This window comes from Bufo bufo, chromosome 3 (genome assembly GCF_905171765.1).
Source record: "Bufo bufo chromosome 3, aBufBuf1.1, whole genome shotgun sequence".
NCBI classification, from domain to species: Eukaryota; Metazoa; Chordata; class Amphibia; order Anura; family Bufonidae; genus Bufo; species Bufo bufo.
Genome location: NC_053391.1, coordinates 635156855 through 635445212, shown reverse-complemented (window position 1 = coordinate 635445212; position 288358 = coordinate 635156855). Strand labels below are relative to the sequence as shown.

Here is a 288358-nt window from a genome sequence, read left to right as displayed (position 1 = left end):
GGTTATGTGAGAAGAAGGCAGAGCGGCCTGGGCACTTACAGCCCCAACGCCGCCCCTGGGCACTTGAAAGCCCTCATTTACATATGAATAGAACTCTGTTTTTGCCCCTGGTGAACATCCAAACAAAAAAACAAAGGTACCATTTGACTGATCTATAGTTATGCTACAGTGCTATGTAAGTGGTCTATAAGGGCAAATTGTGGTGACAGACTCCCTTTAAGATACATTCATTTGAACTTGGCAATAATCATTTTGTCTAGGAATCCTCATTAGTGGCAAATTCTACAAGCACAAAATGAGCTATTTATTTACTGTACAAATAAATGATAAATATTTTCCGTGGGAAACATCGTTACTGTTGCGTGAAATCACTTTTTGTATCCTTTTCACGAGGAACATTGTAATTTCATAACTGGTCCAGCCGAGCTCTAGAAGAACCTCTGATGGGTCCAGAACCTGATACATTTATGGATCTCAAATGGTCCAACAGAAGACAACCCCATTCGAAGGTGATTTCACAAGCTCCAATTTTACTACATGCAAATGGTAATTGGAAAGGAATCCCAAATTGTAGTGCTTTTTACTAAAGGCTTCTTTTGATATGCGGAATGAATATTTGTCTATTAAGGGTTTTGTGGGTGTTTCAGCCCTGATATTTGGAGGCTTCAGACCTAAAATTCATGCTTTATTTACTGTGAATCCATGGTCAACCTTTGTCTTGTTCCTTCTTGGCTTAGAATGAAAGCAATGACTTAAGGACTTGTATCTCCAAGAACACAGGGTTATCGGTTCCACCAGCAATGTTAGGTGAGGTCCACCAATGATCTGGAAAACACTTTGCATAGACAGCCATATAAAAAACTTCAAATATGGGTTGTTTGTATCTCAAACACAATGTCAGATTATAGAATGGACCAAAGGGCCAATTACTCAAATTAAGAACCCTATTATAAGCGCAGAAAATACAGTGAACAGGGGTTCACTATATACACTGTACGCCTATTCGCAATCATTGTCACACACTTATGTCATTCACACATAAGACACACGACTCACATATTAGAGCCACTCACGTAACACTCACACATTAGGCAGATGACACTCACACATTATATACACTCTGCACACACATCACTCACACATTAGAGATGATGAATATGTGTGTGCAGGACGTGTGAGTGGCACATGCATCAAATATATACGACACGTTACTTACTTACAAACGTGCCATACAAGTCACTTACATATTAGATATATGCTGCATATATCGCTCATAGATTACACACATTCTGTACACGTATCACTCTCACATTATTATATCAACACTGAATATATACATACCGTATATACTGTACATTACCGGAAAATGAAAAAAGAGCACCTGAAAACCTAATGGGATTGAGCTGAGATTGACAAAGTTTAAACTCCTAGTGGTGCTTGGTCACTGATCACACAACCAAGTTGGTGCACCCTTTATTTTGGGTTCTGCAGCGGGTATATGTTGAGGCAGGGTCACATTGATACTGGGTGGCATCTCTCCTTGTTGTGATACAGGCTGCAACTCTGGCATGGTAATGGACATACGGACTCTGGATATCCTCCCGTGGTTTGTCATTCCAAGCTTATTCAACTCTGATTTGACCATTAATGGCAAACAATAGTGTTCAGTAGTGTAGAGCAAATTGAGCTTCAGATCCAAGATCCGAAGTCGATTCGCGCAAAACGTTGTTTTAATGCTGTACGGCGACCCGCCTCCGAACAGCATTAAAATGTATGCGCTCCGGCATTATCATTATCACCAAAGTCTTGCAAGACTTTGGTGAATAACTTTGGCATTCAATTGTTAAACTTGAAAACTATTTTAAAACAGGAATCGGAAGTCGGCTTCGGTATCGGCTGGCACCTCGGTACTGAAGCCAACTTCGGATCTAGGTTTTAAAGTTCTAAAATCGAATTTTCCTCTCCAGAGCCCATACATTTGAGTACTGTACAGAGACGAATCTCCGTACAGCATTCAAACAAAGTTTTGAGGGAGTCGACTTCGGATCTAGGATCTGAAGCACAATTCGCTCAACACTAGTGTTCAGTGATGAAAGCAGGTTCTGTCTTGGTGCTAATGATGGCCACATTAGAGTTCTCAGGAGGGCTGGAGAGGGCCTACTGCCATCGTGCGTAGTGCATATTGTCCAAAAGTTGTAAAAATAAAAATAAAACTACATATATATGTTTTTGGTCGGCATTGCTGTTTTCCCCCCAGAAAGAGTTTATAAAAGTTACTTGTTGAGTTATCTGTAACCCAAAATGGTGCCATTAAAAACGACAACTTTTCCTACAAAAAAAAAACAGGCCCTCATACGACTACATCGATGGAAAAATAAAAAAAGTTATAGCTCTTGGAATGCAACTTTCAAAAAAGGAAAACAAATTAAAAATGCTGGGTCACTAAGACCCAAAACAGGCCTGTCACTAAGGGGTTAAACTTACCTTACCAATCCCCTCCGGTCCATCCCTCTTCTCCTGGCTGCAGACACTGACATTTCGTTTTGGTTGCAGCGATGATGTCCCTTACACCACTACAGCCAATTATTGTCCTCAGTGTTCTTATGGTGTACACTGCTGAGGACGAAGCCAAACAATTATGTCACTGACTGTCGCAAGGGGAAGAAGACGAAACAGTGGCGCTGGAGCGGGAGGGGCTGGGAAGGTAAGTGTTAGTGTTTCTATTATTTTATGTTTTCCTACATAAAAAAAGAAAAATTCTTGGACAATCCTCTTTTTTAATTAAGGCCTGATGTCGGCGGCAGAGAACCTTTATGGCCATAGAACAGTGCAGGTACTGTATGTATGGAGATAGTCTCCTCTAGAACCTCAGAGTCTGTAATACTACTGTATATGTAATGCAATTACAACCCTATACAACTTCTATGAGGCCCTGAAAATGGAATAACTTGAATTTCCTTGGTCACAATGAACATATGCCCCATCAACCACTTGCCCTTTAAAATATTGGTGTCTTCTTATCTGGTAGGGGACATGGGTGTGACTGATACCTCTTCCTTCACCCCCTATGGCTACACCACCAGATATACACTCACCTAAAGAAATATTAGGAACATCTGTTCTATTTCTCATTAATGCAATTATCTAGTCAACCAATCACATGGCAGTTGATTCAATGCATTTAGGGGGGTGGTCCTGGTCAAGACAATCTCCTGAACTCCAAACTGAATGTCAGAATAGGAAAGAAAGGTGATTTAAGCAATTTTGAGCGTGGCATGGTTGTTGGTGCCAGACGGACCGGTCTGAGTATTTCACAATCTGCTCAGTTACTGGGATTTTCACGCACAACCATTTCTAAGGTTTACAAAGAATGGTGTGAAAAGGGAAAAACATCCAGTATGCGGCAGTCCTGTGGGCAAAAATGCCTTGTGGATGCTAGAGGTCAGAGGAGAATGGGCCGACTGATTCAAGCTGATAGAAGAGCAACGTTGACTGAAATAACCACTCGTTACAACCGAGGTATGCAGCAAAGCATTTGTGAAGCCACAACACGCACAACCTTGAGGCGGATGGGCTACAACAGCAGAAGACCCCACCGGGTACCACTCATCTCCACTACAAATAGGAAAAAGAGGCTACAATTTGCACGAGCTCACCAAAATTGGACTGTTGAAGACTGGAAAAATGTTGCCTGGTCTGATGAGTCTCGATTTCTGTTGAGACATTCAAATGGTAGAGTCCGAATTTGGCGTAAACAGAATGAGAACATGTATCCATCCTCTGATGGCTACTTCCAGCAGGATAATGCACCATGTCACAAAGCTCGAATCATTTCAAATTGGTTTCTTGAACATGACAATGAGTTCACTGTACTAAAATGGCCCCCACAGTCACCAGATCTCAACCCAATAGAGCATCTTTGGGATGTGGTGGAACGGGAGCTTCGTGCCCTGGATGTGCATCCCTCAAATCTCCATCAACTGCAAGATGCTATCCTATCAATATGGGCCAACATTTCTAAAGAATGCTATCAGCACCTTGTTGAATCAATGCCACGTAGAATTAAGGCAGTTCTGAAGGCAAAAGGGGGTCCAACACCGTATTAGTATGGTGTTCCTAATAATTCTTTAGGTGAGTGTAACTGTACCTCTTGTAGGAAGGAACAAGGGGTCGTCATTGATGGTCGGTACGTGTCAGTTCCCGGCCTCTGGGAGGTAAGAGCCGGTTTTTCTCAAAGTGTCAGTTTTGCATATTGCAGTCTGACACTTCAGCTGTTTTAGTATGGCTGCAAAGCTAACCCGGGACGGCTCTTATTGGGAGTAGTCAAAGTGATGGGTGGGTGGCTACAGGCCGGTTCCAGGCCCGTCTTGGTTTTAGATATAAAACACAGGCAGCACTGTCAGGTGGGGTGGATTACTCCTCTCTGACTGTTGAGCGCTGCCAGTCTCTGTGTTGGGGCCTGGGAGTTTGGGCTGGGATTAAGGCCTGCTACCTTGTTTGTGTGAAAGCATGTGGATTCTGCTTTATACAAGGACTTCTGCGTTACTTCCTGGTGGGAACGAACACCAGAATCAAGGTGACTGTTTGTTTTTTCTGGAAAAATGTTATTTTTTTTGTCACTTACTTAGGCTACATGCACACGACCGTATGTGTTTATCAGTCCGCAAATTGCGGATCCGCAAAAAAAACGGATGCCATCCGTATGCCATCCGTTTTTTTTCCGGATCCATTATAACAATGCCTAAAACGGACAAGAATAGGACATGTTATATTTTTTTTGCGGGGCTACGAAACGAACATTCGGATGCGGATAGCACACGATGTGCTGTCCGCATTTTTTGCGGACCCATTGAAATAAATGGGTCCGCATCCTATCAGCAAAAAAAAAAAATGGAATGGACACGGAAACAAACATCTGTCAAACATCTGTCAAGAGCGTGACGTTTTTTGCGGTCTGCAAACTGCCGCCCGTGTGACTTCCGCAATTTGCGGAACGGAAGGCTCATTGTAGAAATGCCTATTCTTGTGCGCAAAATGGACAAGAATAGGACATGCTAAATTGTTTTTGCGGGGCCGCAGAATGGTGCAACAGATGCGGACAGCACATGGAGTGCTGTCCGCATCTTTTGCGACTCCATTGAAGTGAATGGAGCTCGGATGTGGACCACAACAAAGTTCGTGTGCATGAGGCCTTAATGTGTGAATAAACACTGAACTGTTTAAGTTAAAGACTTTGTTATTGCCTCTATACTGCGCCCGCTAGCCTGTCTACCAGAGCGAATCCCCACACTCTCTAGAGTTTTTTTTTTGTCATATTCATATGAAATCCAATCAAACAGAAAAAGATTACAGCATCTTTCCACAGAATATCTCCATATTTATGAAGCTGTACAAAGAACCAAACAGAGGCTAATGGAGTATCTGCAGTTTTGTAGTATCTAGCGGGGACTCAATGGGCCTTCGTACGGTGAGATCTCAGTGATCTACGAATCTCATGTGACAATAAAAGACATTTATTAAGCTATACAACTCAGTGAGTGCCAGTCCTTTCTGATCTACGAAGTGTCAGAACCCATCTGTATATGTTGGAGATGCCAAGAACTCAAAATCTCTGATGTAGGATTAAAAAGCCAATTTTAATTTTATTTGAATGCATTTAACAACATTTCTCACAGGTTTATCGTGACTTGGAGTCTACAGTGATATACATAATGTAGTGTAATCATCATGTCACATTCTCTAACAAGTTTTCTGATATGCCCATCTAAAAGGTTTTCCAGTAGTTACAGTTTGGTGGGAAATGGAGACCCTTTACGTAATATATCTTGCACCCTCAAGTGGCAAATCTTTTTAACCTCAGCAACGCCCTTGAGAAGTTCTACAGAAGGGTCGTTTTGAAGGCGAGCGGTCAACTCCTCCATTATTTTATCTTTGTCTGACATTTTCGCAGCTATCACAAAAGGAAACCCGAACTTCTGCTTGTACTGCGTGTTCAGGAGAGTCAGACGCTTGCGTTCCTCAGGACTAAGGGATGTGAGACCAGCTTGTTTCTGCTCCTCCTGAGATTCCATTGTTAATGTCCCACTTGACAATTCTCTCCCGGCCAGGTCAGGATGACACCTTAAAATGCCTTCTTTTCCTATTTGGGAATAAAAAAAAAATACAAGAAGAAATTAAAATTTTTATTGACATAAATGTTTTAAGCTTTTCTGATTCAGACCATATCCTGTATTATCAATAGTTTTACATCTTTTTTTCACAGTATCTAGGTCGGCCTTTCTTGAGGGCTAGCAGTGAGGTCTTTGTGGGTAGGGTTGTGATTAAATGGCAATAAAAACGTTTGGTCGCTACACTGGGTAACCAGGAGAATAATGCAATAAGCTTGTGGAATTTATGGCTTCCCTCAAGCAGAGACAAGATAAGAACTTAAAGGATATTTCCAGTCTTTTCAAGCTGAGCCCTTCAAGGCTTTGATGTGTTTGAACCTACGGAGCTACTCCATTCTTATTCTGCTCTGTCTGGTGGAAATGTCCCCGGAACTATTGTTGGACACTGGGAAATATTTGCTGAAGTAACTATGTTTTTCACTGCCCCGCATAGGAGGGGGTTGTCCATATCCCATTGTCTGCCATCGTTGCCTTGTTCACACTCGCTTTTATTTTTTCACTTTCGGCATTCCCAATTGGTGTTACAATGTAATTATATTTGGATCTATAAGGGTAGGATTTTAAAGTTTACCCTTCCTTTCATTCAGGTTCTTTCCTCTCCCAGGGTTGAACATTATGGACATATATCTTTTTTTTATCTTTACTATTAGAGATGAGCAAATCGAAGTCCACAATTTCAGCATAAATTCGAGTTGCCGTGAAGCCAAATTTCCTTGTGCTTCGTGCTTGGCAGTCTCAAATCGATTTAACCTGAAATAGTGTAAAAAAAAAATAAAGAAATAATACTTACCTCAACCATTTTGTCATGAGAGGCCGCCTGCTGCCACCTTGCTTGAAGATCTCAGGCAAAATCCGTTGCGCGGTGACATATGATGTCACGGCATTTCACGTCAGACCTTCAAGCAAGATGACGGCGGCCGGCTAAGCAAATGGATCAGGTAAGTAAGTAGCTTTTTTTATTTTTTACGTTTTACACACTTTTATGCCGCAATCATGTATGAATGTGGCATCTGAGGGGTACAATGATGGGGAACTGCGCAATCGCCGCTCCAAGTCATTGCACCCACTACTTACAAATAAATGTGCTTCGTGACAAAGTAATTTGTCACGAAGCGGATTCTTTCGTAAAATTCGGCGAAGCAGCCAAATCGAATTTTACAAAACTTCTGGTTACAAAAATCTCTACTTACTATGTAACTATATGGAATCCTATTTTTATTGCTACATTTAATTTTCCTGGAAGTTCTAATAATAGAGGAAAATACATATTTGGTCAATCTGACACTAAATGGGTTGTCCAGAATATAACTAAACTCATTGACAAAAAATATAACGAACCAAGAAGGAATTATGGGAATGGAATGAAACTTTCTATGTGAGAATGTAATGATGATATATGTAAGAGATTACACTATTAGTGCGAAAGGAAAACTTTACAATTGAAAGGAGTCTCTAGTATCCTGTTGGGCGCCTCTAGTCTGGATACAAAATGACATACAGTTAGGCATGGTGAGCGTTATTCAGCTGTTGGAGCACCTTGTATCACTTCTATAGGTGACCAAATGTCGTATGTGATGGCTCTGTAGATCTTCATACCAGCAGTTGCAGTAGTGTGTCGCTCCACAGCAAAGGCAGAATTGACATGCTCACCACGAGGCCTAAATGCGTGAACCAATTGTCGTTGGGTCCCAATCAGTACCTCGGTTTGTCATTAAATAAATTACACAGTCTGTAGCAGTCCAGGTTTCTAATTGACGACACCACTGCAAATGAAGGAGATGGTGGCTGGCTGTCAATCGCAGAACACATAATGGGTAGTGTTGATCGAGCACCAAAGTGCTCTGGTGCTCGAGTAGAACACTTTGGGATGCTCGGGTGCTCTACCGAGCACCTGAGCACAATGGAAGTCAATGGGGAAACCCGAGCATACTGGTTCATATGAAAAGGTCAGAAATTGATGGAAAAATCACTAAAATGGTTCGGGAACAGCATGGGGAGGATGTCTGGATGCATCTTGGACTCCCAGGTCGCTGCTGGGAACGATGTTGTCCGAGGAGTACGCCACTTTTACAGACTGACAATAATACACACCAAATCGAAGATAAAATCGATTTTAGAGGAAAAATGGTTAGGAAACATTCTTTCTTGTATATTTACTTGTATATAAAGTGCAAGTGCTGCCAAAAATTACAAGGAAGAGGCACTCCGATACAACCTGTATATCACATAAAGGAGGGCCTCATTCACATTGTAGTACAATTGTTCAGGTAGTGGGACTCCTACACTCATAAAGCCTATACACTAAGTGAAAGGGCTGCCAAAAATTACAAGGAACAGTCACTCCAATACACCCTTTAGTACACATAAAGGAGGGCATCATACACACCCTTGAAAAATTATGATTGATGGCCTGCTGGTGACCCTCAAAAACATTAGGAGCAAGGGCCTGCTGCTGATCTGACCATCTAAAAAATTAGGGGTGAGGGTCTGCTGCTGAGCTGACCATCTAAAAAATTAGGGAGGAGGGTCTGCTGCTGAGCTGACCATCTAAAAAATGAGGGAGGAGGGTCTGCTGCTGAGATGACCCTCTAAAACATTAGGGGCGAGGGCCTGCTGCTTATCTGACCATCTAAAAAATGAGGGCTGAGGGTCTGCTGCTGAGCTGAACATCTAAAACATTAGCGGTGAGGGTCTGCTGCTGATTTGACCATCTAAAGCATTAGGGGTGAGGGCCTGCTGCTGATCTGACCATCTAAAAAAATAGGGGCGAGGGTCTGCTGCTGAGCTGACCATCTAAAAAATTAGGGGTGAGGGTCTGCTGATGATCTAACCTTCTAAAACATTAGGGGTGAGGGTCTGCTGCTGAGCTGACCATCTAAAACATTAGGTGCGAGGGCCTGCTGCTGAGCTGACCATCTAAAAATTAGGGGTAAGAGTCTGCTGCTGATCTGACCTTCTAAAACATTAGGGATGAGGGTCTGCTGCTGAGCTGACATTCTAAAACATTAGGGGTGAGGGTCTGCTGCTGATCTGACCATCTAAAACATTATGGTCGAGGGCCTGTTGGTGACCCTCTAAAATATTAGGAGCGAGGGCCTGCTGCTGAACTGACCCTCTAAAACATTAGGAGCGAGGGCAGCCTAATAAGCATGTTGATATGATGGAGGAGGAGGACGACGAGAAAAGGAAGATTGAACCATATACCCTTTTTAGTGGTGGAAGGGGTGCATGTGAATACAGTGTATTCAATACACCATAAAAGCCACATTTAAAGTGCCTTTATGTTCAGCCGCTTTCCTCTAGTGGAGTAGAGAAGTCAGGCCTTGTTCAGTTTGATAAGAGTCAACTGCGCTTATCAGTTATTTTGCCCCCAGCAGCACTAAATACCCGCTCTGACAAAACGCTGGCAGCAGGGCAGGCCAGCGCCTCAAAAGCGTAGAGCGCCAGTTCATGCCACGTGTCCAGCTTGGACACCCAATAGTTGTAAGGCACAGACGGATCATTGAGGATGCTGACACGGTCTGCTACGTACTACTCCACCATCTTACGAAATGTTTCCCTCCTTGTGACACTAGGCCGGGCATCAGGGTGAGGGTGATGGCGGGGTGTCATGAAACTGTCCCAGGCCTTGGAGAGTGTTGCCCTTGGAACTGCTGTGTGTTCCCCTCGCCTCCCCTCCTCGGTTGCCCAAGGAACTACGTACTCTGCCGTTGTCAGCTGGACAGTTTTGGAGCAATTTTTCCACAAGGACCTTCTGGTATTGCACTGTTTTGCTCGTCCTCACCACCACAGGAATGAGAGATGAGAAGTTCTCTTTGTAGCGGGGGTCGAGAAGGGTGAACAACCAGTAATCGGTGTTGGCCAAAATGCGTATAACGCGAGGGTCACGGGAAAGGCAGCATAACATAAAGTCAGCCATGTGTGCCAGAGTCCCAACAGACAAGACTTTGCTGTCCTCCTCCAGCTCCTCCTCCAGCTCCTCCTCCTCCTCCTCATCATCATCCAATTTGCGCTGAGAAGATGAACTGAGGGTGGTCTGGCTATCACCCTGTGTACTTTCTTCCCCCATTTCCACCTCTTCCACATGCAAAGCGTCCGCCTTCATTGTGAGCAGCGGGCGTTTCAGTAGACACAGAAGTGGGATGGTTACGCTGATAATAGCGGCATCGCCGCTCACCATCTGTGTTGATTTCTCAAAGTTGCGTAAAACCTTAGGTCAGCTGTGTTGCATGTTGGAGCTGGTATTCCACTACTGCCCTCTGCTGCTCACAAAGCCTGGCCAACTTGTGGAACATGGAGTTCCAGCGCGTGCTCACATGGCATAACAGTCGGTGAGCTGGCAATTGCAAGCGCTGCTGCAGTGTTGCCAGACCGACGGCAGCTGTAGATGACTTTCGGAAAAGCGCACACACACGGCGCACCTTCACAAGTAGCTCAGGCAAATTGGGGTAGGTTTTGAGAAACCGCTGAACCACTAAGTTTAACACGTGGGCTAGCCATGGTATGTGTGTGAGCTTGCCGAGCTCCAAAGCCGCCACCAAGTTACGGCCATTATTAGTCACAACCATGCCTGGTTGTAGGTTGAGTGGCGAGAGCCACAGCTCAGTCTGGTCCCTTATACCCTGCCACAGCTCTGCGGCGGTGTGCTGTCACCTAAGCAAATTAGTTTCAGCACTGTCTGTTGCCGCTTCCCCACTGCAGTGCTACACTGCTTCCAGCTACTGACTGATTGCTGACTGGTGCTCCAAGATGAGAATTCAGAGGTGGAAGTGGAGGAGGAGGTGGAGGAGGAGAAGGGGGGAGGGAGTTGCAGCCACTAATGTAGGTGGTGGAGGAAATCCTGATTGAAGTATAGCCCGCAATCCTTGGCGTCAGTATTTGCGCTTTCGTTCAAAGACCTGGGTTATGAACATCTGTACGCTGCGCTGGGACACAGAAGTGGATGTGCTAGCTGATGGTGCTTGCGAAGGTCCAGGTGCAGGGCGGGAGGCATCCGGGCCTGTATCTTGGACAGGGGATTAGCCAGCACGTAACACAGGGGAAGAGGAGGCAGTGGTGTGACCCGCAGACACTGATTGTTGACCCAGGCATTCGGCCCACCTATTAGGGTGCTTTGATGCCATGTGGTGGATCATGCTGGTGGTGGTGAGGTTGCTAGTGTTCACGCCCCTGCTCATTTTGGTACGGCACAGGTTGCAAATTACAATTGGCACTTTCCTCAAAAAAAGCACCAGACTGCGGAACACCTACCCCTTGGCAAAGAAGATTGCCGCAAGGGAGTGCTCCGGGGAACAGTTGTGGGCCTGTTTGGTGTGGCCCGCCTTCTCTCTTTTGCCACCCACTGCCTCTTCTAGCCTGTTGCGGTGCTGCAGATCCCTCCCTCCACTTGCCACCTTCCCAGGTTAGGTCAGTGATTTTATCGTCCACCACCTTCTTTTCCACTTCCTCCCTCTGGTCATCCTCCTGACTTGTTGACCTAACAAGAACCTCACTTATTGAAAACTGTGTCTCATCCTCATCATGAACCTCTTGAGACACTAATTGCGGTTGACTTATTGGCAACTGTGTCTCATCATCATCCACCTCGTGAAACATTAATTGCCGTTCCCCACCCTCATCTTTTTCTGACTGTGGATGCTCAAGAGTTTGGGAATCAGTGCACAAGATCTCCTCATGTCCCTCTTCAAGCGGGCTTGAGACTGGACTTTGTGGAAGACAGGGTGGTGGATGAGTGTGTTTCTTGTGCTCTGGCAGCAGGCACAGTTTCACCGCGCCCAGGGCCACGGCCTCTGAGTGCACCATCAGCAGCATGGCCACTTCCCAGTCCCTTACTGCTCGCCTTGAGCCTATTAAATGGTATATATGATTGCACGTATGTCACACGTACAGTAGCGCAGGTTTTCTAAGTGTATGCGCAAATAAATTAAACTGAATGTCACTGATATTTATGATGCGCAAACATTATACAGGAGATGTAGCGCAGGTAATGTCGCTGTCACCAGCGGCGAAAAAATGAAACTGAATGTCACAGATATTTATGATGCGCAAACGTTATACAGGAGATGTAGCGCAGGTAATGTCGCTGCTGTCACCAGCAGTCAAAAAATTGCACACAATTTAGCACACGTTGCACTAATTTATTTTGCAGCCAGATAAAACAATAGTCCTTAAAAGTACTGTTTGGTCTCTAACACCTTTCAACACTCAAAACTCCCTAAAAAAAAACACAATTCCTCTCCCTACACTATCTGTCCCTTCTGCTGCAGCTCGCCCTGACCAAGTCTGAGCCGAACCACGTGGTATAGCACCCGATGACACGTTCCAGCCAGCCAATCACTGTAATGCCAGTAACCAACATGGCTACGGCATTACAGTGAGTGGCACTACTTCCCCGCACGTTTATTGGCTGCGAGTGAAAAAGGTGTTCGGCCGAGCATGCTCGCCCAACACTAATAATGGGTGCCGTGACACCAAATTTAATTTTGCTAAGCACCTGAAAATGGTCCAAGCAGAGAAAGGGGTGTGTAAAGAAGGTGCCACCTGTGTCTGGATGATAGAGAACAAAACTGTGGGAGCTTGTCGTGAGAATCAAACATCCTCTCTACTGCTGCTCTGTCTGTGCCATCCGGAGCCTGTTTTCTATGTGTACGTGCCCTCATGTAACCACTGCTCCCAACACCTCCTAACAGCTAGGTCAGAACGGTCTAGATGGCGGGCAATTCATCAAAACGACCATGCTGCTTCTCTAAGTCCAATGATGCGCTCCAAAGTCTCAAAGTCTTTAAACTGGGCAACATGTCTTCAAGTGCATCGTAGAGGCATACCTAGCCGTCAAAGATCTCTCACCGAAAGGTACACTGTTCAAAAGTAGCCTCTGAGAGTATTTTTATAGGACAGCAGTGGAAGCAGTTTTATGCTGTCTTGTGGCAAAACCAGGTGTCTAATCAGACCACTCCAGTAATCATTTACATGTCTGCATGTAATTTGCAGCAATCTGACATTTATATTTTTTTTTTTCAATGAATGTAGTTTTCTAAAGGCAGGGAATGCTTCAAAGAAAAAAAATGACCTATTAAATGGCCTATGACTCCAGTGCCTCTACTCTGGTGGTTCCTGGCGGTCTCTGTTTACTTCCTGCACTGATCCCCTGCCACTGCCGCTAAGGCCAATGGGGGATGTAACAGGTGAGTAACTCAGTAATTTGGTTCAGGCTGACAGCATTTACCTACGCTGATACATTGTTGCAAAGTCTTAGTTGCATAAACAGCACTTAGATCAGTTTTTTAGTAGCTCAATCTAAACAGTGCTTTTCTATTCACCAACAGCAAGCAGAGATTTTTGAAAATGTGAGGAAATAAAACACAAAGTACAAGGGTATATTCACAAGTGGTACATGTGTAGAAGCAACTTCTGCAACAAAATGTGGATTTCAGCCAACTCTATTCAGAAATCGCTGCAATAAATCTGATGTGCCTGAATATGACCTTATAGTGCACTGCAGAACTTCATTGCACTGTAATTCATGAGGACCTGTCACCTCTCCTCAGATCTCTGTTTACTTGCATGAAGACTGGACAACTTTAAGACTGGGGTTACACAGCGATCTTGGCTTTAAGTGACCAAAGATCACTGTGTAGCAGTGCAAACGCTGAACTGAATGCGCAAGTTGCCACAACTATGACCCCAGAATTGCAAAACAAAAAATCCAACACTGCTGTATTTTGGGGTTGCAGGAACTTGCAGGTTGTGCTGCAACCCTATTGAGTTAAATGGCTGCACAGCCTTAGCCTTCTTTGCATTCCTTCTTTCTGTCTGCATAGTTGTTTGCAAAAGTTGGCACACCCCACAAAAATGGCTGCTTACATTCTGTGCCTCTCCAGTCTGCCTTCTATGAGAGGGTCTCGGCCTGATAAGTCTGACTTCCGAACAAATGCAGAAGGAATGACTTCTAACCTAGAGAAGAAGAAGCTCCTAGATTTAGGGTTGTATCCTACAAGACCGGGAAGGTGTGATCTTTGAAAATGGCACTAAAATCCAATCCAATTTTAAATGCAGTCGTCCAATCTCATAATAATGGGCGAAGCCCCCTTTAATTGAGTAGATTTGGACCACTAACAACATTTTTGCTGTGGACAAACATTGAAGTTATATACAGTGTTTTATAATTTACTAATTGTAGATCTTTGAACAATAAAAAAGAAAAAACTCAACAAACAAATAAACGACTGGAAAACAACTAATTAAAGGGCAATGTACGAAGGAAATGGAAATGAAGGTTTCTCTGTTATTACATGCTTGGGTTGTAGTCACTGCAGGGCGATCATGATAAACAGGATGCCTAGGACTGCAATGTGCCTGGAGCCGCCTATTATATTCCTTGTCACTGCTCTTTGAAATTCAGACTTAAACATAAGAGTATACGCTTAAAGGGGTTTCCCAGTTACAAAAAAAAAAAACGTGCATAGGGCATAAATGTCTGATCATCAGGGGTCAGACCGCTGGGGACACCAATGATCATAAGAACTGGGGTCTATTTGTTTCCTCATTTGAATGAAGCAGTGATCACAAGGTTGTGCTGCCATTCAACTCCACGGGACTGCCGGAGATAGGCGAGCGCTTGTAGTAGGCGATCTCCAACAGAGCCATGGAGTGGCAGTGCCATACGTGACTTTATTCAAACATGGCAACAGAAGGCTCCCATTCTTGCGGTACCAGTCAGACCTCTTCCGATCAGACACGTCTCCTATTCTGAGGAAGGGGAATAAGTCTCTGTAATGGGACAACCCCTCTGCCGTGCATCTGGACGCAACGCTTTTCTTGTCTGGTCAATTCCGTGCATCGTCTGTGGGACCTGCTGGCCAGAACACCTGGCTGCAGGTGTAAAAGAAGCCTAAGCCGACAGCTATTCAGACTTCTGAGCAACCAATACTCTGCTCTGTACTGACGAGCAACAAAAACCCAGAAACAGCTTTCTGCAGATGGTTGTCAGATTCTGGTTTGGCTTATATCCCACGTCATGTTACAAGGCCTGTTATAGAGTCAACCATTGACTTATAGGGTAGCATGCCTCCAGCAGGTGACAATAAAGAGGTAGCGTTCTCCCTTCTGGATGAGACCTCTTCATGTACCTACATGCTTGGTTCAGCCAGTAAAAGGGAAGAGGGGAATGTGGTGCTCCCATCACCACTGGCAGTGGCTCATCTCCTTTCATAACAAAGGATCAGACATTTTGAAAATCAACATGCCCAGTAAGGAACATCTAATACACATTAAAGGGCTGTCCAGTTCTTCCAAAATCTACTTTGCCTATTAGGTTTGCCTGAAGAAATCCTGGGACTCACAACACCAAAGACAGGACTCTAGTGTCTGACTAGATGCCCCAGAAATGAATCCTAAAAATGTAGAGATCTGCTACAAAACTTCAGATATGAAGCCCTGTTGTGAAAAGCTTATTATCGTCTCAGAACATGGCACCTGGTTGACTTGCAGTTTACACCAGTTTGACCCGTACACTTAATTATTCCCAAAATGACAACTTATCACCTATGCACAGGATCAAGAGAGCAGAGGTTCCTTGTCCACCGTTTTTGTGGTCGAGCATGAACTCTGCCCTCTGCCAAAGATAGCTGATTACAGCGCCTGGCAATCTCCAGCTGTGAGTAGAGTATGAGTTGTGAGAACACCCCATTAAAGGGGTTATGCCACGACTGATGTAAAAAAATGAAAATCAGACATCATATAGTACATGACAATTTCTTTCTAACAAAGCTAAAACCAGCCCTGTACCTGAGATGGGATGACCACACACAGTCAGATGATTCCATTCAGATAACTATCTGCTTGATCTGCACACACTATTGCAATGTCCCTACCTACATAGCAATATCTTATATATTCCTGACAACATTATTTGTAGTCAATATGGCCAGTACCACTACAGTACAGAAAAGTGCCACCACATGCCGGCCATTCACATGTATAATCAAACCATGTAATACATATGCAAGCTAGGTCCACCAGAGTAGGAGCTCTAGTGGTTCATCGATCTGGTCCTTAGAGGTAGTCCTGAGCAGGGACACCCCTCTATAACACCCATACACCCTATTGAAATCAATGAGATCCTTAGATATTTGGATTACAGAAACTAGGAACATAGCCAGTTTTCTTTGTCTATGGTACACGGCTAGGTGGTCAGTAAACTGAACCCCTTTGTCCCTGTTGAAAGGAAGCCAAGCTGAGGTTCTGATAGAAACCAACAAGTGAAGAACCGATCAGAGCTTTCCTAATGCTATCATCCTTTGACATCTGTAGGGTTTCTTTCCACAGCTTCCACCACCAATGTAACTTTTTGAAACGTCTAAATGATTGGTTTATCCATTCATTGGATTTTCTATAATAAGCCTCCAAAAATATTAGCTACTACCAGTTTACAAAATCTAGACAGCTGATTTACAAAGACATAATATGTGTATATACCATGTGGTTGATCATGATTTGGTTACGCAAAAAAAAAAATATAGATCTTGGATGATTTGGAAATTTTCTAATTGAAATTTTTGGGTGATCCAGCAGATGTAGCAAGGAGGACATAGGGACGACATTCTGGACTGGCCTGTACGGTGAGGAGGACATGAATATGGAGTGTGGCCTCTCCTACAGGATGTTATCTTTGCTTTTCTTCCCTTTCATCCTCTCCAATTCTCCTCCTCTTTTGTGTGGCAAGGTACTTTCTCTTTATTCTTGACCCTCTTCCCTGCTCCTCCTCTTCCTAATCTGTGACTGATTCTTTGGAAAGAAGGTCTTTGCCTTTGTGCATCCCTAATTTGTGTTATTCAGCTTGCTGGCAACACCTTCCTGCAATTGATGGAGTGACTGAATGGTGAGGGCAAAAAAAAAAAGTTTTGTGAAACAGACGTTGACCTAGAGCCAGGTCAGTTTGTCAAGGTCTCCTGGGTGGAAAATGGGTTCAAACCTAATATTTATCTATCTGCTCCATGACAAGGGATTAGAAGGAGTTGGCCACTGATAAGAAGGGAAAAAGTGACCTTTCTGTTGACCAACTGGGGAGAATGTAAGGATTAAAATGTCCTATTTTTATTATATTATGTTTCTTATATAGCACCAACATATTCTGTAGCAATTAAAGGGGCTGCCTTCTTGAGATTCAAATTTAGTCCCTATCCACAAGATATGGGATAAGTGACTGATTGTAGACCCCAACCACTGAGATCCTTTTTCCTCTCGAGCAGTGGTGCTGCCTCTCCATACATCTCTAAGGGACTGCTGGAGATAGTCACATACACCACATATCTATCTCCAGCAGTCCCATTAAGAATGAAGGGGTGCCCAAGACCCGCACTCTTGTGACTGGTGTGGTTCCATCGCATAGATCCCTGTCAATCCTATAATTGTAGCAGGTCCAGGTTCTTTACTGTCACCAATATGTCTGGCCATACATTTCCAGACAGTAAGGGAGGCTCTTTGATGGTCACTGTAAAACAGCTCTTTCACGAGGTATAATTTTTAATGTCAAATTCAGGTATGGAAAAACCATATTTAGTAGTTAAAATGTATATCCATAATTTATACCAATATGAACTGTGTGGAGAATCAACAAACGATTGGCCCGACTTTCCACCAATACATGTTTCTGGTATCCACTTCTTGAAGCATTCATGTGTATAAAGTATATAAGTGATATTTTAATATAATTCATGTGTTAAATTGATTTTTTTCTAGGTTATTCCTTCTGTTTAGAGCCCAAAAATCCTTAAAGTGACCCTTCTGTTTGGTAAAAAAATTCACATTACCTGGGGAACGAAAAGAACACTTACCTGTTGCCCTCCTTTTCATCCTTTCAGCTGTAGATCCATCAATTCTTGAGCTCCTCTTCTTTCATCCAAGATGGCCGCATGGATTCTCAGACTATGTGGTACCTCAGTAGTCCAAGGCACTTACTGCTTGTCCAGTCCTGCTCTTGGACTGACCAGCACTGCTCACGTGTTTTGGGCTACAAAATGCAAAATATACATCAGGTAGTCTAAGAAGTGGTATGGCCATTATGGATGACAGAAGAGGAGTCGGTGGATCTGCAGCTGAAAAGATGAAACCCGGAAAACCCCTTTAAGGGGGAAAATCCCTGCAAAATCGACAATTCCAAACATCTTTATATAACATTTTTCACAGTAAGGAAAAGAATGCTGGGCCTTTCAGGTAAGGGTGCTGCTCCTCAGGGTGGGGGTTTGAGGAGATTTCATATATTGGAAGTTATTGCAGTGGTCCACATGTAATGCAGCTTTGTGCCATAGAACACAAATGCCCATATCCACTAGATCAGGGATGGCCAACCTACAACTCTCACCATACCCTGCTTTTGGCTGATAGCTGTAGGCAGTCTGGGCATGCTGGGAGTTGTAGTATTGCAACAGCTAGAGAGCCTCAGGTTGGCCAACCCTGCATTAGATTAGCTGTAAAAGCTCATTCAGCGAACCTCAATCTCTGCCAAGCATGTTCAACTTGATTCCAGTGTTGAAATCCCACACCTGATCCTTTGTTCCCCAGATTTTCCCAATCTTACTACATATTACATCATGTACTTAGATACTGATGATTTGTCCTCAGGATAAATCTTCAATATCAAAGTGGTGGGGGGTCTACCATCCAAAACCCCCAGCATCCCACCCATTTGCTGCTTCTATGCCTGAATCTTTACACTGGAAAGCTCCATCCACTCGGCTACCATTTACATGGTTCCGTCAACTACACAGTAGACAGAATCACGTACATACTGTATTTATTTATTTTGCACATTTTTGCAGTAAAAATTATTGATTAAGCAAATTGTTTCCCTGTTCTGACCATTGTTCCCTACAAAGTTAAATGATATCAGCCCTATTGTTAAATAATGGCAAACACATATGTGTCCCACAAAAGGAAAAGGAAAAAAAAAAGATAAAAATGGGGGTAAACTAAGAAATAAAAAACATAACCTTTAGGCTGGTTTCACATGTTTTAGGGGTGTTTTTCTGCACTTTTTATCAGCAGTTTTTGACACGTTTTTTTCAGCTCCAGATGTTAGCTGAAGCTCTATGGGAAATATGAAAGCTCCTTGAGTTTTATTCATTAGGCGGAGTATTTTTTAATTCTGGTTTCTTTTCAAAAATGCAGCATGCTGCAGCTCTAGACATTTTTCAGGCATTTTGCCGCCAACACTCTTTCTATTGAGGAAACCAGCCATGAAGAAAACACACATGTAAAAAAAATCACTGCATGTAACAAAAAAAAACCCCAAAAAAAACACCAGAGCCTATTTTGGCATTTTCTTAAACTGGTAAAAATGCATGTGTGTAAGGACCATAAGAATAACAGATGAAATTTCGCTCTGCGTATATGCCCAAAACACAAAGTCCTGAATGGGATAAATAAAAGATTGTATTCAAAGACCTGGCAGAGCGGGGGGGAAAGTAATGGCACAGGGACAGCTAAAACTGCTCTACAGCGTCAGGACCCCAACATACAGCTACATGTATCCCAGCTTCAGGGACCCTAACACATGGCTGTATATATCTCGGCTTCAGGGACCCCAACATACAGCTCCATATATCCTAGCTTCAGGGACCCCAACATACAGCTCTATATATCCCAGCTTTAGGGACCCCAACATACAGTTCCATATATCCCAGCTTCTGGCACCCCAAAATATAGCTCTATATATCACAATTTCAGGGACCCCAACATACAGCTCCATATGTCCCAACTTCAGGGACCCCAACATACAGCTCCATATGTCCCAACTTCAGGGACCCCAACATACAGCTCCGTATAGGGACCTTTGTAAACGTAGCACGGTAGAGAATAGGATATTGGGGTTGTCAGCATTCACACATGAATTTTCAGGTTTGGGCGGAGTGATGCGTTAATACATCATTATGACTGTAGTAGATATCCTTTAGATGAGAGCCCCCAGCAGCAGGGACGTGGAGGAGAGCTCAGCAGTGACATCAGAGCCGCAGCCTTTAGTTCAAAGGAACACAGTGACACAAAACTGCAGACGGCATTAGGGTGTTTATTGCTTAATGCACAAAGGTTAATCACTGGTTATTTGTTAGCAAGAAACCTGTCTACTCAGAGCAAGTGATTTAACCCTCCAAGTGCAGCAAGCCCGCCATGTTTGGTGGATTTGCATATCTGGGAAAAACGAATAATGAACGAGAAATAATAAATAATAATTCCTATGATTACAGGGGTTGTTTCACTTCAGCAAGTGGCATTTATCATGTAGAGAAAGGTAATACAAGGCACTTACTAATGTATTGTCCATATTGCTTCCTTTGCTGTCTGGATTCATTTTTCCATCACATTTTGAACAAAATAATTTTTTATTAGAATTTTCAAAGAAATTTCAATATAACATACAGAAAATTTTATTTTTCACATGTAATATTACTTCATATCACGTGAGGTGGGAACACATACTCTACATTTCAAATATAATTGATTATGCATGTATCAGAATAAATTGCAGTAAACTAAAATAAACATATTCACATTTTGTACAGCTTGTTTCCATGGTCACGACCAACCTGCAATCCAGCAGCGGTGGTCGTGCTTGCACACTACAGAAAAAAAGTGTTGGACTATATGCACTCCCACCAGAGAGGCCGGAGATTTTTCCTATAGTGTGCAAGCACGACCACAGATGCTGAATTACAGGGTGGTCATAACCATGGAAACAAGCTGTGTATAATGTGACAAAGGAGGCAATATGGACAATCACAATACATTAGTAAGTGCCTTGTATTAACTTTTTCTACATGATATATGCCACCTGCTGAAGTGAGACAGCCGCTTTAACCCCTGTGTGTCCCACAGAATAAGGCCTCATGCTCGCGGCCGTTGCTGCCCGTGGTTCGTATTGCGGGCCGCAAACAACGGGTCTGCAATATACGGGCGCCGGTGTTCCGTTATATTTCATCAGACATGACGTGAGGAGGTGTGCCGGAGGTGTGGCGCGTCGCGCAGGCGCACAACGATAGGGTAGGGAAATTTCACAGCAGTATTAGCTGGACACCGGCCGACACACTGCGCATGCGCCGGGAGCCTCACCAGCGGTTACGGGCTAGTGCGCAGGCGCAGTAATCGGATGGATGTTCTCAGCTGGACACCGGCCGACACTGTGCATGCGCTGGGAGCCTCACCAGCTGTTAGGGAAGAGAAAAATTACGGGCTAGTTCTTTTTTGCTACCCTAACCGCTGGTGAGGCTTCCCCATCGAATGCGCAGTGTCGGCCGGTGTCCAGCTGAGAACATCCATCCGATCACTGCGCCTGCGCACTGGCCCGTAATTTTTCCCTACCCTAACTGCTGGTGAGGCTCCCGATGCATGCACCGTGTGGGCCGGCGTCCAGCTAACTCTGCTCTGAAATTTCCCTACCCCGTCTTAGTGCGCCTGCACGGCGCGGCACACCTTCTCACGTCATGTCCAGTGCGGCCACGTCACAGCAGGAAGTGACGAGGGTAGGGAAATCTCACGGGTAGGGAAATATAACGGAACACCGGCCGTGTGCTCCCCGCATCACGGATGCGGAACCATTCAAGTGAATGGGTCCGCATACATGATGCAGGGAGCACACGGCGGCGCCCGTTGTTTGCGGGCTGCAATACGAACCACGGCCGGCAACGGCCGTGCGCATGAGGCCTTATTCTGTTGGGTTCGTAATCCGGAGCTGCGGTGCAGAACGGAGGCACGGAACCACTAGAGAGCTTCCGTGGTGTTTCTGTCTGTGCCTCCACAACGCAAAAACAAAGAACTTGTTCTATTTTTTTAACAGTGCGGACGGATCAGGGACCCATCCAAGTTGAATGGGTCTGGATCCGTCGCTGCTGCCGCACGGATGAGGCCAGTGCATTGGGGACTGCAAATTGCGGTCCCCAATGCATGGAACGGCCACACAACGGCCGTGTGCAAGAGGCCTAACTGCGTGTCATCAGTGTGCATGGAGTGTGGGGCGGCCTCATGAGCTCCATGCGTTACACAGCTGACACCCGCCAACAACGGCCGAGATTGGAGATAACTCTGATCCCATCTGGTTAAGGCCTCTTGCACACGAACATGTGCGGGCTGCAATGCACGAACACCCACCGCGGGGCAGCCGCAGCGGATCGCGGACCCATTCACTTTAATGAGTCTGTGATCCGGCCGTTCCGCAAAAAGATAGGACATGTTCTATCTGTTTGCGGAACGGAAGTATTGAAGTGAATGGGTCCGCATCCGTGATGCAGAATGCACAGGGAGCGGTGCCCGTGTATTGCAGATCCGCAAATGCCACGGAGCGCACACGTGTGCAATAACCCTAACCCCTCAGATGCCGCAGCCGATAGCATCTGTGTCACCTGAGCAGTTAGACCGCATGAGGGTGCTCTTGCTATCCGCTGATCACACCCCTCCCCCACAACAATCGGTTGTCCTGGCAGATGGTAACACAGCGTCCAAAAATGTCTGAACTATTAAAACATCGTGTTATTTATCACATGCAGTAAACGCTGTGACCTCATCTCTCAAAAAAAGCAGTACAAAAAAAAAAAATTGGATCACCATAAGGCCTCATGCACACGGCTGTTGTGCGGCCGTTCCATGCGGCAGCCGGGATGGATCGAGACCCATTCAACTTGAATGGGTTCGTGATACGTCTGGACCGCAAAAAAATAGAACATGTTCTATTTTTTTTGCAGTGCGGAGGCACGGACAGACACACCACAGAAGTGCTCCGTAGTGCTTCCGTGGGGTTCCGTGCCTCTGTTCCGCACCGCACCTCCGGATTGCGGACCCATTCAAGTGAATGGGTCCGCATCCATGATGCGGGGAGCACACGGCCGGTGCCTGTATATTATGGACCCGCTGTTTGAGGGCCGCAATACGGCCACGGCTGGGCAATGGCCGCGTGCATGAGGTCTAATGGTGCTGACCTGCAGAACTGTGATTTCATGTCATGTTTACCACATAATGAAGGCTGTAAAAATCAAACCTAAAAAAACAATGGCAGAGCTTCTTTTTTTTTTTTTTTTTCTATTTTATTGGACAATCTGCTTTCTTCAGTTTTGTAACACATTATATGAAACATTAAAAGGTCTCCCCCCCCCCCCCCAATGAAGAGCTCTTAGAAGGCATAGAGGAAAAAAACTAAAATGTCACCGTCAAAATTGTTGCCTCCCAAAAGGGTTAATTAAAAGGGGCACCACCATCAATTTTTCTTACATATGTGAATATTCTGTCTCATTTTAAAAAAAATAAAAAATAAATGGGTGGATTGCTTTCTGAATATCATTTTTGAAATGACTCCCTGTATTTTACTTCCCATTTTGGCTCTTTAATTAACTTTCTTCTAAGTTTGGATTTTTAGCTAAGTAAACAGCCTCGCTTAACTCAGTCAGACCATCACTCTGACCAGAGAGCCCCCCCCCCCCCCCCCGTAGTAGATCAATTATAGCATCACACATTAAACTGATTAATGCAATGTTCTTCTGTGGACATCTTTATCTAGACCAATCAAGAGAACAATAGAACTGTTATACTGTTATCCCAATTCTGCCAATCTACTATTATACTAGCAGGAAAAAAAAAAAAAAATCTTCCCCTCACAGCAGTAGTAAACTATTTATATAGCGCTTATCACTTGTGTTGACTGCTACAGGAGGACAAGATTTTGTATTTCATTTTTATTTTTTTTATTTAATGACTGACTGGCCATTGATTTCAATGCACGCTGTGTAATGCTTCATCCCCTTGCCCTAGCCCGCAGGGTTAATTCATGGCTGTCCACATCTTCCCCCAGTGATCACAACGTATACAGCAGATGGACATATACTATTCCAGAGCCCATGTCATTGCCACCTGAATCCCCTGCAGACCTGTGTGAACAGGGCTCTCTCCGGCTGTGTCTGGTCATTACCTTTCTGATTTCAAGTCAATTGAGGTACGTTGGAGAATAACTTCCATTGGTAATCCAGTAACTCCCCATACATTGTCACCGTTACGCGTTCACACAGAATGCCCTGTAGACGCCATCAGGCCGGCGCTGCCATCAGTAAGTGGGCAGTCACAATCAATTTTATGGCAGCACTTACGCTAAGTCAGAGCAGAGCGGGGACATTAACTGAAGTAATGGATCCTTGGTAATGGATACAATTAGCCGCTACGACTACAACTCCTGTCAGGCTGGGTTATAGCACCCGCCCCTGTGCCCCCCACTAGAGCTCTGTGCAGGCAGACCAGTTGTACAGCTGTTTACCCTGAAGTTCATGGCCCCCCACAATGAATGATGACGTCACACTATGCACTTTGTGTGACCGTTTCTGTGGTGAGACGGCTTACATCAGTGTGTAACCAAGCCGGCGTTATATATATATATACACACATATGGTGCACATTGCCTCAACACCCAATTTCCAGCCCTTCCAAGGCAACCCCCCTCCCCCACCCCAGTTGCAGGACATGTGAGTTAGGGCTCATGAACACGAACTTATTTCCGTGTGCGTTCTGTTTTTTTTTTGCAGACCGTATACGGAACCATTCATTTCAATGGGTCTGCAAAAAAACGGAAGGTACTCCGTGTGAATTCCATTTCCGTACGTCCGCCAAAAAATAGAACATGTCCTATTATTGTCCGCATTACGGACAAGGTTAGTACTGTTCTATTAGGGGCCAGCTGTTCCCTTCCACAAAATACGGAATGCACACGGACGTCATCCGTATTTTTTTCGGACCGCAAAATACATACGGTTGTGTGAACAATCCCTTAGGGTGCATTCACATCACCATTCAGCTTTCCGTTCTTCTGATCGGTCAGAAGAAGAGAGAGAGAGAAAAAAATAATAGAATCCTGTAAAAAACGGATCCTGTTGCATCAGTTTGAGCCATTTCCATCTGAGATCCGTTTTAGACGGGGAAAAACAGTCCTGCATGCAATACTTGTTTTTGTCTAAAAAAACGGATCTCAGTCAGAAATGGCTCAAACTGATGACAACTGATGCAACAAGATCTGTTTTTATACAGGATCCTGTAAAAAAAACGGATCCTATGCAATCCTATGTGGATCCTATACGTTTGTGTGCATGAGCCCTGACTGATGCAACAGGATCCGTTTTTTTGGGGCTTTTTTTTCTCTTCTTCTGAAGGATCAGAAGAACGGAAAGCTAAATGGTGACGTGAATGTTAAATGCTCCTCCAACAAAAGACTAGTTTTAAGGCCGAGTTCACACGAACGTGTGTGACCCGTGCCTGTGCTGCGGCCCGCAAATAGCGGGCCGCAATGCACGATCGCCGGCCGTAGGTCAGCTGCATCGGATCGCGGACCCATTCACTTTAATGGGTCCGCGATCCGGCCGTTCCGCTAAAAGATAGAACAAGTCCTATCTTTTAGCGGAACGGAAGTACGGGACGTAACCCCACGGAGGCACTCCGTAGTGCTTCCGAGGGGTCCCGTCCCGTGCGGCCGTTCCGCGATTCCGGATTTGCTGACCCATTGAAGTGAATGGGTCCGCATCCGTGATGCGGAATTCACACGGAACTGTGGCCGTGTATTGCGGCCCGCGATTTGCGGGCCGCAATACGGCCACAGATCACACACGTTCGTGTGAACTTAGCCTAACATGTGGTGAAAAAGCTGATTATCGAACTTTTACTAACAGTTGTTACGTAAAAGGGGTATTCCCATCTCACTCCTGAAGCGCGGCCACCCCCTCCATTTACCGATATGGGATTGCTTGAAATAGCCGCGGCGGCACATGGCCATAGTGGTGAACGAAGGGTGGCCATGCATGTGCGGCTGCTCTCCATTCACATTGGGGAGCCCTGCACTGGAAATAGGAGGTGGGACCCACAGAATCGACATCTACCCTCTTAAGGGTATGAGGCCTCATGCACACGACCGTTGTTGTGTTCCGTTCCGCAAAACGGGGTTCCGTTGTTCCGTGATCTGTTTTTGTTTCCGTGTGTCATCCTTTATTTTTGGAGGACGACCAGACATGAAGGAAAGTAAAAAAAAATCGAAGTCAGGTTTGCCATGCAAATGATAGGAAAAAAAAAGGGATGCGGATGACAATCTTGTGTGCCTCTGTTTTTTCACGGTCCCATCGACTTGAATGGGTCCGCGAACCGTTTTCCGCGAAAAATATAGGACAGGTTATATTTTTTTGACGGACTGGAACCACGGATCACGGACGCGGATGACAAACGGTGCATTAGCCGAGTTTTCAACGGACCCATTAAAAGTCAATGGGTCCGCAGAAACGAAATAAGGAGAAACGAAATAACGAAAAACGGAACAACGGACACGGAATAAAACAACGGTCGTGTGCATGAGGCTTAACCACAAGGCGCAGTCAAGTTGCAGTTGCAATGTGGTCGAGTACCACGTGGCTTAATGAGCTGCAGGGGGCTCTGATTAAACTAATTAGTCGCTCTCCATTGGTAATGGCCTCATGGCACCCGCAATACCGAGCGGCCATTAGCAATACAGACCAACTAAACAGTGCAATCCTATTTAGTTTATTTGGAGCCTGCTGCGGCTCATACCACCCTGTGGCACAGAGCCGCGCCTTGTGGTCGTGCCGTTAGGGTAGGGCGCGATTCTCCTTGCTGAGAGCTGTGACCCCCCTGTGTCTGTAAGTTCACCTTATGTGACACGGTTACTAGGAAGGGGGCTCCCACTCCTTTTTTTCTCCAGTGCCCTCTACCAACTATGACCCTACCCAGCCCACATGATATATATGTAGTGTTGAGTGACCTTGTGTTTTAAGTTCGGCGTCTAAAGTTCGGGTTCTCGAAGTATCCAGTTATGGATTATAAATTCCGTTATGGTCCGTGGTAGCGGAATCCATAACGGGTAGAGATGAGCGAACTTCTGTTTTAAGTTCGGCGTCTAAAGTTCGGCTTCCGGTTAGCGGAGGATCCCGATATGGATTCCGAATTCCGTTGTGGTCCGTGGTAGCGGAATCAATGATTCCGCTACCACGGACCACAACGGAATTCGGAATCCATATCGGGATCCTCCGCTAACCGGAAGCCGAACTTTAGACGCCGAACTTAAAACAGAAGTCCGCTCATCTCTAATAACGGGATACTTCGATCACCCGAACCCGAACTTTAGACGCCGAACTTAAACACGAAAAAAGTTCGCTGAACACTATATATATGTCATAATCTATATTTATATAGCGCCAAAATATTCCGCAATGCTTTACAATCAAAGGGCACGGGTACAAACCAAGCCAGACATTACACAGCAAGAGAAGTGAGGGCCCTCCTCACAAGAGCTTACAATCTATGAGGAGGTAGGGGTGGCAAAAAAAAAAAGCAAGAAGTGCTTGTGTTGTACCATGCTCCAGCCAGCGTAGGTGCCCAGATCTGATTGCCAGCTCTGCAGTCTTAGGCTACTTTCACACTACCGTTCAGAGCGGGTCCGTCTGGTGTCTGCACAGACGGATCCGCTCCTATAATGCAGACGTTTGTATCCGTTCAGAACGGATCCGTCTGCATTATAGTTTGAAAAAAATTCTAAGTGTGAAAGTAGCCTGAACGGATCCGTCCAGACTTTACATTGAAAGTCAATGGGGGCGGATCCGCTTGAAGATTGAGCCATATTGTGTCATCTTCAAACGGATCCGTCCCCATTGACTTCCATTATAAGTCTGGACGGATCCGCTCGCCTCCGCACGGCCAGGCGGACACCCGAACGCTGCAAGCAGCGTTCAGGTGTCCGCTCACTGAGCGGAGCGGAGGCTGAACGCCGCCAGACTGATGCATTCTGAGCGGATCCGCGTCCACTGAGAATGTATTAGGGCCGGACGGATGCGTTCGGGGCCGCTTGTGAGACCCTTCAAACGGAGCTCACGAGCGGAGCCCCAAACGCAAGTGTGAAAGTAGCCTTACTATGTGACAGGAGGGAATGCAATGCCCTTCTCCATCTACGTCATCAGCCTAAGGCCTCTTGCACACAAACGTATTTTCTTTCCGTGTCCGTTCTGTTTTTTTTTGCGGACCGTATGCAGAACCATTCATTTCAATGGGTCCGCAAAAAAACGGGAGTTACTCCGTGTGCATTCCGTTTCGCAAAAATTTTTTAACATGTCCTATTATTGTCTGCATCACCGACAAGGATAGGACTGTTCTATGAAGGTCCAGCTGTTCCGTTCTGCAAAATACAGAATGCACACGGATGTCATCTGTATTTTTTGCGGATCCGTTTTTTTGCGGACCACAAAATACATACGGTTGGCTATTTTGTTATGTCATCTCCCAATGTTTGGTAAGGCTACTTTCACACTTGCGTTGTGCTGTCCGGTTTTGAAATACGGCACAGAGTCTCAAATCCACAGCACAACGCTTCTGTTTTGTCCCAATACATCGTCAGGGGGACAAAACTGAGAAAACCGTACTGGAGTGCACCAGAATGCATTCCGTTTTCGGTTTGTTGCATTCCCATGCCGCACACAAAACCGCTGCAAGAAGACGGATCCGGCACCAAAAACCATTTAAGTCCCCCCCCCCCGGATCCGGCGCCCATTGACTTACAATGGTTTTAATGCTGGATCTGATTTCTTAATTTTCGATATAATACAACCAGATGGATTCTGAACGGACGCAGCCGGTTGTATTATTACAATGGAAGCGTTTTGCTGTGGTTTTGAGATCCCATGCCGGATCTCAAAACCAAAACCGGACAGCAAAAACGCAGATGTGACAGTAGCCTAATATGTCAAGCTTTGATGGAGCCACTTTCACAAGGTGGCGCTAGCGGGAGCGCTGTCTTTTCTTGGGCGATACCTCTTTGCATACATCCTCAGTAGAGAGGAAGCGGCTATGTCTGATCTTGGAGGGGCCCGCTGAGCTCATGCAGAGGGACACAAAGGCTGCAATCACACATGGATACAAAAGAGAAGAGACGTCGCAGTCTTTCCTGTGTGCTTTTCCTTCCTGGTGGATCCATACACTTCCAATCTTTGTAGGAAAGTCCAGAGGTGGATCCATTCAGCAGGAAATAGAAGCTCCACCTTGTAAACGTTCTGTCTGATGCACTTCTGGCTTTGGCTCCAAAAATATCAGCAAGAAACCTGCCATGTATGAGTTCATCCTTAGGCCTCTTTCACACGACCCTATGGCTTTTTCAGTGTTTTGTGGTCCGTTTTTTTAACGGATCCGTTGTTCCGTTTTTTGTTTCCGTTGTGTTTCCGTTTCTGTTCCGTTTTTCCGTATGGCCTATACAGTATACAGTAATTACATAGAAAAAATTGGGCTGGGCATAAAATTCTCAATAGATGGTTCCGCAAAAACGGAACAGATACGGATGCATTTCCGTATGTGTTTTTTTTTTTTTGCGGACCCCTTGACTTGAATGGAGCCCCGGAACGTGATTTGCGGGCAATAATAGGACATGTTCTATATTTCAACGGAACAGAAAATGGAAAAACGGAAACAGAATGCATACGGAGTACATTCCGTTTTTTTTGTGGAACCATTGAAATGAATGGTTCTGTATACTGACCGTATACAGAACTCAAAAAAAGGCCTGTAAATGGGGGAAAAAAAACGTTTGTGTGAAAGAGGCTTTAAAAGAAGCCCATAATCCCCATGATTACCTCTTGACAGGGGATGTAGATGCCAGATCTCAGACTTGGTACCTGGTACTGTCTAATGGCAAATTAATCTAAAGGACAAAGAAACATAGAATGTCGGCAGATAAGAACCATTTGGCCCATCTAGTCTGCCCAATATACTGAATACTATGAATAGCCCCTGGCCCTATCTTATATGAAGGATGGCCTTATGCCTATCCCATGCATGCTTAAACTCCTTCACTGTATTTGCAGCTACCACTTCTGCAGGAAGGCTATTCCATGCATCCACTACTCTCTCAGTAAAGTAATACTTCCTGATATTACTTTTAAACCTTTGCCCCTCTAATTTAAAACGACGTCCTCTTGTAGCAGTTTTTCTTCTTTTAGGAAAATTTAAAAAAATCCCCTCACTCATGGCATGCACAGGAACACTCGCTCCGCAGCTCATGTGATGCTGGGAGCGTCAGGCCCTGCTGCCTCCAGTGCGCAGCGAGTGTTCCTGCGCATGCCATGGGTGAGGGGAGTTTTTTACCCCCCATAGTCTACCCATTAGACGAGTGCACTTTTGTCTAAACATCTGTTAATAATGGGCCCATTGATTTCAGTGGGGCAGACCTGGCCATCAAAGTGGTCAAAAATGTTCCTAACAAAAATTTTTGATGTTTTGATGGCCGCTTTTCACTGGAAGTCAAAAAAACGGCCACGTAAATAGTCCCACAGACTGAAATAGTTCTAAAAACGGCCGTTTTCCACTGTTGGGTGAATGCACCCTCATTTATCTTCACACCTCAGTGATTATTGCAGCATGCGAATGTGTTTAATAAGCGGGCGGTGATCAGGAATAAATATCCTCAGTGCCCGCGATGTCCACCCCTGTGAAAAGGGACATTAGGTTACATTATCTAAATCTTACATAGTAGTAAATCTGCCCCATTTTGGGGAGCAGCTGGGGGGTCATGTCAAGGCATGTGCCATCGGTGCTGGGTATCTACAGCTATCTGCTTTAGGCCTCTTGCACATGACTGTATGGGTTTTTCAGTATTTTGCGGTCCGCAAAAAACGTATCCGCTAAAAATACGGATGACGTCCGTGTGCATTCTGTTTTTTTGCAAAACGGAACAGCTGGCCCCTGATAGAACAGTACTCTCCTTGTCCGTTATGTGGACAATAATAGGACATGTTCTATCTTTGAACAGAGCCGGAAAAACGGAAACGCGGAAACAGAAGGCATATGGAGTACCTTCTGTTTTTTGCGGATCCATTGAAATGAATGGGTCCGTATACGTAACGCAAAAAAAAAAAACGGAAGCGGAAGAAAAAAACGTTTGTGTGCAAGAGGCCTTAGGGTCCATTCACACGTCCGTAAGTGTTTTGCGGATCCGCAAATTGCAGATCCACAAAACATGGACACGGGCAATGTGCATTCCGCAATTCGCGGACCGCACATGGCTGGCAGCTATAATAGAAAATGTCTAATCTTGTCCGCAATTGCGGACAAGAATAGGACATGCTCTATTTTTTGGCGGAAACGGAAGCACGGATGCGGAAGTGCAGATCCGCAAATGCGGATGCAGACAGCACATTCCGGCCCTATTGAAAATAAATGGTGCTGCACCCGTTCCGCAAAATTGCGGAACGGATGCGGACCCATTTTGCGGACGTGTGAATGGACCCTTAGACTCCACCAAAGAGGCGACATTCCCAGTTCTCTTACTAGGGGAGGCAATGAGAGCTTTTTTTTTTTTACGGCTCCACGTACGCTGTACGCCTGCCGCTCCCCGGAACAGAATCCATGTCCATTTCAGAAAATCCAAAGAACTGCTGTGATTTGCACTGCAGAGCACAGGCTCTCTGGACACATGGCGCCATCTATTTGCATCATCAGAAGCTTCTCTCAATGAGGGGAAGAAAACTGCAGTAGAATAGAAAACATTAGAGCAGTGGAGACGACACTAGTGTCACGTGCTCCGAGTACAGTGCGATCACGTTGACATGTGCAAAGGAGAAAAAGAAATGTAAAGGAAAAAAATGAAAAAAGTTTGATATACATTCTTATGATGGAGCAAGAGTGACACCTAGTGTTCCAGGTAGATATTGCAAAATCTGAGAACTGATAATACAGTGTCCGAGAGTTGTTGTTTTTTTTAAGCCTAAATGTTGATCCTCTTGTTAATTTTCATTACTGTTTGCCTTTGATTTAGTTTTCCTTAAGGCTAGGTCTACACAACATTTGTTGCGTGACATTTTGTCGCACCAATGTCGCGAGACAATTTTTATAATGATAGTCTCTGGTGTCGCACTGCAACATGCGACATGCTGCGACTGCGATATTTGAGATGGATTTTTCTGCCACTGTTGCATCGCAGTCGCAGCATGTCGTTTGTCGCATTGCGACACCATAGACTATCATTATAAAAATTGCCGCGCGACAAATGTTGCAGTGTAGTTGTTCCCTATCTGTCGTTGTGTAGACCTAGCCTAAAGGTTTGTCCTATAAGACCGCATATCGCTAAATGTCAGATAAGTACAGGTCCATCCACATCTATAACAGGACCCCCACCTATCTTGTACCATTTATAATACTGGTGGGGTGTCCTCTTATGTGGTAGATGGGACCTTGGGCTCCTTCAGGCAACAGGACCCTGGTGTAACTGCAACCCCAGTAGCTATGCTTCTGGTTGATACATGACTATTCACACAGATATGTGCCCCACAATGGTTTAGATTTTTGATATTTACTTAGATTTCCAATCTGTTATAGCTTACTTCTTGTCTTATTGGGAAAAAAAAGAACCATACGATTTGACATGTGAGATGTTTGAGTATCTTTTTGGTTGATTTGATGGTTATTTCTTCCAAGTCTGGGGCAACATATAGACCTTGTACAAAGCCACTGAGGAAGGAGTTGGTTACTCCGAAACGTGTCTGGCTAATTTATACCACCTTATTGGTGGCTTTGTACACAAAGCGTCAAAATTCGATCGCCGACCCAAAAACCTGTCTCAACGCACAAAAATTGTTTCCCCCAAAACTGTTAAATCAAAGGGAACCTGTCACGTTGAACATTGTGTCTGAGCTGCAGGCAGCAGGTTATAGAGCAGGAGGAGCTGAGCAGATTGATATATAGTTTTGTGAGAAATGATTCAGTGAAACTTGTGCATTATTCATTTATTTTCATGGTCTTTCTGTGCTTTGAAGTCCAGGAGGCGGTCCTATCAGTGACTGACAGCCTGCCCTCTATGGCTGTGTATACAGAGAGACCTGTCAATCACTGATAGGACCGCCTCCTGGACTTCAAAGCCCAGAATGAGAAGATATTTAAATGTATAAATTTCAAATTATACTGAATCTTCACCCAGAAATCTATATACCGATCTGCTCAGCTCCTCTTGCTTTGTATTATGCTGCCTGCAGCTTACATTGCAATTTCATGGTGGCAGGTTCCCTTTAACTTTTACATGGTCTAATTGTATGCAACACAATTATAGATTTCAGCTTCATATACGTGTCTACAAGGCAGAGAAAACCTGGACACACTAAGGCCTCTTTCACACGGACGTGTGCGCCCCGTGGTCGTGGTGCGGGCAGCAAGATGCACGAGCAAAGTCCGTGGGGCAGCCGCAGCGGATCGCGGACCCATTCACTTGGGTCTGCCATCCGGCCGTTCCGCAAAGAGAGAGGACATGTTCTATCTTTTTGCTGAACAGAAGTACGGGACGAAACCCCACGGAAGCACTCCGTAGTGCTTCCGTAGGGTTCCATTCCGTGCTTCCGTTCCACACCATTCCACATCTCCGGATTTGCGGACCCATTGAAGTGAATGGGTTTCGCATCCGTGATGCGGAATGCCCACGGAACGGCACCCATGTATTGCGGATCTGCAAATGCGGTCCGCAATACGGCAACGGGGAGCACACGCCCGTGTGAAAGAGGCCTAACATTGTGGTTTAAAAGTGGGAAATGTCGAGATATCAATGTCACGCATCTGAATAATAATTGTGGTTGAAATGAGATGCGCCAAATTTTAGGTGCAAACAATGGTAAGAAAGTGGTGCACTTATCATAGTAAATGTTGCCAACTGTACTGCAGCTGTTGCATAATTGCTGTAGCGCACAGTGAAGAAACTATAACATCTAACTCCAGCAGATCCTTGGTCAGGACAGCCAGGGAAGAAGATTTAGCCTGGACAGGATGTGAGCAGGGAATACTGCTCCAGTATGTGCACATGTGTGCAGACTGTCACAATGCTGTTCACTTTGACACTGCGTTGCCGTGTAGGCTGGCTGCCTGCGATCTCGCGTAGTGACTGCGGTTGACGTCTTCCCATGTATACTGGTTGCTTGAGTTGTGAGTGCTGGCTGCAGTCTTCTGTGGTTGTGTATGAAAAGTGTCCTGTAACTTGCTCTCTGTGTTCCTGTAGGGTTAATGTTTCCCTGGTCTGTGTGTCTGAACATCAGGTAGTGGCGTCTTGATTATATTTAGACCTATGAGCTGTGTGCCTGTGAGGTCACTCTGTCTTCTATCTACAGGAATGCTATGTTCAGGATGCCTGCTATCCTGACCAGAGTGTTTGTGACTCGACCCTGACTCGTGTGGTCAGCCTAGGGTGGCCGGACGTCCCGTTTTAGTCCGGACAGTCCGGTTTTCAGGCTCCCTCTGCCTGTGAACGTCATGCTGTCTGTATTCTGATCTGCATGGGTTCCGGTTTGTTCCTTGATCCTGTCTTTGATCCGTTTTGCTTGTGACCTTGATTCGTATCTATTTGCTATGCTTGGGTTCTGGCAGTTCCCTGCAGATAAAAGTGTGGGTGCTTGGACTAGGTCCCTGCACTTAACCAGCATAGGAACTGTCGACCAGTTGTGAGCTTTCATTTAGGACAGATCGTCCAAGCAGGTAGGGACAATGGTCAGGTGAGACTAGGTCTGCACTTTTCGCTACCTTTATGTCCAGGTTGATCCTGATTACATTTGTGTCTCGTATGATTTGTTTAATACATATTGTAAACAAAATAATTTGTTTCTACATATTCTGTGTCTGTATGTCTTGCTTGTTAATGCTTGGGCTATGTTCAGTGGTTTTCCTAACCCCTGAACATGACACAGACAGGCCCAGACTGACAATGTTCCCTACCGGGACCTTTAAATTGTGCGGTTAATTTGTAATGTCAGTTTCCACCAGCCACGGCACACAAAGTCCTCCTCCATCTGAGTTCTGATGCAGACACTTAGGCCTCATGCACACGACCGTTGTGTGCACCCGTGGCCGTTGTGCCGTTTTCAGTTTTTTTTCGCGGACCCATTGACTTTCAATGGGTCCGTGGAAAAATCGGAAAATGCACCGTTTTGCAGCCGCATTCGTGATCCGTGTTTCCTGGCCGTGAAAAAAATATGACCTGTCCTATTTTTTTCACGGCCAACGGTTCACGGACCCATTCAAGTCAATGGGTCCGTGAAAGAACACGGATGCACACAAGATTGGCATCCGTGTCCGTGATCCGTGGCCGTAGTTTAGTTTTTATACAGACGGATCCGAAGATCCGTCTGCATAAAGCTTTTTCAAAGCTGAGTTTTCACTTCGTGAAAACTCAGAACCGACAGTATATTCTAACACAGAAGCGTTCCCATGGTGATGGGGACGCTTCTAGTTAGAATACACTACAAACTGTGTACAAGACTGCCCCCTGCTGCCTGGCAGCACCCGATCTCTTACAGGGGGCCGTGATCAGCACAATTAACCCCTTCAGGTGCGGCACCTGAAAGGGTTAATTGTACTATCATATCCCCCTGTAAGAGATCAGGGCTGCCAGGCAGCAGGGGGCAGACCCTCCCCCCCCTCCCCAGTTTGAATATCATTGGTGGCCAGTGCGGCCCCCCCCCCTCCCTCTATTGTAATAATTCGTTGGTGGCACAGTGTGCGCCCCCCCCTCCCTCCCTCCATTGTAATAATTCGTTGGTGGCACAGTGTGCGCCCCCCCCCCCTTCCTCCCTCTATTGTAATAAATCGTTGGTGGCACAGTGTGCGCCCCCCATTGCCCCCCCCCCCCCTCTATAGCATTAACAACGTTGGTGGCCAGTGTGCGGCCTCCCATCTCCCCCCCCCCCCATCATTGGTGGCAGCGGAGTTCCGATCGGAGTCCCAGTTTAATCGCTGGGGCTCCGATCGGTAACCATGGCAACCAGGACGCTACTACAGTCCTCGTTGCCATGGTTACTTAGCAATAGTACAATAGTTGAAGAGTCATACTTACCTGCTGCTGCGATGTTCGTGTCCGGCCGGGAGCTCCACCTACTGGTAAGTGACAGTGACAGGTCTGTGCGGTGCATTGCTAAATGAACCGTCACTTACCAGTAGGAGGAGCTCCCGGCCGGACACGAACATCACAGCTCCCAGGTAAGTATGAATCTTGTACTATTGCTAGTAACCCGCTGCCACCAATGATCGGGGGGGGGGGGGGGGGGCGCAAGATGGGAGGCCGCACACTGGCCACCAATGTTGTTAATGCTATAGAGGGAGGGGGGCCAATAATTGCCACCAACGATTTATTACAATAGAGGGAGGAAGGGGGGGGGGGCGCACACTGTGCCACCAACGAATTATTACAATAGAGGGAGGAAGGGGGGGCGGGGGGGGCACACTGTGCCACCAACGATTTATTACAATGGAGGGAGGAAGGGGGGGGGGCCGCACTGGCCACCAATGATATTCAAACTGGGGAGGGGGGGGGGGGTCTGCCCCCTGCTGCCTGGCAGCCCTGATCTCTTACAGGGGGATATGATAGTACAATTAACCCCTTCAGGTGCGGCACCTGAGGGGTTAATTGTGCTGATCACGGCCCCCTGTAAGAGATCGGATGCTGCTAGGCAGCAGGGGGCAGTCATGTACACAGTTTGTAGTATATTCTAAGTAGAAGCGTCCCCATCACCATGGGAACGCCTCTGTGTTAGAATATACTGTCGGAAATGAGGTTTCACGATCTAACTCATATCCGACAGTATATTCTAACATAGAGGCGTTCCCATGGTGATGGGGACGCTTCAAGTTAAAATATACCATCGGATTGGAGAAAACTCCGATCTGATGGTATAAAAGGGACTCCGGACTTTACATTGAAAGTCAATGGGGACGGATCCGTTTGAAATGGCACCATATTGTGTCAACGTCAAACGGATCCGTCCCCATTGACTTGCATTGTAATTCAGGACGGATCCGTTTGGCTCCGCACGGCCAGGCGGACACCAAAATGACTTTTTTTTTCATGTCCGTGGATCCGCCAAAAATCAAGGAAGACCCACGGACGAAAAAACGGTCACGGATCACGGACCTACGGACCCTGTTTTTGCGGACCGTGAAAAAAAACTCTCGTGTGCATGAGGCCTTACCCTTGGCTCCACTGATTGTCACTGTAGGCCACATAAAGGCTGTTCTATACATTTATATGAATGACATAGAGCCTGTCACAATCTGTTTACTGCATCCTCTTCAGTGAAGAAAAACGTAATCACGACCCAGTGTAACTATCTTTCACCTGTTTTCTGCACCCTACAATATTACAAGTCAGTGTTTAGCCCCCATTTCTTAGTTCCTAGTCTAAGACCCCCTGCACACGACCATATTTTTTTCCCACATCCAATCCACATTTTTGGTGGACCAGATGCGGAACCATTTATTTCAAAGGTTCCACAAAAACTGCGGACAGCCCACCGTGTGCTGTCCACATCTCTATGTCCGTCCCTCCGACCCACAAAATAGATACAACATGTCCTATTCTTGTCTGTTTAGTCGTGAAAAACAAATGGCAGCATGCCCACGGCTGATATCTGTGTTTTGTGGACCTGCGGTTTTCAGACTGCAAAACACATACGGTCGTGTGCAGGAGCAATTAGTAAAATCACTAACCGCTCTATTATGTCTATGGTCACCAAGATAAAAAATATACCCAAATGGACAAACCATAATAGTGACACGTCTATGAGACTGACTTGAAAACTCACAGAAAACTTTCTAACTCCACTATCCCAGATTACTATGTCACACTCAGTGCTGTGCCCAAATACTATCCCTTGGGTTATCTGTAGTTTTTAATTGACAAGTTTTCTGTGTAATGACTGCTGCAGTCAATCACTGTGCTCAATGGCCTCACACTGAGGACAGTGAATGGCTGCTGCAGTCACGAGCCGCATACTGGCACGTCCTCACTGAAGATTATAAACAACCGGCGGCAGCAGGACCAGATCAGTAGAAGGAATACCATCATTTTTATATTAGGCAATTGTAGGGCCCGCCCGTGATCTTTATTTATTTTGGACAAAGCCTTTAAAGGGTCACAAACGTTTAAAAAAACTAGAGCAGGGGTAGGCAACCTCCGGCAGTCCAGCTGTTGTGAAACTACAACTCCCAGAATGCATACTGGCTCTGCTCTTCTAAGGCTACGTTCACACTCGCGTTTGGTGCGGATCCATCATGGATCTGCACAAACTATTCCGTTCAGATAATACAACCGCATGCATCCGTTCAGAACGGATCCGTTTGTATTATCTGTAACATTGCCAAAACTGATCCATCATGAACACCATTGAAAGTCAATGGGGTGCGGATCCGTTTTCTATTGTGCCATATTGTGTCAGTGAAAACGGATCCGTCCCCATTGACTTACATTGTAAGTCAGGACGGATCCATTTGCCTCCGCATCGTCAGGCGGACACCAAAACGCTGCAAATAGAAAGTATCCACTAGTGTGATCAGACAGCGATACATCTAAAGAACTTGTCACATCTGCGACATTCCTGATCTGGCAAAAATGCTGGCTGTCAGCTGGACAAAAAACATTGCATGCAGTGGTTTTTGTCCGGCCAAAACCCAGTATTTATGCGGGAAAGCAGCTGGATCTCCACAAGAACCCATTACAGTCAGTGGGCATCTGGTGGTGATCTGTAGAATCCGATAATGTGGGATCCGGTAAAATCCGACAGGCTGCTGTCTGCCAGAATAGCCTGGCGGATCCGCTGCCGCAGATATGAAGGTATGCTACCTGTCTCTCCAGTAGTGGCTGGACGGCAATAAGCCACTGGTCAAAGTCTCTGAACACGACTGTTTTTTGTCCACATCCAATCCGCGTTTTTTGCCGGTTGGATGCGGACCCATTCACTTCAATGTCTGTTCTGCGGCCCTTTTAAAAAAATTGAACATATCCTATTCTTGTCTCTTCTACAGACGGCAGGACGTTCCGTTCCGCAAAATATGGAACGCACACGGCCGGTATCCGTGTTTTGCGGTCCCAACAAGGCTGTAAATACTCTGTTTGCTGCAACTGCAGAAATACTGCTTGTAATTAAAACGTTCATTTCATGCAGCCTCCCGACATGTTTTCCTACCTAAAGAGACGCCATCGGGGGAGAAAACGGCTGTAATGAATGTAGTTTATAGAACAAACCTGTACATAAGCTATAATGGGCTCGTCATATACTAGAAGACTGCATTTCCGTGTGGTTTGCATTATGCATATATACCAGGCTACCTGCTAAAAAAAAATGCATGGACTTTTATGCCATATTGAGAGCGTATGTCATAAATGCCCACCTCTTGAAACTACTCCAGTCTCAAGAACGAGGCCCCGAGGGGACTGCAGAGCACGCCATGCATGTGCAGCTTTCTCTGTTCACCTCTATGGGGCCCCTGAAAATAGCTGAACGCTGGCTTCCAGAACATACTGGTGAATGGAGGGTGGCCATGTGAGCGCGGTTGTCCTCTCCATTTCCTGCTATGGGAGTCGACTTCTGGAGATAGCTGAGCATGCTTGTTCTGCTACTTTTGGAAGCCCCAAGCAGTGAATGGAGTGGACGACATGTCACAGCATAACCCTTTCCTTGAGATAAGAGCAGTTCTCAGAAGTGGGACCCACACCTATCGGACATTTATGGCATAGCCTATCAATAGACCTTAGATTTATAGATTCTTTTCTATACAAGAAAGAACACGCAGTCTATATTCTCACCCGATACTGGCAGGGATTCAATAAATTCATAAACGTTGTCCTCCACCTCGCAGAAGCTTGAAAATGGCCTCCTGGACCAGACTGCGGCTGTAATAAGTGGACATTTCTCAATGATATTTCCAAAAACATCCAGGAATTTCTCATAGTTCATAGAGTTTAGAGTTTCTAGATCCATCTTCTGTCCCAGCGGCAGGGATTGTCCCTCTGGATAAGTGGAGTCAGGGTCTAGTGTTTGGTTAATAAGTTTATTTTTAACTGCTCACAGAGGCGTGAGTAGAACCCAGGTCACTGACTCTTCCAAAATCTGTAAGCTGAAGTCCACTGGCAATGTTTATCAATGGAAGGAAGAGGAAGGATACCCACGTTGACTACCACAGAAGGTCGTCCTGTGACCCGTACACCACAGCTGTCACTGTAGTGAGTAGATCTCTCTGAAACTCAGCAGCAATTGCTTGAGGAAAGGGTGGATCCCTAAACGTCGCACATGGGCGAGGGCTGACTCTCGGCTTGCATAAGAAGCATCTCCATGTACCTACCAGACTGGTTCCAGCCTAGGACAGCACAAGAACGTCCACAGGAGTGTGATGCACTTTCTATTTTTGACTTAATGCTTGCATTTATTTGCTACTATTTTTGCAATAAACTTCATTAACCACCTCAGCTCCCCTAGCTTAAACACCCTTAATGACCAGACCACTTTTTACAATTCTGCACTACACTACTTTCATGGTTTATTGCTCGGTCATACAACTTACCACCCAAATTAATTTTACCTCCTTTTCTTCTCACTAATAAAGCTTTCATTTGGTGGTATTTCATTGCTGCTGACATTTTTACTTTTTTGTTATTAATCGAAATTTACAGATTTTTTTTTGCAAAAAAATTAAATATTTCACTTTCAGTTGTAAAATTTTTCAAATAAAACTACATTTATATATACATGTTTCTCTAAATTTATTGTTCTACATGTCTTTGATAAAAAAAAAATGCAATAAGTGTATATTTATTAGTTTGCGCAAAAGTTATAGCGTTTACAAACTATGGTACAAAAATGTGAATTTCCGCATTTTGAAGCAGCTCTGACTTTCTGAGCACCTGTCATGTTTCCTGAGGTTCTACAATGCCCAGACAGTAAAAACACCCGACAAATGACCCCATTTCGGAAAGTAGACACCCTAAGGTATTCGCTGATGGGCATAGTGAGTTCATAGAACTTTTTATTTTTTGTCACAAGTTAGTGGAAAATTATGATTTTTTTTTTCCTTACAAAGTCTCATATTCCACTAACTTGTGACAAAAAATAAAAACTTCCATGAACTCACTATGCCCATCACAAAATACCTTGGGGTGTCTTCTTTCCAAAATGGGGTCACTTGTGGGTTAGTTATACTGCCCTGGCATTTTAGGGGCCCTAATGCGTGAGAAGTAGTTTTTTAGAGATATTTATCTCACCCAGCATGGGTATATGTAAAAAGACACCCCAAAACACATTGCCCTACTTCTCCTGAGTACGGCAATACCACGTGTGACACTTTTTTGCAGCCTAGGTGCGCAAAGGGGCCCAAATTCTAAAGAGCACCTTTAGGATTTCACAGGGCATTTTTAACACATTTGGATTTCAAACTACTTCTCACGCATTAGGGCCCCTAAAATGCCAGGGCAGTATAAATACCCCACAAGTGGCCCCATTTTGGAAAGAAGACACCCCAAGGTATTCCGTGAGGGGCATGGCGAGCTCCTAGAATATTTTTTTTTTTTGGCACAAGTTAGCGGAAAATGATGATTTATTTTTTTTTCCTTACAAAGTCTCATATTCCACTAACTTGTGACAAAAAATTAAAACTTCAATGAACTCACTATGCCCATCACGAAATACCTTGGGGTGTCTTCTTTCCAAAATGGGGTCACTTGTGGGGTAGTTATACTGCCCTGGCATTTTAGGGGCCCTAATGCATGAGAAGTAGTTTGAAATCCAAATGTGTAAAAAATGGCCTGTGAAATCCTAAAGGTGCTCTTTAGAATTTGGGCCCCTTTGCCCACCTAGGCTGCAAAAAAGTGTCACACATGTGGTATCTACGTACTCAGAAGAAGTAGGGCAATGTGTTTTGGGGTGTCTTTTTACATATACCCATGCTCGGTGAGAGAAATATCTCTCTAAAAGACAACTTTTCCCAGTTTGTTATGCAAAGTTGTCATTTGACAGAGATATTTACCTCACCCAGCATGGGTATATGTAAAAAGACACCCCAAAACACATTGCCCTACTTCTCCTGAGTATGGCAATACCACATGTGTGACACTTTTTTGCAGCCTAGGTGGGCAAAGGGGCCCAAATTCCAAAGAGCATCTTTAGGATTTCACAGGGCATTTTTAACACATTTGGATTTCAAACTACTTCTCACGCTTTAGGGCCCCTAAAATGCCAGGGCAGTATAACTACCCCACAAGTGACCCCATTTTGGAAAGAAGACACCCCAAGGTATTTCGTGGGGCATAGTGAGTTCATGGAAGTTTTTATTTTTTGTCACAAGTTAGTGGAATATGACACTTTGTTAGAAAAAAAACAAAAAAACAAAAAAATCATAATTTTCCGCTAACTTGTGCCAAAAAAATTAAATTCTAGGAACTCGCCATGCCCCTCACGGAATACCTTGGGGTGTCTTCTTTCCAAAATGGGGTCACTTGTGGGGTAGTTATACTGCCCTGGCATTTTAGGGGCCCTAATGCGTGAGAAGTAGTTTGAAATCCAAATGTGTTAAAAATGCCCTGTGAAATTCTAAAGGTGCTCGTTAGAATTTGGGCCCCTTTGCCCACCTAGGCTGCAAAAAAGTGTCACACATGTGGTATCTACGTACTCAGAAAAAGTAGGGCAATGTGTTTTGGGGTGTATTATTACATATACCCATGCTGGGTGAGAGAAATATCTCTCTAAAAGTCAACTTTTCCCATTTTTTTATACAAAGTTGTCATTTTAGAGAGATATTTCTCTCACCCAGCATGGGTATATGTAAAAAGACACCGCAAAACATATTGCCCTACTTCTCCTGAGTACGGCGATAACACATGTGTGACACTTTTTTGCAGCCTAGGTGCGCAAAGGGGCCCAAATTCCTTTTAGGGGGGCATTTTTAGACATTTGGATTCCAGACTTCTTCTCACGCTTTAGGGCCCCTAAAAGGCCAGGGCAGTATAAATACCCCACATGTGACCCCATTTTGGAAAGAAGACACCCCAAGGTATTCCATGAGGGGCATGGCGAGTTCATAGAAGATTATTTCTTTGCCTCAAGTTAGCGGAAATTAATTTTTTTTTTTCTTACAAAGTCTCCCTTTCCGCTAACTTGGGACAAAAATTTCAATCTTTCATGGACTCAATATGCCCCTCAGCGAATACCTTGGGGTGTCTTCTTTCCAAAATGGGGTCATTTGTGGGGTGTTTGTACTGCCCTGGCATTTGAGGGTCTCCGCAATCATTACATGTATGGCCAGCATTAGGAGTTTCTGCTATTCTCCTTATATTGAGCATACGGGTAATGAGATTTTTTTTTTCCGTTCAGCCTCTGGGCTGAAAGAAAAAATGAACGGCACAGATTTCTTCATTCGCATCGATCAATGTGGATGAAAAAATCTCTGCCAAAAAGAAAAAAGGAGGGGAAAGGCGTCTGCCAGGACATAGGAGCTCCGCCCAACATCCAAACCCACTCAGCCCGTATGCCCTGGCAAACCCGATTTCTCCAATCGATGTGGATGAATAAATCATTGCCGGGATTTATTTATTTTTTATATACAAAGTGTTTGCCAAAGCATATGAACACCGCGCCCCTCAGCTCATATGCCTCGGCAAACGTATCTTTTTTACTGCAGAGGAGAAATCTCATCTTGCAGCGCCGCATACACCGACTTTTGTGTAATCTGACAGCAGCGCAATGCTTCTGTCAGAATGCACATCAGTGCTGCAGCTGGTTCATCGGTTGGTCCGCCTAGAAGGTAAAAAAAATAAAAAAAATATAAAAAACAGGCCGCAACGCAATAAATTTATTAACATTAACTTTATATAACATTTGAACGGAACATTAACTTTTATAAACTTTATTAAATTTTTTGAACATTAACTTTTTTGCTTACCGGTGATTTTTTTATTTTTTTTTATTTTTTACCTTTTATAGGACAAACCTCTCCTTCCCCATGGGACAATGTGCAAAGCGCCCAGAGATGTGGCAAAGTACATTATGCACTTTGTCCCAGGTGAAAGGAGAGGTTTGCAGCAGCTGTGAGTGTAAGGGCCCTAATAGCCCTGTGTGCCTGTCCTGTGAGATGCAATCCCTATGCTAAGTGTACCTGTGTGTGGTACTTCCGGAAACACTCCCCTAAGCATAGGGCAGGGTGGTCAAGGCAGTCGGGACAGAAATAGCGGGTGTCACGCCTTTTTCCACTCCTGCTACAGACACGGCATCTTTTTCGGGGTGACTCTTGGGTTGAGGTACCAGCAACGACATTGGGGAAATGTCGCTCATGTAAACGGCTCACTACACTGGTGGTTGGGGCCACGGAACCTCCTGGATACAGGAGGTTCTCGATGATCTCTTCCTGAAATTTGAGGAAGGATCTTTTTCTCCCAGCCTTACTGTAGAGAACAAAACTATTATAGACAGCCAATTGAATTAAATATACAGACACCTTCTTATACCAGCGTCTGGTGCTGCGGGACACTAAATAAGGAGCCAACATCTGGTCATTGAAGTCCACCCCTCCCATGAGCAAATTATAGTCGTGGACCGAGAGGGGCTTTTCAATGACACTGGTTGCCCGTTCTATTTGGATTGTCGTGTCTGCGTGAATGGAGGAGAGCATGTAAACATCACACTTGTCTCTCCATTTCACCACGAGCAGTTCTTCGTGACACGAGGCCTCTCCCCCTTGCAAGACGGGTAGTAACGAGCCGTTGGGGGAAGCCCCGGCGACTAGGTCGCGCGGTGCCACAGCAGCCAATCTGTTCTAGGAACAAATGCCTGAAGAGGGGCACACTTGTGTAGAAATTGTCTACATAAAGATGGTACCCCTTGCCAAATAAGGGTGACACCAAGTCCCAGACTGTCTACCCACTGCTCCCCAGGTAGTCAGGGCAACCGACCGGCTCCAGGGTCTGATCTTTACCCTCAAAGACACGAAATTTGTGCGTATAGCCTGTGGCCCTTTTACAGAGCTTATACAATTTGGCCCCATACCGGGCGCGCTTGCTTGGGATTTATTGTTTGAAGCCAAGGCGCCCGGTAAAATGTATAGGGGACTCGTCTATGCAGATGTTTTGCTCAGGGGTATACAAATCGGCAAATTTGGTGTTAACGTGGTCTATGAGGGGCCGAATTTTGTGGAGCCGGTCAAAAGCTGGGTGGCCTCTGGGACGAGAGGTGCTGTTGTCGCTAAAGTGCAGGAAACGCAGGATGGCCTCAAATCGTGCCCTGGACATGGCAGCAGAGAACATGGGCATGTGATGAATTGGGTTCGTGGACCAATATGACCGCAATTCATGCTTTTTTGTTAGGCCCATGTTGAGGAGAAGGCCCAGAAAAATTGTAAATTCGGAAACTTGGACGGGTTTCCACCGGAAAGACTGGGCATAAAAGCTTCCCGGGTTGGCAGCTATAAATTGAGTGGCATACCGATTTGTTTCTGCCATGACTAAGTCCAAGAGCTCCGCAGTCAAGAACAGCTCAAAAAATCCTAGTGCCGAACCGATCTGAGCTGTCTCAACCCAAACTCCAGACTGGGCGGTGAAAGGGGGAACTACTGGTGCTGCTGAAGTTGGGGGCTGCCAATCAGGGTTTGCCAGCACCTCAGGGACTCTAGGGGCTCTACGGGCCTGTCTGTGCGGTGGCTGCGACGGGGGAACTACTGCACGTGCCACCGTACCAGCTTCAACTGCCCTTCTGGTGCTCGCCACTTCACCATGTTGTACGGCAGTGCTGGAACTAGGTCCAGGATGGGCTGCGCTGCTGGTGTATGCCTCACCACGTAATCCGACAGCGCCAGCCCCACTCTGCTGCCCTTGAAGCGGATCCTGCGCAACCTGTCGTCTAGCAACACGGGGCCGGGTACGCCTGGTGGTATCAGAGACCTCAACCTCATCGTCCGAACTTTGGGTCAGACTGCCACTGCTTTCTACAGGTTCGTATTCTGACCCGCTAGATTAGTCAGATGAGGGTTCCCATTCCTCATCCGACTGGGTCAGAAGCCTGTAGGCCTCTTCAGAAGAATACCCCTTATTTGCCATTTGGTCAACTAAATTTAGGGGGTATTCCCTGAGACTACCCAAGAAAAAAAAGCAAGCCCGTCTTACAAATGGGAGGCTAGCGAAGTACCGGAGGCCGCTGCGGTTGATAAAAAATATCAAAACTGATTTTTTTTTTTATCGCCGCAGCGCTTGTGAAGTGATTGTGCAGTGATCAAAAAAAAATAAAAAATTTGTCACTGGGGCGGGTGTGGGTGAACGCGCGTGTGGACGACCGATCAGGCCTGATCGGGAAAACACTGCGTTTTGGGTGGAGGGCGAACTAAGGTGACACTAATACTATTATAGATCTGACTGTGATCAGTTCTGATCACTTACAGATACTATAAAAGTACAAATGCTGATTAGCGATACGCTAATCAGCGAATCCGTGACTGCGGTGCGGTGGGCTGGGCGCTAACCGACGCTAACTGCCTAACCAAGGGGCCTAAACTATCCTAAACCTAACCGTCAATACTAGTGGGAAAAAAAAGTGACAGTTTACACTGATCAATTTTTTCCCTTTCACTAGGTGATTGACAGGGGCGATCAAGGGGTGATCAAGGGGTTAATTGGGGTGATGGGGGGTGATCTGGGGCTAAGTGAAGTGTTTGGTGTACTCACTGTGATGTCTGCTCCTCTGCTGGAACCAACCGACCAAAAGGACCAGCAGAGGAGCAGAGAACTGGCTTGTGATTTGTTTTTTTGAAAATCATCAACCTGTCAGCGACGATCATTGGCTGGCAGGCTGATGACGAACTTCTCCTCTAACTTTTTCCGGCCCGCGATGCGCATGCGCGGGCCGGCTGTGAGCGTAATCTCGCGTCTCGCGAGATGACGCATCGGCGCGTGAAGGAGGAATGAATCAGCCGCCTCCGGAATGCGATCCTGCGTTAGGCGGTCCGGAGGCGGTTAAAGTGGTTATCCCATAATTAATATGAAAAAATTAAAATCAGACATCATATAGTACATGACAAGCTCTTCCCAACAACGCTAGAACCAGCCCTGTACCTCACATGGATCCAGAGATCTCCACATTCATTTCTCCAAGTGTTCTGTTAGATTTATTTCAAACTGCTAATTTAGGGTGGGGTGGGGGTGGGGGGGTTCTCAGGGTACGTGTCCTTTCTACTGCAGCTGGTGACAGTTGAAGGATGAAACTGAGCATGTGCTTCCTACTCAGTGAGGTGGACAGAGAAATCAGAAAAAGAGCAAACAGCAGGTGGCGCTGTACAGATAGACCATACTCAGTAGCTATAATACATTTTTAACTACATGTATTTACAAAAGTTTTCAGATCCAGGTGCTGGTTTGAAAGCAGTGGAATATTTTTTGTGGGACAACCCATTCAAGAAGCTGTGCTTTAGGGTATGGCTACACGGAGACACTGGATGTGTTGCGGCTAGGATCGCAGAGGCATCACAGTATAGCGGTGTTCCCATAGAAATTAAATGAAATGTTCACGATTGGAAACCCTGAATCACAAAAAATCCAACGTTGTCGCCGTGTAGGCGTCCACCTATTGTGCAGACTGTGCTAATCTTCCTGTAAGAGGATAGAAACCATATAAAATTGTGTATATGGTGATTTTTGCTCCATGGACTTGTATGTAAATAATCTCTTTATAATCTGCATATTGTGATATCATGCACAAGGGGTGTATTACATTTACGTAGCAGTGATGTGCCATCATCTGGCCTGATATGTTGCCACTCAGATTCCTTCCTAATTATTTTTCCCATCTGCCATATTTTCCTCCTATTTCCACAGATACCACGTCTCTCTTTAGGTTAAGATTCAATTCAATGAGCAGTGCTTGCTATAAAACCGCTTGTTGTGCAGCAGATAGGAGATATATAATAAAATGTCAAGGTTGCTGGGGAGTCGCCCCCATACAGCTTTAACCCTAAGTTCACACCTGAGCGTTTTACAGCGCGTTCCTACGCGCTGTAAAACGCACAACAAGGAGAAACCAATGCTTCCCTATGGGAATGGTTCTCACCTGGGCGTTTTACAGCGCGTGCGATCGCGCTGTAAAACGCCCGACGCTCAAACAAGTACTTGAGCTTCTTTGGGGCGTTTTGTCGCTCGTTTGTGGCCATAGGACACTGCTGTCAATCAAACAAACGCGCGTTTACCATTGCAAAAAACACGCATAAAAAAAAGTGCGTAAAACGCGCGTCTCAGAAACGCTCAGGTGTGAAACCAGGGTAAATCTTCTGTTTTGCCTCTCAGTATATCAAAATACTCTCTCTGCAGCCACCACTAGGGGGAGCTCAGTGCACTGGAATTCATATATTTACCATTTAAAATTGTTTTCCAGGGCTTAGACATTAATGGCTTATCCTGAGGAGTGTAACAAACGGCACCCCCACTGACCAGCTGTTTCGGGCAGCTACTAATGGTAGAAACCTAACAGTAGACAGAGCCAGGAGCAGAAGCCTCCATCCACTGTGTAGTGCTTGTGCTAGGGAACTGCATCTCAGCTCCTAAGGCTACTTTCACACTTGCGGCGGAGAGATCCGGCAAGCAGTTCCGTCGCCGGAACTGCCTGCCGGATCAGGCAAAATGTATGCTAACTGATGGCATTAGTAAGACTGATCAGGATCCTGATCAGTCTTAAAAATGCCTGATCAGTCGAAAAAATGCATTGAAATGCCGGATCCGTCTTTCCGGTGTCATCCGGCAAAAACGGATCCGGCATTTATTTTTTCACCTTTTTTTCAGTCTGCGCATGCGCATACCGGAAGGACGGATCCGGCATTCCGGTATTCTGAATGCCGGATCCGGCACTAATACATTCCTATGGGAAAAAATGCCTGATCCGGCATTCAGGCAAGTCTTCAGTTTTTTTAGCCGGAGATAAAACCGTAGCATGCTACGGTTTTCTCTTTTGCCTGATCAGTCAAAACGACTGAACTGAAGACATACTGATGCAAACTGAACGGATTACTCTCCATTCAGAATGCATGGGGACATACCTGATCAGTTCTTTTCCGGTATAGAGCCCCTGTGACGGAACTCTATGCCGGAAAAGAACAACGCAAGTGTGAAAGTAGCCTAAGCAGTTCTGCTTCCGTCATCCAATGTATTGTTTCCGGCACTGGTGACTGCCTGAAACAGCAGTTTGGTGGAAGTGCAAGGTGTCCTTTATGGGATTACTTAAAAATCAACGATCACAGTGTCTTCTGACTTGTTTCTGACCCATAAGGGCCTTAAAGGTCTTCTGTCAGCCCACTAAACCGTTTTTTTGTTTACTACGAGCTCTGCATACATAAGCTAAATAATCATTTTGGTTCAGTAGAATTTGATAAAAAGCTATTTTTAAAATATGCTAATTACCTTGCTACCAGCAAGTAGGGCGGCTACTTGCTGGTAGCAGCCGCATCCTCCGATCCTAATGACGCCCCCTCCGCATTGTGATTGACAGGGCCAGGGAACGGAATCGTTCTCTGCTGGCCCTGTTAGAATTCAAAATCTCGCGCCTGCGCCGTACCTGTCTTCAATCGGCGCAGGCGCACTGAGAGGCGGCCGCTGGCTCGACCGCTCCATCCTCAATGCGCCTGCGTCTTCTCTTCCAGGTGTATGCGATGACGTCATCGGCGCAGGCGCATTGAGGATGGAGCGGTCGAGCCAGCGGCCGCCTCTCAGTGCGCCTGCGCCGATTGAAGACAGGTACGGCGCAGGCGCGAGATTTCGAATTCTAACAGGGCCAGCAGAGAACGATTCCGTTCCCTGGCCCTGTCAATCACAATGCGGAGGGGGCGTCATTAGGATCGGAGGATGCGGCTGCTACCAGCAAGTAGCCGCCCTACTTGCTGGTAGCAAGGTAATTTGCATATTTTAAAAATAGCTTTTTATCAAATTCTACTGAACCAAAATGATTATTTAGCTTATGTATGTCGAGATCGCAGTATAGGGATTATTAGTAAACAAAAAAACGGTTTAGTGGGCTGACAGAAGCCCTTTATCATAAATGGAGTGCAGTGATCTGGAGAGCTTAGCCCGTGGACACCTCCCAATCAATAAGCCAATGTAGAAAAGGGGAGTAAAAACAACATAAGTAGCATATTCAGCCATTTAAAATGAAATCTGTTATATGGTTTATTCCCTGTGGGAAACTATAAACAAGGTCGCCTTGTATCACATCCTCTTTTGGCAAGGGCGGATAGGCCATAGACCTTACAGGGAAATTTCTGGGATACTTTCTATGATCACCATTAATGTGCCCTCTGATCCTGCATTATAACTGTCTGCCTCTGCAACTAACCAACCAACATACACACTCTGCGATCCATGACATTTTTTGTATTGCAATGAATAAAGCTGGTCATCGCCTTTCAATAGTCTGTATGGCTAAGGCGTGCTTACATCATGTACAGTGGCGACTGCTGCATCGGAAACGAATGAAGAAGTGTAACCAACGTGTAGGGGTCCTAGATTCGTTATCAGCCATAACTAAACTGGGAGAAAGTAATAAAGCCAGGGGCGTAGCTATCAGGGAAGCAGGTGAAGCGACTGCTTCGGGGCCCGAGCTCAGAAGGGGCCCCAGAGCAGAACTGAATGTTTTCATTAGATCTAGGGCTGCCCCTACTCACAACTGCTGCACTTTATAGAAGCAGATGCCACTTACAGCAGCAGTGCTGGAGCTCCTCCCACTGAAGGTCCTTACTCCTCCCCCTATGGCCGTTTTCAGGCTGGGATCCGCAGTACTGGCACACCACTTGCCAGTACTGCTTTCTGTTTTCTATTGGCTGACAGCTTACTATGACATCAGCTGCCAGCCAATAGCAGAACTTTATTGGATCAAGCCCCACCCACCAGTGTGAAGCTACTGTAGAGCAGGCTGGCTGCTCCAGCACTCAGAGCTCTAGAATGCCCCCCCCCCCCCCCACATGTGTCTTGTTCTCCGACCCCCAATAGTAGGTTACTGATTAACCCCTCCACTGCTGTTCCTGGATGGGGTAATGGCACCTACTTCTCGAGGCTGCCTGTGAGGACCAGACATCAGCTGTCTACAGGAAAGGTAAGTGTCTGTGTGTAGAAACAGGTGTATAACTACTTGTATGTTCATGTGTGTGTGTGTGTATATATATATATATATATTTATATATATAATAGAGAAAGCAGGACTGCACTCCAAATTGTGATGAAAATCAAAGTGGTTTTATTCACCCATATTATGGCAAATGTTGCGACGTTTCAGCTCATACGAGCCTTCCTATATATTTATATATATATATATATATATATATATATACAGTATATATGTGGTGAGTGTATGTGGTAGGTGTGTGTGAGTGCATCCATGTATGTGGTGAGTGCCTGTATGAGTGCGTCCATGTATGTGGTGAATGTGTATGAATGCGTCAATGTATGTGGTGAGTGCGTCCATGTGCGTGTATGAGTGCGTCAGTGTATGTGGTGAGTGCGTGTATGACATGAGTGCGTCTATGTATGTGGTGAGTGCCTGTATGAGTGCATCCATGTCTGTGGTGAGTGCGTGTATGAGTGCATCCATGTCTGTGGTGAGTGCTTGTATGAGTGCGTCAATGTATGTGGTGAGCGTGTATGAGTGCGTCCATGCATGTGGTGAGCGTGTATGAGTGCGTCCATGTATGTGGTGAGTGCCTGTATGAGTGCGTCCATTAACCACCTCAGCTCCCCTAGCTTAAACCCCCTTAAACCAAGGGACGTATTTGTCCCATGTTTTTAATTGCCTGTATCATCTGATTAAGAACTTAAAATACTTTTTTTTTTTTTTTTTTGAGTCAAAATATAAGTTCTTATCAACAAATGGATCCAGCTTTTTGCCAGTTATTTCATGAAATGGCTTAGTTACAGCAACTGAAGTGTACGGACTTCAGTTGCTGTAACAAAAATAAATTTGCTTCTTTTGGCTCTCCATTAAAAGTAACCTAAATAGTCACATTTGTCCCGTGTCATAACTCCTCCCCCAAAAATGACACAAGTGTGGAAATGCTTTTATTTATTGTTCAAATACATTCTTAAATGGAAAAAAATATAATTATTTTTATATTGATGATTTTTCTTTTTTTTCCGATATTAATCAAAATAGGTCGCAATTTTCTCAAAAAAAGTGTATTTTTAACTTTCTCTGGTTAAATTGTTCAAATATAATTACATTTCTATACAAGTTTGTGTCAGAATTATTGTGCTACATGTCTTTGATAAAAAAAAATCCAATAAGTGTATATTTATTGGTTTGCGCAAAAGTTATAGCGTTTACAAACTATGGTACAAAAATGTGAATTTCCGCATTTTGAAGCAGCTCTGACTTTCTGAGCACCTGTCATGTTTCTTGAGGTGCTAGAATGCCAGGATAGTATAAGTGCAATGAGCAGGACACTGGGTCAGTGGGAATGCTATGCAGTGGGTCAGTTTATATGTGTATACGTTTGTGACGCCAGTTGCAGCTTGCGCAGGTACTATAGCAGGGCTCTTTAAGATGTTATAGGCTCACGTACCAGGTGAGGAATGCCAGAGGGGGATAATGTCTCTGTATAGCAGATATGGTAGTGTCAACGGTGTCTCCTACCTGTAGTACGGTTGGACTCCTGTATCCCGGCTCACATGCAACAAAATTGAGTGTGGTTAATAGGAGTAATTGAGGAATGATGGAAATCCACACAGATAATAGGGTCCAACTTGTCTTTACTTGGTGATATGATATGCAGCTTTGATCCATACAAGTTACAGCTTTAGTCTAGGGTCCCAGCAGGTATTGGCAATATGTGGCAGGAATTTATATGTATTCTGCATCTGATCATACGCCTATTAGAATCTGGCAGGTATCTATCTTCTGCTCTGTCTGTAGTCTGCTTTGTTTGGGCCTGACTAGCTGGTGAGGTAATTATCTTCTCTTTGTCTTAGGATCTTTACTTACAGGACTGCTCGCAGGGTATGGTGGTGGCTTCCTGGAGATCTGATAGTTCTGTGAAAGGCTGCTTTCTTTGTCTACTAGCTGAGGTAAGGGACTCAGGCTGGGAAGGTTGATCTGGGGCCTCAGCCGAGGCTTGGATCCTTGGTTGGGGTCCCTGTTTCTGGGAGCTCCTACTAACACAGCCTACCCCAGCAGGGGGGTGGCTCACACACTGGCTAACTTCCTTCTCCTCCTTATAAAGCATGGCATGGGACATCCCACTTCTGCTCATGTAGGGGAGACTAGACTGGAATGGTCTGTTCCAGGCTAGGAAGCTAACTCTGACCTGCTGCATACTGCTGCCACCTGCTGGTGTACATTTAGAATTACAGCATAAATACAAAACAGGCATAAAAATATACATTTGTTGGTAATGCACAGTTATATCAAACAAGATGGTAATACACATTTACATTAACATTATGAAGCAGGGGAACAGAAGTTTGGTGACATACTTCAGGATGTTACATATGTACCCCCCAAATGACCCCATTTTAGAAAGAAGACACCCCAAAGTATTCGCGGAGGGGCATGGTGAGTTCATGTATGATTAAATTTTTTAGAGTTAGCGGAAAATGACACTTTCTGAGAAAAAAAATAAAATTATTAAGTTTCCATTTCTGCTAATTTCTGGCAAAAAAAATAAAATCTCCCACGGACTCACTATGCCCCTCAGTGAATACCTTGGGGTGTCTAATTTCCGAAATGGGGTCATTTGTGGGGTGTGTTTACTGTTCTGGCATTTTGGGCGGGGCTAAATTGTGAGCAACCCTGTAAAGCCTAAAGGTACTCGTTGGACTTTCGGCCCCTTTACGCACCTAGGCTGCAAAAAAGTGTCACACATGTGGTATCGCCGTACTCAGAAGAAGTAGGGCAATGTGTTTTGGGGTGTATTTTTACATATACCCATGCTGGGTGAGAGAAATATCTCTGAAAATTGACAACTTTGTATAAAAAAAATTAAAAAGTTGTCATTTACAGAGATATTTCTCTCACCCAGCATGGGTATATGTAAAAATACACCCCAAAACACATTGCCCTACTTCTTCTGAGTACAGCGATACTATATGTGTAACACTTTTTTGCAGCCTAGGTGCGCAAAGGGGCCCAAATTCCAATGAGTACTTTTAGGATTTCACAGGGCATTTTTTACGCATTTGGATTCCAAACTACTTCTCACGCTTTAGGGCCCCTAAAATACGAGGGCAGTATAACTACCCCACAAGTGACCCCATTTTGGAAAGAAGACACTCCAAGGTATTCCGTGAGGGGCATGGCGAGTTCCTAGAATATCTATATTTTTTGGCACAAGTTAGCGGAAAATGATTTATTTATTTATTATTATTTTTTCTCTTCCAAAGTCTCATATTCCACTAACTTGTGACAAAAAAGAAAATTTTACATAAACTCGCCATGCCCCTCACAAAATAACTTAGGGTGTTTTCTTTCCAAAATGGGGTCACTTGTGGGGTATTTATACTGCCCTGGTATTTTAGGGGCCCTAAAGCGCGAGAAGTAGTTTGGAATCCAAATGCGTAAAAATGCCCTCCTAAAAGGTACTCGTTGGAATTTGGGCCCCTTTGCGCACCTAGGCTGCAAAAAAGTGTCACACATGTGGTATCGCCGTACTCAGAAGAAGTAGGGCAATGTGTTTTGGGGTGTATTTTTACATATACCCATGCTGGGTGAGAGAAATATCTCCGTAAATGACAACTTTTCCAATTTCTTTATACAAAGTTGTCAATTTACAGAGATATTTCTCTCACCCAGCATGGGTATATGTAAAAATACACCCCAAAACACATTGCCCTACTTCTTCTGAGTATGGCGATACCACATGTGTGACACTTTTTTGCAGCCAAGATGCGCAAAGGGGCCGAAAGTCCAACGAGTACCTTTTAGGAGGGCATTTTTAGGCATTTGGATTCCAGACTTCTTCTCACGCTTTAGGGCCCCTAAAATGCCAGGGCAGTATAAATACCCGACAAGTGACCCCATTTTGGAAAGAAGACAACCCAAGGTATTCCGTGAGTGGCATGGCGAGTTCATAGAAGATTTTGTTTTTTTTGGCACAAGTTAGCGGAAATTGATTTATTTATTTTTTCTCACAAAGTCTCCCTTTCCGCTAACTTGTGACAAAAAGTTCAATCTTTCATGGACTCAATATGCCCCTCAGCGAATACCTTGGGGTGTCTTCTTTCCAAAATGGGGTAATTTGTGGGGTGTTTGTACTGCCCTGGCATTTGAGGGTCTCCGCAATCATTACATGTATGGCCAGCATTAGGAGTTTCTGCTATTCTCCTTAGGCCTCATGCACACGACCGTTATTTGGGTCCGCATCCGAGCCGCCGTTTTGGCGGCTCGGATGCGGACCAATTCATTTCAATGGGGCCGCAAAAGATGCGGACAGCACTCAGTGTGCTGTCCGCATCCGTGGCTCCGTTCTGCGGCCCCGCTAAAAAAATATAACATGTCCTATTCTTGTCCGCACTTTGCGGACAAGAATAGGCATTTATAGTGCCGGCGCCCGTCCTGTTCCGCAAATTGCGGAAGTCAACACGGGCGCCTTCCGTTTTTTGTGCATCCGCGGATTGCAAAAAACGGCACGGTCGTGTGCATGAGGCCTTATATTGAGCATACGGGTAATGAGATTTTTTTTTTTTTCGTTCAGCCTCTGGGCTGAAAGAAAAAATGAACGGCACAGATTTCTTCATTCGCATCGATCAATGTGGATGAAAAAATCTCTGCCAAAAAATGTGCAAAAAAAAAAAAAAGCTGCGATCGCTAACAAAGATCCAAAAAGCTCAAAAGTGATCTTTATAGCGCCACAGCGATTTTACAGCGTTTTTGCAGTGATCAGAAAAGAAAACATTTCTGTCACTGCGGTGGGGCGGACTGAACGCAAGTGTGCGCACAAGATCAGGCCTAATCGGGCGAACACTGCGTTTTTTGTAGAGCCTAAGGTGACCCTAATGTACTGATATAGATCTGATTGCGATCAGTCTTGATCACTTACAGATACTATATAGTACTAGTGCTGATTAGCGACAGCGATGACGCTAATCAGCGACTAATCAGTGACTGCGGTGCAGTGGGCGCTAACTACCTAACAAGTAGCTAACTAACTGGCGGTGATAAGGGACCCTTAGGCCCCATTCACACGTCCGCAATTCTGTTCCACATTTTGCGGAACGGAATTGCGTACCCATTCATTTCTATGGGGACAGACTTTGTCCCGCTCGGATCCGGAATTGCACTTCCGGGTACGCACTTCTGTTCCGCAAAAATATAGAACATGTCCTATTCTTGTCCGCAATTGTGGACAAGAAAAGGCATTTTCTATATAGTTCTGGCAATGTGCGGATCCGCAAAATGCGGAAAGCACATTGCCGGTGTCCGTGTTTTGCGGATCCGTGGAGCCTTACAGGGGGGGTGATCAATGACAGGGGGGTGATAAGGGAGTCTATATGGGGTGATCAGGGGTTAATAAGTGACAGGGGAGGGGGTATAGTGTAGTGTGGTGCTTGGTGCTACTTACAGAGCTGCCTGTGTCCTCTGGTGGTCGATCCAAGCAAAAGGGATCACCAGAGGACCAGGTAGCAGGTATATCAGATGCTGTTAACAAAACTGCGTCTGATATACCTTTCTGGGGTTAAAAAAATCGCATCTACAGTCTGCCAGCGAATGATCAGCGCTGGCAGGCTGTATATAAACTTGTTTACCTTGCGATCTTGTGAACGCGCGCTCCTGTGTGCGCACGTTCACAGGAAATCTCGCGTCTCGCGAGATGACGCGTCAAGGAGGAATAACCCGGCCGCCCGCAGGACGTTAGGCGGTCGGGAGGAGGTTAAGTTGAGGATGGGCCCTGTACAAAAATTTGCTTTGGGGCCCATTCAGTTCTAGCTGCGCCCCTTAATGTTGTTGACTATGGCTTACAGCTAATGAAAACCCAGAAGTCAGTATCTCAGAAGTCAGGTATGCAGGTTTGCTCTTTTTTCACCTGGCGCTGTACATGTTGTAAGTACACCTTACCTACAAAGGCTACTGACAGTTGTACAGATAAATCACAGGTGATGACCAGATTTATTCATTGCAATACAGAAAATGTTATGGATGGCAGAGTGTGTATGTTGGTTGGTTGCACATGCAGACAATGCAGGATCAGAGAGCACATTAATGGTGCTTTTCACACCCAAGCAAGCAGTGGTGTAACTAGAAATAAATGGGCCCCACAGCAAACTTATGAATGGGATCTCCCACAAACTTCTTCGCAACCCCCTCCTCCCGTGCAACCCCCACTGCTCTTGCTAGTCAAGATCACCCTCTCTCATCTGAGGCCTGACAGCTGCTCCGTCCATTTCCTACAGTGTATCTGTATATGTGATTTTATAATACTGTTGAGGGGGCACTGATAAAATCTTTCAGTGCACCCCCTGGATTGGCCCCTTTGTAAGTTCGGGCCCCAAAGCAGCCGCTTCCCCTTATTCCCCTATAGCTACGCCCCTGCAAGTGTAGTGTCCCACTAGGTAAATGTGGGCACTACACAAGGGTCAATTGGGCCACGTTGTTCTCCACCTCCTGTGGAACAGTGGTATTGTATTTTACATCACATTTTAATGTGTATTGCTATTCTTTTATGTGCATATTTCCCCTGTTATCAGTGTATCAGGCCTGTTAGGGTGTAGTTCCTCCTCCAAGACTGTAGAGGGAGCTAGGGAACCCCTAATATAAATAGTCAGGTCCTGTTCAGGGGAGAGGTCTGTGTGTGTAGAGTCAGAAGCAAGAAGATACTTTATCCAGAGAGGAGCTGAGGTGTAGGCTCTGACATGCAGATAGACAGCCCAGGCTTCTAGTTGTTACCAGGAGGCTAGTGAGTGCAGTCTAGCCTGCCTGAGGTTCTTGAGCCAGAGTTAGCTCAGAAGTCTGTTACCAGGGGAAGAGTTACCTCCTGAGAAACCTGCAGTTCCTACAAAGTACAGTACAGAGCAGAAGTGTTTCCAGCCAGACAAGAGAGCTGAAGGGCAGAAGAGTCTATTTAATGCAAGGAGATATATACCTGAGGAAGTTTCTTTACCAAGGATAAAGCCACCAATAGGGCATACGGGCCTTGGGAGTAAGACAGACAGGAGTTCTGAGGAATGGTGCACAGGATTTCTGAGGAAAAGGTGCAGCCTGATCTGTGAGTGTGTTTAACCCTCTGAGTATCTTGCAAGAACATTGTTGCCTGCCATTATTGTAAAAGCCTGCTTGAAACTGCTTCTGTCATATGGAACTGAACCTAAAGAACTGTAAAAAGTTAACCGTTCCAGTAAAGAAAGTTTTGGTTCACTACAAACTGTGTTCCTCAATTATTCCTATTACAAATCGGTGTGCGACCGTTACCGGCACTGGCGTCACGAACTAAAAGGGATCTTGCCACCAGCACATTAAACCTGCAGCATCCTGGGCACCTCACCTACCACCGGCCTGGTCCCTATACATTGAGAGTGCCCCAGAGGACTTCTGTGCCAGCCTCTCCATCACTGCTGTACGCCTGCCCAGGGTTTCCCTACAAACTGTAAATAACTAAGAGCAACCCTCGATTGCCTAATAACCGTGACCTCACTATCGCAATACCCTGCAGGGCTGCGTACTGCATATTTTGGCATCACGAACAGGATCCGATCATTCCTGCGCCATTGTGGAATATAAACTGTGTGCCGTTATTGCCATAAAGTGATAAAGCCCTATCTGTTTATTTGAAAAATTGCTGGGCCAAGAACTGTAAAAACTGCGGTGTGAAAATTGTATTTTTATGGACTGTTTGCCGTTTTTAAGTCACCGCTTGCTGTCAGTGAATAGACAGCGTTTTGCTCAAAGATGGCCGCCTAAGCTGACTGAAATAATGACTGCGTTATCTTTGCACTGTATTGGCGGGAGAAATTGGCGCCTTCTGCTAAAAGAGCGGGACAGACTGTATGTCCGTGCCACGCCCTGTCTGCGAATTTGCATGTCTGCCAAGATGAACTCCACCTCCACCATGTTGGAGCACCTAGGGGGCGGCCTCCTGGAGCAATGGGAGGTCTTGTCTGAAATAATATGTGCCGCCCTGTCCCTCTCCCAGGAAGGATCGAGCATGCTGCAGAGTAAGGACTGCTCTGACGTAATGGCCGCACCTGCCGTCCAGATGATGGAAGCTACCATGCTGGAACGAGAAGAAGCCCCACCGGCCTACACTCCGCCACTGGAGAGACTCTGTTACACCAGGAGTCGGGTTGGCCACTTACAGCCAGCGTCACCCCGACCCATGGAGCCTCCTGCTGTATTCACTCCCAGATTCAAGGAGCCTCCTACATTGTCCAACCCCAGACCTATGGGACCTATACCTGTGACAGGCCCGTTTATGTTACAGCTACCAGCCAATACTGTTCTGTGGGCCCAGCCGTGCTTGGATCCTCGTTACAGGCCAAGACTACAAGCCGCGCCAGGATGTACCACCATTGATGACTACGGTGAAATTGACACATACCTGTGAGTAGACCTGCCAGGCCATGTTTTGATTTTGCTGAGGGACCCTTACAGTGGATTTAACCCTTACAGGACAGGAGTCCTTTGTTTTGGCACCATTGAGCTGCTGCCAGTTCCCCACGGCCCAGTGGTGGTTTCATGACCACTGAGAAGTCCATTGCTCTGCTGCCAGAAACACCCCATATGTGGTTGTAAACTGCTGTATGAGCACACGGCAGGGCGCAGAAGGATCGCCATATAGTTTTTGGAAGGCAGATTTTGCTGGACGTTTTTTTTACACCATGTCCCATTTGAAGCCCCCCTGATGCACCCCTAGAGTAGAAACTCCCAAAAAATGACCCTATTTTGGAAACTACGGGATAAGTTGGCATTTTTATTGCTACTATTTTAGGGTACATATGATTTTTGGTTGCTCTATATTACACGTTTTGGCACCGTTTTTTTTGTGTCTCCATATTCTGAAAGCCACAGTTTTTTTTTTTACTTTTTGGGCGACTGTCTTATGTAGGGGCTAATTTTTTTTCGGTATTGCTTTTTTGACACCGTTTTTATTTTTATTTTTTACGGTGTTCACATGAGGGGTTAGGTCGTGTGATATTTTTATATTTCAGGTTCTTATGGATGCGGCGATACCTAAGGCTACTTTCACACCTGCGTTAGGTGCGGATCCATCTGGTATCTGCACAGACGGATCCGCACCTATATATGCAAACGCTTGTATCCATTCAGAACGGATCCGTTTGCATTACCATGAACAAAAAAAAAAAATTGTTAATGATAATGCAGACAGGAAGGAGGACGGGGCATATCTATAAGGTAGATTATGACGTGTGGAGGGGGCGGAACCGTATTACACAATCTTTATATATATTTTTTATACATATACAGATTGTGTAATACTGCCCCTCACCCCCCTCCAACCAACACAGAAATTAGCACAAATGTATTAAATAAAATGTCTGCCTGTATCATTATTCAAAAAATTAAAAAAGCGCAACCTCTGACACACATACTTTGTATTTTACAGATTTTTATACATTTTTTATACATCTGCAAAATACAAAATATTTGTGTCAAACTAGGAATGTGCATAGTTTTATTTGTTGTATTCAACAAGTTGCATTTCAGTTTAATATATTTATATATTTAATTAAAGTTATCTAAGTTATTAAAAACCTCATCGTGTCAGTTTCAGGATGAATTAATTGATGGAAGTAAATGGTGTGTGACAGTCTGTGCTATGGCTAAAGTAATGTAATGGACTGGATGTGTTGATATGTACAGTGGCATTGTCTTGTATGAATGACACAAATTGTGTATGCATGTCCAGTAACAGCTGTTGAAGCCTTGGTGCTGTTACTGCACATGTGGACTGACCACGTTCTAATTCAAACAATTTGAGTGTCTGTGATCAATATAGTATAGTTGACCTGAATAAACTGATCTTTGTAAAGTGGTTGAATTTACACTTTATATTATTATATGTAAAGATTCTCTTAAAATAATAGATGCAACATTTGGTACAGAAAACACAAAATATTGGCCTTCGTTATTAACTTTTAAATACAGAAAGGAAGATGTGGAGCCTAAGGGCTCTTTCACACTTGCGTTATTGTCTTCCGGCATAGAGTTCCGTCGTCGGGGCTCTATGCCGGAAGAATCCTGATCAGGATTATCCTAATGCATTCTGAATGGAGAGAAATCCGTTCAAGATGCATCAGGATGTCTTCAGTTCCGGTACGGAACGTTTGTTGGCCGGAGAAAATACCGCAGCATGCTGCGCTTTTTGCTCCGGCCAAAAATCCGGAACACTTGCCGCAAGGCCGGATCCGGAATTAATGCCCATTGGAAAGCATTGATCCGGATCCGGCCTTAAGCTAAACGTCGTTTCGGCGCATTGCCGGAGCCGACATTTAGCTTTTTCTGAATGGTTACCATGGCTGCCGGGACGCTAAAGTCCTGGCAGCCATGGTAAGTGTAGTGGGGAGCGGGGGAGCAGTGTACTTACCGTCCGTGCGGCTCCCCGGGCGCTCCAGAGTGACGTCAGGGCGCCCCAAGCGCATGGATCACGTGATCGCATGGATCACGTCATCCATGCGCATGGGGCGCTCTGACGTCATTCTGGAGCGCCCGGGGAGCCGCACGGACTGTAAGTATACCGCTCCCCCGCTCCCCACTACTACTATGGCAACCAGGACTTTAATAGCGTCCTGGCTGCCATAGTAACACTGAAAGCATTTGGAAGACGGCTCCGTCTTCAAATGCTTTCAGTACACTTGCGTTTTTCCGGATCCGGCAGGCACCTCCAGCAACGGAAGTGCATGCCGGATCCCAACAACGCAAGTGTGAAAGAGGCCTAAAGAGGAAGGGGTGGGGTTTACAGAGGAAGGGGTGGGTCAAATTTATATTAGGGGGTGCCCGAGTTTAGTCTCGCCTAGGGCAGCACAAAACCAAGATACACCACTGGTGGCCACCACTCCATTCACCTCTATAGGACTGCCAGAAATAGCCAATCCAGCGGGACCCACACCTATCTGACATTGGTGACTTATCCTAATGAAATGCCACCAATGTCTGATGTAAGACACCCTCTTTAAAATTTTGAAGATGTGTTAAAATACATAAATGTATAGAGAATATGTAGAAATTAGAGAACACAAGTGGCATCACACAAGATCATTAAATGCTGTTTTATTAGAAAGCACATCATATACTATGCATTATTAGTACACATTTCTTCTTGGTAGAAAAAAGGTATAAAATATAGCAATATAAAGCAATATAAAAAAAAAACAGCTAAATAATTGGGCTCAGCAAACTAAAAATGCAATGCGTCTTGTAGTTCAAAAATTTACATGGTCATCATTGCATCTGCTTTAGACAACTCTTTACCTCAACGTATTAGAGGGGTCTCCCTGTAACAGCCAGAGTGGACAGCTACTACAAAGAGGGTTTCTCTCTCTTATTAATGCCAATTACTGATTTTTGTCAATGTCTATAACCCATTTATTTCAATGGGTAACATTGATAATGACAGGTGGGCCCAGCTGCAGGCCCCCCTGTAATCAGCTCATGATTGGGGAAACGTTCATGCACATAGGGGAATTCTAAAACATAACCTGTATTCTACAACTGTCGGTTACCCATGAACTGGGACCTACTGAGCACTGTGGCTTTTAGCTTGGAGATTTTATTATCTATGGCCAGGAGTTGTAGCTAGACTTTCCTTCTGTTAGGACAAATATTCATTTAATTACCATGGACCTGCATTTAAATGTCTTGGACGAAGCAGAGTGGTTTGTTGGAGCTCTCCCCTGCCACACTGCACCTGGGGCAAATTCAGCACCAATTCCCCTCCTCCTTTCTATGTTCCTGCTTGAGCCCCTTCACCATTCTAGCCACCAAAGAGTATTCCAGTTCATGGACCACCACCACAAGTATCTTCTGAATGTCTCCAAAACATGTTAACATTTACCTACCAATCATGCTTATTAATGCTCTTGAATTTTATACATAAGTGTGTGTAGGACCCCACCACAAATAATACTGATATGAAAACATTTTAGTTGACACATACAAGTGACAGACTTGGTGGCGTCATGGCAGTTTTCAATAAATCAAGTTGAAGTTTAGGTTCAAGGTAATATCTGTATCTGATATGATATGCACCATGTATGTGCCAGCCAAGTGTTGACCAGCAATGAGTGGGCCCAAATTATATTTTAATGGCTCCCCATAACAGCCCCTTGAACCCCAAACCAGGGTAAAATATGCATGATGTATTCCCTATGGATTTCCTTTCCAGATCTCACTCACAAAACCTACAGAATGCTCAATTGGCTTCCTATGAAAGTGACCCTCATGTTCATACTGTATTTGTGCTTGTCCAAAAACTGCCTGTTGCAAGAAAAAGAAAGCAATTCAAGATAAAGTATTGCAAAATATTTGCCACAGATATAATAGCAACTAGTTGCTACAACATATAAACCATACTGTAACAATGAATACAAAGAGAAAAATGCATTTTCAATGTCCATGATATACAAACTCAGAAGATATATGGATATGGTACATTTATTTTCATACTTGACTAGATGTTGAAGTCCATGTTTATAACAGATGTATGGAAACCTCAGCACTCAAGGAGCTGTTGCTGGTAGTGCTCCAAAGGTCTTAAGCAGACAGCTTTCAGTTGTCCTAGGTCAAGGAAGTGGAGGAGTGTATATCTCGGGTGATGGCATCTGGTAGGGTTGACTGGCAAGTGACGAGTCCTCATGAATGCTTTTCTATATGTTGACACCCTAATCTTGGTAAAAAGAAACCTTGTGTTGCTCCCTGCAGAAAATGCAGCATCTCATGACTTCTGTCTTTTAGTTCAGCATACCATAAAACAGGGCTTGACAAATTTCCTTGGAATCTAGGAGCCAGCTAAAAAAGTTAGGAGCCAGGCGGAGACGCGTCATAAAATCTATATTGCGATATAATTTTAAGCATGTATATCGCAATATATTGTTTTCTATATTTGGGGGGGGGGGGGTGTTTAAACTTTTTTTTTTTTACTTTATTTAATAACTATTAGCCTTCTTAAGGGCTAGAACCCTTGTCATATTCACCCTAATAGAGCTCTATTAGGGTGAATAGGACTTTACACTCTCCCTGCTGCCCTGTGCTTTGTGCACACAGCAGGGAGCTGACCATGGCAGCCAGCCTCTGATCAGCCCCTCCAGCCTCTGATCAGCCCCTCCCCCCCTCCCTATGATCAGCCCCTCCAGCCTCCCTCTGATCAGCCCCTCCAGCCTCCCTCTGATCAGCCCCTCCAGCCTCCCTCTGATCAGCCCCTCCAGCCTCCCTCTGATCAGCCCCTCCAGCCTCCCTCTGATCAGCCCCTCCAGCCTCCCTCTGATCAGCCCCTCCAGCCTCCCTCTGATCAGCCACTCCAGCCTCCCTCTGATCAGCCACTCCAGCCTCCCTCTGATCAGCCCCTCCAGCCTCCCTCTGATCAGCCCCTCCAGCCTCCTTCTGATCAGCCCCTCCAGCCTCCCTCTGATCAGCCCCTCCAGCCTCCCTCTGATCAGCCCCTCCAGCCTCCCTCTGATCAGCCCCTCCAGCCTCCCTCTGATCAGCCCCTCCAGCCTCCCTCTGATCAGCCCCTCCAGCCTCCCTCTGATCAGCTCCTCCAGCCTCCCTCTTATCAGCTCCTCCAGCCTCCCTCTTATCAGCCCCTCCAGCCTCCCTCTTATCAGCCCCTCCAGCCTCCCTCTTATCAGCCCCTCCAGCCTCCCTCTGATCAGCCCCTCCAGCCTCCCTCTTATCAGCCCCTCCAGCCTCCCTATTATCAGCCCCTCCAGCCTCCCTCTTATCAGCACCTCCAGCCTCTGATCATCTGATCAGCCCCCCCCCCCTCCCTCTTATCAGCCCCCTCTGGTAACAAACCCACCCCGCCTCCCTCCCCAGTATTAATCATTGGTGGCAGTGGCCACAGGGTCCCCCTCCTCCCCCCATCATTGGTGGCAGTGGGCAGTTCCGATCGGAGTCCCAGCAGTGTAATGCTGGGGCTCCGATCGGTTACCATGGCAGCCAGGACGCTACTGAAGTCCTGGCTGCGATGGTATGTTAGTAAGCAGCATTATACTCACGTGCGCCGTGATCGCCGGGAACTCCTTCTTCTCATAGGTCTGTGCGGCGCATTGCTAATGCTATAAGCATTAGCAATGAGCCGCACAGACAGAAGAAGGAGCGACCGGCGGCCACGGCGCACGTGAGTATAATGCTGCTTACTAACATACCATCGCAGCCAGGACTTCAGTAGCGTGACTCCTGGCTGCCATGGTAACCGATCGGAGCCCCAGCATTACACTGCTGGGACTCCGATCGGAACTGCCCACTGCCCACTGCCCACCGATGCAGAGAGTCGAGACTGAAGAACCCGGCACCCGACCTCTGACAGGACGCTGTAATCCGCGCGAATAACCCCTCAACTGAGGGGTTAATCGCGCGGATCACAGCGTGCAGTCATAGGGGCCGGGATATGGCCGGCACATTCATTGGTGGCGCAGTGGCTACAGTCCCTCCCCTCCTCCTCCTACTCTGTTCTTAGTGGCCAGCGGCAGCCGCGCACAGTGGGGAGGGAGGGACTCCTCTCCTTCTCCACTGTGCCGGCTCAGGAAACCATGGTGCGCGCCGAGAGCGCATCTTTGAAAACGGGCTGACAAATACCCAAGCGCCAGGACCAAATTCCTGGTCGCCATGGCGACCTGGCGCCCGGGATTTGTCGAGCCCTGCCATAAAATATTCCAACCTTCCATGACTCATCTACATCAGAGAGAGATAGATGATGGAGACAGGGTAACAGCTGGAAATGTCTAAAAATCCAGTGCAAGTTTTGCTAGTGAGTTCCTCTTCTTGGAGACAGTGCAAGCATATTGTGGCTCTAGATAAGTGGTGTATTGACAGACAGGAGGTCCTGGATCAACGCACTTTCTATTGGCGACATGCAACATTTGTCTAATGCTTCACAGTCGTTCTTGCTTTGATAAATCTGGGAAGAATACAAAGTAAAAAGCTTTGGAATATAGGATTTATAAATGAAGGATTAGACTGGTAACATCCACTAGACAATGTAGATCTTAATTAGCATAGATTTGTAAGTGGCAGTCTGATACCTCTAGACAAGATGATCACCACCTACAAATAGCAAACAAACTCCACATGCTATTTAAAGGCTATGTACACCTTTGGGGGCATTTTTTTATTAGTGAATTGTACTCATTTTGAGCTAAAATCATTTTTGTCAATTGGTCTTTATTAAAAATATGGAGCCTTTACTCCATACAGGGCTGAGTTTCTCTAGTAGCAGGATCTGAATTTTCTCTCTGTTCTGTCAGGCAGCTCAGCTGATGGCTCCTTATCTCTTCATCAATTATAGTTCAGGTCTTATCTTACTGTTAAGAATTAGACTTAAATAAGTGTTTATGACCTTTTAGTAATTTAGAGATAAGGGGGCACATTTATTAAGACCGGCGTTTTAGACGCTGGGTTTAATAAAGCCCTAAGCTGGTGGAGGATCCGCCAAAGTTATGAAGAGACGCTGGCCTCTTCATAACTTCGGCGCATCCAGCGCCAGTTCTAAATGTAAGAGAGCTTCCTAGCTGGTCCCCTTCCCCGTTCAAAACTATTTTAGACCTGACATGAGCAGGTCGAAGTTGCAGATAGCGGTGCAACTAACTATTGTGCCGCCATCGGCACCTGAAATACGCCTAATTTAGTAGAGTATTTCAGTATAATAAATGACCCCCAAGGTTTATTAGATGACGGCACAAAGTGAAAGTAAAAAGTACAATTCACACAGATAGACAGTTAACCCTTTGGGACAGAAGGCTCAAACAATTATTGTATCCTAAAATGAATAAAATGCAATCATTTAAAAAAATTGGCCCCGAAGGTGTACATAGCCTTTAACTTTCCAGGTGAAGAACAGCGTCTAACAAATAATACAGTCGTCCGTCTGGAGCTGTACAGAGGAACAGTCGGCAGTGGCACTGTAGTGGGGTAACTACAGGGATCGCAGTAGTTGCAGTTGTGGACTGAGCCCACAAATCAAGGCTGATTGTACTTTATTGAGCTCCTTTCTGATCTCCTTTGATGTCTGGCAGCTTCTGTATCGTAACTCTGAGATGCTGAAGTAGAGGAGACAGGGGAAGAAGATTTATGATGCTCATTCTGCCAGACATCCCCCAGAGTCAGGAAATAGATCATTAACCCCTAAATGCTAAAAACAGTAGAGTAGATCAGCCTATAGTCAAGGAAGTGAGTAGTTTTGAGCGAATCGATCTTCGGATCATCGATCCGAAGTCGATTTGGTCAAACACTTTGATTTTAATGCCGTCGCCGTACAGCATTGAAATATATTGGCTTCGTTTCACCTGAATTCGCGCAAGACTTCAGTGAATTAATTCAGTCTTCATTTCTGCATCTTTAAAAATATCGCTACCAAACCCGACTTCGGATATCTAAATTAAATGTTTTTAAAGATGCGGAAATGAAGACTGAATTAATTCACAAAGTCTCACGCGACTTCGGGTCAAACGAATTTTGCCTACACGAAGACAATACATTTTAATACTGTACGGAGACAGGTCTCCATACAGCATTAAAACCAAAGTGTTTGAACAAATCGACTTCAGATCTCTGATCCGAAGCTCGATTCGCTTAAGCCTAGAAGTGAGGCTGTGGAGAAAAGTTTTCAATGTTCTCATAGCCCATATCTGTGTGGGAGAGAATGCAGAGCTGACCAGGAGATTATACGCCACCCCTGCCGCTAGTTACAGCAGTGGTGGTTTTTAGGAGTACCCTATCTATTAACTATTGTGAGGCCCATATCAGGAACAACAGCTTAAGTAGAGTAATTAATGCTTTTTTTTTTTTTGTAATGTGTAGAGCATAACTATAGGGTTACATATGTAACATCCCAGAGTTATGTTACGAAACTCTTTTACCCCGCTACAACCTGTTAAGTGTATCTGCATTGTCATCTTGTGTAATTTAACATCACATTCTCACTAAGGGCTCTTTCACACTTGCGTTATTGTCTTCCGGCATAGAGTTCCGTCGTCGGGGCTCTATGCCGGAAGAATCCTGATCAGTTTTATCCTAATGCATTCTGAATGGAGAGAAATCCGTTCAAGATGCATCAGGATGTCTTCAGTTCCGGAACGGAACGTTTGTTGGCCGGAGAAAATACCGCAGCATGCTGCGCTTTTTGCTCCGGCCAAAAATCCGGAACACTTGCCGCAAGGCCGGATCCGGAATTAATGCCCATTGGAAGGCATTGATCCGGATCCGGCCCTAAGCTAAACGTCGTTTCGGCGCATTGCCGGAGCCGACATTTAGCTTTTTCAGAGTGGTTACCATGGCTGCCGGGACGCTAAAGTCCTGACAGCCATGGTAAAGTGTAGCGGGGAGCGGGGGAGCAGTGTACTTACCGTCCGTGCGGCTCCCCGGGCGCTCCAGAGTGACGTCAGGGCGCCCCAAGCGCATGGATCACGTGATCGCATGGATCACGTCATCCATGCGCATGGGGCGCTCTGACGTCATTCTGGAGCGCCCCGGGAGCCGCACAGACTGTAAGTATACCGCTCCCCTGCTCCCCGCTCCTACTATGGCAACCAGGACTTTAATAGCGTCCTGGGTGCCATAGTAACACTGAAAGCATTTGGAAGACGGTTCCGTCTTCAAATGCTTTCAGTACACTTGCGTTTTTCCGTATCCGGCGGGCACCTCCGGCAACGGAAGTGCATGCCGGATCCCAACAACGCAAGTGTGAAAGAGGCCTTATGTGCATTGGAATCCTTGTTAAATATACTTTGCTGTAATTCCCATGTACACCAGCAGGTGGCAGCAATGTTTAGCAGAGACTTAGAGACAGTTTAGCATATCTAGACTGGAATAGTACATTCCAGTTTAGCTCCCCCCTCTTTGAGGAGGTGTGGAATGTCCCCATATCCTGCCTCATGAGTGGGGAAGGAAGTTAGAGTTAGTGTGCCAGCCACCCCGGCTAGGGGAAGGCTGTGCTTGTAGGAGCTCCCAGTTCTAGGGATCCCAACCCAGAATCTTGTCTCGGCTGAGACAAAAGATCACCATTCCCAGTCTGAGCCTTTCAGCCTCAGCTGGTGAAAAGCAAGCAGCCACCTCCAGAACTCCAGGAAGAACCATACCCTGGGAGCATAACTGTGAGTACCATCCAGAGACCAGGAGAAGCCAAATTCCTCCTCAGCTAGTCAGTCCCCAACACAGCAGAAGATAGACAGAGCAGAAGATAGTAATTCCTGCCACATATTGCCAATACCTGCTGGGACCCAAGACTATTGCTGTATCTCACATGGATTACTGCTGCATCAAGTAAAGACCAGTTTGAATTATATTCCAAGTCTGGATCTCATTCATTGCTACCAAGTTCCTCAATTACTCCTACTAGCAACACACTCATTTATTGCAAGTGAGCCAGGATCCAGGAGTCCAGCCATACCAAGGTAGGAGACACCGTTGACACTATTGCCATTATCAAACAGAGACATTACACCACTCTGGCTTTCCTAACCTGGTACGTGAGTTGCAACACCTTAAAGGGCCCTGTGACTGTACCCTGCGCACGCTGCAATTGGCGTCACAAACAAAAACCATAGACTATTATACACATATCCTGACCCACTGCATAATTGGTGTCCGTGTAACTGCACCCATGGTCCGGCTCATTGCACATAGTTAGCATGGTAGCAGGTAACCTATCAAGTAGTAGAACTATCTGAAATTACCATAGATTAAAGGGCATCTGTCAGCAGATTTGCTCCCAGAGGCTCATTTGCATATAATAAAACATATTTTTTTCTCAGCAATGCGGGCACATATGAACATGGGACCAACACAGATGCCTTCAGCGGCCAAGCGCCCATGTAACAGGTCAGCCAGTGTCACAGGTACAAATCTGCTGACAGATGCCCTTTGATTATGCATTAATACAGGCAAGACTAGCACGCAGGCTCGGACTAGCCCACATGGGAACAGGTGAATCCCCCGGTGGGCCCCTGACAAAGGTGGGCTCCCAGTCCCCCAGCAAGCAACTAGCCTATATCCATAAAAATATGGGGTAGATTATTAAACAGACTACCCAATTTGTATTATAGATGCATCAGGTGGCATAACATACAAAGGCAGGCCAGCTAGTATTCTCTTTCCACAGGGACCCATCTTCTCGAAGTTGTTGCACGGACCTCCTTAATCAATCATCTTGAGTGTCTTATTGCTGCTTGCCACTACGTGAGCAGGTACTTTTTGCATGTCGCTGTATAGTGGGCCCCTAGAATTAATTTTACTGGTGGGCCCTAGGCACCCCAGTCCAACACTGCTAGCACGTGTCCAACAACTACATTAGCTGTATTCCCCAATTATCATTGCAAGAAGTTCTAGCAATTTGCTAACAGACTCCTTTCAGGCTACTTTCACATTAGCGTTAGCAGTGTCCAGCGGGGGAACAGCCTGCCGGATTCATACTAACGCTAGCCCATGTGTGTCACCGGAAATCCGCTCTGTCCCTATTCACTATAATGGGAACGGGACGGAGGTCCGGCTGCAGCACAGCAAACATGCTGAGAGGCGGCCAGACAAAAACTGCAGCGCGCTGACCATTATAGTGAATAGGGCCGGAGCGGACTTCCGGCGGCACACATGGGCTATCGTTAGTACGGATCGAGCAGGCTGTTCTGCACTGTGACATCACTCGTGTGCACAATCCTTGTTTTATGACATGGTGTTTATCTCAGTGTTGTGACATCATTGTGGTCTTTGGCCAGTAGCTGTGACATCACTGTACTTATTATTCCTGTTCTGTGATATTATCCACTTTCTGTGACATCAGTTTGCTTTTCTTGTTTTGTAACACCATCACTTTGTACATTTCCCCTGTATTGTGATACACTGTGACCATGATTGCGGCACTGTGACATCACTGTGTGTGTAATCTCTGCACTGTAATATTAGGCTACATTCTCACGACAATATCCGTATTGTGATCCGCAAATTGCACCCCACTCTATTCTAAAAATGCATATTCTTGTCTGCAGAATGGACAAGAATAGGACATGTTCTATAATTTGTGGAATGGCTGCACAGATTTGCTGCTCTATAGAATTGAATGTGTCTATGTGTGATGTGGTTCCACTACACATAAGATGATATCAGTACTATAAACTGCATATGAATGGGGTTGGTCCCTTGTTATGGAGTTTGCATCAAGACTAGGAGTTGCAAGTTACGCCTCTGGAAGCCATATTGGTTATTACCCAAATTTATATCAACCTGACTGAAGATGACAAACTTACAATCCATAACTCTGACTGTTTGTATTTTTTAATTTTTACTTCAGGGTAAAATTATTTTAAAAAATACTACAATCTACACTGATGGGCACCAACAAAATGACAACATATAGCGAATACATTGTTCATACCAGAGCTTCTGTATTGGAAATCTGATATCCCAGATAGGAAACTAGTTCTGGAAATGATGGTCTTTTCTTAGAATCAAAAGCCCAGCAGGATTGCATCAGGAAATATCTGCAGAAAATACAAACAATTATGAATAAAACAACAAGTAAACCTGAAAGTGGGAATTAAGGATACATAAGTGATCATCAAAGGAGTTTTCCAGAATGTTTGTATTGATTGCCTATCCACAGGATAGTATATCAGTGGGGGGCTGATACCCCGCACCCCAGCTGATCAGCTGTTTGGTAGTTGCTCTAGTACTGAAAGTACACCGAGTAGAGGCCCGGGCTGGTAACTGCAGCATGACTCTGAGGGCTCATTCACACAACCGTATGTGACGGTGTATTGTACGCATCCGTTGCTCCGTTCCGCAGCCCCACGTAAAATATAGGCATTTCTACATGGCCCGCATGTCACGGATGTAGTAGGGGAGAACACCAAAAGACAACAAGAAGGAAGGGAAAATACACTAGGCCTCACTGCTAGGGAATGAAAAGGGTCACCACCTATAAAACCCTGCTCCTGGCCCTAACTCCTATCTGTATGGGCACCTGTCGATGGCAGTGATGCCCATACACAGGAACCTAGAAAACCCTGGTGGCCCTCGGATGCCCTAATGGTAATGACAGGGCAGAGACAACCAGCTCCTTCCCTGGTGAAGGAACCAGCATCTTGCTGAGGCCTAGTAAACAACAAAGGTGGGGGGGGATACAAAATACAACAAGCAGAACACTTAACTTCTGAGGATGATGGATGAACAGGACTTCAACTAGAACCACACTCCAGCTCTTCCAAAAACCAAATTAAGCTATCCAGAGCAAGGAGTGATGGGTAAAGTCAGACTAAATAAGGGGAGGTAAAGGTCACATGATCCACACCTGAACAGAAGGTGTGGACATACAAGCAACACACAGACAAAGTGAAACCAAAACCAAAAGAGGCTGTCAGATCACTAATGTGCAGATAATCTTTCAGACCTTCTAAAACCTGTCACCGGTGTGACAGTACCCCACCTTCTACGGGTGACCTCAGGGCACCCAGGACCAACCTTATCAGGATGAGCTCTGTGGAATGCTCTCACCAGACAACTAGCATTAACATCGGTCGCTGGAAGCCACATCCTCTCCTCTGGTCCGTACCCTCTCCAATGAACGAGATACTGGAGGGATCTCCGGAGAACTTGGGAGTCCACAATCCTGCTGATCTGAAATTCTAAATTGCCGTCCACCATGACAGGAGCGGGAGGCAAGGAGGACGGCTCAACAGGTTCAACACATTTCTTTAACAATGATTTATGAAAAACGTTATGGATTTTCAATGCCTGAGGAAGTTCAAGACGGAAGGCTACAGGGTTAACAATGGCAGTTATCTTATATGGACCAATAAATCTTGGTCCCAACTTCCAAGAAGGTACCTTAAGTTTAATGTTTCTTGTAGACAGCCATACAGTATCACCCACTCTCAGGTCCGGACCACTCATACGTTTCCTGTCAGCCGCACGCTTATACCTGTTGCCCATCTTTTCCAGGTTATTTTGGATTTTCCGCCAAATAGAAGACAAAGAAGAGGAAAATCGTTCCTCCTCAGGAATGCCAGAATTAAGAGCACCAGAAAATGTACCAAACTGTGGATGGAACCCATATCCCCCAAAAAACTGCGACTTATTAGTGGATTCCTGTCTACAGTTATTTATAGCAAACTCAGCTAACGACAAAAATGAAGACCACTCTTCCCGATTCTCTAAAACAAAACATCTCAAGTAAGTCTCCAGATTCTGATTAGTGCACTCCGTCTGTCCGTTCGACTGAGGATGAAAAGCCGAAGAGAAGGACAATTGTACACCCAGACGAGTACAGAACGCTCTCCAGAATCTGGAAGCAAGAGGGAATGCCATGTAGTTTCACTATGTTGTCGACAAACACCTGCGCAAGAGTTTTAGCATTGGGTAGACTAGGTAATGCAATAAAGTGTGCCATTTTACTAAAACGATCGACAACCACCAGAATCACGGTCTTTCCCGAAGAATTCTGTAAATCCGTGATAAAATCCATGAACAAATGGGTCCAAGGTCTGGACAGGATGGGCAATGGAAGCAGAGATCCGGAAGACCGAGTATGTGTCACCTTAGCACGTGCACAGGTACCACAGGCTGACACATAGTCCTCAATACACTTACGCAACCCCGGCCACCAGAATCTGCAAGAGATGAGATCGACAGTCGATCTACTCCCAGGGTGCCCAGCAAGCACCATACAGTGATGTTCTTCGAACACCTTGTGACGTAATTCGGAGGGAACAAACAACTTCCCCTGAGGACAAGAGTCCGGAGCATCCTCCTGTGTCTCCAACACCCTGGCCTCGAGATCAGGATAAAGAGCGGATATAACCACCCCTTCAGATAAAATGGGACTAGGGTCATTAGACTCCCCCCCCCTCCCCCCCCAGGAAAGCTACGTGACAAAGCATCCGCCTTGACGTTCTTAACCCCAGGGCGGTAAGTGACGATGAAGTTAAATCTGGTGAAAAACAATGACCATATGGCCTGCCTTGGGTTCAGTCGCTTAGCCGACTCCAAGTAGGCCAGATTCTTGTGATCCGTAATTACCGTAATAGGTTGAATTGCTCCTTCCAACCAATGCCGCCATTCCTCGAACGCCAACTTAATGGCCAGCAATTCCCTATTCCCCACATCATAATTCTTTTCATCAGTCGAGAGTTATTTAGAGAAAAATGCACATGGGCGCCATTTACTGGGTGAAGGACCCTGCAACAATATTGCTCCTACCCCTACCTCAGACGCGTCAACCTCAACAATAAATGGCTGAGTCACGTCTGGTTGCACCAGAATAGGGGCCGAAGCAAAACATTTTTCACCGCAGAGAAGGCCTGTAATGCCGCATCAGACCAGATAGAAATATCAGCACCCTTCCTAGTCATGTCTGTTAAAGGTTTAACCACCAATAAATAGTTCAAAATAAATTTACGGTAGTAGTTGGTAAACCCCAAAAACCGCATAAGCGCTTTCATATTTTCGGGTCGATCCCAGTCCAACACGGCACGGACCTTCTCTGGATCCATACGAAAACCTGAGGATGAGAGCAGGTAACCCACAAATTGCACTTCCTGTACAGCAAATACACACTTTTCCATCTTAGCATACAACTTATTCTCTCTTAGGATCTGTAACACCTGTCTCACATGATCCTGATGAGTCTCCATATTAGGCGAATAAATTAGTATGTCATCAAGGTATACAACGACAAACCTCCCCACCAGATGATGAAAGATGTCATTGACAAAGTGTTGAAAAACCACAGGAGCATTGGTTAACCCAAAGGGCATGACCAGGTTTTCAAAATGACCCCCCAGGGGTATTAAAGAGGACCTTTCACCGATTATTACACTATGAACTAACTATACATACATGTAGAGCGGCGCCCGGGGATCTCACTGCACTTACTATTATCCCCGGGCGCGGCTCCGTTCTCCTGCTATGCCCTCCGGTATCTCCGCTCACTAAGTTATAGTAGGCGGAGATTCCAGTCACTAAGTTATGGTAGGCAGAGTCTGCCCTTGTTCTGCTCTAGCGCTGGCCAATCGCAGCGCAGAGCTCACAGCCTGGGAGGTTATTTTCTCCCAGGCTGTGAGCTCTGCAATGCGATTGGCCAGCGCTACAGAAGAACAAGGGCAGACTCCGCCTACCATAACTTAGTGAACGGAAATACCGGAGGGCATAGCAGGAGAACGGAGCGGCGCCCGGGGATAATAGTAAGTGCAGTGAGATCCCCGGGCGCCGCTCTCCATGGCTGTATAGTTAGTTCATACTGTAATAATCAGTGAAAGGTCCTCTTTAAATGCGGTCTTCCACTCATCCCCCTCCTTGATCCTTACCAGATTATATGCCCCCCTCAGATCCAATTTAGAGAACACCTTGGCACCGACAATCTGACTAAACAAATCCGGAATCAAAGGAAGGGGGTAAGGATCACGGACGGTAATACGATTGAGCTCACTAAAGTCCAGACATGGTCTCAGGGTACCATCCTTTTTCTTTACAAAGAAAAATCCAGCAGCCACTGGGGACTTGGATGGTCTAATATGTCCCTTTGCCAAACTCTCGGTGATATACTCTCGCATAGCCTTTCTTTCGGGTTCCGAAAGATTATACAACCGAGATTTGGGCAATTTTGCACCGGGAATAAGATTGACGGGACAGTCATACTCCCGTTGCGGAGGCAACTCCTGATTACCACTCTCAGAAAACACATCAGAAAATTAAGAAATGAACGAGGGTACAGTTTTAGTGGTAACCATAGAGAACGATGCATTAAGACAGTTGTCCATGCAAAAATCACTCGAATCGAGAATCTGTCTCGCTTGCCAATCGATGTTAGGGTTATGTTTTCTTAACCATGGTAAGCCCAACACCAACGGAGCAGGCAGACCCTCCAACACATAACAGGAGATAGATTCCTGATGCAAATCAACCACTATTAAATGAATGTCATTCACTACCTGCATTTTTGGGCGAGAGGTGCTGAGTCAATTGCAAAGACAGAAATACTATTCTCTAATGCAATAGTAGTCGACCCGTGAATGCATACAAACTGTCCATCAATCAAGTTAACTCCTGCCCCACTGTCGATAAATGCTTAGATTTTCACAGTTTTGGACTCTAGCGCCACCTCGGCAGACAGGAGAAAATGGGTAATACCAGTAAAAGACAAAAGTAGGTTTTCTTGCTTCCCACCCACACTACCAATAGTAATTTGGGGATTAGACCTTTTTTTCTTTTTGTTTACACCTTGATGCTGCAAGTACGGACAAATATTCACAAAATGTCCCTTCTTGCCACAACAAAAGCAGACTCCTTTCACATGACCCAAGCTTTTGCCAGTAGTTCCAGGAGTAGCTCCTCCTAACTGCATAGGCTCATCACAAGGCACAACCACCCATGTCTCTCCACCATAAGTGTCAAAGGAAGCAGTACCCTTATTGGACAGTACGTCCTGAAGCTGAGGACCCCTAGATCTCTCCCTCAGGCGTCTATCAAGATGTACAGCAAGGGACATAGCTGCTCTCAATGACTCAGGATTTTCATGAAAAGCCAATGCGTCCTGCAGTCTCTCAGAGAGACCCTGGCAGAATTGGCTATGGAGAGCAGAATCGTTCCACTCTGTATCCGTAGCCCATCTCCTAAATTCAGAGCAATAGGTCTGCGCAGAACGTTCTCCCTGCCGCAAACCCCGTAACTTGGTCTCAGCCTGAGAGATCCGATCCGGGTCATCATAGATAAGACCCAAGGCTCTAAAGAATTCATCTACCGACCGGAGGGACGGTGATCCGGTCGGCAGAAAAAAAGCCCAAGATTGGGCGTCCTCTTTAAGCAATGAAATAATCATACCCACACGTTGACACTCATCCCAAGAAGAGTATGGACGCAGCCTAAAGTATAATTTACATGACTCCCTGAACCGGATGAAATTGTCACTACCCCCGGAAAACTTGTCCGGGAGAGCTACCTTCGGTTCAGGGCAGGCCTGGAACCCACCACCGGAACCAGCAGCCTGTGGACTCTGAATCTGCAAAACCATCGCACGGAGGTCTGCTACCTCCAAAGTCAGATTCTGCAGCTGTTCGCTCAGTGCAGTCATAGCATCCATAGCTGCACAGATCAGAACAAAAATGGTGGTATTGGCTCTGGATCATGTCACGGATGTAGTAGGGGAGAACACCAAAAGACAACAAGAAGGAAGGGAAAAGACACTAGGCCTCACCGCTAGGGAAGGAAAAGGGTCAGCACTAGGGATGAGCGAACCCGAACTGTATAGTTCGGGTTCGTACCGAATTTTGGGGTGTCCGTGACACGGACCCGAACCCGAACATTTTCGTAAAAGTCCGGGTTCGGGTTCGGTGTTCGGCGCTTTCTTGGCGCTTTTTGAAAGGCTGTAAAGCAGCCAATCAACAAGCGTCATACTACTTGGCCCAAGAGGCCATCACAGCCATGCCTACTATTGGCATGGCTGTGATTGGCCAGTGCACCATGTGACCCAGCCTCTATTTAAGCTGGAGTCACGTAGCGCCGCACGTCACTCTGCTATGATCAGTATAGGGAGAGGTTGCAGCTGCGACGTTAGGGCGAGATTAGGCAGATTAACTCCTCCAAAAGACTTCATTCTGTGATCGATCTGCAGCTGTGGATCATTGAAGTGCTATTATTGACTTGCTCACTTTTTTGAGGCTGCCCAGAGCGTTTTTAGATCACTTTTTTTCTGGGGTGATCGGCGGCCATTTTGTGACTTGTGGTGCGCCAGCACGAGCTATCACCAAGTGTATTTAACCATCGATAGTGTGGTTGTTTTGTGCTATATCCTACATCAGCTGCAGGCTGAGCCTGTGTCACCGAAGTGCATTTAACCATCAACAGTCTGGTTATTTTTTGGCCATATACTACATCAGCTGCAGGCTGAGCCTGTTTCACCCAAGTGCATTTAACCATCAACAGTCTGATTATTTTTTGGCCATATACTACATCAGCTGCAGGCTAAGCCTGTGTCACCGAAGTGCATTTAACCATCAACAGTCTGGTTATTTTTTGGCCATATATTACATCAGGGGCAAGTTGAGCCTGTCACCCAGCGCCTAAAAAATAGACCTGACATTTCTATTCAACCAAGTCTGCACAGTTTTAGCTGGTAAAGTTATTTGTAGTGACCGTCAAAGCAGCCGCCCCGCTGTACAGCGGAGCCACCTAGGCCTCGGATCCCACAGCTCCACCAGCACAGCACAGAAACAACGACGGCCGCCATCCAGCGCCGCATGTGAACTGGTGCTAAAGGATCACCTGTTCACAGCTTCTCAGGAACTCCAACTGAGATGTGGTAGGAATTAAAACCCTGTGCAGACTACTGCTAATTTAAGTACAGAGCACCTGTGTCACATGGGGAGGAGTGCTGACTTAGTATGGGGGGAGAAAGACTATAGAACGAATAAATCATGGTTTGTAGAGTGAAACTAAATCGCACCTCCTCATTCCTATACTATTGACTACTGTATGAAATAAGCAGCATTTCTTATGATAAAACATGGCTATACAGCGGTTATATCAATCATTTGCTGTGCACTATTAGGAGGCAATTAGTATACAGTTTGATCACACAGCGCAAAAAAAAACAGGTCTCACATCTCTATTCAACCAAATCTGCACAGTTTTAGCTGGTCAAGTTATTTGTAGTGACCGTCAAAGCAGACTTTTTGTTCTGGGTTGAAAAAGCATTCCCAAATTTGCCATTCTGAAAATAACTAGTTTGTGGTATTTCAGGCCTACTTGAAATCTATCCCAAAAAGAAAATCTTACATTGAAGTTATTGATAGTATCATTCAGAAAAACCTAAGACACACGCTAGCGTGCTGATAGAAGTGTCATTCTGTGATTAAACCTATAACTGACACACAGCGCAAAAAAAAACAGGTCTCACATCTCTATTCAACCAAATCTGCACAGTTTTAGCTGGTCAAGTTATTTGTAGTGACCGTCAAAGCAGACTTTTTGTTCTGGGTTGAAAAAGCATTCCCAAATTTGCCATTCTGAAAATAACTAGTTTGTGGTATTTCAGGCCTACTTGAAATCTATCCCAAAAAGAAAATCTTACATTGAAGTTATTGATAGTATCATTCAGAAAAACCTAAGACACACGCTAGCGTGCTGATAGAAGTGTCATTCTGTGATTAAACCTATAACTGTCACACAGCGCAAAAAAAAACAGGTCTCACATCTCTATTCAACCAAATCTGCACAGTTTTAGCTGGTCAAGTTATTTGTAGTGACCGTCAAAGCAGACTTTTTGTTCTGGGTTGAAAAAGCATTCCCAAATTTGCCATTCTGAAAATAACTAGTTTGTGGTATTTCAGGCCTACTTGAAATCTATCCCAAAAAGAAAATCTTACATTGAAGTTATTGATAGTATCATTCAGAAAAACCTAAGACACACGCTAGCGTGCTGATAGAAGTGTCATTCTGTGATTAAACCTATAACTGTCACACAGCGCAAAAAAAAAACAGGTCTCACATCTCTATTCAACCAAATCTGCACAGTTTTAGCTGGTCAAGTTATTTGTAGTGACCGTCAAAGCAGACTTTTTGTTCTGGGTTAAAAAGGATTCCCAAATTTGCCATTCTGAAAATAACTAGTTTGTGGTATTTCAGGCCTACTTGAAATCTATCCCAAAAAGAAAATCTTACATTGAAGTTATTGATAGTATCATTCAGAAAAACCTAAGACACACGATAGCGTGCTGATAGAAGTGTCATTCTGTGATTAAACCTATAACTGTCACACAGCGCAAAAAAAAACAGGTCTCACATCTCTATTCAACCAAATCTGCACAGTTTTAGCTGGTCAAGTTATTTGTAGTGACCGTCAAAGCAGACTTTTTGTTCTGGGTTGAAAAAGCATTCCCAAATTTGCCATTCTGAAAATAACTAGTTTGTGGTATTTCAGGCCTACTTGAAATCTATCCCAAAAAGAAAATCTTACATTGAAGTTATTGATAGTATCATTCAGAAAAACCTAAGACACACGCTAGCGTGCTGATAGAAGTGTCATTCTGTGATTAAACCTATAACTGTCACACAGCGCAAAAAAAAAACAGGTCTCACATCTCTATTCAACCAAATCTGCACAGTTTTAGCTGGTCAAGTTATTTGTAGTGACCGTCAAAGCAGACTTTTTGTTCTGGGTTGAAAAAGCATTCCCAAATTTGCCATTCTGAAAATAACTAGTTTGTGGTATTTCAGGCCTACTTGAAATCTATCCCAAAAAGAAAATCTTACATTGAAGTTATTGATAGTATCATTCAGAAAAACCTAAGACACACGCTAGCGTGCTGATAGAAGTGTCATTCTGTGATTAAACCTATAACTGTCACACAGTGCAAAAAAAAAACAGGTCTCACATCTCTATTCAACCAAATCTGCACAGTTTTAGCTGGTCAAGTTATTTGTAGTGACCGTCAAAGCAGACTTTTTGTTCTGGGTTGAAAAAGCATTCCCAAATTTGCCATTCTGAAAATAACTAGTTTGTGGTATTTCAGACCTACTTAAAATCTATCCCAAAAAGAAAATCTTACATTGAAGTTATTGATAGTATCATTCAGAAAAACCTAAGACACACGCTAGCGTGCTGATAGAAGTGTCATTCTGTGATTAAACCTATAACTGTCACACAGCGCAAAAAAAAAACAGGTCTCACATCTCTATTCAACCAAATCTGCACAGTTTTAGCTGGTCAAGTTATTTGTAGTGACCGTCAAAGCAGACTTTTTGTTCTGGGTTAAAAAGGATTCCCAAATTTGCCATTCTGAAAATAACTAGTTTGTGGTATTTCAGGCCTACTTGAAATCTATCCCAAAAAGAAAATCTTACATTGAAGTTATTGATAGTATCATTCAGAAAAACCTAAGACACACGATAGCGTGCTGATAGAAGTGTCATTCTGTGATTAAACCTATAACTGTCACACAGCGCAAAAAAAAACAGGTCTCACATCTCTATTCAACCAAATCTGCACAGTTTTAGCTGGTCAAGTTATTTGTAGTGACCGTCAAAGCAGACTTTTTGTTCTGGGTTGAAAAAGCATTCCCAAATTTGCCATTCTGAAAATAACTAGTTTGTGGTATTTCAGGCCTACTTGAAATCTATCCCAAAAAGAAAATCTTACATTGAAGTTATTGATAGTATCATTCAGAAAAACCTAAGACACACGCTAGCGTGCTGATAGAAGTGTCATTCTGTGATTAAACCTATAACTGTCACACAGCGCAAAAAAAAACAGGTCTCACATCTCTATTCAACCAAATCTGCACAGTTTTAGCTGGTCAAGTTATTTGTAGTGACCGTCAAAGCAGACTTTTTGTTCTGGGTTGAAAAAGCATTCCCAAATTTGCCATTCTGAAAATAACTAGTTTGTGGTATTTCAGGCCTACTTGAAATCTATCCCAAAAAGAAAATCTTACATTGAAGTTATTGATAGTATCATTCAGAAAAACCTAAGACACACGCTAGCGTGCTGATAGAAGTGTCATTCTGTGATTAAACCTATAACTGTCACACAGTGCAAAAAAAAAACAGGTCTCACATCTCTATTCAACCAAATCTGCACAGTTTTAGCTGGTCAAGTTATTTGTAGTGACCGTCAAAGCAGACTTTTTGTTCTGGGTTGAAAAAGCATTCCCAAATTTGCCATTCTGAAAATAACTAGTTTGTGGTATTTCAGGCCTACTTAAAATCTATCCCAAAAAGAAAATCTTACATTGAAGTTATTGATAGTATCATTCAGAAAAACCTAAGACACACGCTAGCGTGCTGATAGAAGTGTCATTCTGTGATTAGACCTATAACTGTCACACAGCGCAAAAAAAAACAGGTCTCACATCTCTATTCAACCAAATCTGCACAGTTTTAGCTGGTCAAGTTATTTGTAGTGACCGTAAAAGCAGACTTTTTGTTCTGGGTTGAAAAAGCATTCCCAAATTTGCCATTCTGAAAATAACTAGTTTGTGGTATTTCAGGCCTACTTAAAATCTATCCCAAAAAGAAAATCTTACATTGAAGTTATTGATAGTATCATTCAGAAAAACCTAGGACACACGCTAGCGTGCTGATAGAAGTGTCATTCTGTGATTAAACCTATAACTGTCACACAGCGCAAAAAAAAACAGGTCTCACATCTCTATTCAACCAAATCTGCACAGTTTTAGCTGGTCAAGTTATTTGTAGTGACCGTCAAAGCAGACTTTTTGTTCTGGGTTGAAAAAGCATTCCCAAATTTGCCATTCTGAAAATAACTAGTTTGTGGTATTTCAGGCCTACTTGAAATCTATCCCAAAAAGAAAATCTTACATTGAAGTTATTGATAGTATCATTCAGAAAAACCTAAGACACACGCTAGCGTGCTGATGGAAGTGTCATTCTGTGATTAAACCTATAACTGTCACACAGCGCAAAAAAAAAACAGGTCTCACATCTCTATTCAACCAAATCTGCACAGTTTTAGCTGGTCAAGTTATTTGTAGTGACCGTCAAAGCAGACTTTTTGTTCTGGGTTGAAAAAGCATTCCCAAATTTGCCATTCTGAAAATAACTAGTTTGTGGTATTTCAGGCCTACTTGAAATCTATCCCAAAAAGAAAATCTTACATTGAAGTTATTGATAGTATCATTCAGAAAAACCTAAGACACACGCTAGCGTGCTGATAGAAGTGTCATTCTGTGATTAAACCTATAACTGTCACACAGCGCAAAAAAAAACAGGTCTCACATCTCTATTCAACCAAATCTGCACAGTTTTAGCTGGTCAAGTTATTTGTAGTGACCGTCAAAGCAGACTTTTTGTTCTGGGTTGAAAAAGCATTCCCAAATTTGCCATTCTGAAAATAACTAGTTTGTGGTATTTCAGGCCTACTTGAAATCTATCCCAAAAAGAAAATCTTACATTGAAGTTATTGATAGTATCATTCAGAAAAACCTAAGACACACGCTAGCGTGCTGATAGAAGTGTCATTCTGTGATTAGACCTATAACTGTCACACAGCGCAAAAAAAAACAGGTCTCACATCTCTATTCAACCAAATCTGCACAGTTTTAGCTGGTCAAGTTATTTGTAGTGACCGTAAAAGCAGACTTTTTGTTCTGGGTTGAAAAAGCATTCCCAAATTTGCCATTCTGAAAATAACTAGTTTGTGGTATTTCAGGCCTACTTGAAATCTATCCCAAAAAGAAAATCTTACATTGAAGTTATTGATAGTATCATTCAGAAAAACCTAAGACACACGCTAGCGTGCTGATAGAAGTGTCATTCTGTGATTAAACCTATAACTGTCACACAGCGCAAAAAAAAAACAGGTCTCACATCTCTATTCAACCAAATCTGCACAGTTTTAGCTGGTCAAGTTATTTGTAGTGACCGTAAAAGCAGACTTTTTGTTCTGGGTTGAAAAAGCATTCCCAAATTTGCCATTCTCAAAATTGTGGTGAACGGGAACAATGAGGAAAACATCTAATAAGGGACGCGGACGTGGACATGGTCGTGGTGGTGTTAGTGGACCCTCTGGTGCTGGGAGAGGACGTGGCCGTTCTGCCACAGCCACACGTCCTAGTGAACCAACTACCTCAGGTCCCAGTAGCCAGCAGAATTTACAGCGATATTTGGTGGGGCCCAATGCCGTTCTAAGGATGGTAAGGCCTGAGCAGGTACAGGCATTAGTCAATTGGGTGGCCGACAGTGGATCCAGCACGTTCACATTATCTCCCACCCAGTCTTCTGCAGAAAGCGCACAGATGGCGCATGAAAACCAAGCCCATCGGTCTGTCACATCACCCCCATGCATATCAGGGAAACTGTCTGAGCCTCAAGTTATGCAGCAGTCTCTTATGCTGTTTGAAGACTCTGCTGCCAGGGTTTCCCAAGGGCATCCACCTAGCCCTTCCCCAGGGGTGGAAGAGATAGAATGCACTAACGCACAACCACTTATTTTTCCTGATGATGAGGACATGGGAATACCACCTCAGCACGTCTCTGATGATGACGAAACACAGGTGCCAACTGCTGCGTCTTTCTGCAGTGTGCAGACTGAACAGGAGGTCAGGGATCAAGACTGGGTGGAAGACGATGCAGGGGACGATGAGGTCCTAGACCCCACATGGAATGAAGGTCGTGCCACTGACTTTCACAGTTCGGAGGAAGAGGCAGTGGTGAGACCGAGCCAACAGCGTAGCAAAAGAGGGAGCAGTGGGAAAAATCAGAACACCCGCCGCCAAGAGACTCCGCCTGCTACTGACCGCCGCCATCTGGGACCGAGCACCCCAAAGGCAGCTTCAAGGAGTTCCCTGGCATGGCACTTCTTCAAACAATGTGCTGACGACAAGACCCGAGTGGTTTGCACGCTGTGCCATCAGAGCCTGAAGCGAGGCATTAACGTTCTGAACCTTAGCACAACCTGCATGACCAGGCACCTGCATGCAAAGCATGAACTGCAGTGGAGTAAACACCTTAAAAACAAGGAAGTCACTCAGGCTCCCCCTGCTACATCTTCTGCTGCTGCCGCCTCGGCCTCTTCTGCTGCTGCTGCCGCCGCCTCGGCCTCTTCCTCCGCCTCTGGAGGAACGTTGGCACCTGCCGCCCAGCAAACATGGGATGTACCACCAACACCACCACCTGCGTCACCAAGCATCTCAACCATGTCACACGGCAGCATTCAGCTCTCCATCTCACAAACATTTGAGAGAAAGCGTAAATTCTCACCTAGCCACCCTCGATCCCTGGCCCTGAATGCCAGCATTTCTAAACTACTGGCCTATGAAATGCTGTCATTTAGGCTGGTGGACACACACAGCTTCAAACAGCTCATGTCACTTGCTGTCCCACAGTATGTTGTTCCCAGCCGCCACTACTTCTCTAAGAGAGCCGTGCCTTCCCTGCACAAACAAGTGTCCGATAAAATCAAGTGTGCACTGCGCAACGCCATCTGTGGCAAGGTCCACCTAACCACAGATACGTGGACCAGTAAGCACGGCCAGGGACGCTATATCTCCCTAACTGCACACTGGGTAAATGTAGTGGCGGCTGGGCCCCAGGCGGAGAGCTATTTGGCGCACGTCCTTCCGCCGCCAAGGATCGCAGGGCAACATTCTTTGCCTCCTGTCTCCTCCTACTCAGCTTCCTCCTCCTCTTCTTCCACCTGCTCATCCAGTCAGCCACACACCTTCACCACCAACTTCAGCACAGCACAGGGTAAACGTCAGCAGGCCATTCTGAAACTCATATGTTTGGGGGACAGGCCCCACACCGCACAGGAGTTGTGGCGGGGTATAGAACAACAGACCGACGAGTGGTTGCTGCCGGTGAGCCTCAAGCTCGGCCTGGTGGTGTGCGATAATGGGCGAAATCTCGTTGCAGCTCTGGGACTAGCCGGTTTGACGCACATCACTTGCCTGGCGCATGTGCTGAATTTGGTGGTGCAGAAGTTCATTCGCAACTACCCCGACATGTCAGAGCTGCTGCATAAAGTGCGGGCCGTCTGTTCGCGCTTCCGGCGTTCACACCCTGCCGCTGCTCGCCTGTCTGCACTACAGCGTAACTTCGGCCTTCCCGCTCACCGCCTCATATGCGACGTGCCCACCAGGTGGAACTCCACCTTGCATATGCTGGACAGACTGTGCGAGCAGCAGCAGGCCATAGTGGAGTTTCAGCTGCAGCACGCACGGGTCAGTCGCACTGCGGATCAGACCCACTTCACCACCAATGACTGGGCCTCCATGCGAGACCTGTGTGCCCTGTTGCGCTGTTTCAAGTACTCCACCAACATGGCCAGTGGCGATGACGCCGTTATCAGCGTTACAATACCACTTCTATGTCTCCTTGAGAAAACACTTAGGGCGATGATGGAAGAGGAGGTGGCCCAGGAGGAAGAGGAGGAAGAGGGGTCATTTTTAGCACTTTCAGGCCAGTCTCTTCAAAGTGACTCAGAGGGAGGTTTTTTGCAACACCAGAGGCCAGGTACAAATGTGGCCAGACAGGGCCCACTACTGGAGGACGAGGAGGACGAGGATGAGGAGGAGGTGGAGGAGGATGAGGATGAAGCATGTTCACAGCGGGGTGGCACCCAAAGCAGCTCGGGCCCATCACTGGTGCGTGGCTGGGGGGAAACACAGGACGATGACGATACGCCTCCCACAGAGGACAGCTTGTCCTTACCTCTGAGCAGCCTGGCACACATGAGCGACTACATGCTGCAGTGCCTGCGCAACGACAGCAGAGTTGCCCACATTTTAACGTGTGCAGACTACTGGGTTGCCACCCTGCTGGATCCCCGGTACAAAGACAATGTGCCCACCTTACTTCCTACACTGGAGCGTGATAGGAAGATGCGCGAGAACAAGCGCACGTTGGTAGACGCGCTACTGAGAGCATTCCCAAATGTCACAGGGGAACCAGTGGAAGCCCAAGGCGAAGGCAGAGGAGGAGCAAGAGGTCGCCAACGCAGCTGTGTCACGGCCAGCTCCTCTGAGGGCAGGGTTAGCATGGCAGAGATGTGGAAAAGTTTTGTCACCACGCCACAGCTAACTGCACCACCTCCTGATACGGAACGTGTTAGCAGGAGGCAACATTTCACTAACATGGTGGAACAGTACCTGTGCACACCCCTCCACATACTGACTGATGGTTCGGCCCCATTCAACTTCTGGGTCTCCAAATTGTCCACGTGGCCAGAGCTAGCCTTTTATGCCTTGGAGGTGCTGGCCTGCCCGGCGGCCAGCGTTTTGTCTGAACGTGTATTCAGCACGGCAGGGGGCGTCATTACAGACAAACGCAGCCGCCTGTCTACAGCCAATGTGGACAAGCTGACGTTCATAAAAATGAACCAGGCATGGATCCCACAGGACCTGTCCATCCCTTGTGCAGATTAGATATTAACTACCTCCCCTTAACAATATATTATTCTACTCCAGGGCACTTCCTCATTCAATACTATTTTTAATTTCATTTTACCATTATATTGTGGGGCAACCCAAAGTTGAATGAACCTCTCCTCTGTCTGGGTGCCGGGGCCTAAATGTGTGACAGTGGCCTGTTCCAGTGGTGGGTGACGTGAAGCCTGATTCTCTGCTATGACATGAATACAGATTCTGCGCTGACATAAGGCCAGATTCTCTGTTACGGGACCTCTCTCCTCTGCCTGGGTGCCTGGGCCTAAATGTGTGACAGTGGCCTGTTCCAGTGGTGGCTGACGTGAAGCCTGATTCTCTGCTATGACATGAAGACAGATTCTACGCTGACATAAGGCCAGATTCTCTGTTACGGGACCGCTCTCCTCTGTCTGGGTGCCGGGGCCTAAATGTGTGACAGTGGCCTGTTCCAGTGGTGGGTGACGTGATGCCTGATTCTCTGCTATGACATGAAGACAGATTCTGTGCTGACATAAGGCCAGATTCTCTGTTACAGGACCTCTCTCCTCTGTCTGGGTGCCGGGGCCTAAATGTGTGACAGTGGCCTGTTCCAGTGGTGGGTGACGTGAAGCCTGATTCTCTGCTATGACATGAATACAGATTCTGCGCTGACATAAGGCCAGATTCTCTGTTACGGGACCTCTCTCCTCTGCCTGGGTGCCTGGGCCTAAATGTGTGACAGTGGCCTGTTCCAGTGGTGGGTGACGTGAAGCCTGATTCTCTGCTATGACATGAATACAGATTCTGCGCTGACATAAGGCCAGATTCTCTGTTACGGGACCTCTCTCCTCTGCCTGGGTGCCTGGGCCTAAATGTGTGACAGTGGCCTGTTCCAGTGGTGGGTGACGTGATGCCTGATTCTCTGCTATGACATGAAGACAGATTCTGTGCTGACATAAGGCCAGATTCTCTGTTACAGGACCTCTCTCCTCTGCCTGGGTGCCTGGGCCTAAATGTGTGACAGTGGCCTGTTCCAGTGGTGGGTGACGTGATGCCTGATTCTCTGCTATGACATGAAGACAGATTCTGTGCTGACATAAGGCCAGATTCTCTGTTACAGGACCTCTCTCCTCTGTCTGGGTGCCGGGGCCTAAATGTGTGACAGTGGCCTGTTCCAGTGGTGGGTGACGTGAAGCCTGATTCTCTGCTATGACATGAATACAGATTCTGCGCTGACATAAGGCCAGATTCTCTGTTACGGGACCTCTCTCCTCTGCCTGGGTGCCTGGGCCTAAATGTGTGACAGTGGCCTGTTCCAGTGGTGGGTGACGTGAAGCCTGATTCTCTGCTATGACATGAATACAGATTCTGCGCTGACATAAGGCCAGATTCTCTGTTACGGGACCTCTCTCCTCTGCCTGGGTGCCTGGGCCTAAATGTGTGACAGTGGCCTGTTCCAGTGGTGGGTGACGTGAAGCCTGATTCTCTGCTATGACATTAAGACAGATTCTGTGCTGACATAAGGCCAGATTCTCTGTTACGGGACCTCTCTCCTCTGCCTGGGTGCCTGGGCCTAAATGTGTGACAGTGGCCTGTTCCAGTGGTGGGTGACGTGATGCCTGATTCTCTGCTATGACATGAAGACAGATTCTGTGCTGACATAAGGCCAGATTCTCTGTTACAGGACCTCTCTCCTCTGTCTGGGTGCCTGGGCCTAAATGTGTGACAGTGGCCTGTTCCAGTGGTGGGTGACGTGAAGCTTGATTCTCTGCTATGACATGAAGACTGATTCTGCGCTGACATAAGGCCAGATTCTCTGTTACGGGACCTCTCTCCTCTGCCTGGGTGCCTGGGCCTAAATGTGTGACAGTGGCCTGTTCCAGTGGTGGGTGACGTGATGCCTGATTCTCTGCTATGACATGAAGACAGATTCTGCGCTGACATAAGGCCAGATTCTCTGTTACGGGACCTCTCTCCTCTGCCTGGGTCTAAATGTGTGACAGTGGCCTGTTCCAGTGGTGGGTGACGTGAAGCCTGATTCTCTGCTATGACATTAAGACAGATTCTGTGCTGACATAAGGCCAGATTCTCTGTTACGGGACCTCTCTCCTCTGCCTGGGTGCTCGGGCCTAAATGTGTGACAGTGGCCTGTTCCAGTGGTGGGTGACATGATGCCTGATTCTCTGCTATGACATGAAGACAGATTCTGTGCTGACATAAGGCCAGATTCTCTGTTACAGGACCTCTCTCCTCTGTCTGGGTGCCGGGGCCTAAATGTGTGACAGTGGCCTGTTCCAGTGGTGGGTGACGTGAAGCTTGATTCTCTGCTATGACATGAAGACAGATTCTGCGCTGACATAAGGCCAGATTCTCTGTTACGGGACCGCTCTCCTCTGTCTGGGTGCCGGGGCCTAAATGTGTGACAGTGGCCTGTTCCAGTGGTGGGTGACGTGAAGCCTGATTCTCTGCTATGACATGAATACAGATTCTGCGCTGACATAAGGCCAGATTCTCTGTTACGGGACCTCTCTCCTCTGCCTGGGTGCCTGGGCCTAAATGTGTGACAGTGGCCTGTTCCAGTGGTGGCTGACGTGAAGCCTGATTCTCTGCTATTACATGAAGACAGATTCTGCGTTGACATAAGGCCAGATTCTCTGTTACAGGACCGCTCTCCTCTGTCTGGGTGCCGGGGCCTAAATGTGTGACAGTGGCCTGTTCCAGTGGTGGGTGACGTGAAGCCTGATTCTCTGCTATGACATGAATACAGATTCTGCGCTGACATAAGGCCAGATTCTCTGTTACGGGACCTCTCTCCTCTGCCTGGGTGCCTGGGCCTAAATGTGTGACAGTGGCCTGTTCCAGTGGTGGCTGACGTGAAGCCTGATTCTCTGCTATGACATGAAGACAGATTCTGCGCTGACATAAGGCCAGATTCTCTGTTACGGGACCGCTCTCCTCTGTCTGGTTGCCGGGGCCTAAATGTGTGACAGTGGCCTGTTCCAGTGGTGGGTGACGTGAAGCCTGATTCTCTGCTATGACATGAATACAGATTCTGCGCTGACATAAGGCCAGATTCTCTGTTACGGGACCTCTCTCCTCTGCCTGGGTGCCTGGGCCTAAATGTGTGACAGTGGCCTGTTCCAGTGGTGGGTGACGTGAAGCCTGATTCTCTGCTATGACATGAATACAGATTCTGCGCTGACATAAGGCCAGATTCTCTGTTACGGGACCTCTCTCCTCTGCCTGGGTGCCTGGGCCTAAATGTGTGACAGTGGCCTGTTCCAGTGGTGGGTGACGTGAAGCCTGATTCTCTGCTATGACATGAATACAGATTCTGCGCTGACATAAGGCCAGATTCTCTGTTACGGGACCTCTCTCCTCTGCCTGGGTGCCTGGGCCTAAATGTGTGACAGTGGCCTGTTCCAGTGGTGGGTGACGTGATGCCTGATTCTCTGCTATGACATTAAGACAGATTCTGTGCTGACATAAGGTCAGATTCTCTGTTACGGGACCTCTCTCCTCTGCCTGGGTGCCTGGGCCTAAATGTGTGACAGTGGCCTGTTCCAGTGGTGGGTGACGTGATGCCTGATTCTCTGCTATGACATGAAGACAGATTCTGTGCTGACATAAGACCAGATTCTCTGTTCCAGGACCTCTCTCCTCTGTCTGGGTGCCGGGGCCTAAATGTGTGACAGTGGCCTGTTCCAGTGGTGGGTGACGTGAAGCTTGATTCTCTGCTATGACATGAAGACTGATAATGCGCTGACATAAGGCCAGATTCTCTGTTACGGGACCTCTCTCCTCTGTCTGGGTGCCGGGGCCTAAATGTGTGACAGTGGCCTGTTCCAGTGGTGGGTGACGTGATGCCTGATTCTCTGCTATGACATGAAGACAGATTCTGCGCTGACATAAGGCTAGATTCTCTGTTACGGGACCTCTCTCCTCTGCCTGGGTGCCTGGGCCTAAATGTGTGACAGTGGCCTGTTCCAGTGGTGGGTGACGTGAAGCCTGATTCTCTGCTATGACATTAAGACAGATTCTGTGCTGACATAAGGCCAGATTCTCTGTTACGGGACCTCTCTCCTCTGCCTGGGTGCCTGGGCCTAAATGTGTGACAGTGGCCTGTTCCAGTGGTGGGTGACGTGAAGCCTGATTCTCTGCTATGACATGAATACAGATTCTGCGCTGACATAAGGCCAGATTCTCTGTTACGGGACCTCTCTCCTCTGCCTGGGTGCCTGGGCCTAAATGTGTGACAGTGGCCTGTTCCAGTGGTGGGTGACGTGATGCCTGATTCTCTGCTATGACATGAAGACAGATTCTGTGCTGACATAAGGCCAGATTCTCTGTTACAGGACCTCTCTCCTCTGCCTGGGTGCCTGGGCCTAAATGTGTGACAGTGGCCTGTTCCAGTGGTGGGTGACGTGATGCCTGATTCTCTGCTATGACATGAAGACAGATTCTGTGCTGACATAAGGCCAGATTCTCTGTTACAGGACCTCTCTCCTCTGTCTGGGTGCCGGGGCCTAAATGTGTGACAGTGGCCTGTTCCAGTGGTGGGTGACGTGAAGCCTGATTCTCTGCTATGACATGAATACAGATTCTGCGCTGACATAAGGCCAGATTCTCTGTTACGGGACCTCTCTCCTCTGCCTGGGTGCCTGGGCCTAAATGTGTGACAGTGGCCTGTTCCAGTGGTGGGTGACGTGAAGCCTGATTCTCTGCTATGACATGAATACAGATTCTGCGCTGACATAAGGCCAGATTCTCTGTTACGGGACCTCTCTCCTCTGCCTGGGTGCCTGGGCCTAAATGTGTGACAGTGGCCTGTTCCAGTGGTGGGTGACGTGAAGCCTGATTCTCTGCTATGACATTAAGACAGATTCTGTGCTGACATAAGGCCAGATTCTCTGTTACGGGACCTCTCTCCTCTGCCTGGGTGCCTGGGCCTAAATGTGTGACAGTGGCCTGTTCCAGTGGTGGGTGACGTGATGCCTGATTCTCTGCTATGACATGAAGACAGATTCTGTGCTGACATAAGGCCAGATTCTCTGTTACAGGACCTCTCTCCTCTGTCTGGGTGCCTGGGCCTAAATGTGTGACAGTGGCCTGTTCCAGTGGTGGGTGACGTGAAGCTTGATTCTCTGCTATGACATGAAGACTGATTCTGCGCTGACATAAGGCCAGATTCTCTGTTACGGGACCTCTCTCCTCTGCCTGGGTGCCTGGGCCTAAATGTGTGACAGTGGCCTGTTCCAGTGGTGGGTGACGTGATGCCTGATTCTCTGCTATGACATGAAGACAGATTCTGCGCTGACATAAGGCCAGATTCTCTGTTACGGGACCTCTCTCCTCTGCCTGGGTCTAAATGTGTGACAGTGGCCTGTTCCAGTGGTGGGTGACGTGAAGCCTGATTCTCTGCTATGACATTAAGACAGATTCTGTGCTGACATAAGGCCAGATTCTCTGTTACGGGACCTCTCTCCTCTGCCTGGGTGCTCGGGCCTAAATGTGTGACAGTGGCCTGTTCCAGTGGTGGGTGACATGATGCCTGATTCTCTGCTATGACATGAAGACAGATTCTGTGCTGACATAAGGCCAGATTCTCTGTTACAGGACCTCTCTCCTCTGTCTGGGTGCCGGGGCCTAAATGTGTGACAGTGGCCTGTTCCAGTGGTGGGTGACGTGAAGCTTGATTCTCTGCTATGACATGAAGACAGATTCTGCGCTGACATAAGGCCAGATTCTCTGTTACGGGACCGCTCTCCTCTGTCTGGGTGCCGGGGCCTAAATGTGTGACAGTGGCCTGTTCCAGTGGTGGGTGACGTGAAGCCTGATTCTCTGCTATGACATGAATACAGATTCTGCGCTGACATAAGGCCAGATTCTCTGTTACGGGACCTCTCTCCTCTGCCTGGGTGCCTGGGCCTAAATGTGTGACAGTGGCCTGTTCCAGTGGTGGCTGACGTGAAGCCTGATTCTCTGCTATTACATGAAGACAGATTCTGCGTTGACATAAGGCCAGATTCTCTGTTACAGGACCGCTCTCCTCTGTCTGGGTGCCGGGGCCTAAATGTGTGACAGTGGCCTGTTCCAGTGGTGGGTGACGTGAAGCCTGATTCTCTGCTATGACATGAATACAGATTCTGCGCTGACATAAGGCCAGATTCTCTGTTACGGGACCTCTCTCCTCTGCCTGGGTGCCTGGGCCTAAATGTGTGACAGTGGCCTGTTCCAGTGGTGGCTGACGTGAAGCCTGATTCTCTGCTATGACATGAAGACAGATTCTGCGCTGACATAAGGCCAGATTCTCTGTTACGGGACCGCTCTCCTCTGTCTGGTTGCCGGGGCCTAAATGTGTGACAGTGGCCTGTTCCAGTGGTGGGTGACGTGAAGCCTGATTCTCTGCTATGACATGAATACAGATTCTGCGCTGACATAAGGCCAGATTCTCTGTTACGGGACCTCTCTCCTCTGCCTGGGTGCCTGGGCCTAAATGTGTGACAGTGGCCTGTTCCAGTGGTGGGTGACGTGAAGCCTGATTCTCTGCTATGACATGAATACAGATTCTGCGCTGACATAAGGCCAGATTCTCTGTTACGGGACCTCTCTCCTCTGCCTGGGTGCCTGGGCCTAAATGTGTGACAGTGGCCTGTTCCAGTGGTGGGTGACGTGAAGCCTGATTCTCTGCTATGACATGAATACAGATTCTGCGCTGACATAAGGCCAGATTCTCTGTTACGGGACCTCTCTCCTCTGCCTGGGTGCCTGGGCCTAAATGTGTGACAGTGGCCTGTTCCAGTGGTGGGTGACGTGATGCCTGATTCTCTGCTATGACATTAAGACAGATTCTGTGCTGACATAAGGTCAGATTCTCTGTTACGGGACCTCTCTCCTCTGCCTGGGTGCCTGGGCCTAAATGTGTGACAGTGGCCTGTTCCAGTGGTGGGTGACGTGATGCCTGATTCTCTGCTATGACATGAAGACAGATTCTGTGCTGACATAAGACCAGATTCTCTGTTCCAGGACCTCTCTCCTCTGTCTGGGTGCCGGGGCCTAAATGTGTGACAGTGGCCTGTTCCAGTGGTGGGTGACGTGAAGCTTGATTCTCTGCTATGACATGAAGACTGATAATGCGCTGACATAAGGCCAGATTCTCTGTTACGGGACCTCTCTCCTCTGTCTGGGTGCCGGGGCCTAAATGTGTGACAGTGGCCTGTTCCAGTGGTGGGTGACGTGATGCCTGATTCTCTGCTATGACATGAAGACAGATTCTGCGCTGACATAAGGCTAGATTCTCTGTTACGGGACCTCTCTCCTCTGCCTGGGTGCCTGGGCCTAAATGTGTGACAGTGGCCTGTTCCAGTGGTGGGTGACGTGAAGCCTGATTCTCTGCTATGACATTAAGACAGATTCTGTGCTGACATAAGGCCAGATTCTCTGTTACGGGACCTCTCTCCTCTGCCTGGGTGCCTGGGCCTAAATGTGTGACAGTGGCCTGTTCCAGTGGTGGGTGACGTGATGCCTGATTCTCTGCTATGACATGAAGACAGATTCTGTGCTGACATAAGGCCAGATTCTCTGTTACAGGACCTCTCTCCTCTGTCTGGGTGCCGGGGCCTAAATGTGTGACAGTGGCCTGTTCCAGTGGTGGGTGACGTGAAGCTTGATTCTCTGCTATGACATGAAGACAGATTCTGCGCTGACATAAGGCCAGATTCTCTGTTACGGGACCGCTCTCCTCTGTCTGGGTGCCGGGGCCTAAATGTGTGACAGTGGCCTGTTCCAGTGGTGGGTGACGTGAAGCCTGATTCTCTGCTATGACATGAAGACTGATTCTGCGCTGACATGAAGCCAGATTCTCTGCTATGGCATGAAGAGACTGATTCTCTGCTGACATGAAGCCAGATTCTTTGCTATGGCATGAAGAGACTGATTCTCTGCTGACGTGAAGCCAGATTCTCTGCTATGGGACCTCTGTCCAATTGATATTGGTTCATTTTTATTTTTTTAATTTTAATTTTAATTCATTTCCCTATCCACATTTGTTTGCAGGGGATTTACCTACATGTTGCTGCCTTTTGCAGCCCTCTAGCTCTTTCCTGGGCTGTTTTACAGCCTTTTTAGTGCCCAAAAGTTCGGGTCCCCATTGACTTCAATGGGGTTCGGGTTCGGGACGAAGTTCGGGTCGGGTTCGGATCCCGAACCCGAACATTTCCGGGAAGTTCGGCCGAACTTCTCGAACCCGAACATCCAGGTGTTCGCTCAACTCTAGTCAGCACCTATAAAACCCTGCTCCTGGCCCTAACTCCTATCCGTATGGGCACCTCTCGATGGTAGAGATGCCCATACACAGGAACCTAGAAAACCCTGGTGGCCCTCGGATGCCCTAATGGTAATGACAGGGCAGAGACAACCCGCTCCTTCCCTGGTGAAGGAACCAGCGTCTCGCTGAGGCCTAGTAAACAACAAAGGTGGGGGGAATACAAAATACAACAAGCAGAACACTTAACTTCTGAGGCTGATGGATGATGGATGAACAGGACTTCAACTAGAACCACACTCCAGCTCTTCCAAAAACCAAATGAAGCTATCCAGAGCAAGGAGTGATGGGTAAAGTCAGACTAAATAGCGGGAGGTAAAGGACACATGATCCACACCTGAACAGGAGGTGTGGACATACAAGCAACACACAGACAAAGTGAAACCAAAACCAAAAGAGGCTGTCAGATCACTAATGTGCAGATAATCTTTCAGACCTTCTAAAACCTGTCACCGGTGTGACACTGCCTGTTCCGCAAATTGCAGAACGCACACGGGTGGCATCCGTGTTTTGCGGTTCCACAATTTGCGGACCACAAAACACGGCACGGTCGTGTGAATGCACCCTTTTTCACATCAGTAGGACCAACGCTGCAGATATCGTCCCTGTGCACTACAGAATGGATGGAGCTGTGCAGATCCACAGCATATTTACTCCAGAGCAGCTGATCATGGGGTTCAGGATGAAATTACTTGGCTGGCTCCATCTTGACTAAGGTCAGTTGGTTAACGGTCCATTGTGAGAAATACATCAACATTGGTGGTAAGATCGTAAGAGCTTGATCTGTTAACTCTTTAAGGACTAGGACAGGATTTTGGACCAAGCATTTTTAATAAAACTTTTCATTGATACACTCCAAGAGCCATAAATTTATTATTTTATTATCTACAAAATTGAATGAGGACTTACTGTTTTTTTTGCAGGATAAGGGTTCATGCAAAACTGGAGAGAGGCTTTGACCTCACTGTGCAGGCACTGACTGGGGTCAGTGAAATGGAGGTGGGAAGAGGAGGGCAAGATCAGGACTATGAGATCAGCAGTTGGGTTCATGTAGGAAGAAGGGGTAGAGGGAAAAGTGCCAGGGAGGTTAGTCCTGAGCTGGAACGCCCTAGTAAATATGCCTGTTTGGCTGATATTAGAGATGAAAGCCCAGGGCCAGCAACACTGCAGCAGGGCGTTTCTCCTAGCAAACAGGAGGATGACCGCTGCAGGAAGGATGAGAAAAGGAGTGCAGCAAAGGTTAGACAGATGCTGGTGGTAGGGGACTCTATTATTAGGAGGACAGACAGGGTCACCTGTCGCCGAGACCGTGAATGCCGAACAGTGTGTTGTTTTCCAGGTGCTGGGGTTCGGAATATTGCGGATCGGATTGACAGATTGCTGGGTGGGGCTGGGAAGACCTGGCGGTCATGGTACACATTGGCACCAATGACAAAGTCAGGGGGAGATAGAAGGTCCTTAAAAATTTTAGGGAACTAGGAGAGAAGCTCAAGTCCAGGACCTCCAAGGTAGTATTTTTAGAAATACTACCAGTGCCAAGAGCGTCACCAGAGAGACAACGGGAGCTTAGGGAGTTAAATAAGTATCTCAGAAGCTGGTGCAGGAAGGAAGGGTTTGGGTTCATGGAGAACTGGGCCGACTTCTCTGTCGTTTACAGGCTCTACAGTAGGGATAGGCTGCACCTTAATTGGGAGGGTGCAACTGCCCTGGGGGAAAAAATGGTTAGATGGCTGGAGGAGCTTTTAAACTAGGATCTGGTGGGAGGGGGGGGGGGGGGGGTGTCATACTAATAAGGGGGTAGATAGTGTAGATAGAGAGTGGGATATAGGAGGGGACAGTGGGGATTTAGTGGGGGCTGGGGTTAGTGAGGAAAGTAGGGAGAAGACTGGGCAGAACTATACACTGATGAAAAATAGAACTGCTGGTAACAAGAACCTGTTACATACAAACATCAACCAAGGTAACAAAAAAAAAATCATGGATATTCGCTTTACAGGTAATAGTAATTTAAAATGTATTTTCACAAATGCCAGAAGTCTAGCTAGCAAAATGGGGGAGCTGGAGGCTATGGTACCAGAAGAAGACATAGATGTAGTTGGTGTGGCTGAGACATGGTTGGGCTCTTCGCATGACTGGGCTGCAAATATTGAGGGTTTTACACTATTTAGGAAAGACAGGGTCCATAGAAAAGGTGGTGGGGTGTGCCTGTATGTGAGGAGTGATCTGAAGACAAGTGTGAAAGAGGCAATTGTGGGTGAGAATGGTGATGATGTGGAAACCTTATGGGTGCAAGTTCAAAGGGATAAAAACACTGAAAAAATAATACTTGGTGTAATCTATAGACCCCCTCACATCACAGAAGAGATAGAAACGCAACTATATAACCAAATAGAGCGGGCGGCACAGGCTGGTACAGTGGTCATAATAGGAGATTTTAACTTCCCAGACATTGACTGGGGTCATGGTTCTTCCTCAACCGCAAAGGGGAGAAGATTCCTCAACTTGCTGCAGGACCACTTTATGGGCCAGTTTGTAGAAGCTCCCACTAGGGGCAATGCTCTGTTGGATCTGGTAATTTCTTATGATGCAGAGCTTGTTGGAAATATTACAGTTCGAGAAACACTAGGTAATAGTAAGCACAATATAATTATATTACCTCTAAACTCTGTCAGGCAGAGCAAAAATTTTAAAAAGGCTAATTTCCCTGGGTTGAGGGCAGCATTTCAGGGCATAGACTGGGAGCAGCTACTGTCACAGCTTTAAATCCACATTGAGTAATTGCACTAAAAAATGTATTCCTTTAGGTAACAAGTATAAACGGCTAAAATTAAACCCACCATGGCTTACAGCTTCTGTAAAAAGGGCAATAAAAGACAAAAAAGGGCATTTAAAAATATAAATCTGAGGGGTCAGCTGTAGCCTTTGAAGTTTACAAAGGGCTTAATAAAATCTGTAAAAAGGAGATAAAATTAGCAAAAATACATAACGAACAGCAGGTGGCAAAAGATTCCCCAAAAATTCTTTAAATATATAAATGCTAAAAAAAACAAGGACTGAGCAGGTAGGTCCCCTAAATAATGGCAAAGGGGGGTTAGTTACTGAAGATAAGGAAAAAACTGAGTTAATAAATGTTTTTTTTAGCTCTGTTTATACAAAATAAGAGAAAGGAGCTGATATCTGTGGTGCTGGGGCTGTTAGTATATCCAGTGATATACTCAATTGGCTAACTGTAGATATGGTCTAAGATAAGTTAAATAATATAAATGTGAACAAGGCTCCAGGTCCAGATGGATTACACCCAAGAGTGCTTCAGGAGCTCAGTTCAGTCATTGCTGTGCCCCTGTTTATAATTTTTAAAGATTCTCTATTTACTGGTACAGTGCCAAGTGATTGGCGCAAGGCAAACGTGGTGCCCATATTCAAAAAATGATCTAGGTCCTCCATAGGTAATTATAGACCAGTTAGTTTAACATCTGTTGTGGGAAAAATGTTTGAAGGACTCTTAAGGGACAAAATACAGGAGTATGTGACTGTAAATAATATAACTTATATAGAAGGATTTGGGTGTCCTTGTAGATCATAGATTAATTGACAGCATACAATGTCAATCAGCTGCTTCTAAGGCCACCAGGATATTGTCATGCATTAAACGAGGCATGGACTCGCGGGGCAGGGATGTAATATTACCACTTTACAAAGCGCTGGTGTGGCCTCATCTGGAATATGCAGTCCAGTTCTGGGCACCAGTACATAGAAAGGACGCTCTGCAGCTGGAAACAGTACAGAGGAGAGTGACTAAACTGATAAGGGGCATGGAGGGTCTTAGTTATAAAAAAAAGATTAAAAGAATTGAATTTATTTAATCCTGAGAAGAGACATTTAAGGGGAGACATAATTTACCTATACAAATATATAAATGGGCCATGCAAAAAATACGGTGAAAAACTGTTCCATGTAAAATGCCGTCAAAAGACAAGGGGGCACTGCCTCCGACTGAAGAAGAAAAAGTTCAGTCTCAAGAAGCGTCAAAACTTCTTTACTGTAAGAACTGTGAATCTGTGGAATAGACTTCCTCAGGACGTGGTCACAGCAGGAACAGTGGACAGTTTTAAAAAGGGTTTAGATGAATTCTTAAAAGTAAAACAACATTTTTATGAAAATGTGTAGAAATCTTAGTTTCATTTCCTTCTGGGATTCGCATCCCCACCTATCCCTTGGTTAAACTTGGTGGACTTATGTCTTTTTTTTCAACCGTATTAACTATGTAACTATGAACACGAATGTGGCTTGAATCCGCATCCAAGCCGCATTTTTTGCGGCTCAGGTGCTGACCCATTCACTTTAATAGGGCCGTTCCGTGGGGCCACAAAAAAAATAGACCATGTCCTATTCTTGTCCATTTTGTGGACAAGAATAGGCATTTCTATCAAAGGGCAGCCCATTCCGGTCTGCAAATTGTGTAACGAGAGTCATCTGTGTTTTGTGGATCCACAATTTGTGGACTGTAAAAAAACTGTGCGGTTGTTTGCATGAGCCTTAACTTGTACTTTTAATTGCATTCAACAGCTTGTCCCATCTTGACTATTATGGCATATCCACAGGGCAATGCACAAATGCGGGTCTCACCTCTGGGACTTGCTCCTGTCTCAAGATTGAGGCCCCACTATGAATGGAAAGGATGGCATGCATTCAGTGTGCTTGGCTATTTTTAAATGTCCTAGCAGTTAATGGAAAAAGGTGTAGATTAGTGGCATCTTCTTCATGCACATTGGGCCCCTGGTCTTCAAATTGGAGCAGGTCCCTAAAAGAGTGATTGGCTTTTTGAATGACGTTAGGTTCTTTTTGGTTTCCATTAGGTTCATAATAAAAGTTAAAGGCATTTATGGGATTAGGATAGGCCATCAATATCAGATTGGTAGGAGTCCAAGTCTCGGCCTCACTATCAATGGGCTATTTGAAGGTACAAGTGCCGGGACCACTTTATTATTTCCATGGGTTCATCTACTTGCTGCTTTATAGCTACAGCGTGGCATATTACAGCTTCATAAAATATACTTGAATGGGACAAGGACGAGATATCCTGAACCGTCGCTCCTAAGTAGCAAAATTCCTGCTTTGGCTATTGGACATGAAAGGTTTTCATGTACTCACATTTCATCGGTGGCATAGAATGGTTGGTCCATTTTAAATCCACTTTGCAAAAGCTTGTAAAATTTTGCATCAACCGGTATGCCTGGATATGGATTTATCCCTTTAAGAAGATACAAATGCAAATTAAACACAGAATGCTATACATGTAATATGTATGTAAGTTTCTATTAGAGATTGTAACATACCAAGAGAAAATATTTCCCAAAGTAATATGCCATAAGACCACACATCACTTTTGATAGTATATATTCCCTCAAATATACTCTCTGGAGCCATCCATTTAACTGGCAGTCGAGCCTGGAGAAGACATAAAAGCAGAAATATGTGAAGTGTCACAGGCAGAATAGCTTTCTGATTCAAAATTTCTACATTTTTGGGTTTTTCAGAAGTACTACTAATTGTCCAGTAGGTGGTGCTGCTGATTACTTTATTATCAAATTCTATTCCCATCTGAGACAATGAGGGCATAGTGCTAGTATAGGCCCCTATTGTCTGATAGGTGCAGCTGGGGATGGCCACCAAGCACTCTCCCCATAGTACTGAATAGGAGCGCACAGCGCTTGCGCGTCCACTGCTCCCATTCATTTCTATGGGGCTGACGGCTATTTTTGGCGGCCCCATAGAAATGAATGGAGGCAGCTGCGCATGCGCAGTATGCCCTCCACAACTTTCGGGCCTCCGTTTTCAGTGTTCCAGCGGTGGGTCCCGCACCTATCAGAAAATGGGATAGGTCATCAGTATGGATAGGTCATCAGTATGGATAGGTCCTCAGCAGTGATGGTCAGTTCGCAGTGTTCGCCAGCGAACACATGCAGGCTGCCATCTTGACTCACCTGTCCGGCGATGCACAGGTAAGCCCTTACCTGTGCCTGTGCCAGGAGCCGGTCTGAAATCAAATGTGGTCATCGGGAGCAGGCAGTTCCGAGAACAGCCCGATGAAGGCCCCCAGAGGCTGTTCTTGGAACTGCCTGCTCCCAGTGACCGCATTTGTTTCAGACCACCTCCCGCCACAGGCACAGGTAAGGGCTTACCTGTGCATCGCCGGACCGGTGAGTCAAGATGGCAGCCCGCATGTGTTCGCTGGCGAACACTGCAAACTGACCAATACTGGTCATCAGTATCTGACCAGTGGGGGTCCAAAACCCAGGACTCCCACCAATCAGCTGAGAAGGCATCAGCACTCACAGTAGTTCCGCGGCCTTCTCTCAGCTCACCAAGCACAGCGCCGTACATTGTATAGTGTCTGTGCTGGGCATTCACTTCAGTGGGGCTGAGCTGTGCCTAGGCCAAGTGACTGATCAACATGGTGTCACATGACCTAGGCAAAGCTGCTAGCGCCTACTGCGAGCGCGATGCCTTCTCAAACAGTTGATCAGCGGAGGTCCCGGGTGTCAGACCCTCACCGATCAGATACTGATGACCTATGCAGGTCATCATTTAAAACATTTTGGAAAACCCCTTTAACTAGCCTGCGATGATTTATGCATAATTAGCACACGCTAATGCGGCAATGTTAGATCGTAGTGCATGTAATGTATTCCTATGGGCCAAGTCACTATTATAACAAATTACAACAATGTTGCATTTTTGGCAGTTATTTCTAATTTAATGCAAATTTGTTCCACCCATAAATAAATAAAAAATATAAAAAATAACATGAAAATGTTTCTGCGATGTAAAAAGTACATGCAATTTTGAGGTGAGATATTAAAGGGGTCATCAGAAGGCAAATATTTATTACTTATTCATAGCTTAGGTCATAAATATATGATGGTTGGGGGCCCCACTGATCACTAGAAGGAGGTTCCCAAGCCCCTTGTTCTGGAGGAGTTTGAACGGAGCAATAGACATGCGCCCTGCCTCTCCATTATAGACTACGGGACTGACAGATGCTTGTCATGGAACCAACACAACATTCTGATAGATTTCTACATTTTTCAGAAAACAATGGAGATTTGTTGAAGATCCACTTACGTTGCCTTTGACCACATAGTTGGAGTCATTCACAATATCTCTGGCAAGTCCGAAATCACATATTTTGGCCACTTTTCCTTTGTTTATCAGGATATTTCTGGCTGCAAGATCCCTGTGAATGCACTGAGGAAAGCACTGACATTAGCAATCAGCAATAACACTGCTGGCCTGGCTTTCATGCCACTGCGTGTAGGACAATCTCATTACTATGGCTTACACTTATACCTTGAGATATCTTGGAGCTTGCAGAACACTGAAACAGATGTATACAGCTCTGGCAGCTGTATACAGTGAGCTGTCCCTAGTGGTGGCTGCAGGCAAACAAGATGTAATCATTTAAATCAGTTAAATATTGATGACCTATCCTCATGATCAGTGGGGGAACGACACCCAGGACCCCCACTGATCAGCTGTTTGAAAGAACCCTGTGGACCCTTCATAACATACCAAACACAGCGCCGTACATTGTATAGTGGTTGTGCTTGGTATTGCCGCTCAGGCCCATTCATTTGAATGGGACTCAGCGGCAGAAAGGCCATGTGACTGATGAATGGGACGTCATTGGCCTAAGAAGAGGCTGCTCTCCTTAATGCCATGGCCTCTTCCACTAGGGGTGCTGGGAGTCAGACCCCAACCGATCAGATAATGGTGACCTATTCTGAGAAGTTCCTAATAACCCTTTTAAGAGAACCTGCACACGAGTGTGGGTGAACGTACATAAGATCCTCCAGAATTTCCGTGCAGATTTATGAAAGTTTCTGCAGCATATCCGCACCAAAATCTGCAATGTCTAACAGCGTTTTTTGGTGCGGATATAATGCGGTGTTTCCGGCAGATCCCACCCTTCCATTTGTGTCATCTCATATACTTTGCTGGTACCGTAATACACTGCATTTTTTCTGCAAGAGAATCTACGCTGGAAAACCACGCGTATTCCGCAACAGGTGCAGGCAGCCCTATTAGAGGTTGCCACACACGGTTTTTGTGTTGTAAGTTTTTTTGGACCAAAAAAATCCTCAAAAAAAAACAAAACAAAAACACCTGACTTTGCTGACCATGTTTTGTTGCCTTTTTAGGGTAGTTTTGCCCATAAAGTGTTTTACCACCTGACACTTTTAATCGTGTTTTTTGTATGCCTTGCGTTATTTTTCTAGGCAAGTATGTACCCCCTTGTATTGTCACTTCCTCTGCAGAATTGTATGGGAAAATACAAAAAAAAAAGACCTCAGGGTCCTCAGGCAATTCCCAATTGCCCAAATCATCAGTCCACCCCTCCTCCTTAGTAACCATTCCATTATTTTTTGAATTTATCTTGCAGAAATCCCGCAGCCTGCTCACGCACAGTGCAGAACATGTATACATTGTGACGCCTCTGCTAGCAATAGTACAATGTATACATAGCTGTGGTGTATCCGACTCACAAAAATATGGGATGAGAATTTGGTGTAATGACGACCCTTTAGAAAACCCATCTACCGTATGTTGTACAGCAGGCAAAGGCGACCAGACAAGTTTTTGGCGTAGAAAATGTTGCACCTAGTTGACACCCACAAATTAAAAACTGACAACCAGGAGGAAAACATGCAAAAAATGCAATGCTTTATAAATGCTGCACACTGCATGCTCCAGGATCTCTATTTTTTAGGTCCCCTTTCTAAACGGCGCAAGCTGTAGGCATCTAGAATAGACAGGGGAAAAAAAGATGACCCTAATTCTGGCCAAACGATGACGATAATTTGACCAGATGGCTATTCCCTCTCCCCCATCAGTTTCCACCCCTCCCCCCCCCCTCCCTGAGCTGCACGCTGTTTACAGAAGTGTACGTAGTCAGCACAGAGGAAGCATACATGTAAATGAAGCTACACGAATAGCCCGGAACAGTCACCGGAAACATACAAGAGCGACGTCATCACGGATTTGAGGCATTTCTGGCCCCTTTCTATTTTAATGCATTGTTTGTTCTCATGATAAACACTCCGCTCCATCACAGTCATCAGGCCCAACAATGTACTTTAAAGAGGACCTCTTCCCTCTCCTGACATGTTTTATTAACTACTTGAATTCTCCATGCAATAATAATTCTGGAGCATCTATTCTTATGGCTCTATGTTGTGCCATTCCTGTATTATTCCTGCTAGAAGTTCTGAATGTGTTGCTGGCAGTTTGCAGTGAAGGACCAGCTTTGGGGTGTGCTCCTGCACAGGCGGCATTGATTGGATACTGTCAGACTGTGCAGGGGCACACCCCCAACTTTAAACCTTGCTCTAAAAGATAGAAGAGTGACCAGTCCTTAAAGGGGTTCTGCAGTTTTTTTAAACTGATGATCTATCCTCTGGACACCAGGGACCCCCGCCGATCAGATGCTGATTATCTATCAAGAGGATAGATAGTCCGTTTAAAAAACTGCAGAACCCCTTTAACTACACTTGGTTCTGATTTAGGGACCACCTGTCAGGTCAGGAGTTCTAGAACATCATTGAAAACTCACCAACTTTGATTCAAGAAACTCCATCCCATTGGCAACTTGATATGAAAAACTGAGCAGATCTTCCAGTGTGAGGATGTTCAGATCTTCTTCGTCATACTTCCTGATGTTTTGGTATTTCATTTCTTGAAGACAGGAGAAATAAAAATGAGATTTTCAAGGCAAAAGAAACATTCAAGGTTTAAAGGGAATCGATCCGTCAGCAGATTTATGTAGTATTTCACGCTGCATGTAGTTGCCCGAGTATGAATCTAGTGACAGGCTCCCTTTACACTAAACATAGAAACATAGAATGTGTCGGCAGATAAGAACCATTTGGCCCATCTAGTCTGCCCAATATACTGAATACTATGGATAGCCCCCGGCCCTATCTTATATGAAGGATGGCCTTATGCCTATCCCATGCATGCTTAAACTCCTTCACTGTATTTGCAGCTACCACTTCTGCAGGAAGGCTATTCCATGCATCCACTACTCTCTCAGTAAAGTAATACTTCCTGATATTACTTTTAAACCTTTGCCCCTCTAATTTAAAACTGTGTCCTCTTGTGGTAGTTTTTCTTCTTTTAAATATGCTCTCCTCCTTTACCGAGTTGATTCCCTTTATGTATTTAAAAGTTTCTATCATATCCCCTCTGTCTCTTCATTCTTCCAAGCTATACATGTTAAGGTCCTTTAACCTTTCCTGGTAAGTTTTATCCTTCAATCCATGTACTAGTTTAGTAGCTCTTCTCTGAACTCTCTCCAAAGTATCAATATCCTTCTGGAGATATGGCCTCCAGTACTGCGCACAATACTCCAAGTGAGGTCTCACCAGTGTTCTGTACAGCGGCATAAGCACTTCACTCTTTCTACTGCTTATACCTCTCCCTATACATCCAAGCATTCTGCTGGCATTTCGTGCTGCTCTATTACATTGTCTTCCCACCTTTAAGTCTTCTTCCCACCTTTAAGTCCACTAGGAAGTGTTTTCTTGATGGTATGTGGTGTCTGACTTATGACAAACATTGTGAGATTTTGTTTGATTGTCAAAAAGCTTGTTTATAAGCATACTGCACCATAGAACATTTTTCCATTTAAGGTCCGAGTTCTCCTACGGTTTGCTAAGCTATAAATAAGACATGTATGTAGCAGCTAGCATAGCAGCTGCTGTGGGGTCCAAAAACCCAGGGGCGAATCTCAACTCAGTTAGAACTCATTGCAGTTAGTGATGTATATAGGCAAAGGAAGAATGCATTTCTTTTTTCATTATTTCTGTGCTGTGACATCACTGATTTATTTCTGTACATTTCCATGACATCACTGTGCACATTATGACCATTATTGCAACATCACTTGGTGCATTATTCCCATGCAGTCAGGATACCAACATAATCATATGGTTCTTATGTTCTGAATTATGCTTGAAGGTGTTCACTTGGTGGAGTGGGGCCCAATTTCAAATCTTGATATGGGACCCCAATGGTCCTAGTTACGCCCCTGAATGGAGATGTTATATGAGGTATTTAACAGTGCTTTACTCCTCCACCTTCCCATGCAGCAGACATTTGAAACCCTTCTGACAATGGTTGTTGCACACCACACCAGTTTTCATAGGTCTCTTGGTTGCTGGTTGGTCTACTGCCCACTGTGCATGGTCACTGAGTTTTTGAGGGTGGTCTGCTCTATGTAGATATACACCAGGCCATATCCTAATGGCTGACTTATCTGTATTCCAAAGGATGTACCGTGGCTTTAACATTTTCTTTTACTACTTAGTAACCTTGTCTGGCAGTAGTTTGAAGTGAACTTTACATCAAGGTTGCTACACAGTAAAACATGAAAATGTTGACTAAAGGTGAATATTTCTCATAGGTCCTGCATGTTTGTGTGACTCCCCCATACCTTCAGCTTGTTGAACCTCAGGCTGTGTGGTCGACGAGTCCTGGTTGCGCTGATTTTTGTCACGTTCTTGTTCTGCAGATACCCATTTATATGAGCAGTTGCTTAACACTGTCACAGCTCTGTCTCTAGAGGTGTGTAAAACAAATGTATTCACTGTGAAGGTCAGAGGGAAGCAACTAAAGTAAGTATCATCAAGGTACCAACTGGCTTCCTATGACATTAGCCCTACTGCTTGTATTATACAGATTAGATTCTGTAGAATGTTGTGTGTAGATATACAATACATTTACCAAAAATAGTCCCAAAACACCTTGTAACAAAAGAAAGGAGAGCTGAAAAAGAGGAATGGAGAATCCATGTGCATATCCATATAGGTATCCACTACTGATGACATTAAAAAAGACCTGTGTATACTTGTATAGAAAGGACCGGCACTCGCTCTGGTTGTAATTTTCAAGTGATTCCTGGACACACGCACCGCATCACTGACAGCGGAGTGCCGTCTGTATCTTCCTTGGATCTGATTAAAAAAGACCTGTCATCATTCCTGACCAGAGAAGTAATTGATTGTATTCATCATGAAATGATTCTGGAGCATCTATTCTTACAACTCTATGTTCTTATTCCTCTGTTATGCCTGTAATACACCTTTGGGCAGCCCTCAGTCGGCAGGGTGTATGGCAGGTCTTATCTCACTATGGTGTAGTGCCCCCACCCAAATCTTGCTTGGAGCAGGAGGCTCTTTCTCTTCTGGGGTCGACTTGGGAAACCCCTGCCCAGCTCAGTACACACTCACCCCAGGAAGGAATTAACTGATCAACAGATTTATTTGGGAAAGAGTCAACTATGGTGAGGAACATAAAGATAATGCAATAAAAGGAAAAAAGCACAGATTGCAATTCTGTGTAAGAAAGACCCCTGGTGAAGGGGGTGGCTATCTGTAACAGTAAGCGGTGATGGTCATCACACACTGTCCTTTGGATGATAAAAGCAATACACTCTTCCCAGCTATCTACTGCTAGCACTTAGAAGGCCATAAACTACTGCCTAACAACTAAGGCTACTTTCACACTTGCGTTCGGTGCGGATCCGTCTGGTATCTGCACAGACGGATCCGCACCTATAATGCAAACGCTTGCATCCGTTCAGAACGGATCCGTCTGCATAACAGTTTTTTACAGATCTGATTTTTCACTTCATAGCCTCATGTAAGAGATCAGGTGCTGCCAGGCAGCAGGGCCCAGACCCCCCTCCCCAGTTTTAAATTCATTGGTGGCCAGTGCGCCCCCCCCCCTCCCTCCCAAGTTTTAAATTCATTGGTGGCCAGTGCGCCCCCCCCCCCTACCTCCCTCCCCAGTATTATATTCATTGGTGGCCAGTGCAGCCCCCCCTCCCTCCCTCCCTCCCCAGTATTATATTAATTGGTGGCCTGTGCGGCCCCCCTCCCTCCCTCCCCAGTATTATATTCATTGGTGGCCAGTGCGGCCCCCCTCCCTCCCTCCCCAGTATTATATTCATTGGTGGCCAGTGCGGCCCCCCTCCCTCCCCAGTATTATATTCATTGGTGGCCAGTGTTGCCCCCCTCCCTCCCTCCCCAGTATTATATACATTGGTGGCCAGTGCGGCCTCCCCTCTCTCCCCCCTAATTAAAATGACCGACCCCCCATCATTGGTGGCAGCAGAGAGTTCCGATCGGAGTCCCAGTTTAATCGCTGGGGCTCCGATCGGTTACCATGGCAGCCAAGACGCTACTGCAGTCCTGGCTGCCATGGTTACTTAGCAATTTTAGAAGCATTATACTTACCTGCAATGTCTGTGACCGACCGGCCTGGCGCTCCTCCTACTGGTAAGTGAAAGGTCTGTGCTTTAAGCAATGCGCCGCACAGACCTTTCACTTACCAGTAGGAGGAGCGCCCGGCCAGTCACAGACATCGCAGGTAACCCAGTCCGAACGTTGGGGCCCGGTTGCAGAAAATGTTGGCATGCAAATGTTGGTGCACTTATGATTGTTCCACCCGGGAACTATCTGGGGGCTGCAGCATTAAGAAGCTTGGATGGCAGTGGAGTCGGGAGCAAGATCCCCCTTGGGTGCAGGACGACACTCCACTGGGAAAGCAGGCAGGGCTGTAGAGTTGATGCAGCAGCTGGACTCTCTCCTTGCACACAGGGACCACAGGAGCTGTCTGGGCTGGGCTGTAGGGTTAATGTAGCTGCTGAGCTTTCTGTTCTGCTACAGGAATCACTGATGCTGGCCTGTGATGCACTGTCTGCACAGAAGCAAGGTTCACTTCTGCCTGTGGAGATCTTTTAGTCTTCCTCTCTCCTGGCCCCGCTAGGGGGAATTACCACTCTTTTTACGCCATCACTATCTCTTATGGTTGACCCAATATCATCTTATGCCTTATTTCCATGTCCTGCAAAAATGTATATGTATTTCCTATGAAACGGTTATGTCAAATGTAATGTGCCTGGTTCACCAGCAGATGGTGGCAATATTGGCAGAGCTAGGTTATCTGGAATGGAACCTTTTTGTCCATTCCAGCCCTTTCTAGAGAGGGAGGAGTTTTGGTTAGTGAAGTTCAGTCTAGCCTTCCCCTCCTTGGGGAGAGGTTCCCACAGAACACCTTCAGTTCTGTGGGACCCAGAGGCCCAGCTACAAGCCTCATAAGCCAGGAAGTGTAGTCCCCTGGAAGATAAGAATAACGTTCAAGATAAAGATACCGATCAAGATACAGACTACAGAAAGTAAGTTCAGCAGAAAGGAAAAGTTCCTATTTAATTTTAAGAGTACAGATGTAGCAGAGCTGAGATTGTTTGCCTGCCAACATTTAAGCTAAAATCTGCTGATGACCAAGAGAAAGCTTGAAGATTGTTTCTGATGCAATATTACTCAAGTAAAGTTACTGTTCAACGTTCTACAAAGTCTGGAATCCATTTCTTTCATCATACCTTCACCTACTAATCCTTTTAGTTGCTCGGCTGTGGATGACTACACCTTGGGTTCCAGGATATCCAGATAGGAGCACCGTGACTTGTGCTACACCACCAAGGGACATTAGGCCACCCTTACACCAAATGTTCTGGACTGACATTCTGCTGTTTGGCCACAAGATGCCTCTGTTTCCTAACACAGCTACAGACTATATATATATCTCAATATTTATGAGAGAGGTGGAGTTACACACAGAACCTGGAGAGGAAGAGAGAAGGAGAAGGAGAGGCAGCCATCTTAGAGTGAGGCTGTGAGAGACACTGAGGAACTGTGTGAGCAGAGAATCTGACGGCATACAGGTGTGAGAGCCTACCTCAGTGACCAGAGCTGCAGCTAAGTGAAGCTGATCGTGTCCAAGACCCTGATCCTGTCTAGAGGAAGGAAGATTGCTGCTAGGAGTGCTGATGAGAGCAGAGGAACAAAGCAAAATACACTGCGGTACCACATGCTTGTTGGAGAGACGTTCTATTCAGAGTCACCAGCGGATGCAGAGCAGACCCGGGTCGGTAAGATCGTGCACACACCTCATTACAGTGTTGGCGCCTAGAGACTGAGACCAGGCCTGTAGTTAGTTACTTAGGGTCTCTGTGTCAGGCCACAAGTGTTACTATTGTTCATTGCAAGGACACCATAACTAAAAGTGACATTTCTCATTGGAGAGCTGATAAAAGTCCCACAAACTCAAGCCAGGCTGGTGTTTTGCTCAGAAGGAATACTCAGGCACGTGCTACAGGACCAGTTATGGGAGGGGGAATACTGTAGATCTGTGTAAGATTGTAAGCTGTTGTGCTGCACCGCAGGCTAGCCCGTACCACACACCCATACAGTGGTTCTTGTTCTTTTAGGGTAATAACAGGCAAGGTGTGGCAGTTTAGTTGTGCCTGCCAGTAGGTAAATTACTGCTCTTTCCTCCTGCATCCATCTTAGGGCGCCGTGCTGTGCAGCACAAGGGTCTCAGCCTTCGGGCTGGGTGTAAGTAAATTTATTGTATGTTCCCGGCATTGGTGGTTGTGGTTATTGTCACATTTAAATAAAATTCTGTTTTGGCAAAAGCTGGTGTTGGGGTTGCTTTCCTCGTTCGTGACTTCGCTGTATCCTGGGGAGCCCACCCCAGTACACGGCTTACATAACCATTACAACCGCAGGACACACCCTAGTCATAAACCCCATTGCTAATTTATTCATAACTTTTCAGTAGGAATAGCAGAGGAGCAGAACAAGTCAGAGTTCTAAGAAAAGATGCTCTAGAATTGTTATTTCATGGAGAATACAAGAATTTAATAAAACTGGCATATAAGGGCAACAGGTGCCCCCTTTTACTATGTAGACAAATTCCCCTGGTTTGTTTCCATCCTGTATGTAGCACTTCCTGTTCCTGTGTCCAACAAAACCCATGATGCATCTCTCCTTTCTCTGACACAGCTCCAGCACCGCCCCTAACAACTCCCAGCTGGTTTATAGCTCCTCCCACCCAACTAGTTACATAGACACTCCCCTATCACTGCCTCTAAAAACTCCCAGCTAGTTTATAGCTCCTCCCACCAAGCTAGTTACATAGACACTCCCCTATCACTGCCCCGCCCATGGACACAACATCACAGGAAATAAGAAAGAGCAGCATGGACATGGTCATGTGACCACAGCCGAGAATGAGAGATAGGAGCAATAAAGATAAATGAAATACATTACAAAGTTACATCTACCTTCATAAAGGATCATTTTAAAGGATGTTGATGTAAATCCCTTTGAGGCTCATACTCACTAAAAAAATTGCAGCCCCGTACAAGCTCACAGTTATAGGTCTTAGGGGCCCACTATACCGCCGTAAGCCTCCACTGCATATAGAGGCCTTATCCTTCATATTTCATATGAATGTACTACAAAAAAATTGCCGGTTCCATTGGACTCCATTTTATGGAGTTATTCTGTCAGATTCATTAAAAAAGGCAACAGAATAATTTCTTAATACGACACCATAACTGACCCCCATTATACCCGATTTGAACTGAATTTCGGTAAAATACCTGAATTTCTCATCCTGGTTGAAATTATGGTAAAAAGGGAAGTTATTATCCTTGAAAACATCTGACCAGGTTTTGTGGAAAGTATCTCTTCTGACTTTCAGGTAATTGAGAAGATCTCCATGTGGGCAGTACTCAAAAATTAAGTATATCGGACCTGTAAGAAGAATGGACATACAGAAGGAAACCTGTACAGTTTCTATGTAGTGTAAATATAAGGATCCATTCAGGCGTCCATAAGTGTTTTGCGGAACGGGTGTGGACCCATTTATTTCAATGGGGCCGCAAAAGATGGGGACAGCACACCCGCAAAAAAAATAGAACGTGTCCTATTCTTGTCCATAATCGCGGACAAGAATAGGCATTTCTATCACAGGGTCGGCTGTGGGCGGTCCGCAAAATGCGGAAGGCACATGGCCGGTATACGTGTTTTGGGAATCCGCAATTTGCGGACCGCAAAACACTTACGGACATCTGAATCAACCCTAAGGGGAGATAAAGTGATGTCACCTATACCTGACACAGTGCACGCTCCCAACAAATTCACTATATTGTCATGGTGTCCGACCTGGGTCATCATCTTCAGTTCAGACATTAAGGCATCTTTTTCCGAGGCATCAGGATTTTCTGAAATAAAAAATGACATGTCTTTGTGATATGTAATGTCAAAATGTGACCATGAGAATGCAGCGCCATCAGCAGGCAGCATGCTATGGAGCTGAGCAGATCAATATACATCAATACCCGTCATTATGGGATTCAGGGTGGGTTCACACATGGTAGATACCAATGGGGGTCATTGATCAAATGATCAAACTGGTTTAAAGTAGAACTGGCTTAGTTGCCCATAGCAACCAATCAGCTTCCACCTTTCATTTTCCAAAAGAGCTGTCCAAAATGAAAGGTGGAATCTGATTCGTTGCTATGGGCAACTAATATAATTATACTTTACACCAGTTTGATAAATGACCCCACAAGATTTGCCACTAGAGATGTTTTATGTGGCAAATCTGTACCTTTGTACAATACCAGTAGAGAGGATAAGATTTTAAGAAATCTCACCCACACACTGCTGATCTTTTCATTTCACCCGCAGGGCGTATTGGAAATCTGCAGCAAGTCAGTTTTAGACCACGTGCAGACGAGTACGGGTGAGCGCTCATAAGATCCTCAGGAATATCTGTGCGGATTTCTGCATCTTATCTGCACCAAAATCTGCAATGTCTAATAGCGGTTTTTGGTGCGGATTTAAAGCAGTTTTGCCGTAGATCTCGCCCTTCCATTGAAAAGGGTAAAATCAGCAGTTAAAACCGGAAACACAATTGACACGCTAATTATTTTGAAATCCACGCCGCAGGTCAATTTTTGCACGGTACATGAGATTAGTGTAATCTCATACACTATGCTGGTAACGTAATACGCTGCGGTTTTTCCACACGGGAATTTGCTGGAAATTCAGGTGGCCTTACAGAGTAACTAAACTTTTGAATAACTTTTTGGTAAAATATCCCTAATGTCATAATAAACTTTTTGTAATATACTTTATTAAGGTTTTTTGTATTTTTAATACACTTTACCCCCCCCCCCCCCCTAAAGCGGCGCACCTTCTCAGCAGTGTACGGAGTACAGAGTCTACAGTTTACAAATGGGGTCGCAGTGCAGGGAGTATGGGCAGGAGCGCATATTGCTGCTCCTGCCTGTGCCCCCCGGAGGTTTACTAACTCCTGGCATAGCACCCTGTACCCATGTGCTATGCCAGGATTAGCTGAGCGGAGTGGGCTCCTGCCTGTGCCTGCTCCACTGAACTAAGAGTCCTGCATGAAAGCAGGCAGGAGCTGCTGCGCTCAGCTAATCCTGGCATAGCGCATGGTTACAGGGTACCCATGCCAGGAGTTAGTAAACCTCCGTGGGGCACAGGCAGGAGCAGGAGCCCACTCCACTCAGCTAACCCTGGCATAACACATGGTTACAGAGTAGCCATGTTCTATGCCAGGAGTTAGTAAACCTCCGGGGGGCACAGGCAGGAGCAGCAATGTGCGCTCCTGCCCGTACTCACTGCGCTGCGGCCCCATTCATAAAGTGAGAAGTCAGCGGTATACATAAAAGTAAATTTTAGGCGCACATGAAAATGTGCGCTTTTGGGGGGGAGGGTCTATTTAAAATACAAAAAACCTTAATGAAGTATATGTCTGTGAAGGTTCTCATTTATCCAGGTCATGGTATATCTGTAAAAAAAAAAATCAAGAATAAATTAATGAAGTATATTACAAAAAGTGTTATGACATTAGGGACATTTTACCAAAAAATTTATTCTAAAGTTTATGTACTCTTTAAGCTGAGGAGCTCCACCAACATTTTCACTTTTGCAATGGAGAGAGTGAAATCCACAGCCGTTTCCGCGGCAAAAACAACATTTAAAGAAGACCTTTCATGGGATTTTTTTTTAAAACTAAAATCTTAGCATGTAGTCCGCTCCAGCAAATGCCATTGCTTTTTTTTTCAGATTGTCCCCACTGTTGTGACACTATGTCCCCCACTATGTTCTGGCGCCAAATATGCTAAGTAGTAGCATTGGTACAGAGAGTCAGTGGGTATCTCCTTCTCAGTGTCTGTGGCGCTGCTCAATCGCACCTGTCTTCTTTAGCAAAGATGGTGCCCGCTCGCTCCGGAACTACAAACTAGATAGCCCGTTACCAAATCTCAGGTGAACAGCTAGTCTGATCTTTGGCTGTGGAGGGGTCCGCTGTGATTGGACAGCGTCAGAGAGAAATTAAAAGAGCAAACAGCAGGTGGCGCTATGCAGATACATTTTATTGAATAACTCAGTGGCTATGCTAAATAATTAATTACATGCAATTACAAAAGTATTCAGATCCAGGTGCTGGTTTGAAAACTGTAGAATATTTTTCATGGGACAACTCCTTCAAAGGAAATTACTATCTGAGTCACTTATATCTTCCTGGATTGTATAGAACAAACCACTTTCAAATATAATAGCTGGTGCACATACACCATGATCAAGTAATGAGAACCTTAGCCTTCAGTGCAAGTTTTAGTATTGCTAGAACCTCTGTGGTGTCTCTAATGCACAATATTATCTGGAGATACCAGAAGCTGGAAGTCTAATGTCCCCCTGTACCAGGGAGCCAGTCCTGGTATTAAAGAGGACCTCTCCCCTCTCCTGACATGTCTGGTTTAGTAACTACTTGCATTCCCCATGTAATAATTCTGGAGAATCTAATCCTATGACTATGATGTGACATTCCTTTATTATTCCTGCTAGAAGTTATGAATGAATTGCCTGCAGTTTGCAGCTGAGTGTTACCAGTTTGGGGCGTGGGGTTGCACAGGCATCACTGTCAGACTGTGCAGGGACGCACTTCCAACTTGTAACACCCATCTGGACCTTCATTACAAACTGCTAGTGATTTATTCAGAACTTTTAGCAGGAATCATAAAGGAATAGCACAACCGTAGGTTCCTAAGAATAGATGTTATTACAAGTGGGGATGCAAGTAGTTACTAAAACACATGTCAGAAGAGTTGACAGCGTATACAGACCATATGTATTTTGCGTACAAATTACATCCGTGTGTATTCCGTATTTTGTGGAACGGAACAGCTGGCCCTTCATAGAACAGTACTGTCCTTGTCCGTAATGCGGACAATAATAGGACATGTTCTATTTTTTTGCGGAACAGAAATACGGAAATGGAATGCACACGGAATAACTTCTGGGTTTTTTTGCTGACCCATTGAAGTGAAAAAAAAAACGGAACGGACATGGAAAGATAATATGTTTGTGTGCATGAGCCCTTAGACTGAGCTCAATGCCAGGCACAACCATCTCTATGGACTAGCTGCTGTGCTCAGGTATACAACGAAGAGGGTAAGGCGCGTGCTACAGTGCTGTTGGGGCCCAACCATTCATTCCACTTACCTTTCAGCATTTTGACTGCCACCTGCAGGGACACCCCCGATTTGCTAATTCCATAAGCTTTAGCGGTAACCACTTTTCCAAATGCCCCAGATCCGACGGTCTCGCCTACAATATACAGACCACTAGATGAGTCTGTGTGGGTTGTTTGTGAGTACATTGTGTCTGATAAGACATTATCTGCCTCTCACCAAACTCCAGATTCTCTCTTGGGAACTCCCATTTTTTAACATCATAGGGCAGAACGCTGAAATCAATGTAGATGTATTCATTATCGGAGGGGCCGATGTACTGTATCATCTGCAGCTGACTTTCGTATTTGTACTTCTGTGCAAAAATAGAGAAAAATATAAGCAGAAGGTAGAAGAACAGCATTTAGGCCTCATTTACACGACCGTATTTTGGGTCCCCATCTGATCCACATGGATGACCCATTCATTTCTATGGGGCTGGAAAAAATGGACGTGTAGTGGCCCAGAGCAGCACTACCATTCCTACACCCTGCGACTAGGGTGGCCGTATGTCCGGTTTTAGGCCGGACAGTCTGGTTTTCTGGCTCCCTGTCCGGCGCAGGGCCTGGACGGACGCAGGGATGTCCACCCTTTCAGTAGCTCACGCTCAGACAGCAGCACTGCGCTGTCTGAGCGTGAGCTGCAGCAACTGACTGAGGCTTCTCTCACCCCCAGTCAGTCACTAGAGCCGCAGACATGGCTCCCTGTGGCTGACTGAGGGGGAGAGAAGCACTCCGGCTCAACTTCCCCTCAGAAAGTTCTTCCCTCTTGTTCCATTTGTTTTTTTACAGCCGGTGATGGGGGCGTGGCTTCACTGAGCATGGGGCATAGTTTATCTGTTTTGGGGGCGTGACCTGTGGTCTGGCTTTCTGGGGTGAAGCCAGTGGCCACCCTACCTGCTACCGTCTCTAATGGGCTAACCATAATGTCATCTATGTATTTTTTCCAGGTCCTGTTACACTGTGCCAGGGTCGTTGCTAGGCTAAAACATTTGGGGCCTGGGCCCCTGATGTTTTGTCCCAGGCCCCGAATGTCCTGCCTGCCTGCTAGATACAACTGTATTGCATTCCTTTAGGACGCCAATACAATTGAATCAAATGCACTGGAAGATCTGAAGGACCTGTGACGACATCACAGGTCATGTGACCAGTAAAACAGGCAGTGGTTGAGAAGTGAGGAGAGGTAAGTGAAGGGAGAGGAAGAGCAATGCTGGGAGTTGCGATTATTTAACTGGGACTGTATAATAGGGCTGAAGGGAGGGATGTTATTTACATAGGACTGAATGTTGGAGGGGGCTGGGGCAGGGTGCTGTTATTTACATGGGACTATATGTCGGAGGAGGCTGGGGGAGGCATTGATGTTATTTACATGGGACTGTATGTTGAGGGTGGTGATGTTTACATGATATTGCACGTTGGAGGCGGCTGTCGGAGGGGGTGATATTATTTACATGGGACTGTATGTTGAAGGCGGCTGGGGAGGAGGTGATGTTATTTACATGAAACTGTATTTTGGAGGGGGCTGTAGATAGAGAGAGATGTTATTTACATGAGACTGTATATTGGAGGGGGATGGAGAGATGGTGTGATGTTATTTACATGGGACTCTATGGCGGAGGCATTAAAGGGAGGTGAGTGATGTTATTTACATGGGACTGTATGGTGGAGGGAGAAATATAACTAAAGGGGGCACTGCAGGGGGCATTATAAATACTGGGGGCACTTCAGGGTGAGTATTATAACAGTAGAGGGCAGTATAAATACTGGGGGCACTGTAGGGGTATTATAAATCCAGGGGACATTAGGCGTTCTTATTACTACTGGGGGCTCTATAGGAGGGACTTATAGATCTGCCTTATTTCTACTAAGAGCACTATGGGGGGCCTTATTACTACTGAGGGGTCTGTAGAGAGCTTTATTACCACTGGGGGAACAATAGGGGGCCTTATTTCTACTGGAGGCTCTGTGAGGGCATTATTAATACTGGAGGGCTCTTCTACTAATGGGGGCCCTCTTGGGGAGTATTATCACTGTTGGGGGCACTGTAGGGGACAGTATTACTAATGAGGGCATTCTAAAAGGGAATTACTATTGGTGTGCACTATTACTATGGGGGCACTATTATTTCTTCAGGATAGTATTTGGGGGTATTGGGGAGCACATCGAGCACATGATAACACTGTGAGGACTCCAGGTTGGGAGATGATGATAGAAAAGTGAGGAAGCTAAGATGTCTGTGTGTCACACTCTGCAGCGACGAGGCGGCTGAAAGAAGTTGTCCGGACCAAATGGAGAAGATGATGACAAGGAAGATCTACATCGGAGGAGACATCACCTGGGAGGCCCTGGATGTGAGAGGTATGTGCTGCTGTATAGCAAGTAACAGGAAAGTGCGGGGGAAAGGTCGATTTAGAGAACTGGGCCATATTCATTGGGGCTTGGGCCTCAAATCTTTTGAGACCCTAGCAACGCCCCTGCACTGTGCATTCATAATATTCCTCTGAAACTGTTATGTTCATGTACTGTGCCTGGTTCACCAGCAGGTGGCAGTTTATCTGGCAGAGACAGATCTTTAGATAGAATGGAACTTACCATTCCATTCTCCCCCTTTTGGGCAGAAGTGGGCTAGTCCCTTCCTACCAAAGGAAAGGGTTGCAGGAAGCTATAGTCTAGTCCAGGCATGTTCAACCTGTGGCCATCCAGCTGTTGTAAAACTACAACTCCCACAATGGCCTGCTGTAGTAGGCTGATAGCTGTAGGCTGTTCAGGCATGCTGGGAATTGTAGTTTTGCAACAGCTGGAGGGCCGCAGGTTGAGCATGCCTGGTCTAGTCAGTCAAAAGTTGAGAGCTGGAAGGAAATGAGAATTACCGACTCCTTACAGTTTACAGATAGAGTATTGGGAGGGGGTCAACAGTCAAAGGCACCCCACTCCGAAGGTACGAGAACTGCTACAGAGTGCAGTAATCAGACCAAAGCTAGAGATTAGCACAGCAGAGAAAGATAAAGCAAGAGATTCAAGTTTGCCTGACAGTGTACCCCAAAACCTGCTGGAGCCAAAAGAAAGATCACTTCTTGTTTGGATGCAAGTTTATTCAAGTAAAGCTGTTGGACTCTTACTCCACCAACTATCCCTCTCCCTTTTATTGCTATGGAGCCTAACCCTGAGCAGCGACGGTATCCAGGTAGGAGCACCGTGACACACGAGACTAATAGGACTTCATCACCACTCGGGATTCCTAAAAACCTGGGACATGATCGACCCTGGAGAGGGGGGGTGGCACGTTGCAGATGCACATGGATGCCAGCTGTGTGCTGTCTGTGTGGCCATTATAGAACATGTCCTATTCTTGTCCGTTGGGCAGACAAGAATAGGCATTTCTATAATTGAGACTGAGAAAAGTGCGGGATGCATACGGCCATGTGCATGAGGCCTTACAAGAGTCATAAAGATAAAGAGGGGAAAATGTTACCTTCTTGTACTTGCTCAGAACCAGGACAAATAAAATAGCAAAACACAGTCCGCAAAGTCCAGCCACAGTGGGGAGGATTAAATGACTTGGCTCTGTAATAGAAATATAATGTTTGGTTTTAGAGGGTTATAAGATGTCTTCAGTGGTAAAGAACCAAACTACTCATAGACAATGATCGCCGCTGATTAATGCTGACTTTTCATTTTATTAACATTCATGACGAGTCCCCAAGCGGTATGTCACCGCTGGATCATGTGCCATTTTGAGACATGCCACCGCTGAAGCCAGTGATTGGCTGCAGTGGCTCACATGTCCCCACCGGAAGCATCGCCGAGAGGAGTCCCTGCGCTGGAACTAAGCAGCTGCACCATGTGAGCGCAGTTCTTTCTTTAAAGGGAACCTGTCATCAACTTTATGCTGCCCATACTAAGTAGAGACAGGTGAGTTGATTTCAGCGGTCTGTTATTTAAGGCTGGGTTCACACGGGCGTTGCGGGAAAAGGCGATTTTTCTGCGCGAGTGCAAAACATTGTAATGCGTTTGCACGCACGTGAGAAAAATCGGCATGTTTGGTACCCAAACCCGAACTTCTTCACAGAAGTTCGGGTTTGGGATCGGGGTTGTGTAGATTGTATTATTTTCCCTTATAACATGGTTATAAGGGAAAATAATAGCATTCTTAATACAGAATGCATAGTACAATAGCGCTGGAGGGGTTAAAAAAAAAAATTATGATAATTTATCTCACCTTAATCCACTTGCTCACGCAGCCGGCATCTCTTCTGTCTTCTTCTTTGCTGTGTACAGGAAAAGGACCTGTGGTGACGTCACTCCGGTCATCACATGGTCCATCACATGATCCATCACCATGGTAAAAGATCATGTGATGGACCATGTGATGACCGGAGTGACGTCACCACAGGTCCTTTTCCTGTACACAGCAAAGAAGACAGAAGAGATGCCGGCTGCACGAGCAAGTGGATTAAGGTGAGTTAAATTTTTTTTTTTTTAACCCCTCCAGCGCTATTGTACTATGCATTCTGTATTTAAGAATGCTATTATTTTCCCTTATAACCATGTTATAAGGGAAAATAATAATGATCGGGTCTCCATCCCGATCGTCTCCTAGCAACCGTGCGTGAAAATCGCACCGCATCCGCACTTGCTTGCGGATGCTTGCGATTTTCATTCAGCCCTATTCACTTCTATGGGGCCTGCGTTGTGTGATAAACGCACAATATAGAGCATGCTGCGATTTTCACACAACGCATAAGTGATGCGTGAAAATCACAGCTCATGTGCACAGCCCCATAGAAATGAATGGGTCCGGATACAGTGCGGGTGCAATGCGTTCACCTCCCGCATTGCACCCGCGCGGAAATCTCACCCGTGTGAACTCAGCCTAAAAGTTAAAAGTAAGTGGTTGCTGAGAACCAACATCACAATCATTGCAGACTGGGCCTGGAAGAGTCCCGGCCACCTGAGAAGAGTCCTGGTTATTCATGAATTCCTGCTCTCCTGCCCACCTGCTGATGACTGACAGTCTAATACCTAGTTTTCTCCCTTTCTCTCTAGGAGAGAACTGCCAATCATCAGCAGATGGGCGAGAGAGCAGGAGATTAGGAATAACCAGGACTCTTCTCAGGTAGATTGGACTCTTCTCCAGGCCTGGGCTGCAATGATTATGATACTGGTTCTCAGCAACCACTTACTTTCAGCTCATGAGTGACACACCGCTGACATCAGCATTTCTGTCACTATTGTATGCTGCCCTCAGTGAGGTCAGCATAACGTTGATGACAGGTTCCCTTTGAGTACAGTGCAGTACTGGCTAAAAGTAAAAAACTTGCCAAAAGCTGGGATAACCTTTTAAGGAGTTTTCCCACCTAACATGCAAAAATGCCCATATTCTAGTAAATCAGAAATCAAAGTTAAGACCATTAACTAAATTTGAGTCATTAGGTCTTTTCTTTACTTTGGTATTGTTGAGTTTCGGTGTGGCAGACATTTTTGCAGAGCCATATTGGTTGTCACTTTTGAATTGCTTGTAGAGAAGAATATCAATGTAATACAGCATCAGACATAGACGGACACCATACCGTACAGCAGCGCCTAGAGCTCCATATCACCAGGGGCTCTGTGCGTCTCCGCACACGAGAACTATGATTTCGCACACATATATCAGTTCAGTTGTTGTTCTGCTGTGGCCAGAAACAACTAATATATGTGTACGTGCACTTTAGTGCATGTCCGTCTATAATCTGATAGCGCTGGAAACAAAACCGCCACATGCCACACTATTTCACATCTGAAGTCAAAACTGTTGCACTGGATGCCTTAAAGCAGACATCCTCAAACTGCGGACCTCCAGCTGTTGTAAAACTACAACTCCCACAATGCCCTGCTGTAGGCTGATACCTGTAGGCTGTTTGGGCATGCTGGGAGTTGTAGTTTTGCAACAGCAGGAGGGCCGCACTTTGAGGATGCCTTCCTTAAAGCATCCCAATATAAAATTTTGGAATCAGTTCTGGCATCAGTTTTCCTCCAGGGTTTCTGTACTACACCAGATGGAAACTGAAACAGATGCCTGGATATATGTGAACCTATGCCAGGTGTATGATGCTGAAGATGAACTCGACCCCTTATTCATGTGAGAAGTTGCCGAGCTGCTTTGTTTGTCAGCACTGGTCTGGTCCTGGGAATGACCCAATGTCGTTCAGTTCCCCAATGTATTGTAATAAATCGGCATATAGGAAATAATCTACAAAGAAACATACCAAGCTGTTTAAAAAAAAAATTAGCGCATGTTCTTCCAGCAGAATTGACAGCGCAGCTGCAGATGGTGATGGTTTCTGCCTGGTTGTCCACATCCAATGTGCTAGTGGAGATCCAAACGGGTCCGTTTCTTTCCCGTGGTCCCTCTGTAATTCCATTCTTGATTTCTACTTCACAACTGTGAATAAAATCCTCTTGAATAAAGGCTCCATGTAAATTAAAGATTAAAGGGGTTGTCCCATGAACACTATTTATCATCTACATGTACGATCGCTGGGTGTCCGACCACTGGGACCTTTACTAATCATGAGAATGGGGGTCCCTGATTCCCCTGTGTGAATGGAGCAGTAGTGAGCATGTGTGACCACCACTCCAATCACTATCTAGAATGCTACTGAGTACAGCACTCGGCTATCGCTGTTAGTCCAACAGAATGGATGGAGTGCTGGTTACCTATGCGTGTTACTGCTGCATTCACACAGAGGATTCAGGGAGCTCTGTTCTCATGATCGCAATTGGACCACCAGCGATCATACCTTTATTACCTATCCTAGGTGCTAAATGATGTTTTGACCCAAACCCTTTTTATGCCCAAATTTTTATGTAAACTTACTTGGAGCCACCATCACTCTTCTTCCACAACCAGTTTGGCATTGGGTAGCTTTGTGACTTGCAGGAGACACTTTCGTTGGTCACCTTACATTCTATCTCAGGTTTTTCTAAAAAATAAATATATTTCATGTACTTCATATTTCATGCATTTGCATTATTACTAGCTTGACCATAGCAGGGCTGGCGAGGCTGGCAGCAGACCTCCAGGGCTGGAACTTGGGCCCACTAGCCTTGAGGACACACAGTTCTGCTGGTAAACATGCTTTGTATGAACGAACCTGAAGGTAGGGGTAGGTAGGGACTCTACTGAGGCCTACAGAAACACAATAGGTGACCATGTAGTGAAATGGGGATTGTAAGATGGACACTCAAAGACATGACATTTTCTATGATTTTCTCCAGCTTGATTTCCACTGAACACCCTGAGAAAAACAGGTCTCACCACCAAACCACTAATGAGATCACATTCATGATGATAGTATATGGTATATGCTAATGTAGTTTCTAATTATATAGTTGCCATTATATCTTATTGCACTGTTGTACCTACACATCCAAGGAGGTTATTACATGTACAGTTCATGGTGGCAATCTCCATCCTGGCTCTCCATGGGCCAAGGAATAGAGGACACACCTTTTCCTTCCTCTGGGCTTTCCTTGGACTCTTTGGGAGCTCCTGCTTGGTGTTAGGTGGAGTTTAAATGATGGTTGATGTTTGACAGGGTGCAAGGACGGATTTCCGGTGGAGTGAAGGCCAGCGAATGATGGAGACGATGACCAGGCTCATTTATTACAATGAATAAAGTCTCTATTGATTAAATTTATGATAGGAGTAGTAATCCATTCAGCAGCAAAAGGCACAGTTCTGAGGTATATCATAGTGCAGTTCTTATCCCAATGGCTAGGCAGCAACAATGGTGGCAGGAGTAGTCCCTGAATCTCTCTGTCAAAGCTCAACTTGCAATCTTTCTAAATAACTACAGACATGCAAATACGTTCTCATTAACCCTTTCTGCAGTTCCCAGGTCCAGATCTTGGATCCGGTTGGATAGTCCATCTCAAAGTGTGGTGGGCACTGAAGCAATATTCCCTTTCCACAGTAGTAAAGTCTTTTTTGCTATAATGAGCAGTATAAGTAAACATTTACAAGGATAGGTGCACTACTGTGGTGGATGCAATCAACAAAATCTGACTAAACCCTCACTCTGATGTTAAAATGAGACTTTAGCCAATATATCCTTGTATTAAGGACATACCGGAGCCCGCGCACCCCGTCAAGGTATCTCAAGTGGCACGGAACCTAACGCTAACCTACCTGTGCCGCATGGGCAGTACCAGGGGCCAGTGGGCGAATTATAGAAGCGTAAGCAACGGACCACATGTGCAGGATTTGCTCCCCCGGGTATAGATGCACAACTGCATATGGGGTTGAGCATTTCCTGCCTCTTAAGACCACGTTATGTGGTTATGTAGTTTCTATAATGAGCAGTACCTTACTGTCTTTATCCTACAAGGCCTTTATGGTTCTTGACCTTCTAACATGTCTATTTTATTTTTTAGGGGTACTCTGGTATGATGTTTTCTTGGACGAGTCTTCACTTTGGGCCTAGTCAGTAGAAGACCACACGTCTTGTCTCTAGCTCTGAGGACTAGACCCTCCCCAGCAGGTGGGACCAGCCCATCTCCTAGTGAACCTGTCAAAGACTGTCAGTGTTAACCTTTTGTTGCCCATACATTGCCATTTGGTGTATGCAGTGCATAGAGAAGTAAATGCTTTAACAGTAAATCACAACATTTAACACAGTAACAGGAAACTAAGCCTTTGGAGTACTGCACATGAAAGACGGCTTGCTGGACCACTGGGGAAAAAATGCTAATTTGCACTCTTATCTTCTCATATAGCTATACTGTAGGTGCTATCTCATCACGGCATGGGGGCTGCAGTTAAACATCAGATGTTTTAATACATGGAAGGCCTGAGACCACCACAGCTAAGCAGCTGCTTAATAGAGAATCTCAACTGTGGCCAAGGGGAGTCGCAAGCAGGGGACACCCTCTATTACGCCCATATACCTAATAGAGCAAATGTACAGGGGTTGTCAGAAGACAGCACCTTTATTTCCATTCTGTCTACATTGTACTGGAACATATATACATAGGTGGCCAGCTATGACACTTTAAAAAAATTTTTTTTGCAAAGGCTTGTGTGGCTAACACTACAGTTATTTTATAATATACTGAATAATAATCTTTAGTTATATAGCTCCAACATATTCCTCAGCGCTTGAACAGTTATGAGAACTCACTTAGTAAATTCAAAGTGAAGGTTTTTCCAAGCTGCACGTCATCATTTTCTATGTAAAACAAGTACTCTCCAGGAGTGTTTTTATGGTGACAGTATGAAGATTTGCTGTCAACAAATTAAGAAAATTTCCAGTTAGTATTATATTATTGCTATAACTTCATATTCCATCTGTACATAGGTTATAATTGCTTAGAAGAGTTATACAGTACTATGATTTATTGAAAATATGATTCATTTCAAGCTGGCTGTTCAGAGGGAATGCCTTTTCTCAGTAGGTGCTGCAGCTCAGGTATCGTGTCCTTTCTCAGGGGTGTGCCCTTTCTGCTGCAGCTCTCTCCCTGTAACTCCCCCATGCCAGGATCCAGCTTCTAACAGTAGATATGGCAATGGCAACCATGGCATCTCAGTGGTCAAATCCCGGTAGTGCTTTGTTCGCAGTGGCCAAACGGCTGTTCCATGCCGAGATCTAGATCCAAAGCCTGCCACAGCAAAGTTCTTATGGATGCCTGCCTGTGGAAGTGCTCCATAGGAATATAGGAATCTCTCATAGGCTGCAATGTTAAGTCACTGCAGTCTATGGGAGAAGCAATCAGATTAATACATGTTAAAGTCCCCTAGGGGGACTTAAAATAAGTAAAAAAAAGTTTATAAAAATCTGTATATTAAAAAATTCAGATCACCCCCTTACATGTACAGCAGGCTGATCGGGCGGGTGCAGATGCTGCGCCCACCCGATCAGCGGCACGGGCCAGGGAGTCACTGACAGCCGGGTCCCTGCTGCATATGCCGGCATCGGTGAAAACACAGATGCCGGCATATTAACCCCTTGTATGCTGCGGTCAAAGCTGACCGCGCCATGCAGACAGTTTGCGGAGGGTACGGGTGCCCTCTACATCTCCATCAGGTCCCCACGCTGCAGTGGCAGGGACCCGATGGCAGAGAAGGGAAGCCCGATGCCTTCCATAGGCATCGGGGCTTGCCTTCTACGGAAGCCTGTGAGATCCAGCCCTTATGCGTTTCAAGTAAAAAAAATAATAATTTTTTCCCCAAAATAAAACACATAAAATTGTTAAAAAAATTGAAAAGAAAAAGAAAACTAGACATATTGGGTATTGCCGTGTAAATAAAATAAAAACTGTGCTAAAACAATCATTTTTTGTCACCTTACATGACAAAAAGTGTAATACCAAGCGATCAAAAATTCATACGCACCCCAAAATAGTACCCATTAAACCGTCATCTCATCCCGCAAAAAATTAGATCCTACCTAAGACAATCGCCCAAAAAATAAAAAAAAACTATGGCTCTCAGAATATGGAGACACTAAAACATGATTTTTTTTTGTTTCAAAAATGCTTTTATTGTGTAAAACAAGTAAATAAAAAAAGTATACATATTAGCTATTGCCACATCTGTAACGACCTGGTGTATAAAAATATCACATGACATAACCCCTCAGATGAACACCGTAAAAAAAAAAATATGGTATAAAAAAAAATTTTTTGTAACCGTACATCACAAAAAGTGTAATACCAAGTGATCAAAAAGTCATATGCACTCTAAAATAGTTCCAATTAAACAGTCATCTCATCCCGCAAAAAATGAGACCCTACAGTCGCTAAAAAAAAAAAAAAAACTATGGCTTTCAGAATATGGAGAAAATAATTTTTCTCAAAAATTTGTCATATTTGGTATTTTCGCATCCGTAACAACCTGCTCTATAAAAATAGCACATGATCTAACCTGTCAGATGAACATTGTAAAAGACTAAAACTAAAAACTGTGCCAAAACAGCTATTTTTTGTTACCTTACCTCACAAAAAGTGTAATATAAAGCAACCAAAAATCATATGAACCCTAAAATAGTACAGACAAAACTGCCACCTTATCCCGTAGTTTCCAAAACTTTTTTGGAGTTTCTACTCTAGGGGTGCATCAGGGGGCTTCAAATGTGACATGGCAACTTAAAATTATCCCAGTGAAATCTGCTCTCCAAAAACCACATGGTGCTCCTTTCCTTCTGCGCCCTGCCGTGTGCAGTTTACGATCACAAATAGGGTGTTTCTGTAAATTAAAGAATCAGGTTAATAAATATTGAGTTTTGTTTGGCTGTTAGCCCTTGATTTGTTAGCGGAAAAAAATGGATTAAAATGGAAAATCTGCCAAAAAAGTGAAATTCTGAAATTTCATCTACATTTTCCTTTATTTCTTGTTGAACACCTAAAGGGTTAACAAAGTTTGTAAAAATCTGTTTTGAATACCTTGAGGGGTGTAGTTTCTAAAATGGGGCCAATAATGGGTGGTTTCTATTATGTTAGCCCCACAAAGTGACTTCAGACCTGAACTGGTCCTTAAAAATTGGGTTTTGGAAATTTTTAAAAAAAATTTAAGATTTGCTTCTAAACTTCTAATCCTTCTAACATCCCAAAAAAAGAAAATGTAATTTATAAAATGATCCAAACATAAAGTAGACATATGGGGAATATAAAGTAATAACTATTTTAGGAGGTATCACAATCTGTTTTAAAAGCAGAGAAATTGAAATTTCGAAAATTGCCAATTTTTCAAAATTCTTGTTAAATTTGGTATTTTTTTTATAAATAAAAATAAAATATTTTGACTCAAATTTACCACTGTCATGAAGTACAATATGTGACGAGAAAACAATCTCAGAATTGCTTGGATAAGTAAAAGCGTTTTAAAGTTATCACCACATAAAGTTACACGTCAGATTTGCAAAAAAATGGCCTGGTAATTAAGGTGAAAAATGGCAGGGTCCTGAAGGGGTTAAATATAAAAATAAACAATAAAAAGATTAACATCATTAGCATTTTCATGCCCTAAAATATAAAGATAGTTATCCTGTACGGTCAACAGCATAACGGAATAAATTAAAATGGTTAATTTGCCGATTTTGTCGCTTTGTCTCCTTAAGAAAAATTTAATAAAAAGTGAACAAAAAGTCATACACAATGTAAATGATGACATTAAAAACTACAGATAGCCCCACAAAAAATAAGCCTTAATTTAATTCCATATAAAAAAGTTATGATGTCAGAATATGGCGATGCAATAAAAATGTAGAAAAACTAATAGTAGCTGTAATAGTACTGACCCAGAGAATGAATGTAACAGATCATTTTTACCACATAGAAAAGCTGTAAAAACAAACCCACAAAACTGTAGAGAAATTGTGTTTTTTTCAAATTCCACCCCATTTGGAATTTTTTCCAGCTTCCCACTACATCATATGCAATATTAAATGGGGCCTTTAGAAACTGCAACTTGTCCCGCAAAAACAAGCCCTATATGACTATGTGAACAGAAAAATAAAAAAGTTATGGCTTTTGGTAAAGCAGGGAGTAAAAATTGAAAAGGAAAAAAAAAATCAGAGTCAGAAAGGGGCTGAGGAGCCATGGTCCTGTCACGGATGGTGTACAGGAAACAAGACAATACCATATAAACAATGTCTCTCTGGATCCACAACTAAGGAACAAAGGGAGACCCCTGCAATAGAGCTGCCGCTCTCCCTCACTGCTCAGCCTATGCGAACACCCCAAAGGTGGATGGCCGCATATCCACGTTCCTCGGCTATCTATTACCTGAAGACCCTACAATAGTGAAGGGACACGACCACCGGCTCCCTACACTGACACGGAGGGAGTCAGGGTCACCTGGGTCCAGAAAAGACAAAAACATAAATACATAAACAGCACTTATCTGCAGACGACTGACGACTGGGAACTGGGAACTGGGAACAGCATGCACACACACTCCAGGAAGTTGTATCAGCCGCACACTACTGCATTATGGGGAGGAACTTAAAGGGTAGCGATCAGTCTGACTGCATGACAGCTGAGATAGACTAACGAGATGAGAAACTAAACCAAAACAAAGAAATTCAAGGAGGAGGATCTGAGAAGCTCCTGTGAGCGCTTCTCAACTGTCTGGCTGTGACAGTACCCCTCCCTCTAGGAGTGGACTCCGGACACTCAGGGCCCACCTTCTCAGGATGGGACCTATGGAAAGCCCTGATGAGACGAGAGGCCTTAATGTCCGTCACTGGGACCCACATCCTCTCCTCAGGACCATAACCCTCCCAATGAACGAGGTACTGGAGGGAACCGCGGACAAGACGAGAATCCACAATCCTAGAGACCTGAAATTCAAGATTTCCATCAACCATAATCGGAGGAGGAGGCAAAGGCGAGGGTACAATAGGTTGAACATAAGGTTTCAATAAGGACTTATGAAAAACATTATGGATCTTCCAAGTCTGAGGAAGATCAAGACGGTAGGCAACAGGATTGATGACAGACAGGATCTTGTAAGGCCCAATAAACCTAGGACCCAACTTCCAGGAGGGAACCTTCAATTTGATATTCTTGGTAGACAACCACACCAGATCACCAACATTCAGGTCCGGACCAGGCACACGTCTCTTATCCGCCACACGCTTATATCTCTCACTCATGCTCTTTAGATTATCCTGAATCTTTTGCCAAATAGATGACAAAGACGAGGAGAATCTGTCCTCATCAGGCAAACCAGAAGAGCCCTCTCCCGAGAAAGTCCCAAACTGCGGATGGAACCCATATGCACCAAAAAATGGTGACTTATCAGAGGACTCCTGACGACGGTTATTTAAAGCAAACTCAGCAAGGGACAAAAAAGAACACCAATCCTCCTGATTCTCCGCCACAAAACAGCGCAGATATGTCTCCAGATTCTGATTGACGCGCTCTGTCTGGCCATTCGACTGCGGATGGAAAGCAGAAGAGAATGACAACCGAACCCCCAAGCGAGAACAGAAAGCCTTCCAGAATCTGGAAACAAACTGCATGCCCCTATCAGAGACTATGTCTGAAGGAATCCCATGCAATTTGACAATGTGGTCAATAAATGCCTGCGCCAGCGTCTTAGCATTGGGCAAACCAGGGAAAGGGATAAAATGCACCATTTTGCTAAAACGGTCCACCACCACCAGAATCACAGACTTCCCCGAGGAACGAGGCAAGTCCGTTATGAAGTCCATGGACAGATGTGTCCAAGGACGGGAAGGAATGGGCAAAGGAAGGAGAGGACCTGATGGCCGTGAATGAGGGACCTTGGCACGAGCGCAAGTCTCGCAAGCTGCCACAAAACCCTCAACCGACTTATGAAGCGCAGGCCACCAGAATCTCCGAGCGATGAGATCCAGTGTGGCTCTTGCCCCCGGGTGCCCAGCAAGGACCGTGTCGTGGTGTTCTTTAAAAATCTTGTGTCTCAAAGCGAGAGGCACAAACAACCTCCCAGGAGGACAAAGATCAGGAGCTTCTGACTGGGCTGCCTGCACCTCTGCCTCCAATTCAGGAAAAAGAGCAGAGACCACCACACCTTCAGCCAAAATGGGACCCGGGTCTTCAAAATTCCCACCTCCTGGAAAACAACGTGACAGGGCATCTGCCTTCACATTCTTAACCCCAGGGCGGAACGTAACAACAAAATTAAACCTTGAAAAGAACAAAGACCATCTGGCCTGTCTCGGGTTCAGACGCTTGGCTGACTCCAAATAGGCCAGATTTTTATGGTCAGTAAACACGGTAATAGGGTGTCTGGCTCCCTCTAGCCAATGGCGCCATTCCTCAAAAGCCAACTTGATGGCCAACAATTCCCTATCTCCCACATCATAATTTCTCTCTGCGGAGGAGAGTTTCTTTGAGAAAAAGGCACACGGTTGCCATTTGGCAGGAGAGGAACCCTGAGACAAGACCGCACCTACCCCTACCTCAGAAGCATCAACCTCAACTATGAAGGGTAACGAAATATCAGGTTGTACTAGGATGGGAGCGGAAGCAAAACTCTCCTTGATATTAGAAAAGGCCTTACGCGCCTCTACTGACCAGGAAGAAAAATCTACCCCCTTTCTGGTCATATCAGTGAGTGGTTTAACAACAGAGGAATAATTCAAAATAAATTTCCTGTAATAATTGGCAAAGCCCAAAAAACGCATCAGCGCCTTCTGGTTCTCAGGAAGCTCCCACTCAAGCACAGCGCGGACTTTCTCGGGGTCCATGCGAAAACCAGAAGCGGAGACAAGAAACCCCAGAAATTGGATTTCTGGAACCGCAAACACACATTTTTCCAGTTTCGCATATAATTTATTCTCCAGCAGAATGAGCAAGACCTGACGTAAGTGTTCCTTATGAGTCTTGAAATCAGGAGAAAAAATCAAAATGTCATCCAAATACACTAATACAAATTTTCCCATTAAATGATAAAAAATGCTGTTGACGAAATGCTGAAAAACGGCTGGGGCATTCATCAAACCAAAAGGCATAACCAAATTCTCAAAATGGCCCTCAGGGGTATTGAAAGCCGTCTTCCATTCATCTCCTTCTCTGACCCTAACCAGGTTGTATGCCCCTCTTAGGTCTAATTTGGAAAAGACTTTAGCCCCAACAACCTGGTTAAACAGGTCCGGGATCAGAGGAAGCGGATAAGGATCACGAATAGTGATACTGTTCAGCTCCCTGAAATCCAGACAAGGTCTTAAAGAACCATCTTTTTTCTTAACAAAGAAAAAACCAGCGGCAACAGGTGACTTCGAGGGTCGTATGTGTCCTTTTCTCAAACTCTCAGAGATATAAGCCCGCATAGCGACCCTCTCAGGTTGGGAGAGATTGTATAAACGAGATTTAGGCAGCTTGGCGCCTGGGATGAGATTAATAGGGCAATCATACTCCCTGTGCGGAGGCAAACCCTGAACTCCACTCTCAGAGAAGACATCCAAAAATTCAGAGAGGAAAGGTGGTACAGTCTTAGTAGAAACCTCAGAAACAGATGTTATGAGGCAATTCTCTCTGCAAAAGTTACTCTAACCATTTATTTGCCTCGCTTGCCAATCAATGGTGGGGTTATGTTTAGTGAGCCAGGGTAGCCCCAACACTAGAGGAGTAGGCAAACCGCTAAGGACGAAACATGACACATCCTCAACATGAGCATCACTCACAATTAAACGGATATTGTGAACTATGCCCTTTAATGATTTCTGAGAAAGTGGAGCTGAATCAATAGCAAAAACAGGAATATCCCTTCCCAAAGTGCATACCTGGAAACCATGAGTTATTGCAAATTGATTATCAATGAGGTTGACAGCTGCTCCACTATCCACAAAAATCTCACAAAAAATGCTCTTGCTCTCTAGCGCCACCCTAGCAGGCAGGACAAAACGGGAACTACAAGCAAACGGAAAACCTTCAATTTCCGCCTCAACCCTGCCAATAGTAACAGACGGAACATTTTTAAAAGATTTTTTCCTTTTTGTCTCTTTATTACTCCCAGAAAACTGCCTGAATCTCCTTGAGGGACAAACATTTGCCAAATGATTTATACCTCCACAACAAAAACAAACCCTCCCATGCGGGCTGAATCTTCTATTATCAGAGGCAATCAACCCCAGCTGCATGGGCTCCTGCTCAGAAGGGGCTGACAGCGACTGAGACTCCTGCGCACAGAATGAGACCGCTGCACTGTTCCGAGACTGAGTAGGACAGGAAGGAGAGATCTCTCGTCTCTCTCTAAGACGCCTGTCAATACGAACGGCCTGAGACATAGCAGAGTCCAAGGAGATAGGCCTCTCATGAAAGGAAAATGCATCTTTCAATCCCTCTGAAAGACCATGGCAAAATTGACTTCGGAGTGCAGCATCATTCCAACCAGTATCAGCTGCCCATCTCCGAAATTCGGAGCAGTATATCTCTGCGGATTGTTTACCCTGGCATAACAGACGTAGTCTAGACTCAGCCAGAGCAATACGATCCGGATCATCATATATCTGACCCAGGGCTAAAAAGAATTCATCCACTGAGCGGAGGGGCCGTGCCCCCTCCGGTAGCGAAAAGGCCCAAGACTGAGCGTTACCCCTGAGCAGCGATACAATGATCCCCACCCTCCGTTCTTCATCACCAGAAGAATGGGGAAGAAGGCGAAAATGGAGTTTGCAAGCCTCTTTAAAACGCACAAAATTCTCACTACCCCCAGAGAACGTATCCGGCAGCGAGATCTTGGGCTCAGCACAAACTCCATGAACGCAAGCTGAACCGGTCACTTGAAACTGAGAAAAATTCCTACGGAGATCAGCTACCTCCAATGAAAGACCCTGGAGGCGTTCAGCCAAAAGTGAAACCGGATCCATGCTTGAGACGGTTTTGGCGGCTGATAATGTCACGGATGGTGTACAGGAAACAAGACAATACCATATAAACAATGTCTCACTGGATCCACAACTAAGGAACAAAGGGAGACCCCTGCAATAGAGCTGCCGCTCTCCCTCACTGCTCAGCCTATGCGAACACCCCAAAGGTGGATGGCCACATATCCACGTTCCTCGGCTATCTATTACCTGAAGACCCTACAATAGTGAAGGGACACGACCACCGGCTCCCTACACTGACACGGAGGGAGTCAGGGTCACCTGGGTCCAGAAAAGACAAAAACATAAATACATAAACAGCACTTATCTGCTGACGACTGGGAACTGGGAACAGCATGCACACACACTCCAGGAAGTTGTATCAGCCGCACACTACTGCATTATGGGGAGGAACTTAAAGGGTAGCGATCAGTCTGACTGCATGACAGCTGAGATAGACTAACGAGATGAGAAACTAAACCAAAACAAAGAAATTCAAGGAGGAGGATCTGAGAAGCTCCTGTGAGCGCTTCTCAGCTGTCTGGCTGTGACAGGTCCCCTTCATTGTTTACACACTGGTAGTGCAGGTAAGTCCCAGTCAGTTAAGAAAGAATGCAGTGATCTAAAGACCATCAAAAAGAAAGCTAAACAACGCGTATGTAAATTAGACGAGCTATGAAGAACACAAATTTTAGAAGAAGACAACAGCTGACAGATGAAGTTTTGCCTCTCTGAATGGATTAATTACAGTCAAGACATATGTAGACAGGCAGTAAAGATTTTTTTTTTTTAAATCATCAAATCTACATGAATGGACAAAGATGCCAGACAGTGGACTATAAAGAAACAAGACTGGAAATCTATTGACAACTTTAGGGCTAGTAATGACCTTTCTGCACACCATTGATGGCAATAACTACTAACTTTTTGTCAGTATAGTTCAAGATTAGAAGACCAGTTAAAGGGCAATTATGAAGTGTGAAGGGGAAATAAGGAAGATGAGCAGAAAAAATTATAGAAAACCTTTGCTAATGTAGTGACCAAGAAGGTGGTTCTTCAGTAGTTAATCATATAATACCTGTGTCCATTTTCATCTGTGATGAGAGAACACGGAGAGATGTTTGAATTGTGGATCCATGCACATCTCACAGCTGGATACGCAGTAAACTCTGCAACGAGGCAAAAGTCTTCCTTTGGGTCGATGTCATGTTCCACATGTGATGTATTCATGTCAATAAAGCCCCTGTCTATGAGAAGATAGAAACCAAGCTGTTTTAGGAACAGTCACAAGAAAGGAGTCCAGGGCAGGGGACTTTGTATTAGTGTAAGTTTTTATCTGGTGGTTGACCTCAATGTGCTTGTGTATATTCACTGACCAACAATGCAAGTAAAATAGACAAAGCTGTATGGCAAATTGTAATATTTTGCTTAAAGGAATGGAAAGCAAAGGCTAAACATACTATGCACCATGTGTCCACTGGCCAATATGAAACCAAATGTCCTGGCTTTTGGTGAATAATACCTCTCAAAACCCTCTCTTTTATTTTGGCTGATGGATCCACCATTCAGTAAGGGATGATGTAAGGGAACGCTGGACCCATCATTAAAGGTTAAAGAAGGGGTTAGGTGTATATTATTGTCCAAAAGTGAGTACACATTCCTAGCTTGTCATTGTCCAGCAGACACCAGTCAACCAGGTGGAAATAGGGATTACATTTCATTTTGTCAGCTATGAATGGCAACATACTGTAGGTATAATATACTTACCCTGCTGTGCTCCAGCATTGTCCCTCCCCACCAGGCACCACTGCTATAAAATTCTCAGCAGACCTGTCCCTGACCTTCCTTCTGGATTTCTCTGTAAAGGGGTTTCCCAGCGAGCCTGGGGAGGGAGCAGGGTGAGGTCAGGAGTGTTGGAAGAGGCACTGTTGGTGACACTAGTACTCATGGTGGTGGTCCTCACCCCAGCGCTCCCTTGATCATGCAGTAAATGGAGGTATGCACCCCTTTGTTCCGCTCAGGGCACACCCTGGTTTGAGGGGTCTCCTGGCTCGTGGTGGTTTGGGGTGTTCTTGGGGTTGGTGGAGGTATATGGTGGAGTACAAGGAAGGTTGATGGTAAGGCAAAAATGTGCAAGGCAGTACGATACTGTGGCAAAACAGATGTTGGTGCATGCAATGATGAGGTTCTTTACTGGAAATAAACTTAAAACATGGCAGACAGGGTCCTTATCATGCGTGGACCAGCAGATCTTACATATGTTGCGGTTTCCAAAGTTCTCATGGTTCTAGAGGCTGCAAAGGTGGTAAACAGGCTGAGATGTTTCTTCTCTGAGTCCATCTTCCAAAATCTTTACTTTCTCACAGGGGTGCAATATCTCTGAACTTCTCAATCTCTCCAAATGTGGCCCTACAATTACCAGCTGAAGTTCTATGCAAATGGCCAAAGTATGTCAGGGTGTTTGAGCTCCCATTCCTTCCAGACAAATGTGCTATGGAGTCAAAAAGCTTTATGCAGGTTATCTCCACAGACTTTTTGGCCTCCACCTCTTCACAATGGCTGATACGCTCCAAGATGTTCTCAATTGCTTCCTCAGAGGCTAGTTTAAGTCTCATTTTATTTCCTTGCTGACTGGTACTTTCCAGGTGTGCTTTTTAGCTATCTCACTCTTCACTATCTCTCACTACATTGCCCCCCATACTAAGTTCAGACCACTCCCTATGGGAAGGGTGAAGCAGCCCCACCTCGCAACGGTTACTAAGGCCTGTTAACCGCTTGACAACCTGTAGAAGGAAAAACACAACGATACATTTCCTGCACAATTGTAACCCCTTTAGCATTGCGCTACAAGCACGCTACCGATGTGTATGGGGAAAGCAACTACATAAGCATCTCTGTTAAATAACAGTTTGAATAAGAGTTAATAAAAGTTACTCAGTAAGGTTTGTGTACCCCAAAATCAATGTGTGCACATTACATAACTAGGAATTATTTTTTTTACCACCTGGAATGAAACAATGAAAATTTGAATTGCAATACTGCCAGTAGAGATCTTCAACACAATAAGGAGCAGATACACAAAGTATGGCAACCCCTTTGTGCGATCCCAGGGCCCGAGGTCAAAATTTCATTCATGTCACATAATTCCTATTAAGGGGATACCTAAAGCATGCTCACAAGCTGAGGCTGCTCCTTACATGGCGGGTTCCAGCTATATAGTAACTGGGATCGGAGATTACTCTGATCCCGGTCATTTAACAGATACCAAGGTCGCTATTGACTGCAGTATCTGGGGGGTTAGACAGAAGGAGAGGGGCTTACTCTGTGCTCTGATCGTAGCCCCCATGGCAACATTGTGGAGCTCTGATCAGCTGCTATGATGGCCTTGTGAATATTTTTTTTTTTTACCATTATACCATTATTTTTTTTCCACTATAGTCTATGGTAAATTAAATAGTGGAATTACAAAATACAACATGTCCCACAGAAAATAAACATATATGGATGGAAAATGTAAAAAAAAATATGGCTTTTGGAATACAGAAAGGGAAAAACAAAACGATAAAAGCAGAAATTGGCCAGGTCCTTAAGGGGCTAAACTTAACATTTTTGTCTAGAAATGCTATAGTACTTTTCCTACACCACTTTCCTACCGGAGTCATTTTGAGACTTTTTTTTTTTTAAATCTACCACGTAACAAATGCCTTACTATGACCGTTTTCAAACTACTTTTCAGAAGTGTAGATGGCAAAAAAGTGGAGTGTAAAATGGCAAAAGGTTTGGCAAATTTGGAACAAAATAGCTATTTAATATTTTTTTTTAAATGCTGCAGCCAGAAATTGATGCAACTTTTTTTTTAGTTTTAGAATATTGTTGACTTAGCTGGAAATATTGCAAAATGTAAGAAGCCTTGTATATTCACTGCTGACAATTCACTAAGGGTACTTTCACACTAGCGTAAAGGTTTTCCGGTATTGAGTTCTGTCATAGGGGCTCAATACCGGAAAAAAATGCTTCAGTTTTGTCCCCATTCATCGTCAATGGGGACAAAACTGTACTGAACAGTTGCGTTCCCAGACCGGAGAGCAAACCGCAACATGTTGTATTTTGCGTTCCGTTATGGGGATGCGGAGCAAAACGGATCCGTCATGACCCCAATGCAAGTCAATGGAGACGGATCCGTTTTCTCTGGCACAATCTGCCACAATAGAGAACTGATCCGTCCCCGTTGACTTTCAATTGAGTTAATGACGGATACGTTTTGGCAATGTTAAAACTATGTTAAAGATAATACAACCGGATCCGTTCAAACGGATGCAGACGGTTGTATTATCAGTAACGGAAGTGTTTTTAATGGACCCTGCCAGATGCAGCAAAAACGCAAGTGTGAAAGTAGCCTTACTTAGAACTACTGCATCATCTCCCGCCTAGACTACTGCAACACTCTCCCCTGTGGCCTTCCATCTAGCACTCTCGCACCCCTCCAATCTATCCTCAACTCTGCTGCCCGACTAATTCACCTCTCACCCTGTTACTCCTCTGCCTCTCCCCTCTGCCAATCCCTTCACTGGCTCCCCATTGCCCAGCGAATTCACTTCAAAGTACTAACAAATACATACAAGGCCGTCCACAACCTGTCCCCTCCCTACATCTCTGAGCTACTTTCCCGATACACCCCACACGCACTCTCCGTTCATCACAAGACCTCCTTCTGTCCTCTTATCACCTCTTCCCACAATCGCCTCCAAGATTTCTCCTGCGCATCCCCCACACTCTGCCCCAACATATCAGACTCTCACCTACAGTGGAATCCTTCAAAAGAAACCTAAAAACCCACCTCTTCAGACAAGCCTACAACCAGTGACCCTGCTGCCTCTATACCGCCACGACCAACTTCACCCGCCCCTACTGTGTCCTTCTCCCATACCATGTAGATTGTAAGCCCTTACGGGCAGGGCCCTCTCCCCTTCTGTGCCAGTTTGTAACTCGTCTTGTTTATGATTAGTGCAATTGTCTGTATTATGTATGTGCACCCCTTATCATATGTACAGCGCTATGGAATGAATGGTGCTTTATTAATAAATAATAATAATAATAACTTTGATTTTCTCACTATTATACATCCTTACCTATTACGTTAAAGCTTTGAGACTTTAAGGGATGGACGGTTGAGGTACATGTGATGTTGGTGCTGTTTCCTCCATTTAATGAGGCAAACAATACTCTCAGCATATACCGATCAGGTCTGTATGAGCTCTTTTCAAAGGACGACATCTACAATGGAATAATTTGGAGTAAATTAGCAACATGCCTTATTATGTATAGTCATATATTCAACAGGGGAATCAAGCAAGGTGAAGGAGAGTCATTCAAAATCATATCTTAAAAGGAGTACATTTCCTCAAACTGATGGAACGAGTGAGCTCCACACCATAATTTGGCACCATCAAGTGGGGTTTCTATACCACATGAATCTGCTTCAGGTATTGTAAACGGTATCAAGAACAGCTCTGAAAATGGACACAACAGTAGAAACAGATTTATTATTACTGTCTTTAGACTCTCTATTCTTAGTTTACGCCACCTGTAAGTTGGCTTAGTTTTACTTGAAAAATGATGGTGTACTTTTTGGCACATGGAGATGTTTTTAAGAAGCCACATCCTTTTCTGATAAGCCACTCGCAATTGTCTGACAAGGCATAAAAAAGTTAGAAAAGAATACAATACACTTGATAAATGTGGTGCAAGGTACAAATTGCCCGCAAAAATTAGTGCAAACTTTTTGTTTGGATGGGTGCTTGTTACCCCCCTTCACTACGTGCCTCAAGATAGCATTGGGCTACTTTCACACTTGCATTGTTAATTCAAATATTGAGATCAAGCAGAGGATCGCTATACCGGAATTAAACGGATCAGTATTGATTTTGCACATCAGGATGCATCCGTTCCGTTAGGATGCGGTTGTGTGAAATCTAAACGGATCCGTCACCATTGACTTGAATTGTTTTCAGTGCCGGATCCGTTTTTTTCCATTTTTATGAGCAGACACAAAACCGCAGATTGCAGTGGTTTTGTGTCCAGTCACAAAACGGAATTCTGATGGAATGGATCCTGATTAGGGATGAGTAAAAGTCCGGATTCGGGTTCGGTGTTCGGCGCTTTCTTGGTGCTTTTTGAAAGGCTGCAAAGCAGCCAATCAACAAGCGTCATACTACTTGCCCCAAGAGGCCATCACAGCCTTGCCTACTATTGGCATGGCTGTGATTGGCCAGTGCAGAATGTGACCCAGCCTCTATATAAGCTTGGGTCACGTAGCGCTGCACGTCACTCTGCTGATTCAAGCATAGGGAGAGGTTGCAGCTGCGACGTTAGGGCGAGATTAGGCAGATTAACTCCTCCAAAAGACTTCATTCTGTGATCGATCTGCAGCTGTAGATCATTGAAGTGCTAATATCGACTTGCTCACTTTTTTGAGGCTGCCCAGAGCGTTTTTAGATCACTTTTTTCTGGGGTGATCGGCGGCCATTTTGTGGCTTGTGGTGCGCCAGCCCAAGCTATCACCAAGTGTATTTAACCATCAATAGTGTGGTTATTTTTTGCTATATCCTACATCAGCTGCAGGCTGAGCCTGTGTCACCGAAGTGCATTTAACCATCAACAGTCTGGTTATTTTTTGGCCATATACTACATCAGCTGCAGGCTGAGCCTGTGTCACCGAAGTGCATTTAACCATCAACAGTCTGGTTATTTTTTGGCCATATACTACATCTGGTGCAGGCTGAGCCTGTATCACCGAAGTGCATTTAACCATCAACAGTCTGGTTATTTTTTGGCCATATACTACATCAGGGGCAAGTTGAGCCTGTCACCCAGCGCCTAAAAAATAGACCTGACATTTCTATTCAACCAAATTTGTACTGTTTTAGCTGGTCAAGTTATTTGTAGTGACCGTAAAAGCACACTTTTTGTTCTGGGTTGAAAAACTATTCCCAAATTTGCCATTCTCAAAATAACTAGTTTCTGCTATATGAGGCCTACTTGAAATCTATCCCAAAAAGGATATCTTACATTGAAGGTGCTGATAGTGTCATTCAGAAAAACCTAACACACACGCTACCGTGCAGATACAAGTCTAATTCTGTGATTAAACCTATACCTGTCACACAGCGCAAAAAAAAACAGGCCTCACATTTCTATTCAACCAAATCTGTACTGTTTTAGCTGGTCAAGTTATTTGTAGTGACCGTAAAAGCACACTTTTTGTTCTGGGTTGAAAAACTATTCCTAAATTTGCCATTCTCAAAATAACTAGTTTCTGCTATATGAGGCCTACTTGAAATCTATCCCAAAAAGGATATCTTACATTGAAGGTACTGATAGTGTCATTCAGAAAAACTTAACACACATGCTACCGTGCAGATACAAGTCTAATTCTGTGATTAAACCTATACCTGTCACACAGCGCAAAAAAAAACAGGCCTCACATTTCTATTCTACCAACTCTGTACTGTTTTAGCTGGTCAAGTTATTTGTAGTGACCGTTAAAGCACACTTTTTGTTCTGGGTTGAAAAACTATTCCCAAATTTGCCATTCTCAAAATTGTGGTGAACGGGAACAATGAGGAAAACATCTAATAAGGGACGCGGACGCGGACGTGGACATGGTCGTGGTGGTGTTAGTGGACCCTCTGGTGCTGGGAGAAGACGTGGCCGTTCTGCCACAGCCACACGTCCTAGTGAACCAACTACCTCAGGTCCCAGTAGCCAGCAGAATTTACAGCGATATTTGGTGGGGCCCAATGCCGTTCTAAGGATGGTAAGGCCTGAGCAGGTACAGGCATTAGTCAATTGGGTGGCCGACAGTGGATCCAGCACGTTCACATTATCTCCCACCCAGTCTTCTGCAGAAAGCGCACAGATGGCGCATGAAAACCAAGCCCATCGGTCTGTCACATCACCCCCATGCATATCAGGGAAACTGTCTGAGCCTCAAGTTATGCAGCAGTCTCCTATGCTGTTTGAAGACTCTGCTGCCAGGGTTTCCCAAGGGCATCCACCTAGCCCTTCCCCAGGGGTGGAAGAGATAGAATGCACTAACGCACAACCACTTATTTTTCCTGATGATGAGGACATGAGAATACCACCTCAGCACGTCTCTGATGATGACGAAACACAGGTGCCAACTGCTGCGTCTTTCTGCAGTGTGCAGACTGAACAGGAGGTCAGGGATCAAGACTGGGTGGAAGACGATGCAGGGGACGATGAGGTCCTAGACCCCACATGGAATGAAGGTCGTGCCACTGACTTTCAGAGTTCGGAGGAAGAGGCAGTGGTGAGACCGAGCCAACAGCGTAGCAAAAGAGGGAGCAGTGGGCAAAATCAGAACACCCGCCGCCAAGAGACTCCGCCTGCTACTGACCGCCGCCATCTGGGACCGAGCACCCCAAAGGCAGCTTCAAGGAGTTCCCTGGCATGGCACTTCTTCAAACAATGTGCTGACGACAAGACCCGAGTGGTTTGCACGCTGTGCCATCAGAGCCTGAAGCGAGGCATTAACGTTCTGAACCTTAGCACAACCTGCATGACCAGGCACCTGCATGCAAAGCATGAACTGCAGTGGAGTAAACACCTTAAAAACAAGGAACTCACTCAGGCTCCCCCTGCTACCTCTTCTGCTGCTGCCGCCGCCTCGACCTCTTCTGCTGCTGCCGCCGCCTCGGCCTCTTCCTCTGCCTCTGGAGGAACGTTGGCACCTGCCGCCCAGCAAACATGGGATGTACCACCAACACCACCACCTGCGTCACCAAGCATCTCAACCATGTCACACGGCAGCGTTCAGCTCTCCATCTCACAAACATTTGAGAGAAAGTTCTTCAAGAGAGCCGTGCCTTCCCTGCACAACCAAGTGTCCGATAAAATCAAGTGTGCACTGCGCAACGCCATCTGTGGCAAGGTCCACCTAACCACAGATACGTGGACCAGTAAGCACGGCCAGGGACGCTATATCTCCCTAACTGCACACTGGGTAAATGTAGTGGCGGCTGGGCCCCAGGCGGAGAGCTGTTTGGCGCACGTCCTTCCGCCGCCAAGGATCGCAGGGCAACATTCTTTGCCTCCTGTCTCCTCCTCCTCCTACTCAGCTTCCTCCTCCTCTTCTTCCACCTGCTCATCCAGTCAGCCACACACCTTCACCACCAACTTCAGCACAGCCCGGGGTAAACGTCAGCAGGCCGTTCTGAAACTCATATGTTTGGGGGACAGGCCCCACACCGCACAGGAGTTGTGGCGGGGTATAGAACAACAGACCGACGAGTGGTTGCTGCCGGTGAGCCTCAAGCCCGGCCTGGTGGTGTGCGATAATGGGCGAAATCTCGTTGCAGCTCTGGGACTAGCCGGTTTGACGCACATCCCTTGCCTGGCGCATGTGCTGAATTTGGTGGTGCAGAAGTTCATTCGCAACTACCCCGACATGTCAGAGCTGCTGCATAAAGTGCGGGCCGTCTGCGCTTCCGGCGTTCACACCCTGCCGCTGCTCGCCTGTCTGCGCTACAGCGTAACTTCGGCCTTCCCGCTCACCGCCTCATATGCGACGTGCCCACCATGTGGAACTCCACCTTGCATATGCTGGACAGACTGTGCGAGCAGCAGCAGGCCATAGTGGAGTTTCAGCTGCACCACGCACGGGTCAGTCGCACTGCGGATCAGACCCACTTCACCACCCAAGACTGGGCCTCCATGCGAGACCTGTGTGCCCTGTTGCGCTGTTTCGAGTACTCCACCAACATGGCCAGTGGCGATGACGCCGTTATCAGCGTTACAATACCACTTCTATGTCTCCTTGAGAAAACACTTATGGCGATGATGGAAGAGGAGGTGGCCCAGGAGGAAGAGGAGGAAGAGGAGGAAGAGGGGTCATTTTTAGCACTTTCAGGCCAGTCTCTTCGAAGTGACTCAGAGGGAGGTTTTTTGCAACACCAGAGGCCAGGTACAAATGTGGCCAGACAGGGCCCACTACTGGAGGACGAGGATGAGGAGGAGGTGGAGGAGGATGAGGATGAAGCATGTTCACAGCGGGGTGGCACCCAAAGCAGCTCGGGCCCATCACTGGTGTGTGGCTGGGGGGAAACACAGGACGATGATGATACGCCTCCCACAGAGGACAGCTTGTCCTTACCTCTGGGCAGCCTGGCACACATGAGCGACTACATGCTGCAGTGCCTGCGCAACGACAGCAGAGTTGCCCACATTTTAACGTGTGCGGACTACTGGGTTGCCACCCTGCTGGATCCCCGGTACAAAGACAATGTGCCCACCTTACTTCCTACACTGGAGCGTGATAGGAAGATGCGCGAGTACAAGCGCACGTTGGTAGACGCGCTACTGAGAGCATTCCCAAATGTCACAGGGGAACCAGTGGAAGCCAAAGGCAAAGGCAGAGGAGGAGCAAGAGGTCGCCAACGCAGCTGTGTCACGGCCAGCTCCTCTGAGGGCAGGGTTAGCATGGCAGAGATGTGGAAAAGTTTTGTCACCACGCCACAGCTAACTGCACCACCACCTGACATGGTGGAACAGTACCTGTGCACACCCCTCCACGTACTGACTGATGGTTCGGCCCCATTCAACTTCTGGGTCTCCAAATTGTCCACGTGGCCAGAGCTAGCCTTTTATGCCTTGGAGGTGCTGGCCTGCCCGGCGGCCAGCGTTTTGTCTGAACGTGTATTCAGCACGGCAGGGGGCGTCATTACAGACAAACGCAGCCGCCTGTCTACAGCCAATGTGGACAAGCTGACGTTCATAAAAATGAACCAGGCATGGATGTAGTGTACGGGGACTGTAATGCCCGTCACTACGGAAGGGTCACTTGTGTGCAGTCGTCCCCCTTATTTTTGGGGAAGTTGGTATAAGTCGTCTTTATAAAATGTAATGTAATGTAATGCTATGTATTTCCCTGTTGCTGTAAAATGTGCATGTACAGGCCTGCTAGGGGTGTCATTCCAGCTCTTAGTCACTAGAGGGAGCTAGGGAGCCCTAGTCTATATAAGGCCCAGTCAGGGAAGGGAAAGAGGAGTCTAAGGTTGATAGTCTAGTCTAACCAGAGATTAGACAATGTCAGAGTCCAGTCCAGGCCTGAAGCCTGCGGACTAGGAGAGGGTAATGCAGTCCCTGTAACCGGGTTCCAGATCCAAGGAGAAGGTTCCCCTCCTGAATTCATATACGCAGAAGCAGGAACACTACAGTCAATGAGCCTGAGGAAACTGAGAGAGAGACAGAGGCAAGTCCAGAAAAGCAAGAGGTACTAAAGACAACAGAGGAGGTACTTGATAGAGATAAAACCAAGGATATACACCAGAGCTAGGGCATTGGGCCTTGGAGAAGAGTTTCTATGTTCCAGGATCAGTCAGGAATAGAGTGCAAGCCGCCTGTACTGCAAGTCCTGTGTTTAACACTCTGAATGTCACCTTGCTATATATTGCCTGCATCAAATGTACTGAAACCAGCTGTCTGCAAAGGAACTGCGCTTCCATCTATGTCCATGTATGATGACTACTAAAGTTTGAGTTCTGTTTTAACATCACGTGGTTCCTCAGTTATTCCTGCTATCAGCAAACGGCGTGCCACCGTTTAATTGGCACTGGCGTCACGAACATTTCTCATCATCACCTGCCCTTGCAGAGAGTCAGCCGTCTCAGGTTAGTGTCTATTAGACTACAACACCCAGGAACATTTCTAAACCTAACTTGAGTACGCTGCACCTCTCTTTTGGCGTCACGAACAGGATACGCACGCTTTCTAGTGCAAGAAGCGTGAACTTTGTGCCTTATACAGTTGCCCTGTGACCAAAGTGACATATTGCCTGTTTTATTAAAGTGGACTTTGTGGACTGAAAAACATACCCAAAGTGTGCCTAAAACCTCCAAAAAGCGCTGTGCAGTGGTGCGCTATCAAGAGGAAAGCGTTTCTTGCTAAAAGATGGCCGCTGAGCTTGCTGGATTTACTGCTGCGTCATCTTCATCCCGAAAATGCGGGAAAAGTTGGCGCCTTTTTACTGAAAAAGCGGGAAAGGGTTCAAGGTCAGGCGCCACTGCTTATCTGGACATTTGCATGTCTGCAAGCATGGACTCCGCCTTCCCCATACTGGAATACCTGGGGGGCGGCCTCCCAGTGCAATGGGAGGATCTGGCTGATCTTATTGGCGCCACCCTGTCGCTCTCCAGAGAAGGATCGAGCATGTTGGAGAGTGAGCACTGCTTTGCTGCCACGTCCGCGCCTGAAATACCGAAAATGGATAATGTTGGTGTAGAGCCTGAGGACGCTCCACCGGCCTACTCTTCGGGACCGGAGAAACCCGCCTGCCTGCCACGGGAGAAAGAACCAGAGCCCTGCTATGGCTCTTGGAGAGACTTCTTTCAGCCCTCTTTCAAGTGGTCCTCATTAATGGCAGAGATCCGGGAGGCCGCTATAAAGCGGAATACAAAGACTAAAATATATTATGAGGAATTGACCAAGACTATCCATGAACGACACACCAACACCCAACCCCGCCTGGAAAGGAGAAAGGGGTTGGTGGTGTCCTTTGACAAAACCCGTGGCTACGGGTTCATACAAGACTACCTAACTGGCAGAGACTTATACGTCAACAGGAGATCTGTTAAGAGAGACTACCTCCCTTCGTATCAGCATAGCCTCCGCGAGGGAGAGGAGGTGGAGTTCACCCCTGCCGAGAGCCTGAGAGGCCCATATGCGACTGCTGTGACCCGTCCCAAGCGAGAACCTGAGGACTGGGAGGCAGAAGAAGACTACTCTGGCTGCGAGCGGGAACCTGAACGCTCTCCAGAACAGGCCCACCACACCTTCCAGGAGCGAGGCTCCTTCATTGGGCCTAATGTCTTCTGGCAGCCAACCGTGTTGGAAAAATGGGTGAGCCCCTATCCTTCCCCCGAGCTGCCTCGACGGGAGAAGACAATCCAGGACTTAGAAAATTTAAAAGGACTCAGCGTTACCCTGGAAAATATCCGTAAAGGTCGGAGACCAGATGCGCCACCGGAGCCTGCAGCGGCCGCGTCCGACGCATCGTGTACTGTACCTGCGCCGGCGGCGCCAGCAGAGGACAGCGATTCCGACACGGAAAGCATCGGTGACCAGATTGTCCGGCTGGAGGAAAAGTTGCGGGAGCTGCGCAAGATTGCCACCGCCAGGATCCAGACGCCGCCTAGGAAGGACGAGGTAAGGGTGCCTGTCACCACCCGTAAACCACCTTCTACTAATGTTGCTCCGTCCGGGCCCCAAAGAAGACCCACTATTCCTGGGAATTGCTGCACAGAGCCCACCGGACCGCTTGCGGCGGCGGTACCCAATACAGCACAACCCACAATCATTATGCCGGGGCCGGTACGGTCCACCAGTGTGTTTATCCCTAGGCCTATGGGGCCAATTCCTATTAGGGGTCCCTTCACTTTGCAGCTGCCCCCTGACACCGTGATGTGGGCACATCCTCCTGTAGAGGACTACTACAGGCCATATTTGCCAGCAGAGCCAGGTGATTATGACATGCCACTGTGAATCAGCCTGCTAGGCCTTTGATTTATTTTGCCAAAGAATGATGTTGAAAGCTTAACCCTTCCAGGACAGGAGTCCTATGTTTCTTGGTCGTTTGTTGCTGCTGCCAGTTTATCCACGGCTCAGTGGTAGGTGTTAACCACTGAAGTATTAAAGTCAACGAAGCCAAGTTTGTTTCCAGGACCTCCTGCCTGCTTTTGCTATCCCACGCCAAGTTGTGCCTGTTCCTTTGTTGCACCTTTTACCCTTAACCCCCTTTTCAGGTTGATCAGGGGTATTACAGCACTTGTTTTATATTGTGCAACTTGATACTAAGGAACTGTGCCCGGAGATAGACTCAAAAGAACCTGAGCCTCTGAGATTCTTGCTCTTTTTTAAAGGAAATGTGCCCAGAGATGGACTCCACCGCATGAGAGCCTCTGTGATTTATAGGAAAGTAACCTGGGTACGGACTCATATTTGTTCTTTGAGCCTCCAAGAACTTTTATACTGTTTTACCATTTCTTGCTGTTCTATTAAGGACAATTTGCACATATGGACTATCCTGGTATTAATGTCACGCTGTGCCAGGTCAGCGCCCCAGTTCCATTCACTGTCCTGAGAGAAGAGAACGACGCCCCTTGTCATCACCCTTCACCTTTGCCAATTGGACCTGATATGAATGTAAATGCAGATGAATTACATATATGTATGCCTGCATGTCTCTTTTTCTATTTCAGGTGAAAATTCCAGTTGGGCGGGCCCTGATGGAGTACGAGGTCGTACTCAGCTTAAAGCAGTGGGGTATGTAGTGTACGGGGACTGTAATGCCCGTCACTACGGAAGGGTCACTTGTGTGCAGTCGTCCCCCTTATTTTTGGGGAAGTTGGTATAAGTCATCTTTATAAAATGTAATGTAATGTAATGCTATGTATTTCCCTGTTACTGTAAAATGTGCATGTACAGGCCTGCTAGGGGTGTCATTCCAGCTCTTAGTCACTAGAGGGAGCTAGGGAGCCCTAGTCTATATAAGGCCCAGTCAGGGAAGGGAAAGAGGAGTCTAAAGTTGATAGTCTAGTCTAACCAGAGATTAGACAATGTCAGAGTCCAGTCCAGGCCTGAAGCCTGCGGACTAGGAGAGGGTAATGCAGTCCCTGTAACCGGGTTCCAGATCCAAGGAGAAGGTTCCCCTCCTGAATTCATATACGCAGAAGCAGGAACACTACAGTCAATGAGCCTGAGGAAACAGAGAGAGACAGAGGCAAGTCCAGAAAAGCAAGAGGTACTAAAGACAACAGAGGAGGTACTTGATAGAGATAAAACCAAGGATATACGCCAGAGCTAGGGCATTGGGCCTTGGAGAAGAGTTTCTATGTTCCAGGATCAGTCAGGAATAGAGTGCAAGCCGCCTGTACTGCAAGTCCTGTGTTTAACACTCTGAATGTCACCTTGCTATATATTGCCTGCATCAAATGTACTGAAACCAGCTGTCTGCAAAGGAACTGCGCTTCCATCTATGTCCCTGTATGATGACTACTAAAGTTTGAGTTCTGTTTTAACATCACGTGGTTCCTCAGTTATTCCTGCTATCAGCAAACGGCGTGCCACCGTTTAATTGGCACTGGCGTCACGAACATTTCTCATCATCACCTGCCCTTGCAGAGAGTCAGCCGTCTCAGGTTAGTGTCTATTGCACTACAACACCCAGGAACATTTCTAAACCTAACTTGAGTACGCTGCATGGATCCCACAGGACCTGTCCATCCCTTGTGCAGATTAGATATTAACTACCTCCCCTTAACAATATATTATTCTACTCCAGGGCACTTCCTCATTCAATACTATTTTTATTTTCATTTTACCATTATATTGCGGGGCAACCCAAAGTTGAATGAACCTCTCCTCTGTCTGGGTGCCGGGGCCTAAATGTGTGACAGTGGCCTGTTCCAGTGGTGGGTGACGTGAAGCCTGATTCTCTGCTATGACATGAAGACAGATTCTGTGCTGACATAAGGCCAGATTCTCTGTTACGGGACCTCTCTCCTCTGCCTGGGTGCCTGGGCCTAAATATGTGACAGTGGCCTGTTCCAGTGGTGGGTGACGTGAAGTCTGATTCTCTGCTATGACATGAAGACAGATTCTGTGCTGACATAAGGCCAGATTCTCTGTTACGGGACCTCTCTCCTCTGTCTGGGTGCCGGGGCCTAAATATGTGACAGTGGCCTGTTCCAGTGGTGGGTGACGTAAAGCCTGATTCTCTGCTATGACATGAAGACTGATTCTGTGCTGACATAAGGCCAGATTCTCTGTTACGGGACCTCTCTCCTCTGTCTGGGTGCCGGGGCCTAAATATGTGACAGTGGCCTGTTCCAGTGGTGGGTGACGTGAAGCCTGATTCTCTGCTATGACATGAAGACTGATTCTGCGCTGACATGAAGCCAGATTCTCTGCTATGGCAGGAAGAGACTGATTCTCTGCTGACATGAAGCCAGATTCTTTGCTATGGCATGAAGAGACTGATTCTCTGCTGACGTGAAGCCAGATTCTCTGCTGACGTGAAGCCAGATTCTCTGCTATGGGACCTCTGTCCAATTGATATTGGTTAATTTCTATTTTTTTTAATTTTTATTTTAATTCATTTCCCTATCCACATTTGTTTGCAGGGGATTTACCTACATGTTGCTGCCTTTTGCAGCCCTCTAGCTCTTTCCCGGGCTGTTTTACAGCCTTTTTAGTGCCGAAAAGTTCGGGTCCCCATTGACTTTAATGGGGTTCGGGACGAAGTTCGGGTCGGGTTCGGATCCCGAACCCGTACATTTCCGGGAAGTTCGGCCGAACTTCTCGAACCCGAACATCCAGGTGTTTGCTCAACTCTAATCCTGATGCATCCTGAACGGATCTCTTTCCATTCAGAATGCATGAGGACTAAACACAAATCCTCTGCCGGATCTCAATACCGGAAAACAACAACGCAAGTTTGAAACCTTAGGCTTAGCAGCGACTTATCTCCTGCCAGAACAAAAGGATCAGACCTGATCAGAGAGCTGCTATTGGTGGAGAGTCAGGTGCTCTTAATACATATTAGATAGCCGGCCTTGTCGAAATCGGTAGGTTCACCCATCGATCATCTAACTGTCTATTGTCTGTGCAATGTCTGACAAACCTTTATTGATAGGAGTTTGTTGTATGAAATTATAAGGCATAGGCACCAATCATGGAAGAAATGGGGAAACGGCAATAATAATGGTCTCTCTGTCATTTCTTGCATCTCATTCTTGTCAAATTTGGTTTCTGGTTCCACTAAATGTAAAAAAAAAAACAAGTAGGGCTTTTCTGTTGGGGCATTTCCTCCCCATTGGCAAATGCTGGAGAAAAGAAGGACCAGCCTTGTGCAATCCTTTGGTTCCTTGGGAGATGAACCACTGACAGAGGTGTCTAGCAGCGACTTATTCCTCTCTTCCCACAAATAACTGTTGGGTCGAATGTGACATTGACTGACAGATATTTAAAGGGGCTCTCCAAGACAAGGAACCCATTTTCATATGGCCAGAGAGTGTGCAGGGGTCTCACCTGTCAATAGTGCTCCAATTCCAGCACCTCTGCTTCTGGTCCTCACTGGACTGGGGGTATGAAGTGCTGTCTACATGCATGTCACCGCAGCCTGCCAATCAGTGACCTCAACGCTTATGTGTGCATCCACGGCACGTGACCATTGCCACCGCAGAGGCCATTGATTGACCAGGAACAGTGACGTGCATGTAGATGGCATGTCACACTTCTGGTCCAGCGAGGAACAGAAGCAGAAGAGAAGGGAGTTTGGTGCAGGAACCGAATGTCAGGGGTAGGCTTGTCTTTTTTCCCCACTCCTGCCCCCTTCCTGCCCATATGAAAAGGGGCTCCTGGTCTTATGAACCCCATTAATACTGTATGTATGTCTTTGGCCAACCAATTCAGTTGTCGGCAATAGAAATGAAGCTCTAAACCAGGGGTGGCCAACCCGCGGCTCGCGAGCCGCATGCGGCTCCTTGAGCCTTCATTTGCGGCTCGCAGGGGAGCGGTGCGGCCAGCGATTACTCTCCTCTCTGCAGCGCGTAAGTGAAGCGCTGGAACAAGGTGGAAGAGTGGAGAGGACTCAGAGCGCCGAGAGCGGGCACGTGACTCAGTTACTCACTGCAGCTCCGCCCCCTCCTCCGGCAGAGAAGGCGAAGCTGCAGTGCTTAACCCCGCCACCAGCCGCCGATGTGCCCGCCCAGGGCCGCACACCCCTATCTGTGAGTGTTTGACCTAATGCCCGCCCCCAGTCTTCTCAGTGCCAGCCCAGCAGCCAGATTTATCAGACCGCGGGCTGGGGGTATGGGGGCGGCAAGAAGTGGCGCAGCAAGCAAGGAGGACCTGCTTCCAGCTCCATAGTAAATTTTAATGAATGTTAATGGTGGACAGCAGGTCAGTGGGCACTCAGAGCAGCAGTGGCAGAGAGACTCACTGAGGCCAGCAGCAGCCATTTTAGTCCGATTACAGCCACTCTGCAGCTTTGGCTCTAATCTGACTGAAATCTCTGCTGCTGGCCTCAGTCTCTCTGCCACTGCTGCTCTGCCTTTTTTTCACAGGTGCCACTGCCCAGCACACCAAGTGTGTTTGAGCATATGGGTGGTAGTCTAAGCATGGGCGGTCATCTGAGCATGGGGGGATCATCTGAGCATGGGGCGGTCATCTGAGCATGGGGCGGTCATCTGAGCATGGGGCGGTCATCTGAGCATGGGGCGGTCACCTGAGCATAGAGCGGTCACCTGAGCATAGAGCGGTCACCTGAGCATAGAGCGGTCACCTGAGCATGGGGCGGTCACCTGAGCATGGGGCGGTCATCTGAGCATGGGGCGGTCATCTGAGCATAGAGCGGTCATCTGAGCATAGAGCGGTCATCTGAGCATGGGGCGGTCATCTGAGCATGGGGCGGTCACCTGAGCATAGAGCGGTCACCTGAGCATAGAGCGGTCACCTGAGCATAGAGCGGTCACCTGAGCATGGGGCGGTCACCTGAGCATGGGGTGGTCATCTGAGCATGGGGCGGTCATCTGAGCATGGGGCGGTCATCTGAGCATGGGGCGGTCATCTGAGCATGGGGCGGTCATCTGAGCATGGGGCGGTCATCTGAGCAAGGGGCAGTCATCTGAGCATGTGGCGGTCATCTGAGCATGGGGTATCATCTGAGAAATCTTGAAACACATTGTGAAAAACAAAGATTGCCAGAAGTCTCACTAAAGCTGTCTACATTACAGGTAGGAAAGGTGGTTTAAATGCACTTTTAAATGTTTGATAACTCAATTGCAGTAATACTGTCGTGTGCACACATATTTGTGTAAACGGAAAGCTTGTGGCTCCTGGCAGTCATACGATTTTTTTTTCTGGCTCTTTGTGCCTGTAAGGTTGGCCACCCCTGCTCTAAACCAAGACCTGAAAAAGACTAAAAAGAAACTTAGAATAAAATCTTACTTACTCCATTTCTTACCTGTTTTTTACTTTCTTTATCCCATGTAATCTTAAATTTATATGATTTATACAATGCCCAACACCGTATAACAAAGGTCTCTCCAGTCTTAAGAAGTATTTCAGGGTGAGAAGTTGGAGACATCATATCTTCAAAAACCAATAAAATATAAAAGTTAACTAAAGTATGGATAGTAGATATTAAGTCGGTAAGCCATACAGTGACATCTACAGAAGCTAGATCTCAACGGCGGATCCTAAGGCAATAATCAGTACTGGACGGCATGCGGTGTGTTTTATGCTACTTACAGTGGGGGCGAATATCCAGTTACATCTATAGTTTCACATCTATTTCAGTGCAAAACATAAAATAGTGATATGAATTTATTACAAAAACGTCTAAAGAGTTAAGTGAGCACTAATGTGCTTAGGCTGTATTCAGGATGGCATATTCTTCTCTGCAGCTGCAGCACCCTCTCCACTTTGATTGACATTGCCAGATGTGATCACATTTTCACTGCCTGGCCCTGTCAATCAAAGTGCAGAGGGAGCAGCAGTTGCAGAGAAAGCAGAGTCTCTAGGTGCAATGGCAATGCCCCCATTGCTCCTAGAGGTTTATTTGCAAATATTAAAACTCAATTTTTCTCAGAAATGCAGGCACATATGAACATGGGACCAACACAGATGTTCAGGTCACTGTAAAATTCTTCATATTCTTTAACCACTTCACATCCGCCCACAGGATATAAACGTCCTATAAGTGGATGTTTATCTCTGAATGGACATTCTGGAACGTCCATTCAGAGATGGCAGCTGCACGCTAATCGTGCAGCTCCTGAGTGGGGGGCCCGCTGTCAGTGACAGCAGGGCAACCCAGAGAGAAGGCAGTGACAGTTCCCAGGTGTCCCTGCCTTCTAGGTCCCTGTTTCTCGTTGAGCACTGTGTATACATATCAGGAAGCACTATGCCGCTTCCTGTCCCAGCCAAGTGGTCATGTGACCGCCTGGGCCGGGGGAGTGCAGGAGCTGTCAGGTCTTCTACAGACCTTGATCAGCCCTGCACTGAGGCTGTACAGCCTCTCTGGGGGCTGTATTTCCCCTATAACTGTGGCTACTATGTCAGCCCCAGTTACAGGAGAAATCAATAGTGAAAAAAAAGTGAAGGTAAATGTCCCCCCAGAGGTCTTGTATGACCTTATGGGGGATGCAAAGTGTAAAATAAAAAAATAAAACAATAAAGTGTTTAAAAAAAAAAGTTTCACATGTAAAAAATAAATAATCCCCAATTAAGTAATAAAAAAAAAAGTTAAAAATAGAAAAAAATAAATAAATAAAATAGACATATTTGATATTGCCGCATCCATAACGACCGGCTTTATAAATATATCACATGATCCACCCCGTCCGATAAACACCATAAAAAAATAAAATAAAAACTGTGTCAAAAAAAGCCATTTTTGTCACCTTACATCACAAAAAGTGCAACTCCAAGTGATCAAAAAGGCGTATGTCCCACAAAATGGTACCAATAAAACCTTCACCTCATCCCGCAAAAAATTTGTCCCTACATAAGAAAACTTCAGACCTGAACTGGTCCTTAAAAAGTGGGTTTTGGAAATTTTCTTAAACATTTTAAAAATTTCTTCTAAAATTCTAAGCCTTCTAACGTCCTAAAAAAATAAAATGACATTTACAAAATGATGCGAACATAAAGTAGACTTATGGGGAATGTTAGGTAAGAAATATTGTATGAGGTATCACTTTCTGTTTTAAAAGCAGAGAAATAGAAATTTAGAAAATTGCGATTTAAAAAATGTTGGTAAATTTTGGATTATTTTATAAATAAAGGTGAAATATATCGACTCAAATTTACCACTGTCATGAAGTACAATGTGTCAAGAAAAAACAACCTCAGAATGGTTTGGATAAGTAAAAGCGTTCCAAAGTTATTACCACATAAAGTGACACATGTCAGATTTGCAAGATTAGGCCTGGTCAGGAAGGGGGCAAATGGCCCGGATGTGAAGTGGTTAAGATGCTTTTGCATTTACTGGGAATCTTGACTGCTCACTGACAGTGGATCAGTGTAAAATTGTATAACTTTTCATTATTCAAAAGAACAACTTTTATGTGCTGAAATGAGAATAGTTCTTTATAGCTTTGTGACCCTAGTATGGCTCGGCATTGTATGGAGGTGCATGGGGCTATTCTCTATTTCTATATAAGTCCAAATTCCTACAAAACCACCAAAAAAACTCTGCTCCATCTCACACCATACAATGCATTGGACTCCATGAAAAGCAATTTTCACCTTTCCTGCGTCCAGAGCCTGCCATGGAACATTTGGGGTGAGACAACAGATGCAAACTGCTTCCATTAGTTCCCTCTAGCATTTCTATACCATTCTGAAAGGAAAGCCTAAGGGATTTCCCAGGAGACAACTGCAAAAGTCTTTTATCATAGTAGTAATTGAGTAGTTGTAGGGACTCCCTATGAGGAGTAATGGCTACCTCCATGATGAAAAAGCCAGGCGATAAGTACATTACATGAAGCAGGCATTGTGGCATATTACCAATGGTAGGTAGCTGGCTGCATTCTGTTCCCAGAGCATTCACTGCACAACAGGATATATTCTTTTCCATCAGGTCTATTGACTCCAGTTTGCTTCCCACCTCTGTATTTCCAGACCTGTTTGATGCAGGATTTGCAATAGAACCTGTCTTTTTATCGCATCTATAATAAGAAAATCAGAAATGGGGTTAATAGGGGTTAATAAAGAGCACAGTAAAGCAAAGCCTGGAAATGGTGAAGACCTAGACACGTTGGAGATCAAGAAGAAGTAAAAGAGAGAAGTAAATTATACATGAATATATCAACAATCTTAGTAATGGTTCTATCACTACCATTTTGACCTGGTTTTCACCTATTTACTTATTTTATCATGTAAAAAGGTAAATGAATTTAGAGAACACATCTAAGCTTAGTAATGTTTTAGAGACATCTGCTCGTACCTGTCCCCTGGTGAAGCACATGATATCCAGTACACAGCAGGTTGTGGATAACCTTCGGAGAAGCAGCTCACAGAATCTGATACAAGAGTGTAATATGGTTTTCTGGGTTTGCCTGAAAAGGAGCATAAATTGTACATTGCTTTTTAATTGTTACATTGTTAATTGACTCTTGTTGTTGATAATAGGCATAATTACATAGTGCTTAGTACATGTCTGTCCTTCCAGGGGCATCCTGACTGTCGCCTGAAGACAATTACAGCTTTTTAATAAATATGGCTTCTGCATTTTTTTTCCTTCACAAGGAAAAATGTATGTTTTAAGTAAATGAAAGAATGGTCGCAGATTTTTTGCACAGCACCGTGCAGCTGCAAGAAAATGTAAGTGAACCTTCTGGAATATCCCAGATTTCTGCGCTGATTACTAATGAAATGCAAATAAAATACAATTTGATTATAAGCCACAGTTATAGACAAACACAATGTAACTAGTAATATACAGATAGTTATTTAATTAATTGTGTCTTACTGAGCACATTGAGTAAACATCCACCGTGTAGAAAGTAAAAGTAAATGAACCCTTGAATTTGAAAACCCCTGGATCCACCTTTAGCAGCAATCATTTCCATTGGATAGAATTTTGAATAATTCCTCCCTGCAAATGTGTTTCAGTTCATCAATATTTCCGGGTTGCCTTGCAGCCCACTTTAGCATTGACATAACAATTGTGGTCCCGGGGGTACAACTTTGACAGTAGGGGAAGGGGACCCATTGGTGACCTGTGCTGCCTTCAACTGCATTCATGTCCTCTGGCCATTGGCTCCCTGACCCACTGCAAGTTGGGAGTATACAAGGGTCCCAGCATAGGCAGTGCAATGGCATCACTCCGTCTGTGCTGGTCTGGAGGCTGCAGGTAATGGTCACAGCTGCTTGTTGTGGGAACAGAGCATAAATGGAGCATTACAACTGTATGAAGGAAAACGGGGGCATTGTTACTATGCAGGGTCACAGAGGGAGCATTATTACTGTGTAGAGGCACAAAGGGGACATTATTAGTTTGTGGTGGCACATAGTGGACACTATTACTATGCGTGATACTCAGAAGAGCACTGTTATTACATGGGGCTTAAATGGGCACTATTATTACTTGGGAGGGTACTGTTACTGTGTGGGCACCAAGAAAAGGCATAATTACATCAAGAAGGGTGCTAGAAATTCAAAAAGCTATGCATTTAATTCTGAAGAGATGACCTGTGGTCAATCAATGGCCTGAGCAGAGATGTGTCAGTGATGGCCTAGACAGGGCAACACTGAGGTCATTGACTGGCAAACAGCTGTGATATGCATACTTCTGGTCTGGCAGCAGCTGGAAGCAGTGGAAACGGGAGCCTAGCGCTTCTCTTTTTTTTTCTTCTATTTTTAGACCATGCCCGAGGAGATTTGTTACCAGGCTATGTACAAGCGCTTTGAATATTTAGTAACTCACAGGTGACGTATCCTGTTGTAGATATTCTATTTCCCTTTTATTCACTGTCTCACCCAGACTGCCATGATGACTTCTCCCAACCATGGCTCATCTATTCAGAATGTAATGCGTTTGGCTCCTTGCTTTTCCAGCACCCTCCTACGAGTAATAATGCCCCCTTCCTTGGTGCCCCACACAGTGGCAGTATCCTCCAAAGTTATTATTGCTTGCATTATTGAGTTGATACTACTATTTATGCAATCACTGATGCATTTCCAGGTTATGGATTATGATTCCGCGGTCAGGTGTAGCATCTTGGATACCATACAAGACACAGTATACGTCAGTATCAGAGCAGAGGCTTCACACATGGTCCAAATGTTCACAAGGAAACACATTCTTTCGGAAAATAAACTTTCTGATGACTCCCTTGACAAGTGCTTTGGTTTTCAGAAGATTCTCTAAAATTACTCACTTCTTATTTTTACTTCAAAATATATGGAGTAGTTGGAGTTTTCACTTTGTATGAACAGCTCATATGTTCCAGCTTGTTTTCCAGTGGTTCTTACCAGATCCAAACAAATATGGCTACTGAAATAAAGAAAATGTGTTTCTGTCAATAATGCTACTATGTAGCAGTGTGCTAATGGTTAGAGATTATAGAGAGAAGATTTTAAAGAGGACTTGGCTCCCTGGCATGTCTGTTTTAGGAAATACTTAAATTTCCCATAAAGCAGCAACTGAGGAGTCACTTTTCTTGCAACTCTGTTGCGTCATTCCTCTGTTATTGCACCTGAGATTTTAAGAATAAATTAACAATTGGTTGTTACTATTCCTCAATGAGATGTGTCCTATGCTCTGTGAGAGGGCCCCCTACAATATACATTTGTTCCCATTTTTTTCCATACCGTATGTGGTGTTATGGCTTTTTTTTAGCAGCATAAATGCTTTCGTGCCGTTTTTTTCCCTTAGAAAAGGAGATGTGAAAACACCATAAAAAAACTTTAAAATCTTCAACATGCTGCATTTAAAAAAATATGGTAAAATTGGCAGGAGCAAAAAGAAATGCCTGTCTGCCCAGCATTTCATATTTCTCATAGACCTTCAACATCTGGAGTTTGTGCTTTTACTGCAAAAAAAAAAACACTGCAAAAAAATGGAGATGCAAATAATGGCAGTAAAAATGCAAAAGTGCAAAATCCTGTGTGTGAAACTCATCTTGACACCTTAAAAGAGTTATCCCATTATAATGATCACTGTTAAATCTGTTAATGATTTGACAGTGATCATTTTTGTAAATATATTTGATTAACCAATTCCCACCGTTTAGGAGAAAATTCATCCCCACTTACCTCATTGTTGTCATTCGGTCTCCCCTGGTTACGGCCACCGCTCTTCTCCAGAATCCCGGTGGCCGCGCTTGCGTAGAAGACTCTTTCTTTTCTCCCGGCCGGGCCGCTCACTGTCCTGAACGCGCACGCTGCCGCGCATGCGCGATGGTGACTTCTTCCTGGCCAGAATAGTACAGAGCCGCGAACGAGCACGCCGGCTCTGTACTATACTGGCCAGGAATAGGTCACCATGGCGCATGCGCGGCGTGGACATTCAGTCCAGCGCGCTGCGCGGCCGGGAGAAGACTTCAATCAAGATGAAGCCCAGAATCCAGGAAGTGAACGGCGCTTGCAGCAGGTAAGTATGAAAATGCAAAGTGGGATAACCCCTTTAAATCAGTGCTGACTGTGTAGGGAATGGTAACACCTAGTTCCCACTTTATTTATATATTTCATGAGGAACAGCACAATGCAAAGTTCTACGTGAGGTTGCTCCAACATGATTTTATAGGGAATATAAGACCTCGTTTACATTTCCATGTCCGTTTGACATCCGTGAAAAAATCTGTACATGTTACATGTATGAAGATGTCCATGAAGGATCTATGTTTAGTCTTTTTGTCCGGCCAAATCCCGTCATAAATGCAGGGGAGCGGCCTGGTCCCCACCAGTTCCTATTATAGTCAATGGGCTCTAGCAGTGAACAGGTGAACAGGTCCTATCAGGATGATGTTCTTCATATAAATCTGTATTTATCAAAGCTGTTAGGTCATTGCTGAGAAACTCTACCCTGTATTGTGTATGGCAATTTCTCTCCATCTAGGGACTGCTTTATAAAACTGTGCACATTATCAATGTACTACAGGGTTCACTGCTAGTGTAAAGCAGAATGTCTCTAACTAAAATGTACAATGCTGTATATACCAGTACAGTTTAGTTAGAAGAATTCCATCAGCTGCCTATGGTAGCACACCTGGTAAGACAACAGTCCTGGAGTAGCAGCAAAAGACTGGTTTATTTAGTAATCACATAAATGCTCTGGAGCAAAATAAATTATCTAAATATTTATTTAGTAATCACAAAATGTAATGCTTTTTTCGCCCCATAAGACGCACTTTTTTCCTGCAACGTGGGGGAAAAATGTCACTGCGTCTTATGGGGAGAATACCAATGAGTGCTTCCATTATGAAAGTGCTCATTAGTACTGGAGGACCGGGAAGAGGTGAATGCAGCGCTCCCTGGTTGACTGCGCTGTTGGCTGTGCACAGTGTGAGGGCGCACTGTGACCTCACCCTGTGCGTGTCGGGTCACAGCCGATGGCAGGAAGAAGAAGAGAAAGCGCTGGAGGTAAGGAGCGGCAGCATCTGGAGCAGGAGAGGTAAGTGGATTTTTTATTTTATGCGATCTGAGGCATGGGACTGATTAAATGAGGCTGGGGGCTAAAAAAAGGGAAAATAGTTAAATAAAAAATGTTAAAAAACATTAATATTTATAAAAATTCTAATTAGCCCCTTTGCCCATATTTTGAACTCCATAATGGAAAATAAAATCAAAACTGTGCCAATCAATTTGATGCAGTTAGTTTACATCTGCGTTGACTTTTCCATTATTCTGTTCTGTCAGAGGAATATACAAAATGAAAAAAAACTGATCTTTTAAACAGACTGAATGATGGATACAAATGGAACACCTTCGGTTTCTATCTGCCATCCATTGACTAGAATGTTAATAAAAAAGCTCCTTTCCATCCATTTTTTGGATCCATTATTTCTGGCAAAAAGAAATGTTCTGCAGACCAAAAATAGTGGAAATCTCAGTAGCTGCAACCTCAACTGTGAATTTACTCTGATGCTCAAAAACAGCCTGTTCAACAAGTGGAGATTAAAATGGACACTTTTTTGGGGTCATTTTTTTTTTTGCTGTTCGTCAGACAGAACAGAGTAAAGTAGATGTGAACTCAGCCTCAGGATACCTTATCAGCCAATATTTTCCTTACCTGTGTTCAGAGTCAGTAATAACATATGATACATTGTTCTTCTTCAGGAACCAGACAAAAGTTACTGTCCCGCTTATGTTCTGAAGTACTTCCAACTTCACTGATTCAAAAATATTCACTTCCACTGTCACAGCTGCATGGTAAAGGTTAAGTGATATCCACGAGCACTTCAGGTTTATGGCATTGTGAAAAGAGGAGGAATTCTGTAAGATAAAATTCATAATACTCAACATGGAGGAGGGGGACAATGCATGGATAATGGAATTCCAGCTAAGCAGAAAATATAGGAATAATGTAGTAGCCTGCAGAAAAAGGTCAGTAGTTGGTGGTCACAGTTCAACAAAGAAAAAAGGTCAATAAATGCTATTGGCAAACATGCCACAGGTACCCTCATGCACATGGCGTTCATGACGAACTCTTTTTAATGGATGCAGTTACGACCAGATAACTGACCTTTTTCTATTGATCCTGGAGTTTTGGCACTCCAAAAACAAACAAAAAAAGAAATGTATTCACACTTGAAAACGGTGCCATTGAGGAACTGAAGCATTGCTTAGGCTGGTTTCACATCTCCATTTACCTGATCTGTCAGGCTGTCCCGGCACAGGAAACGGTAAACTCTGGCAGGCTGTTCCTCTGCTGGGACAGACTGCCGGATCAGGTAAATGCAGATGTGAAACTAGCTTTATACAAAGGGTAATTTTCTGGAGTGCAGCTTCATGCTTGTGAATTTGCTTGCTACAATTGGATATTCTTGGAAATATATAATTTGCACACATCACGTGATCCATCTTAGGATCCCAAATTTGAACGTGGACATTTTCCAAAACCCGGCTGTAACGGAACCACTGTGCCAACTAAACCTAAGAGCATTGTCCTGGCAGCTTCCTGGTATTCACTGCAGGAAACCAACCAGGCTGCTACCTCCTGGAGTAGTCCAGGTGTAGTTGGCAGCTGACCCTCGGGGTCAGAGACTCCAATGTGAAACATCAAGAGATCAGGCAATACTCATAGTCAGGAAACAGGCTGAGGTCAGGGCAGGCTGAATTTGTGCGTATACGAGAGGCAAGTGCGATGCCTGGGCAAGTTGAGTTTGTGCATATCCGAGAAGCTAATCCAGGGTCAGGGCAAGCAGCAGAAAATCAGAGAAATCAGAGTCAGTAAACAGGCAGAAATTCGATACATAGTAGATGGGCAGAAAAGCGTACCTTCGACGGTATACTAGACAACTAGAAACTCTTTTGCTCAGGCAAAGGGGAGGAACAAAGAGCCAGAATAAGGGTTGATCAGCACCTTAGTCAGCAGCTAAACAGAAAGCAAGAGGGAAGTTTAACCCTGCAGTAGTACAGCAAAATTTTACTGAATACTAGCCCCAATACACAAAAGGGTGAGAGGAGCGATATCCGCACTCACCCAGGATAGCAGAGCAGCGGCATTGCCGCTGAACTCTCTGTACATTTTCTGCACCTCTACCTACCCATTGTATTGTTTGTTATATTAATTTGCCCCTATTTTTTTTATTATACTCACTTATATAGCACTACTATATTCCACAGCGCTTTACAGACATTAGTATCGTCTCTCCCCAATGGAGCGCACAATCTAAGGTCCCTATCAGTATGTCTTTGGAGTGTGGGAGGAAACGCACGCAAACACAGGGAGAACATACAAACTTCATGCAGATTTTGTCCTTGGTTGGATTGAAACCTAGGACCCCAGAGCTGCAAGACACCAGTGCTGACCACTGAGCCACTGCGGTTTATGCCTAAGGCAATAAAGCAATAAAACCTGTACAAAGTGATTTATACAGAAGGGTCTCTCTGAGACTGAAAACCTATTTTATATGGCCAGACATGGTGCAGGGGTTAAAAAACTCAACTGCTACCAGTGCTCCGGTTCCAGTTTCGCGCTCCCTTCTCCCATTTTTCAGGTCCCGCTGGAAGGAAGCATGTCATATGCACGCCTGGGCCCCAATGCAAAATCCGCAGCAGGGTCCCCATCTACCATGTGCCTTTTGTAATACTGGTGTGAGTGGCTTATGGGCTCCTTCTGGCACCAGGGCCTGGATGCAGCTGCTACCTCTGCATCCGCTTCTGCAGCAGCCTCGCTAGCTATGACCTCTCCACCCCATGAGGGTTTTTTCCCCTCTGACAGGGTTGGAGGGAATGAATACATTTCAAATGATCATATATAAAAATACATTGTAGCAATAAATATTGATATTGCTGCAATTACAATAAACCCGACCATTCAGAAATCCCTCTTTAAAGCTCAAGTTCCTTATAGAAACTTTTGTTATATGCTGTCATGCTATGTCCCAGGTACAGGTTCCTCAATGGCTTCTGTGGTTGTCACAGTTCTGCTTTCCAAAATTTTGTTTTCAGGTATATTGGGTGCAGGAAGTATTCTGCACACGTCAGCCACAGACATGTGTCATATGTCCTAAATGTGTAAAGGCATCAACTGGTCATTTTATATTATAGGCTTATGGTGCTCAGCGATTAACCACCATTTATAAGTGGGAACATGAATAATTCGAGGGTGGTTTATGATACTTTTACCATTTTTGGCTGATAAGCTTTGAGGCTGGGCTCTACGATGTTGCTGCAGGCTGACAGTGTGCTGCAGAGAACCGCGGGGCAAAACCGTATAAAGTTAACAGTGAGCTGCTGCACATGGAAACATCGGGGGAGATTTATCAAAACTGGCTTAGTCGCCCATAGCAACCAATCAGAATCCACCTTTCCTGTTTCAGAGCTCCTTTGGAAAATGAAAGGTAGAATCTGATTGGTTGTTATGGGCAACTAAGCCAGTTTTTCTTAACACCAGATTTGATAAATCTAGCCCCATGTGCTTTACCTGTAACTTGCTCTGGAACCGTGGCAATTTGTAGGAAACTGCATGCGGTTTTGCTATGTTGTTCTTGGCCACACAGCAAACTGCCACATCAGTGCCTAAACATGAGGGCTTGTGTTTTCTGGGACAAACTGTATTTTTGGAGGATCTGTCAGCATGATCAACCCTATTAAACCAGTTATACTGCTAGGTAGGGTTGATCATGCTGAATGATATGATATCTTTCTTTAGTTTCTAGCTCGCACCGCTGCAGAGCTATCATTTCTTTTATATTTATGCAGGTTAGTTAGTTGGAGCAACGAGGGGCTGGCTGTAGCACTAGGAGCACCATTACAGTCATGCCCTGGTGCTCAGTGCGCTCCCCCCTCCCATTTGATTGAGCACCGCTATTTCTACACCCTGGTGCTCAGTGCCCTCCCGTTTGATTGAGCATCGCTACTGCTATTCTCTGGTGCTCAGTGCACTCCCCCTCCCATTAGATTGAGAACCACTACTGCTATTCTCTGGTGCTCAGTGCACTCCCCCTCCCATTAGATTGAGAACCACTACTGCTATTCTCTGGTGCTCAGTGCACTCCCCCTCCCATCTAATTGAGCATCGCTACTTCTACGCCCTGGTGCTTAGTGCACTCCCCCTCCCATTTAAATGACAGGGCAAGACAACTTGTCTTGCCCTGTCTTCCGGCTCACAAACTCAACACCTGAGCTCTAGATCTGCTGTTGCTTGCCGAGCACAGCAGATTCACAATGCACGGGTGCCAAAGACATCATTCCACCCGTGAGCATTTCTCCTCTGTCTCTGAAGCCGCCGGTGCCTCCACTTCTGGGTGAAAAGACGTTGGGCACTGTACATCTGTGTTGCTTGAGGAGTTATTGACACACACGTACTGGGAAACTGGGGGGGGGGGGGGGGGGGGACCTATTCATTTTCCTATAAGGCTTTTTGCGATCTGTATACACCCCTGGTCAGGTCCTCTTCCAATAAAATATTGTAATGAACGGACACATGTTTAATAGGCGTTCTTTGATTCTCCTATGATGGGCAGCACAGTGGCTCAGTGGTTAGCACTGTTGACTTGCAGTGCTGGGGTCCTGAGTTTGAATTTGACCAAGGACAACATCTGCATGGAGTTTGTATGTTCTCCCCATGTTTGCGTGGAGACCTCTGAGTGCTCTGGATTCCTCCCACACTCCAGAGACACACTGATAGGGAACTTAGATTGTGAGCCCCGTTGGAGACAGCTTGATGCTAATGTCTGTAAAGTGCTGCGGAATATATAAGTGCGTAAAAAAACCCAAAAAAAAACGGTTCAACATGAGGACTGAATAACTGGAATTGCAGTTGCTTGTGAAGGCCACAACTTGATGCTCCCACACCCAGTTATGAAGCGTTGTTAAGTGTAACTTTGTTGTAAAAGGTATGGCCTGCCATAGAAAGGGGATCATCCAAACTGAATAGTCCACTTATGGGCCTGTTGGGTCCTTCAGGTTGACCTCCTAAATCAAATTTCATTGCAGAAAGAATAGAAAAATAACACTAACCTTTAATCCACATCCAGCTTCCTCTGCAGCATTTCTTATTAAATAGCATTCAAATGGTGAGAGGCTTTGTTTGGTGACCACGAGTAAGCTGAAGAAGACAACCACTGTAGAAAGTAAAGAAAGTAAATCAATGGAAGACTAAACTAAATCCATCTCAACGCAGCCTGAAGTGACTGAGGCTGCTTTCACATGAGCGAGTTGTACAGTCCGGACTCGGAGCGTGAGTATAAGGCCCCTTTCACACGAGCGAGTTTTCCGCGCGGGTGCAATGCGTGACGTGAACGCATAGCACCTGCACTGAATCATGACCCATTAATTTCAATGGGTCTATGTACATGAGTGCTTTTTTCACGCATCAGTTCTGCGTTGCGTGAAAAACGCAGCATGTTCTATATTCTGCGTTTTTCACGCAGCCCTGGCCCCATATAAGTCAATGGGTCTTCAGTGAAAAACGCATTGCATCAGCAAGCAGGTGCGGATGCAATGCATTTTTTACTGATGGTTGCTAAGAGATGTTGTTTGTAAACCTTCAGTTTTTTATCACGCGCTTGAAAAACGCATCAAAACACATTGCACCAGCGCGGAAAAAACTGAACAGCTGAACGCAATTGCAGACAAAACTGACTGAACTTGCTTGCAAAATAGTGCGAGTTTCACTGAACGCACCCTGAACGCATCCGGAGCCAATCATTCACTCTCGTGTGAAAGAGGCCTATGGCCCCTTTCACACGAGCGTGACGGATTAGGTCCGGATGCGTTCAGGGTGCGTTCAGTCAAACTCGCACTATTTTGCAAGCAAGTTCAGTCAGTTTTGTCTGCGATTGCGTTCAGTTGTTCAGTTTTTTCCGCGTGGGTGCAATGCGTTTTGATGCGCGTGATAAAAAACGGAAGGTTTACAAACAACATCTCCTAGCAACCATCAGTGAAAAACGCATCGCACCCGCACTTGCTTGCGGATGCAATGCGTTTTTCACGCAGCCCATTCACTTCTATGGGGCCAGGGCTGCGTGAAAAACGCTGAATATATAGCATGCTGCGATTTTAACGCAATGCACAACTGATGCGTGAAAAACAACGCTCATGTACACAGACCCATTGAAATTAATGGGTCAGGATTCAGTGCGGGTGCTATGCGTTCACGTCACGCATTGCACCCGCACGGAAAACTCGCTCGTGTGAAAGGAGCCTATGGGTTACATAGCATCATAAATCAATATAATGCTATGCTACCCCGGCAGTGCTAGGAGTTCAGGACGGTAGCTGATGCGTACTCATGCTCCGAGTCTCGCTCATGTGAAAGCAACCTGAAGCAATAGGAGATTGGAGAAATCTGCCCGGCATAGATTGATGGGATCACAGGTGCAATAGGTAACCATAGTAACCATTTGGCTCTGTTGGGGTGGTATGGTATTGCTGGCACTGCCTTCCATCAATTTGGACCCAACTACAAAACAGGGCCACTTTTAGTATTTTTTCCAGGGCCACTTTAAGTTCCTAGTAGGGATGAGCGAACTTGTGTTTTCAAGTTCGGCGTACAAGGTTCGGGTTATTTAAGAATTCCGATACCATGGACCATAAGTTCCATAGAATTCCATCACAGAATTCTTAGATAACCCCAACCCGAAAGTTGTACGCCGAACTTGAAACACAAGTTCGCTCATCCCTAGTTCCTAGTCCACTCCACCCACTCCACCGAGATGTCCTTTATCAGCAAGTCATTCGGCGCAAGCACATCCTAAAGTGAATATCCACCCGGAAATTATTTTTATGAATCTCATAGTAAATATTTATAATACGTCTGTTTTTCTGATACCTAGAACCAAATCTTTTCCATACGCATATAGTTATAGACCTGTCATCGAACTAATGTGATCTGTATGGAGACAGGTCCACTCTCCCATTAGCCGAAAAAGCACACAAAATTATATATAGTACTACATTTCCCTGTATTGGCTTCTCCAGGAGAAATTTAAGGCAGCTGATCACTGGGGGTTTGGAAGCAATTGTCTGCCAGGCCAGCTTTGAAGGAGCTGTCCAGGACTCAAATATTGATGACCTATTGTTCTCCTAGCAGACCCCCTTGATCAGCTGCTGGAACGGGTCGTGACACTTGGGCGAATGCTGCAGCTTCTTCCTAGGCCAATGACATCCTGCCCATTGATCACATGGCCTGTGTGCAGCTCAGTCCCATTCAAGTGAATGGGACTGAGCTGCAATACCAAGCACAGCCACTATACAATGTATGGCAGCAGCATTCGACCTAGCCGTTTCAAACAACTGAGGTGGGGGGTGCCAGGAGTCTAACCCCCATTGATCTGATATTGAATGCCTGTCCTGAGGATGGATCCACGAATAATCTGCAGCACTCCTTGTAGTTTCAAAGAACCAAGTGTATTTATTCACCAGATAACATCATAACAGAGCGTTTTGACTCACACGAGTCTTTCTCCTGTGGATAGGTCATCAATATTTGAGTTCCACACAGCCCCTTTAATGTAGAAAGAGATTGAACAAAACTTGTGGTACCCTTGCGTGGGTTGTTATTATTATTATTATTATTATTATTATTATTATCACACATGTCATTTGTGAATTGTAGAATTTCCATTTTCATTTTTGGAATATCCTGAACATTTTTGGTAAATGGATCGTAAATCAGCCATAACCATAAATGTTGACGGACTTCCCGTAATTAGCTATTTTAAAGTGGCCCCTTTAACAGTCACCACGCCATGCTGTCCTGCAGCAGTTCATCTTTCCTGTTCAGATGATGCTAGCTGTTTCCTGTGGAGCTGAAGAGTTGCTGTATGGTACAGGCAGGAAGGGAGAAATGCCAAGCAATCTGCAGTCTACCCAGCTCCCTGATCAGAATATGCTCTATGTGACACACAATGCATAAAACCACACAAGCCAGCAACATAATAACATGGATAATAGCAAAGATTACGATTTTTCATGCTATTTCCCATAATAGCCTATTACTATAGATACCAATCTATTTCTCTATTTATCACTCTGTAGTGTCTATTCAGATGATGTGACTGGTCATTTCCTAAATAAAATCTTTTATTTATTTTATTTAGTATACGCACTTTGTAAGAACGTATCTGGAATCATTGTGTATGGAAAGTATGTGTCACCGAGGTAAGTAAGAGCCGGTATTTTATGTGTCAGCAGCAGCTATTGCTAATTGACACCTAAAGATTTAGCATGGCTGTTAAAGCTGATCCGGGGCAGCTCTTACTGGGAGTAGTCAAAGTGCTGGGTGGGTGACTAGTCCCCATGTTCCAGGCAGGGTTTTGCCAGGCATAAAAACCAGCCAGCACGGCCAGGTGTGTGGATTTACCTCCCTCTGACAGTGGAGCTCAGGGGTCTGTGTGCTGTGAACTAAGGGCTGTGCTGGGATTTGAGGTTTGAGCCGGGGCTGGAAGACTCGGGCCCCTCTAAAGGTGAACAGGCCACCTATGGACTTGATGAGGCTGAACTGCTAACAGGGTGTGAATTAACAACCAGGAGAAAAGGTGACTTTTATTGTTTATGGACTTTCCTTGTGTGTGAACAAACACCAAGCCACCTGCGTTTTGTGATGCACCTTATCTGCATTTTGTTATACACAAATGTGTGATTAAACACCGCTGTCTGATTCAAGAACTGTGTACTTTGCCTCTATACTGCATCCGCTAGTCCTAACTACCAGAGCGAATCCCCAGAACTTATATAGAGCTGACATATTTGGCAGCGCTTTGCAGACATTAGCATCACGCTGTCCCGAATGGGGCTCACAGTCTGAGGTCCCTATCAGTATGTATTTGGAGTGTGGGAGGAAACCGGAGAACCAAAATTCTTTGTAATTGGCATTAGTTAAAAATGTTGAATGCCCGGAACATCTTCCAACAGTTAGACAAGGAAGACTGCAAAACTAAATGTAAATTTAGACGCACCAATAATCATCCAGATCGTTCCCGATCATCTGGCCATCTAAATGTGCTGTAGACCACCTGATCAACGAGCGAAACGCTCGTTCATCGGGAGATCCTGTTGTTCATGTAGGCATACCAATTATCATTTCTGGGCAGCAGATTGCGCCGTCTAAACAGCGATCTGCTTTTCAGAAACCATGACTCTAGCGATCCCTCATTCTCATACTGTGAAGGAGATGTAAATGCGCAGTCTCATTCACTGAACAAGCAGCCGACTGTCAGGAAGGATCTCTTCCTTCCCGACAATTGGCCGCTCAGTCCGCCCATGTAAATCCACCTTAACATGTATCCATCACAGAAAGCCCTGCAGGAGACATAGTATTAGTGTAATGACATCGGGAAGCTTTGGATCTGGACAAAAGAGCAGGTAAGCATTTTAGGAACTTTTATAAAAATGTTCCTCGTGGGTTCTTCTGGCCTGAATCATATAGACATGTTTCCTTTTGGGACATATTCAGTGGCAATGCATTTTTGTGCACAGAAGTGGTTATAATCAAAGCTATGGGAAAATGTTATGGCTATGTACATCTTTGGGGGCAATTTTTTATGATTGCATTTTGGTCGGTCACTTTCACTTGCCGGTCATCTTATGTGCCCTTATATCTAAATTACTAAATGGTCATAAACACTTATTTAAGCCACATTCTTATCAGTAAGTAATTCGGTTATTATGAGTTTTTGGGAGGTCAGAGAGCAGAGATAAGGAGCCATAAGCTGAGCTGCCTGACACAACAGAGTGAAAATTCAGAGCCTGCTACTAGCATCTCAAGGCTGCACAGAGACAATGGTTCAAAATTATTAATAAAGACCAACGGAAAAAATTATTTTTAGCTCTAAATAAGAACAATGCAATAATAAAACAAAATGCCCCAAAGCTGTACATAGCTGTTAAAGGGGGTTGTCTGAGATATATTTTAAAAATAAGTTATTCTTATTCTTCCCTATCTGCTCTCTTTCTCCCTCCAAACCTCATCAGATTAGCAGAAACTAGCTCAAGGGTAGAGTAGTTTCCATCAGCAGTGCAACTAAGTAAGTGGTCAATACTTGACTCTGCAAGAACAATGCCAAGCAACCTTACATAGTCAGTAGATGCATGCTAATCATGCCACTGTGGATGGGGGAAGCCCATAGATTTTTACCCTCCCTGCCTTCTCTATCACTGTATACACAGTGCTCAATGAGCTCTGTATATACAGATCACAAAGTGGCAGTGCCACTTCCTACTACGGTCCTAGCTGTCACAGGATCGCGGGGGGTCAGGTATGTGCACAAGTTGCTGGGGCTCAGCAGACCTAGAACACCTCTGCAGTGACGGTGAACAGCCATTTTGAACCTCTCTGGGGCTCTGTTTCCCCTGTAACTGGGGCTAATGTGTCAGCCCCAATTACAGGAGAATTAAGAAATTAAAAAAATAATGTTAAATGCCCTCTAAATATCTTGAATGACCTTATGGAGGGCACAAAGTGTAAAAAAATAAAAATAAATTCAAAGTTAAAAATACCGCCACACTGCAGCTTCTAGCCCTGCAACTGTCTATTGTAAACTATATGTAGCGAGCCAGAAAGGGAGGCAAGCTTGGGAGGAATGGTAGGGGAGGATATGGTGGTGGTGGTAGTAGTACTCACAGTTCACAGTGGCAAACCCCACTCTGGGTGTCCACCGTGCAGTGCTGACTGAAGGGCGCACCCTTTCTTCCCTAGGGGCCTGGTATTGGGGCTACTGCCTGGTGGAAGGTGATGGTGATCAGTTGGCAGGATGCAAGGTAGGGGCTAAGATGCAGAGGCCGACGGAAGGATGGAGGACTCAATAACCAGGCCCAGTTTAGTGACAATATAGTACTAGTCCTTGAGTTCTTTCTAAACACTTTACTATCATTCAAAATTGACTGCAGACTGCAAAACTCTCACAATCAGTAACGCAGTTCCCACAGCGGGGTGTGGTGTGTGCCAAAGCAATATAGTCTCTCAACAAACAGCAAAGTCTTTTGCCATAAACGAGCGTTACTCTTGCTAATGCTCACAGTCCCTTGCGATCTAAGATAGTCTACAAATATCAGTTCAATTTCTCCCAGGAGTTTGGCACTTACCCTCAGCATAGAGGGATGGAGAATCCCGGTAAGAAACCTGACACTGCACAGACCCATGCAGCTCCTCTAACTTCGGCTGTTTAGGCCAGACTTACTGGCTAATGCAATAAGACTACTTAGCTACTCCCTCAGAGTGGGAAAGGTCAAACCGTCCTCCCTCTGAATAGTGCACAAAAACTAAGCTATTTTACCTAATACAACTCTTGGATTCACATCCGAATACAGGAAAAACACTTTACCCCAAATAGCAAATGTTAACCCTTTGCAGGGGGTCCTCTGGAGCACAAAGGATACAAAATGTAAAACAATATTTCAGTTGCGCATAAAAAATTACATAAAATAAAGCCCCAGATATCACCAAAAAAGGTGCAAAAATGATTTGCATAAAAAGTTATGGCTTTTAAGATTTATGTACAAAAAATGCATCTGGTCAGTATGGGGGATAAATGGTCTTGTCTTGCACTGGTTAATGAATGGTGTTTGGAGTGTGTAGTTTAAGTGGTTGGCCTATCTCACACATTGGTGGCATATCACTAGGATATGTCACCAATGTCTGATAGGTGCAGGTCCCACCTCTCTAGAATGGGGCCCCGAAAGTAAACGAGGGTACAAGTGCAGCAACGCAAGCCCCAACTCAGTTACTTCTGGAACTCCCATGGAGCTGAATGTAGAGGTGGTTGTGCTTGCGCGGTGCACTCTATTCACTTCTATGACAGTTCTGGAAATAGCCCAGCTTGCTCGCTTGGCTCTTTTTTGGAACCCCCATAGAATTAAATGGAGAGGACGTCGCACATGCAGGGTGCACTCTCTTTCACTTTGAGGACCTTGTTCTAGAGATAGCTGCGGGTCTTAGAGGTAGCGATATTCCACTAACGTATGAGCCGGGCCTACCCCTTTAAGCAGTGGTCCAAATTGGGACATTGCTATGTAACATACACTGCCATGAGAAGGAGGTACCATACTCCTAGGGCATGTATTTTTGTGTAGTATCCAGCACCAGACAGGGTATGAGCTTTTCATGTGGTGGTTTTAAAAGTGACTTATTTTAATGATTGCACTAACCTGCCCAAATCTATATTAATAAGTTAATTAATTGGAAAGTACAGACTTTCAGTGTTTTACAGCAGGTGGAAGTGATATCATGCTGGATATGATATGCCTCTCATATCTGCAATAAATATGGTCTCCAAAAAAAGGTACGAAGGAAGGTGAGCTGTTTTACATCTGAAGAAAAGGAGAACAAAAACACTTCAGTATAACCAGCGAAGAAGAACTGAAAGAGTAAATGAACTTCCTTCAGAGCTAATCTAGTGTATATTTAGTGCCAGACTGAACTGAGACGGGAAGGAAATATGGAGTTATGTTCTAGTCTAACATGTAAATCAATAAGATGTCATTTCAACAGAAACACACATGGTGACCTCCATTACAACTCAGGGGTAGATTTGGCTTCTTCATAAAAGGTTCATAAGAGTTGGAAAAAGCACAACAAAAGAGTCACCATAAAATAAACACTAAAGGTGAATTTACACGGCCCGAGAATCGGGCAGAATATAGTGAATGACCGTTCCTGCGAACAAACAAAAAGAAGGTATATGGCAGCATCGTCAGTAGTTTTTTTATTTCGTATTGCTACGAGTATGTACACAAAAAGCCAAATGGCAACGTTTCGGCTACATGGCAGCCTTTATCAAGCATGTAGACAAGTGATATTCTCAACAATAAATTGGGAAACCTAACTCCTCCAACCACAGAGTGGGACCAAACAAAGAGGTGTCACAACCCCCAATTATATAATACACCAATCCAAGGTAGACCTCAATTAGGTGCTACATTAATCACATATGTGCATGATTAAAACATCTGTGTTTACAGCCTTGTTTGACTCCTTCCTGCGAACGGCCATTCCCGACAATATGGTCATGTGAATGTGCCGCATTTTGCTTGTTCATCGGGTGATCCTGTCGTTCATGCAGGCACCACTGATCATGGCTTCTGGGCAGCAGACCATCTAAACAGCGATCTGCTGCTCAGAAAACATGATCCTGCATGAGGATGAAGGATCGCAATAGCGACCGCTCATCCTCATACTGTGAAAGACATCGCTCCATGTAAATGCAAGGTCTCCTTCACTGATCGAGCAGCCAACTGTCGGGAAGGAACGCCATGTAAATCCAACTTTAGAAAACATATCAGAGAGCTGTAGACTTTTTCAGGGTAAGACTAGGGAATATTTATAGTGAAACCTCTTAGAAGCTACCAGCAAAAATTGCATTGAAAAATTGTTGTTTAGGGGTTTTGGTGGAAATGAAATCTGTCTCAGGAAATATGATCTGGATAAGGGAGTGCTCTTCTCAAAGAGATGGCTTTTCAGAGAGGTTTACTGTAAGTTAAATGTTAGCATGTAACCAGTTTTGGCAATCTTCTGAACTTTGAGTAAATATACTTTGTGTAAGGATCTAACGACAGGGGAGGGTGCTGCCTGAGGTGACATTCTTACTTTGTCTCATAGATGGTGCAACCCTCTACTTCAATATAGTGGGTTCCCTCTGACTTTTCTGTAAAATGTCTACAAGAACATGAGACAGCCCCTTTTCATATGCCCTGAGCCACTTCCAAAAGGTGGCACTAACGAGATGGTTCTCTTTCCTCTTTTCATATTATTTTCCCATGGAGCTTTGCCACTAAATCTCCATACCATGAGACACTGCCAATAAGTCTCCATACACCTCTGCCAGTACCCTGCCTAAGCTACATCCAAGGCATCACACTCAGCCAGCCAGAATCCTACTCCATGCTGATGAGGGGCAAGCACCCAGAAACATATGCCTACAGATAGACATCTGACCTGGCTATTTTTCCTAGTTATATCCCAAGGGCCTATTGGTAGAGCAGCTCCATCTCTAGTGGACTCGACCATGAATTTATTACATGGATGTAATGCTACATTTGGCTGTCAGGTTAGACAAAGCATTTAATGCAGGGGCCTACATACAAAAGTAGAAGTCTGTGATGTAACAACCACTTTAAAGAGGGCCTTTCACCACTCCTGACATGTCTGTTTTCATAGCCCCATGCATTCCCCTTGTAATAAAAATTTCCGGAGCATCTATTCTTATGGCTCTATGTTGTGCCATTCCTCTATTATTTCTACTAGAAGTTATGAATGAATTGCTATTAGCCTTCAGTAAGGGTACAAGTTGGGGGGGGGGGGGGGGGGTCTGCACAGTCTGAAAATGGCAGCACTGATTGGATAGAGTGAGACTGTGCAGGTACAACCCCCCCCCCCCCCCCCCCCCACTTGTTACCTCCCTTCTGTACTTTTACTGAAGGCTAATAGCAATTCATAACTTCTAGTAGAAATAATAAAAGAATGGCACAACATAGAGCCATAAGAATAGATGCTCCAGACTTGGTATTGCATGGCGAATGCATGATGCTATTAAAACAAATATGTCAGGAGTGGTGAAAGGTCCTCTTTATTAGAATCCTGTTGTTTTAACTGGGAACCATCTTGAACTAAAGGTGATCAAAAAGGCTTATGCGTCGGGGACTCTGGCCATGGATGTTAATAGAGTGCCATCCATCCAGGCTTTTTTCAACATGGAAGGAACTGATCCCCTGTCTGATAAAATAAGTAATATTAAGGAAGAAGAGAAGGACCATGTGGTCTTTTTCTTCCATCATTCTTCTATGTTCTCCACAAACAGCACTTGGATCCATCAAATTCATTGGATATATTCAGAAGGTCTGCAGGGAAAAAAAAACATGAAGGCGTGCAGAATTTTGGTCCAATTTCCAAACCAAAAGCTCCCATTAAAGTCTATGAGTCTGATGCCATCTGCGTTCTGTCTGTTTTTCACTGACCATTGGTGGGATGCTCTAGAAATCCTATTTTCAGTCTAGCAGTGCATATGACAAACAGACGGCACGGACACACAGAACAAAACGGAGGTAACGCGGTCATCATCTGGGAAGAAAACAGGCCTTTTTTTGCTGAGGAAAAATTGACACGGACATGTGAATAAGGACTATCTTAGTTCTCACTGGTCTAGTGCTAGTTACCACAAACTATATTCCCCTACTTCTGTTTCCTGTATTTTGCACTGTCCCTGTCTGCAATGTAGAGCATACTGACCATATAGAAGGTGACTACCCTGGTCTCCACAAGAGACTGGAGATCCTGCTACCGATAGCAGCCGACATTGCCTACCGTTTACTTCAATGACAAGTGGGAAAGACTCACAGAAAGAAACCTCTGGTCAGAGCGCCAGTGTTCTATCTCGCCTGCATTCATCTCTATGATCAGTGAAGGAAAAGATGAAAGACATCATTCAGTGACAAGTATGGAAGATGACACCAGGGATGATACAATTAACTCCAAAACTGCGTTAGTCTGCCATGATAATAACATACCACCAAACCAACCTAACTGACCTGGGATATTAATATTAAAGGAAATCGTTCACCACAGTGTTGGACTGTTATCTACAGTAATACATAAGTAGTACTGCAGATATGGAGTCCAGATCACTATTCTTTATTTTCCAGCATTCCATAAGAATTCTCCAGCATTAAAGAGGTTGTCCGGTCCCAAAATCAAAATTCTTTTTATGTGCTCCTAACACCCCTCACCATGCATACAAATCCCCCCAATACCTGTTTTTTATGTCTGAGCTTTCCTTTCTCCCTGGAAGACATCCCATTATCCTGGCAGATCTGTTTACTTTTTCCCCTTTTTGTTTTGTTGAATACATAACTTTATTGATACACAATCCTGGCTGCAGTGCACAGTGATGAGTCACAGGCTGGCCACGCCCCCCACACTGCTCTGCCTGCAGCAGCGACTCCTATAACTCCTGTGTCCATCTTTCTAGAGACATGAATCTACTTCTCACCCTGTGTCTAATCCCATCACTGACCGTCCACAGGCGCTGCCCTTTACATGTGTATCTAATCCTATACTGTGTGATACAGCATGCTGAGCTGTGTATCTAATCCCATCACTGACCGTCCACAGATTCTGCCCTCCCCATCTCCAGAGTGTGATAAACAGCTGGAAGCAGCAAGCACACCCAGACACATGTGTATCTAATCCTATCCTGTGTGATAATTCTAGTAGATCACAGCACTCTGTCTATTCTGGCTGGTGTGGGCGCTCGTCAGGGGTTTGTTCCTGGCTCCACCTCCTGGAACTCAATTTGTGTCAAACAATTCAGACAGCACTCCAATTTTTTATGATGCTTACCGTAATTGTTTTTTTTATTGGCCGGACATGGTGGTACACAAAGCAACGTTTCGGGCACATCGAATGCCCTTCGTCAGGCAGAAAAGTGTTCAATGGACCGAGGGAAAGAGCCGTCGCTTTCCCTCGGTCCAGTGGACACTTTTCTGCTTGACGAAGGGCATCCTATGTGCCCGAAACGTTGCTTTGTGTACCACCATGTCCGGCCAATAAAAAAAACAATTAAGCATCATAAAAAATTGGAGTGCTGTCTGAATTGTTTAATCCTATCCTGTGTGATACAGCCTGCTGAGCTGTGTATCTAAGCTCATCACTGACCGTCCACGGGCTCTTCTCTCACCATCTCCAGAGTGTGATAAACAGCTGGAATCGGCAAGCACGTCCAAACACATCTGTATCTAATCGTAAGGGTATTTTCACACTAGCGTTTTTCTTTTCCGGAACTGAGTTCCGTCAAAAGGGCTCAATGCCGGAAAATAACTGATTAGGTATATCCCCATGCATTCTAAATGCAGAGTAATCCGTTCAGGATGCATCAGGATGTCTTCCGTTCAGTCATTTTGACTGATCAGGCAAAAGAGAAAACCGTAGCATGCTACGGTTTTATCTCCGGCGAAAAAAACCGAAGACTTGCCTGAATGCCGGATCCGTCCTTCCGGTCTGCGCATGTGCAGACCGAAAAAAGGTGAAAAAAGTTAATGCCGGATCCGTTTTGCCTGATAACACCGGAAAGACGGATCTGGCATTTCAATGCATTTTTTTGACGAATCAGGCATTTTTAAGACTGATCAGGATGCTGATCAGTCTTACTAATGCTACCAGTTGACATACGTTTTGCCGGATCCAGCAGGCAGTTCCGGGGACGGAACTGCTTGCCGGATCACTCTGCCGCAAGTGTGAAAGTAGCCTAACATGTATGAGTGCCTGATACAGAGCCTGTTATGTGCGATACTGCCTGCTGAAGTGTGTATCTAATCCCATCTTCTATGATACAGCCTGCTGAGCTGTGTATCTAATTCCATTTTGTATCATACAACCTGCTGAGCTGTGCATCTAAACCTTTATGCACACGACCGTATCCATTTTGCGATCCACATTTTATGCAGTCCCATTGAGTTCTATGAATTTAACGTCCTCATTTTGAGGACCAGAATAGGACATGTTCTGTCTTTACTGGAACTGACATACGGATGTAAAAAACACACTGATGACGTCCATGTGCTTTCCACATCCGTATGTCAGTTCTGCGAAACATAGAACATGTGCTATTCTGGTCCTCATAATGCAAATCTAAAACCCATAGAACTCAATGGGACTGCAAAAAAAAAAGTGAATCACACACGGACAGTATCCTTATTTAGTGGATCTGCAACTTTAAATACTGGTGACTCGAGTCACGGAGGTAAAATGTTGATTGCATGACTGAAGCTATTAGATGTGATTAAACAGCCTGGGAGAGGTAATAAAACAACATTGCAAGTGGCAATAGATGATGCACCCTTCCACCTCTAACCAAGCTGAATAGAGGTGGAAGGGTGTGAAATCTATTGTCAGCCACTTACAATGCTGTTCTAACATTTCTCCCAAGGCAGTTTTTTCACACCTAATAGCTTCAGTCATGCAAATGCAATCAACATCTTACCTCCATGACTGAAGCACAGGAATTGGCACCAGCACAGGAGTTTTCTTACAAGCCATTGTAATTGAGAAAATTAGTTGGATGCTGGTGAAATGTCTTCAATAAAAATAAAACAAGTCCAGTTGCTCTGACTTACTACTGTGTCACGGTAGGGAGAAGTGAACCCTGAACTACCCATACCACTTTCCCTACCTACTTGCACGATCTGCACTAGGTGTTGGCCAACAACTGGTCGACATTAGTGTTGATCATGAATATTCGAATTGCGAATTTTAATCGCGCATATTGCCACTTCGAGAATTCGCAAATATTTAGAATATAGTGCTATATATTCGTATTCGCGAATAGTGTTTATCGCAAATATTTCTAATCGTGAATTTATCACGAATATCGGCACTTAGCAACATCCCTAGCAACCAACAGGAAAGAATATATTACATTGCCAATTTTCACAATCAAGTAAATAATGACTGGAGATCACGAATTCTCAAATTTGGGAATTTATGGCGAATATTCGGGCAAAAATTCGCAAAATATCATATATTCGAATATTGCCTATGCCGCTCATCACTAGCCGACAGTCCCTTACTAGATAAGTGTGGGGACCTATAGGAAGAACCTAGTGACAGATCGACAACCATACTAAAATACAAGTTGAACAAACTAGCCGGGTCAAATTGGGAGAGACCAATTTAAACCGAATCAGAATCAATAAAACAAAGCCAAAATCAAATACAGAAGCTAAAAACCAGGAGAGCAGCCAGGGTAAATCCACAAACCAAAATCAGAAATGATACCAAGCCAGAAGTCAGAACCAGCAATGCACTTTCGGGTCCAAATCAGCCAAGAATCAGAGGTCAAGGTCCGAGCAGGGTCAGGGAACCAGGAGACTCGGGATAAGTTAAAGAACACTAGGATCAATAAAGTAACACTAAAATTTCCCTCGGGATCAATAAAGTGTATCGTATCGTATTGAGGATATCCTAGGAGAAGACACCAGCAGATTTGACCAGCACATTGCCTATATTTAAATAGGCAGCACTTTCTGGTCATGTGATACATCCAATGATACATGACTGATGATGTCAGCGAGCCAGACCCGTGGTCCTGGCAACTGGATGCCGGCGACACTGCCTGCTAAACCACCACAGCTACTGTATTTTAATCCAACCCTCGATTTCAACCACCAAATTTTTCTTGACTGCCAGAGACATTTCCTAATAGTCATTACGCTAGATTCTAAAGCAATCTGGTCAATTCATACACAGGCAATTAGAAACCTAAATACAGAAAGAAAAAAAAACTCTTATTTTATAGTGGAATGCAGTGGAAGAGTAAAAATAATATTCATGTCACCACTACAATGCTATTGCTTCCTATTTATTAGTGTTGGTTTCTTTTTTAGCTTTTCTTAGCTGCATAGTTGTCCTAACTGTGTAGGAGGTCTGTCCAATGCTTTGCACTGCAGCTCTGCTTGTTTACAGTGTAGCACCAGAAATTCAATGTATGAAGAGATACGTTCCTCCTATGATAGAATGATAATAAACAAGCAACTAAACCACTAGAAGATCAGTAACTGGTAACCAGTGGAATTTTGAAGAGATGTTTTAAAACAGTGGTTAGTGGTGGCATTAGACGTAAGGTGGACGGTCACATGAAGAAATAACCTACGGTTGTCTTTCTCATTTATAAAACATATTATAGAGCAGGAGGAGCTGAGCAGACTGATATTTAGTTTTTTGGGTAAATATTCAGTATAACCTATATCTTATTGCTGTAAACCTCTGCTCGTTTTGGGCTTAGGAGTCCGGTGGGCGGTCCTGCTCAGTAATTGACAGCTATCTCTGTATACATGGTCATAGAAGGAAGGCTGAGGACCGCCCACTGGACTCCTAAGACCAGAATGAGCCGAGGTTTACAGTAATAAGATGCATGTTTTATTAAATCTTTTCCCATAAACCTACATATCGATCTGCTCAGCTCCTCCTGCTGTATAACACGCTGCCTGCAGATTATACTTTATTTTCAGTGTGACAGGTTCTCTTTAGCCTTGAATCAGCATAAACCTCAATGGACTGAAGTGTAACGGATTCATTCCCCTGTGGTCACTGTGCAGACTGGTACTTGTTTCAGACAGTAGATGTACCCCAGGTGGCCTGAAGGAGATGCGTAAAGCTGTTTGTGGTTAATGACAAAGCTGTCTATTAATAAATTCACTATAAAAAGTAGCGCTCTGGTGAGCACCGCACGTGACAGCAGGATCCTGCACGCTTGTTGTGTCCCTCTCTTCCTCGTTGGCATTATGACCCTTTTCCATGCTTTTTCTCTCTATAACATTGACTGAGAGTCTTGCGGCCCTTCACTCCTGTTATGGATGGGGCAGGGGAGCAAAGAGCTAGCGCTAGAATAAGGGGTGGTGAGACCCAGCAAAAGTAGAGGTCGCCTAATCTTCACTTTTTGTTACAGAGGCTAAACAAAGGATGCTATCTTTTATCTTTACAGCTGTTTTAATTTGGATTACTAACAGCCTGGAGAAGCAGGGTCAGATTGGCCCACCAGAGTACCAGAGGATTCTACGGTGGGTCCAGGTTCTGATGCAATATTGGTCCCCAAAGGTCTTGGAGAAAAAACGCCACTAGGGTCTATCTCTATTATTCAAAACTTATTAGACTTTATTGATGATATAGAAGTTGGGCCCTGAGAATAATTTCCTCTGGTGGGCCCAAGAATCCCAGTCCAACACTGTGTACAAGTGCTGGTGAAGTCTCTCCTGGTCCATTAGGACAGGACTAGATATTGCACTAAATATAAAGACATAATTGTAAGATCCTCACCTGTCTCGCACTCCGGTGTGACCAAAAAGGGTCCTTGTGGAGCTGCGGGACAGGTTACGCGTGTCTCCATTGATACACCAGCTCCGACCCCTTTGCGAACCAATGCGGGGATGCGTTCGCAAAGGACGGGGAAGACCGCATGGCTTTCGGGGACAGCTTGGCCGGGCTAGTGGCAGTACACTGCGGCCGAGCTTGTCTCCGGTGCCTATTGCGGATTCCATTCCGGTGTCCATGTCGACGCGCTCTCGCACTCGCGCAGAGCCTGTCGTGCATCCGCATATATGTTCGAAAACGGGTTCGCAAGGGGATACGCGGTCGCGCATACGCACTTCTTATGCGCTTCGCCGACCAGCGAAGGGAATAGCACCAGGCCGCAAGTTCAAAGCAGATTAGGGGGCCGGCATTGGTCTAATTGACTAATGACCGACCAAAGCCTTGTACACAGGTGTAGGGCAGGATCATGACCTATGGGGAGTAGACACTTGGTACCCTTGGCTTTGTTAGCAGGCACATAAAAGGTGGTCTCCCAGGTCAGTCAGTGCCCACTGTTAGGCCCCTTTCACACGGGCGTTGCGGGAAAAGGTGCGGGTGCGTTGCGGGAACATGCGCGATTTTTCCGCGCGAGTGCAAAACATTGTAATGTTTGGTACCCAAACCCGAACTTCTTCACAGAAGTTCGGGCTTGGGATCGGTGTTTTGTAGATTGTATTATTTTCCCTTATAACATGATTATAAGGGAAAATAATAGCATTCTTAATACAGAATGCATAGTACAATAAGGCTGGAGGGGTTAAAAAAAAAATAAAAAAAATTTAACTCACCTTAATCCACTTGCTCACGCAGCCCGGCATCTCTTCTGTCTTCTTTTTTGCTGTGTGCAGGAAAAGGACCTGTGGTGACGTCACTCCGGTCATCACATGGTCCATCACATGATCCATCACCATCATGTGATGGGACCATGTGATGACCGGAGTGACGTCACCACAGGTCCTTTTCCTGCACACAGCAAAAAAGAAGACAGAAGAGAAGCCGGGCTGCGCAAGCAAGTGGATTAAGGTGAGTTTAATAATTTTTTATTTTGTATTCAGAATGCTATTATTTTCCCCTCTAACCATGTTATAAGGGAAAATAATAATGATCGGGTCCCCATCCCGATCGTCTCCTAGCAACCGTGCGTGAAAATCGCAGGAGAGGAGCATGCTGCGATTTTCACGCAACGCACAAGTAATGCGTGAAAATCACCGCTCATGTGAACAGCCCCATAGAAATGAATGGGTCAGGATTCAGTGCGGGTGCAATGCGTTCAACTCACGCATTGCACCCGTGCGGAATACTCGCCCGTGTGAAAGGGGCCTTATCCTTCCTTATCCAGGTGCAGGTCAGTACTGATAGCTACTGACGGAAGTTTGCTGGGACTCTGTCCGTTCCAGCGGGACCCAGGGCCTGGGACTTTCCGTGACGCATCTGTTTACCTGGCAAGTTGCACAGAGACTGATGCACGGATCGGGACTACTCCTGGCTTTCCTTTGTTTTTTGCTTGCCTGATATTTGCCCAGTGAAGTTTACCTGGACTTTGTTTATTTTGTTAATAAACCCCTTTGACTTCATCCTCACTGGTCTGTTTCGTTGGTGCCTTGCATTGAAATAATACAGCCAAATACATAAGTCCTTAGAAGTAGGATATGCTTCAGAGGAGCAAAAGACAAAGACCTCTTTGAGACAACCATTCAAGATCGCAATAAACAGTAGTCTTCTAGAGGGGTGAGAAGATGGCCTGTAGACATCATCTATGACTGAAAATGTATCACAGGAAATCTGGTCTGGATAAGGGGCTGGTCTTCTCACATAGGTGGTCTTTTGGAGAGGTTTCACTGTATGTGTTTATAGTGCATAGGATGAGTACATTTTAGCCTCTTAAAAGGGTTATCCAACTCTAAGAGAGTGGCCCAGATATACCCGACCCAGGGTGGAGGTGATTCTCACCCGATATCTACCACTGGATCCAGTTTGTGGGGCTCCCAGTCTGGCAGTTCCGCTTCTGTGATTGGCTGCAGCAGGATGTTGTCCTCAGCACACGTGGGAACAGAACAGCCGGTTTTGGAGCCCCACAGATTGGAACCAGCGGCAAGGATCGGATGAGCTGGGTTGGGCAGGGCAGGTCTGGACCACTCTTTTAGTATCGGATAACCCCTTTAAGGTAAAACGCTAATTCATTGGGTGAAATGATCTGTGTGGACACCTCAGTCATCATTTCTGGACAGCAGATCCTGCTGTTTGAACAGTGATCTGCTGCCAAGAAACAGTGAATCGGTATGAGGACGAGCGATAGCAGTAGCCATCACTTGTCTCCATAAAGTGGAGGTGATTTCTGCATGTAAATGCAGCTCTTCACCTCCACTAATGAGCAGGCGATTTCTCGAGAGGAACGATTTCTTCCCGACAATTGTGTGCTCGATTGCTGCATTACACTTCGGGCCACCAGGGAACATCATCCCAGAAGGTTACTTTTTTTGCGGAACCATCTATTGAAAATGTTATGCCCAGCCCAATTTTTTCTATGTAATTACTGTATACTGTATATGCCATACGGAAAAACGGAACAGAAACGGAAACAAAAAACGGAACAACGGATCCGTGAAAAACGGACAGCAAAACACTGAAAAAGCCATACGGTCGTGTGCAGGAGGCCTAGGCTCCATTCACACGTCCGTGGTGTGTTGCGGACCCGCAAATTGCGGATCCGCAACACACCCGCCCGGCACCCCTATAGAAATGCCGCAGCTGCGGACAAGAATAGGACATGTTCTATCTTTTGCGGAGCTGCGGACCCGAGGATCGGGGCCGCGCTCCGCAAATGCGGATGCGGACAGCACACTGCATCCATTCCGTCCCCATAGAAAATGAATGGGTCCGCACCTGTTCCGCAAAATTGCGGAACGGATGTGGACCCATTTGCGGACGTGTGAATGGAGCCTAAATGTGATGTTTTCCCCAAAGTCCATTAAGCAGCCTAGCTGCACTTGTATGTTCCTGGACGAGTTCCTCGTTGGAGTGCACCCTAAGTATTGCGCAATACTATTTGTAATCCACAGGGAAATGATGTCTGTCTCTTGTAACTTTAATCCTTACTCCAGCTCACAGCATATAACACCCTATGAGCAGCCAGTGAGATAGGAAGGTATCAGCGTATGAGTCCCTTAGGGCTATGCATTAGCTTGCAGCCCATACACCGCAATGTAACTGTACTTGGAGCGTTATTGTTTGTCCAAATGCCACTTCAACAGTGTGGTGCAATGTGACGCGGCAAAGCCGCACTTCCAGTTCCTTGAGCAAGTTCTTGGTGCTTTTTCTTATTTCCTGGTCCACTCCAGAACTGGATCCTACAGACACGACACTCCTGGGGTCGTCACTGCAAACCTCCCCTTCGTGCTGTCGCCAGTCTCCACCGTGAGCCAGTCCATTCCCTTCCAGATTCAGCAGAGATGATCCCTTCTGGTTTCCGGCAGCACCAAGCACCGCCTCCGTCTTTTCACTTCCTGCTTCTCGAGGAACCTCCTCCCCTTACACAGGGAGAGTGTGATGCAATAAGTAATTTGCTAAGTGCAGTGTCAAACCTGCATATTCAGTTTGCTAACACACATGTAAGGGTCCAAAACAGCCCATAAATTTGCTATTTTCCAACTTTTCAAACTAAATAGGTTATTAGTATTCCTCTGATAGACAGCACCAATGTAGATATTCTTATTGGGTGGAAGTTGTTATTGGCCATACATTCCCCTACAACATTGTCTGCAGGAAAAATGTAGCATTACATGCTGGCCATTCAAGTAAATGGACGACTATGTGATCAATATGCTCACTGGTTGGGCAACCACTTTCATAACTCCTAAAAGGAGTACACCATACCCGGGACAGTGAGTGACGATACAACACACAGAATAGAAACTGTAATCTGTATCCCAGTATCAGAGGATCACATCTGCATTGATCACATGACGGTGACATCATCACAGCTCCTTACCACTTCTCCTCTTCACTGCTGAGCTCTGGCCCCTCCTGCACTGATCACATGATGGTGACACCATCACAGGTCCTTACCACATCTTTCCACTTCACTGCTCTGGCCCCTCCTACACTGATCACATGATGGTGAAATCATTACAGGTCCTTACCACATCTCTCCACTGCTGAGCTCTGCCCCACCTGCACTGATCACATGATAGCAACATAATCACAGGTACTTAACACCTTCAGAACCCTGCCATTTTTCACCTTAAGGAGCAGGCCATTTTTTGGAAATTTGACATGTGTCACTTTATGTGGTAATAACTTTGGAACGCTTTTACTTATCCAAGCCATTCTTAGATTTTTTTCTCGTGACACATTGTACTTCATGATAGTGGTAAATTTCAGTCAATATTATTTTTATAAAAAAAAATACCAATAAATTTCAGTTTCTCTGCTTTTAAAACAGATAGTTACACCTCATATAATAGTTATTACTTTACAATTCCTATATGTCTACTTTATGTTTGGATCATTTTTTGAATGCCATTTTATTTTTTGGGGACGTTAGAAGGCTTAGAAGCAAATCTTGAAATTTTTCAGAAAATTTCCAAAACCCACTTTTTAACCCCTTCACGACTTCCATGCGGCTATATACGTGCTATCTGCACATACCCCGTGCAGATAGCACGTATATAAACGTCATGGCACCTCTTTGCAGCGCTTGGATTAAAGCTTCTGCCCCTGAACTGCTGCTGTCAGGGACAGTGCAGAGCACAGTAATGCCGGCAAGGGACCAATTAGAGTGGTCCCTTGCTGACAATGGCTCCGATTGGTTAGTCTGTGCAGGCTAACCAATCGGAGCGCAGCAGTGTTAAAATACCAGTTTCAGGCTCTGATCTGCACTCTGCAGATCAGAGCCTGAAATCAGGCATTAGCTGATCTGTGCCCCCTGATGTGTGCCCTAATATCTGCTGCCTGCCCAGTCTGTAGCCTGTGCTCAATCTGTGCGCAGTACCTTTAATGTTGTCTCTAACTGTGCCGCCTGTGTGCCTGTCTCCAACTGTACTGCCTGTGTCCCTAACTGTGCCGGTCTGTGCCCCCTGCCCCATATGAGTCCCCTGCTCCCATCTGCCCCCCCCCCTCCTGAATGTGAAGGCTGCAGCTCAGTTCCTGAGCCGCCACCATCAGCAGCAAGTGTCAGCTGTATGCTGACACTCTGCTATAACCCCTTAGATGCCGCAGCAGCATCCATAGGGTTAATAGAGGGAGGGGGCTCCCTCTCTCAACCATCGGGCTGCCACGCTGCGATGGCAGCGGCCTGATGGTTGCCATTGCAACCGGAGCATTTCAAAGTACACTGCGTGCAGAATTATTAAGCAAATGAGTATTTTGACCACATCATCCTCTTTATGCATGTTGTCTTACTCCAAGCTGTATAGGCTCGAAAGCCTACTACCAATTAAGCATATTAGGTGATGTGCATCTCTGTAATGAGAAGGGGTGTGGTCTAATGACATCAACACCCTATATTAGGTGTGCATAATTATTAGGCAACTTCCTTTCCTTTGGCAAAATGGGTCAAAAGAAGGACTTGACAGGCTCAGAAAAGTCAAAAATAGTGAGATATCTTGCAGAGGGATGCAGCACTCTTAAAATTGCAAAGCTTCTGAAGCGTGATCATCGAACAATCAAGCGTTTCATTCAAAATAGTCAACAGGGTCGCAAGAAGCGTGTGGAAAAACCAAGGCGCAAAATAACTGCCCATGAACTGAGAAAAGTCAAGCGTGCAGCTGCCAAGCTGCCACTTGCCACCAGTTTGGCCATATTTCAGAGCTGCAACATCACTGGAGTGCCCAAAAGCACAAGGTGGGCAATACTCAGAGACATGGCCAAGGTAAGAAAGGCTGAAAGACGACCACCACTGAACAAGACACACAAGCTGAAACGTCAAGACTGGGCCAAGAAATATCTCAAGACTGATTTTTCTAAGGTTTTATGGACTGATAAAATGAGAGTGAGTCTTGATGGGCCAGATGGATGGGCCCGTGGCTGGATTGGTAAAGGGCAGAGAGCTCCAGTCCGACTCAGACGCCAGCAAGGTGGAGGTGAAGTACTGGTTTGGGCTGGTATCATCAAAGATGAGCTTGTGGGGCCTTTTCGGGTTGAGGATGGAGTCAAGCTCAACTCCCAGTCCTACTGCCAGTTTCTGGAAGACACCTTCTTCAAGCAGTGGTACAGGAAGAAGTCTGCATCCTTCAAGAAAAACATGATTTTCATGCAGGACAATGCTCCATCACACGCGTCCAAGTACTCCACAGCGTGGCTGGCAAGAAAGGGTATAAAAGAAGAAAATCTAATGACATGGCCTCCTTGTTCACCTGATCTGAACCCCATTGAGAACCTGTGGTCCATCATCAAATGTGAGATTTACAAGGAGGGAAAACAGTACACCTCTCTGAACAGTGTCTGGGAGGCTGTGGTTGCTGCTGCACGCAATGTTGATGGTGAACAGATCAAAACACTGACAGAATCCATGGATGGCAGGCTTTTGAGTGTCCTTGCAAAGAAAGGTGGCTATATTGGTCACTGATTTGTTTTTGAATGTCAGAAATGTATATTTGTGAATGTTGAGATGTTATATTGGTTTCACTGGTAAAAATAAATAATTGAAATGGGTATATATTTGTTTTTTGTTAAGTTGCCTAATAATTATGCACAGTAATAGTCACCTGCACACACAGATATCCCCCTAAAATAGCTAAAACTAAAAACAAACTAAAAACTACTTCCAAAAATATTCAGCTTTGATATTAATGAGTTTTTTGGGTTCATTGAGAACATGGTTATTGTTCAATAATAAAATTAATCCTCAAAAATACAACTTGCCTAATAATTCTGCACTCCCTGTATAGTACAGCCATCAGCCCCACTGGATCTTCAAGATCCAGGTGGGACTTAATTAAAAAAAAGTGTGAAAAAAATGAAAATTAAATTAAAAATTAAAAATAAATAAATACTGTAATAAAAAATGGAAATGAAAAAGAAAATAAATAGCTTTTTCACATATTATATCCATTCATTATAAAAAAATAAAAAAATAAAACAAACTACTCATGATTGGTATCGCTGCATCCGTAATGACCTGATCTATAAAATGATTATGGTACTAATCCCACATGGTAAATGCTGTAAAAATAAAAACTATGGCGGAATTGCTGTTTTTTTGCCTCACCTCCCAAAAAAATGAATAAAAAGTGATCAAAAAGTCATATGCACACCAAAATGATATCAATAAAAACTACAGGCTATCCCTCAAAAAATAAGCTCTCATATAACTATGTTGACGTAAAAAAATAAAATGATGGGTCTTAGATTTTTGTGATGCAAAAAAAAATATGTTTAATAAAAAGTGATTTTGTGATATAAAAGTGGTAGAACATAAAAAAAAAAATTTGGTGTTGCCATAACCGTCTCAACCCACAGAAAAAAATGATCTTATCAAGTATACCACATGAAGAACCCCCCAAAAAATAAAAAACACTAACAGAAATGCAATTTTTACCTGCTTCACCTCACAAAAAATTAAATAAAAAGCGATCAAAAAGTCATATGCACCCAAAAGAGGTACCATTAAAAACTACAGCCCATCCCGCAAACAAATGAGCCCCCACACAGCTCAATCAACAAAAAATAAAAACGATATGACCCTTAAAATCTATTTCAGCAAATTCCACGTTAGAAAATGCAGATGCCACTACTTTTCTTTTGAATTCTGCCGTCTGCTCATACAGCAGTTTACAACACACATATGGGGTGTTGCCGTATTCAGGAGAAAATTGGTAACAAATTATGGGGTGCATTTTCTCCTGTTATCCCTTGTTAAAGTGAAAAATTTGGGCTTAAGCGACTTTTTCTTGTAAAAAATATAATTTTTCATTTTCACAGCCATGTGTTTCTAAATATTATGAAATGCCTGTGACGTCAAAGTGGTCAGTAAACCTCTCAATAAATTATTTGAGGGGTGTAGTTTCCAAAATGGAGTCACTTTTAGGGGATTTCTACTGTAGGGGTGCCTTAGTGTGTCTTTAAATATGACACGACACCCAAAAGCCATTCCAGCAAAATCTGCTCTCCAAAAACCATATGTTGCTCCTTTCCTTCTGCGCCCTGCCGTGTGCCCATACAGCAGTTTACGAACATAAATGAGGTATTTTTGTAAACAGCAGAATCAGGGTAATACATATTGAGGTTTGTATTGTTGTTAACCCTTGCTGTGTTATAGGAAAAATTGGATTAAAATTTAAAATCTGCACAAAAACTGGAAATTGTAAATTTTACCTCAATTTTCCTTTAATTCTTGTGGAACACCTAAAGGGTTAACATAGTTTTTAAAACCAGTTTTGAATAATTTCAGGGGTGTACATTCTAAAATGGGGTCATTTATGGGTGGTTTCTATTATGTAAGGACCTCAAAGTGACTTCAGAACTGAACTGGTCCTTGAAAAAGTCGGCTTTGAAAGTTTTATAAAAAATGTGAAAAATTGCTTCTTAAATTCTAAGCCTTCTAACGTCCTAAAAAAAAAAAAATGTAATTTTTAAAATGATGCCAACATAAAGTAGACATAAATGGAATCTTAAATAAAACCTATCTAATGAGGTATCACTATCTGCCTTTAATGTGTAGAAATTCAAATTTCCAAAATTACGTTTTTTCCAATTTTTCGGTAAATTTTGGATTTTTTATAATATAAAGGTAAAAGTTATCGACCCAAATTTACCTCTAACATCAAGTACAAGATGTCACGAGAAAACAATCTCAGAATGGCTTGGATAAATAAAAGTATGCTAAAGTTATCACCACATAAAGTGACACATGTCAGATTTGCTAAATTATGCCTGGTCACGAAGGTAAAAAATGGCTTGGTCTTGAAAGGGTTACAGACCAGTTCAGGTCTGAAGTCACTTTGTGAGGCTTACATAATAGAAACCACCCAAAAATGACCCCATTTTAGAAACTACACCCCTCAAGGTATTCAAACCTGATTTTAGAAACTTTGTTAACCCTGTAGGTGTTCCACAAGAATTAAAGGGACTCTGTCACCACTTTCTAACCCCCCCTTTTAAAAGTATTGTTATCTCCATGGCGCCCCTGTGATTACAAAGGTGTTGTTAGAAGATAAATTCGCCGTCTCCTTTTGATAAAAAGAGCTTTTATCTAACCTGTCAATCTTCTTGATAAGGTGCCCAGGGCGTTTCTGTTGGTCTCAAGCTGCCGCCCGCCGCCGCCGCCGTTGGTGCCCAGCTCCTCCCCTGATGCTTTCAGCGCCGCCTGAATGTAATGAAATACGCCTCCGGCTCTCGCTCAGTGCCCCCTCCTCCTTTTCAAAGATCCCGCGCGTGCGCACAGGCCTGTGCCTGATGCGCCCGTGCGGACATTTACAATCAGCCTCATTGAGCGAAGTGCGCATGCGCGCACTTCGCTCAACCTCCTCATCAGACGAGCACTGCATATGTAACTTTATTTAATTAATGACACATTACAAATAGGTGAAAAAGAAATGGGGCACGATCTTCCCCATACTTTCTTTTCATTTGGATTCTCCTGACATGTTTTCACCATGTAAACCAATCCCTCTGGCTTGTTTCCATCCTGTATGTAGCACTTCCTGTTCCTGTATCCAACCAAACCCATGATGCACCTCTCCTTTCTCTTCCACAGCGCCAGCACCGCCCCTATCACCCAGCTAGTTTATAGCTCCTCCCATCCCGCTAGTTACATAGACACTCCCCTATCACTGCCCCTAACAACGCACAGCTAGTTTATAGCTCCTCCCACCCAGCTAGTAACAGAGACACTCCCCTATCACTGCCCCGCCCATGGACATAACAGCACAGGAAATAAGAAAGAGCTGCACGGACATGGTCATGTGACCACAGCCCAGAATGGGAGATGGGAGCAATAAAGATAAGTGAATTACATAGGAAGATTACAGCTACCATCATAATCGCTTATTTTAAAGGATGTCGATGCAAAGCGGAAAATCCCCTTCAAGAAGTCCATATTTCCTAATATGAGACATAAACAGGCTTTTCACCAACCTCATTAACGCTAATGACTGCACCAACCGGGAAAAGAGAAAAGAATTACAACAAAGCCAAATACAAATCTATTTGCAATTACAGCAAGCATGTTAAGATGAGTGCAGTGGTAGGTGGGGGTCCTGTTACAGATTTTGCATTAGGGCCCTCTGGATGAGCGCTCTGCTACTAATAATGGCTCATGCATCGACTGTATGTATTTTGGGGTCCGCAAAAACGGATCCGCAAAAAATACGGATGACGTTCATGTGCATTCCGTATTTTGTGGAACGGAACAGCTGGACCCTAATAGAACAGTACTATCCTTGTCCGTAATGCGGACAATATTCGGACATGTTCTATTTTTTTGCAGAACTGAAATACGGACATACGGAAACGGAATGCACATGGAGTACTTTCCGATTTTTTTGAGGACCCATTGAAATGAATGGAAAACAGCAAAGCAACTGATCAGCTCATACACAGCATGGCTGGGGCAGCACCTAGACTTTGTGCAGCACTTTTCATTGAGTTTTGCTACTAGTCCACAGCAGTAAACAGACTTGTATGCAGTCCTGTGCACCGCAGCGGTCCCTCAGTAGTTACAAATAGTCTGTGTAGCTCCAGCCTAAGGGCTCATGCACACAAACATCTTTTCTTTTGTGTCCATTCAGTTTTTTTTGAGGACCATATGCGGAACCATTCATTTCAATGGGTCTGCAAAAAAAACGGAAGTTACTCCGTGTGCATACCGTTTCCGTATGTCGGCATGTCAATTCCGCAAAAAAATAGAACATGTCCTATTATTGCATAATGGACAAGGATAGGACTGTTCTGTTAGGATCCAGCTGTTCCGTTCCGCAAAATACGGAATGCACAAGGACGTCATCCGCATTTTTTGTGGGTCAGTTTTTTTGCTGACTGCAAAATACATACGGTCGTGTGCATGAGCTCTTAAAGAGGACCCGTTGGGGGTCATTTATTAAGGTCGTCTGGTGTAAAAATAGTCACCAAGGGCATTTTCGCGTCTATTTTAATGCTTGTGTAAGAATATTTTGTTGCACAGGCGTTTTTTCACCAAGTACAGCAGATGGGTGGGGTGGGGGTGTTACGGGGGTCATGCCTGGGGTGCCCCCGGCAAATTTGCAGGAAACAGATGAAAAAGGTTTTCAGACAGGCACACGGATTACCATATATGTGCCGAGGGTCACGCTTTGCCCAAAATTAGCCTTATAGTACAGCAGCGCAGGAGGGACAACTAAGACCAGTGGAGGCCTCATGCACACTAGCGAATTTTTTTTCCGGTCCGCAATAACGGGTTCCGTAGTTCCGTGATCCGTGTCCGTTTTTTCTTCCGTGGGTCTTCCTTGATTTTTGGAGGATCCACGGACATGAAAAGTGAAAAACAATTCTAAGTCAAGTTTCCTTTAAAATGATTGAAAAAAAACAGACACGGATCACGGACGCGGATGACAATCTTGTGTGCGTCCGTGGTTTTTCACGGACCCATTGACTTGAATGGGTCCGTGAACCTTTGTCCGTGAAAAAAATAGGACAGGTCATATTTTTTTCACGGACAGGAAACACGGATCACGGACGCGGATGAAAAACGGTGCATTTTCCGATTTTTCCACGGGCCCATTGAAAGTCAATGGGTCTGCAGAAAACGCGGAAAACGGAACAACGGCCGCGGATGCACACAACGGTCGTGTGCATGAGGCCTAAAAAGCCGTCTTAGTAAATGTCCTGCATTATCTCTCCGGACGTGTCTGTTTTAGTAACTTCTTGCATTCTCTATGGAATTATTCTGATGCATCTATTCCTATGACTCTGTGTTTTGTCCTTCCTTTATTCCTACTAGAAGTTATGAATGAATTTATATGGCCTGGCTATTTTCCCTTGTCATGTCCCAAGGCTTGTTAAAAAGTCATATTTTGACTTATAGGGAGCAACTTCCACAAGGTGGCGCTAGCAAGATGGTTCTCTTTCCTTGAGAGATACCTCTTTGCATATTGCTTTCCCATGGCACATTGCCAATATGTCTACATACCATGGAGCCAGGGGCGCACCACCAATGAGGCCAGGTGAGGCGATCGCCTCAGCAGCACCAGGTAGGGGCAAGAGGGGCGCAGCGGAAGGGCCATGGGCAATGGGCGCTTTCATTGTGTCAAAGGGGTTAGGTTAAGAAAATGGCACTTGGGGGGGAGGGAGGGGTCACCGTTTTCAGTTTTCAGTTTTCGCCTCAGGCAACAGAAAGGCTAGGTGCACCCCTGCATGGAGCACTTCCAGTAAGTCTTCATACAGGGCTGGTCTCGTAAAGGCGAGCCAGTACCCTACCTAAGGTAGAATTTTGCAATAAAGGGCCGACTGGGTGTTACCTGGAGGCAGTGCTTGGATAGTGTCAGGATGTGCAGGGTCACACTCAGTTGGATCTTTACTTGATTCATAACTTCCAGTAGCAATAATAGAAGAATGACAAATCATAGAGTCACAAGAATAGATGCTCCCAAAATGGTATTACATGGGAGATGCAAGTAGTTACTAAAACGGGCATGTCAGGAGAGGGGACGGGTCCTATTTGAAAGGTATATACTTAGCTTAATTACAGGTGTTCATATTATGATCTGTCAGGAGCCATCTCTCCTCGAACCCACAGTCTTGTGATGTAGTGTTAGGTGATGGTCGGTACAGGGCAGGTATATGGCGCGGTGCTGCCAGCGGTCCACCTGGAATGTGGCTGCCTTTGTTGTGTGCTGGCACCCCTCCGCTGGCAGACTCCTACAGCCAGGTCCCTTATCTGCATTCCTGAGGAGCCTTAAAGGAACAGAGTTCCCAAAAAATGATCTCAATGGCACAACCCCAGCTAAACATGCCATAATAGGGCATCTAGTGTTCAAGCCTTTAGTATATACACTTTCAAAATGTGCATGTTTTTCACTTTTATATTAATGCTCAAGATCTATGATGTGTTCTAGGTATTTCATGCACCATTTTAGCGTACACAATTTATACTCATTTTTAATATAGGGAGAATCAGAAAAAAAGTGATTTTGATATTTTCTTCGTTCATTTTTTTACAGTTTAGTGACAACCAGAACATTATTAAAATTATTTTTACAGGCACTAGGGAACTAGTTGGACGATCCCATTTTGTAGAAAGGGTTCCCTGACACAAAGGGCTTCGCCTGTGGGACCCCATCAATTGGCTGTAATCTACGGGGGAACCCATCAGCGAGTTTTCTGTGACCCTGAAGCACCACCAAAGGGGAAATGAAAGGGGTTTTCTGGGGCCTAGGTATTGATGATCCATCCGCCAGATTGGTGGACATCCTACAGCTGGCACACACATCCTACAGCTGGCACACACATCAACTAGCGGTTTCAAGCACTCACCAGAAACCATACAAGGTACAGAGCGGATGCAGAAAGCTCTGCCAACGGTGTCGTTTCCGGTGCTGGCATAATGAAACACAGCTCCCAGTCAGCTGATCGGTGGGGGTGCTGGGTGTCGGACCATCATGCCAGGTGCTCCAGATTGGCATAGATTATTAGTAGCTACCCTCCATCCATATGGAGAGGATTAGCAAACAAGATGCCCCCTCTAGTATATTCACCTGCCCTCATGAACACGGTTATGCAAGGCCTCTTTCACAAGTTTACGGGCCGTTTTTTGCGTTCCGTATACGGAGCCATTCATTTCTATGGTTCCGCAAAAAAACGGAATGTACTCCGTATGCATTCCGTTTCCGTATTTCTGTTTTTCCGTTCCGTTGAAAGATAGAACATGTCCTATTATTGCCCGCAAATCACGTTCCGTGGCTCTATTGAAGTCAATGGGTCCGCAAAAAAAAGGAACACATACGGAAATGCATCCATATGTCTTCCGTATCCGTTCCGTTTTTTGCGGAACCATCTATTGAAAATGTTATGCCCAGCCCAATTTTTTCTATGTAATTACTGTATACTGTATATGCCATACGGAAAAACGGAACGGAAAAACGGAACAGAAGCGGAAACACAACGGAAACAAAAAATGGAACAACGTGTGGAGGAGGCCTAAGGATCACATGAATACCTTTTAGAGCTGTGCAGTCAGCCTGCATTGCAAACTATGGACAGAATGAGAAGAGTAAATGTGTTGTCTTGCTGATTTTTACATTCATTGTAATGGATAAAAGTATTTCCTAAATCTCTGCCTCATGCACCATGTTGAATTCTTGTTGTTTCTTTATGTATTATTACACAAGTTAAATTGAAAGAATTTGGTGCAATGCTGAGTTCCTCCACTAGATGGCAGACATTTGAAGCAAAGTAAAAGGAAGTACATCAGGCCTGTAGCCAGAATTATATTATGTTTATCGGTAGTAGTGTTACTAGAATTTCCTAGAATCTGAGATGGCATAAGATCATAGACTTCACCAATATGATCTCATAAGTTTGACTCATAGGGCCACACAGCAAAACTCAGAAGGGGCCTGGAGCTGAGCTCCCCCTAGTGTTGTGTACAGGTAGTGTACCATAAGCGCGCAAAGCGAGCAGAAGAAGCAATTCAGTGCAAGTAACTGTAATATAGACAGATGGATCTGGAAGCAGAGTTGGCCTCCAGGGCATAAAGTAACATTTCTCATGTCTCTTCATATTATTCCTAAATTAATATGTGATTGAAGTCAGCAATGTACACACCTCTTCTTCTATAAAGCAAGGCTATGGAAAGAGGATATATATATATATATATATATATATATATATATATATATATATATATATATATATATACTGTATATACATCCATCCATCCACAGTATATATGAGTCCTTTTAGATGGGGCACATCCAGTGCTACAGCTGACAGCTCCTGACCTCTCCCTCACTGACAGCTGTCCTCTGCTTCAATGGCTGCACAGTTCATCATGCAGACACAAATTCTGTCCTCCGTCAAAATGTAGCTTGCTGGATTTTAACCACTGAATACCCAAAGTAAAAAAAAAAACTGCCTATCTACAGCTGCTGAGATTATGTGAGGCAGAATTCATTTCAGAAAACATCCCTATGTAGTTCACTTTCAAGAAGCTGCAAAATGTTAAAAATGTTGAAGCTTAGAAACATCACAAAAAATGAATAGATATGAGATAAATAGATATACAGACAGATATGCGATAAAAGATAGATAGGATAGATAATAAATAAATAGATATATAGATAAATAAATAAAAAAATTCCACGGCACTCCCAAAAAAGTAAGTCAAAATTTGTGTTCTTTAATCACCAAACAGCTAAGGCCTCATGCACATGGCCGTCGCCCGGCTGTAGCCGTATTGAGGCCCGCAAACAGCGGGTCTGCAATATGTGGGCACCGGCCGTGTGCTCACTTGAATGGGTCTCGATCCGTCCAGGCCACCGCACGGATGTTGCCCGCGCATTGGGGACCGCAAATTGCTGTCCCCAATGCACGGAACGGCCGCACAACGGCCATGTGCATGAGGCCTTACTGGGACTTTACTCAAGCAGTGACTGTAGTAGGACTGAAACGTCGCTGTTCGGTGATTAAAGAACATTCATTTTGATTTACTTTTTTGGAAGTGCCGTGGATTTTTTTATTTACTTATTGGATGTTAGATCGCAGCCGCAGGCACCCTGTCATCATTATATCACAGTGCCGCTCACAACATTTGGACATAGATAGATAGATAGAAATGAGATAGATAGATAGATAGATAGATAGATAGATAGATAGATAGATAGATAATAGATAATAGATAGATAGATATGAGAGATAGATAATAGATAGATAGATAGATAGATAGATAATAGATATGAGATAGATGATAGATAGATAGAAATGAGAGAGATAGATAGATAATAGATAGATATGATATGAGATAGATAGATAGATAGATAGATATGAGATAGATAGATAGATAGATAGATAGATAGACAGATAGATATGAGAGATAGATAGATAGATAGATAGATAATAGATATGAGATAGATGATAGATAGATAGAAATGAGAGAGATAGATAGATAATAGATAGATAGATATGAGATAGATAGATAGATAGATAGATAGATATGAGATAGATAGATAGATAGATAGATAGATAGATAGATATTAGATAGATAGATAGATAGATAGATAGATAGATAGATATGAGAGATAGATAGATAGATAGATAGATAGATATTAGATAGATAATGGATAGATAGATAATAGATAGATAATAGATAGATAGATAGATAGATAGATAGATAGATAGATATAAGATAGATAGATAGATAATAGATAGATAATAGATAGATAGATAGATAGATAGATAGATAGATAGATAATAGATAGATAATAGATAGATAGATAGATAGATAGATAGATAGATAGATAGATAGATAGATAGATAGAAGAAACGCTGGTCAAAATGAATATGTTTTTTGTCACATACTTTTTTATAGAATTGTTTTCTTGTCTCGTTCAGAGGTTATTATTTTCCATATAGAAAAGGGGATGGAAAACGCCTGAATAAAAACCATTGCTAGAGCGGTTGGATTTCAAATTCTCTATAGACTTTCAACCAATACACCAAAAAAATATAAATAAACCAGCGTGTGAATCCAGCCTTAGCTTAGTAAATCTCCTTTCTCTACAATAAGGCTGGAATCACACCTGCTGTTTTTGGCAGTTTTTAAAGCCAAGCAGAGCAGTTGATCCAAAAAGGGGAACAGTATGTGGAAAAGGCTGATACTTCTCCTCTCCCTGCTATTCACTCCTGTGTTTGCCTAAAAAAAAGAAAAGGAAACCTGAACCAAAAATTGCACGTGTGATCACAGCCTTCAAATATGACACTTTTGGTTTTCCAACTTCAATATGACTGCTATTAGACTATAGAAACATAAAGGGTAATATAATATATAAGCGTTCTACTATGGAAATCCTATCAATAATTGACTCATATGATATCAATTATAGTGCAATGTAATATAACGACATCGGTTCTGCTACATGAAACCTGATAAGTGCACAGGTAACAAACCTCCACAACTTCCCCCTGATTATACATTATGTTCTGCAAACCTAGATTATGTAACCAGGGGGCATAAGTTCAAAAGGCAAAAGTGTGCGGCTAGAATTACATACAGTGGGCTATCCGTACCCAAATCTAGACCAAGATGGGGCATGAGCTCCCCATCTTCATAATGCATGGCTAACTCATAGAGGACCTCTCCCCTCTCCTGACGTGTCTGATTTAGTAACTACGTGCATTCCCCATGTAATAACAATTCTGGAGCGTCTATTCTAATGGCTCTGCATGGTGTCGTTCTTCTCCTAGAAGTGTATGAATAAAGATCCATCTGGGTGTTACTAATTGGGGTGGGTGGCCCTGCACAGACTGACATTATCCAAGCAGTGCTGCCAGTGTCATACTGTGCAGGGACCCCCAACCTTCCCCCCCAACTGATAATACCAGTCATAGATGCTCCAGGATTGTTATTACATGGGGAATGTAAGTAGTTATTATACAGTGGTTAGGACTGTTGCCTTGCAGCGCTGGGGTCCTAGGTTCGAATCCGACCAAGGACAACATCTGCATGGAGTTTGTATGTTCTCCCCGTGTTTGCGTGGGTTTCCTCCAGGTTCTCTGGTTTCCTCCCACACCTCACAGACATACTGATAGGGACCTTAGATTGTGAGCCCCATTGGGGACAGTTGGATGATAATGTCTGTAAAGCGCTGTGGAATATAGAAGCGCTATATAAAAAGCATAAAATAAATAAATAAATTATAATGGACCTGTCAGGAGAGAGGTCAGGTCCTCCATAAGTAAAAATAAATAAATAATTGCCACTAGGTTTCAGGCTGCAATCTTCATTCCGTCATATATTTTCAGACCCCCTGATACTTATTCGCAACCTGTCCCTTAACTTTTCTCAAGTGGACATGTCTCTGCCAGTGATACAAGTTGGAAAGTACAGTATGACACAGCCTATGTGATCCCCCCACCTGCAAACTACCTTGTTACCAAAAAATACGTTTCCATAAACTCAGCCACTTAGTCCAATTTCGCCGTGCGAAATTGGCCGCAAATAGAGCAGCCTCGAAATGATTAATATGTTTGAAAATGCAAGAAGTGGTCCAACACTGCAAAACGAAGGACCAAACGCAAGATGAATGGCTGCTACACCCAGAAACACGGAAGTTCAATCGGGATGGGATTAGTCCATATGATGACCATGTTTATATGCCTAGTTTGAAAGTGACCACATGGACCATAATGAGTCCCAAGAACAACATTTCCAAAACTGATTTATGATAGGAAATTAGGAATAATTGTAAAGTATGCTCGATGTAAAAACAGAGATTCGAATTGCACCAGATGTGCACCAGGCGAGCTCACAATTTACTTAGCTGACAAGGACATTTTTGGTCATTTTTCATCGAAATGTCTCAGCACAGCTATTACATCTTCACGCTTTCCTCCTCACTGTCTGGGCAATGAATGGCCTGAAGAAGGTCTGCTAACAGGAAATGTTTGCAGCCTATAATCTGATTTGCCCTTAAAAAGATGAGAATTCAATAAAGTGCATTGAATACCATTCTGGGGTGCGCAGAAATTTCATTTAGCAAATGTTTTTGCCGATTTAAGAAGCTACTACCCTGATGTATGGAGCGCTGTGATCTTCCTCTTCTAACAATCCAGACATGTTGGGGAAGGAGAATACAATGGAACAATCCGATGTCTATGCAATGAATATCTTTTTGGAGTCAAAACAACTGACATGAGGTGCTTTTCCTGCTGATAAGATTTTGAGCCCCTCTAGAGACATGGATTGGGGGTGAGATGGTAATATCTGTACAACAGAAGCTGCCACAGAATGAGTTATCAAAATCATTGTATTTCTAAGATCAAAAATCAGAACATTACTTTTATTAGGCAGTGAGATAAGAAATGACGTCGGATTCTTCTTAAGTCCAGTGTGGGATCCCTTAATAATTAATACACTTCATGTCTGTTGAGCGTTGTGTCCTTCTGTTATTACACAGCCCTATGTCCCTGACTTACCGAAAACCTGCGTCAAGGGTACGTCCCTGAAAAGGGCATCCAAAGTGTTGTCAGATTATCCCTAATAGAAAAATCCTGCAATATAAGTTGTACCTCGGGTTTCGCTTTCAGTAACATGTCATGCCCTGTTCACGGCGTCGTCAGGGGCTCCGTCCAGAGACTCCGTCAGCAGTCTTGGCAGATTTGATGGAAAGAATGACGCCGCATGCAACACTCTTTCAGTCAAGATGATGGAAACCATGACGGAAACCATGGGGTCCGTCTGAGCGCTGGTGGTACCTGTTACGTGATGGATCCAACAGAGCATTTGGGCTTCTGTATTACACAGGAGCCACAGTGGTAGTTTGGAAGATTTGACTGTTAACTCCCTTATTTTCTCACAATATTTTCTGTAATGTATAGAAAAAAATCCTAATACAAGTGGGATGATTTGGTAATTACCATGTAAAATATACAATGTCAGTTCACCAGGGGCAACTTCTATAAGGGCAGCTCCTTCCAATACTGAGAACTATGTGACTACTCATTAATTTCCAACGTTTGCATGCCAGACTAGGTGCCAGGACCAGACGATGTATCTCTTACCTTGCAGCCAGTTCCTAGAAGTACAGGAGCCTCTGCGCACTTGCATGGTGACAGATCTCCCCCACACTTGTTTAATCACAATGCCCCGACGTAGAGACTAGTTACCAGAAGTTGGGTTAGTTTAGCACTCCCAGCTGCACACCTACAGTACACAGCTCCAGCCCCCTAGAAAACCACAAGCTAATATTTAAAATCTACTTCTTCATTTTAGAAGCTAATAGAAGAGATAGTTTATTGTTAGATACATTCAGTGATCTTCTCCTGTCTGCCATGTCCTATGTCCACAAGGAATGCTGACCACCACCTGACCAAGTGTATTCACACATTCACCAGAATCCATAACTAAAATGATCCATCCAGTGGCTAACTCCATGGGGATCGAAGTTTATTATCAGCATTGGTTATGAACTTTATATTAGGAGCATGAGGCATGAGCTGTCCTTCAACAGAAATGTGCAGTTAATAGCAGAGAATTGGTGTTTTCTTGTTCTATATATATATATATATATATATATATATATATACAGTACAGACCAAAAGTTTGGACACACCTTCTCATTCAAAGAGTTTTCTTTATTTTCATGACTATGAAGGCATCAAAACTATGAATTAACACATGTGGAATTATATACATAACAAACAAGTGTGAAACAACTGAAAATATATCATATTCTAGGTTCTTCAAAGTAGCCACCTTTTGCTTTGATTACTGCTTTGCACACTCTTGGCATTCTCTTGATGAGCTTCAAGAGGTAGTCCCCTGTAATGGTCTTCCAACAGTCTTGAAGGAGTTCCCAGAGATGCTTAGCACTTGTTGGCCCTTTTGCCTTCACTCTGCGGTCCAGCTCACCCCAAACCATCTCGATTGGGTTCAGGTCCGGTGACTGTGGAGGCCAGGTCATCTGGCGCAGTACCCCATCACTCTCCTTCATGGTCAAATAGCCCTTACTTTCAAAGTTTTCCCAGTTTTTCGGCTGACTGACTGACCTTCATTTCTTAAAGTAATGATGGCCACTCGTTTTTCTTTACTTAGCTGCTTTTTTCTTGCCATAATACAAATTCTAACAGTCTATTCAGTAGGACTATCAGCTGTGTATCCACCTGACTTCTCCTCAAAGCAACTGATGGTCCCAACCCCATTTATAAGGCAAGAAATCCCACTTATTAAACCTGACAGGGCACACCTGTGAAGTGAAAACCATTTCAGGGGACTACCTCTTGAAGCTCATCAAGAGAATGCCAAGAGGGTGCAAAGCAGTAATCAAAGCAAAAGGTGGCTACTTTGAAGAACCTAGAATATGACATATTTTCAGTTGTTTCACACTTGTTTGTTATGTACTGTATATAATTCCACATGTGTTAATTCATAGTTTATGCCTTCAGTGTGAATCTACAATTTTCATAGTCATGAAAATAAAGAAAACTCTTTGAATGAGAAGGTGTGTCCAAACTTTTGGTCTGTACTGTATATCTATAAAAAAATCACTGAGAATGGTGCACTACAATGGTAAATGCAATTGAAAATATATGGCTAAACCCTCACGCTGATATTAAAATCAGACTTTCGCCAATATATTCTTATATCAAGAACATACCAGAGCCCGTGCACCCTGTCAAGGTCTCTCAAAATGGCACGGGATCTAACACTAACCTACCTATGCCTTATGGACAATTTATGATAGGTGCATAAAGTCTGACACACAGCCAGCAGCCCCCAGTTACCTCCAGTGTAAAATCACGCATACAATGGGAGGAGGCTGTGAGTCCCACCTATAAGTGGCTCATGTGACACAGGCTGCCCATGTGCACCTGAATGTTACTCATAGATCAAAATCAAGGCACATTCAAACCTGAGGTTAGCAACGGATCACATGTGTGATCACATTTTCTGCTTTTAAGACCTGTGTAGGATGTTTTTTTGTGGTACATGTGGTCCGCTGCCGGCATCCTCCATTGTATGCATTTTTGCTGGGGATTGCTGTTACCAATGGACCTCATGGGCAGGATTTGCTCCCCCGGGTAGAAATGTGCAACATCATTTGGGGTCTTGAGCTTTTTTTTTGCCTTTTAGACCACTTTATTCTGTGATTTTGTCTGTATATGTATGCCTGGAGGCAGGGGCATAGCTAAAGGCTCATGGGCCCCGATGCAAGAGTTCAGCTTGGACCCCCCTTCCCTCAGTGCTTTGTGGCCAGGGGCAGGGAAGCACATAGCATTTCTGAAACGGCACACTAGCCCCCCCTCCCTATAACGAATTTTTGACCTTAACCCGTCCCTCCAGCCAGAGGTGTAACTTGACCAGCATGCACTTTCTATAATACCAGTGTCTTCTTATGCATCGCAAGGGTCTTTGGGCCCCTCAGGCTCCTGGGCCCGGTAGCGACTGATACCTCTGCACCCCCTATAGCTACGCCCCTGCCTGGAGGTGGGGCAACATCAGGTTTGAATGTGCCTTGATTTTGATCTATGGGTAACATTCAGGTGCACCTGGGCAGCCTGCGTCACATGAGTCAGTGATAGGTGGGACTCACAGCCTCACCCCTCCTCCCATTGTATGTGTGATTTCACACTGTAGGTAACTGGGAGCTGCTGGCTGTGTGTGTGAAACTTTATGTACCTATCATAAATTGTCCATATGGCATAGGTAAGTTAGCGTTAGTTCCCGTGCCATTTTGAGAGACCTTGACGGGGTGTGCGGGCTCTGGTATGGTCTTGATATAAGAATATATTGGCGAAAGTCTGATTTTAATATCAGCGTGAGGGTTTAGCCATATATTGTCAATTGCATTTACCATTGTAGTGCACCATTCTCAGTGATTTTCTGTTTCTTATAGCCCCAGCCGCACATTTGTCTTACATGTGGTCTGTTGCGGGCATCCTCCAATGTATGCATTTTTTGCTGGGGATTGCTGTTAGCAATGGATCACATGTGCAGGAATAGCTTCCCCAGTTAGAAATCCACAACAGCATATGGGGTTTTGAGCATTTTCAGCTTTTAAGACCTGTGTAGGATGTTTTTTTGTGGTACATGTGGTCCGCTGCCGGCATCCTCTATTGTATGAATTTTTGCTGGGGATTGCTGTTAGCAACGGATCACATGGGCAGGATTTGCTCCCCCGGGTAGAAATGCGTAACAGCATTATGGGTCTTGAGCATCTTTTGCCTTTTAGACCACTTTATTCTGTGATTTTATATATACAGTATATATATATATACAGGGCCGTCTTTTTTTTTTTTTAACTCGTTTTATTAAAAGAGAATGACACAAGTATGGCATACATATGGCAACGCGATAGCCCACGCAGGGGCGTTTCAGAGATACAAAGAAATCAGTGATACATAAGGACATTGATATCTATCAGGAGTCCCACATGGGAGAATACATGATACCGACTCGGCTGACATACATTATACATGAGATAAACATATCGCACACATAAATGCTCCAACATTAGCAGCAGCGACAACAACACTGCAAAGTTCCTGCATATAAGTTAGGAGATCAGTGTGGACCGTCAGCTGTCGAGTGCAGACGCGAAGTATGCAAGGTGAGTGGAGATGTACACCAATCACCCCAGACTCTATCAAATTTTTGTGGACACCCCCTATGCTTATAGACAATGTTCTCCATGGAGACTGTGTGATTTACAAGAGTGAGCCATTGTCCCTTCGAGGGGGGGGAGTCTCCCATCCATCTTATGGCTATTGCCTTTCTGGCGAGAAATAGTGTTTCCGCTAAGAAGATTCTGTGGTAATGTGACCACGACTCTTCATCAATGACTCCCAAGATGCACATCTTGGGGCATAACGGCAGTGTCACAGGAATCATAGTTGTGAGGACTTCCAGCACTGAAACCCAGTACTGACGAATGATCTCACAATCCCATATCATATGCCAAAAATTGGCTCCCTCAGCATCACATCTATGGCACCTGGAGTGGTCAATCCTACCCATCTTTTGAAGTCTAGTGGGTGTGAGGTAACTGCAATGAAGGATAAAAAGCTGAATAATCCTATTGTTTATAGAGGGTGATACCTTGGTCGGAGCAATCAATGCCTCCTCCCAGTCCTCAGAAGATAAAGAGGATATTAGCAACTTCCATCTGCCCTCGACAGCCAACGGGGTCACCAGCATGCTGTAATTTAGCAAGTGTGTATACAGCGCAGAGACTATGCCTCTAGGGCCTTGTGACTTCAAAACCCCTATGATAGGGTACTTAGAAATACTCCTGTTATCACTTCTGAATTGGGCCTGCAAAGCATGTCTCAATTGAAGGTATCTGAAGAAAAGAGTGCGTGGCACCTGGAACTTATCCTGGATCTGAGAAAATGATCTTAGCTGCCCACTCTCATATAGGTCTCCCAACGTCAATATCCCATGCCTCTTCCAGTCAGACAGACCCTCTAACTTTGCCAAATGAGGGAACATACAGTTATCCCATACGGGGACTTCATTGGGCAAGTCCTTGTAGGAGTTTAACTTAGATGCCTGCCATATCTGATGGACTAGTTTATGGATTGGGAGTAGACCCTTTTGGATATGACGAGAGCCTTCCAGAACAGGCCATAGCGTGGGGACCTGCAAATAGTCATGTAGATAGTGTTCTGTGTTTGGCCTAGAAGCATCAGTGACCCAATATCTCAGAAATCTAAATTGGCCTGCTATAAAATAAAGAAAGAAGTCTGAAAGGGAAGCGCCTCCCTGCAGCCTCGATCTTTGCAGAACTGACAGTGAGAGCTTCCTCCTGGATTTACCCCATACAAAGGAGGTTATCATAGCATGGATGCATTTAAAAAATCCCCTGGGAACTGGCGTACAACCGTGGGACAACAAATACAGACCTTTGGGCAGCAGTACCATCTTTACCAGATTCAGTCTACCCATAACTGACAGTGGGAGGGTCTCCCACGTTTTCACCTTATCTTGGAATGTGGTCTCTAAGGGTTCAATATTCAAGACGTAGGAGAGCTGAGGCTCTTTAGTGATTATTACCCCTAAATACTTAAACCTATCAACTACAGGCAGGTTATATCGACATTCAGGCCAATCGTGCATCCAGAGAGGCATGATGGCAGACTTGCCCCAATTTATATGTAACCCGGAGTATTGCCCAAAGCGCTCTATGATTTCAATTGCTCTTAGTAGAGACACCTCCGCGTCCGACATAAAAAGGATCAAGTCATCAGCATACAGTCCAATCCTATCCTCTCTATCTCTCTCACGGACTCCTGCATAGACCTGGTCCTGTCTAAATCTGATGGCCAGGTGTTCAATTGCTATCGCAAACAGCAAGGGCGAGAGCGGGCATCCCTGCCTCGTGCCTCTAAGTAAAGGGAGCCTGTCATAGTGAGAACCATTCAGTTGAATACTGGCAGTGGGCTTTTTATATAAAATTTCTATCCATTTGATGAAGTTAGGACCGAAACCAAAGCTACCTAGTACGGCTGTCAAAAAGGGTCATTCTAATGAATCGAAAGCTTTGGCCGTGTCTAGTGAAGCCAGGACCCATCTCTCTTTCTTAGCGGCCCCCAACTGCGCAATTACTTGAGCCCTCCTAATATTGTCTGATGTGGACCTTCCAGGCATAAAGCCTGATTGATCAGAATGAATTATTGACGTGATTACCTTATTCAACCTGTTGGCTAGGATTCTGGTCAGGATTTTATAGTCCAAGTTCAAAAGTGAAATCGGATGATAAGATCCACATTCCAATGGGTCTTTGCCAGGCTTCAAGATCACAACAATAGAAGCGTCATACATGGAATCTGACAAGGAGCCACAAGAGTGTGCCGTCCGGTACAAATTCAACAATTGAGGGTTTAGGTTTTCCCCATATCTAGAATATACCTCTACCGGAATGCCATCTGGGCCAGGAGCTTTCCCTATCGGTAAATCCTTAATGGCCCGCTCCACTTCCTCTAGTGTGACATCCTCCTCCATAAGACCCTTATCTAGGTCCCCTAGCCGAGGATGAGACACTTCAGCGAGATAGGAATCTAGAGCTCGCCCTGAGTAAGTAACTGCCGATTTATATAGGTCCCTGTAGAAGTTATGGAAGCATTTCAATAATGTCTTGCACCGATTCCATTATGCGGCCATCATTCTCCTGTATGCGGAGTACTGGGGTAGACATATTATTAGTGCGTGCTATATGCGCAAGTAGCTTCCCTGTCTGATTGCCTGTTTCGAACGCCTGCTGCTTAAGGAAGAAGAGCTTCCTTTTGCTCTTTTCCTCCAGGTGCAGCATGTACATTCTTCCTCTGGATAACCACTCTACTCTGCGCTCTTTAGAGGGGCCTCAGTAAACGCCTTCTCGGCCTCCCTACAGCTGGCATGTAAATCATTTTCCTTACGTTGCGAATCTCTCTTAACGTATGAAATGGAGGACTTGATGCATCCCCTAAGGTACGCCTTCAATGTCTCTGACAGCAACAGAGCGTCTGTGGATTTGCCTTGTATCTCAAAAAACATCCTCAATTGATCAGGGATTCTGTCATTTAGACCGAACAAGGACAGCCAGAAAGGGTGTATACGCATCTTACCGCCAGCGCTAACATAATCAGTCAGGGCCAACTCTGCCAGCACTGGGGCATGATCGGAAGGACCCTGTGGTCCATGTCGAATATTCACCAGGTCAGTATACACTATGGCATTACCAAACAGATAATCTATTCTGGACAGAGCTCCCCTGGCAGGAGTGAAACAGGAGTATTCCCTTGTTTGTGGATTCCTGGCTCTCCACATGTCTATCCAGCCCATCTCCTGCGATATTCTGGCGAGAACCGTGCTATTCCCTCCCAATCCCCCTCTGTCAGTTCTATAGCTAAACCTGTCTAGATCCTCACTAACTACTTGATTAAAGTCCCCCATACATAGGAAACGGGCATTGGGATAGTTAGCCACAAAACCCGCGACTGCTTGTAGGAGGGATAGAGATGCAGGAGGGGAATTGTACAAGTTGACAATCACATAGGGGACACAGTTAATATGAGCATGTATGAAGATGTACTGCCCTCCATGATCTACAGCTGAGTAGTGAATCTCGCATCTGAGGCTTCTATGGAACAGCAGGGCCACACCTCTGGAGTGAGAGCTCCCATATGAGTTGAATAAGTGTTGCGCCCAAGGCTTTTTTAACCTATTCCCCATTTCCGGAGTAAGATGGGTTTCTTGGAGGCCCAGAATGTGTGGGTTAAAGGAGCGTATTTGGGAAAACACCGCAATCCTCTTGTTAGGGTCTCCCAGTCCCCTCACATTCCAGGACATCACTCTCATGGAGGCCATGGTATCACTAGATTTGAATCAGGGACAAATACCCACATCCATAATGCATACACTGACGGTTCAGATATTAGATCAATATGAAGCATAAACTCCCTTGCTGCTATCATGAAAAGAGATGCCCATACTTGAGACATATAAGCTTGAGCATACAAAAACATAATACGGAACAGTAACATTATAAACTTGAAAGTGTCGGATCCCGATCCGACTAACTTGGTGGCCCTTAACTCGGGGACCTGTATAGTACAAATAGGTGTTATAACAATACAGGTTGTGCTCCTACCCCCCATTCAGCAAAGATATGCAAAACTGCTAGGATTAATACATGACAGTGGGACATATTGGCAAAGTGTCCAGTGCTATATACATGGAAACTCAATATATTTAAGTGAGGTCTCACATAAGGCCATCAAATGTGAGCGAGAACATGAGAATGCGTCCAGAAGCAGCTATATCGCATATTAAATAATATCATGCTCAGGGGGTCCGAGATCAAGTCCCCTTAGGGTCAGACATGTGGGGATGTTTTAATACTTGCTGTGAACAAACAGTGAAGAGTTCAGCGTGGTCCGGGGCGCGCAGATTTCCTTGTGGCCCAGTCCTCAGCTTCACGAGGATCACTGAAAAACACGGTTTTATCGCCGTCTATGACCCTAAGGCGGGCCGGATAAGCCATCGAGTATTGAAGATTAAGATCCCGGAGGCGACGTTTAACTGCAACAAATGTGGCTCTCCTCTTCTGGAGATCTGCAGAGAAATTTGGGAAAAGGGAGATCTTTGCATTTTCATGCCTGATGTCTTGCTTGCTTCTGGCCTGACTGAGGATAAGATCCCGGTCTCTCCAATTCAGCAGCCAAAAAGGGTCTGGGAGGAGCCCCAGGTGGGGGGATGTGCCCTCTCCACGGCATATGCAGGAGAGAAGGGTGCCTCAGGGAATTGCTCTTTAAACCAGGCCTCTAGGAAGGCCGCAGGATCTCTGCCTTCAGCTTTCTCTGGTAGGCCCAAGATCCTCACGTTATTGCAGCACAATCTATTTTCCAGATCGTCACATTTCTGTTTCCACTGGCCCACGGATCGCTCCAGATCTTGCATCTTCCCTGCCATGGGTCTGGTCAAATCCTCCAGCGCAGACACACGGTCTTCTGTATTTTTGACCCGGTCTCTCAGCTGCTGCATGTCATGGCGGAGCAGGCCCACATCCACTCTCACCTCCTCCAGCTTCCCGGTGAGTGAGGTCTGGCATGACGATATCGCCACTAGTAGCTGCTCATACGCTGCCTTGAGGGTGAGCTCCTGCTCTGCGCCATCCTCAGCTTCCGCCTGGTGGGCAGCCTGCCCGCGGGTAACAGCCGTGCGTGTAGGAGTTGTGGTTGCGCCGCCGCCTTGGGCCTCCGACCTGGCAAACTCTTTAAGCTTATCAGCAGTCGTTTGCGCTTTGCTGGGCCCCATTGTCGGTGTGCGGGGTCTCCTCCTTCGTCTACACACCGTCCACTCTGTGCCTGGGATCGGCAGTTTGTCAGGATGGTGAAGGATTGATGAGGGTAAGCGGAGCTACTCACAAAAGCGTGCTTACATGCCGGCTGCTGGCCACGCCCCACAGGGCCGTCTTTAATGTTGATTGGACCCTGGGCAAGAGGGAGAACCCAAGTGCCGCTGCTGCATTCATGGGTCCATACTTTATTAACTAAGTAGCAGGACATGTAGGGCATACATGGGGGATGTCCCTGCACTTACTATTATTTCTGGGCGCCGCTCCGTTGCACCGCTGTGGTCCAGTTGTATTCTCCCATGCTGCATGCTAAGTAACAGCATCGGAACACCAGGGAGGAGACATCAGCTTTTCTCCGTGGGCGTTCCTTCTCCCTGGCTGTAGCGCTGTCCAATTGCAACGCAGAACGTCACAGCCAGGGAAAAAAAAAAACTCACCTTCTCCCTGGCTGTGATGTTCTGCGCTGTGATTGGACAGCGCTACAGCCAGGGAGAAGGAACGCCCACGGAAAAAAGCTGATGTCTCCTCCCTGGTGTTCCGATGCTGTTACTTAGCATACAGCGCGGGAGAATGTAACGGGGGCCACAGCGGCGCAATGTAGGGGCGCCCAGAAAGAATAATAGTAAGTGCAGGAACGTCTCCCATGTATGCCCTACATGTCCTGCTACTTAGTTAATAAAGTATGGACCCATGAAAGGTCCTCCAGAGGCCAGCAGGGCTCAAGAGGCAGCAACTGGGCCCGGGGCAGCGGCCCCTTTTGCCCCATGTTAAAAACGGCCCTGTATGTATATATCACCATGATTTCCTAGTCAACCCTTGTGATAGAAAAATGAATCCAGCCAGCAAAGGAGGCAATATGGCCAATCACAATACATTCGTAAGGGCCTTGTATTCACTTTGTCTACATGATAAATACCATTTGCTGAACTGAGACAACCCCTTTAAGCCTCCTAATGCCCCATTCCAAAGAAAGCCTCCAGAATTAATTGGATAATTCTGGCTAATTCTGGATCCTGTCTGGATTATCTTCTATGAAGAGATAACAGAAAACGACTCTATTGGGTAGGTACAATTGGAGCTGGTGTGGGCATAGTTTTCTGTATACGGTATACTTGCTGCCAAATGCAAGTGAGGTTGGCCCCACACCTGTCCAGGTAATAATTAGGTGAGTAATGAGGATGGGGGCTACACTCTTTATACTATATAGGCATGTATATTGTGCATTTAATCATTGACATACATGATATCAGTATAGGTATAGGAGAGTCATGTGTAGGAGGACTTAGGTAAATAATATGTAAGGCCCCAGAGGTGCATTACCACCTTTGTACCTTGCTACTATCTTTAATGGGCTAGTACAGTGGTCAGCAACCCGCGGCTCCGGAGCCGCATGCGGCTCTTTTGAACCTTTGTCGCGGCTCCGGCATGGGCATGAGCAGTGTGTGTGCGGCATGAGCAGTGTGTGTGCGGCATGAGCAGTGTGTGTGCGGCGGCGGGGCAGGCACCGTGCGGCGGCGGCTGGGCAGGCACTGAAATGAGCGCTTCCATTGTGGAAGCGAAGCGCTCATCTCCATAGTGATCTGTTTGCATCGCCGTCCTCAGGACAGCGATACAAACAGAAGGCTGTGCGGATGAGCAGGGCAGGGAGGTGTGTCCCTTTCCTGTTCCTCTGATAGGCTGCCGGCACTACTAGGCCGGCAGCCTATCAGAGACCGGCGTAAGCGGCGCGATGACTTCATCGCGCCACCTGAGCCGTACAGCGCTGGAGTCGGGACACAGGCCGGAAGAGGCCTGCATCGCATCGCTCCAAAGAGGTAAGTATAAGTGTTAATTATTTTTTTTTTTAACTGGCAGTCTGGCACATAATGGTATTATACTGGTACATGATTGGGGAATTTGGGGGGGCCCCTGGAATTACTGGCACATGATTGGGGGGGTGTCTAGTATTACTACTGGCACATGATTGGGGGGGGGGGGTCTGGTATTACTACTGGCACATTATTGGGGGGGTGTCTGGTATTACTACTGGCACATGATTGGGGGGGGGGGCTGGTATTACTACTGGCACATGATTGGGGAGGTCTAGTATTACTGGCACATGATTGGAGGGGGGCTGGTATTACTGGCACATGATTGGAGGGGGGTCTGGTATTACTGGCACATGATTGGAGGGGGGTCTGGTATTACTGACACATGATTGGAAGGGGGTCTGGTATTACTGGCACATGATTAGAGGGGGGTTTGGTATTACTGGCACATGATTGGAGGGGGGTTTGGTATTACTGGCTCATGATTGGAGGGGGATCTGGTATTACTGGCACATGATTGGAGGGGGGTCTGGTATTACTGGCACATGATTGGAGGGGGGTCTGGTATTACTGGCACATGATTGGGGGGGGGGCCTGGTATTACTGGCACATGATTGGAGGGGGGTCTGGTATTACTGGCACATGATTGGAGGGGGGTCTTGTATTACTGGCACATGATTGGAGGGGGGTCTGGTATTACTGGACATGATTGGGGGGGTCTGGTATTACTGGCACATGATTGGAGGGGGGTCTGGTATTACTGGCACATGATTGGGGGGTCTTGTATTACTGGCACATGATTGGGGGGGTCTGGTATTACTGGCACATGATTGGAGGGGGGTCTGGTATTACTGGCACATGATTGGAGGGGGGTCTGGTATTACTGGCACATGATTGGAGGGGGGTCTGGTATTACTGGCACATGATTGGGGGGTCTGGTATTACTGGCACATGATTGGAGGGGGGTCTGGTATTACTGGCACATGATTTGGGGGGTCTGGTATTACTGGCACATGATTGGGGGTGGTCTGGTAAAGGTAAATTAAATATTTTAATTAGCTTTTAATTTACAAAAATATATTTTACATTGTTAAGTAAAAAAGTCCTTTTTTTCTTCAGATTGACAGCTGACTGCACGATCCTGTATATAGCATTAAGGTAAGAAACAATATATGCAGTGTTATATTTGTTTTAAATGTTGCAATGGTTTTGCGGCTCCCAGTTTTTTTTTTTTCCTTCGGAAACGGGTCCAAGTGGCTCTTTATGTCTTAAAGGTTGCAGACCCCTGGGCTAGTATAATGTCATCATATATGTTTATTTCCAGGTCCTGCAAAATGTGTATTCATAATCTTGTTAAGTAACTGTTAACATGTAGTATGCCTGGTTCACCAGCAGGTGGCAGCATCAATGGCATCAATCTATCTTACATATAGTGGAGTCTTCTCTTCCATTCTAAAACCCCCCACTGTGGTGTGGTGGGCATGTCCCACTTGCTGCAGGGAGGGTGGAGTTCTAGTTAGAGGTCAGTGGAGAGTACCCCTTGCTAGGGGAAGGAAGCAAGAGCCGGTCACTGCTTGACGAGCCTTGCCTAGACCAGCTTGAGCACCTTCAGCTCAGCTGGATCTGGAGGCCACGGCAAAAAGCCTCAGAAACCAGGAGTAAAGTGTTCCCTGGACAAAGCTAGAGACAGACCAGATTACAAAGTGAAGTACAGCCTAAAGAAGAAGCTGTCAGAATGCTAAGATACCAGTAGAGTGGAACGAAGAGCGAGAGACCACTTTCCAACTGTTAAATGAAAAACTTACAGAACCACCGGTCCTGGGCTACCCTGACTATAGCCTGCCATTTTGCCTCAGTAAGAAAGGTTTAGGAGCCCTACTATCTCAGACACAAGCTGGAACTGAAAGAGTCATCTCCTATGCCAGCAGGTCTTTATGAGAGCCTGAGCGGAATGACCAGAATTATAGCTCTTTCAAACTGGAGTTCCTAGCCTTGGTATGGACTGTAACTGAGAAGTTTAAGGATTATCTGGTGGCCACAGCTTTCACTGTCTACACCGATAATAATCGGATGGCTCACTTGAACACTACACGTCTGGGAGCTCTGGAGCAAAGATGGGCCTCTAGACCGGCGAACTTCGACTTCACCATTAAGTACTGGACTGGCAAAACTAATGACAATCCTGACGCCTTCTCCAGGCTACTTGCCCAGAAGGAACTCATTTCTAAAGATGATCAGTGGGAAGATGTGGAAATGTCAATGTTCTACTCCTGATTTGCCCTGCAGGAAACTCTACACACTAGGTATCAGGCCCCCAAAGCCACTAGTTCTCCAAAGCCCTGGGGTCCCTCACCGCCAGTTGAGAAAAAACTCTGGCTCAAACTACAAGCAGAGAGTAGAGTCATCAGAGAACTGTTGGATTATTTTTCCAGTGGGCGTGTACCGGAGAGAATCCGGCAGCGGACAGGCGACTCAGAGCCTCTGGCGACGACGAAAACAAACAAGACAAAGGCTGTAAACTGTTTGGAAGAACGTTTAGTGAAAGTAAAGCTGTTATCAACATCGCAAGGTCTGGACTCAATTTATTCTGCATCCCCTACTACTACTACCCCTTTTTCTGCTTTCGGAGTGCAACGCCTGGGGTCCAGTGTATCCAAGTAGGAGCACCATGACACGTGCAACGCCATTAAGGGACATTTAGGCCACCCTACATCACACTGGCATTCCTACACCTGGGTACCACCACATCAGTAAAAGGGGCCCTGTGCCCTTATTGCTTCACTGGCATCACGACAAAACATGTACTTTAAGGGACCACAAGTAGTGTGCCCGACGACTGCAAATACACTACAGGTAATGCACTTCATTTATAACTATATCATGCATATTACTACTATATCATCACCATGCACAGCCTGTATTCCTGGCTGCCTGCGCTATTGCAGCATAACCCAGGCTGGGTGGAGTGAAAAAGTGGGGCCCGAAGCTGTACCATACCTTTCTGGGTGAGCTTGGGTGTACATTGGGTGAGGTTAACAACCTGGCTTAAAAAAAAAATCTCGCATTCAAAGCTGGGAGGTAAATAAATCAGTTCTCTAAACACATTTGTACAAGTGGTGTGTGTCACTTATATAATATTTACATATAAAGAATGTAAATATTTGTATATCTTTGTATACTAAACAATAGCATGCATTTATTCATTTTGTATCGTCACCTTTTATCATCAGCGTTTTTTAGTCCAAAATTACGTTCAGTTTTAGGGTGCATTCACACGACCGTAAAAATGGATCCGCATCTGTTCCGCAATTTTGCGGAACGGGTGCGGACCCATTCATTTCAATGGGACCGCATCTGTTGTTCCGTTCCGTGGCACCGCAAAAAATATGGAGCATGTCCTATTCTTGTCCGCGGTTGCGGACAAGAATAGGTATTCTCTATATAGCACCGGCCATGTGTGGTCCGCAAAATGCGGAATGCACATGGCCGGTATCCGTGTTTTGCGGATCCGCAATTCGAGGACCGCAGAACACTTACGGTCGTGTGAATGCACCCTTATTTCTTTCATTTCATTATAGATTGTATTGATTCATTTTATTTTAATTGTTGGCTTGTTGGTTGTCACATAATGTATGATTTTATTTGTACAAAACCACCTGAACCCCCTGATTGTAAAGTGCTGTGGAATATGCTGGTGCTATATATGCTAAAATATAAAAAGATTATCATTATTATTACTTCTTCGCATATCTTCCATAGATTTTCTGACACATCCCCTTTAGGCCTCATGCACACGACTGTTGTGTGCATCCGTGTCCGTTGTTCCGTTTTCCGTGATTTTCTGCGGACCCATTGACTTCCAATGGGTCCGTTGAAAACTCGGAAAATGCACCGTTGTACATCCGCTTCCGTGATCCGTGTTTCCAGTCCGTCAAAAAAATAGGACCTGTCCTATTTTTTTGACGGACAACGGACAACCCATTCAAGTCAATGGGTCCATGAAAAAACACGGATGCACACAAGATTGTCATCCGCGTCCGTCATCCGTGTCCGTAGGCTACTTTCACACAGACGGATCCGCTGATCCGTCTGCATAAAAGCTTTTTAGATCTGAGTTTTCACGAAGTGAAAACTCAGATCCGACAGTATATTCTAACATAGAGGCGTTCCCATGGTGATGGGGACGCTTCAAGTTAGAATATACTACGAACTGTGTACATGACTGCCCCCTGCTGCTGGGCAGCACCGATCTCTTACAGGGGGCTGTGATCCGCCCAATTAACCCCTCAGGTGCCGCACCTGAGGGGTTAATTGTGCGTATCATAGCCCCCTGTAAGAGATCAGGTGCTGCCAGGCAGGAGGGGGCAGACCCCCTCCCTCCCCAGTTTTAAATTCATTGGTGGCCAGTGCGGCCCCCCCTCCCTCCCCTGTATTTAACTCATTGGTGGCCAGTGCGGCCCCCCTCCCTCCCCTGTATTTAACTCATTGGTGGCCAGTGCGCCCCCCCCCCCTCCCTCCCCTGTATTTAACTCATTGGTGGCCAGTGCGGCCCCCCTCCCTCCCTCCCCAGTATTATATTCATTGGTGGCCAGTGCGGCCTCCCCTCTCCCCCCCCCCTAATTAAAATCACCTTCCCCCATCATTGGTGGCCAGTGCGGCCTCCCCTCTCACCCCCCTAATTAAAATCCCCCCCATCATTGGTGGCCAGTGCGGCCTCCCCTCTCCCCCCCCTAATTAAAATCACCTTCCCCCATCATTGGTGGCAGCGGAGAGTTCCGATCAGAGTCCGAGTTTAATCGCTGGGGCTCCGATTGGTTACCATGGCAGCCAAGACGCTACTGCAGTCCTGGCTGCCATGGTTACTTAGCAATAGAAGCGTTATACTTACCTGCGATGTCTATGACCGGCCGGGCGCTCCTCCTACTGGTAAGTGACAGGTCTGTGCTATAAGCAATGCGCCGCACAGACCTGTCACTTACCAGTAGGAGGAGCGCCCGGCCGGTCACAGACATCGCAGATAAGTATAATGCTTATATTGCTAAGTAACCATGGCAGCCAGGACTGCAGTAGCGTCTTGGCTGCCATGGTAACCGATCGGAGCCCCAGCGATTAAACTCAGACTCTGATCGGAACTCTCCGCTGCCACCAATGATGGGGGAAGGTGATTTTAATTAGGGGGGGGGGGAGGGGAGGCCGCACATGCCACTAATGATGGGGGGGTGATTTTAATTAGGGGGGGGAGAGGGGAGGCCGCACTGGCCACCAATGATGGGGGAAGGTGATTTTAATTAGGGGGGGAGAGGGGACGCCGCACTGGCCACCAATGATGGGGGGGTGATTTTAATTAGGGGGGGGAGAGGAGAGGCCGCACTGGCCACCAATGATGGAGGAAGGTGATTTTAATTAGGGGGGGTGGAGAGGGGAGGCCGCACTGGCCACCAATGATGGGGGAAGGTGATTTTAATTAGGGGGGGGGAGAGGGGAGGCCGCACTGGCCACCAATGAATATAATACTGGGGAGGGAGGGGGGCCGCACTGGCCACCAATGAGTTAAATACAGGGGAGGGAGGGAGGGGGGCCGCACTGGCCACCAATGAATTTAAAACTGGGGAGGGAGGGGGTCTTCCCCCTCCTGCCTGGCAGCACCTGATCTCTTACAGGGGGCTATGATACGCACAATTAACCCCTCGGGTACAGCACCTGAGGGGTTAATTATGCGGATCACAGCCCCCTGTAAGAGATCGGGTGCTGCCAGGCAGCAGGGGGCAGTTATTACACAGTTCTCAGTATATTCTAACTTGAAGCGTCCCCATCACTATGGGAACGCCTCTGTGTTAGAATATACTGTCGGATCTGAGTTTCACGATCTAACTCAAATCCGATGGTATATTCTAACATAGAGGCGTTCCCATGGTGATGGGGACGCTTCAAGTTAAAATATACCATCGGATTGGAGAAAACTCAGATCCGATGGTATAATAGGGACTCCTGACTTTACATTGAAAGTCAATGGGGGACGGATCCGTTTGCAATTGCACCATATTGTGTCAATGTCAAACAGATCTGTCCCCATTGACTTGCATTGTAAGTCAGGACAGATCCGTTTGGCTCCCCACGGCCAGGCGGACACCAAAATGACTTTTTCCTTCATGTCCGTGGATCCTCCAAAAATCAAGGAAGACCCATGGACTAAAAAACGGTTACGGATCACGGACCAACGGAACCCCGTTTTGCGGACCGTGAAAAAAAAACGGTTGTGTGCATGAGGCCTTATAGTCATAGATCTGAAAGGTAATGTTCTGGTTGCCTTCAAGCACCACTAGAGATATCAATGAAGCTCCCTGCATACTGTTTTATGTATAATTGTATGCCTCAGGCTCCCCCTTGTGGTGGCTGCAGGCAAGTTTTAAATCTATGTGTATGTTGAGGATCTGGAGCTCTGCATGCAAACTAAGGCTACATTCACACGTCAGTATTTTTCTATAATCCGATTTTCTGTCCGTTTTTTGCGGATCCGTTGTTCCTGAAAATGTTTCCGTATGTCATCCGTTTTTTGCGGATCCGCAAAAAACGGAAACATGTATAAATTTCAATAAGCAAATAAAGTTGTTTGGATTTCTTGAAAATAATAAAATAAAAATAAATTAAAATGTAATTTCCAGGAACGGATTCCGTATAAAACGGATGACATACGGAATGACATCCGTATGTCTTCCGTTTTTTGCGGATCCATTGACTTTGTATTGTACCAGGATCCGATTTTTCAGGAAAAGAATAGGACATGTTTTATATTTAAACGGACATGCGGAACGGAACAACGGAAACGGACAGCACACATTGTGCTGTCCGTTTTTTTACAGGACCCATTGAAAATGAATGGGTCCAGATCTGGTCCAGATCTGTTCCAGAAAAAACGGAACAGATCAGGAAAGAAAAAACGGACGTGTGAATGGACCCTAAAGTTCCAAAAGCTATAAACAAAATGAATCAGCACAGTATTTCTTACATAATAGGTTGACTGATATTGTTTTACAATGGTGGTATAAATAACACTGCAATTGGATTCTATGGGCTGACACTATGAAATTGCAGTGTAATCTACAGGCAGCATGGTATAGAGCAGGAGGAGCTGAGCAGATTAATATATAGTTGTATGGGAAAAGAGTCAATAAAACTTATACTTGTAATTTATACATTGATATCTGCTTTTTCTGACTTCAGTGGAACATGAGGGAGGTATTATCAGCGATTGACAGCATTCGCTTTGTAAGTGTGTATACAGTACATAGCTTTCTTGATTTTCTTAATTTGTGTGCAGATAGACTGATGTCCTTTACCCAGGTAAAACAAAGTAAGTGTAAAGGACAATACTCCTCTTATTAGTTTTATATGGTTGTCGTTCCACTGTACAGATGATAGTTTATACTATATATATAGTTGTACATGGGGAGGTTTTATCAGTGACTGATAACATTCTCTGTGTAAGGGCTCGTTCACACGACCGTTGCCCCTCCGTGCCCGTGCTGTGGACCGCAAATTGCGGTCTACAATGCACGGGCACCGACCATGGGCCAGCCGCATGCGGATCGTGTACCCATTCACTTGAATGGGTCCGCGATCCGTCCATTCCGCAAAAAGATAGAGCAAGTTCTATCTTTTTTGCGGTGCGGAGGCAAGGAACGAAACACCAAGAAGCACTCCATAGTGCTTCCGTGGGGTTCCGTTCCGTGCTTCCGTTCCGTTCCTCCGGATTTGTGGACCCATTCAAGTGATCAGGTCCGCATCCGTGATGTGGCATGCACACGGCCGGTGCCCCGTGTATTGTGGACCTGCCGTATGCGGCCCGCAATACGGCAACGGAGGGGCAACGGTCGTGTGAACGAGCCCTAAGTGTGTATACAGAGATAGCTGTCAGTCACTAAGAATTAGACACAAGGGTGGTCCGAACTTCAGAAAAAGCAGAGCTATAAATATATAAATAATATCTGTACTAGTGATGAGAGGCAGGGGCTATATTCGAACTCGCAATATTTCACGAATATTTTGTAGAATATTTGTCATATATTAGCGAATTTCGAGAATTCGAGATTATTTTATTGAATGCGATAAATCGGCAATGTAAAAATCGCGCAATGCGAATTCGTAACACGAAATACAGGCGTGGGTCACTTTGGCTACATTTTTCAAGCTGGTATAAGTCTCCTGAGAAAATGGTTGGCACGGCAGAACATTAGAATAGCTTTATATGCAGATAGAGTCAAGTGCTCCAATATATTCGCGATTGTGCTAATCGGCAGTGATTAGAATATTTTATCGCACCACGTGCACCTTCACATTTTAGCAGGTCTGACTACAGTTTACTAGTTGGCGCACTAAGTATTGTTGTGAACTTGACATTGCTTCCTTCTCATTGGCCCACAAGCAAGAAGCAGGGAGGAACAGAGGCGGCTCTTCCATTAAGCCACTTAGGCCACCGCCTAAGGCCTCGCGCTGGTGGGGGTCTCGCTCTGGCTCCCACTCGACACCACCGCAAGTACAATTTGTACTTGCGGCGGTGTCGGGTGGGAGTGTCCTTAGGTCAAAACATTCCGGGCTTGAGACAGTGCCCCGAATGCTATTCCCCACCCCCCTTGTACTTGTCCGCTGATCTGCTAGGCTGCTGCGCTGCGCGGTCATGAATTCAGTAACTTCAGAGCGCAACCCCGTCCTGTGGCATGTTATCCAGCGAGACCTGCCGTGGGAGGTCACGGGTCTCGCGGGATTACTCGCTGCAGGATGGGGTTGCGCTCTGAAGTGACTGAACTCATGCCCTCGCAGCAGCCTAGCAGATCAGCGGACAAGTACAAGAGGGGGCAAATTTCATAATATGAGGCAGTGTGGGGGGCAAATTACTTAATGGTGGGCAGTGTGGCGGACAAATTACTTAATGGGGGCAGTGTGGCCGACAAATTACTTAATGGGGGCAGTGTGGGGGGCAAATTACTTAATGGGGGGCAGTGTGGCGGACAAATTACTTAATGGGCGCAGTGTGGGGGCAAATTACATAATGTGGGGCAGTGTGGTGGCAAATTACTTAAAGGGGGCAGTGTGGGGTGCAAATTGCATAGTGTGGGGGCAAATTACTTAAAGGGGCAGGGCTGTCTTTAACAAGGGGCAAAAGGGGCAGCTGCCCCGGGCCCAGTTGCTCCTGGGGGGCCCAAGGCAGCTGCCTCTTGAGCCCTGCTATCCACTGCCCTGGGTGTCAGGCTGTCAGCTACACAGGGGGTGCTGCCATGCCTGCCGGCACTCCAGGCAGCGTACTGTGAGAGCTGTGATTCTCTAGGACCTTAGATGACATCACCATGTGACCAGTAACCTAGCAATATTACTGGTCACATGGCTCTGAGGTCATCAAGGTCCTTTCTACTAGGAGTGTTGCTGTAGAAGTTTGCCTTAACTGTGGAGCTTTTTTTTGTGAAGATTACATCAGAAAATGGTGACCGGGGCTGTTATGCTAATATATGGGGGCCTGTATACTGTGGGGGCCTGTATACTGTGGGGGGCTGTATACTGTGAGGGGCTGTATACTGTGGGGGGCTGTATACTGTATACTGTGGGTGCTGTATATTGTGGAGTGCTATACTGCTGTACTGTATACTGTGGGGGGCTGTATACTGTATACTGTGGGTGCTGTATATTGTGGAGTGCTATAGTGCTGTACTGTATACTGTGGGGGGCTGTATACTGTGGGGGGCTGTATACTGTATACTGTGGGTGCTGTATATTGTGGAGTGCTATACTGCTGTACTGTATACTGTGGGGGGCTGTATACTGTGGGGGGCTGTATACTGTATACTGTGGGTGCTGTATATTGTGGAGTGCTATACTGCTGTACTGTATAGTGTGGGGTGCTGTATCGTGTATAGTTTGGGTTGCTGTATACGGTGAGGTGCTATACTGCTCTACTGTATACTGTGAGGTGTTGTATACTGTGGGGTGCTGTATACTGTGGGCTGCTATACTGCTCTACTATATACTGTGGAGTACTGTATAGTGTGGGGTGCTATACTGCTCTACTATATACTGTGGGGTACTGTATAGTGTGGGGTGCTATACTGCTCTACTATATACTGTGGGGTACTGTATAGTGTGGGGTGCTATACTGCATACTGTGTGGTGCTGTATACTATAGGGTGCTATACTGCATACTGTGGGTTGCTGTATACTATAGGGTGCTATACTGCATACTGTGGGGTGCACTGTAACACTAGGGTGAGCCGAGCCCCGGTCTCCTTCCTGCAGAGCGGTGCCCACTTTCAGCCTGAGCCCAGCTGCCCAGAGCACTGATCCTGAGCCGCTGGAGTCTTCAGAACTGGAAGTATTTACAGTCATTCACTGTACTCTACCAGATGTGTGCATTTTTTGTGTGTGTTGTGGTGGAGGGCGTGATTGCATGCTAGGGTGTGGGAAGGCGGGATCCAGGGGGCCCAAGTAAATTTTTGCCCAGGGTCCAATCAATATTAAAGACGGCCCTGTAAAGGGGGCAGTGTGGGGGGCAAATTACATAGTGTGGGGCAGTGTGGTGGCAAATTACTTAAAGGGGGCAGTGTGGGGGGCAAATTACATAGTGTGGGGCAGTGTGGGGGCAAATTACATAAAGGGGGCAGTGTAGGGTGCAGTATTACTAATGAGAGCATTCTAGAAGGGAATTACTATTGGTGGGACTATGAGGAGTACTATTACTATGGGGGCACTATTATTTCTTCAGGATAGTATTTGGGGTATTGGGGAGCACAGCAAGCAGCAGGATAACACTGTGGGGACTCCAGTTTGGAGGATGATGATAGAAAAGTGAGGACACTAAGATGTCCGTGTGTCACACTCTGCAGAGACGAGGCGGCTGAGAGAAGTGTCCGGACCGAATGGAGAAGACGATGACAGAGAAGATCTACATCGGAGGAGACGTCACCTGGGAGGCCCTGGATGTGACAGGTATGTGCTGCTGTATAGTAAGTACAGCAAAATGCGGTGTGTGGGGGGAGGGTCGATTTAGAGAACTGGGCCAGGGTTAATGCAAAGTGTTAATATGCACTGTGAATATAAGCCCTGTACTGTGTTGTCACTGTGCATATTAACCCTTTACTGTGATGTCACTGCATATTAAAGGGGTACTCCGGGATAGGAAAATAAATCCCCTATCCAAAGGATAGGCGATAAGTGTCTGATCGGGGGGGTCTGGCCGATGGAATCCCCCACGATCTCCTGTATGGTACGTCGGATCTCCTTGTGCCCGGAGCGGTGCTCAACACTCCCCCTCCATGTATCTATGGGAGAGCCGCAGATACAGCACTTGTGTGTCTCTGAGTCTTCCATAGAGATGCATGGAGGGGGAGTGTTGACCACACCACTGCTCCGTGCGGTGGTTGACACAGCTTATTTCTCTAGCACTGAGCCGGGGCACCGTATGGGAGATCACGAGCATCCCAACGATCTTCGTGGAGGCCTCATGTTCTAGTTTCGCCTAAGGCCTCACAAAGTCTAGAGCCGCCTCTGGAGAGGAATCATGTGTTCAGATGGAAAAAAAATGCTGAATATTCGATATAACGAATATATAGAACTATATTCTAAATATTCTGGAATTCTCGAAGTTGCTATAGTCGCGATAAAAATTCGCTATTCGAATATTCGTGCTCAACACTAATCTGTACACGGAGAGGTGTGATCAGTAATTGATGGCATTCTCTGTGTAAGGGCTCGTTCACACGACCGTTGCCCCTCCATTGCCATATTGCGGCCCGCATACGGCGGGTTTGCAATATATGGGGCACCGGCCGTGTGCATTCCGCATCACGTATGCGGACCGATTCACTTGAAGTGAATGGGACTGCGATCCGAATGCGGCTGGCCCACGGTCGGTGCCTGTGCATTGCGGACCGCAATTTGCGGTCCACAGCACGGGTATAGAGGGGCAACGGTAGTGTGAAGGAGCCCTTAGTGTGTATACATAGATAGCTGTCAGTCACTGATAGCTGTATATGGGGAAGTGTTATCAGTGACTGCTAGCATTCCCTGTGTAAGTGTGTATACAGAGATAGCTGCCAGTCACTGATAGCTGTATATGGGGAAGTGTTATCAGTGACTGCTAGCATTCCCTGTGTAAGTGTGTATACAGAGATAGCTGTCAGTCACTGATAGCTGTACACAGGGGAGGTGTTATCAGTGACTGCTAGCATTCCCTGTGTAAGTGTGTATACAGAGATAGCTGTCAGTCACTGATAGCTGTACACAGGGGAGGTGTTATCAGTGACTGCTAGCATTCCCTGTGTAAGTGTGTATACAGAGATAGCTGCCAGTCACTGATAGCTGTATATGGGGAAGTGTTATCAGTGACTGCTAGCATTCCCTGTGTAAGTGTGTATACAGAGATAGCTGTCAGTCACTGATAGCTGTACACAGGGGAGGTGTTATCAGTGACTGCTAGCATTCCCTGTGTAAGTGTGTATACAGAGATAGCTGTCAGTCACTGATAGCTGTACACAGGGGAGGTGTTATCAGTGACTGCTAGCATTCCCTGTGTAAGTGTGTATACAGAGATAGCTGCCAGTCACTGATAGCTGTATATGGGGAAGTGTTATCAGTGACTGCTAGCATTCCCTGTGTAAGTGTGTATACATAGATAGCTGTCAGTCACTGATAGCTGTACACAGGGGAGGTGTTATCAGTGACTGCTAGCATTCCCTGTGTAAGTGTGTATACAGAGATAGCTGCCAGTCACTGATAGCTGTATATGGGGAAGTGTTATCAGTGACTGCTAGCATTCCCTGTGTAAGTGTGTATACGGAGATAGCTGTCAGTCACTGAGAATTATACACAAGGGTGGTCCTAACTTCAGAAAAAGCAGAGATATAAATGTATAAATTACAAGTTTCATAGAGTCTTCTCTCTAACAAACTATACATCAATCTGCTCAGCTTCCCCTGCTCTATAACATGCTGTCCGAAGATCGCACTGCATTGTTTGGTGACTGGTCCTTTTTAAAGGGATTGCCCCACAAAGCATATTATTTTATAGATAAATCCAGCCCATAAATATAAACAGTGTTGGTATTTACACTTGTTTAAAGTATAATGCTTATCTTCCCAGATATAATGTTAGTATAGCGCCACCTGCTGTTTCAATCAAATAACCATTTTCTGTCCACCTCAGTAAATGCGCTGTGTGCTGAAGTGGACATACCGGTGAAACTCGAAAAATTTGAATATCGTGCAAAGTTCATTTATTTCAGTAATGCAACTTAAAGAGGACCTTTCACCGATTTTGACCCTATGAACTAAGTATACAGACATGTGGAGCGGCGCCCGGGGATCTCTCTGCACTTACTATTATCCCCGGGCGCCGCTCCGTTCTCCTGCTATGTCCTCCGGTATCTCCGTTCCCTAAGTTATGGTAGGCGGAGTCTGCCCTAACGCTGGCCAATCGCATTGCAGAGCTCACAGCCTGGGAGAAAATAACCTCCCAGGCTGTGAGCTCTGCGCTGTGATTGGCCAGCGCTAGGGCAGACTCCGCCTACCATAACTTAGGGACTGGTATCTCCGCCTACTATAACTTAGTGAGCGGAGATACCGGAGGGCATAGCGGCAGAACGGAGCGGCGCCCGGGGATAATAGTAAGTGCAGTGAGATCCCCGGGCGCCGCTCCACATGTCTGTATAGTTAGTTCATAGGGTCAAAATCGGTGAAAGGTCCTCTTTAAAAGATGAAACTAATATATGAGATAGACTCATTACATGCAAAGCGAGATATTTCAAGCCTTTGTTATAATTTGGATGATTATGGCTTACAGCTTATGAAACCCCAAAGTCACCATTTTGAGGAACCCTTTGCTCAGGGGGTATGGATTAATTAGCTGACTAGAGTCTGACACTTTGAGCCTAGAATATTGAACCTTTTCACAAAATTCACATTTTAAGCTGCATTAATGCAATTCCTTTTAATTTGCATTACTGAAATAAATGGACTTTTGCACGATATTCTCATTTTTCGAGTTTCACCTGTACATCTCAGTCTTATCTATCTGCTCCATCTCCTGTGCCAGTGATCCCTGATGCGGTGAGCTGGCTGCTTCTGAAGCGTCTTCTCGCCTTCTCAGAGGTATTGCCCAGAAAAAGACAACCATTTACCTACTGCCATATTTTGGAAGTCCTAACTTTTTAACAAGCCTTGAAACAGGACAAGGGAAAATAGCCAAGCCAAATATCCATTTGAATTGGCTTGAGTCTTGACTATTTTCCCTTGAGTGTTCAAAACTGATGACCTATCCTCATGATAGGTCATCAGTATCTGATTGGTGGGTGTCTACCTCCCGAGACCCTCACCAAACATCTGTTGTACAGGCCTCTTCCTAGGCCTATACTGTCACGTTCATTGGTCACATGGCATAGGCACAGCTCAGACCCATTCAAGTGACGGCAATATACTTGGTAAGCTGCAAGGAGGCCGAAGCGCTGACATGCCTCATCAAACAACTAATCGTCTGGGGTGCCGGGTGTCAAACGTCCAACGATAAGATGGCCACAAGATTCATCATGGAAAGAAGGCAAGGGGGGGCGGAAATGATGCTCTGGGTAATGTTCTGTGGCAAAAACTTGGGACCTGGCATTCATATGGATATGACTTTGACCCATACCGTCTAGCTTAAGGAGGACCTTTCATCAGTTTTTACCTCATGCAGTAGCCCAAGGTTAGGAGATGTAATTGCACTCTTTTTTTTTTACTCCGCTCCTTTGTTGCGGTGCTGTGCCCCTGGTTCGGTTTTGGCGCCCTGTATGCTAATCAATAGCAGCAGTACAGGGGGGAGACGGCAGCTTTTCTCAGGGGGAGTCTCCTTCTCCCTGGCTGTGAGCTGTCCAGGCGCAGCGGAGCGCGTCGCAGCCAAGGAGAAAAAAAAGCTCACCGTCTCCCTGGCTGTGACGCGGTCCTGCTGAAGTGAGACAAGCCCTTTAAAAGGGTTTTCTAGGATTTTAATATTGATGACCTATCCTCAGGATAGGTCGTCAATATCAGATCGGTGGGGGGCCAACACCCGGCACCCCCCCCCCCTATCAGCTGGTTGAAGAGAAGGCCGCCGTTGACATCGCAGCAGGTGTCGGTACAGCTCAGCCGTCCCATTCACTTCTATGGGACGGCTCCCTCTTATACACTTGAATACTAAAGAGCCGTCCCATAGAAGTGAATGGGATGGCATGTCATTACACGTGCTCACCGCTGCGATGTGGACAGCGAGCGGGTAAACAATGAAGAGACGGCTGCGCTCGCACAAAGCGATTGGTATGGGTTCCGGGAGTTGGACTCCCACTGATCTGATATCGATGACCTATCCTGAGGATACATCATCGATATTAAAATCTCAGAAAACCCTTTTAAAGTGGTTGTCTCACTTCAGCAAATGGCATTTATCATGTAAAGTTAAAGCGGTTGTCTCATCTCAGCTAGTATATGCCCCCATTGTCTTATAGGTGCCTGTCCCACCGCTGGGACTCGCACCTATATTGAGAACAGAGCCCTGAAAGTATTCGAGGGCGCACTGCGCATGCGTAGCTGCCCTCCATTCATTTTCTATGGGGCCGTCGAGCACTGGCTCGGCTATTTCCATCGGGCCCATAGAAATGAATGGGAGCGGTGGCCAGTCATGAGCGGTGCATCCCATTCACTTCTATGGGGAGCGTGCTTGGTGGTGGCCGGACCGGCGTCCTCAAGCCACCACCTTACGGGGCTCTGTTTCTGATATAGGTGCGGGTCCCGCTGGGGACATATCCTAGCGATATGCTCTCATTGTCTGTGATGAGACAACCCCTTTAATACAATAAGGCACTTCCTAATGTATTGTGATTGTCCATATTACCTCCTTTGCTGGCTGGATTCATTTTTCCATCACAATTATACACTTCTTGTTTCCATGGTTACGACCACCCTGCAATCCATCAGCGGTGGCCGTGCTTGCACCACTATAGGAAAAGGCGCCGACCTCTCTGGTGGGCGGGACTGTGGGAGTGCACATAGACCAGTGCTTTTTCCTATAGTCTGGAAGCACGACCACCGCTGATGGATTGCAGGGTGGTCGTAACCATGGAAACAAGCAGTGTATAATATGATGGAAAAATGAATCCAGCCAGCAAAGGAAGCAATATGGAGAATCACAATACATTAGGAGGAGGCCCCGTTCTGGAGATAGGATGATGTCCCAGAGATGGGACTCGCACCTAGCGATATGCCGTCAATGTCCCAGATGGAATAACCCTTTAACTTCCACATATTTATGACCCTTCCAGCGTCATACATATGATAGGCGAAGTGTAATGGCAGTGAGCCCTGCAGGAGAAACGTGTGGGGGCAACAGCTTCCATTCACTGACAGCAGATTTTGAAAAGTTTGCAGTTCGGAAACACAAATTAAATGACAAAAAATAAAAAAGAATACAGGTTTATTTAGAAACAAGCTTTATTTACACAAAACTTTTTTTTTTGTTGTAAAGTGGTCCCGAGACGGAGTTCCCCTTTAAGAGGGGGGCCCAGGTGCTGGCAGAGCTGAGGAGACGGCGGCTGTGGAGCTCACGGGCCTCCCGCACATAAAATGACGCGCTCAGGCGCCTCTGGGCTTCATGAGGCCGCGGCTCCCAGCATGCCCCGCGCCGCGCATGCCTAGAACGTCGGCAGCTCAGGAAGAGGAAAATAGGAAAACAGCAGAGAGAAAAACAAGAGGAGAGGGGGCGGGGAGGCCTCGGTATCCCGTGCAGACGCCTGGTGCTCCGGTCACTACCGGCCCAAGGACCCCCGGTCGGTTTTTGCGCTACGGGAAATTCCCCCCCTTGATCTTTCCCTCCATGGTGGCGCCCAACGCCTCGAGTGGAACAGCTGTACCGCGGCCATGAACAGCGGACTGCCCCCGACCCCCTCCGCGGTGGTGGCGGCTCCCGGGCCGCCCCAACTGCCTCCCATGGGGGGACCCGGGGTGAAGCTGAAGTTCTGCCGTTACTACGCGAAGGATAAGACGTGCTTCTACGGGGACGAGTGCCAGTTCCTACACGAAGAGCCGCTGGGCATCCATGGCAACAGCCTGGTGGGGTACCCGCCGCTGCCAGGGCCTGTCACCCCGGCGGCGTGCAAGAAGCTGGAGCTGGGAGGACTGGACGGGCCGCGGCTGACCAGTGAGTACTGAGGCCTAGGCCGGTTACGTCATCATCCTCACATGTGACGTCGCGTAGGGAGCATGCTGGGACTTGTAGTTCACCTCCTGACAGAGGCAAAGCGGGATGCTGAGCAGCATGGCCACCATTATACCCCCCTCCCCCATGGAGGACCATTCAGGAGTGTGGGAAAGCTGGGTGATGGCCGCTGTGCCCACTGTCAGACCAGACCGTACTGGTCCCCATCCCCATGTTCCTGTGTCTATTGGGGTCTTGGAGGTTTCCAGTCCTCCCAGGGGGGTGTAACTGATGGCATCTGATGTGGGGTGAAGCCAAGAGGACCTGCGGACAAACTACTTGCATCCCCCATGTAATAACAAGTCTGAAGAATCTATTCCTACGTGGTGCCGTTCCTTTATTATTCCTGCTAGAAGTTATGAATGGATTCCTAGCAGTTTGCAATGAAGGTCCAGATGGGTGTTACCAGTTGGGGGTGTGTCCCTGCACACTGACACTATCCAGTGAGTGCTGCCAGTGTCAGACTGTGCAGCCCCCCTTCCCCCAACTGGTAACGCCTTCATTGCAAATTGCTAGCAATTCATTTGTGAATTTTAGCAGGAATAATCCAGGAATGGCGCATCGTAGAGACATCACCGTTCTGATTACATGGGGGATGCAAGTATCTGCGACCACACACGTGTCCGGAGCGGGGACGGTACCTTCTCAGAGCCCCGTACACATTAGTGTATTTTTGGTCTGCATCCGATCTGTAAATGCGCATTGGACGCGGACCCGTTCATTTCAATGGGGAGCCGCAAAAAATTCGGACAGCACGCGGTGTTCTGTCCGTCCCGCAGGATAGATAGAACGTGCCCTCTTCTTGTCCGGTATGCAGACAGGAATGGGCATTGTTACAGTGGGTCCCCCAAAACACCAAGTGTAACATGGACGTCATCCGTATTCTTTGCGGATCTGTGTTTTGCAGACCACATAATACATCCATTCGTGTGAATGCGCAGCTCCCGACTCCCCCCTACAGATATTGGAGGACAGACCGTTCAGATGAAATTAATATTTACGCCCGATTCTTTTGTTCTCCTGTGAGATGAGCCCCCCCGCCTGAAGTGTCAGACAGCGACTTTCTCCCCCCTCCTCGTTAAATGCTGAACGTGTGAGAGACTGCTGTAGGAGGTGTCTGGTATCTGCACAGACGGATCCGCTCCTATAATGCAAACGCTTGTATCCGTTCAGAACGGATCCGTTTGCATTACCATGAACAAAAAAAAAAAAATTTTTTTTTTTTTTGTTCATGATAATGCAAACGGATCCGTTTTGACTTTACATTGAAAGTCAATGGGGGACGGATCCGTTTGAAAATTGAGCCATACTGTGTCAACTTCAAACGGATCCGTCCCCATTGACTTACATTGTAAGTCTGGACGGATCCGTTTGCCTCCGCACGGCCAGGCGGACACCCGAACGCTGCAAGCTGCATTCAGGGGTCCGCTCGCTGAGCGGAGGACAAACGGTGCCAGACTGATGCATTCTGAGCGGATCCGCGTCCACTCAGAATGCATTAGGGCTGGACGGATCCGTTCGGGGCCGCTTGTGAGAGCCTTCAAACGGAACTCACAAGCGGAGCCCCGAACGCTAGTGTGAAAGTAGCCTTAGGCTGGGTTCAGACCTGAGCGTCTTTGATATGCGCGTTTAACGCGCGTTTTTTATGCGCGTTTTTTGCAATAGTAAACGCGCGTTTGACGCGCGTTTGTGTGATTGACTGCAATGTCCTATGGCCACAAACGCGCTGTAAAACGCCCCAAAGAAGCTCAAGTACTTGTTTGAGCGTAGGGCGTTTTACAGCGCGTTTTTCAGCGCTGTAAAACGCTCAAGTGAGAACCAGGGCCATAGGGAAGCATTGGTTTTCATGTGTTGAGCGTTTTACAGCGCAGAAAAACGCGCTGTAAAACGCTCAAGTGTGAACCCAGCCAGAGAGATGTGACGCCCAATGCCATGATAAGTTGTAGATTCGGAGTATAGTGAGGACAGATAAACTCCTTTGGCTCGTTCCAACTGGGCGCCGCTCTGTGCTTGAGCTCCTACATTACGCGGGGAGCGCATACTACATGGCCCTGCCACAGTCTCCAGATTAAAGCCTCGTTCACCCGACCGTGGTGCCGCTGTGAACTGCAAATTGCGCATCCACAGAACGCTGGCACCAGCCGTGTGCGGACCCGTCACGATGCAGCTGAAGATAGGTCATGAAACCACACTGAAGCCCTTCCACGTGTTTCCGTGGGCTTCCGGCTCCGTGGCACAAAAGATAGAATCTATCTTTGGCCGGATGTTGCAGATCACGGACCCATGGAAGTCAACGTGGAGTGGACACAGCCGGTGCCTGTGTTATGTGGATCCGCGGTTTTTGGTCCGCAAAATGGGCACGGTCGTGAGAATGGCCCTTTAAGCCAGCCGTACCCTTTAGATAGAAGATGGTTGAACAATCAATCATCTGGTGATCAGAGACGGTCATACAAACTATACTCCACATTGGCTGTTGTTCACACTGCGCGTACAGGTTCAGTGCGATGGACGGGAGAGATTTCATCCAACTATCAGAAGAAAGCTACGAACGCTGTGTGATAACTTTGGCGCATCTGGGGGTGGGCGCGAGGTCCCGGGTGTCGCATTCCCGCCCATCAGAGATACTGAGGACCTATCCAGAGGAGAGATTTTATGTGATTTTTATTTTATCAGTTGTATTTTGTAAGTACAATAAATTCTGGCAGTGCTCCACTGCTGCGTGCGCCTCTCCATTGTCCTACAGATTTTAGGTGAGGATTAATTAGCAAGTGTGGTTGCCCTGGACAACAGAGTGCGCTAATTGGCTGCCTACAGGAAAAAATGGGCGAACCTCAGTAAGAACGTGTGAATACTGCGCTACTATTTCCCTTCATCTGGATATATTCATGAAGAGCAGCGCAAGTCCAACTTTGTTCATATTGACTGTTTAAAGAGGACCTTCTCGGGCTACTTTCACACTTGCGCTGTTACAATACCGGAATTCAACGGATCCGTTTTGATATTGCACTTCAGGACGCATCCATTCCGTTAGGATGCAGTTGTGTGAAATCAAAACTGGGGGAAAATACAGATCCGTCACTAAATACGTTGAAAGTCAATGGGTGACGGATCCGTTTTTTTTTTTTTTGGAGCCTAAAAAAAAATGGATCAGTCACCATGACCAGACACACAACCGCAGCTTGCAGCATTTGTGTCCGGTCACAAAACAGAATACTGATGAAAAGGAAGACATGATGCATCCTGAACGGATCTCCTTCCGATCAGAACGCACGAGGACTAAACGGAAATGGGTTTTTTCCCTGTATTGATATCCTCTGCCGGTCCTCAATACCAGAAAACAAGACAAGTGTGAAAGTAGCCTTCACGTGGACTGTGCAGCGCTTTTATCTTGGGGTACTTTCACACTAGCGTTGTTTGGATCCGGCAGGCAGTTCCGGCAAACGGAAATATATATTTTTTTCCGGAGTTATACCGGATCCGCCTCATTTGGAATAATGGATCCGGTATTTTAATTTTGAAAATATATATATATATATTATTATTATTTTTTTTTTTTCAAAGATCAAAAGCAAAAAATAGCTCCTCCTATATCCCGGCGCAGACCAGAAAACCGGATCCGGCAATTTCCGGAATACTTGGTACCAGATCTGGCATTAATACATCTCTATGGAAATTAATGCTGGATCTGGCAAGTGCGGTATGTCCCAGGATTTTGGCCGGGGAAAAAATACAGCAGCAAGCTGTGGTAGTTTGTCCGGTCAAATACCGTACAAGGGACAGAACGGAAGACATCCTGAACGGATTACTCTCCATTCAGAATGCATTAGGACAAAACTGATGCTTTTTTCCGGTACTGAGACCCTTTACCGGATTTCAAACCCGGAAAATAATAATGCTAGTGTGAAAGTACCCTTAAAGGGAGTCTGTCACCACATTTGGGCATATTAGAGTTTAAGTTCTGGGTGGCACATATAACACTATTTGATCAGTCTAATATGCCCAAATGTGGTGACAGACTCCCTTTAAAGGGGTTGTCTTGCCTCAGACATTGGTGGCACTTCTGATAATAGCTTAGCGGCAGAGCGTGCGCAGTGCGCTGTCATTTACTCTGGGCGATCTGTTCTAGAGATAGTTTTGGGTCCTACCTCTGAGACTCGCACCTTTCTGACATTGGTGGCATATGGTAATATACCCCCAATGTCCGAGGTGACACAACCCCTTTAAAGACTGACACTAGGGCTATTGTATTGCTGATCAGATTTTGATGGCCTAACCTGAGGATTGGAATACCCCTTTTAATAAGACTCCGTTATTAAGATTGTACTAGTGCGTTAGTAAGTCTGCTGGCATTCCTCAGACTGCAGGGTTAAGGCTGCTTTCACATTAGCGTTAGCAGGGTCCAGCGGGGGAACAGCCTGCCAGATCCATACTAACGCTAGCCCATGTGTGCCGCCGGAAGTCCGCTCCGGCCCCATTTCCTATAATGGGCAGCATGCTGCAGTTTTTGTCCGGCCTCCTCGGCATGTGTGCCGTGCTGCGGCCGGACCTTTATCCCTTCCCCATTATAGTGACTGGGGCCGTGGCAGGCTGTTCCCCCGCTGGTCCCTGCTAATGTGAAAGTAGCCTTAGTCGTAGCAGACCAAATCTGGCTGATGGTGCCTATTTTCCTGCTGCACAGACTGTGAAGACCTGCATGTGTGAACACCGCCTGTAGAGAAATGTATCAGAAAGCCCAGTGCTGGGGCAGGCTTCAGATAACGTGTGCACAGAAGTAGGGAAGTCCTGCGCTGTCACATCTATTATGCACACACTCTTGACTGTTTTCACCAATGATAAAAAAACAGCAACCTGATTTCTAAATTTGATGCACAAATGTGACAGATGAAACCACGGCATGGGTCACGTCCACGAGGTGTTGTTCTCGGCAGCACCACATAGTAGTAGCGGGTAGAACTGCTAGTGCCAGCAGGCACGTGCCTACATGGATGCACAGCTCGCTGCCGTCTCTACAGACTCCTAGCATTGTGGTTTCCTCTGTATTGGGGGAAGTGGCAGGGACTTGGAAGATTTATCGAGATCGGCACTTTCTGCGTTATCCCCTGCACTGCCAGAGGATGCACCTAATTTATGACGAGGAGCATCTATTGGGCTCATCCTCCGGCAGTCCTTGCGCCTAAACAGAAATCTCCAGCAGCTCAGAGATGCTGTGGGGTTCTGTCTTCGTTTGTGCCAAAAAACGAAGATAAAATGAAAATAAACTTGTTGTGAAGGCTGGCAACGGCCCTGTCATGTCCCCTTTCAGATAAGTGGCAGAAAAAAAAAAGCCACTTGAGGCAATATTTTGTCACAATGGCGTCTAAAAAGTTGCAAACACAAGGTTTGTGACTTTTATATACACTGCTCAAAAAAATAAAGGGAACACAAAAATAACACATCCTAGATCTGAATTAATTAAATATTCTTCTGAAATACTTTGTTCTTTACATAGTTGAATGTGCTGACAACAAAATCACACAAAAATAAAAAAATGGAAATCCAATTTTTCAACCCATGGAGGTCTGGATTTGGAGTCACACTCAAAATTAAAGTGGAAAAACACACTACAGGCTGATCCAACTTTGATGTAATGTCCTTAAAACAAGTCAAAATGAGGCTCAGTAGTGTGTGTGGCCTCCACGTGCCTGTATGACCTCCCTACAACGCCTGTGCATGCTCCTGATGAGGTGGCGGACGGTCTCCTGAGGGATCTCCTCCCAGACCTGGACTAAAGCATCTGCCAACTCCTGGACAGTCTGTGGTGCAACATGACGTTGGTGGATAGAGCGAGACATGATGTCCCAGATGTGCTCAATTGGATTCAGGTCTGGGGAACGGGCGGGCCAGTCCATAGCATCAATGCCTTCGTCTTGCAGGAACTGCTGACACACTCCAGCCACATGAGGTCTAGCATTGTCTTGCATTAGGAGGAACCCAGGGCCAACCGCACCAGCATATGGTCTCACAAGGGGTCTGAGGATCTCATCTCGGTACCTAATGGCAGTCAGGCTACCTCTGGCGAGCACATGGAGGGCTGTGCGGCCCTCCAAAGAAATGCCACCCCACACCATTACTGACCCAATGCCAAATCGGTCATGCTGGAGGATGTTGCAGGCAGCAGAACGTTCTCCACGGCGTCTCAAGACTCTGTCACGTCTGTCACATGTGCTCAGTGTGAACCTGCTTTCATCTGTGAAGAGCACAGGGCGCCAGTGGCGAATTTGCCAATCTTGGTGTTCTCTGGCAAATGCTAAACGTCCTGCACGGTGTTGGGCTGTAAGCCCAACCCCCACCTGTGGACGTCGGGCGCTCATATCACCCTCATGGAGTCTGTTTCTGAACGTTTGAGCAGACACATGCACATTTGTGGCCTGCTGGAGGTCATTTCGCAGGGCTCTGGCAGTGCTCCTCCTGTTCCTCCTTGCACAAAGGCGGAGGTAGCGGTCCTGCTGCTGGGTTGTTGCCCTCCTACGGCCTCCTCCACGTCTCCTGATGTACTGGCCTGTCTCCTGGTAGCGCCTCCATGCTCTGGACACTACGCTGACAGACACAGCAAACCTTCTTGCCACAGCTCGCATTGATGTGCCATCCTGGATAAGCTGCACTACCTGAGCCACTTGTGTGGGTTGTAGACTCAGTCTCATGCTACCACTAGAGTGAAAGCACTGCCAGCATTCAAAAGTGACCAAAACATCAGCCAGGAAGCATAGGAACTGAGAAGTGGTCTGGGCTCACCACCTGCAGAACCACTCCTTTATTGGGGGTGTCTTGCTAATTGCCTATAATTTCCACCTATTGTCTATCCCATTTGCACAACAGCATGTGAAATTGATTGTCACTCAGTGTTGCTTCCTAAGTGGACAGTTTGATTTCACAGAAGTGTGATTGACTTGGAGTTACATTGTGTTGTTTAAGTGTTCCCTTTATTTTTTTGAGCAGTGTATTTTATAAAAAAAAATTTACACCAGAAATGGGGCACAGGTATGGATAAACCTCCGCCCAATGCTGTTTGCTTTCCTTCATATTATGATTTGACTGTTTTTTAGTTTTGATGCTTTTGCAGAAAGCCTGTGGCGTTTACTCGTGTTTCCCGCATGGATTTTTCTTTTTTGTGCCAAAATCCTCATGTGTAAGGGTCCTTTTGTGTTTTGTGGATCTGCAAAACACTGACACCGGCAATGTGTTCCGCATTTTGCGGGGCACTCTTATAGAAAAGGCCTCTTTCTTGTCCGCAATTGCGGACAAGAATAGGACGTGTTCTTTATTTATTTTTATTTTTTTGCGGAACGGAAGTGCAGATCCGTGGATGCGGACAGCACATTCCGGCCCCATTGAAAATGAATGGGTCCCCACCTGTTCCGCAAAATTGCGGAACCATTTTGCGGACGAGTGAATGGACTCTTGCTTCTGGATTTTAATGCAGTTTTGCCCCAGATTGCAGAGGCTGAAATCTGCACTGGAAATCCGCCCCTCGGCTCAGTTTCGCTGTGGACAAATTCCTCACCTTTTTGGAAATCTCATCTACTTGGGCTGAGTTCACACTTCAGTTATTTCCATCAGTGATTGGGAGCTAGTGATGAGTGACGCGAGCGTCAGATATTACATCCGAAGTCGCTTTGTTCAAAACTTTGGAATAATACTTTACGGAGATCCTTCTCTGTACAGTAATAAAATGTATGGGCTCCGATGAGCCGAAGTTGGTTATTCGCAAAGTCGCGCGTGACTTCATTTAATAACCACTTTAAAACGTGAAACCAAACTCTGCTTTGGTTCCGACTGGTACCTCTGAACCTTAGCTGGTACTGTGTAAGGCCTCATGCACACGGCCGTGGAACATCCGGCCTGGCATCCTGCTGAGAGCAGGAGCGCACGGCGTCATTGGTTGCCTTCATGCCTCCGCTGCACTACAGTAATGCACTCGTGTAGATCATACCAGTGTATTACTGTAGTGCAGCGGCGGCATGAAGCGCACGGCGTCATAGCAACCAATGACGCCGTGCGCTCCTGCTCTTAGCAGGATGCCAGGCCGGGATACCACGGACCGCTCACGGCCGTGTGCATGAGGCCTAAAGCTGTGACTTTTCCGCCTGAAAATCTGTGCGGCTATATGCACAGAGTGCATATACCCCAAGGCCTCTTTCACACGGGCGTCATGTTTTTGGGCCGGATAAGATGCAGGTGCGTCGTGGAAAAATGCACAATTTTTCCGCGCGAGTGCAAAACATTTTAATGCGTTTTGCACATGCGTGAGAAAAATCGTCATGTTTGGTACCCAAACCTGAACTTCTTCACAGAAGTTTAAGTTTGGGCTAGGTGTTGTGTAGATTGTATTATTTTCCCTTATAACATGGTTATAAGGGAAAATAATGGCATTCTTAATACAGAATGCATAGTACAATAGGGCTGGAGGGGTTAAAAAAAAAAATAATAATAATAATTTAAAGGGAGTCTGTCACCTCCATATGGCCATATACAGCGCTTACATTGCCCTATAGCACACTGTACAGGATTGTAATGGTACCTTTGTCTTTAGACTTGCAGAAGCTGAAAAAACGAACTTTGATTGATATGCAAATGAGCCCTCACAAGTGCCCAGGGGCGGCGTGCACTGCCTCGCCGGGCTGGAGCATGCACACTGCGATGCCCATTGTTGGCACTGCATCACTTTAACTACTGCGCATGCGCCGTCAAACGCCACATTGCCGCTGGTTTTGTGCCGTTCGCTGCAGCATGCGCAGTAGTTCAAGTGATGCCGTGTCCACAATGGGCATCGCAGTACGCATGCCCCAGCCCGGCGAGGCAGTGCACTGTCGCAGGATCTCGGCCGGACCTTAGGATGACGCAAGGGAATAGGAGGGCGGGCATAAGCAGAGGCTGGGGCGGGGAAACAATGAAAAAATGCAGGGCAGCCTGGGCACCAACACCGTGAACGCCGCCCCCTGGGCACTTGTGAGGGCTCATTTGCATATAAAACGGTTTTCCAGCTTCTGCAAGTCTAAAGAAGAAGACAAAGGTACCATTACATTCAGGTATAGTGTGCTATAGGGCAGTGTAAGCGCTGTATATGGCCATATGGAGGCGACAGACTCCCTTTAAATAATATATATATATATATATTTTTTTTTTTTTTTTTAACCCCTCCAGCCCTATTGTACTAAGCATTATGTATTAAGAATGCTATTATTTCCCCTTATAACCATGTGGCCCCGAGCGGAAATCTCTCCTGTGTGAAAGAGGCCTAAGGGTATGCTCACGTCTTACATCTTGCTTGGATTTTAGTGCATATTCAGTGCCAAAATCTACAGAATCCACCTCCCATTGTTTTCAAAGAGAAAATGCATTGCTGTTTACGCTGTGCGGGTTCGCAGTCCATGACGAGAAGGGTCATCCATCAGGTCAGTACCACTACCCAGCAGACTACAGATCAGCGGAGATGAGGGCAGGATTTCCACCAATCGCCTCCTCCATATGGGGATGAGCGACCAGTACAGTAATCGCTTGTCCCCATAAGAAGTCATTGTCCCTTTTCACACCGTGCGGTCTGCTGCACAGGAGCGATGGTTTTTGGTGCCGGCTAAAGACACCTTCACACACGGAAGGTTTTGTGGCCGAAAATCGGTTCCATTCAATTGAATGAGGCAGCAAGCGCATGGATTCCTGCAAGCCCCATTATGGTGAATGAAACTGATTTTCAGTCGTGGAATTTTCTGCCGTGTGTGAAGGCGCCCTAAAAAACACGATTACCTGATGAATGAGCGTCTTTTGCCCATTTGTCAGTTGATAGCCCGCACCTTTTACATAGACCTTCACCCTGTTTTCTGCTGTGGATCCTGCTGGAAATGCACTGTGAATTTCTACAGGTATTTTGCTGTGTGAACACTGCCTAAGGGCCTCGTGCACACGACTGGGCCGTTTTTTTGCGTTACGCAAACCGCGCATCCTCAAAAAAACGGAAGCCGCCCGTGTTGCCTTCCGCAATTTGCAGAACGGGCGCCGGCAATATAAATGCCTATTCTTGTCCGCAAAGCGTGCACAAGAATAGGACATGTTATATTTTTTTGCGGCCCTGTTGAAGTGAATGCGTCCGGATGCGGACCCAAACAACGGTTGTGTGCATGAGACCTAACTCTTCTTACATGCCGTACAGTGGAAGTGCCCTTGATTTCAGGGACAGAACACTCTGAACCATGTTAGCCCTATAAGTAGCAGATGCTGCCCCCCCCCCCCCCCCCTTGTTCCAGAACTCTTAAAGGTGTCGCACACATTGCAGGTTTTCTACATGATGCATAATACAGTGCCAGCAAAGTGTATGGGGGGTTAAAATCTGCAGCATGTGAATGGTTTGTGCAATTTTATTTCTTTTTGGTGTGGATTTCACCCTTTGAAAGGCAAGCGTGAGAGTTGCGACAAAACATAGCACAGATGGTAAACGTACAGGGGAAAAGAGGTGTGACAGGAGCGTTACATGGCATTTGCTTTCTTTTTATCGACTTTCTGGGTTGAGATCTGGAGATTGTTCCATTAACCAAAAACTGTATTCCAACTCTATTTTGCTACAGTAGTAGTATCATTGCTTAGCACTACGCTCCTCATCATTGTCCTGCTGCACAAGGTCCACAGGGCATGGGTGTTCAGTAGACCTTTCTGCATCAGTATTGGGTCTCATGCACACGACCGTTCTGTTTTTTGCGGTCCGCAGATCCGCAAATAAACGGAAGCCGTCTGTGTGCCTTCCGCAATTTGCCTATTGTCTGCAAAGCGCGGACAATGATAGGACATGTTATATTTTTTTTTAGCGGGGTCACGCATGCGGACAGCACACAGAGTGCTGTCCGCATCTTTTGCGGCCCCATTGAAGTGAATGGGTCCGCATCTGAGCCACCAAAACGGCGGCTCGGGTGCGGACCCAAACAATGGCCGTGTGCATGAGGCCTTACTTGCACTGTTTTAAATGTGGACCTTTCAGACAGGTGAGGTCCACGCTTCAGACTTGGACTCGCATTATGCGGCAGCACCCTTTCCTGACCTTCCGGCAAAGACTGGGTCACATAGCAATATACAGATTTATGATGCTATGTAACCCTCAGAGTTCTGGAATGTATTGGATAACACGGACAGCATTATGTCAGTGTTATACAATAACGAGCCCAGCCGAATGTCCATTTTAAAACAGGAACCTGGAGCCCCCTGTTCTCCACATCCAGATGCTAGAAGACCACCGTTCCTTTTTTTTTATATATGTCTGCTTAGTACTAGGACAAAACAGAATGGCTTTTCATTCCAATGTGTGGATTTGGTGATGTGACACTTGCTTCTACAGCTTTTTATAAGTATGTGTAAGAGGAGTATTATTCAGTGTGATGTCAAACAGTCTGGTGTGTGGGATTTATTTACTAGCAGAAGGACCCGGCTTCGCACGGGTATATTTCATCTATTTCATTTAATGTTTGTATGTGTCGTTAAAAGATATCGACAGCATCCCCCATAACAGTGACCTCTACAGCACCCTGCCCCTTTAAAGCTGACCTACCGCAGTGAAGAAAAATGGCTGGGTTGTTATGGAAACCTGGTGTAAAACTGTGTGTATGTGGAGACTAAGGGCCTGCGAGCTTCTATTGGCTGATAAGGGTCATGTGACTGTGTGTATGGCAGTTGGGATATGAAGAGAGAGAGACCTGCAGGCTTCTATTGGCTAATGTAGGTCATGTGATGTGCCATATTTGCAAAAAATATATTAATTTTTTAAATATCTCAGGAACGGTACGTCCTGGAGAGCTGTGACCCCCCCCCCCCCCTTCACAAGCTTTCTTTCCAGGTAGCAAGGGATGTGTATATCAAGTTTCGTTGAAATCAATGGTTGCATTTTTTGAGTGATCGCGGAACATATATATATTTTCCCCTATGCAACTTTTATTGAATATGTGCTGCTTTTATGTCTCCCCTCCAGTTCCTGGAATAGATGGAGGGCCCTTACCGGACTCCAGTCTTACAGATTCTTACTTCAGTACCAGCTTTATTGGAATGAATGGCTTTGGAAGCCCAGCAGAGGCAAGCTACCCACGGATGCAGGTAAAAAGAAAAATCTAATGGGTAACCCGACCCCAGTCTTTCCTGGTGTGGTCACTGCTGCTGGATGAATGAATGGAGGTTCGGTTGCACGTGTGTGAGGCACTTGTGACCCCCCCCCCCCCCCTCCTTACAAGAAGTAAATGACAGAAGCTGCGTACATGCACGGCCACCTTGTTTCTCTTCATTCTCTGCTGGGAAGCGGTGGCCAGCAGCGGGTTGGTGCATTCCCTGTCTGGAGGTGCATGCATGTCTTAAGGTGGGACCCACATCTATGAGACAACTGTGATGCCATAAGTGTCTTAGAGGAGTTATCCCATGATTATTGTGAAAAATGAAAATCAGACATCATATAATACATGACAGTAGCTTTCTAACAAAGAACCAGCCCTGTACCTCACATGGGTCCAGAGATCTCCCCATTCATTGCTCTCCTAGATTTATATCAAGCTGGCAGCTCAAGGGGAGTGTCTTTTCTGTTGCCGCTCAGGAGGCGTGTCCATGCTCCTCCTATCACAGCTCAGGAGGCAGTGGAAGGATGAAACTGAGCATGTGCGGCCTTCTAAGTGAGCAGGTCAAAGAAGTAAGAAAAAAAACAAATGCGCTATACAGACACATTTTATTGAATAACTCAGCAGCTATGCTAAATTTCTAATTACCTGCAATTACAAAAGTAATCAGATCCAGGTGCTGGTTTGAAAACTAGAATATTTTTGTGGGACAACCCCCTCAAGTTGGAAATGCCTCTTGGGCACTATAGCTTAGTCGCATACATTTTGTGTTGGCCTGAGTTATGTCCAGATATCAGTTTGGTGGCAAAGTGTCACTCTTTGTAAAGGCTGCATAGCATTTCACTTGTTTTTCTGGCAGATGCCTTGTTGCTTTTACCCTGTGCACTATACGTAATATGTATTACATGGATGTATGTGAAGAGTAACGTTAAAGGGGTTTTCCAGGGTCTTTCAACCATTGTATGTATGTATGTATGTATGTGTATATATATATATATATATATATATATATATATATACATACATACATACATACATACATACATACATACATACATACATACATACATACAGTGGGGGAAATAATTATTTGACCCCTCACTGATTTTGTAAGTTTGTCCAATGACAAAGAAATGAAAAGTCTCAGAACAGTATCATTTCAATGGTAGGTTTATTGTAACAGTGGCAGATAGCACATCAAAAGGAAAATCGAAAAAATAACTTTAAATAAAAGATAGCAACTGATTTGCATTTCATTGAGTGAAATAAGTATTTATTTGAACCCCTACCAACCATTAAGAGTTCTGGCTCCCACAGAGTGGTTAGACACTTCTACTCAATTAGTCACCCTCATTAAGGACACCTGTCTTAACTAGTCACCTGTATAAAAGACACCTGTCCACAGAATCAATCAATCAAGCAGACTCCAAACTCTCCAACATGGGAAAGACCAAAGAGCTGTCCAAGGATGTCAGAGACAAAATTGTAGACCTGCACAAGGCTGGAATGGGCTACAAAACCATTAGCAAGAAGCTGGGAGAGAAGGTGACAACTGTTGGTGCGATTGTTCGAAAATGGAAGGAGCACAAAATGACCATCAATCGACCTCGCTCTGGGGCTCCACGCAAGATCTCACCTCGTGGGGTGTCAATGGTTCTGAGAAAGGTGAAAAAGCATCCTAGAACTACACGGGAGGAGTTAGTTAATGACCTCAAATTAGCAGGGACCACAGTCACCAAGAAAACCATTGGAAACACATTACACCGCAATGGATTAAAATCCTGCAGGGCTCGCAAGGTCCCCCTGCTCAGGAAGGCACATGTGCAGGCCCGTCTGAAGTTTGCCAATGAACACCTGAATGATTCAGAGAGTGACTGGGAGAAGGTGCTGTGGTCTGATGAGACCAAAATAGAGCTCTTTGGCATTAACTCAACTCGCTGTGTTTGGAGGAAGAAAAATGCTGCCTATGACCCCCAAAACACCGTCCCCACCGTCAAGCATGGGGGTGGAAACATTTTGCTTTGGGGGTGTTTTTCTGCTAAGGGCACAGGACAACTTATTCGCATAAACGGGAAAATGGACGGAGCCATGTATCGTGAAATCCTGAGCGACAACCTCCTTCCCTCTGCCAGGAAACTGAAAATGGGTCGTGGATGGGTGTTCCAGCACGACAATGACCCAAAACATACAACAAAGGAGTGGCTCAAGAAGAAGCACATTAAGGTCATGGAGTGGCCTAGTCAGTCTCCGGACCTTAATCCAATCGAAAACCTATGGAGGGAGCTCAAGCTCAGAGTTGCACAGAGACAGCCTCGAAACCTTAGGGATTTAGAGATGATCTGCAAAGAGGAGTGGACCAACATTCCTCCTAAAATGTGCGCAAACTTGGTCATCAATTACAAGAAACGTTTGACCTCTGTGCTTGCAAACAAGGGTTTTTCCACCAAGTATTAAGTCTTTTTTTGTTAGAGGGTTCAAATACTTATTTCACTCAATGAAATGCAAATCAGTTGCTATCTTTTATTTAAAGTTATTTTTTCGATTTTCCTTTTGATGTGCTATCTGCCACTGTTACAATAAACCTACCATTGAAATGATACTGTTCTGAGACTTTTCATTTCTTTGTCATTGGACAAACTTACAAAATCAGTGAGGGGTCAAATAATTATTTCTCCCACTGTGTGTGTGTATGTATGTGTGTGTGTGTGTATATGTATATATATATATATATATATATATAAAAAGAAGTAGGACTGCACTCCAAGATAGTGATAAAATCAGCAAGTGGTTTATTCACCCATAATATGGCAAGTCTTGCGACGTTTCGGCTCACAAGAGCCTTCCTCAAGCATGCTTGAGGAAGGCTCTTGTGAGCCGAAACGTCGCAAGACTTGCCATATTATGGGTGAATAAACCACTTGCTGATTTTATCACTATCTTGGAGTGCAGTCCTACTTCTTTGTTCTCTATACCATTGGGGATTGCCGTTACCCTACGTTGGACCTTGCACCCACATGCTGGCTGGTGCTCCCACTGGACTTTTTCTTCTCTATCTATATATATATCTATATATATATCTAAAATTGCAAAAAAGGGCAGCACTCCAGAAAGTAAAAGAAGAAAAAACTTTAATTACCCATATGTGGGACAGGCGACGTTTCGGCTCAATGTGTGAGCCTTTCTCAAGCGGTGTGTACAGACAAAACACAGAGTATATATGCCAGTAAGTAAATACAATCATTGTGCAATACAGGTGTGCTCAATACATAATAATTGAGATAATCAAATCTAAAATACAGTGCATATAGAATTACAATAGATCACATGATTAAAAAAACAGTGCATGATCATATAGTGAGTGAATAATTAAAAAATACATATAGCATACAGTGAATTATGCAAAAACATAAGAGAACTTCATAATTACCAATCATACAGTAAGTGATGTCAGCTGTGTACGCTGATAAAGTGCTTAAGTGCTTACTACGTAGGTCCGGCAGACGGAGGGTGAAGGAGGATGCAAAACATACATGGCTGTCATGATACATGCGGTGCGGCGTGCCTGTGGTGTGACTGCGCATGTCACAGTGACGTACATGCCGTACTTCCGGGTGGCGATGTGCCTGTAAAACCGCAGCTGCGCATTGGCCTTCTGATGTCTCTTACGCCATCTTGGATCAGGGCATCCTGCCTGCATTGCCAGGGACCTCTGTTAGTCACAGCCGATGAATAACAAATTAAGGTGGGGGCACATAACAGTGCTCCTAAAACCTATATTAGTGGCTGAGTGAGTGCAGAAACGGGACACCACAGCAACAAAGCTGCAGCCCACTTCCGCGGTCCCAGATCAGTTGCGCACCCACACGTAAGTGTGGGGTCACACTGTGTCCGTGATCAATACCCACTCATAGCCACCCCATAGGGGAGGGATCTCCTCCTGTACACCTATTATGTACACAACAGACTGTCATCACAGAGGCACCCAAATGCCTCTACAAGCATAAGGATGTACTGACAAAAGGAGACTATCCATGTGAAGGCTTGCCGTCCACACCTACAGCCTCATATCTCCTCACTCCATGCTCCGTGGCCCACCTACCTGCAGACTAAAAAAAAGGAAAGAAAGAAAAAGAAAAAATAAATATAACGATTATACAAAATGAATCAAAGATATTAGAAAGAAACAAGTTTTGTTGTCTTATACACGAATCTCACAATATACACAATTGCGATCAACACCACAATATACGGCATGGAGGCAAGCCACAAGCCCTAACCCACCCCAATCCTATAGTCCACGTTTAGACCATAGGGTTTGAGGGAATTAAGGGTGTGGATCCACCTCAACTCCCGTCTGTTGAGGAGATTAGCCCTGTTGCCACCTCTTCTGGGCATGGGAATAAAATCAATAATACAGCACCTAAGGTCTCTTTCAGTGTGTTTTAGGTCCGTAAAGTGTTTAGACACTGGCAAGTCAAGCCGTTTTTTTCTTATGCTTAGACGATGATTATTAAGCCGTGTCTTAAAATCAGTAGTCGTCTCGCCTACGTAGATTAAATTACATGGACATATGAGTGCATAAATAATGTAGCTGGAGTCACAAGTTAAGTAATATCGTATCGGGTATGTTACCCCAGTTTGTGGGTGTACAAAATTTCTACCTTTTACGATATATTTGCAATTTACACATGATAAGCATGGGAAGCATCCTGTGCTATTTGATGTCAGTGTTGTCTGTCTCGATTTTTTTATAGTCCCCACGTCAGCCTTAACTAACTGATCTTTGATACTTTTAGATCTGCGGTAGGACATTAAGGGTGGTGTGTGAAATTCCTTTACAGTACTATGGCAACCACCCAATATACCCCAATGGCGTCGGATGATGTTCCCTATTGCTATACTCTGTTCCGAGTACATGGAGACAAAAGGTATTCTGGTCGATTTTGTTTGGCGTACCTTATTGGAAAGAGTATCGTTCCTGTCTAATTTCATGACCAGTTCTTTTTTATCATGCAGCAATTTGGAGGGATATCCTCGTTGCTTGAACTTGTTGGTTAATACATCAAGTGTGTTATCTAACTGGTCTTGATCTGAGACTATACGTCTGGCTCTTAAGTACTGGGAATAGGGCAAAGATCTAATCATGTTTTTGGGATGATTACTACTGTACGTCAACAGTGTGTTCCTGTCGGTCGGTTTTGTAAAAAGTGCCGTGTGCAACTTGCCGTCCGTCAGGAACACAAGTGTGTCCAGAAACTGCATTTCAATATGGGAATGCACTAAGGTGAACTGAAGTGCTTTATCAAACCCATTGAGGAATTCGTGAAATTCGCAGAGCTGGTCAATGGTGCCAGTCCAGATGAGGAAGATGTCGTCTATGTACCGCCACCACGCCATAGCATGCTTGAAGTGGTGGCTTCCATAGACGACATCTTCCTCAAATCGACGCATAAAGATATTCGCATAAGTTGGGGCCACGTTGGACCCCATTGCCACGCCCTGCTCCTGCATATAGTAAGAGTCTTGGAAAAGAAAATAATTGGATCTCAGGACAATTTCAAGGAGGGACAAAATGAAATGTTGAGCTTGACTGGTCATAGAAGATCTATCTAGCATGTAGGAAACTGCTGATAATCCCTTGCAGTGATCAATTGAGGTGTAGAGAGAGGTGACATCAAAAGATGCTAACGTCACCCCCTGTACACCCGCTAAATCGATCTTCTGCAACTTCAATAGGAAATCGGTGGTATCTTGTATAAAAGAACTACCACCACATGCAAAACTGCGTAATATCCTGTCCAGAAAAATGGCAACATGGCTAAAAATTGAATCAGACCCTGATACAATAGGTCGACCGGGGGGATCGATGAGAGACTTGTGGATCTTAGGCAACTGTACTGTAAAGGAATTTCACACACCACCCTTAATGTCCTACCGCAGATCTAAAAGTATCAAAGATCAGTTAGTTAAGGCTGACGTGGGGACTATAAAAAAATCGAGACAGACAACACTGACATCAAATAGCACAGGATGCTTCCCATGCTTATCATGTGTAAATTGCAAATATATCGTAAAAGGTAGAAATTTTGTACACCCACAAACTGGGGTAACATACCCGATACGATATTACTTAACTTGTGACTCCAGCTACATTATTTATGCACTCATATGTCCATGTAATTTAATCTACGTAGGCGAGACGACTACTGATTTTAAGACACGGCTTAATAATCATCGTCTAAGCATAAGAAAAAAACGGCTTGACTTGCCAGTGTCTAAACACTTTACGGACCTAAAACACACTGAAAGAGACCTTAGGTGCTGTATTATTGATTTTATTCCCATGCCCAGAAGAGGTGGCAACAGGGCTAATCTCCTCAACAGACGGGAGTTGAGGTGGATCCACACCCTTAATTCCCTCAAACCCTATGGTCTAAACGTGGACTATAGGATTGGGGTGGGTTAGGGCTTGTGGCTTGCCTCCATGCCGTATATTGTGGTGTTGATCGCAATTGTGTATATTGTGAGATTCGTGTATAAGACAACAAAACTTGTTTCTTTCTAATATCTTTGATTCATTTTGTATAATCGTTATATTTATTTTTTCTTTTTCTTTCTTTCCTTTTTTTTAGTCTGCAGGTAGGTGGGCCACGGAGCATGGAGTGAGGAGATATGAGGCTGTAGGTGTGGACGGCAAGCCTTCACATGGATAGTCTCCTTTTGTCAGTACATCCTTATGCTTGTAGAGGCATTTGGGTGCCTCTGTGATGACAGTCTGTTGTGTACATAATAGGTGTACAGGAGGAGATCCCTCCCCTATGGGGTGGCTATGAGTGGGTATTGATCACGGACACAGTGTGACCCCACACTTACGTGTGGGTGCGCAACTGATCTGGGACCGCGGAAGTGGGCTGCAGCTTTGTTGCTGTGGTGTCCCGTTTCTGCACTCACTCAGCCACTAATATAGGTTTTAGGAGCACTGTTATGTGCCCCCACCTTAATTTGTTATTCATCGGCTGTGACTAACAGAGGTCCCTGGCAATGCAGGCAGGATGCCCTGATCCAAGATGGCGTAAGAGACATCAGAAGGCCAATGCGCAGCTGCGGTTTTACAGGCACATCGCCACCCGGAAGTACGGCATGTACGTCACTGTGACATGCGCAGTCACACCACAGGCACGCCGCACCGCATGTATCATGACAGCCATGTATGTTTTGCATCCTCCTTCACCCTCCGTCTGCCGGACCTACGTAGTAAGCACTTAAGCACTTTATCAGCGTACACAGCTGACATCACTTACTGTATGATTGGTAATTATGAAGTTCTCTTATGTTTTTGCATAATTCACTGTATGCTATATGTATTTTTTAATTATTCACTCACTATATGATCATGCACTGTTTTTTTAATCATGTGATCTATTGTAATTCTATATGCACTGTATTTTAGATTTGATTATCTCAATTATTATGTATTGAGCACACCTGTATTGCACAATGATTGTATTTACTTACTGGCATATATACTCTGTGTTTTGTCTGTACACACCGCTTGAGAAAGGCTCACACATTGAGCCGAAACGTCGCCTGTCCCACATATGGGTAATTAAAGTTTTTTCTTCTTTTACTTTCTGGAGTGCTGCCCTTTTTTGCAATTTTATCTATTTGGATTGGCTTTATCCACATTGGGCCAGCTGCACCCATAGCTTTTCCTCTGACGGTGCTGCCACTGAACTTTTTTGTTTTTTATATATATATATATATATATATATATATATATATATATATATATATATATATATATATATTCTCCTGTGATCTCTCATTTACTAATATACTTTTGTTTCATGTATTGTCACCATCTCCCGATTTGGATTTCGGTCACGTTACCCGTCCATAGCATTCTCTGATGCTTCCTGCCCGTTGTCTTGCTTCTGCATCTTCCGGTTTCTTCATGATCCTGGCTGCCATTTAAATTTTACATGGTTCAAGGAAAAGGCAGACTCATCAGATTTCCTGTGTTCTCCTGGGCAGACAAGCTTGTTGTAGCATATGGAGAATGCAGACCAGGAGAAGGGCAATGGATGTGTCATCACAGGAAGTATCAGAGAGGGCTATGGACAGGGTCACGTAACTGGAACCCAGATCTGGAGGTAGCGGCAATACAGGTAATGAAAGGGTATTGGTAAATGAATGTTCGCAGGACATAATATATGAAAGACACTGGACAAACACTTTAAGGCCTCGTGCACACAACCGCTCCATGTTTTATAAAAAAAGAAGTTACAGCCAGCTCACCTTCCGATCCTGTTGACGGTGCACGGGGCGGACTCAAGCCAGTCCAGCAGTAAGTAGATGAAGTAGAAAAATGCTCCAGCACCAAAGGACGCTTTGTACAAAATCCCGTTCTTTATTGAATTTTTCACCAAAATACAGGTACAGACAGCGACAGTGGCACGGGGACCCACTGCTTCCCACGACCTACGCGTTTCGAACGGTGTCGTTCTTACTCATGGTTTGAGGTGTCTGGCGCTCACCCGGCTGAAATAAGGCCCAACCTTGAGTCATCCGCCCAAAAGGAGGAGTCTCAGAAAAACAGGGTGGGTCAAAAATCAGCTAGGTGGGCGCAAGACACCTGTGAAAACAAGTTCGCCCGTGACATAAAACATTTCCATACCTGAAGTGCTACAACATATAAAACTATATATAATATAATACAATGATAAAACTTAACAGAATGTGTAATTCTACTCCAAGACAAAGAAAAAGAAAAAGCCATATATTACCTACAGACATATATGCAATATAATTCATGATTTAACAGTCCAGCAGAGTATAAATGCACCGAGGTTGTTCATTATAAGAATACAGGTGATATGTATCACAGGGAAATCGTGTCAGACAAAAGGACTGCATGCGTATATATGTATGTGTATATAAACACACAAATACAATATCCATGGAGTTGATATGAAGTGGAGTTAATAAATTTCCATGGTCCTATGTCATCAGGGTCCAAACCCACTAAGTTCCCTATATGAGGCTAAATGAGTAAGAGAAATAAGATGTTATACCATTCCCTCCCAGCGAATTAACGCAAGGTATGAATAAAGACATCAATATTCATAGGCAAAATCTAATCCTACATACTAAAATGGTTGCAATGTGTCTGGGCGTCACCAGCAAACGCGCCACCTCACCCAAAATTTATCCTCTATCTTTCACATCTGTATGTTGAAAAAACGCTCTGTCTGAACTGTGACAAATTCTCCAGTGGACATACAGGTCTGTAGAGAGAGGACTAAACATGTTGTTTCATTATATTATAGCTTGATGTAACCCGAGTGATAATAAAGAGGTCCAAAAAAATATATATATATATATATATATATATATATATATATATATATATATCCGAGACAGAAACCCATAAATATTATATATGCTTGTTTGAAAAACAAAACCGCAGTGTGTTTTATTATTACTATCCATGAGTGTATGTCTTGGTACAGTCATGTTATCCTCCTAATATACCAAACTTCGGATAGGCATTTTGGTATTAATAGTTCTCGTATGTTTTTGATATATATATATTTTTAATATTATTTGTTGCTGCTGCTGCCCCTGGCTATCTCCATATTTCCACGCGTATTTCAACATATCGTATACATGTTTTCAACATTCTCACCATCTGTCTAAACATAGTTCTGGGGAGATTTTTTATATAGAAAAATTGGATAAAGGGGAAAATAGGCAAGGGGGAAAGAAAAGAGAAAAGAAAGAGGCAGCAACATACAACACGTCCATCTCTTCATTCACCATCTGATGTGGTGAGTTCTTATATGTGTTGAAACACATAAATCGATTGGAGTGCCGAGCATTACAACTATAACATTACAACCTCAGTGTCTTGGATGGACCATAAAAGAGAATTCGCATGATAGTTTATATATCAAGGTCTAATGATGATCATATAGTAGTTAGGTCATAAGTATTGGAGAGAATATACACAGTTAATTAAAAATAAGGTATGTATGGCTAGATATAAAAACAAGGCGAAATTGGTTTATGCTGCATATGGGTATTAATACAAATACATTAATTCTCTCTTGAGATTGAGACCGTATGGGACTCTGGTTTTGAGTCTCCAGATCCAAAATGCTTCCCTAAGGAGAATTTTTTGTTTAATGTCGCCACCTCTCTGGGGTAAAGTGACACGTTCAAAGGCAAAGGTGCTCAGTGTGTCTATGTTGCGGTTATGTATGTGTATAAAATGATATGCCGCATTGGATATTCCTGTAGCTGTTGGGTTATGTATGTAATTGAGATGTTCACGTAATCGATCCTTGAATTTTCTGGTAGTACAACCCACATATATTAAATCGCAGGTGGTACAAATAATGATGTAAATTACTGCCATCGTATTACAATTTATGAAGCCCTTGACAGGGAAAGTCTCAGTGTGCGCAGAATTATGATTGAGGAAGGCTCTTGTGAGCCGAAACGTCGCAAGACTTGCCATATTATGGGTGAATAAACCACTTGCTGATTTTATCACTATCTTGGAGTGCAGTCCTACTTCTTTGTTCTCTATACCATTGGGGATTGCCGTTACCCTACGTTGGACCTTGCACCCACATGCTGGCTGGTGCTCCCACTGGACTTTTTCTTCTCTATCTATATATCTATATATCTATATATATATATATATATATATATATATATATATATATATATATATATATATATATATTCTCCTGTGATCTCTCATTTACTAATATACTTTTGTTTCATGTATTGTCACCATCTCCCGATTTGGATTTCGGTCACGTTACCCGTCCATAGCATTCTCTGATGCTTCCTGCCCGTTGTCTTGCTTCTGCATCTTCCGGTTTCTTCATGATCCTGGCTGCCATTTAAATTTTACATGGTTCAAGGAAAAGGCAGACTCATCAGATTTCCTGTGTTCTCCTGGGCAGACAAGCTTGTTGTAGCATATGGAGAATGCAGACCAGGAGAAGGGCAATGGATGTGTCATCACAGGAAGTATCAGAGAGGGCTATGGACAGGGTCACGTAACTGGAACCCAGATCTGGAGGTAGCGGCAATACAGGTAATGAAAGGGTATTGGTAAATGAATGTTCGCAGGACATAATATATGAAAGACACTGGACAAACACTTTAAGGCCTCGTGCACACAACCGCTCCATGTTTTATGGCCTGCAAATTGCGGATCCGCATAACACTGATGCTGCCTGTCTGTTCCGCAATTTGCGGAATGGGCCGCCCATAATAGAAATGGCTATTGTCCACAAAACAGACAAAAATAGGACATGGTCTGTTTTTTTTTATTTTTTAGGATGAGGCTCTGTGCGGCCATTTTTCTCTGAAAGGGCATTGATTCACACAGGTGTTCTCTGCGGGCAGCACACAGGTCCATTTAGTTAGGGCTCGTTCACACGACCGTTGGTGGCCTGTGCTGTGAACCGCAAATTGTGGTCCACAATGAACGGGCACCTTCTGTGGGGCAGGCTCATGGGGATCGCACTTGAATGGGTCCGCGAGCCTTCCGTTCCGAAAAAAAGATAGAGCATGTTCTATCTTTTTTGTGGTGCGGAGGCACGGAATGGAACCCCAGAAAGCACTCCATAGTGCTTCTGTAGTGTTCAGTCCCGTGCTTCCATTCCACATCTCCGTCTTTGCGGACCCAATGAAATGAATGGGTCCGCATCCGTGATGCAGAATGACAACGGAACGGTGCCTGTGTATTGCGGATCCGCAAATGTGGTCCGCAATACGGGAACAGGACACCAACGGTTGTGTGAACGAGCCCTTATAGACTTATTCAGAGGTCTGTTTTTTTTTTTTTTTTTTTTTCATGGACTGGTGGCCTTCACAAAAAAAACATGGGAAGATGCATTACCTTGGTCATTTTTGCAGACAGAATGAAAATGGGCTGCACTCGGTGCCTTCTTGTGATCCTGTTTTTCACTAATCTACTACATAGAAAATTGCTACAAAGCTTGTAAGACAAAAAAATGCCAGTTTTCATGCCCTGAACTGGCACATTTACGCATGCAGCCCGGTCTGAGTGAGCACTGAAGTGCGATTATAACCTGACGCCTATCGTAGCAAAACATTTTCCTATAATTAAATCGTGACACAAAAAGTCCCAAGTATAAGGCTCTGGTTACACTTACTCTATGTGGTTTTCTCAGGCTTTCCAGTAAGGATAGTGAGAGTAAAGCCGCTTATTACTGTTTGCTTCAGACTAGTTTAAAGGTGACCCCCGCCATCATGCACATGTTCTCTCCACATCTGTGTAATATCTACACTTCTGTGTCCTCTCTTAACTTGGCATTTTTGTTCTTATTTTGTAGCGAATGACAAACAGCAGCAGTTCCCCAAGCCTTCTGAATGACAGTGCCAAGCCATACACAGGCCATGGTGAGAGCCGCGCTCACTGTATAGTGATGTGTGTCGTATAACATTTGACATTTATTCTGCAAAGGTGGGTATGGGTGATTAAAGGGGTTGTCCCATAACAGCTTATTTCCTGTCCACAGGGGATACGGTGTCACGAGACAACCCTTTTAATTTTCATTTCTCTAGACCAGTGATGGCGAACCTTTTACAGACCGAGTGCCCAAACTGCTACCCAAAACCCACTTATTTATCGCAATGTAACCTGAATACTAGAGTACATATAGTATGTCTTCCATGTACTTTATCATTTAGCTATAATAGCCTGCCTGCATTCAATATGTTGCCTGTGCTGATGTTAAGTTTAGGGGTCCATTCACACATCCGCATCTGTTTGGCAATTTTGAAGAACAAGTGCGGACCCATTCATTTTCAATGGGGCCGCAGAAGATGTGGAAAACTGCAACCCTGCCAAAAAATAGACCATGTCCTATAGGCATTTCTATCATAGTGCCGACCATGGGCGGTCCGCAAAATGCAGAACGCACATGGCCAGTGTCCGTGTTTTGGACTCTAAGGCAGTGATGGCTAACCTCCGGCACTCCAGCTGTGGTGAAACTACAACTCCCAGAATGTTTTATTCATTTCTATGGGGTTCTGAGAACAGCCAAGCAAGTGTGCATCTTGGGAGTTGTAATTTTGCCACACCTGGAACCGAAACTGAGTCCAGAATCTAATTTCTACTGTTAAAAACCTTTTACTGAAGTTATTACCCGAAGTATCGTGAGACTTCGCAAAGTCATAACTTCGGGAGTCGGGTAGAGAGCTGTTCGGCTGACAGCTATTGAATGTGTATGGGAGTTCTAATAAGCATACAGTCCTCACAGACTTGGGGGGCTTTTGTTCGTCCTCCTAGATGCTGTGGCTGGCTGTCTAATCCATTGCAGTGAGATGTCTACAGACGGGGTTAAAATGGTTGCCTGCTTGCTATACATGTACTGTACCTGCTGCTGCTGGCCCGTTATGTGGCCTCGCATTCATTGCCAGTTGGTCAGAATCCTCTATTGAGAAGTCTACTTACTGCATTTAGACTTCGAAAAATTTCTAAGTGTGAAAGTAGCCTGAGCGGATCCGTTCAGACTTTACATTGAAAGTCAATAGGGGACGGATCCGTTTGAAGATTGAGCCATATTGTGTTATCTTCAAACGGATCCGTCCCCATTGACTTACATTGTAAGTCTGGACGGATCCGCTTGCCTCCGCACGGCCAGGCGGACACCCGAACGCTGCAAGCAGCGTTCAGGTGTCCGCTCACTGAGTGGAGCGGAGGCTGAACGCTGGCAGACTGATGCATTCTCAGCGGATCCGCGTCCACTCAGAATGCATTAGGGCTGGACGGATGCGTTCGGGGCCGTTCGTGAGCCCCTTCAAACGGAGCTCACAAGCGGAGCCCCGAACGCAGGTGTGAAAGTAGCCTTAGACTTGTTCATGCCTAATGATAATGAAAAGGGCAAGACCAGTCACTTATTCCATGCTCTTAAGAGAACGGTGTAAGTGAAGATTCATTCTATTAGCTTATTGAGAAATGTACCAATATACTTATTTAGCACAACTTTGCAGGACCTTGCAATCATTGCCTTTCACTTTTCTTCAGATCCTTTAGGCTCTCCAGCTTCTACTCTCTTTAACGACTTTGCTGGTCTCAGCATTTCTCAAAGGCGAAAGGTAGGTGAAATGGAAAGTCGGTATGTAGCTTTACATCGTATTACACCTCAAAGAAGAGCCAACAAATATGGAAATGGGTAAATCTACTTCCAAACGGGTTCTTCAAGACCCTGATTTATTGGTGAAGAGAGCAGCATTTATCAACTGGAGAACCAGCATGGCAGTGCTTTACATTGATATCATTTGTGCTGTAGAAAAAGCGATTATTTTTATTTAATAATTTATAATTATCATCATTTAATAATTATCATCATACTTAACAGAATGACGCGTTCCATTTCGGACACTTATACTATTGGCCAATCCTGTGAGATGGGTAATCAATATCTGATCTTCAGGGTTCTGACTCTCGACCCCCCCCCCCTTGCAGATTACTCTGACACCAAAACTACCCAGCTCTGTCCACTGTAAATTTCCGTGTCTATTTCTAGTACCGTACCTACTGAAAACCAGCTGCTTGGTAGGTGTGCTTGTCAGCCCCTGACGATCAGATATAGATGACCCGTCTTAAGTCCTGGAAAACCCCATTAGGGTGATGTCACACACAGCTTTTTTTTTTTTTTTTTTGTAGCAGTTTTTGAAATTGCTTTTTGAGTTAAAGACAGAAGTGGGTTGGAAGGTAATGAGAAATACCGTGTTTCTCCGAAAATAAGACAGGGTCTTATATTATTTTTTTTCTCCGAAAAAAGGGTTAGGGCTCATTATTGGGGTAGGGCTTATTTTGGCTCCATGAACATATTTTATATAGACACATGCCAATTACAGAACAGTCCCTGGACAGTGTTTATATTAAATATGACTAACTCCCCTCATCCATAGGAATGCAACCATATACTGTAGTACATGGGTGGATTCCTGTGGATGAGGGAGGTTATAGTCATATTTGACACACATTTTTCATTCTGGTACCGTATATTGCCCCTGAGCTGTCCTTACCCAAGGGACCTAGGCAGCAATCTACGGTACCAGGGAGAGCAGATACGGCACGGGACAGATGTAGGGAGCCTCCAGGCAGCAGAGAGGAGATTCTCCTTCATGTAAGTAAGAACGTGCGGCCTGGCGGCAGTAGAGGGCGTACAGAGAAGCCGCCAGCCTGCCCAACGTGAAAGTGAAGGGAAGCGTGGGCTGCCGGCATAACTTGGCATTTAGTGAAGCCGCCAACCCGTGATGTATGCGTGGGTTGGCGGCTTCACTGAAGGCCATTTCACTGAAGCCTGCGCTGCCTGCCCAGTTTCATGGCAGCTCAGGAGCCATTAGTGAGTGCTCGGGAGCTGCTGCAGCCCGCACATTTCCCCCACCTTCCCTTTATATAAAAATAATAATACGGATGTATCTAGGGCTTATTTTTGGAGTAGGGCTTATATTTTAAGCCTACTCCAAAAACCCTGTAAAATAGCACTAGGGCTGATTATCGGAGTAGGGCTTATTTTCGGGGAAACACAATGGATCCGCTTCTGGCTTTGGCTCAAAAAAACCATCAAGGTACCACTAAAAAACACCCCTTCAAAAAAAAAAAAAATATAAGAAAATGTATATATACACACAAACCTAAGAGTGGTTAAAAAAAGAAAAATACACAGTCGAGCCGCATTATTCTGACCATTTCCCCTACTTGTGATGGCAGCGCATAGCTCTAGCAGGTTACCTGTGGTTAGCTGGCTCGATGGGTATATAAGGTGTGTGTGTGAGTTGCAAAAAAGGATGATTGACTTTAGGGCGGGAGTGTTTCTGAAACTGTGCAGTTTGTGTGCTTCTGTGGTGAAAGTATCATGAGTGGACAAATGGCACCATTGTGAATAAGCAATGTGCAAAATGAACCATACTATGGATGGTCACTGCACCTCTGCTAACAAAGTTGAATCTGCAGAAAAGGCTTCAATTTTTGCTGCAAAGGGTTGACTTCTCAGATGAGTTCTCTGCATTGGTGTGTCAGATGTGAAACATTAAAGAAATACCCTGCAACCATTGCTGGAAGAACACAAGCTGATGGTGGCAGATAATGTTTTCGTGGCATTCTCTGGGCCCAATCATCCATGTGGAAGGCACTCTCAACTGAATTTGATACGAATCCATCCTTGCAGATCACATACACCCATACATGCTGATTGTCTTCCCTGAGACGGATGGGATCTTCCAGGAAGACCATGCTACTCATCACATGGCTAGAAATATCTGACATTGGCTGGAAGAGCATGACCAAGACTTCAAAGTACTACCCTGGCCCCCTAATTTCCTAGACTTGAACATCTGTGGGACAACCTTGATTGTCGTGTTCACTCGATGGAAATCCCCCCCCCCCCCCAAGCAGCTGTGGGATGCACTGCAGTCAGCAAGGCTCCAGATACCTGTGACAACCTACCAGGACCTTGTTGAGTCACTCCCAGCCCGTCTAGCTGCTGTCCATGCCGTGGTCACTCTGGATATTAGCTGGTGGTCATAACGGGACTCAACTCTGTTTTCAGGGACTAAGGCTACTTTCACACCTGCGTTAGGTGCGGATCCATCTGGTATCTGCACAGATGGATCCGCACCTATAATGCAAACGCTTGTATCCGTTTGCATTACCATGAACAACATTATTTTTATTTTTTTTTGTTCATGATAATGCAAACTGATCCGTTTTGACTTACATTGAAAGTCAATGGGAGGCGGATCCGTTTTCAATTGCAACATATTGTGTCAGTAAAAACGGATCCGTCCCTATTGACTTACATTGTAAGTCAGGACGGATCCGTTTGGCTCCGCATCGTCAGACGGACATCAAAACGCTGCAAGCAACCAAAATCGGCACAAAATGCTGTGGATTTGCTACAGATTTTACGATTTTGCATCGAATAGGGATAAATCCGTGGCAGAAATCCACACCGCATGTCAATTTGTTTGTAGATTAAATGTGGACACTTTCTACAGCATGTGAATTAGTCTTGTTTAAGTGCTGCCTCTGTAAACGCTATGGAAAATGTACAGTGTTTGTATGTGGCCGTAACCGTAAGGACATGTTCAGGACGTAAATTGAGCTTTTCATGGCATACTCGCTAAACTTAACAAAAATGTGATGTGAATGGGTGTGTTTATGAATAAAAAAAATAAAAATGTCCCCTCACCCCCCTTTCCCAATTCTCAAACCTTCTCTCTGAGCGGAGCTGGGGTTCTGCAGGCGTAGTGTTACAGAACCCAATCTGTTGCGCTGCCTCCTTACTGAAATCCTTTCAATGTCGCGGTGGACTCCTGTCTTAATACAACTGCACTGCATTAAAGGGATTCCCTCTCCACAGTTATAGACCATCCATGTAAAAGCCTGGATAATTCCTTTCACATTCAAACGTATTGCTCCTTACTCCTTTGTGAAGCTTTTGCTCCCAACGCTACGTCCACGTGTGAGAAACACGTAACATGCGCATTCTTTCACTTTGCCATGCATGAAATCCACCCTAGGGATCCGCAGAAAAAACCGACATGCTGCCTCTTTAAAATCCTCACGGGATATCAATTTACCTGGAGTTTTTATTGCCCGCAGTGCGTCGATGAGTTTTTGTAAAATGTCATCTCCTTTTGCTGTGACTATATAATATATGCAGTGGGTTTTTCACCTGAAAATCCACAGCCTATCTGCTGCACAGGAACATACCGTAGATATGGCTTCTGTATTATGGAGAGCAGCTCCCCCCCCCCCCCCCCCCCCCCCTCTAAAATAAAAAAAATATTAGTGAACCCTTGAGTTGTCCTTCTCTGCACACTGGGGATGCTGGTTTCCAGACATGGCTGTCCTCACAGCTCCTGTTGTCCTCGGCTTTCCTAATATCCTGAATGTAAACCTCCTAAATATTGTGTCCGGTCACTGCTGTAAAATGTGTTGTGCAAGGTTCGGATTTCTAATACAAGTCTTCTGTTTTCAGACACCCAACCCCACTGCCAGCGAGTTCATCCCCAAAGGAGGATCCACTTCCCGGTTGAGTAATATGTCTCAGTCCAACATGTCTGCCTTCTCTCAAGCGTTATTCTCCCACCCATCCATGGCAGGTCCTGCTGCAGCCGGTCTAGCTCCAGGTAACCTTTTTCTATTAGGTGAAAGACAGGACGGACTCGCTGCTTGCTCCTGTACACAGCCATTTAGGGTTTTTGCGGATCATCCGGCCCTGCGCTAGAAATGCCTGTTCTTGTCAGTTTTGCGGACAAGAATAGGACATGTTCTATCTTTTTGGCATGCCTGTGGAACGGGGATGCGGACAGAACATGGTGTGCTGTCCTCGTTTTTTGCGGCCTAATTGAAATGAATGGGTACGCATCCGAGCTGCAAAATTGCAGGTTGTGGTTGTGTGTATGGGCCCTAATTAGGACTGGGAGTTTGTATCGTGCATGGGCTTTTACATCACAAGTCTGTTCTAATGAACACTCAGATTCAAATCCTTATTCCTAGTAATGCTGTAGGTTGCTTGGTTTCCCTTCTGTGTTTTTTTTACCTTGTTCTCGGTGACCACTTTCGCACTGCTGTCTTTCCAGCGTTCAGCCTGCCAGCATACACATGTGACCTCAGCGGGCGCCGTCACGCTTTAGTATGTGTATAAAGGATCCTTTCTTCGGAAGGATTCGTACATAAATTTCATAATGTAACATTGTACTGTGTGTTTGGCCGACAAACGTCACCAATCCCTTTTAAGACTAAGTGTAGCCAGAACATGTGAGCCGTCACCAAGGACGCTGCAAGAGATGTACTAATCCTGGCTAATATCTAGACCGTGTCCCTTTAGACCAGGCGGCCGGAAGATGCGCACATTGTATGACCAATCTCATACCTGTTGCTGGACAGTGGTGCAATTTTGGCTCATGTTGGTGGTTTGTAAACCACGCCTTCTTTTGGCTAAGCCGAGCCTCTTTTCTATTAAGGCACTGCCTTAAAGGGGTTGTCCAGTTTCTGATATTGATGACCTATCCTGAGGTCACACAACTACCTGTTTCTGTGTAGTCGGACCCTTGGTGCTGCCAGGGAATACAGGCAAGTGCATAGTTTTGTGGCAGTTTGAGGTCAGGAGGCTGTTAAATGTGCAGGCACTTCTGCAGGGGAACCACCAGGGGAGCTTGAACACTACTCGGCCCTGGGTGTTGTCAGCATGTCGCTTCAAAATCTAAAGGGGTTAATTCCTGTAACGCCGAAGGTCTTTCTATGGAGGCTGTGTTCACCTTCACCACTTTTTTTTTATATTTTATTTTTTATTTTTTTGTAAACATTGAAGCAACTGCTTTGTATCTACAGATCCTGTGCGGAGCTACAGACCATAAATAACCCCTGAGTAGTCTGATTGTATTCCCATCTCACATGATGTCATAGGGGAGGATGTGCTGTCTTAGAATCGTTAGGGGTCTGACCTCTGGGACGTACAGTGATGGCGAGAATCAAGGCGCACCGCTGTCTATGGCAAAGACCGTAGACTGCAGCAGACAGGAAGAGAGAAGGGAATCGGCACGTGCCCACTGCACATGCCGACTCCTCAAACAGCTGATCGGCGGGGGTCCCTGGTGTAGGACCCCCGCCCTTGTGATATTGATGACCTATCCTGAGGATATGACATTAATAGTAAAAGCCTGGACAACCTCTAAGTCACTGGTGTCAGCTTCACAGCTAATGTGGGAGGGCACGCAAGCTAAACTACTGAGCCACCATGGGCAAACTCCATTTAAAGGGACCCTGTCACCAGCCACCTCCCGATCCAGCAGTGTGAACCACAGCTATGTGTTTATGTGCAACCGATTAAAATGTTTTTCTTTTGTTGATACGAGGCTCCATTCCTGTCATGATACTTTTTTTCTTAATATTCAAATTAGGCCTTTGGTGCAATAAGGTTGTCAACATTGCTCTTTGTTGCATCCAATCTCCTCTCCTTTCTGTTGCCAGTCCCTCCCTGGCTTCTTTGATTGACAGGGCCAGGCTTTGGCAAAGCAGTCAGGGAAGGGTGCAACAAGAGCAACAGTGACTTCTTTGTTGCACCAAAGGCCTAATTTGCATATTAAGAAAAGTATACCTGCAAAAGAGCCTCTGATCAACAAAAGAAAAACTGTTTTTTAATCGGGTAAACCACGGCTTGTGTCTATGCAAACAGTAGGACAGGGAGGTCGTGTAATTTAGCAAGAGTTTTGTTGTAGATAGGAGTGGCTGCAGGATCGGACTACATGGGGTTTGTTTGTTGTCTGCTACCATGGAGACACATAGGTCTTCAGAGCAGCTGTAGATACTAAATGCCTTCTCCGTTTTAGATTCAATGGGGCTATAACGGTATCTGTTGCTCAGCTGAATGTATCGAGCATTCTGTAATATATTTGTGAAGACTGCTGTAATGGAGTCGGTCATCTACTGAACTCTTTAGGCTTGGGATAGTTAATTCTATTGGAATCACAAGGAATGTTGGCCTGTACAATGCCACAGAAACAGCGCCTCTCTTGCCTATGGCCACTGTAGGGTATTGCAGCTCCATTTACTTGAATGGGGAGAAGCTGCAGTAATCGACCCCAGAAAAGCACCTTACGTTCCACATTGTCACCTCGCTATAGTCTCGCTCCGCTGAGCGCACATTGGGTTTCAGGTCTTTTAGTTCTGAGCCGCTGGTTTGTAAATAAATTGTTGCCTTGGAAAATTCCGTCCCATCTTCTAGCGGTATCTTCGTCTCTCAAAATAGCCTTCTGTACTTCTAGAACATCTTGTTTTCGTGTCGACTTTTATCTCCTCACTTCTTCTTTTTGGCCTTCATCATGATAATGTAAATATGAAAGCGATTTCAGAAGTGAAATTTGGACTTTTTCGGTCTCCTATTTCCCCCCCCCCCCCCTAGACTGATGTTTGTAGAATCTTAGGGGAGTTCTCGTGCCTCTCGTTGTATCAGCTGTGACATAATACGTGTGGGTTTGTATCCCCCAGTGAATTGGTGACATTTCTGTGTTACATAAGGTTGTCACTTGGTATCATCCTCTGCTGATTACTCCGAGATATTCATATATTTTCTTTTAAAGGGCTTTATTGTACAGATGACAATAAAGCCTGTTAGATTGTGGCAGCATATGTTAGCCTTTGTCAGTAAATGTCACTATTTGACAGCAAGAATGTCATATCTGGCACGACTTTTGCTGGATAAATAATTTATATATATATATATACACACACATACACATCATTCATTCCATGGTGCTATACATCGAGGGGGGGGGGGGGTTACAAATACATAATATAAAATACAATACACAAAACTATTAACGGACTCGTACAGAGGGGAGAGGAAGCTGGCCGCAAGAGCTTACAGTCTACAAGGGACAGGGAAGAACACAGTAGGTGAAGGGTATAGGCTGCTCACCTGGCTGTGTTGGCAGCATGCTCATTGCAGATGGTGGGCTTCCAGGTTATGTTTGGATGTTGGGGGAGAGATTTCCAGAATAGGGGGAGAGGCATGTGAGAAATCTTGATTGTGTGAAGAACAACATGTGGGGGTTGTATGGAGAAAGCGGGTCAGATGTAGGGAGGGGACAGGTTGTGGACGGCATCATATGTAGTTGTAAGTATTTTTAAATGAATTTGTTGGGCAGTGAGGGGATTGGCAAAGGGGGGAGGCAGAGGAGTAATAGGGTGAGAGGTGGATTATCTGGGCAGCAGAGTTGAGGATAGATTGTAGGGATGCTAGATGGGAGGCCACAGAGGTGGATGTTGCAGGAGATGACAAGGGCGCGCACTGGCATTTTAGTTGACTAAGGGGTAAGGAAGGTGCAAATACGAGAGATGTTCTTAAGTTAAAAGCGGCAGGTGATGGACTCCGTTATGTCAGTGGGGTCTGATGGTGCTGGTATGAATGGAATCCACCACCCATGTGAATCAAACCTATGTGGTCCGTTTTAAATTGTACAAAAAAGGTTTATTTGCCGGCAGTTGTCAGTGTTTTGCAGTACCAGATTATGTCCTGTAGAGGTCAGCAGCCTCCTGTCAATTTGCTGCATCCATTACCCTCTCATATCAGCACTTTTCTTATAAAGTTTAATTACAATTACAGATTAGTGATATGTTGTTGTTGTGTGTTTTTTTTTTTTTTTTTTTTAATCTTTTTTTTTTATCCGGAAACCTTGTTTAAAAAGGCATGAAATGTATATTTTTAACCTATTTGGGTTAGAAAAAAGCCATTGGTGCCTGCGCTGCCACATCTGTGCTGGAATCCCTTGGGGCTGTTGTCGCGGTGCCATCTGCATGTTCTTGACATAGTTTCCACATGCCCCAAAACTGCACTCTGTTCTGTATTTGATTGGCAGCGGTAAACATGTCGTGGACAGTTTCCACTCTATTACATGAGGCTGGTTTTGATTTGGATTGACTCCTCGCAGCACTGCTGAGTTACTAATGCATGGAGTGCAGCCTGCATGGCGTTAGTATGTTCCTGCTGTGATTTTATAGCTTGCTTCTGGCCTCTTTGTAAAGATGGGATATAAAATATCATTTGTATGACTTGTCTCCCTCTCAAATGTACCTACACTGATTTCCTACTCCTTTGTCCCCTTTGTCTTGGAGGGTCTTGTTAAATCGCAGATCAGCTCAGATTATAGCATTGCAAGAAACTGTAATTTACCCAATTTTAAACTGGTACTGAAACCCATGCCCAGCCTTTCTCAAAACATGTTGCTGAGGGCTCATGCACACAAACGTATTTTCTTTCCGTCTCCATTCTGTGTTTTTTTTTTTTTTTTTTTTTTTTTCTTGCGGACCCCATTTCTCGCCCATATTCCTTGGGCGACACAGGAAACCATGGGTATAGCTCTGCTCCCTAGGAGGCGTGACACTAAGCGAAAGCTGTAAGCCCCTCCTCCATCAGCTATACCCTTCAGCCTGGAGAAGAGACTGCCAGTTTTTGCTTAGTGTCCAAGGAGGCAAGACACCCCCTGCTTATGCAGGGTTGTTATCCTATGATTTTTATTTTTTACGTATTTGTTATTTTTAACTCTGTTTTTTTCTACCTACAGGGACAACAGAGGCGCATTAGACCCCTCTGTTTCTCCCGGGGTTGAGTTGCGCCAGTGCCGGTAATTCCGCACTGCCGCCTCCCCCACAGAAGACAAGGTGGACCAGGGCAGCCTCGCTCCCCTGCGTCCCGCCAGCTCAGGGTCGCCCGCACGCCAAGTCCCTCCCCCGGCTTCCTGCCACCGCGGTGCCAGGAGCTGAAGGGGCGACCCCCGCTGGATGGACTGAGGGCGAAGACAGCGTATGGTGAGAGTGGCTGCTCCAGCCTCCCCTTCCTCCCTCCCACCGCTGCTACCAACATGGCCACTGTTACATGACCACTGCTACCCCCCCCCCCCGCATATCGGGACGTTACCGGGCATAGTGGAAGGCAGTCTATCTGGGCAAGTCCTAGAACGCTGCCTTACAGGGGACGGCTGCAGACATGCAAGCCGTCTGCTACATCTAGGCGCGGTGGGAGCCGTTTTTTCCTGGCATGAACGGCGCCATGTCATGGCCGGCACTTCAACATCCTTGGGGGTTAAAATCATTTTGCCGCGCGCGGCTCTGCTTCGGCTTCAGCGCGGCAGAGGGGGGGCGGAGCTTCCTTACACATTCAGCTCCGTGCTGCTGCGCTCCGCTACTTCCGGGTTCATCTCTCTGCCGTGCGATCCTGAAGCCTTTCAGCTCCGTGCTGCTGCCTCTCCTCCACAGCCTCCTCAGTCTGTTCCCCTTACAGCTGCCGCTTGTATCATCGGGTCTGGTAGGACTGTTTAACCCCCTCCGTGCCACAGTACTGTTGCTTTAAAGTGCAACATCTTTCCACCATGTCAGACCCTTCTGCAGCCGCCAAGCCATGGTACCATGCCTGTACCGCTTGTAGGGAACCCTTTCCCCGGGGGCAGTCTGATCCGCACTGTACTGCATGCCGAGCTCCACCGCAGCCTCAGTCGCCCGCTGTGTCGCTCCCTGCTTCCTCTGACCCGCCTGACTGGGCTAGATCCCTGTCCCAGGCCGTGGAAAGCCTCACTCATGTCGTGGGCCGCCTAATAGACAGGCCACCTACCCCGCAGGACGCCACTCTGACTGTCGCGCCCTCCGGGTCCACTGCTTCTGCCGCTGCAGCGGGTTCATCCTCTCCTAGTGACCCCTCCCGAGCTAGGCACTCTCAGAAGCGTATTAGAGTAGAGCGAGCCTCCTCCTCGGATGCCTCCCTCTCCCCGCCACGCGTGCGCACCCAGACGAGCCTCTCCTCTCCAAAGGATTCGCTCTCTGAAGGTGAATTGGCGGCTTCAGATTTGGAAATGGACTCGGCCCTGCCGTCCAAGCTAGCCTCAGCGATGGGTCAACTCATCTCTGATATACGTGACACCTTTAAGGTGCAGGATGACCCCCCTAGCTCGGACGCAGCTAGCGTCTCCTTTATCAGACCCAGGCAGGCCTCAAAAGTCTTTCCAATCCACTCTGATTTCTCCTCCGTGGTGTCTAAGGCTTGGGCTCGCCCGGACGCCCGTTTTGTCAACCCAAAGAAGCTGGACATTTGCTATCCTTTTCCAGCCGATGTCGTGGCCACCTGGTCTTCCCCACCCAAGGTAGACCCCCCTGTGGCCCGGCTGTCAAAGAACACGGCCATCCCTGTTCCCGACGGGTCCTCTCTTCAGTCAGCGGAGGACCGTCGCATGGAGACCCTGTCCAAGGGCATTTTTGCTGCCTCCGGTTCTGCCCTCAGACCGGTTTTTGCCTCTGCTTGGGCAGGGAAAGCAATCTCTGCTTGGGGTACGCAGCTGGAACAGGAGTTGGACTCGGACATCCCCATCCAGGACCTACGTTCCTTGGCCCAGCTTATTATTCGGGCCGGGAATTTTGTCTGTGAGGCCTCCCTTGATGCGGGAGCCCTTATTGCGCGCTCCTCCGCCCTGGCAGTTGCCGTCAGGAGGGAGCTCTGGCTGAAGGTCTGGAAAGCGGACGCTGCCTCCAAACGTTCCTTGGCGGGGCTACCGTTTGCGGGTTCCCGCCTTTTCGGGGTCCGCTTAGACGAACTTATTTCAGAGGCCACGGGTGGTAAAAGCACCCATCTTCCTCAACCCCAAGCCAGGGGCGCCCCCCGCGGACGCCCTGGTGCGTCTCGTTTTCGGTCCTCCCGCAGGGCCTCTGGGGCTCCCACCACAGCTGCCGCTTCGGCTCCTCCCCAGGACAAGCGTAGGAAGCCGTTTTTTCGGGCGCAGCCCTCCTGGCGCAAGCCGCAGGCTGCCCGCACACCCGCAGCAAAACAGTCCTCTGCCTGAAGGCGCGCCCCCACCCACCCGGGTGGGGGGCCGGCTCCTCCTTTTCAAGGACGTCTGGATGGCTCACGTCTCCGACGCCTGGGCCCTCGAAATTGTGTCCTCCGGATACAAAATCGAATTTGCATCCTTCCCTCCGGATCGGTTCTTTCGCTCCCGCCCCACGCGAGACCCGAAAGACGCGGCCGCGTTCTCCGCGGCCGTTCAAGCTTTATTGGACAGGGGGGTGATTACCCCCGTTCCTCTAGAGGAAAGATTCCAAGGGTTCTACTCGAACCTCTTTGTAGTTCCCAAGAAGGGAGGTTCGGTGCGGCCCATTTTGGACCTCAAAAAGCTCAACCGTTTTCTCCTCCTTCGACGGTTTCGGATGGAGTCCCTCCGCTCCGCGGTGGCTTCCCTGGAGCAGGGAGATTTCATGTCTTCCATCGATATACAGGATGCCTACCTCCATGTTCCGGTAGCCCAGTGTCACCATCGCTTCCTTCGATTCGCCGTGGGGGACCTCCACTTCCAATTTGTCGCCCTTCCCTTTGGACTGGCAACAGCCCCCCGGGTGTTCACCAAGGTCCTGGCCCCGGTTTTAGCCTTACTCCGTTCCAGGGGTGTTTTTCTGCTACCGTACTTGGACGATATCCTCATCAAGGCTCCGTCCCTTTCTCAAGCGGTTGCCAGCGTGGATCTCACTCTAGAGACTCTGGCGAGGTTTGGTTGGGTCATCAACTTCCCCAAGTCCTCACTTCCCCCCTCCAGACAACTGGTCTTCCTGGGGATGCTTTTAGACACGGGAGCGGCGGAGGTACGTCTTCCCTCGGAAAAACGTCTGATCCTCCGTGGGGCGGTTCGGGGTCTCCTTCTCCACCGTCGACCGTCCTTCCGCTTCTGCATGCGGGTATTGGGGCAGATGGTTGCCTGCTTCGAGGCGATCCCATTTGCGCAGTTTCACTCCCGCCCTCTCCAACGGGCGATCCTCTCCTCCTGGGACAAATCGCCGCAGTCTCTGGATCATCCCTTCCATCTGTCGCCTCCGGTGCGGTCATCTCTCCGCTGGTGGTTACAGTCCCCTCTTCTGGGCAGGTCCTTTCTGCCACTCAACTGGTTGGTGGTTACAACCGATGCCAGTCTCTCGGGCTGGGGAGGCGTGTTTCCTCCCCGATCCGTCCAGGGCATTTGGTCTCCATCGGAGTCCAAACTCTCGATCAATGTCCTGGAACTGAGAGCGGCCCTTCTGTCTCTACGACACTGGACTCATCTGCTGAAGGGTCATCCAGTTCGTGTACAATCAGACAACGCCACGGCCGTGGCGTACATAAACCACCAGGGGGGCACTCGCAGCGCTGCAGCGATGCGGGAGGTCACCAGCATTCTCCGTTGGGCGGAAGCCCACGTCCCGGCCCTATCTGCAATTTTTATTCCAGGGGTGGACAATTGGGCGGCGGACTTCCTCAGTCGCACCACCGTCGACCCCGGCGAGTGGTCTCTTCACCCGGAGGTATTCGAGGCCATTTGCCTTCGTTGGGGCATTCCGGACGTGGACCTCATGGCCTCAAAATTCAATCACAAGGTCCCCACCTATCTGTCCAGGGCCAGGGATCCGGGAGCTTGCGGAGCCGACGCACTCGTTCTTCCTTGGCGAGGCTTCGCGCGCCCATACATATTCCCTCCCATCCCTCTCCTGCCCAAGGTCCTTCGGAAGATCGCGGCGGAAGGCGTCTCGGTGATTCTGGTCGCTCCGGACTGGCCCCGCCGGTCTTGGTATGCCGACCTCATGCTGCTCCTGGCAGACGCGCCCTGGCCACTGCCCGCCAGGGAAGATCTTCTCTCTCAGGGACCGATCTTCCACCCGCGTTTAGGGTCCCTACGTTTGACGGCGTGGTTGTTGAGACCACCGTCCTGACACGTAGGGGTTTTTCTGCGGATGTCGTCCGCACCATGATCCGCGCCCGTAAGCCGTCCTCTTCTAGGATCTATTATAGGACCTGGAGGACTTTTTTGGGGTTCTGTGCCGATCTGGGGATTCCTCCGCTCCGCTTTTCTCTCCCCACCGTTTTGTCCTTCCTGCAGAGCGGACTGGCCCAAGGTCTAGGCCTTAGTTCTTTGAAGGGTCAGGTATCTGCGCTGTCCATTTTGTTTCAGCGCCCACTGGCCCCCCTTGGTCCTGTCAAGACCTTCCTTCAGGGCGTGGCTCACGCGGTTCCCCCGTATCGCCCTCCGGTACCGCCCTGGGACCTGAACCTGGTTCTCTCAGCGCTCCAGGCTTCTCCTTTCGAGCCTCTGCGGACGGTTTCCTTGCGACTTCTGTCCTGCAAGGTTATTTTCCTTGTAGCCATCACCTCTCTTCGGAGGGTGTCCGAATTGGCTGCACTCTCCTGTCTGGAACCTTTCCTAGTGTTCCACCAGGACAAGGTGGTTCTTCGTCCGGTCCCTTCCTTCCTTCCTAAGGTGGTCTCCGCCTTTCATCTGAACGAGGACATCGTTCTCCCCTCTTTGTGTCCTTCCCCTTCCCATCCGCGGGAGAGGAAGCTTCATCGCCTGGACGTTGTCAGGGCGCTCAAGATTTACCTGGAAGTAACCAGCTCTTTCAGGCATACTGACTCGCTCCTTGTGGTCCCGGAAGGGTCGCGCAGAGGGATGGCGGCATCCAAAGTTGCTATCGCTCGTTTTGTCAAGATGGCTGTTACTGAGGCTTATCTCGCCAAGGGCAGGGTTCCTCCCCTTGGTGTTACCGCTCACTCCACTAGAGCGGTCGGGGCTTCCTGGGCTCAGAGAAATCGGGCTTCTTCGGAGCAGATTTGCAAGGCGGCCACTTGGTCCTCCTTGCACACCTTCACCAAGTTCTACAGGGTGCATACTCATGCGTCGGCTGACGCTGCTTTAGGCCGTCTGGTGTTGCAGGCGGCAGTTGATTGATGCCTCTGGCGTTGGTTGAGTTTGTTCTGGTCCCTCCCTTCTGGGACTGCTCTGGAACGTCCCATGGTTTCCTGTGTCCCCCAAGGAATATGGGCGAGAAAAGGAGACTTTTGTATTACTTACCAGTAAAGTCTCTTTCTCGCTCTTCCTTGGGGGACACAGCACCCGCCCTTCATTGGGTTACAGTTGTGGTTCCGGCTTGGTTGCCCCCGTTGGGGCTCGACAGTTCTTTTTCCGGTTGGTGGTTATCTTTCACTACTTGGACACGCAACTGGCAGTCTCTTCTCCAGGCTGAAGGGTATAGCTGATGGAGGAGGGGCTTACAGCTTTCGCTTAGTGTCACGCCTCCTAGGGAGCAGAGCTATACCCATGGTTTCCTGTGTCCCCCAAGGAAGAGCGAGAAAGAGACTTTACTGGTAAGTAATACAAAAGTCTCCTTTTGGTACCATTTGATTTCAATGAGTCCGTAAAAAAAGGTTACTCTGTGTGCATTTAGTTTCTGTATGTCCGTTCTGCAAAAGTGTGTGAGGGATCCAAGAATATGGACAAAAATAGGGCAATAAGTCACTTGTATGTAGATGATTAGTAAGCCGTGTGTTTACAGTAGATCATTAGAAAGGCATGTATAGGGTAGACCATTAGTAGCCTATTAACATTTTGTTAGACTCCTCTTGACTTTTTTTTTTTTCTCCCCCCTCCCCCTCTCTTCCGAAGGCATGTCACTGTCTGCTGGGTCTTCCCCACTTCATTCTCCTAAAATAACACCCCACACATCACCGGCTCCAAGACGACGAAGCCACACGCCCAACCCAGCCACTTACATGGTGCCCACTAGTGCCTCAACACCAGTGACCAACTCCGTCTCCCAGCCCCCATCTGCAGGACAGGTTATCCAGAAAGAAACTGTTGGCGGAACAACGTATTTCTACACCGATACCACTCCTGTGCCACTCACTGGAATGGTAAATGCAGTAAGTGACCCTAAGGAATACAGAAAAATGAAGTACTCATTTGAGAAAGTAAATCCATACTCGATAATGTCTGTCTTCTCCTTTTCACACCAGGTTTTTCCAAATTATCACATCTACCCACCAACTTCTCCTCATGTTGCTTACATGCAGCCCAAAGCAAATGCACCTTCCTTCTTCATGGCGGATGAACTCAGACAGGTACCTACCTCTCCAGAGGGTGCATGTGACATCAATAGCACTGAAGATGCAGCAGTTCATCCCACGGGCTGCTTCTCGGCTCCTAATCCTTTTAGTGTTGCTTTCCATTGTGATGGTTTTGTGGCATGAGTGGTGTAGTCTACTATTCTTAAAGTGAAAAACACCGGAAACCCTAAAGAATCCCATTATATGTCTGAGAGCTGTCAGGATTTATTGGGAAACGGGCCGCAGGGAGTGAGGCCACATTCAGATGTGGTGGATTTTAAAGGCTGATTCTACCCCATAAATGCACGGTGCAATACGTGTCAGTGAGGGCATGCTGCAGATTCGTCATGGTTTCCTATGGGTTCACAGCATTTCTTTTTTATTGTAAATTCTAGGAACTGATCAACCGACATTTGATAACGATGGCACAGATTGACCAAGCAGATATGCCTTGTAAGTAACCTGTTTGTCATGCTTTTTGTTATGTAGTACAGGAAAACCGACGAGCAGTCCTTGGTATAGGCCATGAATATTGGATCTGCGGAGGTTCTGCACTTCGGCCGATCAGCTGTTGTAACCGCCATGTCCCCTTCCTCATTCACCAGGCATGCCTCCATCCATCAGTAGCAGCTGTGGCATCTAATGCAGCTCAGTCTTATCTAATATTGAGAAATGGACAGTTTTAAAGATTTAGTAACCCCCTTTAAGCTTTTAAATGGAAACTTTTACCAGAGACACTTGTGTCTGCAGTGATAATGCAGTAGGGAATGGGATCCAAACACCCACAGAAAGGCACTGCTGCGTAATCGCTCCTTTCCACTTATGTAACATTTCTTTTGGGTATTGGTAGTTTTTTTTTTTTTTTTTTTGTGCTACATTTTGCTGTAGGCTCTTTCTTGGTAATCTAGTGCAGATTGTGCAGTCAGTTATCTAAGACTGCAGCGTGATCTGCTGCACAGGCAGGGAGAGGCAGGCGGTGCTGGCTGAGCCGTTATCAGTGTCCAGCACATTATGCTGAAACCTAAACATTCCCAGCAACCAGGCGAAAAATACCGAGACGTCCTTCAGCAATTTCTGTCTCATTCACTTTCGTATTTTAACACAACAGATTTCGTATTTTTTGTTTTTTTTGGCGATCCATTGTAAGAATGCTTATCCTTGTCTGCAAAACTGACCAGAATAGGACATGTTCTGTCTTAGGGCTCTTTCACACTTGCGTTGTTCTGTTCTGACATAGAGTTCCGTCATCGGGGCTCTATGCCGGAAGAATCCTGATCAGTTTTATCCTAATGCATTCTGAATGGAGAGAAATCCGTTCAGGATGTCTTCAGTTCCGGACCGGAACGTTTTTTGGCCGGAGAAAATACCGCAGCATGCTGCGCTTTTTGCTCCGGCCAAAAATCCTGAACACTTGCCGCAAGGCCGGATCCGGAATTAATGCCCATTGAAAGGCATTAATCCGGATCCAGCCTTAAGCTAAACGTTGTTTCGGCGCATTGCCGGATCCGACGTTTAGCTTTTTCTGAATGGTTACCATGGCTTTCAGGACGCTAAAGTCCTGGCAGCCATGGTAAAGTGTAGTGGGGAGCGGGGGAGCAGTGTACTTGCCGTCCGTGCGGCTCCCCGGGCGCTTCAGAGTGACGTCAGGGCCCCCACGCGCATGGGTGATGTGATCACATGGATCACGTCATTTATGCGCATGGGGCGCTCTGACGTCATTCTGGAGCGCCCCGGGAGCCGCACGGACTGTAAGTATACCGCTCCCCCGCTCCCCACTACTACTATGGCAACCAGGACTTTAATTGCGTCCTGGCTGCCATAGTAACACTGAACGCATTTTGAAGACGGATCCGTTTTCAAATGCTTTCAGTTCACTTGCGTTTTTCCGGATCCAGCGTGTAATTCCGGCAAATGGAGTACACGCCGGATTCGGACAACGCAAGTGTGAAAGAGCCCTTAGGGGCACACGCCACCTAATAATTTTGGTGCGTCACCGGAGGGTTATGTGCTAGATAAATGATTATCGGGACTGGCATAGATTTCAGCTGTAATTTTTGTCCGTTTTCTAACAGAACTGATTTTAAATTTGCGGGGCAGCATGGGAAAAGTGGTGAGCATGGTGTAAATTAACAAAAAGCTGCATCTGTTCTACAGTCTTCAAAAAATCCCCCTGTAGCTTGTCGTATAACGATAGATATGTGCTCTTCTTTAGCACCCTCTTCTGATTTTTAGACTCCATTAAATCCTTTGCCTCCATAACACAGCTGCCATGCCAGTCTGTTTTCTGATAGGAAATTGCTCATAGTGCAGTTCTGTAGTGTATACAATGGTACATTTTCAGAAATGTGGTACAATCCCTTGTATGACTGCTTCTGGAATCTGTTCACCTTGAGACATCCAGACTGAGAAGACTTTAACTGACCATGCTATATTTTCCTCCCCTTTCTTTAGCCGTACCTGCAGAGGTTGATAGCTACCACAGCCTTTTCCCCCTGGAACCGCTTCCTCCTCCCAACAGAATACACAAGTCCAGTAACTTTGGATATATTACTTCATCCTACAAAGCTGTAAATAGCAAGGACGACCTGACGTATTGCCTGAGAAGAGTTCATGGTGAGCATGTTTGATGGGGAGCAGTATAGTGCCTCGATGAGCCTGGTTGTAAATGTTTTGTGCGGTCACTGGTTGGAGCCTGTGACTGCATTAAAACATTTATTGTATTTGTATCTATTGTATTTTTCGCCCTATAAGACACACTTTTTTTTATTTTATTTTTTTCCCTCCCAAAGTAGGAGGAAACTGTCAGGTCCTATGCTGCAAAAAACTAATGAGCGCTTCCATTATGAAACCACTTGTTAGTACAGGAGGACCGGGGAGTGGTGAATGCAGCTCTGTACTCACTGCTTCCTGGTCTTAGTCGGCCACGTGCTGTGATGTGCGCGCGGACACCGTCGGGACCTCGGCGTGCTCTGACCTCACACTGTTTAGTGTCTGGTCACTGCGCAGTAGGAAGAGCAGGCGCTGGATCTCTGGTGCGGCGGGGGTATCCAGAGGAGGAGAAGTACGTTGTTTGATATGGAGGGGGGGGGGGGGGGGGGGTCTTATTTTCCTCCTGTAAAACCTGCGTCTTTTATAGGGAGAAAATACAAAATATTAATGCAGAGGTATCTGTACAGAAATCGTAATATAACTACAGGAGCAAACTATTTTTGAAAATCTCGGCATTCAGTATTGAATGAATTTCAATCCAGTGTGTGCATTTCACAGTGAAATAATTTTTAGTGTTTTGTTTTGTTTAGGTTTTCGTCTGGTGAACACAAAATGCATGTCTCTGGTTGACACGTGGAAGAAAATCCAGCACTCCAATATCGTTACCTTACGAGAAATGTTTACAACCAAAGCATTCGGAGAGCATTGTAAGTTGTGTGGGTGCATGCACATTTTGCTCGTTGGATAATGCTCTGTGTTCCCAAGTCATCTTGTTTGACATTCTGAATAAAATGCAGTGGGGTTCCTACAATAATTATATACTGCACGCCCCTCCATCAGTCTTTTTAGTGATTTACCTAATTAAAAAGCTTTGAGAGAGTAACTCTAGTTTGCACATATAAAGTATTATTTCCATTGCGTAGGACTGAGACGCTGCTAAAAGTACAGCTCCGTGCAGGGGGTGCTGTGTTCGCTGGAGCACCTCTGCCCCTTCAGTTAGCTGATCAGTAGGGGTGGCAGGAGTCAAATCTAAAGACAGTCAATATTGTAGTCCTGGAAGTCATTGTTCTACTTGCTTGCATGTTTGTACGTGTTTTTGTGTATTTGTATCAGTATTGCATATATTAATGAACAAGGTCCTGACATTTTATAGCATGCAATGTCTCTTGTTTTCTTTAAGCCTTGGTTTTTGCCTATGACTTCCACGCTGGCGCAGAGACCATGATGAGCAGGCATTTTAATGATCCCAGCGCAGACGCTTACTTTACTAAAAGGAAATGGGGTAAGAATGATTTGCAGCCGATTATTCCCATTGCACCGGCCTATTCTACAGCACTATATGCAGAGCTAGTTCTCCCTCTCATCAGTCCCTGTTTCCAGTGAGGTCACAATCAAATAATCTTCATCATAGATACTCATATTGGGGCCAGTTAATATATGATCGTGGTTGTGATTTTAGAATATCAGTCATGTTCCTTCTGGTGAGATATGAACCCAGGTCTTCACTGTGCTGACCATCATTGTAACATGCTAAGATCTATGTTTAAAATCTCCTTCCAGGTTTGTGTCTTCATCTGAGCCCTGCATGTGGCGTATTAAGGGAAAAGCTCCTAGGGGACATTCATCAATTCTTGCACGCCAGAATTCTTGTTTCATAATATGACTTTGTGACTTTGGGCTTTTTTGTGCAACCATTTTACAACATTCTGCATTTTACACAATTCACTTTATTTTTGAAATGTATAGGGATAGTGGCCATGGTTAGCCTGTCAATCTGATTTACCGGGGGTTGTCTCACTAAAGCAAATGGCATTTTTCATGTAGAGAAAGTGAATACAAGGCACTTACTAATGTATTGTGATTGTCCATATTGCCTCCTTTGCTGGCTGGATTAATTTTTCCATCACATTATGCACTGTTTTGTTTCCAGGGGTTACAACCACCCTGCCATCCAGCAGCGGAAGTCGTACTTGCACACTATAGGAAAAATCACCAGCCTTTCTGGTGGCTGGGAACATGGCGGCGCACATGCGCAGCATCTCTCGTCCACCTTGTGTCTGTGCTTAAGCGGTGGTCATAACCCCTGGGTACGAGCAGTGTATAATGTGATGGAAAAATGAATCCGGCCAGCAAAGGAGGCAATATGGACAATCACAATACATTAGTAAGTGGCTTGTATTAACTTTCTGTACATGACAGATACCATTTGCTGAAGTGAGACAACCCCTTAATCCAAACTTATCAACTGCAACTTTGAAACACAATTTTTTTTATTTTTTTTAAATAAAATCTTTCTACTGTAAAGGGTGGTGTAGAAGGTGAAGAAACATCTCAAGTTTTAGACTTTAAAGGTACATCAAATTGAAGGCAACATACATCATTTACTTTGGGAAATCTTCCTGACATGCCTCTGGCCAAAGACTTTGGTGTAGTGGGCACCTGAATACTAGGCAGCTAGGGGAGAAACCAAACCAATTTATAGCCTATTTTTCAGCAGTGTCGCTCGCTGAACACTCTGACTCCGTTTAAAAAGATCATGGTACATGTGGTCAATAAATTTTTCTGTCTGTGCTGGTACACAGGTCGATGGAGTCTTCTGTAATTGTACTTCCTGAGAGCTCTGCCATAGGTTACTAGACAGCCAGGTCTCGCCCCTTGTGAATTACAGCCTGTAACGACCACGTAATTACGAGACCTTTCTAACAAAGACATTGCACGGAGCAGACTGCTGGAATGTGAACGCTTTTGGGCTCTTGATATCACCGCACTTGTTAAGACCTGGTGCTGTATCTATCACGGAAAAGCCATTCCATATCATTATTTTGGCATGCAGTGGCTTTTCTCTGCATACATATACAGTGTTTTGTATGTTGATTATTTTATCTGCTGTACATGTTGTAGGCCAGCATGATGGTCCTTTGCCGCGTCAACATGCTGGGTTGCTGCCAGAGTCCCTGATTTGGGCTTACATTGTCCAGCTGAGCTCAGCACTGCGAACCATCCACACTGCAGGCCTAGCGTGTCGCGTAATGGATCCAACGAAGATTCTGATCACTGGAAAAACCAGGTATCTCTAAGGTCCTCCCAGGTGTGTTAAATCTACACTGCATGGACAAAAGTATAGGGCCACCTACACATGCAGGAGCTTTTGTGACGCCCCATTCTAAACCCTTAGGCATTCATATGCAGTTGGTCACCTCTTTACAGATGATAAAATAGCCTCCACTCTTCTGGGAAGGCTTCGGAGTGTCTGTAAGAAGCTTTTCGCATTTATCCAGAAGACCATTTGTGAAGTCACACACTGATGTTGGACGAGAGAACATGGCTTGTGGTCTCCTTTCTACTATATTCCAAAACTGTTGGCTGGGTTGAGAGGGCCAGTTGAGTGCCTTTAAGCACCTTGCTTTGTGCAGTCATGCTGGAACAGAAAAGGGCCTGACCCCAAACTGCTCCAACAAAGTTGGAAGCATACAATGGTTCAAAATGTCTTGGTAAATCTTAATGCTTCAGCAGACCATCACTTGAACGGAAGAACATAGGCCAACCCCTAAAAAAAAACAATGACATGGCTTATACTCTCCTCACTAAGCCGTCCCTGCTCAGTAGCACTTTCTCCCGTCCTGACCGGGAAGCATATGGCTGTGAATACTGCCATTTACTGACTGTGGCTTGTCACCACTTCTGCCAGTGATTGTGGTTAGGACAGGAGTCGGAGATATTGCACAGCATGGATCTGTGCACCATCTAAACTGCAGCCGAGGGAAAGTGGGGAGTCTAAGCTTTTCTTTTACAGCATTAGCAGCCTATGGCAATCTTCCCCCCCCCCATGTTGGAATACCCCTGTAAATACTGCACTCCACATCTTAAAGGAAATCTGTCACCAGGATAATCACTATTGAAGTAAGCCATGGCCTAATAGCACTTAGTACCTTATTTCCACATGTGCCTTTGTTCCAGCAATAGATGTTTTCTATCTTCTGAAAATCCAGTTTATTTGGTATGCAAATGAGCCAGCACGGTGCCCAGAGGGGCGTGTCTTGCAGGAACGAGCCCAGGCATGCCTCCTGCCACAATGTGTCCACCCACCTCCTACATCACATTCAAGCCATAACTCTGCCCCCTTGAGGGCAGGCTTGGGCACTAGCAGGAGGCGTGCCTGGGCTCGTTCCTGGAAGACTGACGCCGCTCTGGGCACCGTACTGGATCATTTGCATACCAAATAAACTGGCTTTTCAGAAGATAGAAAACATCTATTGCTGAAACAAGGGCACATCTAGAAATAAGGTACTAAGTGCTATTAGGCCATGGCTTTACTTCAATAGCCATTATCCTGGTCACAGATTTCCTTTAAATTTTAGTTCCACTAGTATAAATTGGAAATATGTATTTAGTTTTATTCATTTATTTTATTTTTAGGCTGCATGTCAACTGTGTTGGGATTTTTGATGTTTTAACCTACGATGGCAGTCAGAGTAATCCTGTAGCCCTAATGCCCCAATACCAGGTATGTCCACTTTACACAATGAATATCTGCCTGTTCGAATAGTACACATTGGTCACCTAGCAATATATATTTGCAAAGCTGGATTCACTTGTATCATTTTGCCCCCCTCCCCAATTAAACTCTGTAATTGACATTAGATAAGGATCTGCTGGATCGGTCGTATAACTTCATCTCTGCCCAACCTCTGCTGCAAACCTGGTCAGATATGAGTTTTACCACTATGGAGGCAGATCATTTAACAGTCCTTGGGCAGTAATGATACGAAAAGGCTTGAGAAAGGCTCTTGTATGAGCTGAAACGTTGCCTTCCACATGGGTGAATAAACACCAATTGCTTTTTATCTGGAGTGCTGTCCGCTTTTCGTCTATCTCTACGGACATTTGTAATGTGCTTTATGGATTTGCCATTTTTACTAGAGATATTCTCTGAGTACCCACGTTCTATGCCAGCATTAAGTAAACCTCCGGGGGGCACAGGCAGGAGCTCTGCAGCCCCATTCATAAAGTGTAGTACAGTCCGTACACCATACAACACTGAAGTCAGCGGTGTACAGAACAGTGAATTTAAAATGCACAGGGAAATCTGTGCTTAGGGGCGGAATATCTAGTAAAAATGCTAAATCCATAAATAAAAGTTAGAAAAATATATTATTGGGGCATTTGGGAAAAAGTTTAGTTACTCTTTAACTTTCTCATCACTCATTTTGGCATTTCATGTAGATCAGTTGGCACTATGTAGTAGGGTGTGGGTGCGCGGTCCTAGGGTTGGGATCCCAGGCAATAGTAGTAATAATGAAGGACCGGCACTTCCAAGTTGCTGTGAATTATTCCTTTATTCTCTGACGCATTTCAGCACATCTAGTGCTTTTGTCAAACATGTTGTGCCGAAACGTGTCAGAGTGACAGGAATAATTCACAGCAACTTGGAAGTGCCGGTCCTTCATTATTACTACTCATTTTGGCATTTCATGATTTTGATGACCCACAGTGTGTCTTGCCATATAGTAAATCAGTATGTTTGTCTGAAAGGGGACATCTCGGAGGGATTTTCCATGAGTTGCTGTCATGACATATTGAATAATTAGACAGCAGGGTCCTCTTTCCCGCTTTGCAAGCCCTGAGGTGGCTACTCATGTGCAGTTACTGTTCAATCAGCTATGTTCCTAGCATACTGTTCTATACGTACTGGAAAGAGTGTCTCACTGGCAGTTATGACTGGATGCCCACTAATGCTAGATTTGTGTGTTGCAGGGATTGGCTAGTTCTTGCTACTTTTTTCCTAATTGCGTAAAGTATCACAAGCAGCTGCCCCATTAATGGTGGCCTTTCTAGCTGTCCCCGACTGCATGCTCTTCTGTGCAAGTGCAGGATAGCTGAACCGGTCCAGCGTCTGTGCAGTAGAGGATGCGTCCACGGACCGTCAGGAAAAGCGGTCATGTGAATAAGGGCTCATTCAGATGGCCTAATGTTGCTTTCCGCATGTGATCCTCAATTTTTCTTCCGTTCCATGGCCCTGCAAAACAAATAAAACCTATCCTATGGTATGTTTGTATTAATTACTATACTTGCTCGTATACTAAAACAGCGGCTTATCACTTATTTCTTGCTTTCAGCAAGCAGACCTGATCTCATTAGGAAAAGTTGTGCTGGCGTTGTCCTGCAATTCTTTGGCTGGAATCCAACGGGAAAATCTGCAAAAAGCAATGGAACTCGTGAACATCAACTACTCCTCTGACCTAAAGAATCTAATCTTGTAAGGCTGACATCTTCTTTACTCCGCTCTTTTCATAGTTAGCTGTTGTAAGGTTTCACGTGACCTTTTCACAACTCTGTAGAAGGTAAACTTGCAGCATACTGTGCACTTTATGGCAATAGAAGATGGGCAGCCGCCTCCCTTTTGCCATATGTATTCCTGTATATAATGCATTCATAGAACTGTCTGGATTTTTCTCTGATGCCCTGCAGAGGAGATTACATCTAATCTGTGCCAGCATGAAATATTGCAAAAGTGTAAATGTCTCCTTCTGTATGCAAACTTTAGAGGGGAAGTAGATGTTTTCGTGTAAGTTCCCCATTTTTAAATTGCATAGACACAATCCAGTTTCAAAGAGTAGGAGGCAAAGCAACATACTGTATATTAGATAAGAAATGTATTTCTCCTTTTCAGTAGATTAACTGAAGTTATAGCCCCCGTATACGACCGCACTCAAGTGCTGAATTATTGTATATCCTGGTTAGAGCGCCACAGTGAGCTGATACTTCTACTGGTGATTATCATGCCATATAACCACTACCTGTACTGTATGCCGAGACACCATGCCTCAGTCCCTGTGACAGGCACAAAAAAAGGGCAAAATGAGCAAGATGGATTAAGGAGCGCCAAGGGAGCTATTAGGTGGATTGCAGGAAAAAAGGGGGATGTGAGCAAAAGAGAAATGAACGTGTTCCGAGGCTGCACCCTAAAGTGGGCAGTGTAAAGGAATACTCTGCGATGGTTGCAAGTGTGTAGAAAAAAGGATTGCTAATGACCCCAATATCGTGTTGTTGAAAGGAAGGGGTGAGGGTTAGTGGGGGGGTGCCAAGGTGCGATCAAGCTTAATTAATGTGGTAGTGGATTCCACAGTAGTTGGTAGAGATAATTGTCATTACTGTCATACAGTTCAAATTAAAATTAAATGCAGAAGACAAAATATATATTAATATCAAATTAAAAGTTGGAGAAGGAGTCTCAATTAGAAACTTACTTCACTAGGGAGGTATAGGATAAGCACATAACACCTATACCTTCTCCTTCCCCTCCGAGGTCACTTATCAGGTGGTTAGACTTTGCTTCCACGTCCCCAAAGAATAGTAGCCAGGGTTTCAAAAGTGGAGAAGTCCTTTCTTTCTTTATTCTAAAAAACTCAACGCGTTTCGGGGTAGAGTCCCCTTTATCGAGAGCAAAGTAAAGTATACTGGTGATTATCATGCCATATAACCACTACCTGTACTGTATGCCGAGACACTCAGTCCCATATTGGTGACAGGCGCAGATTTACACAGGTTGTACTATAACATAGTTAAAATAAAGCATCTAATGCAGGGATCGGCAACCTGTGGCCCTCCAGCTGTTGTGAAACTATGCTTTCCAGCATGCTCCATTAATTTCTATGTGAGTTTTTAGAAGAGCAGAGCATGTATGAATGCTGGGAGTTGTAGTTCCACAACAGCTGGAGTGCCAGAGGTTGCCTACCCCTGGTCTAATGTAAGTCTATGTTCACTTTTGCAGCCCTGCTCCCCATCCACCACATGCACTGTTCCCCTTAGTTCAGAGCATTGGTTGTCTGCGGTGCTCAGGAGCTGCAGCAGAGGACAAGGACTGGTGTTAGAGGGGTTGTCTCATCAGAGACCACCTCTTTTACAATGCAGCCCCCTATGTCCCCCAGTTTTTTTTTGTCAAGGCCATTCAGTTATTTCATCTCCGGCGGCTGCTACAGGGTAAATGTATGTTGACCGCCAGGATGAATGGCCGCTTATGTATTTAAAGGATGGGTCAAGGATGGAATTTGCTCATATAGAGTAGCTCTCTATTCTGGCCAATAGAGGGTATCCAAAGCCGGGCACCCATTTGCCTTTATAAGACATACGGACAACAATCTCCTTCATGAGAGTCCCTTTAATCTTTATGTGCACGACAACATAAGTCATAGCTCTTGAAAGGTGGGGAAGTAAAAACAAAAAAAGTAAAATAGATTGTGCCCTGAAAGGGTTAAATGTGTTTTCTTTGTTTCTGAATTCATGGCCAATCGGTAGGACAAGGCCCCTCAGTGTATGGTATTGGAGGTTTGGCTTCAAGAAGTCCACCTAAAATATGCTACATTCTTATGGCATGTTCAGACTTCTCTGCATGGTTGGGCTGATCTCTTTGGTCTTCGTGATCATTAATAAAGCAGTAAAGGGGTGGTCTGACTGCATACACTCATAAACAAGGACAAAATTACGCTGAAAAGTTTTTAGTCTGGAAAAAAAATACTCTAGCATAGACTACGTTTTCCTGGCACTGTGCGGCAGAATACTTCTATATTTGAGTTCCTGCCTTCCTTTGTACCCCCTAAGATCCGAAAGTCTTGTATTTTCTGGTGTCCTTGTATTGCATGGGCACCAGAAAATATGGAACCATGGTGCTAGAAACGAAACCTGTCCCAGACTCTGCACAGTGGATGAAGCTGTCATTCCTGTGCAAGAGCTACTGCAGAACAGCTGATTGGCAGGAGTTAGATCCTGCTCATCTGATATTGATGACCTGTATAAAAGAGCCAGAGAACTCCTTTTAAAATGACCATATTGCTCTGCAGTGTGGCTGCAGTGCTTTGCTGTGCCATCTCTAAAGAGTTGCCTGTGGGTGCTGAAGAGAAGCTGGAAACCACAGCACCAAATAAAGCTCTCCGGACCTTGTAAACCATCTTTGTATATTAATTATAAAAGTCAATTTATTTTATCTTTGTGCTTAACCATGCCAGGTAGGGTTTGTACTTTTATATGTATCTTTTTATATGCCTACAGATATTTGCTGACAGACCAAAACCGGTTGCGTAGTGTAAATGATATCATGCCAATGATCGGTGCTAGATTTTATACTCAACTGGATGCAGCACAAATGCGGAACGATGTCATAGAGGAGGACCTTGCAAAGGTAAGCCAGTCTCTTCACTGCTACTCAAATGGAGTTCCACTATTATGCTATTGCAATATATACTCCTGAAAATTGAGTTTGCAACACCAAGAAGGACAAGCAAGGAAGTAGCCAGGGTCGCTAACATTTGCAGATGATCAAATTTTCAAGCACCTAGCTCCTGTCTGTGGGAGCAGCATAAAAGCCAGATTGAAAGCAAATTTTTTATTTTTGGGGTCACATGAGACATCAAAAAAAAAAAGATCGTCGTGTGGGGTGATTGTGTGATGCCTGCTGTTGGACGTCCCATCCCAAACTTAAGGCGGCAAACAGTGTCTACACAAACCATCAGAAGCCTTTTTCACGACTGCGAACCAGACGTCTAGCTGGCGGTTTTCCATTGACCCAACACCAATGCTCTCAGAGAATATCACAGCAAGATGTCAATGGAGGTCTGTCCTCTTCAGGGATGAGCCCTGCTTTTGTCTAAGATGCAATCATTGCCAGAGATTGGTCTGGGGACCACGTGGGCCATGAAGAGGCCATCACAGGGGAATGTCACACTGGGCCTATTCCCGGGACTATGGTGTGGAGCAGCTGGACCCCTCAAGCCTTTATTTCAGGTATACTAACAGCTTGGCATTACATTGATTTTGGTTATGGAACCAGTGGTACGACCATTTCTCCATACTGTCCAAGGAGCCATTTTTGAACAGGAGAACACCAGACCACTTGGGAGCAGCCTGCCTGGCCAAAAGTTGGCGCTTAGTGATCCACTCTGGCCTTCAGTGTCTCCTGATTTTTCTCCCGTCAAGCACATCTGAGACGTCCTTGGTTGGCAGTAGCAAAGGGAGATGCCAGCAGTGGATCTTTGATCTGTGTGCCCAAGTGTATTCAGCCTGGCAGAACATTTCTCTGACAACCATTAGTAACCTCACTGATGGCATGCCAAGGTGTGTAAGTGCATGTATTTCTAGACGTGACGGTCATACTCGATGCTGAATAAATTGAGATGCTTTGAATTTTATATTATGACATGTCTATCAATTCTGTAATTTCCATAATTCCAAGACTTCCTTCTTGGCGTTGCAGTTCCAGTGTTGAGGAGTTAATCTCAAATTAACTTTCCAAACCTATTTCTGATGTCTTTTTCAAACTCATTTGGCTTATTTGAGGCAAATGATTTGGGTTTGCAGAAGTAATTTGCTTGGCTTTGGCTAGATTCACATCTGTAGTACATTTTACAGTTTTTCTGTAATGAGGGAAAAAATACCCCCAGAAGCAGCGGATGAGTTATGATTGACACCAGCAGAACCCATTGACTATTACGGGGTCTGTTGGGCTTCTGTAATTCTGCTGGACAAAATACTACTGCGTGCGGTGTTATTTTTGCAAAAGTATGCGATGGAGGCTTCAAGCTAAATCTGCTCTGCAGATGTGAATCTGGCCTACAATAAGGTGATTAATTCAGAATGGTGTTATTTCTCTGCAGGAGGTGCAGAATGGAAGATTGTTCAGACTCTTGGCCAAACTGGGAACAATAAATGAGAGACCAGAGTAAGTTGTGTGACTGGATTATTTATTCTTCTAAAGACTGGCCGATTGTCAGGAAAGAAGCATTCCTTCTCATCGGTTGGCTGCTCATTCAGTGTAGGAGACATCCCCTTCACTGGATGAGGATGGGGATCGCTATTGTGATCCCTTGTCCTCATACAGATTCATGGTTTCTGAGCAGCAGATCGCTGTTTAGACAGCACGAGTGACAGGATCACCCCATGATCGGTGGCACATTTAGTTGGCCAGATGATCGTGAAAGACCATTTGCAGGAACGGTCTTTTCTGATAAACTCACACGCGCACCAATAATCGTCCAGATTACCCTAACTAACCTTTTTGACATGTCTGGTTCCAGAACTAATTACTTCTTGCCACTTCTAATGACCTCATCTAATTGCTTTTCCAAACTGGACCAGGCAGACAACTAGATCTCAGATTTGGGAGATATGGAAATGGCCAAGTGAGGGTTAGTCCAGTGGTGGCGAACCTATGACACGGGTGCCAGAGGCGGCACTCAGTACCCTCTCTGTGGGCACCCATGCACTGGAAAAAGTCTATGGTGTACTAATATGCCTTAGACTTATCCTGCCATCATCAGTGCAAGGTTCACTATGAACAGCACAGGCAGAACACTGAATGTAGGCAGGCTATTACAGCTAAATGATAAATTACATGGAAGATATACTATATTGGGCTGTAGTATTCAGGTGTAAATTGCCGTGTTGGCACTTTGCGATAAATAAGTGGGTTTTGGGGTGCAGTTTGGGCACTCGGCCTCTAAAAAGGTTCACCATCACTGGTGTAGTCAACTGTTTTGATATCTCCTATAGAGAAGAATGGAAAGTGACTGCAGAGCCTTCTGTTCTTCTGCCCATGATCTGTGATGATCCCGGCAGACAAAGACCTTCACTTAACAACATGTATCTTGTGGATATGACCCAAATCTAGATGTGGAAAGCATTGCATCAGAGCCCTACTTTAACGTCTGTGCTGGGAGTAGTTAAACCTGTTCCTGTGCCACGCACTGACAGCGAATGAGGATCCTTGTGGCCTACCTCAGGGTGGTTTATGTGAGCATACCCTTTTCAACTGTAAGGGAATTACTATACAGAGGGCTACCCATTAGGATAGAATTTTTTTATTTTTTTTGGCCTGTTAGATCCAGTGTGTCATAGGCCACTGTAATCCTACACAGTGCCATCGATACATCAGAGCCTTCTGTCAGAACTAGACATCAGGAAATCATCCCAACGTATACTGCCAAAGAAATGCTAGTCTTTTGTGTCATTTGACCATTTGTATTCTGTACGAATGTATATAATGACAAACATTTGTAATGCGCTTCTCTCACATCGACTCAAAGCCATACAGGATACTTTTTTACCCCTCTTTCTTGTCAGATTTCAAAAAGACCCATCTTGGTCAGAAACTGGTGACAGGTATTTGCTGAAACTCTTTCGGGATCATCTTTTCCATCAAGTGACAGAAGCGGGCACTCCCTGGATTGACCTCAGTCATATTGTATCTTGTCTTAACAAGGTAATGTATGGGACAGTCCATGGTGGCTCCCCCATCTGCGGGGATGGGGGGCGTTAATATATTTTCAGCTTAAAGCATTTGTCCCCTAAATATGCTACAATTGAATACTACAGAAAAATGTTAACTCCACTATTTGACCAAATAGGAAAAAAAATTTGGGCTGCTTGGCACATAGGAGCCTTTAACCCATTCCCAAGGTTTGACGTAATGGTACATTACATGTTGGGTCTTTAAAGATGGTGTGAGCGCCATAGCCGCCAGGGACCTGCTGTTTCATGCAGCAGACACCCGGGGTTAATGTCTGCGATCACCATTTTGGTAGTTTGCAGTCATTTAACCTCTGAGATGCCACGGTCAACTGTGACCACAGCATCTCAAGGTAAAAAAAATGCTGGACCCACATGCCTTCTTGCTTGTAACGGTCTCCCTCGCTGAGATTGAAGCTGCCGAGGCTCTGATGCTTATTGCTGGAATATCCCAATACAGGCCTGCAGCACTGCATTGGGATATACTGAAATCTGTCTTCTGTAAAAAATATATAAAGTCATGCGCCATGTTCTCCTGAGCCGGCACAGTGGAGAAGGAGGGAGTCCCTCCCTCGCCACTGTGCGGCTGCCACTGACCACCAATGAGAACAGACTAGGAGGAGGAGGGGAGGGACTGTGGTCACTGCGCCACCAATGAGAACAGACTAGGAGGAGGAGGGGAGAGACTGTGGCCACTCCACCACCAATGAATTTAGTTATTATGCCTGAATACAAACGTAGCCTGCATGTGCCGGCCATATCCCATACGTGGCCTGTATTACTGCATGCCACAATCCACCGCAATTAACCCCTCAGGTCCTGGCTGGCTCTACTAGGGTGAATAGGACAAGGGTTCTAGCCCCTAAGGAGGCTAATGGCTATTAAATAAAAAGTAAAAAATAAAAAAATTTAACCCCCCTGAAATATAGAATATATAGCGCATATCGCACATGCTTACAACTATATCGCAATATAGATTTTAGGCCATATCACCCACCCCTAACTTTACCTCCCCAAAAGAAAATGGAATAACAAGTGATTAAAAACTCGTACACATCTCTAAATGGTATCACTGAAAAGTACAGATCGCCCTTTAAAATATGAGCTCGCACAGCTCCATAGATGTAACTATAAAAAGTCAGAATATGGCAACAGTTACACCTCATAGGGAATGCTGTAAAAACCAAACCAATAAAACTGGTGGAATTTTCTTCTTCCAATTCCACCCCATTTTGATAAAATATATATATATATAATTTGCCATTAGAAAGCACAACTTGTCCTCATACAGCCACGTGAACAAAAAAATAGTTATGGCTCCAAGAAGTCAGGCAGTAGGGAAAAAAAAATGATAAAAGCAAAACATTGCCTGGGGTAGAAAGGGCTAAAGAATACATGGTACTCCTTATTAGTAAGCTGTATTCATGAGGGGAGCGCTACTCCCAACCTCCCCACACTGATGTGCCATTACCCATCCATCATGAGGAGCGGCTTTTTCGAACTTGTATGGTTTTATTTTGGCTTTCATTGCTTTTCCTCGTCTTGTTGCAGTTAGATGCTGGCGTGCCCGAGAAGATTAGTCTCATATCCAGGGACGAGAAGAGCGCACTTGTAGTAACGTACAGTGATCTAAAACGCTGCTTTGAGAATACGTTTCAAGAACTGGTAGCGTCGGCGAACGGTCAGTTGTAGTATTTGCTCAAAGCATGCAGGACATTGCTTGACGAACTAAACCGATTGCAAATTGCACTACAGCTGAGTTGTCATTGTCATCTCATTTCACTATTGGGAATCAAAATCGGAGATGAGCAGAAGCTGCTTGCACTTCAGTCAGGTACACTGTTACTTGAAGGGAAAAACGAAGCGTGTCTTCTCAGTTCGCCGCAAGCTTTTGGAGGCTTTATCTGTGAATTATTATTTTTTTTCTCCTCTACTTGTATGCACTACTTTTAATTTGAAGACATTTAAGGGAATTTTTTTTTTTTTTTTTTCTTTCCTTCCAAGAATTTTTTTTTTTTTTTCAGGGCCACAGTGTTGTCTTCACCAACATCAGAAATCGTGAATTGCTTGTGTCCCGGTAGTGGATCAGTTCCAGCATTTTTTTTTTCCTTTTTTGAGTTTTAACCCTTCAATTGAAGTGTGTGCAAGCTGTTTGTCATACTCATTATGCGAAGGAACATTTCAAAGCATCATCCACCTAGCGGTGTCAGTCTCGGTCGCCGTGCACGATTACAACACTTTTACGGAGCTCCCGTTTATTTTTGTAACCTGTTAAAAAAACAAAACAAAAAAAACAAAAAAACACAACCAGCCGCCGCCTGTTATATAGACGATTTTCTGCTTATGCAAAATGTTTCCTATAAATATATATATTTTTTTTTTCTATTGGTTATGGCACCCGTTTTGAGGAATACCTACCAAACCTTTTATTCGTCATCATGTCGAAAAACTGCATCTTCACTAGGGTAATGTTACACTGGATATGGAGACACTGATAACAATGAATGAATAACTGGGGCCAGAATCTTCTTTGGCGCCTATTGAGAAACTTTAGTTGAACGTATTTTTTTTTTTTTTTTTTTTTTTTTTTTTTTGCCCCTCTTCCCCCCCCCCCCCCCCCCCCCCCCAATTTTCTAGCCTGAAAGCTGTGGCACTGATTTTTTTTATTTTTTTCAGTGAATAGTGGAAATAAAAAGCTACGTTAAACTGCCAAATCTATAGGACAATGGACTGTACCACATTTGGCACTTAGTATGGATATTTTTTAATGACCCGATCTGCTATGCCATGAAATCCAGAATCGGAGTAGGAGAAATTCAAAAACAGTCAGACTATTGTGAAGCTTCAGTATACATGTTGACTTCAGTTTTAATGATTCTCATGATGTGTATTATTTTGAGACGTCTTTTCTGCTTCTCAGCTGTCCATTTTTAAGCTTTACTGACCCTTACAGGATCTTACTTTTGGAGAACATATTTGTTTTTGTTTTTCTTCAGTAATCTCAAAGGTGTATGCATGCACCTACCAAAATATCGAAGTTCATACATCTACAATACACACATTAAATATACATGCATATATTCATAAATACCCATGTGCATATACCTGTGTACACATGTATATATGCGTAAATACACTCACTTATATACCTGTGTTCACATGCATATACACATGATCATAATTGTATATGAACATTCATGCATGCATACATAAACACGTGTGTGTATACATAAATACTCATGTATATACACATAGACTCATATACATGCATATATACAAACATGCACATGCATAAACACACACACGCCTATATACATACATACACACTTTATAATTTTCAATTGACGACCTATGTTGCCGCCATGTTACGTCTTGCCACGGTTTTGTCACTTTTTGTAAGGATAATGAACCTGTTCCCATTAAGGCGAATTTAAGCAAGAACTGTCTCTTATCATTAGCTTGTGTATATGAGCAGAGAAACAGCAGTTTTTTTTATGTTTTTGACAAATCATATTGCAATTTTTTGTACAAAACAAAAAGTACTTGTATTCTAGAAAAACATGCTTAATTTATAAGTATTTTTTATTTTTTGCGTTCCTGGACATGCTCATATAGACATACAGGGTTCCTGCCTCACCTTCCTCTACAGTCTTTTTCCTGTCAGTACTTTTTGGGGACCAATGTTTAGGGTTTTTGAGGGAGATCAAGACTTTCATCCTTAATTGACCAGCAAACCAATTGCAATATTGTGGGGGGGAGGGGATATGACCTCTTTGGGTCTCATTATTTTATTTTCCCTCTCTTACTATTGACTTAATTGTAATCTCAGGATAAAACAAAAAAAGGAAAAAAAAAAATCAACAAAAAAGAGAAATGGTAACCCATGCATGTACTTATATTTAAGTTGCAAAGAAAAGCTTTAGTCTATGGTCTTGTACAGGTAATGTATGGACTGAAGGTTTTTAATTATTATTTTTTTTTATAATTTAAAATTCAAATCTACATAAAAAAATTCCCAGCATGCATCCCCAACACACATTTTATAAATCGAGAACTGATCGTCATTCTCTTTCTGCAAAAATAAAAGCACAGAGAAAACTAATTACGTAAGTTTTCTTCTACAGTTTTTGTACACATGTGACTTTTTTGTTGGTTTCTGACGTGTAAATATGACTTAATGGTACAT

General features: G+C 45.4%; 3 protein-coding genes and 1 long non-coding RNA gene across 4 annotated transcripts; 2 read left to right on the top strand and 2 right to left on the bottom strand.

Moving 5' to 3' along the window:
• Positions 1-5617: 5617 nt before the first annotated feature.
• URAD (ureidoimidazoline (2-oxo-4-hydroxy-4-carboxy-5-) decarboxylase) lies at positions 5618-40197 on the bottom strand. The gene is made up of 2 exons (XM_040422611.1): positions 39772-40197; positions 5618-6139 (listed from the first exon to the last, which is right to left on the bottom strand). The coding sequence occupies exons 1-2, from the start codon at positions 39944-39946 to the stop codon at positions 5784-5786; spliced, it is 531 nt and encodes a 176-aa protein (XP_040278545.1). The 5' UTR covers positions 39947-40197; the 3' UTR covers positions 5618-5783.
• A 25578-nt stretch (positions 40198-65775) lies between these two features.
• FLT3 (fms related receptor tyrosine kinase 3) lies at positions 65776-199885 on the bottom strand. The gene is made up of 24 exons (XM_040426171.1): positions 199805-199885; positions 164299-164402; positions 159902-160104; positions 157050-157165; positions 155114-155225; positions 154675-154835; positions 152126-152253; positions 138213-138357; positions 134162-134330; positions 124912-125015; positions 122607-122712; positions 121996-122171; positions 119220-119311; positions 115929-116064; positions 115741-115845; positions 112317-112427; positions 111804-111957; positions 106788-106912; positions 104907-105028; positions 102419-102541; positions 100630-100741; positions 100445-100544; positions 71490-71595; positions 65776-66026 (listed from the first exon to the last, which is right to left on the bottom strand). Exons 1-24 carry the CDS (start codon positions 199848-199850, stop codon positions 65919-65921), a joined length of 2964 nt encoding a protein of 987 aa, XP_040282105.1. The 5' UTR covers positions 199851-199885; the 3' UTR covers positions 65776-65918.
• A 27192-nt stretch (positions 199886-227077) lies between these two features.
• Positions 227078-288062, top strand: PAN3 (poly(A) specific ribonuclease subunit PAN3). The gene is made up of 18 exons (XM_040426172.1): positions 227078-227567; positions 239608-239729; positions 252118-252184; positions 253815-253885; positions 257782-257932; positions 268748-269004; positions 269098-269202; positions 269583-269640; positions 271639-271800; positions 272487-272603; positions 273077-273178; positions 274798-274963; positions 276313-276400; positions 278013-278152; positions 280942-281071; positions 282543-282607; positions 284008-284146; positions 285724-288062. The coding sequence occupies exons 1-18, from the start codon at positions 227288-227290 to the stop codon at positions 285862-285864; spliced, it is 2361 nt and encodes a 786-aa protein (XP_040282106.1). The 5' UTR covers positions 227078-227287; the 3' UTR covers positions 285865-288062.
• LOC120996323 lies at positions 232120-237389 on the top strand. The gene is made up of 3 exons (XR_005777756.1): positions 232120-232130; positions 233348-233357; positions 237260-237389. It is a non-coding gene; the product is annotated as an uncharacterized LOC120996323 (long non-coding RNA).
• Positions 288063-288358: the final 296 nt, after the last annotated feature.

Bases quoted from the DNA above. Each gene is read 5' to 3' on its own strand.
- URAD (XM_040422611.1), bottom strand. From the start codon at position 39,946: ATGGATCTAGAAACTCTAAACTCTATGAACTATGAGAAATTCCTGGAT. The intron at 6,140-39,771 runs GTGAGAATATAG...ATTCCCAAATAG, and splicing joins TGAATCCCTGCCAGTATCGG to GAAAAGAAGGCATTTTAAGG.
- FLT3 (XM_040426171.1), bottom strand. From the start codon at position 199,850: ATGCAAGTGCGCAGAGGCTCCTGTACTTCTAGGAACTGGCTGCAAG. The intron at 138,358-152,125 runs GTAAGAAATGGA...ATTCCATTGTAG, and splicing joins ATAAAGAAAGTAAAAAACAG to ATGTCGTCCTTTGAAAAGAG. The intron at 125,016-134,161 runs GTATTATATGAT...ATTTGTTGACAG, and splicing joins ACAGATGAAAATGGACACAG to CAAATCTTCATACTGTCACC.
- PAN3 (XM_040426172.1), top strand. From the start codon at position 227,288: ATGAACAGCGGACTGCCCCCGACCCCCTCCGCGGTGGTGGCGGCTCCC. The intron at 269,203-269,582 runs GTACCTACCTCT...TGTAAATTCTAG, and splicing joins TGGCGGATGAACTCAGACAG to GAACTGATCAACCGACATTT. The intron at 274,964-276,312 runs GTATCTCTAAGG...TTTTATTTTTAG, and splicing joins CTGATCACTGGAAAAACCAG to GCTGCATGTCAACTGTGTTG.